Below are 206,996 nucleotides of genomic sequence, written 5' to 3'. Positions count from 1 at the left end.
CTCTAAAATGTAGTGACGTAGAAGAATAAAGTAGCAAAAAACTGAAATACTCAAGTAAAGGAAAAGTACCTCAAACTTGTACTTAAGTAGGCCTACAGTACTTGAGTAAATGGACTTAATTATGTACTTAATGTACATTTGGAGGCAACACCGCTCCTCCTGTTGTCAACAGATTGTGTTAACTTGTGTTTTCGTTTGCTCGGACCTCCTCATTTTCATAGCGTGTCGGCTGAGGCGCACTCAGACCTCTGCAAATGAGAAAAAACGCCCTATCAGTTGAGCTCGGTGCTATCACTATGATAAGCCCATGGAAATAAACACTCACACGTGTTGTAAGAATGTATAATGTCATTTTTCAGGTAAATACCTGTAGCCACCAGCAGCAGGAACATGTGTGTTACATCTGCAGTCTCCAGTTTTAGATGTAGGCTAGACTGTGCATATACTGCTAATAAAGTATAATTAATATTATAAAGAGTACAGTCTAGACCTGCTCTATAGGAAAAGTGCAGTGAGATAACTTCTGTTATGAATTGGCGCTATATAAATAAGACTGAATTGAATTAAAAGCTCCTACTGTATATTAATCTTTAGGGTACTCTATATTTTTGCCTTTCTGCCCATGCCAACCATACATCATATTTATTAATAATATTGATAAATAAATATAAATAAAGCTATCAAATGAATTTAGTGCAGTTAAGAATATAATATTTCCATCTAAAATGTAGTTTAGTAGCAATAAATAAGCAGAAAATGGAGGCACTGACAGTACAAGTACCTCAATATTGTACCTAAATTCAATAACTAAGTACATTTACTCAAGTAAAGTAAACTTTGTAAGGGCAGATGAGGTCAAAGAATAATGCAGCAATGACTGTCAGTTAATATCCATGTATCCTCCCTTCCTCTCCTCTTGAGGGCGCTGCAGTCTCAGTTTAAACTCAGTCTAAAGTGCAGCATTTAGTGCAGCAGCGGGCTCAGTGGTGTTCACCCTGGGGTCTGGGGATCTTTTGGGGGACTTGAGGTTCTCGGGGGGCAACACAGGAAGATGGAGAATTATGCATGAGCTTCCTTTCACCATCAGATGTTCGTCTAAAGTCCGTAGGTAAAATTGCTGTTACGATTTTATTAGATGTCTGAAAATGTGCTGCTGCACAGTGATCTTAAACAGGAAGAAGCATGTCTGGAAAATGGATTTGTGTTACAGGTCTGAAAATCAGGAGGAAAGGGAGCCCACATGTTTATTAGGATTCTGTTTGTGAGGCAAGCCTTCCACTCTTACTTTAACTTAGAAGGTGGAAAGAGAACAGTTGTCAAGGCTATCTTCATTAATGTCAGAAATTGGTGTCTATATCTGTGTGTGTGTGTGTATGTGCTCTTTTTCTGTCTGACATTTCTGATTTCTCCTGTGACTCACAGGAGGCTGACTCACCACTGCTCCTTTTGCTGTGTGTGTGTATGTGTGCTACATATTGACAAGTTATTCTTTCATCTTTTCTCATCATTCTCTCTCTCTCTCTCTCTCTCTCTTCATCTTTTATTGTCTTCTAACTTTTAATGACACCAGTGGACCCATTTTCCCACTTTCTTTCCAGTATAATAATGAAGTCTTTGGCCTTCCTTCAGTATGACTGGACACATTTCTACCTGTGTGGGTTTGAACCTGTGACGCTTCTATTAGTCTGAGATTTTATATCCACCCACTGGTGCAGCATGAGGTCACAATTGAAGAAAGACTGATTTCAGGATGGAATAGAAATGGTGTGTAATTTTGTGAATTTCCATTTATCCATACTATCACCTGAAATCAGTTAGCCTTTGGTGAATTTTGGGAAATACACTTATTTGCTTCCTTGTTGAGAGTTGGATAAGAAGATTAATACCACTTTCTTCAAGAAAAAGAAAAATTAGACAATCCTCATGAAAACTGGTTGTACTACATAAACCCTGATGCGAGTACTGTGATTATGCATACAGATTTTCTGTTCAGACTTAATGTGTTTTTTAAACTTGCAATAACTGATTTTTTGGCCAATTAGGGGCAGGGAAACAAGCTATAAATGCAACACTGGTGTACTATCACCTTTACTACCACCTGTCTGACATTTGGTGTTGGGTAGGTAGCGTACAGTGGGTTTTAAGAGCTTTTTCGCTAAAACAGCTGCCTACTGCATCCGAAAACAACACTGATGAGAGCGGCGAGTGAACCACAACAGTAAAGTTGCAGGCCGGAAAACCAATGAGAAACAATAAGCTGAAAGACACTAAAATGCTCTTTATTGCTGGGGGGAGCTGCAGAGATGGTGATAATTCTCAGTGGGTTTGTCACTACAAACATGCCCTTTATGGTACAAGTAGCCATGTGATCCATTGTTGATATAAATATATTTATTATAGCTCCTTTAATGTAAACATACAGTGGGTCTCTTGCTCTTGAAGGTTAATAAGGGTTGTCTTTTAAACAGAGCACATTATGTAGGTGTAACGTTTAAAATATGTAATTTCCATTAGGCAGTATACGGTATAATATTTTTAGCTTTATTTGAATTAATTTCATGACTATTCAGGGATGAACAAGCAATGGAAAGGGGGAAGCAGAAAAGGAGGAGGAGATGAGAAAGAAATGGGATGCAATGGGATGACCTTTGACCTTCACCTATGTCAACCAATCAATAGTACTCTGTTCTAAGGACCTCCAACAATCAGTGAAGTCCTTTAAAAATACCCACGAGGCACCTGTGGAGTAGTCTGACTGAGGACACCGTCTCCATGGCAACAACATCATTACCAGAATAGCTTTTTCTTTCTCTCTATTTCTGTCTCTCACTCTCTCTGTCCTTTCATCCACCTCCCGCTCTCTCTTTTCTATCTTCTTCTTTTACTCTGTTCATGCAGAATACTTCTCCTCTCTTTTCCTGTTTGTCTATCTTCCCCTTTCCTTCATATTTCCTTTTTCCCCATCCTTCCATTCCCTAACTTACCTTCCTTCCTTCCTCCATCTCTCTCCCTGCTTCTCTCCTTCTTCCCTTCATCTTTTCTCCAACCTCCCTGCTCTGACGCATTCTCTTACCTTCTTACCTCCCTCATTTTTCCCAATCTCCTTCTTTTCTATTCCCTCCACCTCTTCATCTATCTGTTTTGCAGTCACATTGTGCTAAGAGTGAATACATTTATAGCTTCAACTATGATTCCTCCCTTCCTCCCTTTCCTCTCCTTATATTGTAAACAATGATGAATGAAAGTGAGATTTTTAAATATTGTCATTTCTCAATTCTGAATGCATCATAATTACAGATATTTTTAAATCAGTTTTGACAAACCTCACAGGCTTATTCCCAAATGGAGCCGAAGTCCCACCACAGTTCTGTTATGTTAGACTCTGTTCCACAAGTTTCATGACAGGTTGATGTTGAAACCTGCCAGGTATTTCTGCCTGTCGTACCTCCACTGGTACCTGAGTAGTAGCTGGAGGGTCTTCAGCTGGGAGCCATCCTTCATTGATGTTTTGCCCCTTTAATCCCAGAACATCTCAGGATGGTGGGGCAGTGGTCAGGGACGTCTCCCTGCTGCTCCCTGCAGCTGGATTTAGATACTCTGGTGGTTCCACTACGTGGCTTCTCGCTTTCCCCAGCTCTTGTCTCTTCTTTGCAGCCAGAGCCAGAAACTTCCCTTTTCTGCTTCTTCTGAGAGATCGTTTAGGACTTTTTTTTACTTTTGCTGCCAAAGTCTCTCAGGAAGCGTTTGGTTGAGAGGCTCACAGAAGCGGGGCAGCCCACTTCCACTAGACAGGTTGTTGCTCTCCAGCCTCTTTCTTGGCATTCTGCCACTAGTTCAGCATACCGCAACTTTTTCCTTTCATATGCTTACTGGATGCCCACTTCGCATGGAAGCTCGACTAAAGACATGCTTTTCGGTTGCCGACCATAGGACGATGTCAGGTCTCAGTGTGGTGATGTCAGTGAGGAACCTTAGGTGCTTGTCAATGCCTTCTCTCATTGACCAGTCATTTCCTGGGGCCAAGACTTATGTTCTGTCCCATGTGGGGTAGTCGAAACGTCCAAACTGGACAAGCTGCGTCTGGTGACATTGGGGCTTCTCATTTGCCAAGGTTCTCATGCTGTCTGTAAATTCTGCCAGCTTCCTTAGCACCTGGTCATGCCACCACCTGTATAGGGTGGTACAACCTTGAATTCTGTGGATGGAGCAGTTGGTTGGGGCACATAGCCAGGGGACCCAAGAGGGAGGTCCTCTGAAATCTGTTTCCTTATGTGGTCCTCAAGTTCTTCCTTCACCATGACCAATGTGCCACTCTTTTTCTCCTCTAGTAAGCTTCTGGCCATCTTGAAAGGGTCTTTTAGGAATTTTGAAAGCTGACTCTCTTTCTTCTTTCTCCTCTTTCTGATGCGTTCAGCCCTCCTGAGTGATGTTAGGTGGGTCTTGACTTGATTCCATAAAGCTTTCAGACCTTCCCTCTCATGTTCCTCCGCCTTCTTCCAAGCCTTGCATAGTGCTCTTCGTTCTTTCACAAGCTGAAAGATTTCCTTTGCCCTTCTACTCTTGGCTTTAGGCATGTATTCCTTTTTCCCAGTTTGACCAAACCTACTGGGGCATTCATTGTAGATGATATCACTAAAGATGTTTAGTGTTTTCCACTTTGCCTTTGAGAGCGTTCTTCAGGATGCCAAGTCACTGTCCAACTTCTTTTGTCACTGGCCACATGATCTTCTTTTTCCTGCCAGGATCTTTCTCCTTCCTTCCATCCGCGGTTGCTGGGGTCCTTTCTGCTGCTTGCAAGTTGACCAGGGAGTTGGTGTCGGGGGTTCTGATGGAGTGTGACCATCCGCAACAGTGGGCTTGATAGCACTGTAGTGCTCAACCTGGCTTTGTGCCCTTCTTGTCTCATCTGACAGTGCAAGGTTGCCTTTGGTCATCCTGGGGACACTTCTTCTTCCCTTGGTGTACTCTCAAGCCTCTGAGAGTTGTTATCTCCATCCAACCACAAATGCAAGACCTGAGATTTGCCATTGCCATTCCGTTCGTTGCGTATCCTGGTTGGTCCTTCTTCCATCCCACCTCTTGGAGGACCGCTGGGCTGTCTTTTCTTTACCGTGCTTGTAGTTGGGTTCGGTTGGTTGTTTTCAATGGGTTTTTGCAATGCACTTTGCTTAATTGTTTCTTAGCAAAGACTCTTTGGTAAATGCCATCATTGTATAATATAACAAGACTAATAGTCTACAGCCATGCTAGTAGCTCTGTGCTCTATAAATTGAATTATACTCCAAAATAAATTGTGGGGTCAAATGGAACAACACATGGAATTATTTGAGATTTGTTTTAAAATGTCAACTATACACATCGCAACACCACACTGGGGCTGAACATGAATAAATGTAAATGTTCACTACCAGTCAAAGTTTGAGTAGATCTGCTTGATACCTGGTTATTCATTGTCCATTTGGGAGTATGGTGCTTAGCCTTTCTAGAAGTGCTTTAGTGATGTTGTCAGCGGTTGATAATAAATTTGAAAAACTGCTGTTGGATGTTACTGTTGGCGTCGATGTAGCTTAGCACAAGCACCAGCTGGCAGTGGGTGGAAATGTCAGTCGTCTCATATGCTTGAATACCGATATAAGAAGCCCTCTTTACTTCCTCCAGAATGTAATCCTTCAGCACTGACAGCACGTTGTCCAACAGCTCATTTTGTACCGCTTTGCCTTTAAAAACAGTAAGATAGCTGTCTTAGGTGCTCCTCCAGCACACTGTTTAGGGAGGCAACAAAATCCACCAATCCCCTGAAAATTCCAGGGTTGTCCGAGGAGTCAGTCTCGTCATGCTCTCCCAAGGCCAACTCAAAAGCCCCACAAAACTTCACACAATCGATTATTTTGGATAAAATGTGCCTGTTTTTATTCACTTCCTCCTTGTGTTTCCTCACCACAATACTGTGGCTGCCGTCCAGCTGCGTAGCGATATTCACTCTGCCTATGGTTAACGTTAGCTTGACAGAATTATTATGTGTGCCCTGGTGTTTTCATGTTTCCTTACAGCAAAATAAGGCATTAGCATGACTGCACCCAGCTAGCCAGGCCTTTCTGGTGTACCAGCTACAAGAGAAGCCTCGTAAACACTGCTTCCCTTTTTCACTTGACTGCTGTCTCATTGTGAGGTCAGGTTGATGTGGGCCCAGCTCTTTCTCCTATAGTTTCTCCTAAAGTTCTCTTCTCAAATGGATCTTGGAGGAGAAATTTTAAATGCTAAATGTACTGTGTTTGTATAGCGCCTTTCTAGTTATTCCGACTACTCAATGCGCTTCACACTACATATCACATTCACCCCATTCACACACATTCATACACTGATGGTAGGTGCCAACTGCTCATCAGCTCAAAGGAACAAACTCATTCACACACCAAAGGCACAGCCCTCGGGAGCAATTTGGGGTTCAGTGTCTTGCCCAAGGAATGTGGGCAAGAGTACGGTCTAGACCTGCTCTATAGGAAAAGTGCAATGAGATAACTTCTGTTATGAATTGGTGCTATATAAATAAAATTGAACTGAATTAAATTGGGCTGGGGGAAGCCGGGATCAAACCTTCCGAGATCGACCTCTATCGACCTCTCCCTTACTGAGTTAGGGTTGGGTCTTGGAGGAGTAGTGATCGCTCTTTCCTATTCTCATGGAGTTATAAGGGCGCCTGTAGAGACTAGTCCTGACTTTAGCAGTGGCTTGCCTTTTCGGATTAGATTTGAGGACGCTGATTGGTTAAATTTTATGGCATACGATCATATCTTTAATAAGCAATTGGCTAAACTGCTACACAGACCCGCCTCCTGTGGGCGATGTGTTATCTAAAATATCATATTTGTCATAAACTGCTATTCTCTACAGCATCTTTGAACACAGTGCCCACATTGTTAGCATTGTAAATTATACTCTGTCATCATTCTGTTGTGAACATAGTGCATACGATATAGTTATAAAATCAGCTTCTTTGTGTTGATTGTGCAGAAAACGTTTTGGTCACAATAGGCAGTACATAAGTCAAGCTAACATGACATGAATGCATTTTGTAGTTTTCTGTCTGGTTGCAGTGTCCCTGGGATTTGCACTGTGCTTTCATTATTACAGAATGTATTAATTTTATGATTCTGAATGTAATTTTTTTTTTATTAATGGTTTAGTCTGTAAAATTTCACAAACTAGTGAAAAATGGTCATTACATTTTCACAAGGCCCAGGGTGATGAATGTCTTCAAAATGCTGGTTTTGGTCAACCAACACTCCTAAACCCAAAGATATTCAATTTATGATATACAACAAAGAAAAGTCATGGCTGGATTAACCTGCTAGGGGGCCTTGAACTTTTTTGGCTTCATGTGCAGCAGCTTTCATAGGAATGAATGGGCCCCGTCTCTGACGCTGTATCCAGTTCTCTTTATACATCTATGAAACAAACAGGTCATCGGTGGTGAGATTGCACTCAATCATTCAGGTTATCACTGCAATATTACTATTTTTGACGGTGCCAGTGCATAACCAATGGATTGTAAAACCCATTTATTTAATAGCAGTCAGATTAATGCTTTTCTCACAAGCAGTCATCTGCTAGGACAAAAATTAATAAGTGAACAAAAATAGAGGAAACAGTTAGCTTAATCAATAGTTTCAGGACAGTTTGCAATAAATGCAATTCAAGTACACTCGGTCTAAAACAGGTGTAAGTTACAATGTAGTACACTCACACCAATATTATCATTCTCAAATTCTAAACAACACCATTATGAGTAATCAATACATAAGCCACACAAAGCATGAGCAAACAATGACATATTTCGAGATTTGTTTGATATGTACTAACCAGGAGTTTCTATGAGGTAAATGTAAATGTTTCTGGCCATTCGTGAGGACCATTTAACCAAACACCTCCAGGCAAACTGTAGGGACTAGGGCTGCCAACGTACTGAAATGGAAATACGGAATGACGGTGGTTAAACCTGAACTCCAGGAAGGTCTGTATGAGAAACCGACCTAATGATGATGCAATGTGGGATGAGAGAGGACATTAATTAGTGGTGACTGTAAACGGTAAGAGCAGTGTTTTTTGCTTACTCACCAAACTTCATTCATAAATCCTACAGTTTCGTTTCCTGTTGATGTACAAAGGCTCACACAGTGAACACGCTTATTTTGGATGCTTTATTAATCAAGAGGGAGCACAGAAATGTAATCGGATGACATGTTTGAATATGTACTGCAAAAAAAGGGATAAATAGTAACTCATTATCATCCTCGCACACTCAAAAAGGCCCCTCTTGACGTGTTTCTTTGCACCTCAAACAATATGGCGGATGATATCGCGTCGCGTTGTGGGTAGAGTGTGGCGTCACTGTAGGTAAAAGAATAGTGAGAGGCACAAACATTGTGGTATAATTGGTAAACCATTCCTGAGAAAAACAGAATATTCTCACAACTGAGATGCTGGAAAGTGTGATGTTGGGAATTATGCTTAATATACTATGCAATTTCAATTATTACTTTTTTGATTGACCAGTAGATTAATCAACTAATAGTTTCAGCATTACTTGTATTGCTCAACTGATTGGGAAAAGTCTTTCAGTGTGAGGTCCTTGCCCGTACTATCTTTGGGTCTTTAGTAAGCAGTTAGTCCAACTCAGCAGCTCCATTGTGTATACTGAGGCACCATATGGGTAGAAACATGGGCAAGTAAGGTGAAGTAGGCAAGCAAGACAAACTAAACGGTGTATCTGTCTACCTGCCTGTCTGTCTCTGCCATGTCTGTCTGCCTCCATTGGTTTCTATTGAGTCTATTTTTAGCCCCAGCAGACTGGTCACGTGGCAGGAGGAGGACGTCAATAATGTTGTTGTTGGTGGTGGGAGAGAGAGGGAGAAAGAGAGAGAGAGAGAGGGAGAGAGAGAGAGAGAGAGGGGGGGGAGAGAGAAGCAGACTGTAAATATGGAGGAGATGAAACGGTAGGAGTTGAGACGCGTCCTGCTTGTTAAATTACACGTTTTCATGTGAAATAAAAGCGCAGAGGAGCTCTACGGGGACACACACCGAGCCTCGGCGGAAACCAAAGCCGGGAGGAAACGACATCTCCGCTATTACACGTTCCAGGAGGACCCACCGACATCCACGGTACCGTGGGGTTTATTAGAGAGAGTGTGCGTGTGTATGTGCGTGACCGTACAAGAAAGATACACCTACCGACAGGCAGTTAAAGGTTTCTTGAAGAATGGTTGCAGAGTGAAAGGGGAATTTTTGTGCTTGCTAAGCCATTACCTACACTTCTAACATACTATGCAGTTAACATCGTAGCTAACTTAGAAACAGTTACCACAACGTTACTACTATAGCTAGCTAAAGGACATAAGCAGACACTTGCAGATACAACAGCTAACTAGCTACCAAACAGGTAACACTTTACAGCTATTATCTTCCTTCACACAAGTTAACGTTACCTGTGTGCCAGCAGTTATAGACCAGGAGTTAACTTAATAGCTAGCAGCTAACTAGGGCAAACTAATAGCTGACAACCAAAAGTTAAACAGCCACCATCTACAGTACATGCCTAAAGCTAACAGGACAGTAGTTAACCCTCACTGATGGTTAACTTAGTGGATAGAAGCCAGCAGTGACTCGCCAGTGGCTACTAGTGCGACCAAATAACGTAGTAACACAACAGCTACTACCTGTAACAAGTGAGTACCAGAACTCATCCTCTGTATGGCTATAAACCAATGTAGTATTATTTTACACTCCATCTTGTCCAATCTTCACATACATTTATGAATGAGGTCCCTTATGAGAACCTGACGCATGGGTACATTGCTAATCTTGAAGGTGTCTGGCATTTTGCTGAGTCTTCTTGTAATTGCCATTGTGACTGAGGATAGCAGCTTTTTTTCTAAATGATCAAGTTAATGCCCAGCATGAAATGTGGCAAACTCTTACTTCATGTTATTAAGCTCCATGTCATCTGCCAGCTTAAAAATATCTTGTACATTTTGCTGTCAAACTGCATATCATCCACCATGTTTCATGTCTGGCACATGACACCTACCTGGGATGTCAGTTGCCACAAAAGAATGAGGCAACGTGACTGTCAAAAACGCTCAAAACAACAAAACTGACTTTGCTGACTTTGTTGTGTTTGTGAATTACAAAACACCTAGATATTATGCTTTTATAGAGTGAATTGGACAGCAACAGGGGATGGCTGGCAGCTAACATTTCATCTGTGATGTTTTTGTGCATTGGCTATAATTCAGCCTCATACAAATGGGTCTAAAAAGGTATAAACTGTAGGTACAGGGTAAAAAACACAAGCCCAACCTGCAACTCGACTATGGTACTGTTAGTTACAAGCGACTATCTAGATATGCAAACCCGAATTCTCTTATAGAGGGTATGCAGGTGATATCGGCATACGCGTAGTTGCAACTATCACCCCCACTTGAATGGCAAACATACAACAGTTTAATGGAAGTTGATGTAACATTAACCAATCATTCATCAGTCACACAGATCACATAGTTGTCTGAAAGAAGCCATGTAATAAAATCAGACATGTAATGCATTTGAATAAAAATGTTCACAGACAACCAAAATATAATTTTGTAACTCCCAGTATGGTTGACAAATCCTACTTTTAAAGCAGGACCAGGCATCTATATGCCTCATCCCTCCTTCTCTGTTGGAGATTTTGTGGTTTGCAATCTGACAAGTTCACTGTGGCTTTGTCTTCTTTTACCATTCATCCCTTACAATATTTGAAACTAGTCTGCTAACAAAAAGAGCTAAAAAGCCTTTTTTTTATTAACTAACAGCAGTCAGTGCAAACCTTGGTGACAAATACTTTTGGGCGCCCAGGGGATCCAAACCATAGAAATCTTTTGTATTGAAAAAGTACTGAAAGCTGAGCATGGCGAGACTTTAAAAATGGAGTTTAAGTTCATCGCATTGACACAGCTTGATTGAGGGTGAAGAATGTCAAGGATTGGCCTTGCTCCCAAGCGGTAACACAAATTTGCGGGTCAGCATGGTTATCTGTTGCTGCTAAAAATCAGGACTTGGCAAGCCATGGAGTGGCTAAAGCGTGCCATACTGGCAAGTGAAAAGGGGGCCATTTGATGAGCCTTACCATGCAGCACAGATCTAGCACTAAACAAAATGTACGTACATCTTGTATCAGTGAAAAGGGCTATAGGCTAATGCAAATGCTTCAAATAGAAATATAAAGTAGGTTACCCTGATCTCATGACAACAGTCTTGCTGAGTTTCATTCAGAAAATTAGCAGGGGTGAGTCATGTGCACAGTTTAGGCCTGCAACTAACAGTTATTTTCGTTATAGATTAATCTGTTGATTATTTTCTTGATTAGTTGTTGCTTTTGATCTATAAAATGTCAGAAAATGGTTAAAAACACCCATTCCAATTTCCTAAAGCACAAGGCAATGTCTTCAAATCTCTTGTCTTGTCTGACCAACAGTCCAAAACCCAACATGTTCACTTTACTGTCACATCAGACAGAAGAAAACAGAAAATCCTCAACAATTGAAAAGCTGGAACTTTGTGACCAATTTTTTTAATTTGTTTTGACATAACCATCGATAGCACTCCAATGAGGCATTTGGCTACATCTGGGCCATCTAGGCAAGTTTAGAAAATGAGAAGACATCACTACGCAGGATTTCTGGGATATGAAGTGCTACACATTATTTCACTTCTCAATGCTGTTTGGGACTGCTGCTGTCCCACAATTGCATAGAATAAAAACTACCATAGTTCATTAAAATTTGTACTTTTGCTTTAGAGATAAAAACTGTCTTGATATAAGCTTCAGTTACAGAGTATGTTTGGGTAGGTGACATTTAATCACTGATTCTGCTCATTGAAAATGTCTCAATGAATCACAGCAAACCAGTCTGTCAAGATTTGACATTTTGTAGGTAGATATGTAGGCAGATGGATAGATATTATCTCTTATAGTTCTGATAGCTGTTGTTCATATCATTCTGGCACTCCTCACCCTGTAGTTCTTTAAATCACCTTTGTCCTTCCTTATTTAAATGTCCTTCTTTCCTTCCTTCCAGTCCATCACATTACTGAACATAACATACAAATTATCCTTTGTTGTATCACAGTTCCTGCCAGATCTACGATAAAGTAAAATGTCATGACCAGCCGTATTGAGATATTCTTTTCATTCAACCAGACAAGGGCCCAAAAATGTGTAAGCAGCCTTCTTAGGAGAGAATGGGGCTCCATCTTGGAACATTTTATCCAGTTATCTCAATACATTCGTGGCCCCTCCTCCCTGAAGGGCCTGACCCCCACGTCATTCCAGCTGCTGATAGTCTGGTTGGAAGGGCGGTGGTGAGGGATATTCAGCTCTATCTCTCTCTGTCATGCACAGGGTTAGCCCAGAGGTCAGACCTTGCATGTCAAGGGTCACTCCATTAGTATAAGGCATATGTTGTATCAGAACACAAATATTACATTTACATGAATGTAGAATGTTTTCTGCACTGTTCAGTTCTATTCTGTTATTTTCCACTCTGTTTGTTCTACTCTTCTATTCTTTTCTGTTCTGTTTTATTCTGTCATATTCTATTCTCTTATGTTCTGTTTAGGGACGCACTGATATATTGGCCGAACATCGGTATCGATTGCTTCTCTGCTGATAAAGCAATGCATTCGTTTTTTTTCCTCAGCCTCACTGTAACGAAAATGGGCCCAAATATCATCTGTTTCGTTCTCCGAAGCCCTGTTGTTGTCACTGTTAACTTTAACTTGCTTTCTGTGAAATAGTTGCTGTTAAGTTACTCCAAGTCCTCCTGACTGTGCTCATTGTGTGCAGCACAGGACGCGGAACTGCTGCATTTTAAAAAAAGTCTATAATATTTTGTCTTCTCTTTTTTGTCAATGAGATTGGTAAAGTTTTTATTTTTATAAAAAGTTATGGTATACTGCATACTGTCATGACCAGCAGTATGCAGTATGTACTACATACTGCATACTGCTTTTCATAGTAGTATGCAGTATGAAACTGTTCAATCAATTTATTTTGCAGTAGGCTTAGCTGGTTTCTGCTTTTGGAAAGCGGAAGTAAACAATAGGTCGAATATAAATGGAAGTACCACTTATACTTTTTTTTTTTCTAAATGAATCTTGTCTAAGGAGAACAATTCACAATTGTGAATAGGCTACAGTCTATCTGTAATGAACGTATAGTTACATTTGTCCTACTACCCATAACAAAGCCATAACGCTTAAGTTGATCCTGCTAAGCTAATGTTTGAGATCACGAAGACAGCAACGTTAACCATAGCGAGCTGTTAATAAGAAAACAACACAACATACATAACTTAAATCTAGCGTTAAGTTATATATTTTGTTATTAGGGACAGAGCAGGACACAGAGACCCAGTTTCATTTATATTCCTCCTTATCCACCACTGACGCTGACGGATGTTGCTGTCCATAGGTCATGGTAAATACTTTTGTTGGACGATATATTGTCCAAGCAATAATTGCGATAAACGATATTATTGTCATTTTAATGGCATTCCATCGCATTGATTTGCATAAAGCGTAGGGGTTGTGTCAGTTGCAGCAAGGGAGAGACACAGAAATCTTTAGCCGATTATCACAAACTCACTACAGGGACATTGTGTATTTGAAGTAAAACTTTTAAATAATCTACAAAGGGAGGGAGAAGATCAAATTAACTATTTACATATTTACAAGCTATAGGAACCCTCTAATCCGGAGATCCGGAGAGAAAGAGTGAGAGAGAAGCTCAAGCCTGCTGCCCCACAAGCTGCACCTACTGTCTGCACACGGCGCAAGAGGAGAGACGAGACCCAGCGCTGTTGGCAGAAGAACCGAGGACTGCGATTACGCAGAGCAGCATGCATGGGAATCACAATATAAGAATATATTTCGCGCCTTTTCCCTGATGATCTGAATAGGTCGCTAAATTTGTTGCTAGTCGCTTTTTAGAAATAAAGTCGCTAAGAGGGTCTGGAAAGTCGCTAAATCTAGCGAGAAAGTTGCCAAGTTGGTAACACTGTGTGTGTGCGCGCGCGTGTGTGTTTGTGTAGTAAAACTCCACACAGAGAGCAGACGACGAGAGGACAGAAGCAGCGCGACCAGAAATGACAGCAAAACATGTCTCAGCATAGTTTTTTCTGTTCATTCGGCTTAAGCGCTGTGCCCCAAGTCTTATAACAGTAGGGAAAACCCTGCTGTTTATTCTGGCTTCATGTTGGCTAAAATGTTGGTGACATTCTTATGTAAACAAACAGGCATGTAAACACAACGGGCAATATCGAGGTCAGCAGAAAACGATCAAGGTCATGTCCATATATCGTACAATAAGTCGATAATGTAATTATTGCGACAGGCCTAGCCTGTCTGCCATTTCAGCAATGACCGGTTGTTGAGACTGGCTGATTAAATAAAGATTAGATAAAAAATGAAAGACCGGTTGTTGGGACCGTTCAAGCGCTTTGCATTGTGGGACACAGTAGGCGAGGCAGACTGGTTCGATGCATACTGGAGATTTTTTCCAAATCAGTACGACGTCCGGGTATTTTTGGCATTCTGCAGATTTAGCTTTTGTTTGCATAATGCATACTACATGCGACATTCTGGCTAAATCAGTACGTACTGCTAGTATAGTAGGCGGTTTCGAATACAGCCGTAGTGTTTAATGACGTCTGTGCCATCTCATCATTGTTTCAGCTCGGAAAAAAAAAGGTTGTTGACAAGCATATTTAATCATAGTTTTTGTTAACGAAATTAACACTAGTCAAAACACATATACATTTTACAAATTTACATGAACGTAGAATGTTTTATGCTCTTGGTGTCTATCTAACACTGTTCTCTCCTATTCTTTCCTGTTCTATTGTCATATTCTATTCTTCTATTATTTTCTGTTCTTCTCCTCTGTTCTATTCTGTTATATTGTACTCTCTCCTGCTCTGTTCTATTCTTCCAACCTTTTTGGCTTGTGACCTTGTCACTGGTTCCATATGTCTGCTGGTTGTGACGACTTCAATTAAATGACAATGTGAAAACAATGTGACATGGGGTCGCTCGTAGTGATGAACCTACGTAGAATTATCCCCTGAATCTGCAGCTCACAACTGCACTCTCACAACTCTCATATCGTAGTTTTCAGATGCAACAGGCACCTGTTTTCAGAGATGAAGCTCTGAAAACCCACTGTACACTACCTGCTCAGCACCAAACAGCAGACAGTTAGAGACTACCTGGTGAACATAGTGGAGTATTTAGCAGCTACAAGAGCCAGATATTTCCCTCAGGAGTTGGAGACCAAAAACAGAGCTAAAAGAGAATAAATATTGGACTTAGTCACCAGGTGGCAGAAACAGGGCTCCAAATAAATGGTAATATTGCTCTGTAACTGCTGTAAATAAGCAACTGTTTGCAAACAAGTTTGCCATATCAACTAAAAAGGTGATAATATGTTAATGCCGTGTTCACAACTTGTTTCTGCTGCCCCCAAGTGACCAATTATTTCAGGTTTAAATCATTTTCAGATTCCTAGGGAAATAAAATTAGCCAGTACTGTAGTAATAAGGCAAGGTCTATCATCTTGTGACTCCTCAGATTTACCTTGTGGGGGTCCTGACCTTCACTATCCTGTATTACACCTGTGACGTGTCCTCCTGATTGATAAGGATAAGGAAGCCAGATGAAGCAAAAACAGTTTTTTTTTAAAGATTAGGCTTTTTGCCTTTATTTGATAGGAAGAGCTGAAGAGAGAAGGAAAAGTGTGTGTGTGTGTGTGTGTGTGGGGAGGGGGGGTGACATGCAGCAAAGGGGTTGGATTCAAACTCGGGATGCTGCGGCAAGGACTCAGCCCTGTACATGGGGCGCACGGTCTACCGGGCGAGCTACCTTGGCGCCCCATAACTGTAATCTTTAATATGCAGTTCTGATGTCACTTGTGAAAGGACAGCTACTGTGTGTGTGTGTGTGTGTGTGTGTGTGTGTGTGTGTGTGTGTGTGTGTGTTGGAATATGCGTATTTGTCTCCTTTCTCCTTGAGCCTGCTGGGCGAGAGAGAGTGAGAGAGAGAGAGAGAGAGAGAGAGAGAGCATACATAGTCATGGTTGAACATTGAACACACGAGTGTGTGTGTGTGTGTGTGTGTGTGAGACGGAAAACCAGAGAGTGAGCAAGAAATATAGAGTATAAACAAATACTGTTAGAGACTGACTACGACTCGGACTCTACATTTTCGTTCTCTCACTTGCTCACACTTGCTGTTTGTTTAGGGAAGAGGTGCTCAGGTGAACCGTTACCACGGCAGCAAGCTCCGTGGTTGCCAGGCAGCACTTCCTGCTCCTCTCCAGAATGGGAGGGGCCAGGTATTTTAGGAAATGATGGTGTGAAGAGGAGGAGGAGGAGGCGGAGAGAGAGGGAGAGAAATTTATATTTCTTGATGCTTTGGCAACACTGAGACACATGACTCAAGTGGTAGTGTGCTCTCTTATATTTTCGAATATGTTTTTGTCTTTCTTGCTTTCTTTTTTTGTGTGTGTGTGTTCGTGTGCATGTCATTAGGCTAATGGAGCAGTTGGCCAGCAGGTTAGTCTGTCACAGCTAGTTAGCTCCATAACCTAAGTACACACACAAACATGCACTCACCCACAGCATTTCATCCCATTATCTAGGCCCTGACACTGTTACCACGGCACCCAGCCAAGTTGCTGTAGTGACAAGGACTTCCTGTGACTTCTTACAAGAGTTAGCGGAGTTGAAGAAGAGCCACATACTGTAAAGGCAGCGTTAGCCAAAAATAGACAGACCATTTGGACCCAGGCTAATTCATTATTTGGATCCTGAATTTCATTTTACATTTAGCTTTTGTTAGTTTTCATTGCGCCTTAACAATTTAAAATTTTCTGTTTTATCCTTGACACCTAACTTGACTAGGGCTGCAACTATTGATTATTTACAGTATTGATGACTCTGCCATTTATTTTCACACTTAATTGATTAATTGTTTGGTCTATAAAATGTCAGAAAATATTGAAAAATGCCTGTCTCAATTTCCTAAGTCCCAAGATTGTTTTGTCGCTGCCATGTTGCGCCGCCATGTTGCACCACTATGTTTCTACAGTAGCCCAGAAGGGACAAATGAAACCCTGGCTCTAGAGAGGGCTGTTCACGTTTCTCGCGAGTTTCGTGGCCACCGCCGTTTCTCCTACACGCTTGGAAGGGGAGGGTGAGGCAAGCAGTATTCAAATGGTTGCAAACTGCAGTTTCACCGCTAGATGCCACTAAATTCTACACACTGGACTTTTAAGCTCCGACTCTAACAAACCTCTTATCGAATCTATCTCTCCTCGCTCTTTATTTAACACCTCATATATTATGCTCCTCATCTCGTTTTCAGGTCACGAACATTAATAGGGCTGCCCCTAAAAACTGTAGCTTTTCTGCCTTCTCAGCCAAGATGATCCAACATCTTTGAGTTGGAGTTATTTTAGCCTTTAGTTACTTGTAATTATTGAAAGGTAAACCTAATAAGATTCAATAAGGGGTTCGATAAGTGGGTTTGATTCTGGATTTGAACTGTTGCACTCTATTTTATTTAAAGGTGCTTTTTAATGTCCACCCCATTACATACATGAAACACCACCACAACTACAGCTTCAAAATGTACCATAGTACTGAATCACAGTGCCAAATAAAACTGCCTATTATAAGCTTTATTTTAATAATTATTGCAGGGCTGGTGTATTGGATTGCATTAGATTATACAAGTGTTAGGGGTATAAACTTTGTAGACCAGTTTACTATACAAGGAAACCATTTTACTGTAGCCTAAGTAGACAGTAGATTTACGACAGCGTACCCATAGACCTGTTTGATCTACATGCAAACTAACTAATCTACTTAACTAGTTATCCGTACACGAGTAATGTAAACCAGTTTATTGTAAACCATTTTACACTAGTTAAAGGCCAGTAAACAGTGGGTCAAGGTGACATGATGATGATGATGATGATGAAGAATCCGCCCACAATGAGATGCCCCCTTCCTCAGTCAGCATTAAATGACCTCAGACAGACCTGCTGCGTGTCTGTGTGTGCGTGTATGTGTGTGTGTGAAGAACAAATGAGTGTGTGTTTGTGTGGAAACGCAGGCTGGGTTGAGGGGAATCTGAGCTAAACATGTTCCTTTAAATCACATTACAGCTAAGTAGCCTGAGCCTCTCCTGTGGCAGACACACACGTCCACACACACACACACACACAAAGGCCCTCTGACATTCATTGGAGACAATTATTCAGGATGTCGGAGTCTGTGACGTTTTTCTATGTGTCCTGTTCCTCTCTCTGTCTTTCATACTTACACATATGAGACCAGTAGGTGGCGCCAGAGGACCAGGGAGCCACAATAAGCAACAGGGTGCAGCTTGTTTTCCTAATGTGATGTAATTCCTGTTCAAACACAATGTTGGTTCAGGACACAACACACGGAGGAATCATTCAGAAATGTAGACCAGTGAGACACCAGTTAAGTTAGAAGAAGAAAAGAAGTTAAATATAATTTCGTGAGGACGAGGATATATAAACGCAACAAAATGTCAGACAAAACATAAGATGAGATAAAATCAGATCAGACTTTATTGATCCCCAGAGAGGAAATATATATGCTACGAGTTAAGAAAACAAATTACGATAAAATAAATAAAAATTAAACAAGAAATGAAACAAACTACATTCAAAAGTTATATACATTATGCATATTATAATAATGCAGTGTAGGTATAGGTTTAGGTATGAATAATAAATACAATATACATAATGTAAATATACATTAAAGTGTATAGTGTTACATATAATATATGAGCAGTATAGGTGATATACACACTATACAATAATAATACAATACTATGAAATATATGTGATAGAAATAAGTATAGTATATAATATAAAAAAGACAAAAACATAAAATATCTAAACTACTCCAACCATTCTCCAATGTGAGGATTTATCTGTTTTCTGTCATTGACATTACTGAAGTAATATTATCAAGAACATGAACTGCATGGCTCTAATCAGTTACTGCTGTACAAATGAAAAGTATTCACACACAAATGATTCAAGTCATGACCAGGATTAAAAATGTCAAACTAAGTTGAATAGACCTTTTTCACAGCAGACATTTTGACCTAGTTTTGACCTAACTAATAACAACATTAAGTGCTGCACTACATTGCAGTAATTGCTGGGACGGAGACTTCAGTCATTTTAATAGTTCCACCTGTGCTTCTCTCCTGTGACATGTCAAAACGTCTTCGTTTAGATACAGTAAAGAAACAAAAGTGAACCTGAAGGCTGTCACAATTCAAGTTAGCAAGATTTATTCAACAAACAAAACAGCGTGTGGTGTACAAGCTGGACAGACTGAAAAGAGGGAAGCTTTGGATGTGATCTTATCATCTGAAACCAAAAGCCTACAGGAAGTTATCGGACTCCACAATAGAATGCTGGTCATTCATTAAGAACATCATTTCCTTGTACAATGGCAAAACAACAATACATACTGAGGACAAGCCACCAGGAAACACATTTTAGTGGAAACACATTCTGGCTCGACAGCAGTACTCACACTGCCTTTGTAAGCCTTTCCCTAATATCTCCCCTTGTAGGAATAAAAAAGTTGAGCTAAGCTTTTTGTTCTCACATGGCACATATGTAGTTTACACTGATTATGGTGGCGGATTCACACAAAAGCAGGCTTCTCATTTCTAGCCGGTGACTGTTGATCTTGCTGGCTGAAATGACTGTCCTAGCAGATTTTATCAGCTTTAGCTAGCTAGCTAATTATGCTAACGTTAGCTCCACGAGTTGGTTGAAAATGCTGTATCCGGCTGACTTCCTAAGGTGTCCAGCTGTAAAATATACACTTCATAGCTTCGCACATGATATCGTGCTAAAAAGACTGAAGCTAAGCTGCATGTCCGAGGCAAAAACTCATTATGATCTATGTAGAAGACATGGAAATAAAGAAAGACTCTTAGTATTATAAGTGATTAAACTGTTATTTTGTTCTAACATAACCCTGTATAGCTGCTTAGCTTACATACTTGGACAAGCAAGACAGAGGTTGGATTTATTCGTATTTCAAACAGCATTTGTCACTTTTAACATAACAAGAGAAAAGAGCAAGAGAAAAAGCCTTTTAGGATGAGGACTAACCCATGAGCTTGGTGAACGTAACACTATGGTGAACAAATAGTTTATTTTAGAAAGGCTAAAAAAATTACACCACCTCCCAAACTCTTTATATACGGACTATCACCGCTTCAACAAGGGAACAAATCTGAAGCTTGACAGATCTACTGTGCCTAGTTACGGTTGCTAAACCACGATTGGACAATTGCTGTTTGTGGGAGGGATTTAGCAAACAGTCAATTGTGGAAGTGTGAGAGGCATAAAAAACAAACAGCTAAATAGCTGAATAGCTTGAAAGTGCTGAAAAACTTAATTTTCTCGTTTGCAGGAAAGCCGACATTGAGAAGAGATTCATCTGTCTGTCTGTCCATCGTCCGTCCTCCAACACATGGCCGACTCCAAGGACCCACTTTAACACACCCATACACTCTGTGAAAGGATTGGGGAGGGGAGTCCAGGTTCAACCTTCATGAATTCATCACACACCTCAGGTAAGTCTCTATCCATCTGTCTTTCTATCTATCTATCTCAAAGAGCTGCTGTGGTTAATACTGGTGGAACTGGAGAGACATAGGTGCTTTTTTGTCTTTTACTGGTTTAACCAATGAAACGATATCTGACTGGTTGGCTGGTTTTGACATTAGTGGTGGTGGTGGTGGTAGCTGGACATTGCTAGTTTGAATCCCTGCGCTGTCAAATGTCTATTTTTTTTGGCAAACCGGCTTAGAGGTGCATTACCGCCACCCACTGTCGCTCTCACGTCACGTCACAGGACAAGCAGTCCTGCTGCCTAAATCACATTACCTTACGAGGCAGCTGGATTCAAGAGATCACGCGAGAATCCAGCCCTGATTCGCTACATGGCCTGCCTCGAATATATAGCAGAGACATTAAGGGATTGCTCCCACGTTGGAAATGGTATTGCCAAATCTCTACTGGTGGACACATTTCTACCGTCGCATGGTATATACCATCATATCGCCCAACTCTACATATCATCATACTGTATGCTTCTCTCTGCTGCCCTTCAGTGACGAGCAGATACTTGCGTGTGTGTGTGTGTTTATGATGATAGTGATATGGTTGAATGGTCCCTTATGTCTGTGGCAACCAAACAGTTTCATGCGAAGAGCTCTGAACCCCGTACTATGTAATGTATATTTTTTCTTTCGGTCGTTTATTATGTTCATAGCAATGTCAGTCGAAAAAACAGGATATATTTGAGGGCACGATCGTGATTGGGAAGTCTGTCCTTTTTCCCCCATGATTATGAACATATTATACAAGCAGCTTAGTCACAAATATGACTTATTTTCAGCCATGTTAGTGGCATGGCTCTAGAGATGGCAGTGTCGGTCGGTCAGCACACCACTGTGGTCAGGACTACAATATCAACAACAGCCATTCATGTTCCCCACAGGATGAATTGTTGAATGATGAATTCCTTAATTTGTCCAATGCTTTGGTTTATGACCAAATACATGCAAAACTAATGACATTCCCATCAGCCTTAGCTGTACTTTGTTTTGTTGCTAATTAGCAAATCTTAGCATGCTAACACGCTAAAATACGGTGTAATGTCAACATTGTGTACATGTTAAAAACATGTAAAAATGTTATACCTGCTAAACATCAGCATGAAAGCATTTGCTGTGTCCGAAATCACTCCCTTGTTCACTCATTCACTATTCCTTATACAGTATAATAGAAACAACAACAAGAAATTGTTTTTGTTTTCAGTTTTAAAAATGAAATTACAAATGTAGTCGCAGTAACAAAACAAAAACAGGCAAAAACAAAAGAGAAAAAAAGTGTGTACAGCCACGCTAGCTGCTCTGTGAGGCTGTGTATAGGCACAGTGGTGCATCGAGCTAAATGCTAAAAACATGAGCATGCTAACAATGATGATGCTGACATGCATATTCTAAGCGGGTATAATGTTTACCATGTTTACCATTTTAGCCTGCTAACACATGCTAATTAGCACAAAACCCAAAAATACAGCTGAGGCTGATGGGAATGTCATTAGTTTGACACGTATTTGATCATAAACCAAAGTATTGGACAAATTGTAAGTTTGACTTGATGGCGCTAGAGGAAAGATTGCATGATGGCACAGCATAAATATTCACTTTTTGGTTTCGCTTTGTTTCAGAGGCCTAATACATTTTTTGTAGTGTGTGCCTTTTTTTTTCACAAATCTTTTTATATTTGTATATTATATAATAAATAATTGTTTCCATGTCATACACTTCCTTTAATCTGCACATCCATGATCTGCTGAGGAAGGTGCATCCTCAGAAACTCAATAATTTTCTTTATACTTGTTTTTGGACACTTATGAATTCTCATCATTTTGCATCATCGCTGACAGGTGCAGTGTCGCACTACTGGAAGTTTCACATGGACACTACTTTTTTTTTTTAGATGTACCATGTAGAGCTAAGTTTCACACGGAGAATTCTGACACCCAAATAAAATAAAAGATAAAAAAGATAAAAGAACAGAGCACCACACAGATTATTTAGGAGGGTTCTCACATAGAACAGGATGTCAAAAAAAACTATTTAGCAGTCCCCAAACATGGAGGTGTGTCCCAACTGAGCCACGGGTGTGCTTGTGTGAGCATATGCAGACATTGTTCAAAAATATGTTCCAACATATAAAATAATCATTTACTGTATTCTTCCTGTTGACAATCAACGGATGGCAGATTAATTAATTTGGTAGCACACAGTCAAAGACACCTGTAAGGCCTGCTCAGGTAATTATTGACACCTTTGTCTCAGACTGAGTGACTGGTTGACTGACTGACTGTAATTTGGTTGTCATGGATACATATATAGTACATAACGCACACACATACACACACAGACACACAGACAGCAGTGTGACTCCAGGGGTTGATGCGCCTCAAATAGAAACGCAGAGATGAGTCATCCGCTGAGCTACTGCAGTAGGCGCGCACACACACACACACACACACACACACACACACCTTTAACAGATGTGTTTAGTATGTGAGACCATTAAGATTTCAGACATGTTGCCTGGTCAGTCACATCTCTCTCTGTCTCTCTTGCTGCCAAAGTGATTTGAAATGTCAATGTAAGACAACAGAACAAGTCTTTAATATATAATTGTAGTACTGGATAATAGAAAAGCAATGCAGCAGCTCAAGTCAATGTAAAACAATGTAGGACATTACAAATTAGTTTTCACATTTTCTCCTCTTTCTATGTATTTTGTCTCTCTTCTTGTGAGTCATACTGAGGCAGCCCTTAATCTGCTTGAGGACACACAGAGCTGTTTACACAGGAGGGGAGGATGATGAGGGCGATGAAGGTGACGAGGAGGAGGTGGGATGAAGGTGTTGATAAAATGATTCAAAGAAATATTATCATTCCTGGAAAGGAAACTGTCATCACAGCAGCAATGATGAGCCCAAAGATGAGAAGCTGATGAGTACAGAGCAGTCAAAATCATCTACCTTATTTAAATGATTAGAATTGTCCTGAGCTGGTCTATTGGATCTTTACGGGGGCCATTCAAGACATTTTTAATGTATTAACATCGGTTGCATAAAGCCTGATTCATTCTAAACATTTTTTTTTTGTAATCCATGCACTCCAGCAGTCAGTGACATCCCATCACACTGGAACGTATTCCTTAAAGCAGCTTCACTTAGGACTGAACTGCTGAATGGAACAAACAAATGCTATAAATAGCAGCCAGCAGTTTCAATTAATAATATCCACACCGACAGCGAAGTGAGAAAAGTGAGCAGTGTAGCTTTGGGTTATAAAGCAACATTTCCGTGATACACCCGTGAGACACACCTCTAAAACGCTGCTGTTGGATGAAAAACACTTTTTTTGTCGAATTTGAACTTAAGTATTCGAAGATCCGAAGTGTAAAAAAAAAAAAAACACATTGTAAATTTACTGGGGGCTATTTATTGGACTATTTCTTGGCCAAGCCCAGTTAATTCTTGGAGTCTTGTCATCATTTTTTATTTATTTATTTTTTTTTTTACAATTTTTGAACGGTTTAAACACATAAGATATAAGGAGTTAATTAGTGAGCTTCAGAGGTGCTAGCAGGTGGTTGGTTACCTTTGGAGACAGCCAAGATAGCTGTGTTTACGCTAAGCTAACCGGCTGCTGGCTGTAGCTTCATATTTACCGTACAGACATTGGAGTGGTACAAATGTTCTCATCCAGCTCTCAAGAAAGAAAGTAAATAAGCTTATTTCCCAAAATGTCAACCTATTTCTTTTTTCTTGACCATAACCTATGGCGTGTATATATAAAGTTGTCAGCCTGCATGTTAGCGTTGGATGATATGATAATATCTACTGTGAGATGATATACATTTGTCAGTCAGTAGAGATTTTACTAGACCATTTTTAAAGAGGAAGCCATCACATCAGTATTTCTGGTTGTATCATTGCTGGCAGTGTTGCCAGTTAACGAGTAGTGACTGTTTTATGGCAATATTGGCTTTACAGGATTTTTGTATGAATGTGATGAAATACCTTGAACTTGATCTGTCAGGTATTCAATATGTGTATATATATATATATATATATATATATATATATATATATATATATATATATATATATATATATATATATATATAAAAGACAATCCTGATGTGGATGATCTCCACTGCATTAACACAAAATCAGAGGAAGAAGAGGTCACAGTCCCACCCACGCTGTTTGATTGACAGGTGATCTGTGGGCAGTGCAGTGCAGAAACACGCCTCACCCTACCCACTCAACCCCCTGCACCCCACCCCAGAGCTGTAGGCTTACTGCTCTCTCTCTCTCTCTCTCTCTCTCTCTGTCTCTGTCTATTTTTATCTCTAGCTCCTCCTCCTCCCTGGCAGGCTATTTTCAGCTATAGTCCCTCCATCAACCCCCCCATCTCCTGTGTTAGTAAATGCTTCTCTTCTCTTCTCTTCCTTGCCTGTTCTTTAATCTTTAAAGAAGGCAGCCAGTCTAACAACACAAACGTGCAGCAAAAAAAAAAAAAGAGTGAATGAAGGTGAATGGAGGGATGGACGTTGAAGGAGTGTCCTTGTTCCCTTTCTTTCTCCTTTTGTATGTTGTGACGCTTGCTAAAATGAAACGAGCTGTTGTTGACTTTTTCTTCATCCGTCTAACTTCCTTTCCACCCAGTGATCTACTTTCAGCCTCTCTCTCTTTCTCACCCTCCTCTCTCTCTCTCTCTCTCTCTCTCTTAACATTCATTCAGCAGCTCAAAGAGCGTCACAGACACACTCCCGCATACACACACACACACGCCAATGACTCTCAGATAGTGAATATTATTGGTCTGACCAGCAGCTGTTTCTGGTCACTGTACAAAGCTCGACTCTGCAGCAGCCTGCCCCTTTTTGCTTTTTTTTTTTTTTAAGCGAGGGATAAGAGGACAACTTGTGATCTCTAGCTGTTCATTTTTCTGGGAGGATTCTAACTCGCCGCTCGTCTTCTCTAGCCCAGCCTTCCTCTCCCCACATTTCCTCTTTTTTTTTATTATACCGCTCTCCCTCCTTCCTTCCATTTCCCTCTCTCTGTCATTCTCTCAGCGCTTCGTTCTAATTTTGGAAGCATGGAACCTCGGGGAGCGCTCTCCCAAAGCTATTTACGTCCTCGCCTCTTCTCTTCTTCTTCCTCCTCCTCCTCCTCCTCCTCTCTTCTCACTCTCGTCGGCCAGGAGGAGAACAGCGTGAGGATCCTTTGATGCACCCGAGCAGGGGAATTCGGCTTCTCCATATTTTTGTTGTGTTGTTAGCTGTGGGAAGTGGTGAAGAGGCTGCAGCAGCACCACTCTCCAACCGATCCCTTCCATCACTTCTCAGCTCATGGAAATGCACAGTTATACAGGGGGACCGAGTTTTCATTGATTCCCTCCTGGTCTTGGTTTTGCTTGTTCAATTTGGTTGGTAAAGAATAAGAGAGGGTTCAGTGCACCAGAGGAAACAAACTTTTTTCTTCCATCTGCAAAATACCAGCCACTGTCACAGTTTCAGGAACCAGCAAAGTGTTCTGCAAGGATCAGGACTCCAGGCGATGTAGACAAGACTAGCTGACCAGAAAGTCACATTTCAGGTTATTACAAAGCCTGTATTTCCTAAAGCTGTACATCTTCCCTTTTTAATTTTGATTCGGTCCTCGAGCCGAGCAGAGGGGAGGGTTCCTGGAACCTGCAGCTGAGGCTACATTAGAAAAGAGGATTTTGTCCGAAGGGTCAGTGACTGGTCATCACAGCACAAACTGAACAGCAAGAGACAGCGGGAGCTCCAGGAAAGCTGAAAGGCAGAGGCTACCTGCAAAAATCAAACTGAGACTGCAGCCTAAACAGGATTTCTTTGCTGGATTACACAATAAAAGCACAGAGGAGTTTTCTGAGTTCTTTCTAGATTTTTTTTTTTATGGAATTCATGGTAATTTCAAGATCATTTTACAATAGAAACAGAAAACATTTGGAAGTTTTCCGTTTCTAAGTAACTGATTATTAATTTCGTCCCAGAATGAGTAACCCATGATTAATTATTTTTGAAAGAATATTTCAGTGTTTGCTTCCTCCCATCCTGGCCAACTTGAATCCTAAACTAAGACATGCCAGTATCTCAGAAGAGGAACTGACTGGTGTTTTTTTGTGACAAAATAGAGCGCTGCCTCTTGTCTTGGCATGCTGTTGCATCCCACGGTGTCAGGATTGTGCGCCATGTTGCAGACCATCTATGAGACTGAGTCCTGTTTTTCCTCTGCCAGCACAGACAGCCACCACCAGCCTCTGGAGCTCCTGAGTGGCAACAGGGGCTCCAGCACTGCCATGCCCACCGCTGGTGAGTCATCTCTGGGAAAGGAGAGATGGGGAGGGGGGCTGCTGTGTGCTGGAGGTTTGATGGGGCATCTGATTTAAGGTTTGGCTCTAAATATAAAAAGTGTTATTTATAATGTCTGGTAAATTTATTTGTGTTTTTGTAAGAAATGTTTTTTATAACCTTTTCATATTAGCCAGTGAATGGTTATGGGGAAAAAAAGGATGTATGTGTGTGTGTGTGTGTGTGTGGGCGGGGGGCTCAGAGGTTTTGTTGATAGAATAGGATGTAAGGATGGACAGTAGGTTTAGGTCAGAAGTTTACAAACTGTGAGGTGTGCCTCCCCGGGGGGGGGACAGTTGAAGGAGGGGGGTGCCGAGGGATAGATATGAGGCAAAGACACTGTGTGACGTGAAAGGGACAGGTGCATGCCAGTGTTCTGAAAACAACGGGAAGTTGGTTATTGTAGTTTGTTCCACTTATTAACACGGTCGGTAGTTGGAGCTGCAGCAGATGTTGTGATACACAGCTCATGGAGACAATTAAGGTACTTTAAAATCCTTAGTGCCTGACTGCTTCATATTGCGTCAAAAATTTGCACTGCTTTTCAGAGTCATAACATAAATCTGAACACAGACATGATACACATATTTTTAGATTTGGTGTTCAGTACACTTTCCAAGGATATCATTATATCTAATGTCCAATGCAAATAAACATCCATAAATCTGCTTAGAAATCACAGAAAAAAAGACACTCCCTGTAACTCCAGAACTTACCTGAGAATCATCAAGTTTTTAAGTTATTTTGAGTATCAGTGTAATCCAGTGGTAGTTGTCTGTACATCCATGGGTACAATGCAAACAGGAACTGCTAATAGCTAATTCGGCATTCTTTTAATGAAACAGAGCTCAAGTTGTAGCCCACAGATAACTCACTGAATCCATGGCAACATTAGACTTTCTGTTTACATCCACCAAAGCCCCTAAATTATAGGAACTGTAATTTCAAAGCTTAGAGCATCATTATCCCCAAATAGAAGTAAGACAAAGAATAAAAGTGACAAAATCCATTAATATTAACTTCTTTCATGTTGCACTATCATTATTTTTTTTTTGACAGTACTAAGGCTCGGAATGTCCCATCAACATGATTCTTATATTCCTGGAACACTGACTTGCTCCTCTATCCATTCATATACAGATATTTGCCTGTGTATTAACTTTTCAGGAGAAAATGGGCAAGCATGCCCCATGTGCTGTTCCACTAAACACGCTCTCTCATGAATTCCTGCAAAGTTCCATCTATTGCTGTACACTGCTCCTTTTCACTTTGTTTTGGAACCTTTTGACACTTTGAAGCACATTTTTTGAACAGCCTGGTGCTCTACAGAGCCTTGAGTGTTCAGTGATGTGTTCAGCCAGCTCACAGGACACTACTTTTATTTTTACTTTTAGATTTAAGTAATTTCTCTAATGCTCAAACACACATCTAGAGTGTGAGCAAAGTAATTCAGTGCCCTTAGTGAGACATTTGGCTGCTAAAAGACCAATAATGTCTGTTGTGGGTATTCAACCTGTGGAGGTTTTGTTACAGTAACGTCTGCTGAACATTGTGGCTGCCGAAGTGAGTTGAGCTGTGTTTGGAGTGTGGCTTGATGCCGCCTCTTGAAGACAGCAGGTTGTTAGTTGGTACAAGCAGGACATACATTCACTCTAATCTTCTTTTCGCCTGCAATTACAGTGTTGGCTTTCTGGCCAACGCAGGTCACTGTATATGAGAGTTTGTGTTTGTGTTCAGACTTAACAGGCTCACAGACACTTGTAAGGGCAATGTGTCCTCTGCTGTAGGTCATGTTTTCTCAGATTAGCCCCATGTTTGCTCTTTACTAATATTGATCACATTTATTTTAAACTGGTTATGGATTTTACATGACGGAGATGAGCGTTTGTATACTGATGCAAAGCTTAACTTTCAAAAAAACGGCCGACCTACATAACTAGTGACTACCAATCTGTGAACAAATCTATTCAAACCAGCAAAATGATTCAAAATTCCCATCTCTAAACCCTTTAGCACCTGCTGTATGTTTTTACTATTAAAACTAGCAAACCATTGCCTTCATTTAGAGTCATGTTTCTGTCCAAACAACAAATTTGTGCAATAATAAAAAAAAAGTGCAATCTTCACTCTCTTTATAGCTCTGTTTTGGTCTCCACTAACTCTAACTCTGAGGGAAACAGCTGCTAAATGCTCCACTATGTTCACCAGCTAGTCGCTAACTGTGTGTGTCGGCTGTTTGGTGCTGTGCAGGTAGTGTAGAATTGGCTTATCAAAGCTTTTTTTGCTGAAAACAGCTGCCTGCTGCTATTGGAAACAAGGTTGATAAGCATTGAGACTGAACGAGACATTAAAGCAGCAGGCTGTAAACCAAAACAATAAGCTGAAAGATGCTAAAACACTCCAGAGAGCTGAGGGGAACTACAGAGTTCATTTTTGGGGGGTTCATCACTGTGTGACCTCCTTCACATTACACATAGTCATGTTAATATAAAAAATATTTGTTAGTGCAGCTTTAAAAATATACATACTTATCGTGTAATTGATTGAACCAGATGTTGTCAAAAACATTAAGCCTGGTGTAACACAACAGACAGCATCCGCTGTGGATGACCTACAGTCTGCCAGCCCGTAATACTTCTGACCCACCCTCAGTCTCTATAGCAACACTACACATGTGACTCCTCTCTCTCTCTAAGCTTCTAATTTGTCTAAAGTACACACAGCCATTATACTATTTTTACCTCACTCTCTCTTTTGCTCTGTCTTTTCTTTCTCCCTCTCTGTCGCTCTCTCTTGGCTTTTTTTAGAGTGTTTTGCAGGGCTGATGTCATAATGCCTATTTTCTTTTAGCAATGCAGAACGAGAGAGAGAGAGAGAGAGAGAGAGAGAGAGAGAGAGCCAATATTGGTTTCCAGAAATACCTCCCAGCAGTAGCAGCAAAGTGAAATAGGAGTGACAGAAACAGACTGGACTTCAAACTACACACCTGTCTTTTTTTCATAATTAGTGACAAATCTTGGCCAGCACTTGGTGTAGCATCTTTGTTTCTGTATTGGCCAACGATGTCTGATGGTGGCTATAGATGGTACATGTAATCAGAAGAAAAAGATAAAGGAGCAAAGGGAAGACTTAAGTTAATATGATGCTCTAGGAGCCACAGTGAAAGGTCACCCTCTGCGAAAATAACAGGCGTTGTCAACTATTTGACAAGTCTCCATCTTCATCTCCATCTGTTGCTTAGTTCATTGCTCCAGTGTTTCTGCAATACACCTTCCCAGTGATGTTGACAGGTTTTCAATGTAATGAGTCCCCGGGACCCACAGGTGGTCATTTGAGTGGGTCCCAGGAAAATTGAGTGAGTCCCCAATAAAATTGGTGTTTTTTGACAAATTGTAGTGTTAAACTCGTGTTTAGGGATGGGTATCATTAGGATTTTATCAATTCTACTACTCTTATCTATACTTATCAGTTCTTTTTCATTACTAAATAATTGCTTTTAAAATAAAATATATTCTTGAAAAAAAGAATAAAAAAAGAAAAAAAGAATAAATAAGAAAAGGATTAGAATTGAATATTTTAAATATAACTAAATGTTATTTCTAGAGCAGCAACAGGAAGGTTACTATATAAACTCAATAATATTTCACTGAAAACAAATCTAAAATGGCAATAAAATAAATCATATTCCTGACATCAAAATACTGAATGAAGTTTAGAATGAATGTTCTTCATTCTTTCTAAACTTCATTCAGACACCAGTCAGTATCAGTCCCTCCTGTCCTCTGTCCCCTGTCCTCCTCCCTCTGCTGCTGCTGTGATTCACTGCCTGCAGGTACCGCTGGTAGAGGGGGAGGGGCTGCTTTGTCTCAGCCAGCAGTCAGTTTACAATAATTTGCCAAATTTTAAGATACGTGACAAACTAAGATAAACAGTTTGACTACATACAGACAACTTTCGTTTTCACTTGTAACAATTCGCTATTAGCCGAGCTAGCACGCTGTGCTTGTGTAAGCATAGAGCTGGTGGATCAGACTGCGGACAGAGCAGATTAAATTAAAATATCGCTTTCTGCATGTTCACATGTTTATGCTTGTTGAACAGGTGTATTGATAAAGTATTGGCTTTTCTCACAAAGGTTTTATTGCACTTACAGCGTAGTTGTCGTTAACTCGAGTAATCTCACTTGCGTTCCGTGTTTGTGTGTGTGTGTGCTGTTTGATAATAAATTACACTTACACTTAAGTTTTTTGACAGCGAGGTTTCTTCAGTTTATTTATATGATTTCATCACATATAGTGAGTTTACTGCGTCCTTTTGGATTTTAAAGTGTGTCAGAGATGCAGGACACGTCCCTAGCAACATCACTGCCTTCTAGAGATCATCTGTTAAGTTTGAGTGTTTGTAGGTGGACTGCTTTCCTTTGTCTGTTCATGCTATCTATTCACTTCTTCTTCTTGTGTTTATTCCAAGCTAACTGGACACAAGAAACGCTTCCTGTGTAGCAGGAAAGAGACTTTAGGCAGTGAGTGTGTAAAATAGCCATAAGTAGCATTCCTGTCAAATGCAGGAGTTGGGAATTCCCAGTTGTTGGCTTGTAGAACAGAATTGGTGCATTCCAGTGGTCCAATCAAAAGTCTTTTCCTCACCAGTGGAAATTTCTCTGGTAACTGAAACTGTACATTAGAGCTGCAACGACTCGTCAATTCATCGCTTTTAGAAAATTAATTGGCAACTCTTGATAATCGACTAATCATTTTTCAAGCCAAAAATGCCAAAAAAAAAAAAAGAGTCCATGTCCTCAAGTTACAATTATTTATTGTGATGGGCATTTTTCACATTTTTCTAATATTTTATAGACGAATCGATGAATCGAGAGCGTAATTGGCAGATTAATCAAAAACGAAAATAATTGTTAGTTGCAGCCCTGCTGTAAATACATAATGTGCCACAGCCTTATCTTCATCAGCCTCATTTATAGTGTTCTGGATCATTTCTGTTTCATCCATGCTGATTATTTTAGGAAGAGCTAGGACTTTTGACAATATTTCACCCGTGATGAGTAAAGTTGATATCAGCTTATATGAGCTGTATTATGTAGCATCTTTACCTGACTTGGGTACAACTATCATTGTTAGCCTTCTCTAATGGTTAGGACATATCCCTGGTTATATGGCTTGATTGAATATAGCAACTGAAACTAATGATTTTCATTATCAGTTAATGTTCTTATTATTTTTTCCTATTAATCGATTGAGTGTTTGATCTATTAAATGTAAAATAAATATTGAAAAATGCCTATCACAATTTTAGTTGGCATATTTGAATTGCTTGTTTGGTCTGTCCAGCAGAGATTCAGTTTCCTATAACAGATGAAGAAGAAAACCAGCAAATATTCACATTTGAGTTGCTGGAACCAGTGAATGTTTAGTATTTTTGCTTGAAAAATGACTTATATTTTTCTGTCAATCCATTAATCCACTAATTGTTTCAGGTTTAGTTGAATATAGACAGCATTAGGTCTGGGGACTGATCTTTCAATACTTTCAGTACCCACTGAAATGGGTTTCTAGAGCCAAGTAGTGAAACCTGTCAAGCACCAAATGTTGGCATCGAATGCTTAGTCAGATTGCTATGGAGTCAGATCATTCTCATTAATAATGAATGCACACTGAAGGACTCACAAATGTATTTGGGGATTTATATATAAATGACTCCACATAAATATTCTACAATGCACATAAAAATAATTATTGTTGTATATAAATGTAAAACAAATACACATATAAAAAGATCAGGTTCATGTATTTAAAAGTATTTGCGATTTTCATCAAAAACATATTTGGATGTTGTTACATTTATATACAAACTGTTAAACCTGCATTTACAAACTGCTTGTCATTTGTGAACTTCGCTGCGTTTGTGTGTGGATTTTTTGAGACTCCCCTGACGTGGCTCAATTCACCGATGCATTTTTTTCAACAGGGAAGTATCTGTAGCCAGTCAGATGGCTCCTTACTTTTCAGCCAACTGTTCCAGGTGTCTGCTAATGCTAACGCTAGCCTAGCTATGATGCTAACCGGCACTCATAGTACATCTATGTCGGTGACTGATGCATTTGATACAGTTTGGCTTGTTTTGTTAAATAGAAAAAAGGGTCTGTAAAAAAAAACTTTTTTATGTTTTATGTTCCTCATTGTGAGGTAGCAAAAAAGTAGAACTGAAAAGATTAGTTGGAACGATTCTGCAACTTCTTTGATAATTTATTGTTTACTTTTGGCCCCACACAAATATAACAATGATTGCCACGAAACTTTGTACAGACATTCATGGTCCACAAAGCATTAATCCCGATGACTTTGATGATCCCCTGACTTTTCATCTAGCGCCACCATGAGGTTGACAGTTGTGGTTTGGAGTGAAATGTCTTGACAACTGTTGGATGGATTGCCATGAAATTTGATACAGACATTCATGTTCCCATCAGGATGAATTGAATGAATTAATAACTTTGGTGATCCTCTGGCTTTTCATCTAGCGCCATCATCCAAATACCTGCCAAACTAATGACATTCCCATTAGCCTCAGCTGAAGTTTGGGCTTAGTGCTATTTAGAAAATGCAAACACCCTAAACTGGGATGGTGAACCTAGTAAACATTACCTGCTAAAACATCAGCATGTTAGCATTGTCACAGTGAGATTGTTAGCAGGCTGTTGTTAGCACTAAGCTCAAAGCACTGCTGTACCAAAATACAGCCCTACAGAGCTGCTACCATGGCTTAGTCTTGTTCAATCGAAAAAGCCAAACATTTCCCAGTTCCAGCTTCTCAGTTGGGGAGATTTTCTGTTTTTCTTTGTCTTATGTGATAATCTGAATATTTTCAGGTTTTGGACTGTTGATGACATTTTATCGACCAAACGAATGATCGATTATTTGAGTCAGTGATTCATTGGAAATAGAAATAATCGTTGCATAATAGTTATAAAAAAAGGATCGTTTTGGTACCAGTTTAAGGAGGAATACCTTATAGAGCGCCACCAGGAGTCCACCTGACTAGTGCAATCGTGGAACCTAACTCTATACTTCATTCATAATCTTTACATAAACAATTTTAGCCAACTATGTGAAAAAGCTTGTCTTTGTGCTGCATTAGTGTGATTCATCCAGAGTCATATTAGCACCAAGGTATAATCACCAGTCTGTGTTCATTTCTACCACTGACTGGACAAACTGGATGCACAGTCTGTCTTTCATTCTTTTTACTGCATCCATCCTGCTGCATGAATTACTGTGTGTAACTGCAGTGAGCTGTAGTCAGTTAGAGACTGATATGATTGACTGAAATGTTGCCTCTTTGTCAGACTGTACGTTAGTGTGAGTGTGTGAGTGAGTGTGTGTGTGTGTGTGTGTGTGTTTACCACACTATAAATGTCCTCAGTTTGACGTCAGACGCTGGCTGCTGTGGAATGCTGCTCCCTTGCCAAACGGACTGTTGTACACACACTCACAGACCAGTCTCTCACATACACACACACCCACACACACATACTGGGACAGTGTGTGTGTTGTAGTGGAAGGGGAGACACGTGCGTCACAGTGAAACGCCAGAATATTTGTTTAGGTAATTTAGATGTGAGTGGCTGCACACATATGCACAGACACACACACACACAGACACACACAGACACACAGACACACGGCCTTATTTATCTCCAGTTCTTAGTTTTTGGGCTTTTTACCAACTTTTTCTTGCAACAGCCACAGTGACTGAGCAAACTAAACAGTCACAAACCAGCAAACCTGACGTTGGACTGCTTCTTTGCATGTGCATGTGTGTGAGGGAAAAAATAATCCGTTCATTCCACAAGATTTTGTCATAAATAAAATGTGAGTTTACACCGAGCTATAACAATGGATTAGAATGAGTAAGGCAACCCTGTTACTCACTATAGATATAGTACATGCTTCAGTACATGCTTCTCTTTCTCTGTGTCAAGGTCTGAGGTCAAAGGTCAGGTTGTAACTAAAGACAGTAAAGATTTGAAATGATGAAATCTTTCCTCCTCTAATTAGTCACAATCATCCAGGACAGGGCTAATGAACTTGGCCTCATTATGGGTGTTGGTGTTTGATTAGCTTAGAACCCACGTGACGCAAAAGCAGAAAGGGTGTGCCAAAGAATGGGAGGTGGCCAATCAGAACACCTTCGTATCGAAAGGTCATAGGTCAGACCACACAGTAGGTAAGTCCTAATTGAATTTCCTCCTTGGCCAGCAGACAGGTAATATCCTGACGTCCCAACGTGTTGCAATTTGTGGCATCTTCCTGGAAGTAGCCTGATCCAATAGCAGGGGTCAGCTGAAGCCAGGAGAGTGTAGGCACCACAGGCTTGTGGCAGGTTAGGGACAGCGCCCCTAGTCAAGGGCACAGCGATGTGTGCTGATGGTGATGGGATGCTGAGACCCCCACACCTCTCCCTTTCCCCTCCCCTACCTGTGTGTTAACCTGTTGGCTCTCTGCACTTCCAAGAGCCACCCTAAAGAAATAGTCCAAATTACGTCATACAAACTCACTCTCTCTTTCTTTCTCTCTCTCTCTCTCGCTCTCTCTCTCACACACACAAGTGATCAGTGTAAGCTGATTGGAGCAGCTAAGCTGGTAAGAGCTTCCGATCTAAGTGCCGCTGAGATTTTGCATCGTATACAAGAATACTGTAAAAACCTAAATAACCACACACAGAAAGTGTGTTTCCATCCACCTGTATTCATACGCATATGATTCAGTGTTTGCATAAAAAAGCCTGAGTGGAAACTGTTGAAATTCAAAAGGTGAAATATCAGTATCACATAACAAGTTTAGGTTGAAAAGTTGGTGTATCGATAAAAACAAAACCTGACAAAGTGCATTAGAAACAGAATTAGTGAATAAACGATAAACAAGCATGTGACTTAAACGTCCACTGAAGAGGTGAAAACATCAGCTCTGTGTGGAGCGATGAGGAGACTCTAACCTTCCTCAAATAACTATATGAAATTTCCATCGTGTTTTCCACATCGTTTTCGTTTGTTTGAGGTTTGACAAGAGCACTTTTACGTCATCGTGTTGCACCCTCTCCTGCAATGGTTTAATGGCACCTGACTGGAGAGTTAGCGCTATTTCCCAACTCCTAATATTTGCACAACAGCAGTGGATGGAAACATGCATTAATTCACATTTTGGAAATTTGGTTAGAATTTGCAGTAAATTTGAATGGAAACTTGACTATGATATGAGAATGATGAATGAAGACATCTGTACTGAGAATCCTGCAATACTGATACAAAGTATAATCAAAATGGATATATTTTGCAACAATAGCAGTGTAACTGTGGCGGGGGACACTTTGTAAACCTTGTTTTTAAAGATTCTATATAAATAAAGTTCTTATTATAATTTCTGTAATGCTTCAGTGCACTGGCTGTTCCTGCAATCCTGTTTTCCTTCTTTCCCTTTTTCTTTATTTCCGCCATAGTGCTATAAATAACAGCAGGCTTCTCTGATAATTTCTCTCTGTGAATATGTTGGCCCATGTTAGCATATTCTGCAGTGTCCTTTAGCCTAGCCACGCTGAATATAGGCTAGGCTAATGCCAAGGTAACACTACAGTAATAAGTCAGTACGATCTAATGCTAGGCTAATGCTACGCTTGTGGCTATATTTAGGTGGCAGGGCAGGACGCTGTGTTCCTCACTTCTTGCAACACTGCTTATCTGAATGAAATGGGAACTGCCTCTGTGTGTGTGTGTGTGTGTGTGTGTGTGTGTGTGTATGAAATGAATGATGTAATAGTCTGATGTATCCTTGACAACATTTTCCAGACTAATCAATCACTCTCTCTGCCTTTCTCTCTCTGTTTCTCTGTCCTGCAGTAGTGGAGGTGAAGAGCAGCCTCCCATCAGGCATGCAGAGCCCAGTAGGAACAGCAAGCGAGCAGAGAGGAGGAGGTGGAGAAGGTGGTGAGTCCTCTAAGAGTCCTTGAGGGGTGGTTCCATGTCTCAAAAAGGGGTTTGATATAGTGGGTCGAATGCCTCCTTAAAGTGGATCACTAGAGTGTCTAAGAGGTTTTAGGGGGTTCTAAGAGTCTGTGGGTGGGTTCAAGAGTTACTTAAAGGTGAACTCCACCAATTTTACACATCAAAGTCTGTTTACATGAGTTGGGGAGTACTACTGCACATGTCAAAAAAGTTGCATAAAACCCTTTGCGGCTCCAGAGGGAGCTGTGTGAAGTCTGATAAATTGACTTAGGTGATGTCACTTGAGTCAGCGTTGGGCTGGTTCTGCTGCGTCAATTCTGATCTTTTTAAAAAAAAAAAAAAAACTGTCCATCATAAGTCCAACAATGTTACAGGAGTGCTATTCTAAATCTGAGTACTCTTTTAAAGGTGTTCTTCAAGCAATACATGTAATCAATCAAAGATCTCCAGAACTCCAGTCAAATTCAATCCATCCATCCATCCATCCATTTTCTACCGCTTGGTCCCCGTTAGGGGGTCGCGGGTGACTGGAGCCTATCCCAGTGACTTCGGGCCTTAGGCAGGGCACACCCTGGACAGTGGCCAACTCGTCGCAGGGCGAACACAGACACAGACAAGGACAGACAACCATTCACTCACACATTCATTCAATACGGGCAATTTAGAGTTGTCAAATTCAATCTTAAGCCGAATCTATGTCAACGGGAGTCGCACTGTAGATACCTACAGCGTAGGTTTTTATTTATAGTTCAGCGTTGATGACACCCCGGCATTACTAAAAGTATGTGTCATACATGGTCATGCTGTATCGTGCTTTAATTTTTAACTTTAACCAAATTTAAATATAACTGAAGTTACATCCAGGTAACTTCTATTTCGCCTTGTCTCATTATTGAATAGGAGACTACTGCCATGCAGTTGCGTGTTTACATTCATTCACTGTGATAGAGAGCAGTGATTGTTTGTTTATGTGTTTATGTTAAAATAAATAATTATAGGCCGATGTATCGTTATTGAATTTTTTTAACTACCAAATATCAATATCACTACCGGCCTCAAAAATACAGTATCAGTCGGCTTATATTGTCGTCACTCTCAACAATCTCCACTGGCATCACAGTTGTAGGAGAAAACACAAGCAGGCCAAGCGGACCAATCACGGTCCTTGTGGTCTCCATGTGGTCTCCATGTGGTATCTCTGTAGCCGCCGAAAAAACACAAACAGAACAACACAGTCAGCATTGTAATCGGGATGAGTAAAGTTGACCTCTTGTTCCGTTGCTGCTTTTCCAGGTGGGGGTACAGGAGAAGGCCCTGGAGGCCCTGGAGGAGGAGGAGGAGGAGGCCCAGTGGACCTGCGGACAGAGCCCAGGGCGGGGTCTCTGTCTGGGGCTGCGGTGGTGGACACAGCCCTGAGAGAGCAGCAGCTCCAGCAGGAACTTGTGCTACTCAAACAGCAGCAGGAACTCCAGAAACAACTGCTGTTTGCAGAGTTCCAGAAAAAACACGAAGTGCTCACAAGACAACATGAAGTCCAGCTGCAGGAACACCTGAAGGTAGATAGTCAGGTATTCACTTATTTAATTAGTCTCTGAACCTATAAGCTGGCTAGTCCACAGGACAGAAATCTTCCATACTCACTCTCATCTCTCGTTTGTTGGTTAACCAGCCTGATAGTGATTCAGCTAGTCAGTTGGTTTATTTGTCACTCAGTACAATGTGTGTGTGTGTGTGTGTCTGTGTATGTGTGTGTGTGTAAGCAACAACAGGAGCTGTTGGCAGCAAAGCGGCAGCAGGAGCTGGAGCAGAAGAGGAAACTGGAGCAACAAAGACATGAAGAGCAGGAGAAGCATCGATTGGAGCAACAACTGCTGCTGCTGAGGAACAAGGAGAAAGGCAAAGAGAGTAGGTTATTCTGCTACTACTGCTATTACTACAAAACATGTCTCTGTGTCTACAAGCCCCCTGATTGCTGTCCTCTCTCCTTGATGTGTTTTGGAAGGTGCCATTGCCAGTACAGAGGTGAAGCTGAAGCTGCAGGAGTTCCTTCTCAGTAAGAAAGAGCCTGGCATTGGTGGACTGAACCATTCCTTCTCCCCAAAGTGCTGGTGAGGATTGCAGAGAGCTCAACCTGTCCCATCAGTCACATCACTGTAACATTATGTATTGACTCAGTCTCAAACTAAAGTCCTCTACATTGTCCCCGTGATGGTGTTTAAATACATCATTTTGAATGTAAATGTAAGCTGCATCTTCTGTACGAACAGATATTTAGTAATTACAGTTTCAGTAAACTGTATGAATGGGAAAACATTTCTTAGTCACAGATCAGAGAGCGTGTTGCCTCCTCAATGCCTGGTGTGAACAGTGTCCTGTCAGGACAGTGAGCTGCTGCTCTAGTGTGTGAGGCTTGAACAGTTTTGTAGTCTGACCCAGGCTGAAGCAAGCCGCTCACTGAGTGTTTAACTGGGTTTCTAAACCAGGGCCCGTATTTATCAGGCATCTCAGACTCACACCTAGGAATCGCGCTGAAACTCAACTTACGACTAAAAACTCTGCTACTTCAGAGTAGGGCTTGAGGCTGATTTGTGAAGTGTCCTACACTGCCTTTCAGGACTAGGACTACTCCTAGTAGAGAGAGAGAGAGTCTGATGTTGTTGTTTTATAACACTCAGAGCCGCAAAGTAGAAATTGTGACATGTTGTAGTCACCCATGGTTGTACTTCTCTGACAGTTGTGGTTTGAATTATCAAACAGTGGTAAAAATTGAAATGCAGAAAATAGCACCACTTTTTTATGAACATTGAATTATGTGGTTAGGTAACTTTCCAAGGATATATGTATGCAAGGATAGGATGACAAAATTAATTAAAACTCATATTGATATTTCCAAATACGTCATTTAGACCGTAATTAAACATGGATGAGCTTCTCACGTGGCCTATATGTAAATTAAAATTGACTCAGCTGCATGAAATGATCCCATCAGCCCGTCCAATGCCACATCGTTTTACAGCCTATAAAAGTGCAGCGTCTTGCACACATTGCATAGGCACACGCAGCGATTATGATAAAAACCTTCCGGCTGGCTGTAGCCTAATCTTCATCTTTAGAAATGCACTGTAACAGTATGAACATATCTCTCAAATAGTATAACCCTGTTATCATTTGAAAAAAAAAAAAAAGAATTTGCTAGATGAAATTGGACCTGCTGTAATTAAGTCGTCGTTGTTATGAGGCGCATAAACGCGATCAAAGTTTGATTTCTGACTTCTGAAATGATCGGTTCTGGCAGAATCATCACTGTTGCACAGCTGCATTTTCCCCGCTACAAAAAAAAGAATAAGGTTGTGAGCACGTCGGTTTCTGAGGAGACATCGTCTGCTCTCCATCTGGATCCTACACAAAGTCAGTTTAAAAAATGATTCTGTTTTTGTCAAATTTTGTCAAAACTCCCAACAGGTAAAACTTACCCCAAGACTAAAAACACTCGTACCTCAGAGTAGGACTTTCAGCTGCTTAGCAGACATTATGATGATGTGTTGAAGTTTTCCTGACATATGCGGTTTGGAGTTTTAGACATGGGTAAAAACTGAAATGCAGAAAAGAGCTTCACGTTTTTTATGTGTAGCCTTTATGTGTATAATTAAATATCTTATATATGAAAAACCATGATGCCAGAATGAAGAAATATCTTAATCTCATAATGATATTTATAAATATTCCATTCATATAGTATACTTTACAAACCTAGTAATATTGCTGTAACACTTCTAACACGGCATGTGGCTCCTCCATAACAGTTCTGTCTGTCTGAATAAGGCTGTAACACACATTTACATACCAGACACCTATGTCTGAATGCCAAAATGCCATCGCTTTAAGAGATAGATGAATATAATGTATTCCATGTCTGTCTTTCTCCTTGTATTTGTGTGTGTGTTTGTGTGTGTGTGTGTGTCTGCAGGGGAGCCCAGCACACCTCCCTGGAGCAGGGCTCTCCTCCGCAGAGTAACACCCCGGGAACTCCTCCCTCCTACAAACTGCCCCCACTGCTGGGGAACTACGAGGGCAAAGATGACTTCCCGCTCCGCAAGACAGGTAGGAGAGACAGATACAGACAGAGGGAGTGTGTGTGTGTGTGTGTGTGTGATTTGTCACTTGCCATGTAAAAGTTGTTTGACGATGAACAATGCGGAGGTGGAGTGTGGTGTGTTTATATACTACATGTGTGTGAGTCAGTGTGAGTCTGACTCACACACATGTAGTATTTTACACACTGTTTCAAATATAACTGATCCCATGTGAAAGCTTTTTCTCTGAACATGTCCATGTGAGTTCAGAGGTCAGGGTGTGAAACTGGTTCCTCCCCTACAGGAACCTTAACTGACTCGTCCCCCTGAGTCACTATCGCTATGTTCATCAAGCTTTCCGTTCTAACATGGCACATACATATGGTTTACAATGAAAAATGGTGGATGTGCTAGTCGTGAACAGGGCTGTAACCCCCCAAACTAATGTAATATGATAAGTAGTTATCTGTTATCTGTTTACAGTGAGTAGCTAATTAAAGGAGTTTATAAGTTTTACCAAAAATCTCCCACACTTTTTCACAAGTCATTCAATCACTGATCTTTTTGTTGAGCTGACAGCATCCGGCTATTAAGTAATTTTTCCCTCACATACAGTGTAGCCTTCCTCTTGCAGGATGAATACACACTTGACGTTCCAAAAGTGTCTTCTTTTCAACCAATATTCCAAGTTCAGAAGCAGAAATCACTTCCGTTTGCTCCCCACCGCTTTCCAGACATGCTCAAGACATGTCAGAACAGCCCGCCATCAGGTCTTCTTTAGCGGCACGTATGCAAATCAGATGAACTGCGGTTAGGCTCATTTACAGCTGTAGTTCTGTAGTCTTGCTTATTAAATACCCTCCAATGTATACTGGGATACTGTACCCAGGCCCCTGCAGCCTTACACATGATAACGAAAATGGATGGATTTATAGCATAAATTTAAATCACTGGTGCAAAATCCCTTCATGCCCATGCCCATGTCTTGGCGTTAGCTGTCCCGATGCCACACAGTCAGGGGGGTAAGAAATAACAAAACATCCAGGTTTTCCTGGATTCAGGAATGCTGGAAACTGTTAAGGCAGCTTAAACCAATAAAACCTGGATGTTTTTTCCTCTTCCTGCTCCTTGCCCTCAACCTTGACTTTTAGACCAAAGCTAGCTTATAATACATCTACTATAGCTGCTCATCCGGCAAGCAAACTAGCCAGCCAAAATGTGCAGTCAGCCAAAATGTAATGTAGGATTACCAGACAGCCTGTGCTCCTGTATCCGCCCTGATAGTCTCCTGTTGGCAAATCACCACGCACCTTAAAATACCCCACTGAAATGCTCTGCCAAACAAAACACTGCACTTTGCAATGAAACATGTAACACAATAGATACAAAAATGACAACAACACTGTAAAAACAACACTATAATATAACAAAGAAGGCTTGTCGATCGGTGCCAGCGATCACTAATTGTTTTTGGCTCCAACCGTTTTTCATTCCCTCTCTCTCTCTCTCTCCCCGTCTCTCTGGGTCTCTCGTCCAGTCTCGGAGCCTAACCTGAAGGTGCGTTCACGGTTGAAGCAGAAGGTGGCAGAGAGGCGGAGCTCTCCACTCCTCCGCAGGAAGGATGGAACCGTTATCAGCACCTTTAAGAAGAGAGCCATAGAGATATCAGGTGAACACACACACACACACACACATCGTTCTGAAAGAAGTGCATGGTTGAAAATAGACAGAAAAACTCAGCAGTGTGTTTAGTGTGTGTATTGTGTAAACTCACTGTAAATAAATCCTTTTAATTATACATTAGACATTTTATGAATTAACCTGAATATTAATTCCTCTCTCTCTTTTTCTGTGTGTGTCTCTGTCTCTCGACCAGTCTCCTCCCTCTGTAATAGCGCTCCAGGTTCAGGTCCCAGCAGTCCCAACAGTTCCAATTCGGCTATCGCCAATGGCAACACAGGATCGGTCCCCAACATACAGACCGAGGTACACACACACACACACACACACACACACACACACACACACACACACACACAAACAAACGCTTTATTTTTAACTTTGAAGTTATACTCACCGACTCATGTAGTACACAGGTTTCATTTTCACCATTCATTTCTTCATACTGGACACACAGCTCAAGCTTGCCACCTACAGTTCACTGCGGTTCAACAAAAGTCAGTTTACTGGCATATTTACAAAACAAGTGTTGATAAGTGCTTTACAGAGAAATTAAAAATTCGTCACAGCAGAACAGATATAAATAGGTAAATAGCTGTAACAGACGAAATTAAAGCAATTTTATATTAATAATAAGGAGGACTCAATAGCAATTTTAAAAAGGTGAGTCTTAAAAGATGGAATTTAAAAGTGGTGATAGATGGGGAGGACCTGAACGTGAGGGGTAAACTGTTCCACAGTCTGGGAGCAGCAATGGAAAACGCTCGTCGGCCTTTGGACTTTGACTGGGAACATGTAATGGTAATGGTGAGGACTAACTGAACAGAAGGTTTGTAACTCAGTTCCGTTGTGTTCTATGTAACTTGCATATACTCTGTATTTGGTTGTGTTTTCTCAATTTGCAGCATTATTTTCAAAATGCTGTGCATATGTTGTCAAATTGATGGGATGTTTTCCGTATTAGCTTTAGTTTTGGAAGTGTTTTCTTAAGTTGCAGCGCGTTGAGCTTTCAGGGCCACTGTAGAAAAGGCTTTATTTTTGCAATAGACCAAATGTAAAAAAACAACAACAAACAAACAAAAAAACTAATACTAACGACAGAGTTTGTTTGTTTGTCAAATTTTAAAGCAGAATCAAAAGTGACATCCAGATTTCTTGCATGTGGCCCAAGAAAACCGTCTAAACCACTAGTGGAATTTTTGGGACAGATGATGAGGCCCTCTGTCTTATTTTCATTAAGCTGGAGAATATTTTTGATGATAAGGAATCTTATATTTTCTAAAAACAGATCCCAGCAGAAGCTTATATAATGCAAAGTAAATAGGGCCTAAATGGAACCTTGGGGTACACTATAAGTAACTAAAATACTACATTGTCTTTAGATGAATGAAAACATGTTCTATCATAGTAGCTCAAAATTGATCAGAAATTACTACTCTGCTTTGCTCTTTGCAATTTTTTGTTGTTCTTCCTCCTCCTTGTACCCCTATTTTTACAGTACTGTGCCCTGCGTCTCACAAACGTGTCCTTTGTCTCTGTGATACTGTAATTCTTGTTCTTTGTTGATATGAACCTGCAGCCAGTCAAAATCTATTGAGCAGTCAGTACTGTTAACAAATGGAAAGCACAATGTTCAGGGCCATGCAATTTGTTCATTGTACAGTATACAGCCTACAATGCACTGTACTGCAGTATACAATGCTAAAAGGGACTAAAATCAAAGGAGTTAGGCTGATATTGGTTGTGTCACATCATTTGAAACAGGTTACATCAATTTTGAGTGGTTGTGTTCAATCAATGACATGCGTTCTCTATTTGTATTTGATTGTTGCCACTTGTGTTTACCAGTATGGATGACATGTGCATTAGAATGTGTTTTGAGAATGAGCATGTTCTTAGAGTTTTGCTGAAAAGTCTAAGTGAGATCTGCAGATTGTGTTTTACCATGTGAAATGGTTTAAGGTATTGGCAACAGACTGCACTATTAGCTAAATGAGGTCAGGCAACTGAGAACTCTGTTCAGCCAATGGGTTTTTAGCGTTTTAGCAACTGAGAAAAACTGTAATATGTGCAGGTCAGCTTTTATATGAGGAGGTTTGAAGTGGAGTGTAAACATGGAGTGGGATGAAACAGCTGGACAAGTCTGGTTATTGGCTTATTATTAAATATTATCAAACATGCATATAAGCAGCCAAGCCCAAAGAATGCAGCTCTAGAAGAAGGATTCAGAGTGAAATGACTTGATTTGAGAGAGATACTGTTAGTCAGTGCTTACAGTGGATGTTGAAAACAGTGGTTACCATAGCAACTTGAATGACTCTATAGTGTATAACCATCAGACCACCCTCCCAACTACTGCTAAGATTCCACAGAGCAAGACACCTAAACTAACCAGTCTGCCTGTTTGTCTGTCTGTCTGTCTGCAGCTGAGATCTCTCCATCAGACGCTGGGGGCTGATGGGACATTGAGTCCTCTGAATCTCTACACCTCGCCCTCTTTGCCGAATATCTCCTTGGGCCTCCCGGCCAACACTCACATCACGGTGCGTCAACGCAACACACACACACACACACTCAGGAAAGTTTCTTCTTAGCTTTACAGGTGTTTATTTTGTGGTGAACGAGTTTTACAAGCTGGGAGCAAGGGTGCCGCAGGACCTGCAGTTACCACTTGTTGGCATCACTAGTGATTGTGTGGTAGTTACCTAGACTTGTCTGTGTGGTAACCATGGTAATGCCCCCTCTACAGCCCCCCCAGAATCTGTCTGCTCAGCAAGAGGCCGAGCGTCAAGCCATCCAATCACTGCGTGGGGGCGGAGCTCTAACAGGGAAGTTTCTCTCCACATCCTCCCTACCTGCAGGTAAGCTTTACCATAGTTCATAATTTAATAATATTTAATTTAAGTTATGGTTTAATTATTATATTAAAGTATTACATATTAGATATACTGTATATAAATATGTATGTAAATGAAAGTGTGATACAATGTAATTTATCTATATGGGGAAAACATTTAATTAGTTTTGAAATGTATTTGATTATTTGGAACTAGTAATTATTTATTAATGTTTCTTTGCAGGGGTGGGGCATGATGTGGAGACACCGCCCCCCAGCTCTCATTCTGCCCATTCCTCGTTATTGCAACATGTACTACTGCTGGAGCAGGCCAGACAACAGACTGCTATGCTAGCTGGTACACACACACACATGCACAAATACACTAAAGTCTATGCTAATATTCACGGTATCCATCCATAGTATCCAACTCATTGTCTTTATGCTATGAATCTCCACCAACTCAGTCCCCATGTACAGCCAGTCGCCACTGGTTACAGCAGAGAGAGGCGTGTCCAGCGCCATGAGGGCGGTCAACAAGCTGCCTCGCCATCGGCCATTGGCTCGGACCCAGAGTGCGCCGTTGCCCCAGTCCCCCCAGGCCCTGCAGCAGCTGGTGGTCCAGCAGCAACACCAGCACTTCCTGGAGAAACACTACAAGGTACACACGTTCACACACAAACACACACACACATTCACACGTTCACACGCTAACATTACCTTGTGTGTGTAGATACTATCCAAGGGGACAGAGCTTCCCAGACCGCCGCCCACCCACCCAGAGGAGACAGAGGAGGAGCTAACAGAGACTAATGACATGCAGGAGGACGACGAAGGGGCAAGCCTTCACAGGTGTGACAACCAATCAGTCAGTATCAATGACTGATTAATCTTTATCTATATCTATTTACTCTGTCATTGTGAACACTTGAATGTTGGTTTTAAGTCTGCCCTGTTTTTCTGACCAATCAGGCTTCAGAAGGAGGGGTCAGACGACAGCACGCCCCCCTCTGAGCGACTTGGTGTGCACGTGAAGGGCGAGGAGGAGCATGGGGGCGTGCACGTGAAAGGGGAGAGTACTGAGAGCGAGCTGGACGAAGAGGAAGAAGAAGAAGACATCATCCAGCTGAGGGAGGGCGACGAAGAGGAGAGGGGGAGCTACACACAGGTTTGTGTATGAACGCAGTGCTTCGCTCTGTAGAGACTGAATGTGCTGCAGTCTGCCGTTTTTTCATCAAAACTCCCAATGTATCTCAGCAGCTCCACACTCCTCACATCCGCTTAAATTCTTAGATAGTGATTCCCAACCAGGGGTACTTGCACCCCAGGGGCTATGTGAAAGACTGTGGAGTAGCTCAACTAATTTGAAAAAATAGAAATTATGATTTGATCAAAAAAATATATACACATATTTGTTTTCGTAGGAGAAAAACAAGAATCCAAATAGGATTACAAATTGGTGTGATGCTAATCTTTAGTGAATTTATTGTCACATTATCTAGTAACTACGATAGGCTGACTCCACAGTGCACACCAACCTGAGTCACTTGTAACACATTCAAGCCATGTGTTGCCATTGAGAGTGCGTGACAACTACTTAGCAAGTCAGCAGAGAAGATGAAATAGTTAGCTAAAAGGAATGCTTTAAGTAGTTAAATAAAAGGATCATGGTAATTTTAAACATTTAGCCAAAAGAAATGGATAAACTGTTGAAATGAATGGATCAGTTGGCTGAAACAGTTTAGACATAATGGATAAATGGTTGAAATAGTTAGCTAAAAGTAATGGATCAACATCCACTTTAAAATCAGTTGAAATTAGCACATTTATGACATTATGGGTGGGATCGACGAAGGGGTGCTTGAGCTCATCTAATGGATATTGGATATGTCCCTTAGATATGGGGGCACATCAGACAAAAAAAGTTGGGAAGCACTGCTCTAAGGTCCCAGGTCAGTCTTAAACTCAGGACATTTGGGTTACGCAGCATCAGTCCACAGAGGGATGAATCACAAATGTATCATCAGCTGACCCCCTGCTGTTTTCTGTCTCACTGTGTTTGCTACAGATGTTGTTGTGTGTTACCTATCTGACTCATCACAGCTAACTGTTGGGCTGTTACTTAAGTCCAACCCTGAGATGGCTTCAGGTGTTTTTCACCCTTGCACGATTGTTTTCACAGTGTGTTTGTGCATCACTCTTGAGTATTTCTGGGGGGTTTTCTGTTATTGTGCTGCTTCTGAGAAGAAAACACATTGCGCTTTGGTAAGCTCATTAGATAACATGCCTATTATCTGCTTTCAATGAAAAGTACAAGCGTTGAATTGACCAAAATTTGACAAAGCGTGTTTTCTCGTCACAGACAAGACCTAGTGTGCTTGAATAACTAGCTCATACGCTGTCAAATACCAATGTGGCGCTTTGACCAGTTGGTAATGTGCATGCTGTTTGAATAGTGTGCAGACCTCAAGTGTGGACTGCTGAAGCACTCTGATCTCACCAAAAGCTTACTTTTAACAACACAAAACAAATGATTCCTTTAGATATACAACCTTCTCAAAAATTTAGTTGAGCTCTTTTGCCAATGGAGAACTTGTGATCTACTCCACATAAACCCCTTTCTATCTATTCTATCCTCTGCCATTTTAATCAGGTGATCACACAGCCAGATCATTTCACATTTCCATTCGACTGATCCTGCTACTCAGCCCATAGCTTCCTGAATTGCCAGTATGGGAGAAAATCTTTGAACACCCAGAGAACATATTTGTTTGGCTGCTCATTCAGCGCGACTAGGTTCAACACAAGATGTTTGTATATACTGGTGGATAAGAAAGAAACCTTAGCTAGAAAGCTTATGAAATTGTGGTTCAAAGTCTGTGGCTCTGTTGTGTTTTTCTGCCCGCAACTTTACTGTTTTGGTTCAGTCTCACTGCTCTTATCGGCCTCATTTCCAGCAGCAGCAGGAGGCAGTTTTCAGTGCAAATGCTCTTACAAACCCACTGTACACTACCTGCCCAGCACCAAACAGCAGACGCACGAAGTTGGTAACAAGCTGGTGAACATAGTGCAGCATTTAGCAGCTAAAGAGACAGATATTTCAGAGCTAGAAGGAGAATGAATATTGGACTTGGCCAGAAACATAATTCCAAATAAATGGTAATGTTGCTCCGTTTCTGCTGGATGTGTAATTAGGCATTGTGTTTACAGTTTGTCGCGCTATCCCCACATGGCCAAAAGGATCAATTAATGCTGCTTTAAATATTATTGCAGTTTTCAAAGTGTAAAGTACTTTCATGCATCTACAATTTAGTTGCCTGCACAGACGTTGTTTATGTCTTGTGATGCTTTCCTCAGTTGTGTTTTGAGCAGAAAACATTGTAAATAAATGGCGTATATGATCATGATGTAGTGTATGTGCATGGTGGCGGTCAGCTGATCGTTGGCTGTAGTCTTTGCAGTGTGTTTAAAAGCAACATTTAACAGAAGACAAGGGAACGCAGCAGTCGGCCTTTGTTGATGCTAGCTCCTTAATGTTGTCTTGGTGTGTCAGGACGCTTAAAGAGGAACTCCACAATTTTACATGGATCAAAGTCTGTTTGCAGGTCTTGGGGAGTACTACTGCATGTGTATAAAGCCTTTTGTGGCTCCAGAGGGAGCTGTGTGAAGTCTGATAAGTTGCCCTAAGTGATGTCACTTGAGTCAGTCTCGGTTGAGGCTGAAGACTACAAGTTTGAAAATGAAAAACATCTGGGGGTGTGGAGTTAGAAAGAAGTGAGCTTACCAGCCCTCTGTAGCCCGCTCCTCATCTCTGCTTGAGGCTAGAGGCTCATGGCTACATTAGCCACAACTAGCACACCTGAATCTGTATAGTCAAGTGAATCCAGTTGAGCTGCATTGTGGGTAATTTAGGCAATAGGGAAGAAGAATGCATGGGATAAAAAAGACGGTATCTCTGGTTCTGCTGCATCGATTTTGATCCTTTTTTATAAAAAAAAGCAGGAGTGGTCACATGTTGCCTTGCCCACTTCAGTGCTTTTTTTCTCCTGTCTCATCACACCCAAATACACACCTCTGCCCCATGTTCACTGTGGGCACTGTCATGTTTGTGCTTGAGGGTGAAGCAGCTTTTATTTGAGGGGAGGGTTGAATGGATCAGTCCAAAATGTACGATCACATTTAACTGGATAAAAAAATTGATTTATAAGCACACAAGTACAGGATGAGTCATCAGAAGAAAGCTTTGACATTTTACAGAAAGAGAAAAGGGTGGGATTTCAAAATAAAATTGTTAAATACTTTTGTGACATAGTGTATATATGTGCAATGATTGTTAGTGGAAGGAAATACAACATACTAGAACAAAGACAAACCAGTGGGAAAACATGAGAGCCTCACCGCTGGGTGTCCAGTCGAACTTGAGCAGAGAGACTGACACACACACACACGCAATTGTTGACGCTGCAGTGACATCACCAGCTGGTGACTCAACCACTGGACTCATCACTGCTGTGTGTGTTCCTCTATGTCTGTATATCTTCAAGTGTGTGTGTGTTTTAGTGTCCACCCACACATGATGAGTCACCCAGTTCGCAGCAGGGAGCACAGCAACACCCCCTATATATAGAGACTACACAATGTGTGTGTGTGTGTCTGCAGTGCGCGCGCACACACACACACATCTTAAAATCACACACACACTCTGTGGAGGTTGGTGATCAGTGAAATTTCAGGATAGTCAGTGTCATGAAAACTAAACACGAATGTAACAGTTGTTGTCATCATAACAAGTGTAGTAACAGCAATTTTTTATCAATCAAACGATCAGTCGATTAAATCAGTCAATATATCAATTGTAATTTTTTGCATGTGTTCATACACAGATCTTTATGAAATTATACAATATTTAGACTTATAGTAATTTCAGTGTGTGTGATGACAGGGAGAGAGTGAGGAGGGGTCTTGGTGTAAAGCATGCTGTCCTGTTTTACACACACACTCTCTCTCTCAATTCAATTCAATTCAATTGGGCTTCATTGGCATGGGAAACAGATGTTAACATTGCCAAAGCATGTGTGAAATAAAAACATAAACAGAAGAATTGTGATGTTAAGATATATACAGATAATTAAGACAGGATAATAATCATAATAATAATAATAATAAATTGTAGACTTGCAGTTAAAATACAAATACAAAAAGTGAAAACACTGCAACATTTTTTTTAAGTGTGTGTGTGTGTGGTGTGTGTGGGTCATTCACTGTCCCTCAGGTTGTGGCATGTTGGGCAGCAAGATATAGCCTGTCTCCTCCTAGGAGTATTTTTAATTTTGAGAGCTCATTTAGCTCTTTGAACTCTGGGATTACAGAGTTGAACTTGTTAAAGTAAACGTTCCTTATTTCATCAAATGTTGTACATTGTAGGAGAGATATTTTCTCTCTCTCTCTCTCTCTCATCATTGCAGTGAATGGACTGAGCTCTGATTCATCCTTCTGCTATGAATCATAACTTTCTCTCTTCCCCTTCCCATCAGGCCTTGCAGCAGCTGGGTGTGTTCCAGTCCTCGTTGCCCCACAGACCCCTGGGAAGAGCGCAGTCCTCCCCTGCAGCCACTGTCAATCCCATCAAACACCTCTTTACTACCGGTCAGTTTTTGTGTGTTTTCTTTTGTGTGTGACCATCTGGCTTGTTATTGGATGAGAGTTTGACATCAGCGGCATCAGTCCACCTACTGTAAGCCACCATGCTTGTTGCCTAGCAACAGGGAGCTGACTCTTTGTTGGCTGACGGTTCAGATGAACTAAGTGAACTGACTGAAATACCACAAAGTAGTGTTTTGTCTGTTGTAGCGAACTTCCTGGTGTATGTGTATATTTGATCACGTTCAAATATGAAATCCCCTGTTTTGCTTCAGTTTTACTGTGTTAATTTGCTGTTGCTGCTGTTTGCTGTCAGTAAAAACACAACGTCTCCTTCATTGGTTTCACATTAAAAGCCCTCCAGGAGTTCAGGGGACAGAACGTCTGACTTTTATTGACATAAGCTTCATCATTTATGATTATTTTTCATATCATCATTTATTTTGTGGTTTAAAGTATTTTGTGGGGCATTTTATGCTTTTTATTAGAGAGTGGACAGTAGAGAGCTGACAGGAAATGGGGGTAGAGAGATGGAGAATGACATGCAACAAAGGTCCCTGTCCGGACTTGAACCTGGGGCCCATGTCTCTTGGGTCGTATTCACAAAACATCCTAAAGCTAAAAGTAGCTCCTAACTGGCCGAGTTAGGAGAAACTCCTAAAAATAAGGGGCCTTACTTTAGGACTCCTATGTTTTTTGTTCTTTTGAGTAATTCACAAAGTCTTTTAGTGCTAAAAGTAGCTCCCAAGTCTGAGAGAAGTCCTTTTAAAAACAATATATTTCCATGAAGGTGAGTTAATCCAGAGATAGTTTGCTCAACTCTCCGCTAACTGGATACAGGAAAAAACGCAGTTTGCTTCATGTATATTGATGAATATTTTATTTCACATTAACTGACACAGACCCGTCACCTGTCAGCCAATCACTGTAGACGTTGTAAGTTCATTCAAAAAAACATGATGTCATCCATAGCAACAGAGTCAACCCTGCCCCTTCTCTCAGCTTAGGAGCCCTCTCAGTTCCTCAGTGAAAGTTGCTCTCAGCAGCTTTTTGAAAAGTTTTGAGGAAGAAACTCTCTTGGTGCCAATTAGGAGGACTCGTAGGTATAAGATCCTTTGTGAATACGTCTTGAGAACGCTCCGCATGAGCTAAACATTGTTAAAGTAGAGTGGATGTTTAAACGCTACCTTTGCCTCTGTTTGAGCCCTATGGCTGAAAAAGTCAAAGAATATGATCAAATTTAGCTAGCTAAGAAATATATTTGTATGCACATTCTCATATAACATATAACTGTAATATAGTAACATACTATTCAGCCTTTACAGAAAAATGAGTGTTTGCTGCCTTGTTTCAGTCTAAAAGTGCATTTTATAAAAGCTACTTTGTCATCTACAGCATGTAAAGCAACACTTACAATCAAAATCAAACAATATATGTGTGTATGTGTGTGTATGCGTGCGTGTGTGTGTGTGTGTGTGTGTGTTTAGCTGCAACAGGTAGCCTGGCTGTGTGGTGCAGGCAGTCTCTAACCATAAATGTCAAAGAATATATATAACCTCTGTAAATTAGTCAATGAGTCCTGTATACTTGTAATGTAAATAATGGCTTCAGATAAAGCATTTAAAATGTGTCATATCCCAGGTACTACTAGAACATGTCCACTAGAAGTATTGTGGTAAATTCAATGTCATGCATGTCTCACACTTATTTCACTTGTAGCTACTGACATCTTGTGGTACATATTTGTTACTACAAAGTACATTGTGGCGGACCATTAACACGTATTTGTTGTTTTACTGGGGAAATTGCTGTGGAAATTATGATAATTTATCTTGCAAAACACTGTATGTACCCTCAGCTATTATTGGAGAATTGGCTTTTATTTGAGAATATACAGTGTTAACATATGTCTCTTATTCTCTCTCTCTCTCGCTTTCTCGCTCTCTCCAGGGCTTGTATATGACAGTCTGATGTTGAAGCATCAGTGTGTGTGTGGCAACGCTCACATTCACCCAGAGCATGCTGGGAGAGTGCAAAGCATCTGGTCCAGACTGCAGGAGACGGGCCTGCTGGGTCGCTGTGAGGTATACACATACACACACACACACACACACACACACACACACACACACACACTTTGTAAACAGGACCTTTGTACTCACAGCAGAGCTACGCCCACAATGCTGTAATGTCATGGTTGGTGCACACACTGCAGGCTATCCCAGCATGCACTGCAATACACTGTTGACATTCACCTCCCAGAGAAAGTGAGTGGCGTTAAAGCCTTCATGGCAGCACAGCTGATCTTGTTTTATCATTTACTGAAAATATCTGTTTTCCATCACACATAAACACATCTTCTCTGCATCTATACACCAAAGTTTCATTTTCCATGTCATGTATAAAAGCCTTTTTTTATGTTTTACAATAGTTGATTGATTCTAGCAATTATCAAATATCCATTCAATTCTTTTTTTTCTTATGTGCAAATTTAAAATGTGCATACTCCTTACTCAGTCTCTCTCTCCGTCTGTGTGTGAGAGCAGAGGATTCGTGGGCGTAAAGCGTCTCTGGATGAGATCCAGTCTGTCCATTCAGAGTTCCACACTCTGCTGTATGGAACCAGTCCGCTGAATCGACACAAACTGGACCACAAGAAGCTGCTAGGTACCTGTCTGTCCGTCCGTCTGTCTGAGTGACCACCTCACTGTCTGTCTGACTGCTCTCTCACTTCTGCAGCGAAGACTAAGACCGTCAGTCACTGGCTAAAGCTAGCATGTTACAGACTTGCATGGCTGAAAATTGAGCTGAATTGTATGTTCAGACTTGTAAGCATGTTAGCAGCGGAGAAATCCTATTCAGGGCGGATTATTGTGAGTTGCTCTCAGTTAACGCCCAAACCAAGTCTAAAGTAGGGGAGTAAATTAGCGGTCCCTACCTTAACCTGACGTCTGGCCAAGTTTTGCGGTATTCCACACACTGTGTTAAAGATGGAGAGAGACAGAGGGGAAAATGGTGGTGCCGATGACATACTGATTCAAAAGTTAAAAACACCTTGGCGGGATGCAGCCAAGTGCTCTACAACAACCAGTAGTAGAGAAGAATTCAGAAGTACCAATACATGAGTGTAAAAATAGTAGAAAGTATTATTATCATAATGTACCTTAAGTATCAACAGTAAAAGTTCTGCAGTAAAATGTCTCGTGTGACTGATATATGATATATATGACATTATTAGATTGTTAATACTGATACATCAATGTGTAAGCAGTAGTAGGCACAGTACATTCACTTTAACCCCCCGGCTGAAAGAGTCCCACTCAAGCTCTGACGTGACCTTGAAGAATAAATCTGTAATTCTGCTTCTCTGTGATGCATCCTAATTTACACACTACAAGACCTGTAACCTCTACTCTGATTGGTTGTTTCAGGTCCAATCAGCCAGAAGATGTATGCTGTTCTTCCCTGTGGAGGAATAGGGGTGAGGTCATCTCTCTACTTGCCTGTCTGTCCATCTCTGTCCATCTATCTGTACATCAGTGTTTTAGCTCTGGTTTGAGCTCTGTGCTGCCCCCTGCAGGTGGACAGCGACACTGTGTGGAATGAGATGCACTCGTCGGCGGCAGTCCGCATGGCCGTCGGCTCGGTCATCGAGCTAGCCTTCAGAGTGGCGGCAGGGGAGCTGAAGGTAACACACACACACACACACACACGGAAATATTAACATTATTAAACTATATATATATATTTTTAACTTCAAACACTGTCTGACCTGTCCTTCACTCTGTGTTTCTGTACCAGAATGGCTTTGCGGTGGTGCGTCCACCAGGTCACCATGCTGAGGAATCCACTGCCATGTCAGTACACCCACAAGATTATTGTCACACGACTGGATGTTTCACTACATCACATTTCGGTGATGACTAACAGTTTGTACCACTTCTTCTATGTACGTATGTGTGTGTGTGTGTGTGTGTGTGTGTGTGTGTGTGTGTGTGTGTGTGTGTGTGTGTGTGCATGTGTGTGTGTGAGAACAGGGGGTTTTGTTTCTTTAATTCAGTAGCCATCACTGCCAAGCTGCTGCAACAGAAACTTGGAGTGGGCAAGATCCTCATTGTGGACTGGGTGAGTAGCACTGGCGTACACACACACACACACACACACACACACACACACACACACACACACACACACACACACAATCTGTCAACATTGTCACCTGTTGCAGGGAAAGAATTTAACATTTTTGTTTACTTATTTTAAGGCTTAAAGCCATTAATTATTCATTTAATGGTAATTAAATGGTAATGGTAATTATTTATAGATTATTTTGGCCAGGTCTGTGTGATGCATTTGCATCTTGTTTGTGCATAAAGATTACATTTAACACCATAGCATTTAGTTCCCTTTAATTTACCCTTTAGATTTTAGACAGTAAAAATCACCTTATTCCACACTGCCTGACAATATCAGATGTACTGTATCTTTGATCTCTTTGGAATCGCCACTAAAATAAGAATAAAGTTCTGTGGATTTGAACAACATTTGGCTGCACAGCATGAGTTTGTAATGACTAACCTACGTGCAGGACAGTGGGAGTGAAGACATTAAAAAGATATACAACAAAGCTGGCGACTAGTTTGCAACATCAGTTTTGTTTTGACTGGATCGCTCCCTTTGTATGTATAAAAGGAGAAGAGTGCATTTATTCACTGCTGTTGTAATACTACACTTCACGTTAATAGCCAGTTATTCTGACCAGGCTTTTATGCAAGCAAAGAGAACTAATCTGGATGAAATGTTGACCAAATACATTGTGTTCAGAGTGTCTGTATCATAACATCCCATTGACCTTCTCTCTGATCCCATGTGACCTGTCACTGCAGGACATTCACCATGGCAACGGCACCCAGCAGGCCTTCTACAGTGACCCCAACGTCCTCTACATCTCCCTCCATCGTTACGATGATGGAAACTTCTTTCCTGGCAGTGGAGCGCCTGAGGAGGTACACACACACACACACACACACACACAGGGTAGAGGTGAGAATTCAGAAATAGCTGAAGCAGTGTCATATGTCCCATGTTCTGAAAATGATCTAACTACAACACTAGTGTTTCCTCTCATCATTGTACACTCACTGGAAACACTGACTGTGATTCACACACTCTCAGGGACGCACTCTCTCTGACCTTTAGCTATATGGTGACCCCAGGTATCAGTACAGTCTTATCTCAGCAGAAAAAAACATGAGGCCAAAATGCATTATTTGCAAAACACTTAAGCAATGGCGACAATATCACCAAGGTGTTTAAAGGTACCCTATGAATGTACCCGCAGCAATGCTTTCATTCAGTGTGTGTATCCTTGAGGCCTGACAAATGCATTTCCTGCCTCATAAAACTGAAAAAAATGTGTAAAGCCAATTTTTCAAAATATCATTTCAACTTGGATTGCTTTCATTGACTGGAAGTCTTCTTCTGCATTGCTACATTTCTTGCTGTGTTGCTGCCACCAACTGTCGATCAGTGGAATAGCGTGGACATTTGGTAGACATTTGCTTTGACTGCTGCTTCGCCTTCTTCTGTTGATGAGCCTCCGCTGCATCTTGTTTCACCTATTTGTCTTTTTGTGTTTCTTCTTCTTCCATGTGCACATTCACATACTTGTGCTTCCCTATTGTGTGCTAGTACAACAAGAGCCACAAACAAAACAGAGACCTGTGATTATTGTGATTATTTACCCGGGTGCGGTTTCAAGCACTGAGAGCTTCTGCTTTCACACTAGCAATGTTGTTGTCTAGCTTGGTGCACTAAGCTTTGACCCCAACTATAGAAGGCTGTTACATTTCCTCAACAACTGAATCAGAAAAGCAAATGCACGCTGCCGCCCCACCAACCATCCAAGTGATTTGTTGGTAATTTAATCTACAAATATAGATACAAATAAGTTCTTTAGTGTTTGTTCATTATTTTATATTCCCATGACCAACTTCCACACACACAGGTATCACCAAAGATGCACAATAGTAACAACTCTCTCTCTGTCTCCCTCTCTGCAGGTGGGATCAGGTGCAGGTGTTGGTTTTAATGTGAACATAGCGTGGACTGGAGGAGTAGAGCCGCCTATGGGTGATGTGGAGTACCTCACTGCCTTTAGGTAAACTTTATTATTTATTTATTTTTTTTATTACTATTATTATTGGATACTTATCTTTTAAATAGATATTTTTTAAATGGTGACATTATTACCAAGGTCGACGAAGAGACACAGTTGGAATGTGAGTGGACACCGGTTAGCTCTTGGCAGTGCAGACTGAGGCGCAGACGCCTCTGCTTGAGTTGAAAATGTTTCAGCTTGCACAAAATATTTGCTCCTTTAATCCTTAAGCAGTTTGACTCCACTTCATGAATGTACAAAAAAAAAATAAATAAGGGTCTGGAGGAAAATAATAGAAAGAACTGGAGTGAAGTTTTGAAATCAGTCCAAGTCTGAGCTGTCACACTCCACACACATTATCAGTGCGTGGTGTTAGGTAGCTAGTGCTAATGTACACTTGGTAAATAGTGTCGACAAGAAAATCCCCAGCGGACAAATTCATGCGAATAAAGTAAGGTGAAAAGTCTCTTTGTGTTGGAAACAACATGCTTTAAAATGCCCATTGTTTGTGTGTGTGTGTGTGTGTGTGTGTGTGTGTGTGTGTGTGTGTGTGTATAGGAGTGTGGTGATGCCCATCGCCCAGCAGTTCAGTCCAGATGTGGTTCTGGTGTCTGCAGGCTTTGACGCAGTGGAGGGTCATCAGTCTCCTCTGGGAGGATACAATGTCTCCGCCAAGTGTGAGTACTACACTGGTTACCATGGTGACCAGAGCGAGAACATTATTTTAAACACTTATCTCAATGACATGATTGCCAAATAGTTTTAACGAGTGTTTCTTGACTGTGATTGGTGTGTTTTGGCAGGTTTCGGTCAGCTCACGCAGCTGCTGATGGGTCTAGCGGGTGGGCGTGTTGTTATGGCGCTGGAGGGCGGTCATGACCTCACCGCCATCTGTGACGCATCAGAGGCCTGCGTCTCTGCGCTTCTTGGAGACCCGGTGAGAGAGAGAGTCAAAAGATCATCAATAATTATTCGTGTTTTAATTTCAAACATTGAACCATGCTAGCCTTTCTCAACCTGGAGGTGCTGGCCCCGATCTCTATGAACAATATAGAAATATTACACTTCCTGTAAGACTAGTACTGCAGTCTTCAGTAAGCTTTATACTCACCACAAGCAAGCAGCTAATTAAACTGCTCAATGCAACAATATTGTCCATTTGAATGTTAAAGGAACAGCCAACAGATTTGGAATTATGCTTATTCACTTTCTTAAGTACAGAGCTGGAGTCAGGACTTGGTTAGCTTAGCTTAGCATAAAGACTGGAAACGGAGAAACAGCTAGCCTGGTTCTGTCCAAAGTGGAAAAATACACCCACCAACACCTCTAAAGCTCACTAGTTAACACGTCGTTTAACACGTACATGAACTGATACGTAAAGTCGACAATGTGTGGTTGTGGTTGATTTGGCTGTTTACGAGAGAGAAGTCCATATAAAAATCCTGTGTAGTGTAATAGTGTAACTACATTAAAAACCACAGTTTGAATTGAACTATCCCTTTAGACACAGCAGATCAACACATGCAGATAAGACAGAAGGTAAAGAAGCCTCCAGTCAGTGGTGTTATATGCTGTGATAAGCATTGTGTTTGCGGGATGTATTTTAACCTATCGAACTTAAAATACAGAAGTTGGTGTCATGCATTTCTGTTAACACACACTCTCTGTCTTTCTCAGTGTGACTCTGTGTTTCAGTGGCCTCAGGAGAAGCCATGTCCAAAAGCTTGGGCCTCACTGGAGAGAGTAATAGAGATCCAGAGTAAGAAACACTCACACACACACACACACACACACACACACACACATACAGTAAATATACACACTGATGAGAAGTTACAGCATGTCTTGATCCTCGGTCCATGTGTATCTCTCTCTTTCTCTCTGTCCCTGCAGGTAAACACTGGTCTTGTCTCCAGAGTTTGACTCAGACGAGTGGCCACTCGCTATTGGATGGCCCCCTGGGGGCTCAGGGCCAGTCGGAGGACGAGGCAGAAACAGTCAGCGCCATGGCTTCCCTTAGTGTTGATGTTGAGCAGCCAGGCTCCGTTCCTGACAACACGGAAACCAGCAGGTCAGCTGTGGACTATTATCACACCATTATTAGGGGACTGAGAACCAGCAATACACAGAGTATAGAAGTACTGTACAAGCCTGTGCATGTGCCAGTCAGCCCACAAGTAGTAGCGTCCATCAGTGGTTGATATATTAGTGGTTCTTCCACTATCAGCAGCATTAATGGCGTTTGGCCATAACAACAATTAGCTTGTTTATTGCTATTGTGCCATAAAAAAATGGAGTTAAAATGAAGCAAGGGCACATAGTAACTAGCACAGATACATACTGTATAGCCTGATGCTTTTCAGTTTTTACTCTCCAAAATATATTGTCTTTAAATTAGGGTTAAATAAAATAATATGATATTAAAGGGTATTATTGCAAGAACGATATTCATGATGATATTATATGAGTGGGTGCAGCTACTTTTGCTATATATATGAAAAGACAAAGTCAGTAACAAATAAATGCATCATAAAATATAAATTTTATGTCAGTTGATAATGAATGCAGATATCTCTATACATTCACAAGCAAAAATAGACGTGGGACGTACAGTTAGCAGAGTGACAAAACACTGCCACCATCTAGTTAAAATCATCATCAACCCACTGGCTTTCATCATCATCTGAGTAACACACAAATATTTAGATATTGTTATAAATGTCAGTATCTAATATTGAAAAAATGTATCATGATATTTTTGTGTGCAAAATATCTGCATCCATGGAAAGAACATTTCTAAATTGTCCACAATTTGCCAAGTTGCATTTAATTGTTCTTAGCATTTTTAAATAAAATGTTTCTTAAAATTAAGATTCCATGGAAACCAGAGGAAGTGAGGGTCAGCAAGGACACACGTCTTGTGACCTGTATACTTTACCACCTGTACACAGCTCCACTGAATATTTCCACGGGGTTATATCACACGGTGTAAGATATTTATAATGTACACATAAGTGCTCTTAAATTAGATTTTGAACTACCCACAGGTCCACAGAGGAACCAATGGAAGAAGAGCCTGTATTGTAGGAGCAGCTTAAACAAGAACCACACAAAAACTCCACATTCACCTCCTCCTGGCACCTCCTCTTCCTCTTCCTCTTCCTCCGCAGAGTGTGGGTAGGTACACACACACAGAGTGGAATTGTGCAGTTGTGGAAGACTCTAATTGGCTGAGGAGAACATTATGGAGACAGGAGAAGGCGGGGCCTGTGACAAACATGGAGACATCTCTTTTCTATTGGTTCATCAGCCCAAGGAGAAGCAGACGACTTGTTAGCATCTCCATGGAAACCAGACGAGGAGAGGGTCAGCAAGGAGACACGTCTCGTGACCAGTATACTTTACCACCTGTACACAGCACCACTGAATATTTCCCTTCCACCCCACAGTCACTCGTCTGTCTTTCTATTTTGTCCCTACTCCTCTGTTTCCACAGCGGGACGATGACTGTGGAAAACTTGAATTTGAATCTCGTCTAAATGTCAGACACCAAGCAGACGACTTGTCTTCTTGTCTGTCTGTCTGTCTGTCAGAGAGACAGGCTGACCGAACATGGGGTTGGCTGGCGGAGGAGGAATAACCTGTTTTAAAATGAGCAGAGGAGGAGGAGGAACTAGGTGCCTTTTTTTAAAACAAACCGTCCAATCAGAAACCACAAAACACCACCGCCGCAGCACCTCAGCAAACCAACCAGCCAATGAGGACTGAAGAAACACACCGATGCACACACACATACTGTTGTTGTTTCACTCAGTCAGTTCATTTTTGAGTCTTTGTTTCGTCATCTGGATGCCTTAATTTGTTCTTATCTCACTATTTAGCTACCTTGAGAGAGACGGCGAGAGAGAGAATCATGAGAGTTGATATAAATATATATTCAGAAATGTATTTAAAACTGCTAAGAATTGTATTTTCTTTCAAATCTTACAATATTCATGCCAGGTATTCCCAACAGACAGATCTTTTTTTTTTTGAGGGAAGAAAAGCCTCTAAAGCCATCATTACACACTAGAAATCTCCAGTAAAAATCTCCATTGAATATTAATGTAACATTAATAATAATATTCAATCAGACTTTTATGGGATCTGGTGAAAGTGTCTCAGGATCAGGCCTGTTTTTAGCAGTATTCATTGTTTGAAATATGTAATTAATGAAGCTGCATCACTTCAAACCACCACCTCTCTGTCACTCGTCTCTCTCTCTTTCACTCATTTCGGTTGAGAGTCATGTGACCTGAGCCCCGTCCCTTCTCTAAAGGGGATTGTGGGATTGTGGCACGTTTTTGAAACACCACAACGACCACCACGTCCCTCTGTTTTTCTTTCTTTTTTAAAAAAAATTGTAATATTTCCTGTTTGGTGTAAATACTGTCTCCTGTCCTGTTGCCCACAGTTACGTCACAGCAGACTCGGTGTGGTCACTTTTCTATATCTGTACATACATACATGTATAAAAACACAAAATACTTTCTCTTTTTGTATAAAAAAAAGAAAAAATAATATTCTATATAAATATATATATATGTAAACAGTGTTTTATCCAATCAGATTGGATTTATGAATATATTCTATTTGGAGATTTGATGTTTTAAAGGTTTGGCAGTTTGACAGGAAGTAAGCACACGGTCTGATGTTATCAGACCATTGTTTGTTTGTTTACAGATGTTGAGGATGGCTGGATATTGTTGTAGTGGTTGTTGTTGGAGGTGAACAGCGAGCTCCAGTTCCTCTGGCAGGTCCAGGCAGGCAGCGCTGCCCTCCACAGGCAAACAACAGCAACTACAGAAAAGGGAATACAAAGGTCAGAGGTCATGACTGGGTAAATAGGTTGGTCCAGTGATGATGTATTTTCGTAGTCCAGCAGGGAGTTAGCTAGCCCCTCCATGGCTTATGATATTCTCAGAACTCGGACATTTTAGTCACTAAGGGGCTCCAAAAATTTCTTACAGCAACAATGTTGAAAATATGAACTCACTGGATGGTCGCTAATCTTCTTAGCGATTTATAACATGCCAGGCAGTTGTAAAGTAAAAGAAAAAAGAAAAAAAAGACTTACCCTGTCCATAAAAGGTCGCTTCCAATAAACTTAATACAAACCTATATAAAATCAAAGATGACGCAGCAAGTCGCAGTGTGTTCAGGATGCCACCGGAGGGAGCACACAGTCTGGCCTTGAGGGCGCGGAGTCGACGGAGGTCCAAGAGATGTTGAGGAATGGTGCAACGCTAGCGTTCGTTCGTCTTAGCTTAGATGATGGCACATCGGGTCGTTTTGTTAGTTTCTTAGTTTGCACCAGCCATGTAGCTTGTACCTGTCATTTTGGACATTGAAGTGGATAAGAAGAGTTCCTACCATCCGGTGTGTTCATATTTTCAACACTCTTGCTGAAACAAATTTTATGATCCAGTCAGCGACCGTCGTACATAGTATGCTGATCCTGAATCAAGGCTAATGAACCACTCTGTGTATGAAATGGCAATTCAGGACTTCGTAATCGTTTTTTTTTTTTAATATTAAATAATCTTCACAAGTCAGCATTACTCACGAGCTCCAAAGGATAAATCAACTTACCTTTGGAAAAATTAACTTACGGTCTTATTGCTCTGGTGCCATTTACACAAACTCAACTTGTTTACGCTACTCCAACCAATTAAATAAAAAAAATTTAAAATTTTAAAAAACTACAGTTGAGTTGGCAAATCTATTACAAAGTATCCTTTAAGTGAAAACTGTGTACTAGAGCTTTATGGCTTGAAAAAGGACTGTTCTGACAAGTGATGTTACAATTCTCCAACTGCAGTTAAACTTTGAAGACCGTTAGCTATTTGTTAGCAACTTCCTTTATCACTACTCATAAAAGCTTTAAAATGGATGAACGGGCCATGGCTCAAACATGCTAACTACAGTAAGGTTGTGTGTTCACTAGGCTTCTTTTTCTGAGCGCCAGTTTCTCACTCTTTTTTTTTTTTCTTCATGGTTTTCGGGCACTTCAGGCCACCTCCAACCTCCAGCTCCTGCTCCAGCTCCTGTTTTAGAGCATTTAGCATTTTTTGTTCGGCTACTTTAAAGCACATCTCAACTTTTTCAGAGATGAGTTGTGTTTTCCAGTATCACGAACCACATTAGAGGCTGGAGATGTAAGCTACCGCCACTTCTCTGCTCATTTAAGATGCCCAGTGGACACGCAGCTTCAGAACTGGACCAATCTATTATCCACACCAATAGAAACTCAACTCAGAAACACTACTGAGTCGCCCAGTAAGCTGACTCTGCCGGACACTAAAGTATATTTCCCAGGACCCTCTGTGGTGCAGCGAGTGTTGTAGCTGACGCTGCTACCTCTGGGTCTCATCTGTTCAAAGCAATATAACACTGACTGGGACAGAGAGAGAGAGAAAGAGAACTACAATGTCCAGCTTTAGCGTTGCCATGGTAACACAGCAGACAGCATCACAGCTTACATCATTCATGGAGCTCCCCCTAGCTTTTACACATGTGATTGAATGCTGTTTGTGTGTATTATCTGTCAGGTGGAATGGACAAAGTATTGACTGATCAGCAGATTGATTGATTTATTGAGCTGTGTTTCCAGGCGGTTCAGTGTAGTCTTTTTGTTCTAATGTAAACACTAAGGCCATTTTGTCCCTTATACCAGTAGTCAGTAATAGCAGCGCCTCTTATTGGGGGGGGGGGCATGAGTCTTAGATGTCTAAGACAGACAAACATTAGCCACCGAACATGGAAGCGTTGGATGGTGTCGACGTCTGAGCTCGACTGGAGTTCATGCGGGCAACAAAGGAACAAAACAAACGAGCAAGTGGCAACTCCCACAACTGAGAAGCTTGTCAATTAAGCAAATAATGCCCCACTTAAAAATGCCTTAATATTTTCTCAACTATTTTTGAAAATCACCACCAAGTAATGAATTCAGATTGTCTTGCAGAATTTAGTATTTTCTAAAAAGTGGCCATTAGTGGCCATTAAAGGAACTGCAACGTAAAATATATTGTTTTCAACATGAACGGTTAATTCTGGTTAATTTACAACTTGGGTAATGACAACACTGTACTCACCAAGTTAATCTCGGAACGCAATAACTTTAATAAAAATATACTACATATATACAAATACAAATAAATGCCCTATTTCCATCGTTTAACTGGTGCTCTTTTAATTGTCATCTCTTCTTCTGTGGTTTAATGGGACCCGACAGGAGAATCTGTGCCACCATCTTATCTCAATGAGCTCAACTCCTAAAATTTGATTAACAGTAGATGGAAATGTGCATTCATTTGTATTTCTTTTACGATTTTATAGAAATTAGTTTAAAATTTGCGCCAATCTAGATGGAAACTTGGCTATTTACCCCGCCTGCAAGCGTGGGTGGGAACAGCTATAAATACTTAACTTTTTAGACGTGGTCGGACAGCGCGCCGTTCGAATGAATTCATTTCTAACATTTGTCGTAGCAATGCTGCTGTGTTCCGAGATGTCAGCAATTACTTTTGCTATCATAATCAACCATAGACTGTATATAAAGATGGGCATGACAGCTCCCCAAAAGTCAAGCCAAAACATCTACATCGCCCCCTGGTGGCTGGCTGCAGTATAGGTCATAAACCCCACCCCCTCCATGTGAGCAGATGGGACATGGGCCAAACTTAAAAACTCAAAGTATACGTCAAATAATTTTTTCCCAAAGATGGTTTCAAGTGGAGATGCGTTGTCCATCTCTATATAGTCTATGGTAATAAACAGAAATGACAGAAAAATATGACCCAAATTGTAACAAACGGAATTATCCTTTAAGTCGCGGTTGGTTGCTGCTCGGTCTTGCACTGCTGCCAGACAGCACACACCAGCGCAGATTGCGGAGTTCAGAGGCGCCACCATGGTCGTCTGGGCTCTGGTCTTGAGAACTAATGAAAAGAAGGGGGCACCCAGAGAACCGTCTGCACCAGCAGAGTTTCTCTCCTGTACATTTTAAACTCTAACAATACAACATTAATAGTGCTGACAGAGTCTGATGGTTTGTGTCATCAGGGTGACGAAACCTCCCCAGTCCAGAGGCTACACAGCTTTACTGTTGCTACCACCCACACACACACACACTATGTGAAACGCACACTTTGACACACACAGACTATTTTGCTACATGAGTTAATACTGTATATTTCTTGATATGTTTGATACTGTGGTGTAAATGTAGTGTCCTGCTATGATGCGGCGTGTGGAGGGAGGGGTATTTTTTGGACTTTTGGGTGGGACAGAGGAGGTTCAGTATCAGTGTGACTGTCACCTTCTCGCTCTCTGTCTTTTACCTCCTTCTGTTTTTGAGGGGAGACGTCCTCTCTGTTACCTTTCTCTCGTCTGGCTCATGACTGAAACATTTGGAAAACGCTGTTTTGTTGGAACGGATCACAAGCACATTCCCGACTATTCTCTGTCTGTGCCGTCGTTTTATCCAGATTCTTTCTTGTTGCGACAATACAACATGTGTCTAGTTCTTGCCGACTCACATGTATATAAAGTGCATATATGTGTACACATGTGCAATACACGCTATTCGAGCAATCTATTACTGTGACTATTATTGATGATGATGATGATACTTGTCCCTTTTTCAGAGTTTCAGCCCGTTTTTTCTTCTTGTCCTGATTTCCTGTTGATGGATTGTGTTGCAGGAGTTTAAAAAGGGAAGGTGACTCTTGTGATTCTTCACACTCAGTTTAATTTCAGGGGTTTGTGGACATTTTAATGAAGCCCTTTTTTATTACTCTCAATGTAATGTTGTGACGTTGATCCTGATTATCTGTTTCTTTGTTGTTGTTTTTTTTAAGTGGGCCTGTTGTTAAACTTGTCTGGAAACTCAATAAAGCAATTCACTGACTGCCTGTTGCATTTCCCAATACTCATATAACCCTAACATCTGCCCACCTGCACCTCTGAACTCTTTCGGACAAAGCCAGGCTAGCTGTTCCCGTCTTTATGCTAAGCTAAGCTAACTGGCTGCTAGCCGTTGCCTCATATTTACCATACAGTTAGCGGAGTGGTTTCAATCTTCTCATAAAAGCAGGAAGTTAGAAATACTGAGGTCAAAGCACCCCCTCCCTTCTTTTAAATGTAATTAAATCATTAATGAAATGAATAAGATTTTTCATGTTTTATTTATTCAGTTTACAGTTTCAGTGCTGTTTCAAAGCTCTCCCCAGTTATAACATTGTGGAGGAGAAATACTGATTTCCAAACGTATTTATTTTAGAGTGGAAACGATTAGTTCATGAATTCATTAGTCAATCAACAGAAAAATTCATTCACTATAGTATTTGTTTTGTAATTTGTGCCGCTAGGGGTCAAAACAATAACAAAATACGTAATGTGATGATGTCGTGTAGTAGCGTGGGATCATGGGAGTTGTCTTCACCGCCATTCCCGTCATTGCACTCAGCGTCTCCCGGTTAGGATTCCTTCAGTGTTAATCGTTGAGGTTTTTTTTCATTTTTTTTTTACCGGGAGCCGAATTATCCGCAGAGGTCTCTTCCTCTGGACCAGTTAATTAAAACCGTTAAAAACACAGAATAAATCAGTTTCACGTTGAAAATCAGCGTTTATCCGACGTGGATCGGCGGACAAAGGATGTCCCAGTTCGGCTGTGAGCCGAGCTGCCTGCTGAACGTTTGCTCAGCTTGTTTCTCTGATAAATTAATATCCAGACGTCCGATGACTAAAATCCTTCATCCGGTTAAAATATAGAATTAAAAACGACCAAGATCCAAAAGTGTATCGTAAAAATATGGCTTAAAATTGGTGAATTTATGACTGCTTCCGGCAGACAACTACAACGCTGACGCATGCGCTAAGGGGATATGACGACATTGACAAGCGACCAAAGGAAACGTACTGTTACCTTGATGAAAATAACAGATTTCTCTGGGTTTGTTGAAAACATTTTGGATTATGTAATATATAACATAGGTGTAGTCGTTGAGACTTTTTAGAAAAGTTTATTCCACATTAAAATTTAGTTTAGTTTATTTACATTTTATACCTTTAAGTCATTTTTTCCACTGGTTCCTTCTCAGATGTACATATTTGATGTGTTTTCTTGTCTTCTTACGATTCTTTGGACTGCTGGTCAAAGACATTTGTAAATGTATATGTTCTGGGAAACTGTGATGACCATTTTATGGACCAAAAGATTCATTGAGAAAATAATCAATACTTAACCCTCATTTATTTATTTTTGAGTAGTCAAAGTTAAATATCCAGTCTAAAACTGGACTCAGTCTATAGGAAACCATCTGCGTCAGGTTGCTGTCTGTCACACACACACACACACACACACACACAGAGGAACAAACTCAAGCCACCCATTCACCAACCAGCCACTGGCTAGCTTAGCTGCTAATATTTTGGCCTGTAAGGCCACCGTACATGCAGTAGGTTTTGGGACGCTGAACAGAGACATTTGTACAGTTACTGCAGTTTAAAAAAAAAAAATTAATGCCACTGAGAAAACAATTTAATTATGAATTTATAAATATTAATGTGATGTGAGCTTAAAGAGAATTCCAGCATCACATCTACATCAGCTTGCATCACTGAACAATGTATCAAACACTATAAGTATATTGGAAAGATTATTTTATACAAAAGGAAAACATCCCATAAAATAGACAGTATTTCAACACAGAGAGCCCTGCAGCTCCTGAGCATTCAGCACTCAGCTGGGAGGGAAACTAGCCGCCTCATCGCCTGCTAATGGCAGCTTTACTTTTTAAAAACAAGGCCACTGTTTTCTGAAGAAGTTTGTAGTCGGAAACTCCACACACGCTGGAGCTGAACTTGAATATGTCGTGTAGCTGATGTGGTCTAGCTCTCCGGCGAGTAGATCTTGATGAGGTGCTGCAGTTCGGTGGGATAGCCGGTGACCGGGCAGCGGCGGTTGGCTTTCACGTACGTGTAGATGCAGCGGTAACAGAAGACGAAGCCAGAGGTGGACAGCACCGTGGCGTTTGTGCGAAGCCTCCGGCACAGCGGGCAGTTCCTGCTGTCAGAGCCAGGCTGCGTTTCTTCGCTGTGATTGGCCGAGATGGATGGAGGCTCCCGGCCGCTCTGCTCCTCCTGCAGGTGGAGGGGGGGCGGGGGAGCGGGCAGGGAGGTGAGGCTTTTCACGGTGCTCTGGTTGTCTGAGGAGTACCACCACTCCAGGAACTGCAGGAAAAAAACGCCCATGGAGAGGGAGGTGGAGAGGGACACGGCCACGCCCCTCGCTGCTTGTGACATCAACCACCACGCTCTCTGCAGCAGGCTGCAAACAGAAGAACAATGCATTGTGGGTGGTGGATTTAAGATCTTTGACATAGGGCCTTATGCAAGAACATTTTCATATTCCTAACCTAAACGTCTCTTACTTTTTTCTGTTACGAGCGTTTCAAGTCGGATTCACCACGCTAACTGCACCTGCGACCTGCCTGTCAAATCACTTGTTTCAGCCTGATGAACGCCACCTGTTTATGGGGGAGGTGCGCGTTTGTTAGATATGATCATTAGCATAAAGAACCCCAAACTGCCATAGAAGGCTCCCCGTCCTCCTCCGTTTGTGGCTAGGTTTCGTTAACAAAAATGTTACCATAGAGTAAAGAAGAATTTCTTGCTGTTGGAAATCAGCAGTGGTCGTGTTAGAGGACCAGAAACTATTAGAAACTATGAATACAGCTGCCAACAACGTGTCGTCAGAGCAGAGCTGCACTGTGACAGAATTGAACATGACATGGAGTTAGATGCAAGAAAGACGGCTTTAAAAAGCAAAGCGGCCCACGACTTAGATGGGAGGAGGTCAAGGGGACGTGACAGCCGTGGAGGGGCGAGAGAATATTATACAGTAGGTGATGTCACACTGTCAGGTGTTCTAATGGAGGATTTGGCTCTGGACAGAGACCTGCAGAAAGACCCCGAGGCAGCGGTTGGAGTTAGAGAACTTCCCTACAACTACTGAAGTTGCCAAAATATGCCAATAAATTCATAAAATCTAAAAAAAAAAAAAAAACTCCCAAACCTCTCACTAACTTGGCAAGCCATTGTTTTTAAATCAGATCAAGTTGATGAAATGCCAACCTGCTTCACAGTCAGCACAATACACTCCAGTACAGGCACAGTGCTCTACTAGCTGCCCCTGGTACAGGAGCTGTACTACAGGGTTAACAGTGCCTTGCTCAGGGGCACATGGGTTGTAGGCAGTGTGGGGTCAACAATCACGTCCTCTGCCCAGGACGTCTGATTTGGCTTGAGTAAACTTATTCATGCTCATTTCTAATTATTGCTCACCACTTTCCAAAGCAGACAGTTTGTTTTTAAGGCAGGCAGCCATTGGTTTCAGGTAATTGAAGGTTTGCTCTGATTTAAGCCTTTTAGGTAGCTTTGCTTTCAGGTTACATACAAATCTGGCCACCTTCAGTGGGATGGCGGACCCTAAGCAAACCGTGACCCGACCATGCACCCAGCACTAACCATCATCATCTATAAACTTAAGTATCCGATTGGAAGACCTGACTGGGAGCAAATGAGTGCTGCCTGTGAGACTCAAAGCAGGGCAAAAAAAGATTGTTCTCCATTTGGAGAAGGTACACAGAACTGTTAGAACTCTTACCATTTTATTATTACCATCTATTACCCAGAGCACGGTCTTCTGTTATGAATTGGCGCTATATAAATAAGACTGAAAACTGAATTGAATTTCCACTGACTAGACACACTATTCATCTAACACTAATAACAGACACAGACAGACACATAGAATGTGTTTACACTGAGATTTACCTCCCCTCAGCTGGGCTGCCAGTTTTGCTGATCTTCAGCTCCATGTCTCTGATATCTTGAGCGTTAAGTCGTGCCAGTCTGACCCTGGCCAGCCACAGCAGGGGATTATGGGTCCTGGCGACTCCGAAGACAAACAGCAGCTGCTGGCTGAAGATCCAGGCCTGCCAGGCTGAGCTGACGTACGGGTAGGCTGCCACGGCTGCCCGGTACAGCCTCTGGCTCCTGGTCTGAGCCAGCCGGATGGAGAAGTCCTCCTCGTCCCTCTGCCGAGCCAGCGTCGCCTCCAGCTTGGCCCGCAGGTACGGCACCAGGCACAGAAGAAGAAGAGAGCGCCAGTGTGACTTCCTGTGCAGCCCCAGACGAACAGGAAATCCTTGCCCTACCGAAACCCTCTTCAGGCCGTAGAAGTTCTCAGAGAAGGAGGCGCTGCAGTGAGACAGGAAGTGGTTCTGGAGGAGGAGGTCCAGCAGCAGGTAGAGCTCATCAAAGCGTTGCCACAGGAAGCCAAAACGGGGCGGGTTGGACTCTGCCAGAACCTGAAAAGGTCACCAGCACTGGGGTTGTTAGAGCCAAAGTTAAAGTTTACTTGTAGAGCACAACCTAGGGCTGCACGATTAATCAAAATACGATCTCAGTCTCAATTCAGACCTCTCTGCAATCTCGTTTCTATGTGACAACGATTCTGCAGCGTTCGCATTAGCGGAAAGATCCACTGTATCAAAACAAACGCTCCTTATTTCTCCCTAAGCTGCATCAACAAATGCCAAGTGTGTGTTGCTCCATGAGAGGGGGGTAGAATACTGGTGTCAATAAATCTAACATGTGAGAGACAGCTGACTAAAATGCATAACTTTGAAGCTGAACTATGGAATCATACATCAGTTTTTATCAGTAATGGCTTGATCATGAACTGAGTGTACACACAGTGAGGATCCTTGAGGACGTGAGGTTTGTTTATACTTCAATACGGACGCTGACAGCTGCAGATTTGGTTGCAGACCCGCTTCTGTTTTTTAAAAGTCTTCTAAAGAGCAGACAGACTTAGTTGATTATCCTTGAAATTAGCGTTTCATGCAGCTGCATATTAGCTGTGCCCTTTAGCAGTAGCTAATGATCACACTGCTTGTACTGTCTGTATGAAGACAATATGAAATTGCAATAAATCTTTTTTTGTAAAAAAAAAAAAAAATAATAATTCTCAATTCTTAGTGGAAATTCTTATTTTTTTACCAGAATTGTGACACAATTTCAAGTGCTTTACACAATGAAAAAACAATATACAAAGTAAAAACAGACACACTGACAAGCGTTACAGTATTTTTCTTTAAAAAAAATAAAAAAAATATCAAAGGCACTATAATTCCCTGGTGAATGAGCGACGCTCACCTTGACGGCGTGTCTCAGTGCTGGTCTGACCGCCTCCATCAGAGACTCCTGTGCCAGGACCTCAAAGATCGACGGCTGCTCGTTCGCAGCGGTGGAGGTCAGATGGGCTCCGGCCTCCGCCATGGCTGCCGCAAAAACCACAACACAAGGACTTTTTACTTTACAGCACAAGTGGACACACAGTGAAACCCCCTGGGGGCCCCAGTTTTGTGACTCTCATGTATTAACATTATAATCAAGTCACAAAGCTAAGCATGGGTTTTTCTGAAAGATAAATCCCTGGCTATCTTCAACACGTACTGCTGTTTTGAATGTGTTTTCATAATCCTCAAAGACTATTGCACTGACCATTCTTTTATCTAACCATCTAGATAAAAGAATAATTCTTCCCCTTCAGAACCCATTTCCTAAGTTACTACTGTATTTCCCAACCCTGGTGGCTGGAAATGACTTATCTCCTCCCTTATACACACACCAAAAATATAAACGTATTATTGTGGATGAAAATAGCAAATAAAAATGGAAAGTAACTTTAGTATATACACCAATATTACTGATAGTAAAACTTTCTCATTTTGATTCACGTCATACAAATTGACCAAGGACATATGTCATTTCTGTCATCTGTGTTTGGTTAGGAAACAGAATTGCACCTTGGAGAAACAGGTTAAAAATCTTTTGTATCAGGCAACAGATGGAATATTTGTTTCATGCAAATAAACAGGAGCGTCTTGAATTGTATAAATACCTTCAAAGCAACTATTTTTTGGATCCCTTCAGAAAAAAATGGATGCTTAGCACAGTGACAAGCATGTAATGCTAATCATGAGAGACACCAACTGGGGCTACACGCACACAGTGAAGACGACTTGAACTTTAACCCTTAGATGCATAGGCGAGTCTGTTTGCAATAATTTTTTGACAAAAAAGATTTCAGGTATTCATATTCCAAGTATTCCTCTTGTTTTTGACATCCTTCCATTTAAATGTTGTCTTTACCTCTTTTACTTTTTCAGAAAATAAAGTGTTTGTATCCCAGCTTTCTATAAATGGGTCAAAAATGACCCCATCAGTTATTTCTGTCAGATATACACAGCACATGTCAACTGTCCTTAGCATCAACACAGCAAGACAATTTTATATTTTCGAGTATATTTTTTTTATTTCAGATCTGTTTTACATACTGTTTATACAGTAATTACAATTATATTAGATGATCTGCTATCAGTCATATTAGCCTACAGTATAGCTTAGCTAACTAACATTACTGCACAGTAGTTGTTGTGGATGGATTGACATAACTAAGTAGCTTTGTAGCTTATGTACTAGCTTAGCAGCTAAGTAACATGTTTTAGAGAGATATACTCTCACTATAATATTTGCTAGTTAAATAATTTGATGGTAGGTATACATACCTTTAATAAATCTGACTGATGGATGGCATAATGTTCAGAATTTTTACATTTGTATATATATGCAAGTATATATTAAAGTGCTATTCAAAACATTGTCTTGATTTTGCATTTCATTAGAGGTAGTGTTGACTTGGCTAGATACAAAGCTGAAATGGATGCTGGATGAGAAATCATCCAGTGATGGGGTTGGATTTAGAATCTGACCTTTCAGATGAAAACAACAGAGACCATCACCTCCAATGACCCATGCATAAGGATTAAAGGTAACGAAAACTTTAAACAAAACAGGGGACTTCAAGTTCAAACACCTTTGAGGTTTTTTAAAAATGCAACCTCCTTTATCAAGAAGTTATGGGAAATTCTAAATGTGAACTCGCAAGGACAGTGAGGAGATGGTCAGAGGACGCCTATGAGACACTTCAGGGATGTTTTGAGATGACAAACTGGGATGCACTCTGTGAGCCTCATGGAGAAGACATTGACGGGCTCACTGAGTGCATCAGTGGCTACATTAACTTCTGTGTGGACTGCAATGTCCCAACTAAGATGGTCCATTGTTATCCAAATAACAAACCGTGGGTAACAAAGGACATCAAAGCCATCCTGAATGCCAAGAGGAGGGCCTTTACCGATGGTAATAGGGAGGAGGTGAGGGCAATCCAGGCTGACCTGAAGGTGACGATCAGGGAGGCCAAGGAGAAGTACAGGAGGAAGCTGGAGCGGAAACTCCAGCAGAACAACATGAGAGAGGTCTGGAGCGGCATGAAGAGCATCACTGGCTTCAGACCGATTGGCAGCAGAGGAGTTGAGTCTGTTCTTTAAAAGATTCGACACACCGGCTCCTGCTCATCCCCCCTCTAACTCAGCTGCTGTCGGCCCTCAAGATCCTCTGAGTACCCTGCTCCCCCCTGCCCCATCTTCCTGGGAGAGTCCTACTACCCCCTCAACTGGCTCTCAGGCTAACGGCCCTCTCCAGACTGACGATTCCCCCCCTCCCCCGCCTGTACCCTCTGCTGTGTGCCTGACTGCTGACTTGGTGAGAAACTCCACTCAAACAAGGCTGCAGGCCCCCATGGAGTTAGCCCCGGGGTGCTAAAAGCCTGTGCCCCCCAGCTATGTGGAGTCCTTCAACCTCAGCCTGAGTCTTCAAAGGGTCCCTGTTCTGTGGAAGACATCTTGCCTCGTTCCTGTGCCGAAGACGTCGCGTCCCAGTGGCTCCAAGGACTACAGACCGGTGGCACTGACCTCCCACATAATGAAGACCCTGGAGAGACTGGTGCTGGAACAGCTGCGGCCCATGGTCAGACCCCTCCTGGTCCCCCTTCAGTTTGCCTACCAGCCCCAGCTGGGAGTTGAGGACGCCATCATCTTCCTGCTGAACCACATCTACACCCACCTGGACAAGCCGGCAAGCACGGTGAGGATCATGTTTTTTGACTTCTCCAGTGCTTTCAACACCATCCGGCCAGCCCTGCTGGGGGAGAAGCTGGCAGCGATGCAGGTGGATGCCCCCCTCGTGTCCTGGATTGTGGACTACCTGACTGGCAGACCACAGCATGTGCGTCTGCAGCACTGTGTGTCGGAGAGCGTGGTCAGCAACACTGGGGCCCCTCAGGGGACTGTCCTCTCTCCCTTCCTCTTCACCATCTACACCACAGACTTCAGCCATCTACCACACAGAGTCCTGCCACCTTCAGAAGTTTTCTGATGACTCTGCTGTGGTGGGCTGTATCAGCGGTGGTGATGAGTCTGAGTACAGGGCTGTGGTGGGGAACTTTGTCTCATGGTGTGAGCAGAACCATCTGCAGTTCAATGCGACAAAGTCTAAGGAGCTGGTTGTAGACCTACGAAGGGCCAAGGCACCAGTGACCCCGGTTTCCATCCAGGGGGTCAGTGTGGACATTGTTGAGGACTACAAGTACCTGGGAGTACACATGGACAATAAACTGGACTAGGCTAAGAACACTCAAGCTCTTTACAGGAAGGGCCAGAGCCGCCTCTATTTTCTGAGGAGGCTGAGGTCCTTCAACATCTGCCGGACAATGCTGAGGATGTTTTATGAGTCTGTGGTGGCCAGTGCTATCCTGTATGCTGTTGCATGCTGGGGCAGCAGGTTGAGGGTAGCGGACGCTAACAGACTCAACAAACTGATCCATAGACCAGTGACATTGTGGGGGTGGAGCTGGACTCTGTCAGTGGTGTCAGAGAGGAGGATGCTGGCCAAACTACATGTCATCTTGGACAGTGTCTCCCACCCGCTCCATGACGTGCTGGTCAAACAGAGGAGTACCTTCAGCGGAAGACTCACCCCCCCAAAATGCACCACAGAGCGCCACAGGAAGTCATTCCAGCCTGTGGCCATCAAACTCTTTAACTCCTCCCTCTAAGTGTCAGTCTATATGACCCTAAGTCACTAAACCGGACATTGGACCATTAACATCTCTGCAATACTTGAAATAATTATAATAATAATATTTTCTGTTTAACACTCCTGTGCAATATACTCTGTTTTCTGTTTAATATTCCCTATTTATTGATATTTATTCATACTTCTATTACTGCTGTGCAATATCCACCGACTCATAATCATCTTAATAAGCTACACTTAACTTGACAGTACTCATTATTGCACTATTATATTATTACATTGTATTATACCGTACGTACTTATCAACCTGTAAATCCACTTTTGTACTTACACTTACTTTAGTTTTTATACTTCTATCCACGTTGTACTTAATTTATCTTACCTGTATTATAGTGTATTATATTCTGATTTGCTTAGTACTTCTATCTCTGTGTGCACTGTCGTGATAGTGAGCAGCTGTAACAAAAGAGTTTCCCCTCGGGGATCAATAAAGTATTTCTGATTCTGAAAGTCTAGAGATAAGATAGTAGACAGGAGCGGTTCTCTAACGTTATTTAAACCCAATTACAGATAAAACCAAAAACAAAGAGCACCACTGGTTAGAAAGGGATTTTTAATTTAAGTAAAATATATTAATAACACGGGCAGACGGGGTTGTTCCGGCTTATTTATTAGTATTAACATACCTTCCTCTGCTAGCTGTTAGCTGTAAGTTAGCAGGACGGCGTCGCGGATGTTTCCTGGCGTCTCTTCGGGCTTCGTCAACATCACACACTCACCTAAAACACTTCAGAGACTGGACTTTTGCCATTTCTCTTCCGTTATGGACCACTCGCCATGCACAGTGTCCACAACAACCACCACTTCCGCAAGCAGACGTTTTCACGTATTTCAACAACGTCATGACGCAGATGTACGTCATCCATCGGGCTTCTTCTTCTTCTGACAGGCCTGATGAAACCTGCAGGATGTAATGTGCGGAAATGAAAGCAGCCTGGTTGCTGTGATGTGATGTGATGTGATTTAAGGTTACACTAAATAAGTAACATATTTCATATTTCACACTGACATGATGTGAGCTTTTGGAGAGCTGGACAAGCGCTACAACTAACAGCTATTTTCATTATTGATTAACTGATTCATTGTTTAGTCTCTAAAAATAGTGCAAATAGTGAAAATGCCCATCACAAGTTCTCAGAGTCCAAGGTGACATCTTCAAATGGCTTGTTTTGTCTGACTGACAATTTACAATGATTTAAAACAGAGAAAAACAGGAAATGTTCTTGTTTAAGACACTGCGAGCACACTGTAAACTAAAGGGCCTGCTAGCTGATATCTAATTTTAGAGGTGCAAATTTCCCAACATGTCTGTAATCAATCAAAAAAAAAAACAAAAACCAATTGAGATGCAGTAAATCTGGGGATTATGGGGCCCCTGGAGGTCTGGGGCCCCAGGGCAGTTACCAGCTTAGCCCGCTTGGTAATCCAGCCTTGGTTTTTGAATTTCCAATATTATGTTTAAGGCATGGATTATTCAATATAAAATGAATATAATTTGTTATATTGTATTTGAAAAAGTCTATGGAGTTTGTCTTAAAATGCAACTTTGAGCTTAAATCATTAAATGATCAACTTTGCACAAAAAAAAAGCTCTAACATCATGGGTGATGATTAATAAACATACATATGGAATTCATTTGGAATAACAAAACCATTCTTGATCGCTCCGTGTAGTTTGAAATGACCAGTGGTCCTTCTCTGTTATGCTTGGAGATGCCTCCTCTGCTCGTGCTCCTCTCTTTTGTGAGTCCCCCAGGGGTCAATTCTGGGCCTGTATATAAATAAAGTTGTTATTATTATTATTGTTGTTGTAGGAGACCAGCGTTGATGCTCACATGTGAATTTTTGCAGGCAAACCAGCTGTGGTTTTGTTTATTTCTCTGTTGGTTTATCGCCCATCTGTCTGTCTGTCTGTCTGTCTGTCTGTCTGTCTGTCTGTCTGTCTGTCTGTCTGTCTGTCTCACCCTCTGAAAAATTCACACATACAGGCAAAATCTTCACAAGATGTTAACAGCCTTCATATATTATTAAAGTCAGTGAAACGGACGGATAGAGAGACGCCAAGGCTCCCCACTGGTATTAATTGGAAATGAGAGGGAGGGGGACAGAGGCTGAGACATGATAAAAACATCAGACAAGCTGCCAGAGTTTAGTGGATGAGAGGAAACATTTGGTGATTGGAGAGGCTTAGAGGATTACTGACACAGCTGACTGAGAGTCTCCATCAGCATCATCACTCTGTCTTTGTTTCTCTCTCTGTCCATCATCTCTGTCTTTGTTTCTTTCTCTGTCCATCATCTCTGTCTTTGTTTCTCTCTCTGTCCATCATCTCTGTCTTTGGCTAGCTGTCGTCCAGTGAAGTCAGAGGACATATAGAAGTTGATGATCCAGTATGGAGATGTCTGGGTTCTTCACCAACAGCGGAGGTGAGCTAGGACTTTGGGAGAGGAAGCCTTAGACCTCAAAGAAGAAATTTGTGTCATTTGGATGTTGATATTACTCTTTATTTTTGTGTGATTATAATTATTGTCAAAGTTTTGTCTTGAAAAAGTAAAAATACATAGTTTTCCCAAACTGTTTTGTTTTGCTCCACTTTTATGAGTGTGAGAAATGTTATCAATCAGGGGGAAAAAATCACAGTATGCTGTTTTTAGACAATACTGTACATTATAAAAAGTGTTTATTAGTATTTATAGTAAACAATTTATGGGGGGAAAACAAACAGGTAATTTTCTAGCTGCTTTCCAGTGAATAAGAAACAAATGCTGAATACCTGTATTGCTTTTACACTATGTCAATGTGTGTAAATCAGACAGGCTTGTTGAATTTTATCCTTTCTGCTGACCTGCTCTTAATGACTGTGGTTATGTAATTACATTTGCAAGGGAAAGGGAGGATAAACCGGATGAAAACCCTGTTTTAAAAAGGAGTGTTACAATTATGAAAAAGATTTAAAGTAAGTCAGTTATGTAATGATGAAAACTTGGCGACTATTTTAGGTGAAGAGGTAAAAAAAAAAATTTGTTTCAAGAAAGGGCGGATAATCAGAGATGGAAGACGTCATGAAGTTTCAGAGCTTAAATGCTGATTAGGCTACATGTTGTCTACGTGCGTAGTAGTTTTCCACTACATGAAAATGTCATGGGTTATCAGGACAAACTGGTTTAGGGGTAAAAGATTTTGTCAATGTTCGGCATTTACCGGTTTAGCGTAAATTTATATCCCCTTTCCAAAAGTTGGGAATTGTCACCTGGTCACTAGAGTTGAAGGTAAATTAATAATATAATTATTATATAATTAACTAATATTGGACTTAATTTATAAAACGTAGTTGTTTATAAATCTAGTCAGATAGAACAGTCAAATCAAGTCCATCCCAAGGTTAAGGGAGGGACCCCAGCATCTTTTGTCATACTGTACAGACCATATGAAACCACAGTAGAAAATGATAGTGTCACTGGAACTTTAAAGTTGCACTAGTCAGTGTTTTTTATATTAAAGGTCTCCTGTGGAGTTTTCATGTAAAGTAATGTTTAACTGCAGAAAATTATTAAATGAATTATTAAATGAATGCTAATGTTGCTCTGTGTCTGCTGTACGTGTAAGTAGACATCTGTTTGCTAACACATTTGCCTTAATTCGTCAGTGTTGTGTCTTTTAGCTTGTTCCGCTGCCCCCACGTGGACAAAAAAATCAATTAATGCAGCTTTAAACATATATTAGATCCACCAAATGAGCTTGACTTTACAGATTTTAATGTAAACAATACTATGCTTGCTTTCTTATTTCCAGTTGTGTCTACGCTGACTGAGAGGCTTGGCGAAGAGAACGGCAGAATTAAACTACCAAGCTTCATTCAACTTTCCACACTTTAACTACTCCTCTGAACAAGCTGCCCTCCCTCCTCTTGCTGTCCAGGGAAATATGTGTCTCCTTTTCCTGGCCCTTCTCGTCATCCTTCTTGCCTTTTATTCTCCCCCATCCCTTTTTCTATTCGTCGAGTGCTCACGGTTGTGTCCACACCAGTGCATTTGTTATGAGCACGCTGACCTAGTGGACTGCCGTGGCCGTGGGTTCGAGCATGTTCCCAGGGGCCTCCCACACGGCACATGGCTGCTGGAGCTGGGAGGAAACAATCTGAGTGACATTGGCACCCGATCCTTCAAAGGGCTGTGGTCCCTGAGGGTGCTGGTGCTGTCCAACAGCCAGATACAAGAAATACAACCACAGGTATGAACGAAGGGATGGAAGAACTTTTAAAGGCAACATTTACTGAGGAAAATTCCAGAAAATTGCACTCGAATTTGAAAGAATGTACGCAATATAAACAGGTTAAAATTTTATTTAATCAAATGTTAATGTTTTTGCTTGGGAGATGTTGTATGAGAGATGCATTTGAAGTTGAAGCAATTAAGGACATAATGTGTAAACTGAAGTACTGAAAGGGTTTGAAGTTGCAGTTGAAGTGTAATCACTTAAAGCATTTGAAGTACAAAATGAAAAGCAACTGAACTGTCATCTGAAGAGTAAGAGATAACAGCAGTTGAAATGTTAGTTGACTTGTAAACACTGAAAGCAGTTGAATTATCAATTGTAAACTATGAAAGCAAGTGAAAAGCCACTTTAAGCAAAAAAAGCACTGGAAATGTCTGTTGAAGTGGAAGCACTGTGCACTGAAAACAGTTGAAGTGTAATCATTGAAGGCAGTTGAACTCTCATGCAAGTACAAAATGAAATGCAGCTGAAGTGTCATCTGAAGAGTAAGAGATGTGAGCAGTTGAAATGTTAGTTGCCGTGTAAGCAATGAAAACAGTTGAATTGTCAGTTGATGTGTAAATGCTGAAATCAGATGAATTGTCGGTTGATGTGTAAATGCTGAAATCAGTTGAATTGTCGGTTGATGTGTAAATGCTGAAATCAGTTGAATTGTCGGTTGATGTGTAAATGCTGAAATCAGTTTGTCAGTTCAAGTGTAAGCCAAGAGAGCAGTTGAAATGGCATTTTAAGAAGAAGAGATGAAAGCAGTGGAAATGTCAGTTTATGTGTAAATGCTGAAAGCAGTTGAATTGTCAGTTCAAGTGAAAGCAATGAAAGCAGTTAAAATGTCATGTTATGAAATAAGAGATGAACGCACTGGAAATGTCAGTTGAAGTGGAAGCGCTGTGCACTGAAAACAGTTGAATTGTCAGTTGATATGCAAGCGTTGGCAGCAGTCGACATGTGTGTAAGCCTTTCTCTCTCTCCACAGGCATTTTTCTCTTTGTCCTTCCTGGAGAAGCTGGATCTTAGTTGGAACCAGTTAACATCTCTCCCCGTCGACTTCTCGGCCAGTCTGTCTGCTCTCAGAGAGCTGCGACTGGAGCACAACAACTTACTTCATATATCCGGATACAGGTACTCATTTGTCTGTTGGCCCTCAAAGTTAAATGGAAGTCCATCTCTCTTCCACCATCATACCCCATATTCCTATGAGCCTCCTCCAGCTCCTCAGAGCAGGGACTGATGGGTTGTGAGGCATAGTTGATCATTGTTTGCATTGTTTATTCCATGCCCTCTTCTTTTCATGCTGAAGAGAGTCTTTGCCCACAGATTAGTTTCTTCCCCTTTACCTGGTGTTGAATTTATTATATTATTTAAGTAATTATGTTTATCACACTACACTGCCCTGTGCCTCCCATACCAACGATAAAGGCTACCTGTACACAACGCCGAGGGGCGTGACAAAACGTTGGTATTTCACGGCCTGGGAATGAGAACGGGCTGGGTGAACTAGTAGCGAGTTTGCTACCAAAATGACAAAACTTACTGATTTTTGCAAGCTTGCAATTGTTGCCCACTTACCTCAATGGTCCACTTTGTATGGCAAATGCAAGCAAGTCGTGGTAGGATCTTATCAGAACCAGTTGTCTTCTGTGATGCCTTGAAATGCCTGCATTATTCAATTATTTAATACCCTCTGTTTTATGAGGCGTTCATATGCACGGCCCTTATGGGATTATTTTCCTATCTTAATTCAAGAGCGTGTTCAATTAATTTGAGAGCACAACTCATTGATTCCAGTTCACATTTTATAATGCTTTCCCTCAAAAACCTGCCCTCGCACTCAGATTTGCTGTGCTTCTGCTCAAACTGTGTGCTTGCTCTCAGATATGTTGTTGCTTGCACAGATTTCCTGCGCTCCAGCTTCAGCCCTTCTCCTCGCGCCCAGGCTGCTTCTGTGCGCTCACGAAATGTCTCCTCTCAGATTTCTCCTCTGCTCTCTGATTTTTTGTGTGTAATTAATTGTCTTTATTATATATACTTTGCTTGCTTTCTTTACAACTTTTGGAATAAAAGGACAGTTATTACATATACCAGTGCCCATACTTTTTACTATAATAGCTAAATGCTGTATGGAATGTGAAGGGACATAACGCCGTGTTGCATGTTGGGACGGCGGCGCCATCTTGTGAGGAACGCGCTCTGTTGTTACCTGTGCCTGCTATGGTGGTTAACAGTTACCTGCTTACCTTTTGTTTTGTTTGGCTAAAAAGTTGGCTAAATTGGTCAAATTTGATGGTGAAGGGAAAACAGACAGAAAAGGGACTCTACCTGGAGAAAAATCCCTAGAAGCTCATGAACAGTTTTGCAAGATCGGTTCATTCACAAGCGACGTTGGACACCGGCAAACTGCGTGAGCTAGGGTTGCCAACCGTCCTGTAAAATGCAGAATCGTCCCTTAATTGGAAACTAAAAGACGTGTTCCGTATTGAACTGATACGGGACGCGCTTTTGTTCCGTATTTTTGAGCATCAATTCAGTGCAAGTCTACGGGAGAGAAATATTCAGACAGGGTGACTTGTGTGAGATAGAAAGAAACCCTCCTGCTCTTTTATCCCTCAGCCCGTTTGTCATGTTGTTCCACTGCCCAAACAGAGAAGCAGGGGGAGGCACGTAGAAACAGCTGTTTGCAGCTCTCTCTCATCATAGGTCGGTTTCTCATACAGACCCTCCCCCCTACCTGCCGACGTTCCGCATTTCCATTTCAGAAAGTTGGCAACCCTAGCTAGACCACCGTCATATTTGCAAAGGTAAGGTGGCACTCTTCTTTTTGGCCCAATTAGTAAACCAAACAAAATACAAAACTTTCAAAAACATCCAGCGATGTGATTATTTTATTGAGCTGTATTTACGAGCTTTTTTTAGCTAGACTATGTCACAACACAGTCAAGTCAAATGTTCAGTGTAATCAGTTTCTTTTTCAGTAATTGTTTGAAAATGTTTTATTATTACTATTACACTGCGTGTAGCTGTTGCCATAACTACACGTGTACTACTTATTCCTGCATACAGGCCGACACATCACTACATTTAGCTGCAACGAGGGATGTTGTCTGCCAGGCCGACCCACCACAGAGACACGCTGACTCTTCAGCTTCACATCAGAAGTGCAGGTTTGTAGCCTGATATGTGAGGAGCTGTTGCAGCCTTTAGCAGTTGTACTTATGCTGTAATATTGCCATGTATTTGTCTTACAAGTAACACTGAATCTGCCATGTTTTACAGCTCATCTGAGTGACCTGATGAGGAGGAAGTTATTGCTTGGCAGGTGTCATGCCTTGTCAAGTGACGACCTGAAGACAACACAGCGGCCAGCAGCATCGGGAAAGTCTTATCCACAGGATGAGCGCTGTGACCTGAACTCCAATACCAGCTGACACTTCAGTATACCAGAAACCCTCTACCTCAATGGAGGACATGATCTGGAAAGTTATGGCTTTGCTACTTTGTGCATTATATGTACACACAATTTATATTTCCATTGCATTGGCTATCAATAAAGGGCTTTATTTTTAAGGAGCGTTTTGGTCATTTTTAAATTCAGTGTGGTATCAGAGAAACATGTTCTTCACAAAGGTTTTATGGCATTTCACTGTTTAAATAGGTGATATGAAAAACTTGCATTTAGGAGGGTCAAAAAACCTGGTTCATTTCACATCCTGACTGTGACCATGTGAAAGCTTTCCTAGTAATCTTTACTAGAGGTAGTAAATAATGACTAAGCAACACAAGACATTTCTGTTTCACAGACAAACTTTATTACAGTGTTGACAGATCACAATACAAATTATACAATATTCTCTACAGCATTTCAAAAGAGGGTCAAACAGATTATCTGCGGCTTTGACGAACATTTTAAAACATAAATATGGAATTAATTGTCTAACAAGTAAAAACGTCTCAAGTGAAAACATCCAAGTTACTCTGAAACATGGACACAGTACAGACCTCACAGCAGCTGCAGATACTTTGGTTACTGAGCAGTTTTTCCAACTAAATAAGCAAGTTACTTTATAAGATTAGTAACTCTTTCAGTAATGTTGACGGTAACTTTCAGGATAAAGTCTATTCCAGGCAGGTTGCTGTGTCACTGGTGTTTAAACTAATGTGTAGCTGTTAGTCAGGTTAACACACGGGATCAGTGGCTACAGTACTTACTAATTACTTCAGTGGGTTTATTGTCTTTTTACCAGAAATAATTACTTGACTAATGTTCCACATCATATTGTTTCATAGCGTACTTGACACCCCCACATCTCGATAATTACTGTAAGTGTTTACATTAGCTACATCACACGTTACCTCTGTGTATGTTTACAGAGTTTAGGCATAAATACTAACTAACATTATGTGACAGAGAGATATACAGTAAATAATGTTAGCAGTGGGATCCTCACAACATGGCGGCGTAAATGTCACCCAAAATTCAACACGGCATGACGTACCTTCACAGATTGCCTATACAGTATTTAGCTATTATAGTAAAAAGGGCAATTGGCCAATTGGTCACACAAACCTCTCCGCAACAAGAGAGTTTAGTAGATGAAGCTACAGACAGCAGCATTCTGCACATGTGGATTGAGTGTTGTGTCTGCCTGCCTGTCTCTGTGTCTCACCCTGTGATTGTCTCTCCCTCCTTCTGTCAGCTTGGAGTATCTGGACAATATGGAGAAGCTGGACCTCAGTTATAACCAGCTGGCGTCGGTTGGCCCCGGCGTGTTCAGGGGCCTCTCCAGGCTTAGACAGCTCTACCTGCACAACAACAGACTGACTGTAGTGCAGCAGGGCAGCCTGGATATGCTGCCTGGACTAGAGGTGCATAAATAACTGTTGAAATGACTCTGTGTGTATACCAAGTTGTCTGTATGACCGTCTGTCTGATTACCTGTCTGTCTGTCTGTCTGTCTAGGTGCTCCAGCTGAGTAACAACAACATCTCTCTGATTGACAGTGATGCTCTGGCTCCTCTCTACAGCCTGGCAGTCCTCGCTCTGGAGGGAAACAACCTGCATCACCTCAAGTTTAAAACCTTCATCAGCCTTCACACGACAGCTACACACATCCAGCTGTCAGGTTTCCAATATCACTGCTACTGTTACCCGCGTTCATCTTGTGTTAACCTTTGTTGCCGATCAAGTGAAGAGACACCACTCTTGCTCACAATATGAATGTGTTTATTCACTCTATCGTACAGGAAGTTGACATAGCAGTATAAAATAAAAAGTTGGTATGTTGTTATAACAGGACGTTTACATATGTCGTTAAAACGAGAAAACGTTCCATTCAAAGCCCAAAGAGACGCTGAAGCCATGATCAGTCATAGAGCATGATGGATCTAGATATGTGGCAGGATGTTTTTATGTTTTATGGCTGTGGGCTGCTAGTTTTGTGGTACGTTCATTGCTTTGGCTACAGGATGGCAGATGTTATCTGACAAGAATGAACATCTCTTCCCCTCCCGCCAGCACGAGCAATACACACAATGCCAGATGGCATTAGGAATGATGATGAGCTTAAATGCACATTCAGTTCATGGCCTCTCTCTCTTCAGTATTAAAGCCCAGTATCCCACCCTCTGTCTATCACAGTGAAGACCTGACTACCATCGTATCTCTCTAAAGTTATATAGGGTATTTATGTTTTGGTGTATGTAGCAAACATAATAAAGTATCCAGTGTGAATGCAAGTATACTTCTCTTCATCAAGCCATTTAAACCAATCAATTTCAATTTTAGCCAGCGACCTCCTATTTTTTACAACATGAAAGTTTCTTAGCAACACACTATAACAACAAACCAACTTATCATGTTAAAACAACAGAAGTTTCTCGTCTTAATGAGATCAGTGTTATAATGAGAAACGTTTCTTGTTTTAACAAGATCCGTTGATTTTTGTGCAATAACAGGAGAGTTTTGTGATATAGCAAGATAAAATGATAACAACAAACTATTCTTGCAAAAATGTTATAATTTAGTGTGTAGTAATAATGAGAAAATATGTCATCGTAAACTGAAAAATATTTTGTTATAACAATTATTTTTGTCATGGCAACACGGTCCCATAAATAATAAAAGAAAAATGACAATAATAATAATAATAATTAAAAGCATTAAACATGTTCAAGAACCTATATGTACAATTTGTATGTAATTACATCATCTTTCAAATTATTCTGATTTACATTGTGCCTTTAAAGAAAAACAAACACCAAAATGTACTTAAATACCAAAGGTTTTCTTTGTGAAAGTCCATTGCAGAGCGTTAAATTACACCATAGTACATGATAATACAACACATACAAAAAATCTTTCAGTAATTTCCTTTTGTTCCTGTGTAGGATTTGAAACTAAATTTAAATGCTTTAGATATACATGTACATATACATAGATATACATATAAATGCGGCAAAATAAAACTTAATGAACAGTTAACTTAATAAGTAGAATATGAAAAATTCAAACAATTAAAACATTTTACTTTTTTGTGTGTCTGGTCAAAATCTTCCAGGGGGCTGTATGACCTGACACTTCTGAGCATATGTTATCTTTTTCATTGATCTCTACATTTACCTTTAATGTTGCTCCTCCAGGCAACCCGTGGAGCTGTGACTGCGAGCTGCACCGCGTCTTCAGTAAGATCTTGCACGTTCGCCACCTCCACATCGACGACTACCGCAACGTGACGTGCCAGGACCCGCCACAGCTGGCCGGGGCTTCGCTGGCCTGGGTGGACAGCCAGCTCTGTATCGCAGAAACAGCCACCGTACTCGTCATCACCGTCACTGTGCTGGTCACAGTGGTGGCGGCTTTGGTGATGGCGGAGAGGAACAGGCAGAGGAACCCTGGAAAGAACTGGGACACTGAGTCACAAGCGCAAACATAGAGCCCACTGTCCTGAGAACCCTTATGATAAACTGTGAGACCGGGAGACATAACAATATGAAGACCCTGTGAGAGTGAACTCGCAGGCTCCTCTAGTGACAAGGAGGCATGTAGCATACAAGATGGCTGCTACAAATGGACGATTACTTGAATGGACAAATTCCCTTTTTCCTTTGATATTCAAACAAGCAAAAGAGTGAACTGTATGTCTAGAAGACCTGAAGGACACTCTAAGTGTCTGTTTGAGTTTTTGCTCAAGTCACTTTACAGTGTTTCATACCTTTAAAGTTCTTATGTGAAGAATTTTCTTAATCTTTTTTTTTTTTTTTTTTAGAAATATTTAACAATTCAAGAGAAAATGAATCCAGGCTATGTGTTGTTTTCAGTCTGTTTTGATACCACCACTTGGAGTTGCCAAAATCAGAAATGTTCAAATCCTACACATGGGGGCTTTAATATACTGTAAATTTAATTGTATTTTTATGTGCATGCAGCATTATTACAGCTATTTAGAAATTAGTTTAGCCAATCCTCTAAGGCTCATTCAATGCTATTCCAAACAGCACAGAAAGCAACTAGAGGCTTCTAATCTAATCTATTTATTATTAGATTATTAGTTTACCAATCCAAACACTAATGGATTGGTAAAGACAATCCATCAGTATGCATGAAAAGGAACAATTAGAATGACCATTTTGTTTTTGTTTTTTTTTTTATTTATATCTCATTGCACTTTTCCTATAGAGCAGGTCTAGACCGTACTCTTTATAATATTATTTACAGAGACCCAACAATTCCCACCATGAGCAAGCACTTGGCGACAGTGGCAAGGAAAAACTTCCTTTTAACAGGCAGAAACCTCGAGCAGAACCAGACTCAATGGTGGGCGGCTGTGTTAGGTTTTGAGAGAGAGAGAGAGAGAGAGAAAGAGAGGTTTTGAGAGAGAGAAAGAGAGAGAGAGAGGTTTAGAGAGACAGATTTAGAGAGAGAGGTTTAGAGAGAGAGAGAAGGGGGTGGGGGAGAGGGAAGGGAAGGGGGGAGAGGGATATCAAAATGAAACTGAAATTAAAGTTGCTGCTTTCCTTATCTGGCAGTAATTCTTTATACCTATCTAGCTTTTGTTTCAGAATGTTCCCCCTGAAAAGCAACTGCGATCAAAGAAAAACAGCAAATATCTCATAACGTGGTAAAAACTGGATAACCATCAACGGGGATGAAGAACAGTAAAGGAATTCAGAAAATGAGCAGACACCACAGTCACACTGGGTCTGTCTTTTCAAATATTTGCTCTCAGCTATAGGAAGCACATGCTGTAGTTGTGCTGCTCTACACTAGGGCTGGGCGATAATTTAAAGGGGTATTCCACTTATTTAGTATTGCACTTCCATGAAGTTGGTACAACTCATTTAACCATTAATAATACAAAGAGGCAAAGAATTAAAATGGTGATGATGGTGACCTTAAACCTATACTCTGTGTTTATCAAAATTGACTAATTGGTCCTGTTGACTATTTGTGGTGGAAAAAATGAAAACATACAACTCTGTAACTCTGATACAGAGACAGACCTGTCATCACCTGCATATCTTTTAACCAGGAGGAGTTAGGGGCCAATTAAGAAGTAGCATTAGCTGCTAACGCTAGTGTGGACATTTTAAAAATTTTGATCTTAAACCTCCCAACCTCTACTTGTAATCGTTTTACATAACCATATTTTATTTTACATTTTAATTATCTTAATTTATCTATCAAATTATCTACCCTAATTGACAAAGTTTTAGTGCTTTTTACATAACTGTATTTTATTTTACATTGTAATTATCTTAATTTATTTATCAAATTATCTTTCCTAATCTGAACGTTTTAATAGCTTTTTATCAGCTAATTGTGGTATTGCCTTGTCTCTGTTAGTATATCTCTTTGTTGTTGTTCTTCCTTTTCTTCGCTTTAGTAATTGACTCGATGTCATTGTAAATGAGGTTGGCCCCTCGATGATCGCTCGAGTATAAATAAAGGTTGAATGCATAACTAGTGTGTTGACAGTTTCTCTCATTAACTTTACTGACAGCGCACACGTAGCCGCCGGTCTATTTTATGAAACATGTTTGAAGACTGATTGAAGAGTTCAATAAATGTTGTGCACAATAGTCCGACATTTCTTTAAGCGTGGGAGTATTGTGGTTGGCTTAAAGCAGGTATGTGATTGGGGAAAGGTTGGGGTGGTTTTGTATTGATGTAGCCAAATCTCTGAATGCCATACAGTTTTTTTGGTACAGACAGTACTGGTTAATCGACAATGGCTACAAATAACATATAAAAGACAATGGGCTGTGAAAATAAAACAAAAAACCCCCTAGTGTATCAAACTATTTATTCAGCCTGCATTAATACACATGACGCTGATAACATAAAATTGCAAATTTGTAATTTCAGTGCGTCCTGTACCTGCCTGTGACTGTCAGATGTCCATATACATTTTAAGCAATCAGACAAACATGCATGTCAGCACTAGCACTAGAGTTCTTTATGAGGACCATATGTCTCTGGATTACTGCTGGACTGATCGACATAAGAGAAAGAAAAAAACACAGTCCTATTGAGGTCATAGGCCAGATGTCAAGATGATTACTGCTGGACTGGAATACATTTATTAAATGTGTGTGTGTTGGGGAGTATTAAAGAGGCAGAGACAGAGGCATGACAGGCCTAACAGCAGACTGCCATTCTCTTGTCCTTGCTGTGTGCCTTCATTGGCACACATAATTCTTTTTTCATTTTAATTAAGATTCTTTTTGAAATGTCAGAATACCATCAGAGAAAACCAAGGCTGTGTCCGAAATCACTCTCTATTTACTACATAGTGCACTACATCTACTGTCTGCCATTTTATTTGAGTGTCCGAATTATGAGTGTGTAAATGTATCCGCTATACAGGGCTCTCAAAAATTCCACATTTCTAACAATCCCACAATGCAGTGTGTCGCATTTTATAGATGCGGACATTACAGTTTGCGCGACTCTACCTGTCAGTGATGACGCAAAATTATGATAAGTAATTGTCCGAAATCTCAATTTGCTGCTCACTATTGAGTGTCCATTATATAGGGAGTAGTGAATAAGTGAACAAGAGAGCGATTTTAGACACAGCCCAACAAAAATCTTCAAAGAACTATTAAGACCAGTGTTGGGCAATAGGCTCATTACACAGTGAAAAGTAATTACATTACTAAATAGTCAGCAGCAAAAGTAAAGTGCTACATTACTAGCTACTTTGCCTTAAAACAACTCCAAATCCTCCACACCCACACGTCACGTCTTCTGTATTTAACACGTGTAGAAATAGAAAACGAGACACTGTGGTTTAACAAGCAGTCAGCCCTACACTTTGGAGGGATTTACTAACTATCCTGTCCGATCCTACTAGCTCAACGTTAGCCTCGGTGACTGCACACAGCTCTCCAGAAGTCCCGACCTCAGCTGCATGGTTCACACACCTCCAACTCTAAACAAAACTAGGTGACTTTTTAATGTAGGCCTGCCCGTGGCTAATGTTAGCAAGTCAGCTAAGAACACACAACATGTGAATAAGACAACTTTTGGAATTACCAGGTGTCACAGTTCTCCTCTTTTGGTAGAGGCTAACCGCCTCCCTGCACCTCAAGCCTCTGCGCCAAGCTAACGTTAGCATGGCTCGGCCCAGTCCCTCCACTGAACGCAGAGACTAAACGGATATTAACCCACCATCTAACCAGGACTAACCAGACCCAACTGGATCACGCCAAAAGTGGACTGTAAATGACGTGTTAAAATACTGTATCCAAACAGAAAATGTGACAATCCCAAAGTTATTCAGCCATTAACTGTGCATCAGTTAAAAGCTGAAGGGAAGGACGGATCTCGCCATGATTGGAGACAAAGTCGACCTCTCTTTTAGGTAACAGAACAGAACAGACTGGAACAATAGGGATTAGAGGGAGATTTACTTCACAGTGTCTGACTGACAGCAAGGACATTTCAGACACAAACTAAATGGTGGGGGCTGAGTAGGGAATTGTGATTCTCATCTCCTGATGAGAGTTACAGTGAAAATGTCCCGTTTGGTGAATAGGATTTCTCCAACTTCGCTCTTGCCCTTCTTTCCTGCATTTCTGTTGGGAAGAGCTAAAATGTGAGGAAATTAAGGAAACAAGGATGCACCTTAGCTAAAAGGAAAAAAAAAAAACTTTAAGTTTAAAGGCCCAATTCAATTGCATCTTTACTACCTTAATGTGATGTATTTCCAGTTGAAAGAGGATGTTGGGATGAGACAGTGAGGGATTATGGAATGGGTCATCGGGGAGATGGAGAAAGACAGATTGATTCAATAGAAGGGGATTGTTAAAACTTCTATGATTGTTTTATTGGTTGGAGTTTTTAATTAAAACCTACTGGTGCAGCATGAGGTCATCTTTGAAGATTTACCCAGTTCCAGTGTCCACCCTTAGCACTAAGCATAGTACCCTCACAGACTGTAAAGGGAATGTTTGACGTTTTGGGAAACATGCTTATTTGCTGTCTTTTCAAGATTTATACCATGCCTGTGTGCTAGGTATTGACATGGAGAAAGTAGGTGATTAGCTCAGCTTAGCATAAAGACTGGAAGCAGGGGGAAACAGCTTGGCTCTGTCTTATTTTAAAAATGATTCCTACCAACATCTTTAAAAATGACTAATTTACACGTTATATCGCGTTAGTTAATGTGTATGCAAACCTAGATGTAAAAAAAATAAACAGATAGAACTATTTCTTGGCAAACAGCATGTGGGTGCATTCTTTAAGTTGTATTGTCCTGGTTGATTTGGCGACAGCTGTGGAGGGTATTGGTGGTAACAGCATGTGCGTTTTGGTAATGCAGGTTCCAGAGAATGTGTATTGACCGCTGGGCAGCACACACATCTTGTGCGGCTATTCTGTCAGAAATGTACCAAAAGAAAGTAACACTGGATATACATTTCTGCCAATAGTTTAATATTAGCCAACAGTGATGTCACTTTAGCCAGCATCATTTGGGGCTGAAGACTACAAGTTTGAAAATGAAAAAATGCGGGGGTGTGGAGTTAGAAAGAAGTGAGCTTATCAGCTCTTATCGCTCCTCATCTCTGCTTGAGGACTGTCTCTAAGCACAGCACCGCACAAAACTGTATGTCTCTTGATATAAACTAACATTGTAAAAGATTGGTAAGGGTTATTTTCGAAGTTCAAACTGCTAAAGAACGAAGGGAGATGGTTTAACAATTAAATTTTGGAATACAATTATATTAAAGGAAAAAAACCCTGGCTTAACCCAGCTGCCCCGACCCGTCCGACAAACCCCCACCCGCCACTCCCCTTTTTCCCCTTTCTTTTTGAATTTTATTTGTATTTGTATTTTATTTTTCTTTCTTCTCCTCTCTCTTCCCCGTATAACCTTACACAGACAATTCCTATACACACACATACACCTACTCACGTGGATAGTACAGTAAGAAAATCTAAATGTGAAATCTACTCAGGTACCTCATACAAATTACTTAATTACTTATCCGTATTTCTATTCCCCCTTTTTTTGGTTGTTGTTGTCATTGTTTCTCTGTATTCTCTTGTCACGTCTCATATATGTCTTCTTCTTAATCACTTGTCTTGCACTATTAATAAACACACACAGAAAAGGAAACACACACCGCCAAGACTTCAGCTCATGTCCAGTTTTTCTTAGAAATAGTATTTGTTAGGTGTGTGTGTGTGTGTGTGTGTGTGTGTATGGTGGGCATGAGTTAATCAAACAGATTTTGTAACAATGCAGCAGCAGGTGGACTTTGATACTTCAGCAGAAGCCTGGCAGAGTATGTCAGCGCTGTACAGCTCTCAGCAGGAAGATGAGCTCCACCGAGGTACCTGTTTGTATGTCTAACTGTAGTATCTGCTCCTTAATTTGTCGGATGTTTTTTGGTTGCAATTTTTAGTTTCTTTTTGTTGTTACAGATACGTTCTGTTTTTGTTATCGTGACGGTGTTGTGTGTAACCAGTTTGGTCGTAGCAGGCCCAGTGGAATTGGTGAGTGAACTGACCTTTGACCCTTGACCCTTAACATTAAACCCAGCTCTTTATACTGGCTCAACATAACCAACTCCCTCCTCACTGTCTTGACAGATCCCCCGTCAGACAGCAGCCAGACAACAGGGTTGGTAGTGTGTGTGTTTTCTGTATGAATTTATGCACATGTGGTGTGTGTATGTGTCCACATGTAAGTAGAAACACATTAAAATGAACATTTTATTTGTTGTTAGACGTGACATGGGAATTAACTGGCAAAGTGATGCAGTCTTTTAACATTTGATTGAGACATGAATCTGTGTCCAAGGGGGCGCAGTTCTTTTTTACGTTGCCCACCAGGGCCCGCTGAGAGATATCCAGTTCGACCCAATAGTCTTTAACCAGGTATTGGTGAACCAGGGCTCCGCCTATAACAATGACACAGGTGTGTTCATTGCACCAATCGCTGGCATCTACCAGTTTGTGTTTGCTGCCCAGCTCTGCCGCGGAGACAAAAACAACATATGGTACTTCATGGTCAACAGGGACCGGAGGATGCTCTGCCATGCTCAGGTACACAAGACTAGACTAGACTACAAAAAAGAGAGATTGACTTAAAAGAAACTAGTAGCTAGTAACTAGTAACTAGACTTAACTAAATTACAAGAGAAGAAAAGAAAAGACTAGAAAAGACATGACTAAATAAATCTGGTAATCAAAACTCAATAGGAAATGGAGGACAGCCTGCTATGCACTGGTACCCAATACTAAACTCTAAGACTAGAGTAAACTACACACGATCACTCTAGTTTACAGTAAACCTAACAAGACAGGGTAAACTAAACTAAACCAGATAAATATACTGTATAATTAGCAGAACTTAAAGTTGTAATCCTTGAGATTTCAGTCCTGGTTGATTTGGCTACACCCGTGGGAACAGCTCAGTGTGTCTGGTCCTTCTTGTTCCATTACTCCCTGTATTTTATTTCAAACTGATCCGCTGTCAGAACATGACCATGTCTTGTTTTGTAGACACACCTCAGTGTCGCAGTCTTGGCGACAAATACATGTGACTGTCTCACAATAAAAGTCACCCTGTGCATGTTTACATGCTTTTAACGTAAAGCAGCAGCAGGAAATGTTGGGTTAGCATTAGCAGTAACTTAATACAACTCTGATACATCTGTAGGAGAGTGAACAATAAACAGTGAGGCTGATATCAATGAGATAACAGTAACACTGGATTACATGCTGCATTGTTTCCTGTGAATACCAATTGAAGGCAATTTGAATTCAGTGCAGTAATGGCAGACTCAGCCAACTAACAATAAAAGCTACTATATAAAGAGGTAATTACAGAATTGAATAATTTGAATGGCTATTGCTGAAAAAATGGCAACAATAAATAGTATCAAGCATGGGCGTTGATTTAATGAAAATCTTAAGGATTATAACTTTAAGGGTCATCGTTGTCAACAGTGACCAACTCCGGCTGACAAGTAGTTCAAAGGAGGCCAGTCTAGACTCAATAATAGACTATTTAAAGATAAACTATACCATACTAGACTAAACAACACACCAAACCAGATGAGAAAACTAGGCTAAACCTAAAATAAACCACACTGGCCAAGAGTTGGCATTGCCACTGGCATTACTAAATGTAACCTTCAGGCAATCTCAATAAAAAGAGTAGTAATTTCTTTCTCACTTCTAAGAGATAAATTTTTTTTTAAAACTATGTGACACTAGACAACTAAAATGAGCTAAACTAAACTCTTTATGCACATCCTGGTCATCAGAAACAAAAATGTCAACATCAGGAAAAAAAAGAAAATGAAAAACCAAACCAAAATTAAACAACCTAGTTGGTCGTCTCTAGTAAAGGTGCTGAGGATCTACTGAGAAGACATGGAGGATTTTGATATTCAGTAGCCAAACACAGAACAAGTAACAGAACAATGTGCCTAAAAAATGCCTTTCTCCACTCCTGTTCCCCAGGTGTCTGGTGGTGACACAACCCTTAACACCTGCTACTTAATAGAGGAACTGAAGAAAGGTGACCAAGTGTGGGTAAGGCAGAATGTGGGGAGTTGCGCCTGGGCCAGCACTATCTCCAAAACCATCACCTTCTCCGGAGTCCTGCTGGCAAGTGAGGGTGTGTCCACGCTGGGAGGGAAGTATGGCTCTGGCAACTCCTGTCCACCGTCCAGCCTGGGCCGCAACATGGTGTCCAGCTCTGCAGGCCAGAGTGCCGCTGTGTCTAGTGTGGCCATCACTCTGCTGCTCTGCTGTCTCATTTGGAATTAATCATGGCAAATTCATAAATATCTATAATATACAGTATGTGCATATGCTTTTATTTTATTCTGATTTATATTTTTAAGGGTTCTAGCTTGACGACTTGCTGAAAACCATCAAACTTACAGCACAGCAGTTTTTCTGCGATTTCTGAGTAAATCCATTTATCCAGTCATCCCCAAATTTGCCATGCAGTCAAGTCAAGTCTTGACTTTTTTTGGTCATTTTGACATCCTACAGCCTACTTCAAATGTTTGTGGTCCTGACATAATCAAATACAAAGAACTGCATAAATGCAACAAAACTTAGTTAGCTGCATTAATTTAGTTTTGGGCACTAGGGGGCAGAGGAACAAGCTTAAAGACACAGCTCAGACAGCTTGTCATTGCTAACATGTTAGCGAATACGCGCCTAAACATCCAGCAACAAAGCAACATTAGCATTCATTTGAAGTTGTGTTTCTTGCGATGATTGCAAGTCCAATATGCACTATACTTATACCAACTCCTGAGAAAGATATCAGGCTCTTTAGCTGCCATTTGACTTCGTTTGCCAGCTAGTTGCTAACTAACTGGTGAAACTAGTTGAGAATGAAATTGACTATCAATCTAATGTCTGTATGTTAAACCTGATATGAAAAAAAAAATAGCCTGTTTACACATCCAGCAGACACAGAGCAACATTAGCATTCATTTGAAGTCATGTCTCTTGTTACCTGGTGAACTTAGTTCCAATATTCAATCTCTTTTATCTCTGTTTTGGTCACCACCAACATGAGGGAAATATCTGTCTCTTTAGCTGCTAAATGCTTGACTATGTTCACCAACTAGTCGCTCACTGTCTCTCTGCTATTTGGTGCCGGGCAGGTGATATACAGTGGGCTTATCAAAGCTTTTTATTTTTTTTGCCTAAAATAGCTGCCTGTTGCTGGAAACAGAGTTCTGTAAAACAAACAATAAGGTAATTAAGCTAAAGAGCTCATTAGAAAACCAAGAGCTGCAGCTAGGGTTATCAATTTTCTGAGTGTTAGTCACAACCCCTTTTACATTATGTAACGTCATTTGATTCAATAATAATATAAAGATATTGATTAATACAGGTTTAATGTTTGGGTTTAAAAGCACCCTGATATTTTAGGTTTCTTAAATTAATTTCCTATTTCAATTACTGTATTGATGTTGCCTGTGTGCCTTTGTCATTCAAATCTTGGGTTAAATGAAATCGAATTTGTTTCTCACCTTTTTGAACTACTTGTATTTCATTTACATTTTTGTTGTGCAATGTGCATTAGAGCTCACCATAGACCACTGTAGCTGAATTAGTGTTGAATTTTAGTGGAGAGTTCTGTGTCCAGCTGTGCACTAGCTGGTGGAAATAAAAGTCAGTGGTGTAACAGCACTGTTTGTCCAGCAGATGGAGACACCTAACTGATAATGTCCATTTATCCTGAATTTGGACAGGAATGTCATTCATGTGCTGTATGCATTCTCTTAGGATAAACATCATACAATATAATTCCATTAAGACATGCCACCTTTTAAAAGATTGAAGGGCTTGGTGCCTTGCTCACTGGAACCTCAGAAGTATCTGATGAAGGTAGAAATATTCTAAGTTCATTCAGGTCCATACTTCATATCATTTCCCATTAGTCACAGGTTATGTGAGAACTGTGAAAGAAAAAAGTCAGGTTTTATTGTACTCATGTTATGTATGATTGTATGCCAATGTAAGCATATTGGTACATAATGTTAGGTGGTTAAAAGTAAATAATTAGGAGTTTCTTGTGCCCCTGAGCAGTATAAACACACCTGCATCAGACAATGGACTTGTCTCTGTACTTGTCTTGTTAGATCTTAGTGCTGCATTCAACACCATTGACCATCACATCCTATTACAGAGACTGGAACATTCAATTGGCATTAAAGGAACCGCACTAAGCTGGTTTAAATCCTATCTATCAGATCAATCTCAGTTTGTACATGTCAACAGTGAGTGCCCTGTGCAGGCCAAAGTTAGTCATGGAGTTCCACAAGATTCTGTGCTTGGGCCGATTCTATTCACCTTATATATGCTTTATATATATATTATGCGGACGATACCCAATTATATCTATCGATCAAGCCAGATGAAACTAACCAGTTAGCTAAACTTCAAGCATGGCTTAAGGATGGACATAAAAACTTGGATGACCTGCAATTTTGTGATGTTAAACTCTGACAAAACTGAAGTTATTGTACTTAGCCCCACACATCTCCGAGACACATTATCTAAAGATATAGTTCCTCTAGATGGATGTTGCCTTGGCCTCCAGCACCACCGTAAGGAACCTCAACATCATCTCTGATCAGGATATATCCTATAACCACCACGTGAAACAAACTTCAATGACTGCCTTCTTTCACCTACATAACATTGCAAAAATCAGACACATCCTGTCTCAAAATGATGCCGAAAAACTAGTCCACGCATTTGTTACTTAAAGGCTGGACTATTGCAATTCCTTATTATCAGGCTGCCCGAATAAGTTCCTTAAGACTCTCCAGTTGATCCAGAATGCTGCGGCATGTGTACTGACAAGAACTAGGAAAAGAGATCATATTTCTCCAGTATTAGCTTCTCTGCACTGGCTTCCTATAAAATCCAGAATAGAATTTAAAATCCTTCTCCTCACCTACAAAGCTCTCAATGGTCAGGCACCATCGTATCTTAAAGAGCTCATAATACCTTATTAACCCACTGGAACACTGCACTCCCATAATGCAGGGTTACTTGTGGCTCCTAGAGTCACCAAAAGTAGAATGGGAGCCAGAGCCTTCAGTTATCAAGCTCCTCTCCTGTGGAATCAGGTCCCAGTTTGGGTTCGGACACAGACACCATCTCCACATTTAAGAGCAGACTTAAGACTTTCCTCTTTGATAAAGCTTATAATTAGGGCTGGCTTGGGTGAATCCTGAGCCATCCCTTAGTTATGCTGCTATAGGCCTAGACTGCCAGGAGACTTCCCATGATGCATCTCTTTCCTCTCTCCTCCTCTCCCTCTCCATCTGTATGCATTTTTATCCCATTACTGCATGTTACAAACTCGCTTTCTCGTTTCTCTGTTCTCTCCTTCGGTCGCTTTCAGCAGGTATTTCTGCCTCCGGAGCTGCAGAGTCTGGATCTTTGGTTGTGGGCCACCTGCTGCTACTACAGTTGTTGTTGTTGGCCTTGTTACCATCATTGTCATTATTATTCCTATAACATAACAAAAATATTATTACTTTATTACTATTAATATTACCACTACCATCACATTATTACTATTTTAAAATTCTAGGTGGAATTTGCATTGTGCTTCCTTCTCTCCCCCACCCCCCTTCTCTCTCTCTCTCTCTCTCTCTCTCTCTCTCTCTCTCTCTCTCTCTCAAAACATGGCAGTGGCAGATGGCTGCCCACCATTGAGTCTGGTTCTGCCCGAGGTTTCTGCCTGTTAGAAGGAAGTTTTTTCTTGCCACTGTCGCCAAGTGCTTGCTCATGGTGGGAGAGTAAAGTCTAGACCTGCTCTATAGGAATAGTGCAATGAGATAACTTCTATTATGAATTGGCGCTATATAAATAAAATTACATTGATTTGAACCTTTTCTACCTCAGAAGCTCAAATATATTGAGGTTCGTTGTGAAGCATTTGTTATTTTTCACTTCCAGCCTCACCTAAACACAGCATTACATCACCAAAAGTAGGACTTATGAACAAGTATTTGTATTGCAACCTACATATCAGTGTTGTACCTCATTCAGCATTGCATTGCACTTGCACAGCTTCTGTTTGTTTGAAAAATAACCATTTAAGAAATGGTCAGAAATCTTTTTCAATAAACGCACAAGGATTGGTTAGGGTTAGCAGGAAAGAAGAAACAGAAAGTTTGTACAGAAGCTCTTTTCTCAAATATAATTACATAACTTGCTTATATAGAAGCCAAAATTTTGAGTTACTTTCTCATACTTTTGACTTAGTAGGTCAAATTGTTGACTTAGTGTCTTAAGATTTTGAATTGCTATCTCAGAACTATGACTTACAGTCAACATTTCCCACTTAGTGTCTGATAATTGTGACCTAGTTGGTCAAAATGTTTACTTAGTATCTGATAATTTTGATGTCCTGTCTCATAATTTTGACTTTAACCCTTTAATGGTCTTCTCAGTTGTTTGGTAGAACACATTTTGAGCTGTGATATCTTGTTGCAAAATTTGGTGGACTTGACTCAACCTGATTAAGCTGTCTCTTTTCAGGGGCTTTCCTTCCAGGAAGTTAGCAGCAGATAAATGACTCTTAGCGTATGTCCTGTTTGCATTTTAAATGCTGCAATATTCTTTATGTTCAGGCTGCTGCAGCAGATCATACTCAGCAGCTGTCATACTGTAGCTTCAGTTGACACAGAAACAGCAGTTTGATGAAGTCTCGTGCAGTGCCAGGGGTTGTTGCACAGATGCAGGTGTTGTTTGCAAAGGTTGCGGTGAAGTGGAGGCCTGCACCTCCGTCGTTTCTGAGCACAAAGAGGTCGCTCTGTGACCACATCCTCTCCTCTGCTGTCGCTCTTAACGCCTCCGCAGGCTTTCATGCCCTGGTTTGTTCCTCACAAACAACAGCCTCAACCTTCTTCTGTACAGAGATGAGAACATTGATTTCCTGATGTTATGGGCTGTGGTTGACTCACATGTGAACATTTACTTCTTTACTAAAAGCCTACAACCTAAAGGAATATGGCTTTACTCACAAAGAATATGTTAATTATGATGCATTCTAAACAGTATTTTAAAATGTTATAATTTACAATGGTAGATTTAACTGAATGTAGCACTGAGATGCCATCAGAGAGATTCTTTCAGTTTAGCTCAATGGAAAATCTTATCAGCTTAGTCAAATTAATGGAAATATGAATTCTCAGAAAACTGACAGATGAGCAAGCTCCTAAAAATACCTCCACTGAGTTTGTCATGCCGTGTAGGCTGAGATATGTGGGCAGTGAATTCCTGTCTTCATAAATGTATGGCAACTGATATAACTTGCTTGCCTACAACAAATAACTGTGTGACTGACACCTGACAGGTGGGAACATTACTATATGTTGTGTTGTACAATAAGTCTTTCTGACCTTGTTTCCACTTCAGACAAACGTTTCAAAGAAATAACGATGCCATACAGCATATCGCCTCTGAAAATCTTTTATTGAGAATTAAATTTAGCATAAAGCAGTTCACAAGCACTTACACAAACAGACAGCATCGATAAGTATCAATCAACATTGGATATAAAATTATTCACGTGTTTAAATCAAGCAAGTTGCTCTAATTTGTGCAGAATGTGATTAGCTCATTGAGCATTGAAGGCAAAATGCAATTCAACATTCATGCATTTTAAGTTTTATTTACAGAATCCAGGAGAATCAGCTGGTTTGTGCAGCGCAGCTCTCAGTTGTTCTGTTTTCCACATGAGCCCTGTGCAGCAGACAGAGAAGGACACATTTTCAGTGATTTATTAAAAAAATGATTAATTCCAACACCTCCACCTACTTCACTTAAGTCCCTTTCAGACATGCACCTTGTTATATCACTGTGATGGCAATTTTACGTGTCGGCCTCACGTCTGAATAAGTCCTCAAGTCCCATTTACATAAACGTCGGTGCTTGTGACATTTCTGTTACTCTGCCAATACGGCACAAGTCTGAATTGAATGCCATCAGCGAATACACAGAGAGAGACAGATTAAATGCAGGTCTTGTTCTCAAGAACACTGAAATAAATTGATCACTTACTTATCATCTCTTGTACACAAAGACATGTTTAATAAACCTCTCATTTCAGATCAGTCTAATGCAATACAGTACTTAAACGTAACCATAAAAACGTTCAGTCATGTCTTACTGTAGTTGCTATGAGCGTTGTCACTGAAAATTTTACTGTTAAGCTTAGTAGCAAAATTATGTGACTTGCTAGATACTTTAATGAACAACATTTCGTCAGTAATCCAAGCCGCATTACATTTCCCCAAAAACTTGTATTCGCTGTTGCAAATTAGTAGTATATAAACATGGGGTGAGAAAAGGGGGTGAGTGTCCCACATTCACACAGTAGTCATTATTTAGGGCATTAGCAAAATCCATCACTGACTGCACTGTGATGCTTTGTGTAACAAGGTCTCGTCATGTCCTAATGAAGCCTTAACTAACATTTACATAACAAACACTTGTATCGGAATGACAAAAAAACGGCACTTTAACAGAAAGGTGAAGCCAGCAATGTTACGTATTTAATGTCTGAAAGGGGCTTTAATGGGACTGTCTGGCCATGAGCTCTTTAATTTGAAATATACAGAACCATTTCCTATGACAAGTACAACACTTCCGCTGGGATTTCTTTGGTGCAGAGACACAACAAGACTACCATCATGTTGGACGAACCTGAAGCCTCCACACCAAAAACACCACAAAGGCTCCGTAGATGCTGCTCTTGATGATCAAAAGAGCGTAGGACAGTTTGGCAGCTTGCACGATCCTCAAATATTTCTCTGCAAGAAATTGCAGCATTTTAGTGAGTGACATGATTCAGTAGTTTGAGCTGTATAAGTTCACACAAAACAATTTTTACCTCTTATTGCTCCAGCTCCTGGTCCTGACAGAAAAAGGAAAGACGATATCGTTTTTTCAGTACAATCGTGAGTTTTGGAGTTTCACATCCTTAAAAACATGTTTGTTGTTCTTCTGAGTTGCAAGTGAACATACCTTCAACGCCTTCGACCCAATGTGAACGTTGCACAGTTGTGTTTCCATTGAAGAAGTTGACGGTGCAGGTGAACCTCTTGCCTGGTGTAAACCACTTTCTGAGCGGGACCCTCAGCCTGCTGGTGATGCTGTAATGTTCCCCTTTCCACAGAGCAGCATTGTCGGTCGCCACGCCATCTGTGACATTTACCCCGTCGATCTGCCAGGACACACTCACATGGTCCGGGTAGAAACCAAAACCCAGACACACCAAGGTCTTCTTGTTTTTCTTGTCTTTGCTGTTTTGGCACTCTTTTTGTGAAGGTGGAAGCACTTTGACTTTTGGCGGGGTGATAGTACGGTTTGATTCTGCGGGGACAAAGGAAACAAATCATTGGAATAGTACGACATTTTGGGAAACGGCTTAACTAAACAACTTATTATTTTATTGTATGACTGATTTATCTCATTTTACTCCACAAGACTCTAACATTTACATCGCACTTTATTAGTGTGTCACTGACATACACTTTTTTCTGTAGTTTAAGTTGCTTTGTGTCCGCTTTATTTAACTTTTGCCTTATTTGACTGAAAATAGAAAGAAAATATATTTTAAAGGACAACCTCTGACTTCCAAATTCACAGTATTGGATTTCACACATTTGAGGTCCCATCTAACTACAACGTTACATAACAACACAGCTCAAATCCAAGTAATTGCAACCACATTCAAACTATATTTTTTCTACAATCCCAAACTTTAGAAAAACAAAAACTATTAGAACATGTAACTACAGAGATGAATTATTGTGTGTAATGTTATTTTCTTATCTAAGATTGTCAATTTGGTGCCACTACCAAAGTAAGCAGGGTTGTAGTTGGTCACACTTACACACAACTAAACAAAAACTGTCCAAACTTTCAGCACTAACAGCTGCAAACTGCCTTTTTTTTTTTGCTCTTCTTCACAGAACAAACACGACAAGCGTCTGGAAGTGTCTCCAAATTCAGCCTGTATAACAAACTTAAACATTTCCTAACAGTTTTAACAAAGTTAGGTCAATTTTAGAGAATATGGTGAAACAACCTCAAATTGTACCTTGTAAATATTAAAGCAGCTAACTTGGAATTATGCCTTACGGAATATTACGTAATGCATCTGACTTTTAAATTCTATATAATTTTATATTATAATTTGTTTTACCTTACCTAAGACTGCAGGTCTGGTTCCAGTCCCAAAGCCTCTGACTGGACACTCACATTCACAGAGCTGATAAGCACTCACACTGAGGGCAGTAATTGGGCATTTTATTGCTGCAGCAGCTGGCTGGAGAACAGGTTCGGACTGACTAGTTAGGAATGAAACAAAACTAACTTGTGCCATAACATCTTTACTGTTTAAAGGGCGAATACGACATTTACTGCCACCAAATAAAATCGCCTAAAAGCAGAGTCCACATTTTGCCTATTCGCTCATTTAAACAAGCTCTGAAAGATGCTCAGTTTGATTTGTTGTTGCAGATTTTCTTACCTAAGACGGTCAGTTTAGTTCCAGCTCCAAAGTGAGCCTCGGAGAATGAACACGGAGCTCTCAGACTGTGACAAAAACGTATTCTACTGCTTCTTTCTCAGTGCTGCTCTTTGTAATTTGTCACACTTTGACATGTGGAGACTTTCAATGTAATGCACTGTAGTTTACAATAAATCAAGTCACTCTCTTGCTAGAGATCACCTTTTAAGCATCAACATATGATATTGAGGCATTTTTTAATGATAATTTAAGTCATTTTGATAGCAGTTTGTACATTAATCATCACTTGCAAAGTGTCTTTCAAGCTTTGGGGTATCTTTATAGGGGATCAAATCTAAACAATGCCATTCTTATATGATATTTTAATAAACTTAATGTTGATTTCTTACCTAAAACAGTCAATCTGGTTCCTCCACCAAAGTGAGCCTCATCAGTACCACTAGCACAGTGCACTTGAACAGTGCTCAAATTAGCCTAAGATGCTGTTTATGCATTTTGCCTTTAATACTTTCAGTATATTACTCGAGCACTTTACTTTAACTCCTAAAAGCAACATCGCTGTACAACAGCCTTTTTGCTAAGTTGGAAGACAAATTTGTTTCTCTCAACAACAGCTGAAACGACTGTGATGATCACATACAGTATATTTGCTTCACAGGTGAATTCATAAGAAGAAAATCTGATGTGTTTCTTACCAAGAACAGTCAGTTTTGTGCCTGGGCCGAAATAGGCTTCGTAACTGGCACAGTGCACACTCTTGATATCAAAAAGCACTGAGCTGGACTAGAAACTACAAAGGCCCAAGTGAGAAAAAAACCCTTTGAGGAATCAGAGGCTATTTCAGTTATTCAGTCCTCATCAACCTGTACTTAACTCAAACAGTCAGTTTTATTCCAGTTCCAAAGTGTGCTTTGTTGAGGTTGTCACAGTGTAAAAATACTGATTTATGTCATTCTCCACCAAATCATCTCAGGACCCTTTGCATGTTTTGCAAATGTGCTTTGTAGTCTGAGAATCAAAATTTCCAATATCCCCAAAATACTATATAAAACTTAAACATTTAGCTAAAATCAGAAATACTTTATGGTCACCTTGGTGTTGTTTCCAGAGTAGGATCAATGCAGGTCAAAATCCTTCCGAGTCAGTTTAATAGGTTTTCCTCCATTATCAAACAGTATAAACATTTTTCGTGATGGATTTAAGTTGTGTGAGTTCCGACTTACCTAGAACAGTGAGTTTGGTTCCACTTGCAAAGTAAGCTTCAGCTCCAGTGTCACACTGACTGCACCCTCTACCAAAAAGTAACAAAACTGCCCATAACTGGCACTTGGAAACAGGTTAACAATCCATGGTATTACTGTAGTGCCAGCATAGAAAAAGAACTTCACAACATCTGAGTGTGCTGGGTTTTTATAAGAAGAGTGGATAAAACCCGAATGCTGCGTATTGTTGTTTTATTTTATTCCATTCCAAACAAGGTTCCCCAGTGAAATTTAGTTTTTTTTTAATGTCAGAACAGTGAGTCATCCTGCATGTTTTCAGAATACTGATGTCTCTATCTGTGCCAAGTGTCACAGGTAACTTGTAGTGCTCCACATTAAGCATGTTAAATGGAGGAAGTTTTTGTACAGCGGCTCTATTGGATTGTATCACCGTGCCTCTCCTGTCCCCCACAGTGAAAAAGCGTCACACAAAAACCTAACTTCTCTTTGCTCGTCTTGTCTTTCCTTCCCCCACCTAGCTTTCCCATATCTCAGCCTCCATCTTTCACCGTCTGTCTGTGAGAGCAGCTGTGCAGGTCGGGCTGACTGACGGCTGAGGTGAGCTCCATGCAGCCTGATTGCTGCTATTTCTGTGACAGCTAAGAAAAGAAGCAAGAAGGAAAAGCAAACGTTGTGTTTCTATGTACAGTATAGCTACGCAGAGGAAGTGACGTCTTAACTGGTCACACCTCCTATTCCCACCCAGTTATAACTGATATAACCTTGTCTAAAAGACGAGACAGAACTTGCGCTGTCCAACATCAGAGTGAGCTCAGCATCTACTGTGCTGGCTCACCATGAAATCTAGTGTGGTCATCGTTGAATGTTTGTCCAACATTTTGTTCCAATCCATCTTGTAGCGGTCAAGCTATTTCACTGAATAAGTACAAATGTTGACCAGGGAACCACCGAAGGCATTAGGATTCATGACTGATTGAATAATGCTACAGTGTTTTATTATTACAGATACATTTTAAAATATTATTAGTATAGTTTGACTCATGTACAGTAAATGGGTGTTTATAAATTACATTTTGACATAATCTATCTAATGTGAGTGAATGGTTGCTACAACCTTCAATTAACAGATTATTTTTATTTCTCCCACAACTTTTATTTTATTTTTGTATGGAATTATTCCATTCAGTGGAATGTCATATTCATAGTAACACCAATTTACTCCATGACATTATCTATGCTTTTACTGGCTCCACTTTGGCACGTTAGCCTGAATCCTTGAAATATTCAGCATTATGATTTTTTAGTTATGTAATGCCAAATGTACCCTATAGAGGTCAGTGTATAATCAACTATAAAACTTGTTCTTTCCTTCCAAATAAAAAAACAAAACACTTTCATCTACTCAGGCAGCAAAAATAATGAAAGAATAGAACAGAAAGAAAAGCCTAAGAGCAAAATGAGAGAGGTGTGCATGGAGAGCAGTAGACTGTCAGACAGTCATTCTTCACTTGTTATAGCAGCTGTGTACTTATCTAACCGATCAGCTTTGTGTGCTGCAGAAATATCAGTGAATTCAGAGAGAAGCAGTTTTGTTACTTTATGAATTAGTGGCTGTTTAACATTTTCCTTATTGACATGTTTTCTTTGATAAGTGGAGCTAATTTTGCAGACTACATCAATATGAAAATATGATATGAATATGATATTCCATGAGATGGAAACCAAATTACACAAATTGTCCAAGGGTGAATGGCTGCTTTCATTTTTGGATTAATATTGAAAGCTCTACTGCAAAAAGACATGTTATATATGCTCAAATCTCCAACATAGTATTCTAGGAGGCTGCGTTGATGAGATGTTAAGGTTAGGTCAAAATCATTGCCATTATAGAACCTACATATAATGCAACACTGGGGCCCCTCAGGGGACTGTCCTCTCTCCCTTCCTCTTCACCATCTACACCACGGACTTCAGCTACCACACAGAGTCCTGCCACCTTCAGAAGTTTTCTGATGACTCTGCTGTGGTGGGCTGTATCAGCGGTGGTGATGAGACTGAGTACAGGACTGTGGTGGGGAACTTTGTCTCATGGTGTGAGCAGAACCATCTGCAGCTCGATGCGACAAAGTCTAAGGAGCTGGTTGTAGACCTACGAAGGGCCAAGGCAACAGTGACCCCGGTTTCCATCCAGGGGGTCAGTGTGGACATTGTGGAGGATTACAAGTACTTGGGAGGACAATAAACTGGACTGGGCTAAGAACACTCAAGCTGTTTACAGGAAGGGCCAGAGCCGCCTCTATTTCCTGAGGAGGCTGAGGTCCTTCAACATCTGCCGGACAATGCTGAGGATGTTTTATGAGTCTGTGGTGGCCAGTGCTGTCCTGTATGCTGTTGCATGCTGGGGCAGCAGGTTGAGGGTAGCGGACGCTAACAGACTCAACAAAGTGATCCGTAAGGCCAGTGACATTGTGGGGGTGGAGCTGGACTCTCTGGCGGTGGTGTCAGAGAGGAGGATGCTGGCCAAACTACATGCCATCTTGGACAGTGTCTCCCACCCACTCCATGACGTGTTGGTCAAACAGAGGAGTAACTTCTGTGGAAGACTCATTCCCCCAAAAAGCACCACAGAGCACCACAGGAAGTCATTCCTGCCTGTAGCCATCAAACTCTTTAACTCCTCCCTCTAAGTGTCAGTCTATATGACCCTAGCTCATTAAACTGGACATTGATCATTACATCTCTGCAATACTTGAAATAATTGTGCAATATCCTGTGTTAATACTCCTGTGCAATATACCCTTTTCAGTTTAAAATTCCCTATTTATTGTTATTTATATTTATTCATACCTCTAGTACTGCTGTGCAATATCCTCCGTCTCATTATAAATTAGCTACACTTAACTTGGCAGTTCATGCACTATTACTTTATACCATATTATTATAATCATATAATAAATGCAGAATCAAAACTAAATAAAGAAAGAAATGACTCAATAAATAAATGAATATGCCATTAAATGCCCCAAAAATATTATTAAAAATAAATGTAGGCATTAAAATAAAAAATGTGACATGAGCTAACCTGATATAACAGTGAACGTTAGCGCATGTTTGCATATCAAACTCTGAAAGCAAGACAAGTCTACGTAGGGCAAATTTATGTGTGCCATCAGGGTCCTCTAAACCCTCCCCAAGACTTCCAATGTTGTACAACATATTGTTAAACACAAAAGTTGGTAAAATATCCAGTGCACTACCAAACTATGACAGACATTTTAAACAATCCCTGATAGTTGTAGATACATTTTCAACAATCACAACAATATAGCTACATTGGCTTACATTTTGATGGCACACATATTGCAGTGTAACATCACTTGCTATAATTTTTAATTCTTACAGACAAATACATAAAATCCTGTAATTTACCGCAACAACAACCCACCCAAAGACCTCACATGCACACTCACCTTATGCTATTATTTTCAGCTAGATTAGCTAAGAGCCTCAGATCTCCTGACTGGAGGTAGCCATTTCTGTAGTGAGCCTGGTCACTGATGTGGGAGCAAGGCGTGTATAGTCGATCTATGCACTCTGATGTTGAAGAGTTGACCCCATGACACACTTTGAATGACAGCCCCCTCGTTTTCTATTCTTTACCGTTAGTAATGTAACTACAATCCAATAAATAAAAATAAAGATACAATTACATCTAAAATTCAACAACAAACTTTTGTAAAGAAAGTTCGTCAAGTCAAAGTAATTTTTGGAGAGACATTCTGAAAGGTGTGATGCAGTATTTCGGTTCTTAAAGTCAACCCATTTTGGTTGTTGATTGCACTTTGTTAGACTGACCTGCAATTTGAATCTAAAATGAAGTTGTTGTTAAAGAAGGTACAACTAAATTGGACACGTCAGTGCGGATAGCTTGTCTGTGTGTCTGTGTTTCTTGGTACGATGCACAAAAAGAACACTGTTTACCACCCTCAAAAACGTATCAGTCGAGGGTTTAAACATTAAAAGGTAACAGAGAAAGGCAGAAGGAGTGTTTCTTGCATGTAGTGTTAGTGATACAGCACTGATGTTTGTCAGTCCTATTTTGGTATTGGGGTTGTCGTTTAGCCACAGAGTGTGTCTGAGCCATTGTGGTAGTCTAGAGGCACAGTAATACACAGATGAATCTCCAGTCTCAACATGGTGTGTGTGCAGAGTGGAGTTAAGCAGCGCAGGCCGTGACATGGTCTTGAATTTGTTGAAAGAAGCGTCAGTGGTCCATATGCCTTTATTAAGAGAATATGATACCAGCTACATTTCCCCGCTGCCTACGTGTCTGTACCAATACATGTACAAATATTCTTCATTATCTCGTTCACACTGCAGCGTTACAGATGTGTCTCCTTCTTGGCTGAGTACATAATGAGACTGTTCAAAAGCAGAGAGATAGAAGCTGACTGGAAGGTGACCACATTGGCCTGTTTATCTGCTGTTTTTCATTCAAGTGAACCGATGACAGAGTTACTGCAGGGTAAGCCAGACACGTTGTTCATGACTCTGTGGGCTAGTCATTCACACACATTCAAATATATACATGTAACTATTTATAAGGCATTTGCAGTCTTGTTCTTGCAGAAGACCACAATTTCCACTGCAGGCCAAGTAGCGGAAAATTTACCTACAGTTTTATCAATTCATCTTTGTCTTCTCATTTTTAGCATTATGTTTGTCATTGCTGTTGCCATTACTTTTACCATTGTTTTTTACCTTCATCTTTGTCTTTACTCTTTCATTACTGCTGCCTTTTCTTTTACATTTATGTTTACTCTATCCCTGCCATACCTTTACTTTCATCTTTATCGTTATCTTCATCTTTTTTTGCTATCTTAATCTGTACTAAATCACTTTTCTTTTTACCTTTTTATCTTTATCTTGTATCGGTCTCACACAAAGAGCACTCAGGATTTTATTTCAAGACCAGTCAAGACCACAACTGCGGGGATATCACTAAATTGCCTGTACATTGTCTGATTTATTTGTTAACATCATTACTGTGACTGGATGTAAACCTTCCTGCTTCAAATGCAACCAATAACTTGACTCATTTCCGATTAGAAATTTTTGTTACTGTCACCCCTCCCCGACCCCCTTCACACACACTCCAAGAAAGTGAATGCAGGAGACAGGAGAAGAAGCTGTGGCTGTGGCTGGGAGGCGATGTCAGCCAAATCTTACGTAATAAAATTGTCTGTCCCATATATAGGCAGGTTGAGTTCTTTGATTGAAGCAAATAAAAGCTATTAATTTACGAAATGTACTGTATGTACTGTGTGTTTCAGGGCCCTAGTTTCAGTTGCTTGCTAGCTATTTGCAACCTAATTTAGTTAACATACTGTATGTTGAGGGATGTAAAGCTAGCTAATGAAGTGTTCACTTTGTGAGGCAGGGGCAGGGGGATGTGGTGATAAATTGTTGTTCCTAAGTTACATTTTTGCTTGGTCTTGACTTGGTTTCAACCCCTCAAAGTCTTGGCCTTGTCTCGGTCTCGAAACACTCTGGTCTTGGTCTTGACTTGGTCTCGGTTGAGGTGGTCTTGACTAAAACCCTGCTTAACACAACATTAAGTTAGATGATAGATAAAAGTTTGTTTTACTCTAAAATTTTGATATGAATTCCTGCAGACGGAGTCATGTAAACGGACCGAAATATGATTCGGGCAAATTAGACAACTCTGAAATAGTTAGGATTGTTTATTCTGATAAGACCAGCACTCTCCCACAATAATGTGTCCTTCTTCTGACTTTAATGTGTGCGTGTTTGTCATTTTGAAATATTTCAGCTGTGTCAACATCCTGGTTTTAAGGACCTTGAACTTGAAAACTTCTGGAACATGGAGCAGGGTTTTAGTAAGTCAGTGACAGCAAACCACATCACTGTGTACTGCCTGCGCAGAAATACACAGCTGAGTCTGACAGATTCACACTGTGAATGATCAGAGCTCCTCTCAGTCTGCTTTCCCGTACAATCTCAATTTGATCCATAAACGGCTTCTGATGGTCGGGTGGATGGTCTTCGCTGGTACCAGAGCATCACATAGAGATTGTTGTCATCGTGACTACATTTAATTTCTACCCCGTCTGTTACATCGACTATTTTGGGCTGAGACTGCTGAAATGTCACACTCTTGGCTTGATCTGTGGAAAAAGAGATTCAAAATACGGTTGATACATGCATTACTTGGCAAAACCATTCATAATATTGCTGTATGACATAATGAAGATGCTATTTTTCTTTTCACGTTATTCATTTTAGATCTTATTTAATCTTAAAGAAGCATTACATAGAAGCAAGACAAGAAGAAAAAGTCTGATCCCAGCTGGCGACATAGCGGTGAACTCTAGCATCGTTTAGCTGGAGGATCTTGAGAGAGACTCTGCTGCTTTCCCCCGCTTTATAATCTGCACATGCTCAGTTGCAACAACTGAAGAAAAAACACTGAGGGAGTGACATTAAACCACATCACTGTGCACTGGCAGCGCAGAAACACAGAGCCGAGTGTGACGGGGTTGCTCTGCGAATGATCAGAGCTCCTTTTAGTGTGTCTTCTCTTCTCAACTCAAACTGTTCTTCAGACTGACCCTCGTAGGTTTGGGCACCTGTTCCATATCCAAACCCTAGGAGGATCATAGACCGACTGTCCTTTGTTTGCTGGTACCAGAGCATTACTGGACGGCTGCTGTCATCATGGCTGCAGTTGATGTGGACCTCGGTGCTCTCCTCCAGTATCTGAGGAGGACTTTGATTTAATGCGATACTGCTGACCTGACCTGTGGACAATTTAGATGAACATATTGATGTTGAACAGATGAGGAGAAAGGGTTTATATTTAATATATTGGAGAATTTGTTCAAATTTAAGATCTTACTTGGAAACCAGACGAAGAGAATACCAAATGCATACATGAATGAAGACATTGTCCTGTACTGCTGTGTGAAAAACATGATTTTGCTCTGAGTGAATAAGGGCAAGAGTTTTTTTTATTGGGGAGGTGCTAATTCATCACCACATGCATCTGAGAACCTCTGTACCATGTACTCTACCTCCACTTACTGGCTGAATCTTGTCTTTGGTGGATTCATCTTCCATTCTTTGTGATAACAAAAGGCAAGGCACAAATAAAAATAAAATATCTGACTTGAGAGCATTCTTTTTGGTACGTACATTAATGATTGGACAGGGTCAAGCAGCGGCCCTGTGAATCCCACGAGTCTGTCATTCTCTCTAGACATAACATTAGTAAAACTCACACGTCCACTGGTGCCCCACAGGGGAGTGATCTTTTCACTATATTTTTTAACAATTATTTTATTTTGATATGTACACAGCTGAATTAGCTCTGCATTAAGAAAATAAAAGCTGCTGTTTTCTAATATATACAGCAGGTAAAATAAGTATTGAACACTTCACCATTTTTCTCAGTAAATATATTTCTAAAGGCGCTATTGAAATGAAATTTCCACCAATCAACACATGCAAAGAAATCAAACCATAGATATCCATAAATTAAGTTGTGTGTTATAATGTTAAATGACACAGGGAAAAAAGTATTGAACACGCTTTCCGAAATTCATTTAATACTTCGTACAAAAGCCTTTGTTGGTAATGACGGCTTCAAGACGCCTCCTGTGTGGAGAGACGAGTTGCATGCATTGCTGAAATGTGATTTTGGCCCATTCTTCCACACAAACAGTCTTCAAATCTTGAAGGTTCCGTCGGCCTCTTCTATGAACTCTGATCTTTAGCTCTTTCCGTAGATTTTCAAATTGGATTCAAGTCAGGTGATTGGCCGGGCCATTCTAGCAGCTTTATTTTCTTTCTCTGAAACCAATTGAGAGTTTCCTTGGCTGTGTGTTTGGGATCATTGTCTTGCTGAAATGTCCACCCTCGTTTCATCTTCATCATCCTGGTAGATGGCAGCAGATTTTTCAAGAATGTCTCTGTAGATTTTTCCATTCATCCTTCCTTCAATTATATGAAGTTTTCCAGTACCGTTTGCTGAAAAACAGCCTCACACCATGATGTTTCCACCTCCAAACTTCACTATTGGTGTGGTGTTGTGGGGGTGATGTGCAGTGCCATTTCTCCTCCAAACATGGTGTGTATCATGGCATCCAAAGAGTTCAATTTTGTTCTCATCTGACCAATCTATATTCTCCCATTATGTTACAGGCTTGTCCAAATGTTGTGCAGCAAACTTTAAACGCACTTCAACATGCTTTTTCTTCAGTAATGGAGTCTTGCGTGGTGAGCGTGCATTACTTATCTGTCACAGCCTGTCATGTCCTCACCAGCCGGTAATCACTCACACCTGTCATTAATCACACACCTGCATTTCATCAGTACTCCACTCCACTATAAAACCTCATCCCGCACCTCAGTTAGTGTCTGGTCTCATTTAGTATAGGACAGATCTCAGTATCAAGCCAAGACTACGTTACGGACTCCTACCTCGTTTCAGTTAACGCCTTCTCAGTTCCAGAGCTCCCGGTTCCGTGGCCCTCCAGTCTCCCGTGTGTGGCTCTGCAGCCCCAGATCTCCAGTTTGGCTAGCCAAAAGGTATCAGTAACATTCCCACTTTGCCTGTCATATCGTGCACAATAAAATACCTCCTGTCTCATCTTGGTGTCTCCGGCCTGCTCTATCCGTAACATTATCGTTTTCTTTGAAACAATTGTACCTGCTAATTCCAGGTCCTTCTGAAGCTGTCCACAAGTGGTCCTTGGCTCTTGAACAACTCTTCTGAGTTCTTTTCACTCCACTGTCAGAAATCTTGCGAGGAGCACCTGGTCGTGGCCACTTTATGGTGAAATTATGTTCTTTACACTTCACACGGGATTATGGCCCCAACAGTGCTCACTGAAACATTCAGAAGTTTTGAAATCCTTCTGTAACCAATGCCATCATTTGCAACAATAAAGTTACAATGGTCTTGAGCAAGCTCTTTGCTTTTACCCATCATGAGAGATTTCTTCTGTGACACATTGGTAATTTATAGGCCATCAGTTGGGACAGAACCAGCTGATATTAATTTGCCCTGACAAGGGGCAGGATTGCTTTCTAATTACTGATTGTCTTGGCTCTCCATGCCTTTTTGCACCTCCCTTTCTTCATGTGTTCAATACTTTTTCCCTGTGTCTCTTAACATTATAACACATAACTTAATTTATGGACATCTATGGTTTGACTTCTTTGCATGTGTGGATTTCAACATCTGGTGAAAATTTCATTTCAATAGCACCTTTAGAAATATATTTACTGAGAAAAATGGTGACGTGTTCAATACTTATTTTACCTGCTGCATATATACATCTGTAGAAAGAACGGCTGTCAGTGTGGATCTGTTGCACGGCCTCAGGAGGATTTAGACACACTTTTTGACCTCAGCATTAACAAACCAGTTTTTTTCTTTTAAACCAACAGCAGCACTTTAGTTTCAAAATGCCACTGAAATAGATACAAAACTCTACGCAGCTCTGCTCACACATTCACTGCTGATAACTATAATTCACTGAAACTGACCACTTAATCTGTCATTCTACGAGCGAACATCTGGATTTATAGCCGATACCTATTAATCAAAAAATGCCTGGATTTGTCCTGATCTCAATCCTGTGGTCATAAATTACTTTCATGCTAATTTCAGAGTGTAGATCATTTCTCATATCTTATATTTAAGGACCCCCTTGCGCACATAAGTTATCCCAGTGTGGACCATATTATGCTGTTTGCATGGAACATGAGCAACCTGGTTATTCACACATTTGTACTCTTACACAGCGCCGTGGGCAAATGAATGCAGAGTCACAAGTGGCAGCCACCATTTTCAGTTAATGGTATGACGACAAATGTCTGTAGACTCTACTCAGCATCAGGTGTTTGGTGCAGTGTGCACAGTTGGGGTTTATTCAACTTTTTAATGTACACAGGTGTGGAGAAGAGGGCCTGGAAGCAGGACCGAAGGGCAGAGCAGGTCTGGAGGATGACCAGTTGTGTGGAGCAACTCAAGAGGCCGGTGACAGACAAAACCCCTCTGGAGGTTGGACAGGAGGCCGGCAAAGGAGCCGGTGGAGCCAGTGATGCTGCCGCAACTCAAGAGGATCAGGAGGCTGCTGCAGCTCGTAAAGTCCAGGTGATTCCAGCAGCTCAGGAACAGGCACTAAGAGGCTTGACATAGAAACAAAGAACATTGTCGCACACACACACACCTTCTATGCGTGCTCATTGTTAAATAAATGCTATTGTTTCTTTTAAAGAGCAGCTGCCAGTGGTTATTGTGGGTACATGTTGTGATAATAGCTGGTTGCGACAGTCAGTGCTTGGATCGCACCCTTCACTGTTTCCCCCTTTTAATGTAAGATAGTGCCTTTAAATAAAATTTTTAGGCGGACAGCAGCTTTGAGACTGTTTTTCACATTTGGTTATTGGTGAGGATGAGCAGCTGGGCAGTGGAGAGGCACTATGTCGGCGGGAGCCACGCTTCCTTCTGGGGGGCTTTCCAGAATGTGGCTCCAGGACACGAACAGGCTGAAAGCTAGCAGGCTGGAGTGAAGGCTGGTGGCTAGCAGGCCGGAGTGAAGGCTGGTGGCTAGCAGGCTGGAAGCTAGGGGCCCTGGGGCTGAAGTTCAGGATGATAGCTGGGGACCTGAGACTGAGGCTTAGGGGTACAGAGGAAGTCTGTGAGCCACTCAGGAATGGAGCCCAGGTGTAGAGGCCAATTTCTTGTGGGCCAAAGATAGAGCTGCCTCCCTGTGCTCCTCACAAGAAGCCTCTTTCCAAAAGTCTCTTATATAGATAAGGTCCAAAATTAAATCATAAAGTTCATCAGAAACCGTGTCTGCTGGGTCCACCTTGGTCAGATCGTTCTGTCACGTTTCAAGCAGGGAACACAGGGAATACAAGAGTTTGGACGCAGGTAGAGAGGCAGAGCTGGTATAATTCAATGATTTATAGGGGAACAAAGGCTTACTGAGTTGTGTGGCAGGCAGAAGTCAAAACCAGAAACAGTGTGTTTCGGAGTTAAATGAGCACAGCTTTTTCATTTGAATGATAAAGTATCTTGTTCAAACCAGAGAAAAAAGTGTTTGGCTGCGACCATGCCTCACACTAATGCCAAATGATCAAATCAAATGATCAGACAGGTTGTAAACAAACCTCACACAGGTTGAAACCATAAGTGATCACTCTCAAAATGTTGAGAATAATGCCGCATGTTGTATACTGTATGCTGAACAAAATAAGTTAAAGTGAAGGTTTTTTTTGGAGCCTATCTGATCATCTGACCATCTCTGTTCCTGCCCACAGTCTGATGTATTATATATCAGGATAAACCCCTTGCGATCTTATTTTCAAGGGGGTCCGAAACGTTCTACCAATGTCTTTGAATCCCCAAATTTCAGCAAGCATGAGCATAACAGATATGAATGATGAGCAAAGGATAATAACTTCTAGTATTTACCAATAACTGACTACTAAAATGACTATTATCATCTTTAATGATTTTATTCCTCAGATCTACACAGTTACGTAAGTTAAAATGAACCAAACGAGCATTATGTTGAAGGGTAGGTGCTTATTGTCGCAGTGGTTTGAAACTGCATCACATGATCTCAGCGGTTTCACATCAGCGTGTTAATATCTGCTACATCATCGTGGATTTTGTAAGAGAGAGGAGCTGTCTTCATCACTGTGGTAACTTGCTGCACCAAAATATTCTGCGCTGTGTTCAGGGTGCCTCAGGCTCAGGATGTGGAGATATGCTTCATTCTCTCCATTTCCACTCACATTAAAGTGGCCTTCAAATGATGGTTCAACGGATGGTGATTTGTAATACATGTAGCCGATCAGCTTCAGGGCAGTGTCTCCCTTTGAGCGCTGATACCACAGAATAGTGTTAAAGTTTGGGTTTTTATGTGTGCAGGTCAGCTTGACTTCATCGTTCTGTGGCCTCAGCAGCTCAGCTGTCTGAAGCACTTGCATTTCTTTACTGAGGGAAACTCCTGTCGAGAGAGAAAGAAACAGTGGTAGGTTGTACTTTGTTACATGTCTCTAATATAGCTTGTGGAACTCTATGGGCATTCGCAGTAAATTATGTCAATTTAAGTCAGTGGATCATAGCCATGAGAAATGTTTTAATGCTCATCAAGACGGAGTAAAGGTAACAATTAAAACTTGACCTGTTTCATTAGAGTAATGGGTTCCACTTTGTAATAAGGTACTCTCTATTACAAAGGGTTTATACATTGTAACTAATAGCTTTGTACTAATGTTTATCATATCAGTTAAAAACCCTTTTGAGAAACTCAAGGGTCTGCAATCATAAATTAAAGCTACAGCTAATAATTACTTTCATTACCAATTGCTTTTTTGATAAATTGTTTAGTCTATAAATTCCAATCCAGTCCATATAAGAGTTCAAAACCCAAAGATAGACAATGTTTATGTAAATTACACGTGCTATTCCCATGGGACCAGCAGCTCACAGGCATTGAAAATGGACTTGCTGATCACAGCCTGGATGGGAGACTGCAGGGAAATATATGAAATTTGATATGACAGTAGGATTACTCTTTTATTCCCGCGCCCCAAAGTTGCAGAGAATCTCTATTCCTAAACATTTTATTGCTGGAGCACCTCTGGATCCCTTTTCTTTAACCAACAGGTTACCCTAACCCCAGCCATTCATCTTGAATGCCTAACCCTAATCATCTTTGTGTCAACAGCTATTCCCAACCTGGAGCACAATTCTGGTTCATTCTAACCTTAATCATCTTCATCGTTGGATCTTGGACTCTCTTTCTGGCCTTGGTTTTGAATCCTCAATGACTTGTCTGCCCTAACCCCAACCGTCTCAGCTTGGATGCTTAACACCAGCCAGGTTTTCCTTAGATGCCCCACTGTCACTTGGACATTCCTATTTTCTTCTCTCCTCCGCTGCCACTATGTGATTTGGGGGCTCCTCCTGGCTGAATGGGGGTCCACATGGTGCATGGAGTCATAAGTGGCGTCCGCTGGCCTGTGCCTTGCCTTTGGCTCCCTATTCCAAACCGCCTAGTAGATGGACTTGAGTGGAGGGAGCCACTGAGAATCTCAAACCTAACTTCTTAACTCTAACCCCAGTACATTTTTGCCCTAACCCTAACCTTAAGGGTAATGGGTCTAACTTTCTAATTTCCAACAACAAACATTAGTAATTCATCTGAAGTTATCAAGTAAAAGTATATAAGAAGTTCTTTATAAATTGAGAGTTGGTCCAGATGCTCTGCAGCCTTTTTCCAGAAGGTAAGTGGTTAAACAGTCCAGTAGATGAGCGGGTTAAAAGTTGTTCAAGTCTAGAGCATTAGTAAATGATTTATTAAACATTAATAAAGCCATTAGTTGCAACATATAAACCCATAATAAACAGTAGGATAGTGGTACCAAATAAGGTGATCAGTAAGTATCAAACCAGATTTTCACTACGATTCCCCACCATGCATATAAAGAGAAGTTGGAGGGCAAAGTCAAAACCATGACGGACAAAGTGGTTTTGAGAGTACCTTCAATCCAGATGATGATGGGAATGACGAGATGAGGCCGGATCATGCTGAATCTCATGAACCAGCTGAAATCTCTGCAGAACTGTTTGAATATGAAGTCAGAAGATCAACCGACTGTCTGCTAGAAAGGGACAAAAACTCTGCCTGTCTCGCTGTCTTTCTGCCATTTCTTCATTTTTGCAGCTCCTCCCACTGTCCCGTTCATGTGGTTTGCTCCAGGTGTGCAGGGTGATAGTTTTTGTAGGGGAATTTGGGGCTTTTCTATTGTGGTGTGACTGCTGCACAGAAATAATGCCCGCTGTCTTCGGGATGCCTCAGTTTGAGCAAATGAAGTAATGCCTCCTTCTCACCATTTCCACTTACGTTAAAACTACCCTGAAAGGATTTTTCAACAGTTTGAACAGATGTATAACTTGTAAAACCGACTAGCTTTAAAGAAGAGTCTCCTTGTGAGCGATGATACCACAGAATAGTGTCATAGTTGTTGATGTTGTGTTTGCAGGTCAGTTTGACTTTATCGTGTTTCTCCCCCAGCAGATCAGCTGGAGTCTGATGAACATCTTTACTTTGATTTGGCGATATTCCTGCAGAAAGGAGCAAAAAAAAAAAAGATGAATGTTAATTCAAATGAAGCCATATGATCAAACTACAGTGATGAAGCAAAAATGAATAACTTGATGTACCTTTGATCCAGAAGAGTGGGATAATGATTATAAATAAAGCACTGTTCATGTTGAGAACTCTTCGCTGTGTGTGTCTGAAGCAGGAAATGGAAGTGTTGTGGTGCAAACGGCAGCACATGCAGAGGAAGATGAAAAGGTTTTATGTCACACGTGTGGCATACGTGTGCCTAATATGCTGTGCCTCATGTTCACATGCTATCAGGTAAACGAGAAACATGTTTATTCCTGCTCCACTCAAGTCCAAATGGCTCTTCTATCACATATTACACAGCATTTTAATTTGCCTAATAAGGTGACAGGACAGGACATAGTGTCAAAATAGGTCATTTTGACACTATGTCCTGTTTAAAATCAATTATTTGGACAAGATAGACCAGAAGTCTAAAAACTTGCTAACGGCCAAAAGGCTATAGTCTTATTAACACCCCATAATACAGAAGTGTTGGAGACTATATTCTTTGAGTCCTGTTGGTAGCCTATGAGTAAAAATGTAAAGGTGGTACTAGATGAAAATGCCCCTTATCGCCCTTTGAAAGCTCAGAAGATTTCAGGGCTATCTGCCTATTGGAGAATATTCGGTTGTGTGAAAATTTGACATTTTGGTCTCAGGGTGAAAGTACTTGGAAGCTTAAGGAGCGGCTCCACTGCAAAGGACTCATAATCCATGAGTATGCACAGTCAATTTCATGGCAATCAGCTTTTATATCTGTTGTAATGGTGGAAATTTCAGCCTAAAGGTGGCATTGAGGGAAAAGTCAGGGGCTCAACAAAACCATCGGGACTCATGCTGGTGTCCATGAGCACAAAAACAACTTGGTTAAGTTTAGGGAAAGACCATGGTTTGGGTTAAAATAAATACAAACATGAGGCTAACCTTGCTTAAGGTGACCTTTGTTGTCATGGTTACAAAAACAAACATGTGGTTAAGGTTATGAAGCAATCGTGGTCATGCTGTAAAAAAACAACGTTTTAAGCGGTTAAAGTCTGATGTTTTGCTGTCCCATCCATCCACCCCGACCTCCTGCCAACATGGACGCTCTGTCGTTTTATGACAAAGTCACCAAACTTCCTCCTTTGCTCCTGTCTGACTAAAATACAGGTAAGGATGACTAATCTAATAACAATTTTAGGAGAGCAATAAATCATTTATAATAGATTACTGCTAAGGATTCTACCCAACATTGTCAGTAAGAGATAGGGAACTTTTCTTGCTGTATTCCCGCTCAAAACCCCAGTGATATTGAAATCTGCATCACACAAAAGCATTAGCTGATGGTGATAAGATATCAAAGCAAATTATAACCACAGAAGCAGGTGCCTGCTGTTCACTGTCATGTACAAAACCACCGATGCTGGAGGACAGTGTAGAGTGTTTGGAAACAGCAGAGAGGCTGTGCATAGCAAGCTGCACAGTAGTGCACTGCACTGGCCCCAGCTCCAGTCAGCTGGAATATCAGAGACATTTTTTGCTTCGTTCCCACTCAGATCGCCTCTGATGTTGAACTGCTGTTCATATGGCTTTTCCATTCTGACATCCTTATGGTTCACATATCCAGTGAGTTTCATATCTCTGTCCAGGTGGCTGCTGGCACCAGAGCATCACTCTGTAGTCAGTTTGTTCAAAGCTACACTTTGTTACCAGGGAGAGCAGAGGGATTCTGATGGACCTCAATACCCAGACAGCCACCTAGGTACAAAAAGAGGGACATTCTTTATTTTGTGATGGACAACAGAGAAAACCTTTCCAGACGGAAGGTTTCTTCAACAGAAGAAAAAAAAAACAGAAAAAGAGAAAGCAGATCATTTTGACTTCTTCCTACCTACAGCTTTGGGCGTGTTACTCAAAAGCCTTTGATCTACTCTAGATAAACCTGTGAGAATTGTGAGATGTGCATGTTTTCGGTGCGGATAGCTCCACCATGTGGCCATTTATAAAGCAGCATATACTCACATTTTCATTTAGCACCATAATCAGGTCAAATTTAATAACCTGCATAACTAATGACGTTTCCATCCCAATTGTACTTGTTAGCATGATAACATGCTAAACTAAACGGCGAACATAGGAAACATTATACATTCATTTTTACCAGAACAGCTACTGAGTGGACCTTGTGGTTAGATTGTTTTGTCAACTTTTCATTTGCCATACTATTTGCTTAGAAGTCCTGCAGATGTGGGAAATTTGACATAAACCATGATGACAACCACATTAAAGTTATTTGACCCCTAGGTGGCGCTAAAGAAACATGATAAATTTGTCATAACTATGTGTTAGTGAGTCTGATTTATATTTAAAAATCAGCCTGATTATCTCATATCTATTTTGCCATACGTCCAGATTAAAATGCACAATAGCAAGACTCTAGAGTCTACAGCCACGCTAGCATCTCTGCGAGGCTGTACTTAGGCACAGCAATGCTTTGAGCTAAATGCAAACATCAGCATGCTAACATCATCACAAAAACAATGCTAACATGCTGATGTCTAGCAGGTATAATGTTTACCATGTTCACTAGCTTAGATTTGTGCTAGCATGCTAACATTTGCTAATTAGCAATGAACACAAAGTATAGCTGAGGCTGATGGGAATGTCATTAGATTTAGTCATAAACCATAGTATTTGACAAATGTAGACCCGATGATGGCGATAGATTAAAAAGTAAAAAGATCTGAGTTCTCAGACCATTTTCACAATTGAGAATGACTTCCGGATGGGAGCCGAAACGTCTTGATTCTGAAAACAGTGTCCAGATGACTACGACTGAAACCTTTTCTACGATTTCAGGTAATGTCAATAAACAGGGATGTTACTGATAATACTGAGTGTTGCCTGTTGAATATTTTCTGATATTTATTAGTGCCTCTTCTGCAGGTGCCTCATTCAGTGGCCAAGTCAACCAGACTCCAGCAGACAAGTACAAACTTCCAGGAGAGACAGCCAAACTCAGCTGTGACCTCACCATTCCCAGCTACAATCAGATCCTCAGGTACAAGTGATCAGAGAGCGGGCAGTTACAGCTGCTGCGATACATGTTACAGGTTTCCTGAGGCCGGAGTGTCTGTGAAGATGGATGGGAGCACAGATAGAAACACAGCCAGCACTCGCGCCAGCAGTGCAGCGTACTTCTGTGCTGCTGGTTTACACAGTGCGAGAGCGGGGCTCTTACTGTGAAAGACTTGCCGCTGGAGGACAGCGGTGTGTACTTTTGCGCCGTCAAAAAAACAGTGTCCAGACGACTACGACTGAAACCTTTTCTACGATGGAACACTCCTGGACGAATGAGCGACTACACCGTCTTGTTTTAAAGGAATACCAAAGTTATTACAATTCATCCTGAGGGAAACATGAATGGCTGTACCAAATTTCATGGCAATCTGTCAAATATTTGTTGAGACATTTCAGTAAAAGCCACAAATGTGCACCTCATGGCAGCGCTAGAGGAAAAGTCAGGGGATCACCAAAATTAGGATCCATCCTCTGGGCACCATGAATGTCAATGAACCCAATTTCAGGGCAATCTTTTCAATAGTTGTTGAGAAATTTCAGTCTGTACCAAAGCGCTGGATCAACCAACCAACCTGCATTACCGTCCTTAGAGCCTTATCAAATTTTGCAGACTGAGCAGACTTATTGAAGGTCTGCGCTCTCTGAGTGCTTTCTTGTTTGTTGTTCTTGTAACCCCTTATATTACATATTCCATCCACTCAAGAATGAAATTTAAAAAAAACTGAAATTGCCATTCCATTTAGTCACTAATAGGATATTTCAGCCAGCTTCTCTGTAATGAAGTAATGAAACCCCGCCGGTGCACAGTTCGCCATTGTGGTGAGGTAACATCAGGCAGCGTGCCAGTCATCATTTTGGTGCAGCTTGACAGCTGTCTGCATCACTGTGTGAACTGAACTGACAGCACAGAGATACACTCCGTTGTCGCTTGGTTCCACATTTTTCACTGTGAAAGATCCGTTCTCACTCACAGTCTTGCTGGCCGAGTACTTGTCCTGGCTGAAGTTCCCAAAGTCAGGCGGCTTGTACGGCACCGTGTGGACGATCAGCTTCATACTCTCCCCTGATAACTGCTGAAACCAGTACATGTTGTAGTAACTGCCATGCAGGTTGTGACTGCAGTTCATCTGAGCAGAGTGCCCCCTCTCCACCAGTAAGCCTGGGGCCTGCTGGACTCTCTCAGTCCATGTTACACCTGGAATCAAGCAGGAAAACAAGCTGAGATGGTAACAGTAAAGTTAACAGGTTGGGACAAATGCTCATTTCTGGAAATAAAGAATTATTTGCATATAACAGATAATAAACCACATGAGTTTTAGCGTCACATGAGGTTTTACAATCAATAAATAAAACCTTTGGGATGAAACTACCTGCCGTACAGAGCAGAGAAACAGTGCAGATAACGAGAGGTGAGATCATTTTGATCCACTCAGCACGCAGATGGCTCTCACAGTGAGACAGCAGCTGATGGGATCGTCTCGTAATACAGTGTGTGATCTCTCCTGTCACGAGTAGGCGTTCTCAGACTGTTTCAGTTAATGGTTAGCCTCATTAACATCTATCAGTGGTCAAAAATGGCACCTTTTAATATACCATTCCAGAGTGAACTTAACAGATTTTATTATTTAATGTTATTACGTTCAGTGTCTTGCCGTGCCATCGTTTGAAATCAGCATTTTGACATCATGTGACATCTTTAAAATTTTAAAGAGCAACCGTTTTGATTGTGTGTGTGTGTGTTTGTGTGCGTGTGTGTATGTGTGTGTGTTTGTGTGTCAGATGCTCCAGATTTTCTGAAAAGTGGTTCTTGGAACTAATTTCCAAATGAACACAAATTAGGAACATTTGCTTATTAAATACTCTGATGATTTTTACTATTAATAAATAAAAAGAATGAAAATTACTTAATTTTAGACCAGACTTCTAGTCAGTATTAAAGAGATGTCTTGCAGTCTGACCAAAGGAAAACTGACCTGTGCAGTCTGGGAGGGAAGGGGAAGGAATTGGTAATACAGGTGCACAATTAGTAATTTATTAATACTTGAATTAATGCATAAATCATGATGAACTAAGTCATGGATTAATGTTTAATGTCCCACAGCACTAAAACGTATTTGCTCTCTGGCAGAGAGTTAGTCAGGATCAGCACCACTCTCCTCTCTGTCTAAACAGAAGGCTGGAGCCCTCAGCTTAGGTGACTGGAAACAGTTAGCCTGGCTCTGTCCGACGGCAACAAAAATGTTGCATTGTTTTTACACTTGGGTTTTTTGTACAGATTAAATGACCAATATTTAACAATAGTGAGCTTTAGAGGTGCTGGTAAGCAAATGTTGTCACCTTTGGTCATGTGACCTAAGAAATGGAGGCTCAGATGAGCCACTGGAGTTTTCTATCTGAATTTGTTAACCTGAAAAAAGAAATGTATTGAAACTTCAAAGAGGGGAATTTAAACCACATCACTTCATATAGATGGTTTTCAAAGTAAAATGTTTCAGTGCTACACATTTTTAACTTGGGAAGTGGTTAGATTTTGCAATTTGATATTCAGTTACTTATAAAATATTAATTAATATGGGCTTACTTTGCTTCCATACTAATGTAGCTTGCTGCGTAGCTGGGTGACTATGGTATAAACACTGGGGGTGCATCACAAAGATCTGTTTCTGTTTGGGTCAAAAATATGTATTCGAATCAGTATTTGGATTTATACTGGAGGTGGGTGTGGCCGACACCAAGGGGTGTCGAAAACATCTACACTGTTTCGTTTAGTGCTCAACTGTTATATACTACAGTACCATTTATACTCCCCATACATACACTGTATGTATACATGGTAACAAATATACAAAATAATATCTTAACCATGTACCTAAATTAATCAAATAATTAAACAAGGTTTGTATTTGAACCCTGCTTTCAGAAAAGGAATTAAAAGTAGGTCTAAAGTGAGTTTAATAAAAGCTGTGTAAGTGTTAATGAATGGTGGAAATAGGACAGTGGGACAGTGCATTGGGCCATACTGAATGACATTTCTTGGGAGAAACTGGGAGTTAAAATAAAGTTGGCTTGAAGTGTCTATGAGTGTTTCTGAGTTCTGCTGACCGAACCAGTGTATGTGTGTATGTGTGTGTGTGTGTGTGTGTGTTCGTGATGTCTGAATGTTTTGAATTGACTAAGGAATGACTCTGAGAAGAAGTGGCGTGATGTTTGTGATATTGGGTGACAGATTTTAAAATTACTTTAAAAATTCGGATTATGTTGGTGTCTGTTCAGAGTGCATTATCTGTTTATAGCCAGAAAATGTATTGTGTATTGATTACATGCTAATAAAGACCAAGTCGTTCTTTACTTTTTCTTCACTTAGGTCTCCAGTGGCATTAAAATACTCCTTCTACATCTCCTTATTGTCTAGACATTTACCAGGTTTGGCCTTCAGAGGAAACCATTGCATCAGTTTGTAGTCACTTCTTTCATGGTTGCAACATTAAGAAGGCAAAGTGGCTGTAACTTCCAGGCTAAAATGTAGCAACATTTGTTGAGTTTTAACTCCACCTACAGGACAGATCTGAAAATCATGATATGAATCCTAATACGCTCAGCGATACCAAACAAATGGCAAGCAGTTTTTTTGACGGCGCAAAAGTACACACCGCTGTCCTCCAGCGGCAAGTCTTTCACAGTAAGAGCCCCGCTCTCGCACTGTGTAAACCAGCAGCACAGAAGTATGCTGCACTGTAGTACCGAGTGCTGGTTGTGTTTCTATCTGTGCTCCCATCCATCTTCACAGACACTCCGGCCTCAGGAAACCTGTAACATGTATCGCAGCAGCTGTAACTGCCCGCTCTCTGATCACTTGTACCTGAGGATCTGATTGTAGCTGGGAATGGTGAGGTCACAGCTGAGTTTGGCTGTCTCTCCTGGAAGTTTGTACTTGTCTGCTGGAGTCTGGTTGACTTGGCCACTGAATGAGGCACCTGCAGAAGAGGCACTAATAAATATCAGAAAATATTCAACAGGCAACACTCAGCTGTATTATCAGTAACATCCCTGTTTATTGACATTACCTGAAATCGTAGAAAAGGTTTCAGTCGTAGTCATCTGGACACTGTTTTCAGAATCAAGACGTTTCGGCTCCCATCCGGAAGTCATTCTCAATTGTGAAAAAATTGGACGGGAACTGGAAATTTAAGCTACTCTGAGTTACATAAGCCCTGCCCTCAGGAAGGAATCTGCCTGAGTATCTGTAGAGTAGCTTAAATTTCCAGTTCCCGTCCAATTTTTTCACAATTGAGAATGACTTCCGGATGGGAGCCGAAACGTCTTGATTCTGAAAACAGTGTCCAGATGACTACGACTGAAACCTTTTCTACGATAGAACACTCCTGGACGAATGAGGGACTACACCGTCTTATTACCTGAAATCAGGAATAAGATGATCATGTTGTGTATTTAAAGTGTTGGGTTATATTGCAGCCTTGCTGTTGCAATAATACACAGAAAGTCTTAAGGTGGGTGGTGTCATCCTCCATCAGCTCAAATACCATACTCCACTAGTTCTCTCCGTGTGTCAACATATACTGCCGCCTTATGAGCAGAGGTGGGACAGAGTCATTGTTTTTTGTCTTTGCAAGGTTGTCGGTAGCGCTGTTATAAATAGTGCTTTACAATTTGTCTCTCTATTCACCCATTCATACACACACCAGTGGCAGGGCTACAGCCACCCAAAATGAAAGCTAAAAACAATCGAGGGCAATCAAGCTTAAATACAATATGGGGAATTGATAATTAATACATTAAAAATACATTTACAAATATGAAAAAATACAATCTAGAAATCAGAAATAAAACATTGTTAATACACAAAATACAAAATAATCAACTGTTAGCTAACAATTTTGCCATAGCAATTTAAAAAGTGATAATATTACTTTCACAACTTGTTTCTGCTGCCTCCAAGTGGCCAAAAAAACTCAGTTATTGCAGGTTTAAAGGCACACTAGTAATGTAACGCATTACTTTCGCTGCAGCGTAATTAGTAAAGTAATTAACAACAAATTAATTCCTTAATAATTATGGGGGGTGGGGGCGGGTTCCAATCTAACTGCATATGTCTTATACTTGTCATTGGTTTGTGCATTTAGTGTTCCCATTGTTCTATAATGTTTTATCACAGGTGTAGATCTTTCGGTTTGTAAGGTACTCTGAAAAATGATTAAACTTTTTTTTTTTAAATTAAAATGATTATTATTTGAAGGAGGATGATCATGCTCCACCATGGGTTTATGGTTTTTAAATCCCATTTCAATCAGCATTTCTTAAGATAACAGTTTTCTGCAAGACTGAAATAGTCTTGTGTATTTTTTTCCTGCAAACATCTTGATGTCAGTACACATGTTGTATTTAATTTCAATGAAAGTTTGATTTTGAACGTTATAACAATCATATATTATTCATATAGCAGACATGTGCAACTGTGGAGAGAAACACTACACCCTATTGAATAATAAAAGAATTGCATCAAAACTGTGTGATAAGCTGTCTGATATGAGTGTTTTCTGCTGGTGTGGTTACAGCAGGTGACTACTGTGATTGTTAGAGAGTTTTTGTTGAAGACAGAGGGTTTATGCAGCAGCGTGCATCACTGGCAGCACAGAAATACACCACGCTGTCCTCGGCTCCACTCAGCGTTAGAGTATGAAGAGATGACAGACTTCTCCCATCCCCGCTCACGTTATAAATCTCTTTAAATGGACCTTCAACAGTCACAGAGTCGTACCGTGCATACCCAATGAGAGTCATTTCACTGCTCCGTGTAGACTGTTTGTACCACTGGATCATATTAAAATCACTATTAGAGTGGCTGCAGTTAATCAGGACCTTCTCTCCAGGATCTTTGAACATGGCAGGAGGACTCTGATGAACACTTTTTGCTGAGATCTCTGCAGAAACACAGTTGAAACATACAGTGTTAGTGGAGATAAGAAATAAAATCTGTAGGATTTATCTGCCCCGTAAATTCATGTAACATTACCTGCTAGACAGAGCGGGAGAGCAGCTAATTGTATGAGCAGTCTGATGATCATCTTCGTGCAGGTAAAAGCAAAAGAATCATGAATGCAAACTGAACTGAGTTGTCTAGATGGAAGAAAGGGTGGGTTGGCACTGTGGGACGCAGGGGCGGGACCATAGTGGTAGCCAAGGGTGGCGAAATCAGAAATCTGATTGGCCACCCGTGGTGCCCCCTGCTGTCAGGGGTCAGAAGGTGGTACATACTTAGCTTGTGAGTATAAATAAATGTAGAACATGTAGCACTACAAGAATTGACTGAATTTAAAGCTGAAATAAATCATTATAAATAGTACTTAAAAGTACAAAAGTATTAGCATCAAAATATACTTAAAGTATCAAAAGCAAAAGCACTCATTATACAGAATGGATGGCCCATTTCAGAATAATATATATATATATATATATATATATTATAGGACTCTGAAACATTAATTAAAGATTAATCACCCATTTATTAATGTCATTCTAAATAGATCTGTAGTTCAAAATTTGGTATAGGCACTTGTTATGAGGGGATTCTTGGGCCGGGTCAAAAATGAATCGGACCATGCTGTGAGGGTATAGAGTATGAACAGTATGTAAGGGTTAAACATCTCCATCTCCTTTTTTATCTGCTTTTACCTGGCCTCACCTCATCAACACCCCACTGATGTTTACCCTCAGTGTAAAGTCAACTGCTGAGTCCCACTTGCCTGCAGAGGGGTTTCCTCTCTGCAAACAGAGCCTCCTCTGTGTCTGAAACCGGAGAGGTCAGCATTCCTCTGCCCAGGCCTCAAATAAAGACCCAAATTCTTGCAGAAATAATCCATAGTCCCGCTGGGAGTGCAAACCTATCCGCTGTTCCTGGGTAGCTGCCTCCCTCAAGGTGGACAATCAGTGTCTTTGTGAAGCCAAGCTGATGCCAACAGGCTGAGCCCGGAGCAGGTCCACCCAGCAGCCCCCAGTCCTGCTGCCTGAGCTGCGCAGATGGTCTGCCTTGCTGTGGAAACACTGGATTATTTGGGACAAATATCATTGTCATTATTGCTGGATTATCAGAGCTACGGCTGTTTTCTTGCTGGATTATAGATGTTCAAGATCTTCGTTTTCAAATTGGTTTTAATGGCCCAGATAAAACATCACCACCCTGCTGGGACTGCCTGACAACAACGAGTCTCCACCAACTGAGAGGTAGGCCACAGTTATTCCTCTTTTATGACACAGAGTGCATGCTGCCCAGATAACGGCTGCATTTTCAGACCACAGCTTGGAGCAAGATTGTAGGAGGCTGACATTTTTTGACTCATCACTCTGAGAAACAGTGAACTGAGATTGGAAATGTCACAGTGCTGCTTCCAAGTGCTTCCCAATCCATCCTTAGCTTTTAAGCAAACAAGGACCCCCAAAGCCAGGACAAAGACCTGATTTAGCTCCTAAACCAAAGTTAAGAATCTGCTACGGTCCAACAGACTATCCTCCTGTTTTGTCTGGCTTGCTGAGTTGCATCTTTTTCTCTTCATACACACTCACACACACTCTGTCTCAGTTAGGATCAGCCCTTCCAAGAGGTATAGATTGAACAAGAGAGAGCAAAAAAAAAAAAACAGTTCTGAGATTTGTCTTTAATCTTGTTTCCTCAATCAGTCACTGTACAACTGGTAAATAGGTAAAAAGCTGCTTTAATTCAAGTCCTGGGGGTAGTCAGCGAGTCAGTCAGGGAAATAGGCAGAATTCAATGTTAGACCACTTAACATGCTTTATTTCAGCATTCAAAATAATTAAAAACATCTCAATTTATTATACATATACAAAATAGGTACAGATCCTTGTGGTTTTTTTCCCCCATGGGTGTGTCTGTCTGCCTTCTCTCACAACCTCTTTGCTAATGGCTCTCGTTCTGTCAATTTTAAAAATCTCTGTTTGATTTTTTTGAGAAACCCTTTGCACAAGAAAACAAGAAACAAACTACAACAGATGTGTGGATGAAGGGGCTGAGAAGAATTTGGATAACAGAAAGGTGGAGTGGAGGTTCAAAACATAAAACCAAAAAGTGTGACAAAGAGAAGAGATGCGGATCCACTTTTCACTTGAGCTCAGAAACAGAGCTAGAGTTTGACTGCCAGCACTACCAAGGCTGGAAAAAGAAGAAGTCTGTCTCATTCTGGACAACAAGAATTAAAGCTGTTGTTTCATTTTAGCACCAAGAGGGCCCTGCCACGCCAGAGTGACCTTAACGCTACAGAACAGTATAGCCATACTGCACGGCCAGGAGACCTCAAAGAAAGAATAGCACCTTAGGTTTTCGCTGTTTCTGCTTCTGCTAGTGTCAGTAAACCTCGACTACCCCATCTACTGCCACAACTACTGCAGGCTTCACTTCAAAAACGCTGGGCCCTTTTTTTTTTTTTTTTTTTTTTTACAGCTGGTATTCCTTGCTTTTCTGAGGTAGCCATAGGATTTTTTTCTTTCAAAAAAGAGGTTTAAACCCATGTTTCTCTGCTGGTGGTTTTAATGTGACTTTTCTTTAAAAAAAAAAGGGTAAAGTTGAAAGGAACAAACAAGAATGCAACTACAACAACAAACAAATCACAACAGCTACAACATCAGCGGATGAGGAGGAGGGAGTTGTCAGTGTTGTCTGGGGTAGGTGAAGGGGGGGCAGAACAACAGAGACAAACATGGCTGTCAGTTTCACCGTTTATTCATCAACACCTGAAACGTGGTACAAAGCAATTGGGTTCTGTCTGTTGGGACTGTCCTTTCATTCCTCTCAACGCAGTGGTGTATAAAAATACAAAAGTCACCTGTGTGTTTCTGTTGGTTTCTGTAAACTCCAGAGAGGCCTGGTTTGGCTGGATGAAGAGGGGAAGTAAATTTTTACACTTTACAGAAGCATATATTATTTTCTTGTTGCCAGTGAAACAAAATGTCTTCTCTACAGGATCCTTGGTGTTGGTGATGGTAAAAAAAACAAAAAAAAAAAAACAAGAGTCAGAAACGAAAAAAGTAGTGGTCCCAAACACAACGATGCAGACTCCGCCACATCGCCACCATCTTGTTGAAGTGCAGGTTTTAGGCAAAGTGAACCATCGGAACAACAGCCGAATGGAAACTCGTAGAATCACGAGCGAGGGGTCGGATTTTTCAGAAAAATGGCATTAGAGAAATGTTTTGGTGGGTTTTTTTTTTAGAGAGAGATGACTGCTAGAAAAAATAAAACACACACACACGCACAACAACAATTTCAAGTCCAGATTTCTCTTTTTACAAGAAACAGACAGGTCCAACTTCAAGGCCGAACTCTTGGTCTGGAGCACCAACGTCCATAGGAGCGATATCAATGATGGGCAGGCGAGATGTTTTCGATGTCTTGTAGTCGATGACTGTCTTGCCCCATGTACCGGTGTGTGACTGGAGGGAGAGAAGAAGAAAGGAGAGTTAGGGTCAACATGCAAAATGGCTGCTGCATAGATAATACTAGAAATTTTCAAAATTTGAACTTTTGTTCAAAGCACATGAACTGCAAGACTAGCTACAGTAGCTAGCATGCATATTTGATGTCTGATGTGCTCCTTCATGTCTTTGCTATCTGACTCAAACCATCAGGGAGTGTATATGCCTGCTGAATTGTGACCTCCTTGCTACTGGTTATTCCTAACTCTGCAGGTTTAGCATTTGAAGCAAATATAGCTGTCAGTGAGACTAGGATGAGAATATCGACTAAAGTTTCCTCACCGTGCATCCATCCTCCAGTACACTGTAGGTGAAGCGGCTGTTGCCCTCGGCTCTGATCTCGATCTCGTTGGAGCCCTGGAGGAGCAGGGCCTTCTTGAGGTTGCCGGCGGTGGCGTCCATGTAGGCAACGCTGTTCTTGCAGTGGTAGGTGATGTTCTGGGATGCCTCGGTGGACATGAGACGCAGGAAGGTCAGCTGGATGTTGACATCCTCTGGCAGAGAGCCCTCGCTGCCGTACTCGAACTGTGTAGGAAAGACGAGGGGGGAGAAGTTACTGAGTGAACTGTGAGGGGAGAGGAAGGATAAGAAGTGGAGAGGTAAGATGGAGTTGAGGAATAGTTGAGAAAACAACGTGGAATTGAGATGAGAGGAGGGATAGAAGAAGGAGAAACTGAGAGGAAAGTTGACCTAAGAGAAGGCAGGTAGGGATGGATTTGGATGCTGAAAGTGAAGTTAGTGAATGGAACTGTAAAGAGGAGAAGGACAGGAGGAGGAGGTTAAAGAGAAACCAAAGAAACTGAGAAGAGGTGGTAGCAAAGAGTGAGGACGTGCTCCCTTTGATGGGTTTAGTGGGTTTACCTGGAAGCCGTCGCTCATAGCCTCGCCGAACCAGACGTGCTTCTTCTCCTTGATGTTCTTGCTGATGTACCAGTTCTTCTTTGTGACCTCGTGCTGAGTTGGGGATACGCAGGTCTCTCCGGTCTCCATGTTGCAGTAGACCTTGATGGCGTCCTGAGTGCAGCCCTGGTCAGGGTCAATCCAGTACTCGCCTGGAGAATAAGGAGTTCAGAGAGGAAAAGGTCAGAAAAGTCAGATATTTGTCTTCCAGGCAGAGTCTCCAATCCTAAATATGGCAAATTCCTTAATGCTGTCCTAATTGCTGCCTTCTACCATTATCCACTCATTCCACTTCCTCTTAAGGCCTTTACTCACCGCTCTTCCAGTCAGGGTGGCACATCTTGAGGTCACGGCAGGTTCTGGCGGGGTTCTTGCGTGTTCCGTCGGGACTGCGGATCTGCTCAATCTGCTGGCTCAGGCTCTTCAGGGTGCCGTCCACCTCCAGGTCGCGGTCACGGAGAACGTTAGCGTCATCAGCGCGGTACATGCGGAAGGGATCTGGGGCCTTCTCCTGAGGCTGGGAGATGAAGCCGAGCTCGAATCCGCCGCCAGGGGCACCTGGTGCTCCGGGGGGTCCAGGAGGTCCAGGAGGACCCTGAGAGATGAGAAGGGGAAGAGGAAGAAGAGTTCCTAGAAAATCACAACCTCAATATTCCCTCATTTAGGAGACACAAAGTAAATAGACAGATGAATGGATGAATAGTTAGACAGTTAGTTAGACTTACAGCAGGTCCCATCTCTCCAGAGCGTCCACGAGGTCCAGGAGGTCCAGTGGGTCCAGGGAGACCAGACATACCATCCTTACCAGGAGAACCAGCAGATCCAGAAGGGCCCTGAAAACAGCAAAAAGGGAAACCTTAAAGTCCCTCCATACACTCTGAGACATGGAAAACAGCAAATGATAAAATGCAGAATATGTACAACTGCTACAAGCACTTAAAGATTGTGTGGTGTGTTAACTCACTCTAGGTCCAGCGGGTCCAGCAGCACCAGCGGGTCCCTGCTCTCCAGAATGTCCCTATGGGTTCACAAACAAAAACATAAGTTAGAAAGTAATTGTGCATATCGTCTGTGTTGTTTGTATATGTGTAGGAGTAAGTGTAAAGTGACATACAGCAGGTCCAGGGGGTCCCTGCATGCCAGTGAATCCTCTGTGTCCCTTCATGCCTCTCTCTCCAGCCTCTCCAGTTTCTCCCTTGTCTCCACGAAGTCCAGGAGCTCCCTATTAAGAGGAAGAAGGGATGAAGGATGTTGTTTTGCTTTTCTCCGCAATCTGTTCCATCTCTTGTAGTGGTCTATTAATGATGCTGAGGTTGTTACTTACAGCAGGGCCACGAGGTCCAGCAGGGCCAGCAGAGCCAGCGGGGCCAGCAGGTCCCTGAAACATACAAAAATCAGTTTGATGTAGAGGCAGGTTGCAGTGAAAGATAATCTATGCTCTCACCTACAGTGGTTCTAGTATTAGTGGCTAATTTTCATTAACATGTTAGATATTTTCATAGAAAGACAATGACTAAACTGAAAAATGGATTGTCACTCACAGTCTCTCCACGGTCACCATTCTTTCCAGCGGGTCCGACGGGTCCGGGGGCACCAGAGGGTCCAGGGGCACCAGGGGCTCCAGAAGGACCGGTCTCTCCACGGTCTCCCTAAAACACAGACACAAAATAATTTTATTTCACTAGATTTAATATCTGTATTTTGTTATCATGGCCTGACCAGTCCTATGTTCAAGAAATTTAAAGGTCTGGCCACTGTCGAGGCTATAAAAAATGTAACAATAGTTGCAGGTGGTATAATGCTGCTCTCTGGTGGCCATATTGGAAGGTCATTAGCTCTGACAACAGCTGATGATGGTGTTTCCATCCATGGCAAGAGATTTTTTAGACATGGTTCTGATTTTGTGTGATAATGGCAGCTTTTCAGCTAGCATACTACGGTAGATGCTCAGCTAAGCATCACTGTATCTAGCAGAAGCCACTGTAGTTAGCATGTTGTTTGCTAAATGACCTTACAGGTTGCTTTAGCTATTAATTCTTTCTTTCATTTGGACTCACCTTGGGTCCAGCAGCTCCATCCCGACCAGCAGATCCCTCATTACCGGGAGTTCCCTAAAACGAAAAGACAAAGCAGGTTAACTAATTAGGAACCACCTACAGGGTTGACTTATATACACACACACACACACACACACACCAGAATACAAAAGGCAGACAGATAACCTTAGTGTACAGGTACGACTGTTTCTTCATACCTCACGTCCAGGCTCGCCAGGGGCTCCAGCCAGTCCAGGGGGTCCCATGGGTCCGGGAGGTCCACGCTCACCACTGGGACCACCAGGTCCCTGCTTTCCGGTCTCTCCCTGTGGGTGATGCAGCCACAGTCAGTCCAGTCATAATAACCTCAATTACTTTTCTAATTGATTGAAGCTTCTGGGCTTGCTCAGTGATGCAGGCGTTAAAGCAGCAAGACATGAAGTTACTAGATCGACTATTAGATTTAATTCATACTATTTAAAAATAACTTTAAAAGTTTGCTATTTACGGAATAACTTTAGAAACGTTGCTTCCTGCTTGCTGGAGGCCACACAGCATTGCAGCCAGGCGAGTTTTCGCTGGATTAGAGTTGAATCGTATTTCCCAATCATCCTCCAGTGGTTTTGTTTTCATCATCACAACCTCTAAAAGTGGTTTTTGATCACTTAATATTTCTGTATTTGGAGTTTGGTTCTAAACATCATATTGACTGGTTAAAGACATTTGGGTATTCTGGTTCCATCAGATCCACTGTGCAGTCTGTAGGTTTGTAGAGTAGAGTTTGTAGAGTAACAATAGGAACTTACAGAGGGTCCGGGCATGCCAGGGAAACCTCTCTCTCCTCTCTGTCCAGGCAGACCAACAATACCACGCTGTCCAGCAATACCCTGAGGTCCAGGCATACCAGAACTACCCTGCAGGGGGCGACAGAGAGAGACAAAGAGAACATGGTTATATATCAAGGTGTAAGGTAGCAAAAACTGACAGCAACCAACACCTAAACAAGGTCTGCATGTTGTCAGTGAAATTGTGGAGACATAATGAATTCAGTGCTACTTCTTAAAGAGGATAATTTAGCTGGTATCAAATCAGTTAATCTTTTGGCAACCAATCATTTGGTTCTGTGATAGATTGAGATAGAAGGAGCTCCTTTCATCAGTATTCCTGTTTGTTCTGAGGGTTTCGTGTTAAAGACAACTTACAGGAGCACCATCGGCACCAGGGCTACCCTTCTCTCCTGTAAGTCCTGGGGGTCCAGCAGCACCAATCTCACCAGGGCGACCAGCAGGTCCAGTCTCACCACGGTTTCCTTTGGGTCCCTCCTTGCCAGCTGGTCCAGCGGCTCCGGGAGGTCCAGGGTTGCCCTATGGGGGGAATACAACACTGCTGAAAACCATCCTGGAGGTTGAGCACTGCCACAGGAACAAGTGCTAATAACATTAGAGAAAGACTTACAGAGGGGCCGGGAGGTCCAACTCTGCCAGCAGCACCAGGGAAGCCAGTAGCACCCTAGGGAGACAGACAGAGCAGTCAGTGCAAACAATAAAAAAACAAAGATGAATCATAAGCAATGGGCTTTTTGTAATACAAATAAAACATCTGAATGACCGTGTTTTATAGTGGATTGTCTCTAGACTACTGCTTGTGATGCTCCTGATCTAGGAAGCTGAAGTCAAGCAGGTTGGCATTTAAGTAAATGTAATAGAGGAAGAGAAGGACAGAGTAGAAGAAGAGTAGGGACTTACAGGAGGTCCAGCGGGTCCGCGGGCTCCCTTAGCGCCAGTGTTTCCAACGGGACCCTGAAAGGACACAACATGTCAACATAGGAGAACCAGTATAAGGCAATGTAGCCATAGAGATTTCTGATGTTCACTCTAAATTATGGGATTTTCTGTACTATGATTAGGTGTGAATGTATGAGTTTACAAACCTGAGGTCCAGGAGCACCAGTTGGTCCAGCAGGGCCAGGGAGACCAGCATCTCCCTTAGCACCATTATCTCCAGCCTCTCCCTTAGCACCAGGCTGTCCATCAGCACCCTGTGGTGGAATGGTGGTGGATGGAGTGAGACAAATGATTTCTCAGTACCTTCTGTATCAAGCAAAAGAATAACAGTCGGTGAGAGAATTCATAAAGAAGTGACTTACAGGAGGTCCAGCGAATCCAGCAGGTCCAGGTGGTCCGGCCTCTCCACGCTCACCCTGAGGAAGAGGAGGAGAGTCAGCTAAGGATTTCAAGATTCAAGGGTCAATCAGCTAGGGAACATTGATCTGAAGCTTCATCTTCTGCTCCTGAGAACAGACAGACCAACAGAGAGGTACTTACAGGGCCTCCGCGGGCTCCAGAGGGTCCGACAGGTCCAGCGGCGCCAGGCTCTCCCTTGTCTCCTGTGGCTCCAGCAGGTCCAGGAAGTCCAATTGGTCCAGTCAAACCACGGGGACCATCCTTACCAGGAGCTCCATCAGTACCCTTTGCTCCTTGGTCACCCTGGGTTATTGGATGGAGAGGGAGAGTGAGGTATACAAGGGGTGATCATACATCAGATCCTGTAATATTGGGAGCATTCTGTAGGTGGCGCCACTGCTGGTTAGTAATTACTGTTAATAAAATGATGTAGAGTATGCCAGTGGTGTGATGGTGATGATATTCTTCATGCTGGAAATACTGGGATGCTACTGTGGATGGTGATGATGGCTTTAAACTGGTCAGACTCATCATAATGGAAGGCCTGATCAATGTTTTTGTTGCATTAGCACATTAGATTAGATGGAAATATTGGGAGTACTAGGAATACTGTTGTGGCAACTCACTCTGTCTCCCCTCAGTCCTGGAAGACCAGCGGCACCGCGCTCACCAGGCATTCCTTGCAGGCCAGGAGGACCCTGGGCTCCGGGAGTACCAGGGGCTCCAGCATCTCCCTAAGGAAGAGGGGAAGAAAAAGGATAAGGGCAAAGAAGAAGTTTCAGTCATATAGTAGAAAATGCTACCTGATCTCTATCTGTGTGCCATGTGGATACACAGCAAATCAATGAGAACTTCACAGGCCACCAAGTTTTTTCCTTTCATGTTTCCCGGGCTTTACCTTAGCACCATCGTTTCCAGCAGATCCGGGGGATCCACGGGCACCAGCGGGTCCAATAGGGCCAGGTGCACCACGCTCACCGGGGAATCCTCTGTCACCCTGAGGGGAAGGGGTGGCAGAGAGTTAGATAAGTTGAAGAGGAGGTGCAAGAGTGGTCTGACTGTGGATCACTTCTCTATAAGGTTGATGATATTCCCCAAAGGGAGGTTTCTAATGTGAGGTGAAAAGCTTTCATCCCAAAACACTATTTGTCTGTTTTAGAGATCTCAATACAGAAATTTTGAAACAGATTTGGTAAGCATGGATCTCGGTTTTTATAAAAGGCCCTTCCTCAGGTATTGATACTGGAGGTCATAAGCTATTTGTTTTGGTTTTTAGACAATGTAAGCTTAAAATTAGCCATGCTATCTGCATAGCTAACCGACATCCCCTTAGCATTAGCTTTTTACTAGCTAGCTTTAGCCTTTTAGCATTAACATCAATGTGTCTGCCAGATGAACCTGCAGGCTAGTTAGCAAGCTAACGGTTCACATTAACCGAGCGGACTCTTTTCATGCTCCAGCTTGGAGTGCTTTGGACTAAAAACAAGCACAAATGTGAAGCCAGTTCACTGTGTCACAGTAACCTATATTTGGAGCCAAAAATAGCTATTTGTACTGTTCACTTTAACTGAAAACATTACTGAATCAATTTCTAGCAACAACAACACTACTGCTTGTAGCCTGGTTGGTAAAGATTTGCTTACTGTAAACTAATATACAACTCTCCATTGATCCTTCATTAATGGATGCTGCTGGGAGCAGACTACTGAGTAATTGTGAATATGATGATGATGATGAGTGTCTTACTCTAGCTCCAGCAGGTCCTGTGGCTCCAGCCTCACCAGGCAGACCCTAGATAGACAGAGAGGCAATTCATGCGTTCATTTACGAGAAAGTATCAATTTGATCAGGTATCTAAGTCAATCATATCTCAGTCAGTACCTGCTCTCCGGGCTTTCCAGTCTCACCAACGGCACCCTGGGGTCCTGGAAGACCCTGGAATCCAGGACCTCCGGCAGGTCCCTGCTCTCCTCTCTCACCAGCAGGTCCCTGAGGATGAGCAAGAGAAGGACTGTTAGAGCTAACAGAAGTGACCAGAAGTAAGGCATTGTGTGGGTATGACACTTGTTGTAAGTAGCTGCATGTTTAGTTTTAAGTATTTTGTAGTGAGAGACCATCAGGTTAATGAACTGCAACTGAGTGTTATTGTGCATTTTACTTACAGCAGGTCCAGAGGGACCGGGAGCACCAACGTCACCGTCCTTTCCAGGGGCACCCTGGGTAGAAAGACAGCAGACTTTTAGACACACAGGTTCTAGCTTTTAAGCATTACAGAAAAACAGTAGAGTACAGGAGATTCAAAGAGTAGCATAGTGTAGACAACTTACAGCAGGGCCAGTGGGTCCCATTACTCCTCTCTCACCGGGCTTTCCAGCCTCACCCTACAGACAGGAGTAGAAAAGCACTATTACCAGAAATGTGGAGACCATTCTTAGTAGCCTACTTCTCAGTAACCCACTGACTAAAATATTCATAAACATATGCTCAAAGATACTGTGTAGCAGTTGAGACACATTACTCACAGCAGCTCCCTTGGGTCCGGGGAATCCCATGACTCCAGGCTGGCCTCTAGCTCCAACGGGGCCAGGGGGTCCGGGGCGGCCATCTTGTCCAGCGGCACCCTTGTAAGGAGGATTAATTGAGGATTTACTTAAATAAACACAAAATGTAGGTTTTTTTTGATAAGTTTAAGATCAAATTGATTATACTGAACATGAACTTACAGTAGGTCCCATCTTGCCATCAGGTCCAGGGCTGCCAGGGCTGCCAGTCATACCCTACAGGCAGAGGTCAGAGGTCAGACGAGGGCCTGTGCAATGAATACATTTTGTTGCTGACAATTATGTAGACAGGTAGTAGGGAATCTCACCTTAGCTCCAGGCAAACCAGGCTCACCACTGCGGCCAGGCTCACCAGTGGCACCTTTAGGTCCAACAACACCAGGGCCTCCACGCTCACCAGTGGCACCCTATGATGAGGGAGAAAGAGTAAAAAAAAAAGAAGTAGAAAGAAAGATTAGTTTAATTGAAACTGATCTGATGTATCTCAATGTTTGTAAGTGAAATGGAAGGACATATCAAAGGTCAGCCTCAAATGTGTGTGTATGTTACTCACTTTGGGTCCAGCAGAGCCATCAGAACCAGGGAAACCACGACCACCAGGGGCACCCTGTAGAGAGAATCAAGCACATCTTGCTTAGCTCTATGACCAAAAGCCAACACTGTCACATCTAGACAGGGATGGCCTATTGCCTGTCCTTTACCATGAAGTCAGTCCATGCCAACACTATGATGTATGCTCAGGTGTATTCTGGAGAGAAATTCAAATTCCACTCTACATGAGTTAAATATAACTGTATAATACAACTATTTGCAAATTTAATTTTTTTTAAATAGTTACAAAATAACCGAAATGCCATAAGATTGCCAAAAACACTTTGAGGCATGATGCATTGTGGGACAGATCAGAAAGACTCAAGAAGCAGGTGTCACCTGTGACATGACCACCCCCATGAAACTCTACAACCACAAGTGTAGAGCTACTGTGTGTTCAAATTCTATTCTCTAATGTTTCAACCCTTTTTTGTCCATCCATCATGCACAATATGTCTTCTATGTTTCCAAATATCTGGAAATGATGCTCTGTTCCTGCATGTAGAGTTCTACTTTTTCTGGCCTGCAAGGGGCACCAGAGAGTTTGTTTACATGATCCCGATGAGCGAAAAGGATGTCTGCATCATTTGCGGCCTACGCTATCTACTGTGTGCGTAGGTAATATTTTGACCTTTCCCCTCATTTGGATTCCTAGCAGGGAAGAATATTTAATCATATTTGCACTGACAGTCAAAGTCAAATTTAAAACTATATCTGCTAAGTCTGTAGCTGCACAAAAAAATATTAAAAACTGACAGTTAAAGGTGGCATAGCTGCCTTAAAATGGTAATTTAAGCAGATATTAATAATTTAAATAGATAACATTCTATAAAAGGGACTTCAAGCTATTTTTGTCTATCGCTTTCACTCCTCGTTACACTTAATCTTATAGAATATTACAGTATACAGTATAATAATGTGAAAATTAGGTAAGATGCATACTCGCTCTCCAGGAGCTCCACGGGCTCCTGCAACACCAGGCTCTCCTCTGGATCCTCTCTTGCCCTCCTCACCAGAAGGTCCTGGGGGTCCTTGAACTCCTGGAGCACCCTGGAGAACACACACACACACACAAAAATGGCATATGAGACCGAATGTGTATTCATACATGTGTGTATACAGAGCTACGCTCCATGCTGACTGTGGTCAACTTTAACTTACAGCCTCTCCCTTGGCACCAGATTCTCCCTTGGCTCCTGGGGCACCAACCTCGCCCTGAGGGAAACAAGCACATTAGCAAACATAAACAAACAAAACTAAAAAAAACAATTCAACAACTAATGTCAGTCATCTAAAACAAACAAACGCGTGACAAATTAACAATAACTGGGACAGATCAACAACAAATAAATAAATAAAAATCAAAAGAAAACAAAAACCAAAAATCTAAGCAGCAACAAAAAAAACAACACAAACAGCTGTCAACAACAAACAAAACACTGAAGTCCATACTTTTACTTTTAAATCACGTCCATTACAGGGGACAGATTTCAGAAAATTTTGGTTAGTTCTGAGAGAGCTTTACTCACAGTGTTACCCTTGGGTCCGGGGGCACCAGCAGCACCTTGAGGTCCGGGGGGTCCACGGGGTCCGGGGAAACCGGGAGCTCCAGCAACTCCAGCAGCACCCTGCAGGGGGCAGCACACAGCAACAACACAGTCACATCACGCTGTACTGCCAGTAATGAGTCTCTGTGGCTGCGGTAACTGTGAAACATCAGCCTCGGCTGCTTTGTTAGTGCCTTGCTCAACCTTGTGAGCCAGGACTCAGGGATTCAAGACCTCAACCCTGACATGCGTATAAAGCAAATGTGTTGAGAGATACTCACAGGGGTTCCCTTAGGCCCGGCGGCTCCATCAGCTCCGGGGTTTCCCTGAGAGGAGAAAGGAGGGAAGAGATTGTTATTAACAAATCCAAAGGAAAGAAGGTTCTTTTGAATGATGTAGTTGCCATTACATCATCACAGAGGAGCAGCAAGTGAGGAAGTTTTGCTTTCGCTGACAATTATTTTGTCTTAACTTAAAAAATGTCTGGGACAAAAACAATTCCTCTGTGGTTGTGATCTCATCTAGGACCTGAACAGTTGGTCATAGAAGGTTATTGTTTGTACTTACAGAAGGTCCGGCGGGGCCAGCAGGTCCGGGGTTACCAGGCTCACCACGAGCTCCAGCGGGGCCCTCGGATCCACGAGCACCCTGAGGTCCGGCGTCACCCTGGGTAGAGGGGAAACAAAGAACAGGATCCAATCAGGTAATTGTGTTCAAACCAACAGCGAGGCTGTGATCCGTTATGATTGAAGGCTTGTAGAGGGATGAAAAATGGGAAAATGGGACAACAGAGGAGAGTATTTTATGGGGTCAGACTGTGTTCAATTTGCCAGCTCTCAAAATGCCACTCAAAAAGGCTCCGGGACCCAATCTCTGCACAAAGCAGCCATCAATGAACCAAAACTAAAGCTGTGTCCCAATTCCACAGTACACAGTACAGTAATATTATACAGTTTTGCTATATACTTATATCTTCATATAATATACAGCTTTTGCAATTGATATACAAGAAATTAAACGCAACAAACACAAAGTAACTGTTTTATTTTGGAAGAGTTAATACTTTGTGTCTTCAGAGAGCTGTCTCCGCACTGACAAAACTTTTCCTGCAGTTTCTCCAGATGTGAGCAACTCTTCCATTTCCTTTGCTGCTTTGTGGGCTACTGTAGGCCACAACAGTGTCCATCAACAGCACACTGAATTAGCAAATTTAATATACATAACGTGGGCAGTTCTGTCACTTTTCACACACTACTACATACCCCAAACTTGCTAAGACTTAGTATGTAGTATGGAATTGGGACACGGCACAGAATGTCTGTGCAGCTTGGATGACCTTTTATGACCGCCACCCCATGTGACCGCCTACACATATGTTAAGAGAAATGCAAAGCACTGCAAAGTCAGATCAGTAACGTTCTAATGACCACTACAATCTCTCTTGAGCAGAGAAGAGGTGAGGAGAGGCGTGTGCAAAATGAAATGCGTGGTGTTATTTTGGATGGTGAAAGCTGTGGAAGACTAAGGAAGATGTTGAAGATGAAGGCCATTTAAAAAATGGAGGTTGTTGGTGTGGATCATGTTGGGAATAGTTGTACCTTGGCTCCAGGGCCACCAGGGAATCCAGGAGGACCAGCGGGGCCAGTGGGACCCTGAGAGGAAACAATAAGACAAAGAGATTCAGCCAAACATATCAGATGCATCCAGCCAGTGCCACCACAGCTAATACAGAAAAAAATGTTTTGATTTTATAGCAGAAAAATACAAACTTTAAGTTAATGCATTTTACAAAACTCAGGAACAATTTATACCTTTACAGAAATTTGAATTTAGGAAATGAATTTAACCTTAATTTAACCTTTAGAGAATGAAAGACTTACAGGAGGTCCAGCAGCACCAGCAGCACCATCGTTACCACGAGCTCCCTGCAGCACATAGACAACCATGATTGGTGGATCTGTTCATTGATTGACTGATTGATTGGTTACAGTAGTTGTATGTGTGTGTGTGTGTGTGTGTGTGTGTGTGTGGACTCACAGCAGCTCCAGAAGCACCAGTGCGGCCTCTCTCACCAGGCAGACCACGAGGTCCCTGAGCCAGAGAAAGAGAAAGTCACTGAGCTGTACGCTTTAAAATGCCATCAACTGGAAGGGAGGGAAAATCAAAGATGGCAACGGCCTTGCAGAGATGGGGGACGTGTTTTACTCACCATAGCACCAGGGGTTCCATTCTCACCAGGGGCTCCAGCCTCTCCCTAAACATACATTAACACACAAGCAGGTGAGGCGATGAGAATGATAGAAACTGGGGCATCATTTGTCAATATTAATTTAACTAGCCAACATGGCTGCCACTAGCCAATAAGTAGTAGCCAGTTTAGTAGTCCGTTTACTTGTCATAAGGAGTAATAGTCATCTTGGCTTGAGCTTGAATACTACACATTTATAACAGAAACCCTATATTACAAACTGGGTCAGTGGAGTTTGAAAGACATGGGCATTTACCAGGCAGGTCTGAAGAAAATAATACTATTGGTTGCATTATGGGAAATGTAGGAGCCAGTTTAAGTCAGGATATCTCAGCTTCTGCAGGTTACATTTTTACCATTCTTTTAAAAATGTGTCTTTGTGAGTCCCCTAACTTTATGGAACTGCGATTCTACTCACTAAAGTACCACTTTAATACTATGACTAGTACTTCTACTACAAGTTGTAGTGCTGCTATTACTATCACCATTGCAGTTATTACATCTACTACTTCAGTTACTACTCCCATTGTTAGTGCTGCTACTATTTTAAGTACTACTAGCATTACTACTGCTGCTATTTGTACTATTAGTACTCCTTTTACTGCTGCTTCTATTATAGTACCACAGAACACCCACTAGGGTGTTCAGAATTTACATTTTTCTACACTGATACAGAGCGTGGAAGAGCGAGATAACAAAGAGGGACAGTCACCTTGGGACCAGCGGGGCCAGAGTCTCCCTTAGCACCATCCAGACCACTGAATCCCTACAGAGAAAGAGAGACATTCAGATGAAGTCCACAGTTAGGAGATGCTATATTGTTGATTTGTAGTTTGTTGAGGGGAGATGTAAGCTCTGACTCACTCTGTGTCCCTTGATGCCGGGCAGACCAGGGGTTCCTGGGAAACCACGAGCTCCCTGAGAGAAAGATAAGAAATAGGAGACAAAATTTATTATCACAGCTCTAGTTTTGTTTTTGACATCTCATCATTAACAATTACACTGCCATGGCAACTTACCTGTGGGCCGGAAGGTCCACGCTCACCACCGCGACCAGGTTTGCCAGACTCACCCTGAGAGACAGAGAGAAGGGGATGAACGAATGGAGAAAGTCATTCTTTAATCTAAAATGAGGTATAGCTGGTGAATACGGGCAGATCCAGTCGACTTACATCCTCTCCATTCTTTCCAGGGGGGCCGGCGGGGCCACGGGGACCCATGGGACCCTGTTTAGAAAGACACACACAAGGTGAGAATGGCGACAGACTACCGAGGTGCAATGTAGGTGAGTATTTGTTTCTGTGTTTCTAATACTTACAGCAGATCCGGCCTCACCAGGCTCACCAGGGGGGCCAGTGAATCCCTGAGGTCCCTGTAGGGGGAGACACACATACACACCATCACTACTACACTTACACCACCAGTACCATACAAATATGTTGACAACACTCTGCACACTATTAGATGTACATTCACCCTGTCAAATTATTGTAATAATATATGTTTGTTTCATGGCTGCTGCCAGCTCACTTGGGTGGGATTTTAAATGCAGTTGTGATGAGAATAACCAAACACTATATCTCTCTTTACATGGCAGGACTCTCTTTCCGTGACCTGTTATGTAAATCATTTGTGTACATTTGGAGTGAGTTCTGGCCAGCTTCAGCTCCACTCACAGACACTCGGTCCAGATTTCTTGGATTTTATTGATTACTGTGGCGACTCTCAGAATCTCAAAGCTAACCCACTAGCTTAAATGTTTGAATGGTCCTTCCTGGTGCTGACAATTCATATTTTATGTTGGCTAATGCAAGCAAGACAGAAGGCCGAGTGAATGTTCACCTCGCTTCATTTGGGCAAATCTGACCGCTGTGTTTATTTGCCCCAAACAACCATCGTACCAACCGTACAGCCGTTAGCTGTAAGCTCGTTAAGCTAGTTGTATATTTTTAAGTTCCTTTAGACAAAAATGTACTATTCTTTTTAACTGATTCCGCTAAAATAATAATCACGGATATAATCAGATTAGAAAAGATACTGTTACAGTGTTAGTGTACTTTTCATTAGGAAATTAACTCTAGTACAGTCCAGGAAAGGAGTGCGATAGAGTTTGGCACTGGCTTCATGCCAACTGGGCACTGAGGAGAGGGTAGTGATATCATGATGAGATATGAAGTACACGTGTTGAAACATTTTGTGTTGAGGAAGGAGGAAGTGGTGTACTTACGCTGGGACCAGGAGATCCAGGGGGTCCACGTGGTCCCATTGGGCCCTGTCAATCCAACAGAGGCAAGGTCAGATTCTGCATCACCATGACTGACAGTGAAATGATAGTGTGTGTGTGTTTGTGTGTGTGTGTGTGTGTGTGTGTGTCCTACCATGGGTCCAGGCACAAGCATGGCAGGGGATTTATCATCATAGCCACCAGACATCTGAGGGGAGAAGTTCTGGAAAAAAGAAACAGAGCTATAAATATTCCAGTCCATCTTATCATCATGTGTGCATATAGTATGAAAATGTCAGTTAGGTTTAAACTTTCCATGACAGGAATAAAATGTTTTTTCTTTGTTGTTTTGTCCCTGGGTATTTTAAACAATACATTTTCGTAACAATAATATAATATAATATAATATATCCATCCAAATATGATATTAGATTTTGGGGCATCCCAGTCAAAGCATCTTCTATTATGGCTCAATCAAATTCTGAAAATAAATGCAGAGGCAACCTCAAGCAAAACATGTCCGTTCAAATTACATAACGTAGTTTGCTCTGCTCCAGGTTGTTTCTGACAACTCTGTCAACCATATCCCAGTTTGGTTCCCTTCACTTCTCTGTCAGCCGGGATCAACCCACGACCTTTGACCTCATCACTCGTACTGTTGGTGATGTGGGATTCGTTGAGCTCAGTGAAGTCTCTTTGGATGCTACTGCTGTTATTTGACCACAGAAGTCACTTTGTGGCACACAAGCACACTGCAGTAGATGGAGAATATGCAATGTGTGTATGTGAGGTAAATCTAGACTAACGCTGGCTTTAGAGTCTCTGTTAGCTTAGTGTGGTCAGTTAGAATGGCAGTCTGTTGTTGATATGTTGTGGTCAGTTAGGATTGAAGTCAATTTTACATTAAAATGCTAAATTACAGTCAGAGTCTATAGAAATATTGCTTTAGTATGCTAATTTAGGATGGAAGTCAATGGTAAACTGAATCACAACAAGCTACATTAGATTGTGAAACTATTAGCTATATATGGTAAAGTAGTGTGTCAATGTCAAAAGCATGGTAAATTAGATTGGGATATGTCGTGTTAGCTTAGCCTAGGGAATTAGCATGTGAGTCAATGATAAATTCTACATGAGAATGCAAAATTAGCCTGGGAATGTCTCTGACAATGAGAGTCATTGGGAATGCTAGTTTAGTATACTAAATTAGGATGGAAGTTTATGGTTAACTGAATCATACAAAGTTAGACTGTGAGTCTTTGGGAATGTTAGCTTAGCATGCTCAGATGTAATAAAAGAAGTCTATGGGCATAACTGATCGATTCTATACATTCTTAGCATGGTAAATCTATCCATTCTACAATAAACTAATCAACTAATGGGTCAGTTTGGAACATCTCTGCTTCCCTGCTCTAAGCATCTCCCCTAATGAATTTCTGACCCTGTGTTCCCAGACTGAAAGCCAAACTCCAAGTCGGAGTCAGTCATTTTAAGCCACAATTGGATTCTGTGAGAGACCATCAAGTCGATGAAACGATAAAAGTTTTAGCTGTTAAAGTGGAGTTCAGTTTCCCATCTCTGAAGCTGCGTTTACACCCAGGATGCTCTTATTGGTTTATACTGGTCCATTTTCATGCAAAAAAACAACACAAAGACGTTTGGAAATCTGTCGCTTTTCTAACAGAAGCACTGAGGTGTGAGAATACAATCCAACAAACTACAGGAAACAAAAGGAATTAGGAAGAATGCTTGGTTTTGGTTCTTAATTTGTCTGACCACCCCAGGAGAAGAAGTTGTAGTCACTGACATTAGCAGACTAGCTATGATGCAACACCTCCGTCCAGTTAATGAGCTACATGCATGAGTCATGTGACTTTTGTTTCCAGCCATGGACAGCTTAGAACTGGCCAATTGGGACCTAAACCAGTCAAATACAGAAATACAAAAAATAAATAAATCCACAACTTACTCCACCGAGGCCAGGGGGTCCAGGGGGGCCGGGAGGTCCAGGCAGACCAGGCTGGCCGGGAATACCATCGTTACCAGGGGGACCAGGAAGACCCTGCAGATGGGGGGAAAAGAGAGAGAAAGAAGGGGTCAGACTCAAGACTCAGAATAAGAGGGTCACCTGGAGGGCTCTCATGCTAACACATAGACAAAGAGAAGAAAACCCAACATCCACCCCAGTCACATGACTGCCTTTACTCTTGTTACATCATCAGAACAGATCCTATGTGTGTCTTCACAGGCTCACTTTCTCCCTATAGTGATGAAAGCAGCATAAAACCTGGAGGAGATGCAGTTTACTCCCCTACGAGACTGACCATGTGACCAACCAGGAATGGACTGGTAGTGGTCATGTGACATGTGACATCAGGAAACAGGAACTGGGTAAGAACAGTCATTGACCCTTTTGTAGGAAACTACTCGTTCTGTAGTTAATTACATCATCATCACAAGCTCAAAATAAATGATAAAATGTAAATAAATTCTACATTATAAATAATCATTAATGAAAACTCATAATTATTTAAATGATTATAAGTACCCTCCCCAGCTCAGCTGTAGGTGAGCTGACCTGCCAAAATAAAATTTCCAAAGTGTTTTCAGATCCAACATGTCAGCTGACCAAAGATGTCTCAGCAGCTGGCTGAATCATGACAAAAATTAAATTAAATGATCAAATGAAGATCTGTAAAAAATACATAACATGAGATTCCTTCAATTTAGATAAAAGTGGCATCACCACTTCAAAAGCAATCCCAAACACAGCTGAGGGAGATTATTCCATAAATCACATAAAGACAACTTAACTTTTTGAGAATATAGTCAATTTTGTTGACATAAATATTAATAATTGGAGTTTTCTGTGTGAAAAATTAAGTCCTCATACTTAAATTGCTTAAATAAATAAATAAAAAAATCCCTTCCTCACAGTTTCTAACTTTCCTTCAACCAAGCAACGATTCCACTTCCTGTCCTGCTCCAAACTGCTTCACCCTCAGTCTGCATGTTTCACCCTGACCTCAGCATGTTTTCGGTCACCGGTCATTTCACTGCTCTCAGTCAGTGATGAACCCTGTCACAGTGATTTCTAGAAACAAGAGATATTGACTCAATTCAGAAGTGGTACCCTCCAGTTAAGGTTTAAGGAACTATACGTACAACTAACTTTTGTATTTCTTTTTTCTGCATTTAAAATCTAAGTTTCACCTCATTACGTGTATCTGATGGCTGTAGTTACTTTGCAGGACAAAAATTTTAATGGAAAATCTATCATTAAAAATGATGCTAAAGTATGACAAATTGCCAGTAAGTAGTTAGACGTGATGCCATTTGGACCAGCTACAGTTTATACAGTAGTCCATCAATAATTTGAGTGCTCTTACTTTTCACACTCTGTTTTATTTCTAACACTTCTTTACGATTAAATAGGTAAGATTTTGAATGCTGGACTGGGCTAAAGGACCCGAGTCCTGTTTCCACATGTGCCCGAATTAAAACACATGTAAACACATCACGTTTTTTTTTTGTTTTTTTTGTCAGTATAGCTGTTTTAACTCCATCATGAACACACAGGAATCTGCTCAGAGTGCCAGACTGTGAACGCACCACGTGGCCCTCAGGTGACCAGAAATCAAAAAATTGATCAGTGAATCATAGAAGGAAGAGAGTGTGAGCCTACCCTGTCTCCCTTGGGTCCACGCTCTCCCTTGGGTCCCTGTGAGCAAAGAAAAAAAACAAAACAGTATCTCAGTGTTTGATTAGCTAAATTATGTAATTGATATATCAGAATATGATTAATGATGTATCTGATCTAATCAATAAAGTGATTCATTACTGATAAAGATCAATCAATTAACTGTATCTGATCTTGTAGACCAATAAACAATATCTGTAGATTCAGTTAAAGTATTATCATCTTACACCTGATTATTACGTGTCCTAATCATACATCCATCAATGATCAATAATCAATATTACAATCAATAGTTCCATCAAACCGATTAAGTCTCTTTATTTCCCTGAATTATATTGTTGGTGTTAAGATGATCATGGTGAAGATACTGTATATGAAGGGCATTCGATAGCAGTGATTGATACAAACAATTTATTACTATCATTTGAATGATTGATGATCAGTGAAATAATCAATATTTACCTCAACCTGAGGCTCCTGGAAGCCTGCAGAGAAAGGAGACACAGATGTAAAGTTGGATTATGAAAGAAAACACACACACAAAAAAAAGATCTTACAAAAGTCTTCAGAGCATAGATTATAGACATGAAATCCTCAAAAGGAACCGTGAAATCATGAATTTAGCAGAAGAGGCAGACTTCCTTACATCAGGAGGAAAATGTGTATCTGATGCTGGGGCGTGTGTGTGTGTGTGTGTGTGTGTGTGTGTGTGTGTTGGTGGTGATGGGGGCAGACAATGTGTTTAGTCATGCTGGAGCCAGCCAAATGTGTGAGGGAAGGTGTGAGAGACGGATGAGCAAGACCGGAAGTGTTTGAATGTTTTGGATTTGCCCTTTTTGTAAGGAAACAAAGAAAATAAGACAAATGAAAGAACGAAAGAAAGAAAAGTGAATGCAGGCGACATTTGCGATAATTATCTAAGTAAAAAAGAAAGAAAGAAGAGATAGAGATATAATACCGTCGTCGGGGCAGATGGGGCAGCACTCGTCATGGGGGATGACGGGGTTGGGGCAGTCTACGTCCTCGCAGATGACCTCATCGCACATCACCGTGCCGCTGTCGCACACACAGATCTGGCATGGCTCTGGCTTCCACACATCCCGGTCCGCAAAGACCTGGCCGTCCAGGGTGCAGCTTCCGCCCGTGCCTGAGGGGGGCGACACACAGAGAGACAGGTGAGATACCTGAACACACGCGCGCGCGCACACACACGCGCGCGCACACACACGCACATGTTGATATAAATCAAAATATAATTTTTATATACTCTGTGTTTATCAGCATTAAAATACCCTAATTTAGAAATGTTCAGCTTTCATTTTAATGGTGTTTTAACCATTTTGATTATTTCCTTAAATACCTATATGAATGAATTAAAAAGTAGAAAATAATAATAATGTATCGTTTTTATATATTTCACGACAGTTGTGATCTATACAGGCCTATACAGAAAAAAAATAAATAAATAAACCCCATCAAGCCGGAGTGTTGGGAAAGATCTGGACAGGAACTGGGGGCCCCAGAATCGGACCAGAAAGAGGACAGGCTGAGGTGACGGAGAGGGCAACCGACGTGCTGCGTCTGCTGCAGGGCACATCATTACGCACGGAAAAGACGCAAACGTGTCTCCGAGTGACTTCATTTCCCTTTTAACAACAATTAAAAACTGAACGTCCCTCTGCTCTAACTCAAAGTCACATTTTCCGACCTGAGCTACATCTCTGCTGCGAACATAAACCCAAACCGGGGCTCCGTTTAGGGCTCGTAAACCTCCCAGCGTGCCAAAGCGCTGAGCTCACAGCGAAACGCAGCAGCGCTGCAGACTGTCGGCTTGGCAGCAGCTGGTGGAAACACCGTCCGCATGTGTTTGCAATTAGAGGAAACAAAAAAAAAAGAAGTGGAAAGAAGAAGAAGAAGAAGAGGAGGAGGAGGAGGGGGGGAGGGAGGAGGAGGAGGAGGAGGGGGGAGGAGGCGGTGTGGGGGACGTGGCGGCCAGATGTGTCTGAAGGTGCGGAGAGAAGCCTCTGGGTGGCGCTGTGACACCGTTCAGAGGGTCAGACCACATCTGCTTCAGATAGACAGGCAGGCAGACAGCTGGGTCCTTTCCAGACAAGAGGAACATCTGGAAAAATTGATTTCAGCTCCTTGGTTCTTGCTTCCAGAGCTGAGCTTACTTTCTTTGTCTTCTCATGGAAGGAAAAAGTTGGTGTCTAAACACCACCAGAGGCCTTTGTCTGAGCTTTTGCGAGCCCTGTTACAGAGCTTAAAGAGGAAGCTTGCTCAGGCTGTAGAGGTCAGATGTTTCCAGCAGACAAGACTACGCCTGCTCACCTCCTACTCTCTCCCTCTCTCTCTTTTCTCTCTGTGTGACTCTCTCTCGCTCACCTGGCCAACTCAACACTCTGAATTACTCTGCCACATCAATCAGGCCTGTGGAAAGCTTTTCCTATCTGCCCCGTGTCTTCTGGATGCGGGGAAATCTTCGCTGCTGATGCAGAGGCCATTTATATTTCCTCCTCCAGTCTTACATCCAAAACTGTAGAGTTTACCACCTTTTCAGGCTGGGATCAACCTTTGGGAGGCGGGGGTGTAGGCAGTGTAGTTAAGGGTGTCAAATTGATAAAATGCCATGGGAGGATCAGGCTTTTCAAGTCAGAAAGAAAGCTGATGTTCTTCTGAAAATACTCCAGCTTTTATGGGTTCAAATGTGATAAAAACATGCATTTCTGCTAATCTCTGTTAGAGACCCTCGCCTGGAGGAAAGCCTGGGAGACCTGCAGCAACTCGCTCTGCATACATGGGAGAGGTGGGGGGTAGAGAGACAGACAACACAAGGGGAGGGGGAGAGAGAGGCCTTCTTGAGATGCCCAATGCATTACGTACACCCTGTACTGTTTAAACCGCAAGCTGCACAAGCTTATCTATCTGTCTAGCTATCTAAGTGGAGACAAAAGAGCACCAAAGTTCTTATTTCTAGTTCAAACTTTTTCACTTCTTCTCTTCTCTGTCTAAGATCTCAGCAGCCGTCCGCCCACGTAGAGAAAATCCACTTTCAAAAACCAGTTAAAAAAAAAAAAAAAAAAAATTTAAAAATTAAGGGATGAGAAGCTCCAGTAAACAGTGATGAAACTTACGGTCGTCCTCGCCCTGCGCTCTAACCAGGAGCACCGCTGCGCTGAGCAGCAGCGCCAGCCGCAAATCCACAAAGCTGAACATGTCTAGATGCCACTAGACATGTAGACTCTTTGAGGCAAGAGAGGAAAAAAGTTGGGGGTGTTTTCTCTTTCTGCTACACTCCACTCATACACGGGTGTTTGGGGCAGGGTCCGCTCGTCTGTTCACAGTCCTCCTGACCCCAGCAGAAAACTCCCTACTGCCTACACTCACTTTCCACCAGGGTTTTTATATGGAAGCCTGAAGAACTGGGAGGTGCTGGGGACTGGACCGACTGGGGACGCACCCTCATTACCCAGCTGCTGCCGCTCACGTTTAGGGAAGACAAGAATGGACCCCTCCTTCAAAGACAGGAAAAAACAGAAGAAAAGAGAGAAAAGAAGAAGAAAAAGCAGCACGTCCCTCCTTCCATAATTCCACAGCAGAAGGGTTGGAGTTTGGATCAGAGGAGGAAGGGGGGGCTGAGCAGGAAGAAACCTGATCCTGAAGAGCATCGGAGGGTCGGAGGAAGATCTCCTCCTCCAGCAGCCACGGGTTTAATCCAGATTTTATTTCTGGTTCTGGTCTACTTCCTTTGATTTCAGTTGAATTTTAGACAGCTTGTGGTAGTCTGGCTTCAGTTTTAGGTTTTCAGAGCAGTTCTAGTTCTAGTTAAGGTTTAGCTCACATTCTAATGTCTCGGAACATTCCAGTTTTGGTGTGTTGTAGTTTTGGTTTTTAAAATTAGTCTTGGATGTAGATCTGTCATAGTTGTTTTCGTTTTCCTAAGTGTTTTTATGGTTTTAGCTGTCAGACTGTTAACGTGTGCTGCAGACTAAGAAGTGTTTGGTTTAGTTTGAGGTTTAGCTTAGCCTGTATTTTTGTTTCTGTTGCTACTTGAGTTTTGATCCGTGTGGAAGTTTGACCTCATTGTTTGCATTGTTCACATGACTTTAAATGAACTTCTTTCATGTTTAGGATTGTCATCATGTTAGAAACTTTTGCACCAAAACTAAAACTAAAGATACCTGTAATAAGAACTTGTTTGCACAGCTTCAGTTTGTGAAATTTCTTCTCCCTCAGACAGAAAAATGGACACTATATTGACAAACCCATTTATTGGTTAATTTCGAAACAATATACATGTATTTTACATATAGCAGAGTAAAACTAATTCAAACCTGCAATAACTGATTATTTGGCCACTTGGGGGCAGCAGAAACAAGTTGTGAACAAAACATTCACATATCATCACTGTTTAAGTTTATATGGCGCACTTGTTAGCTAACGGTTGCCTATTTTCACATCCAGCAGTTATGGAGCAACATTAGCATTCATCTGGAATTGTGTTTCTGGCCACCTGGCTAATGTAAGTCTCATATTCACTCTCCTTTTAGCTCTGTTTTTGGTCTCCCAACTCCTGAGGGACATATCTGACTCTGTAGCTGCGAAATGCTCATCAGCTAGTCGCTAACTGTGCATGTCTGCAGTTTGGTGCTGAGCAGGTGTACAGTTGGTTTTTAGAGCTTTTTCACTGAAAACTGCCGCCTGCTGCAGTTGAAAACTACGCTATTAGAGCAATGAGAGTGAACCAAAAACAGCTAAGTTGTGGGCCGGACAGCTAAACAATTCGCTGAAACTCGCTAAAGCTCCATAAAGCCGAGGGGAGCTGCAGGTTCAGGGGATAATTCTCTGTCGGTTCATCACTAGGAGTAACTTTCACATTGTCATTTGATACATTGTTATAAAAAATATTGATTGTAGCTGCTTTAAGGATTATATTGTACTTTGATTCAGGATTGTCAGATTACTGTATACCTTTGGTCTGTGTTTCATTCAACAGGTATCTTCTTACATTGTAGAGCATACTGTTAGTTTAATGTTAGCTTTACTTTCTATAAACTGGATCACAAACTTGGTGTGTGGAGTTAGAAAGAAGTAGGGATTTACCATGCAGGGAGGGTCTAATGAAAAGATGCTGTCAGTTAGCATGATGGGAACTGTAGGATCCAGCATTTTTGGAGCTTCACCCATACTAGGGACTGAAAGTCAGGATTACTCGGCCTCTTCTGCTTCAATTCAAACCATTCTTTAAAAAATCTGTCTTTTGTGAGTCATGAGACTTTTTTAAGTGCAATACTAAGTTGCTGGAGTACCCCTTTAATTTATATCTTACAGTCCATGGGCTCCCAGAACTTGTTGGAAAAGTGTGTTAGGGGATTTTTCCTTTAAGTGTCATAGGATTGTACTTCAGACACAACTCAGATCTTGATCAGTGACTCAACAGCGAGTGTCTATAAGAGGACGCCGCTGTTGTGCTTGATTGTGTTGTTGAGTTCTCCTGTTTCATCTCTAAGTTACACACTAGCATGTGAGCTACACAACCTGGTCATGTGACCTGACCCAGAGTGGGCTTGCAGTTCTGGCTTTGGAACCAAGTCACTTTCAGCTGATAATCACACTTCATCTTCTGGGGACCAAGAATATTACTATGTTTAATTGCAATGTTGAGGAGCTGTTATTTTCAAGATACTGATGAAAACGTCAGCGGCATCAAATAAATGAATGCTCCAACAACATCTTAAAAAGACTTCACACTTGGCAGAGGTAAAATAGTCCCAATGAAAATTTTTGACAGTTTGCTCTGTGGATTATAATGAGGGCGCTGTTTCTGTAAAGAAAAAAAAAAAGTTAATTGAGCAGGTTTACGTTGTACATCCCAGTATATAACCCAAAGTTCAAGAGTCAGCGCTCCAATTAGTTGCTGTTGGAAAGAGCGATGCGTGTACTGTACATAAACTCAGATTGTGTGGCCTTTAAGTTGACCTTATGCTACGTTCAGTATTTCAGTTGGTGCAGAGGCTAAATTTGAAGAGACGTGTTTTTCGGGACTTGGTGAGAACAGACGCTCAAAAGTGAAGTTTACCTGCAGACTTAGGCTAAAGAAAACTCATGTATGTGGTAAAGTGGGTATAGTGAAAAGGTTCGAAACCCTTCCTACTGAAATCCATCAGAATCATCCTCCTATTTAAATTGATTTGATTGAAACGTATAAAAAAAATAAAAAATTATTAAGGTGAACTGTGATAGGTGCTGCTCCTTTGTCTCCACGTAGTCACATAGATAGATAGATAGATAGATAGATAGATAGATAGATAGATAGATAGATAGATAGATAGATAGATAGATAGATAGATAGATAGATAGATAGATAGATAGATAGATAGATAAATAGATACCTGGCTGAGTGAAGCAGCTGATTGTAAAAAAGCTCCACCGTTTCTTATGAGTGAACCAGATGTCTGCATTTTTGTGAGCGAGTGGCTGCAGTCGGCTGAAACTGCCTAAATTGTGGGGTTTGCAGACATTATGATTGTTATTGGCTCTAAATAATAAAAGCCCTTTTTAGTGCCCCCAGTCCAAATAAAGGTTTATATGTGCGATTCTCTGGTTTCCCCTGCAGAAGGCTGTGTCCAGCGCCGGCAAGGCTGCAGGTGAGCTGTAATTACGCAGAAAGCAGACATTATGGAGCAGAAGAGCTGCAGGGAGATGCACAGCAGCTTTCTGCCATCTGATCCACCAGCAGCAGACACGTTGCACAGTCTGAAGCTGGCCAAGCAAGCCTCTAATTCACTCCTCCTCTGTCTCTCTCTCTCTCTCTCTCTCTCTCTCTCTCTCTCTCTCTCTCTCACACACACACACACACACTGCAGATACCTTCATATTATCCATGTGTCTGCCTGTTCCTTTTTTTTACAGGGAAGAGGATGGAATGCAATCTGTCTTTCAGGAAGAAAGGGAGGCAGAAAAGAAGAAGAAAGGGAGGAAAGCGCCACCTCATCATTCCCCAGTTCAACCTCTAGAGCTCTGATCGGATCCTCAGAGCGTCACAAACCAACACACACACACACACACACACACACATTTAGCTTTTGTTCCAATGTATCTCTGATGAAAAAAACATATCACTCTCATTTCAGCACAACGCCACAGAGACTTAACTCATGGCTATTGCACAGTATTTTCACTATGTGGCATTTTCAGTTGAGTCTTTGCCATTCAACAAACTGTGTGTAATCTACAGGGTGTCAGCTGTCAGTAAGCAGTCTTCCTTTATACATCATAATGACTTCAGTTAAAATGTAGGGTCAAGTTTCGGCAAGTACCGTAAAAGAGTTTAGGCATATGCAAACAGCAAAGTCTTGATCTTAACAGAAACACTTAAAACGCACATATATTATACTATACGCTGCTCTAAAATTTACGACTTTATGCTACCTGCTCAACCCCAAACAGCAGACAAAAGAGGTTTGTGGAGTATTTAGGAGCTAAAAAGCCAGATATTCCCCTCAGAAGTTGGTGGAGACCAAAACAGAGCTAGAAGAAGAGTAATATTGGACTTACATTCATCTGGTAGACAGAAACAAGACTCCAAATAAATGCTAATATTGCTCCGTAACTGCTGAAAGTACACCATATTAAAAGGTGATATGTCAATAGTGTGTTCACAATAAATAATACATTTGTTTCTGCTGCCTCCAAGTGGCCAAAAAATATTTTTTTCATTTTTGTTAATTGGATTCATCCAGTAAAAATGCATTGTTTTGAATTTTTACATCTGCCTAGTGGCTAAAGGGGTTAACGGGAATCGACGTGCAGTTACATTTTTGTGTTGGGACACGTCAGCTAAGGCTTAGCTTCGGAGCCTTCAGAGCAGAAGTATAAATCCAGTTTAAATCCAACAGCCTAAAATTTTGACATCATTTTCCAGGTGCCAGTCAGGCATGGTTGACCAACATGAAAAAAAAAAACTGCAATAAATTCACCATCAAAGCAAATTCAACAAATCTAGTCAATATGGAGAACACAGGGTTTTCTCAAAAGTGAATATTCATCCTAATTTAAAACAACATAAACAGGAGTGATGACATCATCATTCTTGTGCTTGTGGATGAATTTGGCACAATCATTTCAATCATAACATTAGTTTTTATTAATATACCTAGTTTCTAAGCATGACAGAGCATTTGGCCCATGACAGAGGTTCTTGAATGCCTTCCACGTTGACACGTGACAGTGCACAATTAAAAGGAATCAGCTGAGCACATATTTGATCGAACATCCCCATGTTGGCGCCCGCAAAAGCCCTGCTCTTGGCTGATCCAAACATGAATTAAAGAAAATGTGGAAGCAACCACCACATCTTCCAGTGTTTCTAAATACAGCATGAAACGGTGAAAAGCACTTTTCAAAACGTGATCTCGATATCAGCGTTCCGAGCCCACATTTTTGGACTGACTTGGAAATCTCCAGTTTCTATGCTGTTGGGAATGAACTTGAAAGGTTTTTGCACAACTGATTTTAAAGCAGCTGTAATTGTAGTTCATGCAGGTTAAAACAGTCAGAAATAATTTAATTTCTTTCAACAGTTCTTTACATATACTCTAATAAAAAAGCACAATAAACCGGTTGACCAGAAAGTTGTGTGTTTTTTCCTTCTGTGTAGTTTGGAACAAATATGTTGTTTTCGTGGAGGTGAGGATTGAGCCTTTTTTTTTTCAGCCTAAAAAAAAATAATGTGACCTAAATTAAAGAGTACAGAATCATGTACATTTTCTCTTTACCTCTATAAATGTACATAAAGGCTTTGATTCCTAAAAGGGCCGAGCAGACATTGCATGCACAGAGCTGTCAGTAACTGACAGAATTTCAAGGGGTTTATCTCTAGCATGTCGGAAGGTCACATCAGTCCTTACAAGCAGAACAGTACGTTTGACCCCAGAGACGAAACAACACACACACACACACACACACACACAAAAACACAAATCTGCAGAGACACAGTCCATACATATAAGTATGATCTAATTAAAGCACATTGCAAAGCCATATAGTAATAAAGTGAGAGTGATCAGCGGAGCAAAAAATCCACCTCTGTAATTTCTGACGTTTCCCTGGCAGAGCAGAGTTGGAGAAAGAATGTTTGGGATTGCTGCACAGGAGGAAGGGAAGAGGAGATTGAAATGATATTAATTATCCTAAAAGGTCGGATCGGCGGTAGAGAGACATTTAGGAACAAAAATATTAAGAAAGTTTCCCGGTTATTGTAACTGTTACTTTAATAAGGGGACTCATTATTATCCAGGTTCACATTGGGAGACCAAGGTAAAATGTATGGCCTTTGAGATTTAGCAAGGTTAAACTCTGGGCCAATGAAAGCAGCTTACAGGTGGCTTCTAAAATTACCCTGGAAGTAAACTATGGAAAGTAATCTGAGTCTTTAGCAAGCAAGGACTTGATTTAACCGACCCAGAGAGACCTAATTCTTGATGTGGTGGGACAGCTTGTGCTCAAGAGTACTTATAAAATCTACTTGTTTGTAGGTGATCTGCTGCTGCATATGGATCACATATTAGTTTCACTTCTGGGTGAAAATGCAGAATGGAATATCAAAGAATTAGACACACAGTAAGATCAAATAATAGGGGCATCACTGTTCCTGGCTCCGATGAAAAATCTATTCTTTGAAGAAATTGAAAAAATACAATTTCATTACTTTAACACTTGTGTTTTGTTGACATTTGCTTTACTTCTTCAGAGACACTGGTTTTTATTTATGTTTTATTTTTTAATTAAATAGTGTAAAAAAAAAAAAGTAATAAAAATGTGTCACAAAAAGACTTTCCTTCATGGTCATCTGCAAGTGATTAGTTCATAAGAAAGGCGTCGTCCACAGGTTGTGCGCAAAGTGAGGAGCGAAGAGGGAAAGGTTGGCTGAATGTCTTTGAAGAGAAGAAGAGTCAAATTCTTTTTCATGGAAAATCTTTGAGAAGGAACTTGAGGAGGCAGCCGCACATTTTTAACTAATTCTCTTCTCAGTCCCGAACACTGATACATCACTTTTTTTTTTTTACACAGAAATAAACAGGAAAAAGTAATCTGATAGACAATGTATTACAAATGTCATAATAAAAGGTAAAAGACTATGAAAATATGGGGTGGGGTGGGGTGGGGGTGCACTCAAGGGCAGCTGCAAGGAGCGGCAGCAGAGCGAGGCAAGCATGATCCAGCCCAAATCAAAGTGCGTTAGTGTTATTTGTTTATTTACTTGAATTATTACCTCACTGTTTCTGTTTATTTCAACTTTTTTTCTTACGAGGATCACGGCCTCCCTCCACCCAATCGGGAGAAAGAAAAGAAATTTGGCAACCTGTGTACAGTGAAGATCAAGTATCGTACATGAGTGAGTAGGTTAGTGAATAAATGGGGATGAAAATAATTCTATGAGGTAATTGCTAGCTGCTGCAGGATGTCGGATGGAAATTATGGCAGACGGTGACATTACATACACATGGTTAATAGGGTGCTAGAGTGAGGCAGATAATGCAGAGTAATAATACAGAGAGTACAAAGACAGGGAAGAAAAAAGGGAGGAGGGGGTTGTTGGATGTATTTGTGTGCGTTGTATTAATTATTATGATATTATTATATTAACTTTATAATACTTAAATACACTTGAATGACACACACGTACTGTGTGTAAAAACACGCACACAGTGTACAGAGATGGTGAGAAAAAGGCAGAGACAACTGTTAACAAGCTGTGAGGTTGGTTTCACTTTTACCTTGCGGAGGTGGGCATGGTTAGCAGTCAGCTGCAGAGGCAGCGGTGGGGGAGGGGCTCAGGTGAGCAGTGTGGGGGGGGGGGAGCTAATTGTCACAGCTGTGTCTTGTCGACTAATTACGCTCGCCCCTTTATAAGCAGCAGCGTGCTGGACCTGACGGCTACCACACACGCGCGGGTAGCAGCCAGCCAGCCAGCCAGCCAGCCAGCCAGCCAGCCAGCCAGCCAGCCAGCCAGCCAGCCAGCCAGCCACATGAATGGTGTTAAGAAGACGATCTCGACCAGCGTGAGCTAGCCGGGCACTTTTGTGTTTGTGTCGGGGGAGGGGGACCCATAGTGGTAACAGACTTGCTACACTTGCTGTTAATACATTTGACACCTTGACATCAACACAAACAGAAGTGTTTAGTCTACATCCAAGCCCGTGCACAGTATCAGCAGCGAGGCGCTGGATTGGAGTCCTATTGGGATGGTTGTTTTGGTGTTTGCCTTTCGAGACACAATGATTGTAGTTTCCTGTAGATTTTTTTTTTTTATACACATACGCATACAGATACCCCCCCCCATCTATCTGTAGTTTCCTGTAGATTTTGGGCACATTGTTCTTTTTTCCTCTATGTTAACAGCTGTGATCATACAAAGACCGAAGAGATGAAAATCATGAATGTCCTTAACTTCAGCTTTTGAACTTCAGAATTCAGGAAGCTGACAAAAGGAAAGAATTGAAAAAAAAAAAAAGATTCAACCAAGCTCCCAAGTTTATCCTCTGAGAGCTGAACTGTATTTTCTGCTAGGAAGTGGGTATATCTGCCATTTTGCTCTGTATGATGTGAACGCTGGGATGGCATCATCGCCACATCATCGCCACACTGGCATCAGAGCCACAGACCAACAGGGGCTGCCACTGAAAACTGAAAAGGCTACATAAGAGGCTTAGACCTGAATTCAAAGCTATGATTAACACAATAGCATTAAGGCTTGTCTATACTCATACCTTTTTAACATTTTGCACAACAATACTGAACAGCGAAAATATGCACACTGTTTCTATGCTGTTGAAACTTGACCTTTGACTCCGTCCTGAAACATGCCAAAACCTTTTGCTTATGTGAGTGTGTGTAGATTACAGTCATTGAGTCGGGGGATGCTCTGAATATTTTCTCATGCTAACACAGCGTCCCCTCCATTCCTGGCAAATGGACAAATGACACGCTCGCTGCTTTCGGAGAAGCTGTAAGTTAAAATAGTTTTTCCTTTAGGCCTCATATTACTCAAGCAACCGTCGCTGTCATTACTGGTACTTCTGTTTCTGTTAATTATATTAACATCACTGGTGACAGACGGATAAGTGGCCGTGGCTGGATGCCAGCGTACGGCACTGCTGAATACTGTTAGGTTCCTCACAAGACAGTTTCACCTCTTGGGCTCAATGGAGTCGTTAAAAAATGGTTCCGTTTAGCGGCAAAAACATCGAAAGTTCCCTCAAGTTTTTCATCTTTAAGTCCATGAAAATGTCTGGGAATTGAAAGTGTGTACAAAGTGTACATAGGCAACAGTTTGCTAAGATGTTCTCCATATCAACTTTATAAGGTGATGATGTCACTGTCAATTAATGAAAACAAACTCCACCAAATGTACATGTACAGTAATAATTTTTTTCATTTGGTGTTCATAATATGGAATGTTTGCATAGCTGTGTTGTGAATGTGGGTATATCTCCCTGATTAACATCTTAAATACTTACCGCTGAAACAGCATACACACACACACACACACACACTTAAGTGATGGGCGGCTGTCAGTCCAGGTGTTAGTGCTGTATTGTTTCTGCTTCTCGTCTTTCAGCAAAGGCAGGTGAGGAGGGCGGCGGGGGGGGGGGGGGTGGTGCAGGTCCTAAACCTTCATCTTGTGTTCCTCCCAGCTGTTTCCCCCTCCGGGAGCGAGGCTCATCCTCACTCTTAGTTCCCTGCTGTGTCGTTAAAAAACAGATCGTGCAGAGGCGAGGAGGCGGGTGCAAGAATGTGGAAGGGAGGGATGACAGCAGGACGCAGAGAGGAGGAATGGAGGAAGAGGAGCGGAGAGGAAGAAAACTTCAGTTATTGTCATTGACTCGCAGCGACAGATGGAGATGTTTGAACCGGAAACAGCTAGCCAAGAGGTACTACTAGAATGTCCAAGACTCTCCTCCACCAATCTGATTGGCTGGATGAAATGACCTGTTGTGTAACTCTTCATATGTGCTCTTTCTCTCCACCTTTCAGATAGACAGGATGAGAGGTGGAAGTCAAGGGAATACTACAACGTGACAGTTAAATACAAAACAGACTACATTCAGAGCAGATCTGTTTTAGTATAGCATGACTAAAGAGCTATATGCACCTCAGAATCCCTACACACAATTAGCACTCTCAATTTAGTTCCCGCTTGGCTCTGAGTCCTTATTGCTTCCCGACGGTTCCCTCCTTCAAACATTTAAAATTCCTCACAAATATATTTTTATCCCTCCAGTTTGGATCCAAGGCTCTGAGAATAATGCAGTACACTGACGGAGAACCGTGGGTGTGTGTGTGTGTGTAGTGGGTAATGGAGGGTTGGTGTTGGGGTACGTGAACATGGTGCCGCCTATGCATATGTCCTAATCACCATCATGAAGGTTAATCGTGCCTTTATAAGATCACAGAGGTGTGGACACGGACAAGAATTGCATCTACTACCTGACAGCAGAGTGCTGTATCAGCAGATGCTCTCAAATCTAGCTCCTTTTATGTAGAGGGAGGAGATAGCAGCTTTACGTGCTGGGTTAAAATAAAAAATCTGAACAATGGGCCCAAGAAATGTTTACGCACAAAGTCGCACACTTGAAGATATTAGCGGGAAAAGATATTTGGAACTTTGAAACTGGCTTACGCAATGATGCAAAAGTTCCTCTAATGTCTTTAACCCATGCGATACCACAACCATGAAGAAAGAAAAGAAAAAATACAAATACAATGTCTTACAAATAGTCCACAATAAGCTGTAAGGACTAAAAAGTCAAAAACTTCTCATAAACTAAAAGTTCCTGCTGTGCATTTGCATTTGGGCTCAGGGTTTTGGGTTGAGCTCGGTGTCTGTTCACTGAGTCAGACAGATGAACTCAATGTGAATAAGCAGGAAAACATTCAGCACTGTGACAACAGCCTGGTTAAGTACAATCTTTTCAAGAAGAGCAGGGGAGAGGGAGATTAGAGGAGGGGGAAGAAAGAGCAGAGAAGACGGATGAAGACGAGGAAGATGTCGAAAAGCAAGTGGAGAAGGTAGAGGACATGGCAGGCGAGGGGGGGAAAGAAAGAAGAAGAAATCAGGAGACAGTGATGAGGAGGAGAGGAGAGGAAGATGGGGAGGTGGTGGAGGAAGTAGGAGGATTGTGAAGAGAAGTAAAAGGACAAAAAAAAAGATGGAGAGGAGAACAAAACAAGATGAGTATTTAGAGAAGACAAAAGAAGAAGAAAAGGAGAAACAGAGCGAGAATAAGAAAAGGGCGTGTGTGTCCTTGGCTGGAAGGCAGTGTGTTGTTTAAACAGACTGAAATAGAAGGAGTCATTACTCCCTGTGCTGCTGTGACCGTTAACTGCCTGACTGACTGACTAACTGATTGTCTGACTTTCTGACTGACTTTCTGACTGACTGACTGACTGACTGACTGACTGTCTGACTGTCTGATTGATTGTCTGATTGTCCCTCTCTTACTGACTGTCTGACTGACTTTCTGTGCTGTATTCATAATGTGCTGTGGTCAGTTAGCAGAGAAACAGACTGCAGGGTGGAGCTGCCTTCACTGTAACCACACACACACACACACACACACACACACACACACACACACACACACACACACACACACACACACACAATTCACTCTTGATCTGGATTTGAACTGTTGGCAGTTTCAAGTCACAATGCCGCCAGGATGCTGCAACAAGCACATGCAAGCGAGGCAGTTCTGACTCTGAACACACACAGCAAGCGGTCACACTTTGGTATTGTGATCCGTTCACATGCATGCAAAAGGTGGGAAAATCTGCATCATATCTGCTAGTCTGGTGTAGTCAGCCAGCAAATTTGTACAATGTTAACGCACTTAGCTGATAGAGGTGGAAAAAACAAATATTAGGCATTTTTTCTTGAGAAATGACAAATGATTGATTATCAAGATTGATGTTGATTAGCTTTCTGTTGATAGATTAATTGACTAATTGTTTCAGGACTAGAAACCGCAGTTGACAAAATAATCTCACCACAAGGCCCACTTAATAGCTATTCCGGAGCTTTCCATTGTTTTTTACTTTACCATCAAAAGCTCTAGAAGAGCTACTTAGTGGACCTTGTGGTGAGATTGTTGTTTCAATTCTATCAATATTTCTGTGATAGAACCTTTTAGCTTCTTAATCATTATATAGTTCCTCTAACTCAGCTGCTGTCGGCCCTCAAGCTCCTCTGAGTACTCTGCTCCCCCCTCCCCATCAGGCTAACGGCCCTCTTCTGACTAATGACTCCCCACCTCCCCCACCTGTAACCTCTGCTGTGTGCCTGACTGCTGACCAGGTGAGAGGACAGCTGATGAAACTGTACTCAAACAAGGCTGCAGGCCCCGATGGCGTTAGCCCCAGGGTGCTAAAAGCCTGTGCCCCCCAGCTATGTGGAGTCCTTCAACATGTCTTCAACCTGAGCCTGAGTCTTCAAAGGGTCCCTGTTCTGTGGAAGACATCTTGCCTCGTTCCTGTGCCGAAGACGCCACGTCCCAGTGGCTCCAAGGACTACAGACCGGTGGCACTGACCTCCCACATAATGAAGACCCTTGAGAGACTGGTGCTGGAACAGCTGCGGCCCATGGTCAGACCCCTCCTAGACCCCCTTCAGTTCGCCTACCAGCCCCGGCTGGGAGTTGAGGACGCTACCATCTTCTTCCTGCTTAACCGCATCCACACCCACCTGGACAAGCCGGCAAGCACGGTGAGGATCATGTTTTTTGATTTCTCCAGTGCTTTCAACACCATCAGTTTCCATCCAGGGGGTCAGTGTGGACATTGTAGAGGACTACAAGTACCTGGGAGTACACTTAGACAATAAACTGGACTGGGCTAAGAACACTCAAGCTGTTTACAGGAAGGGCCAGAGCCGCCTCTATTTTCTGAGGAGGCTGAGGTCCTTCAACATCTGCCGGACAATGCTGAAGATGTTTTATGAGTCTGTGGTGGCCAGTGCTGTCCTGTATGCTGTTGCATGCTGGGGCAGCAGGCTGAGCGTAGCGGATGCCAACAGACTCAACAAAGTGATCCGTAAGCCCAGTGACATTGTGGTGGTGGAGCTGGACTCTCTGGCGGTGGTGTCAGAGAGGAGGATGCTGGCCAAACTTCATGCCATCTTGGACAGTGTCTCCCACCTGCTCCATGACGTGCTGGTCAAACAAAGGAGCACCTTCAGCGAAAGACACATCCCCGCAATATGCACTACAGAGCGCCACAGGAAGTCATTCCTGCCTGTGGCCATCAAACTCTTTAACTCCTCCCTCTAAGTGTTAGTCTGTATGACCCTAAGTCACTAAACTGGACATTGATCATTACATCTCTGCAATACTTGAATAACTGTGCAATATCCATGTAATACTCATGTGCAATATTTAGTTGGTTTTTTTTTTTGTTTGTTTTTTCCTATTTATTATTCATACCTGCTGCTGCAATACTACTTATTACTTATATTATTACATTGCATTTATACCGTATTATCATCATCAACCGGTAAACCCACTTGGTACTTCACACTTGTTTTATTTTATACTTATACCCACTTGGTACTTAATTTATTTTCTGACCTGTTTTTTATAGTTTTTATAGTGTATTATATTATATTTTTTTTTGCTAGTACTTTCTCCTGTGTGTACTGGCGTAAAGGAGCTGCAATAAAGTTTATTTCTGAATAAAGTATTTCTGATTCTGATTCTGATACACTGTAGGGCTTTTCACACTGCACTTAGCCCAGGGCAAAAATCATACGATGCATCAATACGACGCAGCCGTGCCCGGTGGAATCCGGGTTGTAATAATTTTAGTGATGCTTTATAACGCTATCACCACATCAAAATTTAAATTTGTGAACAAATACCTGCAGAAATATGACATTCCCATCAGCCTCAGCTCTACATTGTGTTTAGTGTTAATCAGCAAATGTTAGCATGCTAACATGGTACATTTCATATCATCTAACATTAATGCTTAATTGTTAGCATTTAGCTCAAAGCATCGTGGCACAAAGCTGTGCTTTTTATACAGCCTCACAGAGCCGCTAGCATGGTGGTAACTCTTGTCTTGTTCTGGTCTGGTAAGGATGTGCCCTGTGTTTCATCGATTGCTTTTTACTTTGAAAGAAATCGATCAAGTGTGGCTTCATGCTGCACGTTTTGGAGCCCTCACTTCTGTGGCAAGACAAAGTACAGAAGTGAGGGCAGTGAAGTAGCATCATATGCTGCACCGCCCTCACTTCTGTACTTGGTTGATGAAGTGGAGTACCTACTACTACTTTTATGGTTAAATGTGGCACTGCAATGCTTTGGACTATGGGCCTATCATTGACACTAGCGAACGATAAATGTGTTTAAATACCATCAGTAATATAGTCTACATATACTTCTATCATAATTTCTAGTTACTGGGGAGTGATGGAACAGAGAGACAGAGGTTTGTCAGAAGTCAGTAGAATTTTGCCTCTCAAGTAAAGACAATAGAGCAGACAATAGACTTGATACCTGTTTGTCTGCCTGTTTGTCTGCATGTGTGCCTGTGTGTGTGTTTGTGTGTGTGTCAGAACAGAGAAGACACACTAATGTGTATAGAGTAAACACATCTTTTACACTCCAGTTTGAGCGCCCGTCAACACTTCTACAAATCTACCTTAACCGATTATAAATATCAGTCTGCACATGCCAGCAGACCGCTGTACATTCATGGTTACAGATTAGAAAGTGAAGTAGTTCATGTGAGGACAGAATGGCAGTGAAGTGCCAGTTAAGAAAAGTTATGATTATGTTGGTTCTCAACATTTTGAAACTCTCGACACAAACATTTGAGGAGGATGAAACAGCTGTGGTGAGTTGAACTTAAACTGAATTTGTCGTCACTGCGTGCTTTAATGTTTTAAGGTAAATTTGATTGAAGTGAAGTGAATTTCAGTGTCAGAGACTGAACTGAACTAAACTGAGCCCTAGTGTATTGAACTAAACGGTACTTAACTGTACAGTAGCAGCCGCTTTGATGTTGCTCTGCTGTCGACTTTGCACTTCCTCTCAGGTTGTAAAACCTGAACACACAGCTGTCTGTCATCACACACAGCAAGACAGCGTCTGTGTGTGTGTGTGTGGGTGAGAGAGAGAGAGAGAGAGAGAGAGAGAGAGAGAGAGAGAGAGGATGAAAAGGTAAGCCTACCTGCTGCTTTCTCATTACTGCCTTTGAGCGCCTCAGCAATGGTTAAAAATGCACGTGTGTGTGTGTGTATGTGTCTGTGTGTGTGTGTGATGGGCTCTTTATGAACGGAAGCTATTGGTTGTTTGAAGTTTATGCTACTGGCAAAGACGGGAGAGGAGAGGAGTTTAGGGTGTTATGCTGAGTATGTGTGTGTGTGTGTGCATATGCGTGTGTGTGTGTGTGTGTGTGTGTACAAAGAAGTCTCCTGCTAATAATAATTTACTGCAAGTGTGTGTATGGTAAGAACGGGAGGTTTACACCTAACAATCATGTGTTTTACCTGGGTGTGTGAGTGTGTGTATGTGTGTGTGTGTGTGTGTGTGTCCTCAGTGCTCGACAGGACCTGACCACCTGTTAATTGGCCCTTCTGGGTATAACATGAAAAGCAAGATTCAACATTGTGGCATCAACTTCCACAATGAACACATAACAAAGGAATATGATAACAGCCTCAGGATTGTTCATTTAATTTCTTACACCACTGAGAAGCTAATGCTAGATGAAGTGAGGACCAGGGTATGCACAGACAGACTCTGATCATATTTGTTGGGTCTTTGTAAATAATATTATGAAGAGTTTGGTCTAGACCTGCTCTGTAGGAAAAGTGCAATGAGATCACTTCTGTTATGAATTGGCGCTATATAAATAAAATTGAATTGAATTGAATATATGGTTCTGGTCCAACCTGGACTACTTGCTGAAAGTTGGATGAGAAGATTGATGCTGCTCTCATATTTGTATGCCAAATATGAGGCTAACGCCAGCCGGTAAGGTTAGCTCAGCACAAATCCTGCAAATGGGAAAATAGCTAGCTTGATTCAGTCCAAAGGAAAATAAACATTCGTCAGCTCCCGTAAAGCTCACTAATTAACATGTTACATCTTGTTTGTTTAATCTGTGAAAAAACTAAGTGTAAAAACAACATTACAGTTACTGCTCCTGGCTAAGAAATAGTCCAGCACATAATCATCATCATGTCGTTTTTACACTTTGGGTTTGTACAAATTAGGCAAACAAGATTTTGTTACCTTCGGACAGACCCAGGCTAGCTGTTTCCAGTCTTTATGCTAAGCTAAGCTAACCAGCTGCTGACCAGCTGTAGCTGTATATTATATATATTATTATATTATAGCGTACAGACATTAGCGATCTTCTCATTTACTGTATCTCACCGCAAGAAAGTGAATTAGCATATTTCCCAAAATGTCAAACTATTCTAAATCAGATTTATAAGGAATTCTCATAAATCAAGAAATGTCATCAAGTATCAAGGCGATAAAAAAGCGTTATTAAAAATGAACTTGGAAGAATAGACGGTCTTGGAGTTAAATTTGTAGAAACAGCGACATATCTGTTCTGTGAGACAGATGAGTGACAGACATCAAAAACACTAAAGAAAGACTTAAAATTGCCCTTAAGGATGTAATAAGTTAATTCAGTGGGTGTGTGTGTAAAGTGCAGGCCTGTGGGCTAGACTGACTACGCTCTACTGCCACCTGTTATTAAAACCATCTACAGGAATTACAACTGAGAGACAGAGAGAGAGAGTTGGAATCAGTTTAATCTCAAAGAACATTATAAAGGAATTTCCTGGGTTGAGAGATAGAGACAGAGAGAGAGAGGGAGAGAGAGAGGGGAGAGAGAGAGAGAGAGAGAGTGTATCGAGATGAAGGGCTTCTTAGTCCACAGTCTCCTTCTCTCTCCTCGCTCTCTCTCTGCCAAAAAAAACAGATAATTGAAGGCCTCGCTCTGGTTTGGGAAGCAAAAGGAGGGATGGACCGAGAACGAGACGCAGCGATCGAGAGCAAAAAGGAGAGAGAGAGAGAGAGAGAGAGAGAGAGGGAAGCCACGTCCACATGTATGACTCACTCTCCTTACCTCCCCCTGCTCTATAACTCTTCCTCTATGTCACTCTCCCACTCTCTCTCTCTGTCAATGAGGTCAAACTGAACTCAGAGCTGTACTGATTTTTCCCAGAAAATACTACCATTACTACTTACCATACTTTTTATTGATAGTTCTACTGATAGCATTAATAGTAGTGTAGTACTACCTGCAGTAGCAGTTTTAGTAGCATTAGGAGGAACAGTAGTAGCATGACTTCTAGCAGCAGTAATTGTATAAGTGCTGCTGTAGAATGTTTCCGAATGTTGTGGACATGAGGTGCCTCTGAGCAAGGCACTGATTCCCTCTGTGCGGTCAGTTAAACTACACACACACACACACACACACACACACACCGTCTGTTTTTGATGTGCTTGCCAAGGCAAACTCAGACAGGCTTAAGGGTGTCTGGCATCTAAATATACTGTATATGTGTGTGTGGCAAATGCTACATGCTCCTTTGGTAACCACACGAAATAATTGAAACAGAGTGAAAACATAAAACAACGACGCAAAATTAAAAGCGGCCAAAGCCACGCAAAGAATGTATGAAATCGAAACATTATTCTAAAGGTCCGTTCAGATCGAATTCAAATTGAACTTTCGCAAAGTTCGCGGAATGTCGTTCAGATAGGTGAGTGCAACAGCTACCTCACTCTCCAGAAGAGAACAGCAACAACCGCTGTAGGTGTGGCAACTTAGCATTGTTTAGTAAAAAAAAAACACCTCTTTATTTGATAGTTATAAACCTTTACAATAGTTACCTCCCAACACTTTGCCACAAAACTTGTGCAGCTCTCTATTTGCTGCAAAGTGTGTGTGTTCGTGGGGTTCATTCAGTCATACTAGTGTCGTCTGCCTTTGTGATACTTTAATATGTTGCTGACTCTGTAAAAAGTGCAAGGGTTTTGATTTATGTAGATGTACGCTTGCTGCACCCGTCGCCGTGTCTATAGCCCTTTTTATTTATTGTCGATCATTTTTATTTCATTGTGTGTTTTTTTTTTTTCTCTTTTCTGGCTGATTCTAGTAAGGCCATACTGAGGAAGGCAGCTGTATAATTAGTAGTCTGTTGTATGTTTAGGCTGCAAAGTGCCCGTCTATGGGAAAATAGCTAATTTGGTTTGGACATAATTACACAGTGGTGCGGTTCGCACCTGGGTCTGATGTTCTCCACTAGTGCTCTGACTGATCTCAGAACGAATTATTTCTGTCAATGTCCTCCAGAACCCTTGCCTTTTCTTCTTACTTCCTTGTGTTCTTGAATTTGAGTCACAAAACATTGGGAAGAGCGCAAACGTTTTCCTCAAGTTCAAATATTTTCAATGTGAGCAAATGCCCCCATATTACGCCATCCAGAACAAATTTGCTTCGTTTGTTTCTGCTACATTTTTACCCAAGCTAGCGACGTGACTCTAGCAATGGCAATGCCAGTATGCTGATCGGTTCATCACTTCGATCCAGGCTGAAATCTCTCAAACAACTATTAGATGGATTGCCCTGAAATTTGGTACAGACATTCATGGTGCCCCGGGGCTGAATCCTAATGACTAATGAGGTGATCCCCTGGCTTTTCCTCTGGTGCCACCAGCAGCTCAATGAGCTTAACCACCCGTAACTGAAGGTGTAGCCATTATCACGGATTCTGCTTTTGCTCCCACTGTATTTCCCCCGCTTTGGGGGTGAGTTCCTGAACCTACATTTTTGGCACCGTTCAGGACGTGGTATCATATATAAGTTGCTGGTTTGCAACACGTCAAACATGGTAACAGAACTTGTGTTGAAATAAGCACTGCAAAGAAGTGTGATTCAATATACAGGCCCTATTCTGATTTAGAATATCTGACATGAGTCATTTGAAACATTCTGGTTTGTGAAAAACAAGGCCTAGACCTCATGAGGTTCTTACAAGTTCAGGTTACAGGAATCTCCAGGTCGTTAAGTTCTCGTCGTGGAAAAGAGCTAAACTTTTCATCTAGTGCTGTCAAGTCAATTTTTATATTTGTCAAATACTATGGTTTATGATCAAATACCTGCAAAACTAATGGCATTCCCAGCAGCATCAGCTGTACTTTGTGTTTTATGTTAATTAGCAAATGTTACCATGCCAACATTATACCTGCCAAACATCAGCATGTTGGCATTGTCATTGTCATCATGTTAGCATGCTGACCATTCAGGTCAAAGCACCGCTGTGCCTAAATGCAAATCCAATCTCCAAAAAGTTGTAATAAAGTCATTTTGCTCTCAGGTCTGAAACCTCTCTCTCTCTCTTCCTGCATCCCTCTGATGCAGTTCATGTGTTAGAATCCTACACAGGTGATTGGTGAGTGACGAGTTTGGTGCTTCTCAAACAGCAAACCACAGACAGACAGACAGATGGGGCAGTGTCTTCCTCACGCGCTCTACGTCAGCCGAGGGAGACCCTCCGGTCACAGTGCAACGTCCCAGGAACATCTGAGTGACATCACCCATCAGCAGCCAGTCACATTGCTCGCGATAAATGTTTAGAATGTTTTTGCATTTGCAATTATCCCAGCAAAGTTTCCTTGTTTAGAAAGAAAGTAGTAAGATAGAGAATGGAATGAAGAAGGAAAATCTTGAATAAAGGATGGGTTGGATTAAAACGAAGAGAGGAGGAGGCCAGCTGAGAGTGAACGAATGGAAAAGCAGACTGAGGAGTGACTCAGTACAGCCAGCGAGAGAGAGAGAGGAATGTTTAACACACTTTATGTCTCTCTGTTGCACTTACTTTCTCTGTTTCCCAACATGCAAAGAATATCAAACCCATCCCCCCTCACACACACACACACACACACACACACACACACAGAGCAGACAGGCTGAGGATGGAAACTATGAGCACTGTGCTGCTGCCAGACAGCAGAGAGAGAGAGAAATGATAAACAGAAGGAAAATATCCAGCAATGCTGTGACTCAGGTTATTCTATTCTATTTCCCTTTTTCGTTTAAGAAAGGGAATGATGTAGAATCCCAGAGTGAAAGATAATGATGTCATAGAAAGTGGTAAGATTACTTCATTATACTTGATTATTATACTTGATAATCAAGAATTCTCAACTCACAAGAGTAGACAAAGAGGAGTTTCTATTTTAGCAGACGAAAGAATTCCTCTAATTCACCACCCCACAACTGCTGACTCCGAAGGACGATATATTATAATTATATCGATATCTATTACAAAAAAAATTCACAATTGCCAAAATACATGGTCCCAACAATGATCCATCTTTCTTCTCTACATTACAGGAACCAACAAATATCATAATTGGCGAGGATTTTAATACTGTAATTAATCTTTCAAGCACAACTGGCACTTTAAGAAAGTGTCTTGGCGACACTTGGAGAATGTATCATCTAGAGAATATTCTTATTTTCCCCACTCCGCCAATCATTCTCCCAAATAAAGTAACACACTACTGACCAGTGTCTCAGAAACCACGGTACGTATAATCATTATTAGTGATCATGCACCAGTATCCTTCACGGTAAACATTCAGCTCTTCACTGCAAGATTCAGATTGTATTGCCTTTATACAGAGAGAGTGGGCATCCTTCATGGAACTGAATCTCGTCATCAGTACTATGAGAAACAGGTAAGGCAGTAATTAGAGGGAAAATAATATTCAACAAACAAAAAAGGAACAGGAGCTAGAAAACCATTTGGAACAGAAGATTAAGCAACTTACAGACATGTACTCATTCAACAAATTTCAGTTTCCATGGAATTACAAACAAAAAAACAGAACATGGTAAGATTTTAGGGAGACGCAAACACATTTCTGTGTATTCTTTGTACGATCGAAGTTCACATACATGTAAACAAACCTGGTTAAATGCCCAACACACGTCCAGACAAACACGCCTATGTATAGTATACACAACACCCCACCCCCGGGACAGACACACAACTAGGCAGAGTCATGATGATAATGATAAGGTGGTGTTCACTGGCATGAAATACTAGCATGCAATCAACGTCTCTTCATTCAAAGAGAAGGTTGAGTCTGGTGAAGTCACACGGTGTTCAGCTTCTGCTCCTGCGTTCCTGGAACAAACTCACACATTGTCAACTGGGCAGCGGTCACTGTTATCTGTCATTGTCCACTGATGATGCAGTTTATTGTGAAATGCTCCAATAAATACTTTTGATTCTTGCATAAACATAATTTTACAGCTATAGCATGATAGCATTTTCTTTGTCGTCTGTCTCTGCTTGCCAGATAAAATACACAATCTGAGAACGTAATATTTTAACCTTGTATCTAAATCAAAAAAGAAGGCGTGATTCCTATTTGAAACATAAAAATGTTTAAACTGAGTCGAAATACAAACGGTGTGGAAGTTAATGAATAGTGGAAATAGAATAGGAAGTTTGAACATTGGGAAAATACAGTCAGAACTGCACTGAGCCATATTGGATGATTTTTCCTTAAAAACTAGAGGTTGTGTATTGAGAACCAGATGAATGTCTGGTCTGAAGAGTCTGTTATACAAAATCAGAACGATATTGACCAAAAAAAGAGAGGTGGCTTAATAACTCATTGGAACATGTTGCATTTTTTAAAAAGGAGGTTGTGCAAGCAATGGGAGGAGTAAATTGGTCTATGAGAAAAATGTAAAGCTACTGACAAAAATCTTGTCTTTTGGTCCTTCTGCATGCACTTTTGAGATGGTCCCTAACTTTAGCTCGGTCAAGTCTGTCTGTGAGACATCAGCTGAGATTTATGCTGCACTCAATAACAAATCTGGTGAAAACGGATGAAAAAATACGAAGGATGCACCTCGCTGAATGTCTGAATTTTAAACTTGAAGCGTATTTATTTATTTACATTTTAGCATATTTTAGCATGGGCAAAGTCAGGCTGCTTTGGCTATTAGCAGTTCCTGTTTACACTGTACAGACACGAATCAGCTGGATAACTTTTGATACTGAAGAAAAAGTCTGAATCTGAGGATCGTGAGACAAGATCTAAAGAACAAACTATTTTCACTGTGATTTCCAAACAGATTTAGGGATGTTTACCCTCAGTGGACGAGTGAGTTAGCAGTGTTTTTACGAGTATACTGTTCGCACACACATATACTTGCATACACAGTTTCTCCAGGGCACCATTAAACTTCCACATGGCTGCAAAGGACAGTGGCTGGTGCCAGAAAACATGAATACCGTCCTGCGTGGTCAGAGAACACAAAGTGCAACTATGTAACTTCCTTAATTTCTTATCTACAGCTCACTACTGCACAGCCACAGATGTGATCAGTTCTCCAGTGTTCCTCAATGATGGAGACACAAAATAAAGAGCCCCACCTCCTCTGAACTTGATCTGTAGCTCTGCATCACTACTGACATTGTAATCACACGTTACATTGTGTGTGTTTTTGACAGAAAGAAAGAACAAATTAGACGTGTGGGTTGATGTCGTGTCATAACCTCCTGCTGTCCTCCATTTCCTGTGTAGTAAATCCACAGCCTCCAGTCTCCCGTCACACCTGTGTGTGTGTGTTTGCGCGTTTATGTGTGTGTGTCTTCACCTCATGGTGCGCTTCGGCGCCATTTGCATGCATTTAAAAAGGCAATCCGGCTGTGTGCTGACTAATTTGGGTTCAACTGATTAAGCCAGGCTAACCAGGCACGCAGACCAAAAGCAGCACTGTGGTTAAAAAATAAATAAAAACAACAACAAGGGACTGATGATGTTTTCAGGTACCAATGAGATGATAAAATTATGCTCCTGCAAGGTGATAGATCCATGTGTTTGAAGGCTCATAATCCTATGATCCTATGACAGGACTGTACAGCTCTGGAAAGCTGTCAGCAAAGCGATGCAGGGTAATCTAGCCGCTAGAGAGACTCGAGGAACCGCCACAACATGCAAGGCGAGGGTCACATCAAAGACAGTCGAAGGCATCATCAGTCTTCTTTTTAGTAGCCTTGCTGCTTCATAATACACCAACATTATTCATACTGTAAGAAGGTGATCTGAGCCAGTAGCGAAGCTTGTTAGCACTAGCACCAGCTCACCTGCCCGCATTGGTCACATGACCCTGGTCTTGCACATCGTAGTGGTTCCTCGGGAGTCTCCTGAAGCGATGCTGTCGTATGGGCTCTACTTATTTTTCCTTTGTCCAGGAGAGTCTTCCGTAGCTTTTTGAGCTTGAGATAGCAGGAAAAGGTGGAGCGACATTTCAACATGTTGGATTACGTATGTGGTCACACTGTACAGATTGCATTTGGCCCATTAAATGACACTGATTACAGTGCCAGCCAGACCACCTCCAGATGTGGTCTGACCAATCTGATCACATTCCGGTTTCGATGCATTCTGTGTATATTTACTCCTGCATTAACATGCGTTTTTCCTCATCCACATTAGATATCCAGATACAGATCGCATGTTGATATCAGGGGTCTCCTCACAGCCAGACCAACATCATCTCCCTGATAGGTATGTGCAATCCTCATTGCATTAGACAGTATACATTACAGTCTTATATATTATAGTCTTTTGAGTGGATGAACATTTCAGGAAAGTTGTTTAAGTTTGTGGCTACCCGAACAGCAACAAGATCCAGTACAAGAATCAGAGGAGAGAAATACTGCAGACACGATAACACAGCCATTCCATATGTGGCTGGAGTGTATCATCACTTTCTGTACCATTTAAAAAAGCATGACAAGTCAAATGAGAGTGGGCGGTGCTAAACCATTCCCTACATTCAGATCAAATAACTGGTCCGCAGTCAGAGGCTGGTCTGCAGAGCCTCAGCTCTCCAGCGCCCCGCAGCTCCGTTAGCTAATGTTTTCCCTGGCTGCTAGTCAAACCCACAGCCCAGGAAGAGGAAGAGACACAACACACCGAGCAACATTTATCTAAACTACCTCTGCGGTTACACACCTATTGTACCTGCCCAAACAAACAGCGGTTAGGAGATAAGACTCTCCAACACACACACACGCACACTAATCCTATCAATCAGCAGTGTGGAGATAACAGTCAAACCATGAGGTAACGTTTTGTTAACATCATGGATCAGTGATTATAATATGATCTGACAAAAAGTGTGTTTTAGATTGTGTTGTAATGTTTGCTATATTTGAATCAGTGTGTTGGATCAAATCCCACATTATCCTCTTCAGATAAGGAGTACTGTTGTCTTCTCTCAGTGTAACAATGTTTATAGTAGGCTATATGAACATATTGTAAAAGAAACACTGATCTCAGGTCATTTCCTACTCTCTCCCTGAGTGCATTCTGTGCTTCATTAGCTAACTCTCTTTAGCCGGTGCAGCGCAACACAACAGCCTTTGCTTTGTTAAATTTTTTTTCTCAAAGATTTTGTTTGTAGAACATCTGGAAACGTTCAACCCTGTGTTGCCACGGTTACGAACAGGAGATGGACAAAGTGGCGGTGTAAATCCGCCTCCGCCTCTGTTCCCGGGATGAGAAAGGCATGATGGGAAAGCTAGACAGGGGGTCCTGGCTAGAAAGCTAAAAGAGTAAAGGGATGTCATGACTGAAGAAGGAGTGTGTGTATATGATTGTCTACAAACTTCCACATGAAAGCAGAGGTCACTCTGAGACACATCACTGCTCATCCGCTGGTAGAGGTCGAAGGTCAGGGGTGGTAAAGTGATGGTGGGGGTAGAACAGTTGCTCAATTTGACACAGTAAAAGCTTTACCAGCTGCCTCAGCTCCAGGCTCAGGACGCCTCCATTAATTCTTTGCCGTTCGTTTTATCACCCCTGAAGTACCAGATGGGTGGGGCTTTGCTACATAAGGTGGTTGGCGTCAGGTGAGCTGTAAATAACCCCAACGTGTTCTGTATTCACTTTTACATGATTTTTCATAAGAAGTTTGACTTTGTTTCTGCTTCTCTGTAACCCCACCTGAGCCTGAAACCTTTAAAAACTTCTACACCCACTATTCTGACTATTACAAATATTCTAAACGGATTGAGTTGGGGTCTGGATATGAGATGGCACTCTGTCTGTCCGTCTGGGGCCGTGGAACGTAAATCCTGTCTCATGTTGGTCCTACATGTGTTATCTCCATCACTGCCGAACACTGCGCCTCATTGGCTAAGAGGTCAGTGACCCTACCAGCCTGTGAAAACACACAATAAAGAGGAAAGTCAAGGTGTGGATCCTCACATCCACTGTAACGCTAAACATCATCATCTTCTTCACACTACACCTCAGCTCTTCGCACACTGTCTACATTACCCAGAAGTCATTTTAATTATTAGTCTTGGTCCCCCCCACCAACCCAACCGGCAGTGGCAGATGGCGCCAACCCTGAGTCTGGTTCTGTCCAAGGTTTCTGCCTCTTAAAGGAAGTGTTTCCTTGCCACTGTCGCCAAGTGCTTGCTCATGGTGGGAATTGTTGGTTCTCTATAATTTAATTTAATTTTGAATTTCTCCTCTGCAGACACTGTGTTATTAGACTGCAAAGATGACTGCAACTGTACAACAATATCAGCTGGAGAGATTACAGTAAAATCTGGCTGAGATAAACTTTAAAGGGCCACAGTGTTTTTGCATGTTTTATTATTTGGGGTAATAGTTGTGAAGTCATGCATTTGCAAGAATGCAACTCTCCTCCACACATTTAACAAAGGACACTCAAATATGTAAAAAAAAAAAAGATAATTTCGATGTTTTTGGTGATAAAAACTATTTTTAGCAGCAAATTTTGAAAGGAAGAAGTTTTTTAAAACAGTCCCAACTATACTGCACATGACTTTAACAACTTTGGTAAATGTGACTGCACACACATCGTGATGGATAAGTTGTGATTGAGATGTTTCACGTGTAATGACATAATGTAGAGTACATGTATGTGACGTGCATTTAATGAGCCAAAACATGTAAAACCACTGGTATGGTCTTTTAAATACAAAAAAATGCATTATTATTATCACAAGTATGAAGATTGCTAATGTTGCTGTGAGATTAAAACAGTTGATTAATAAGAACAGTTGTTCTCAACATTTTTGGCTTTTGACCCTTTGTAACAACCGATGAGTAATATTCCCTGTTTGGATAGTTTCACTTGAACAGCTTTCCTGTACTGAAAAGGTAAAACTTCTTTTCTTAATCATCTTGCGACTGCACAGATTTATCTTGTGACTGCCCTTGGGAACCACTAAATTAGAGATCACAGTATTTTAGTTTTTTACTCAACATAATGGGTACACTTTTTTTTATGAACGTCTCTGCCAAGCTGCCAATGTTCACTGATGCATTTGTTAGCGTTAACAACATCAATGTAAATTAGCTCATTAGCTAATTTGCGCCCATAGTCTTTTGTCTCCGGTGTCACAGCTTTGTACGCTCACCATCCACCCCGACAAACTCCCTACTAGTTGCAAGCGGTACAAAAACATATCCAGGCAGCAATTACTGTACTTTTGCCTCAAAATGTATCTGGCCACAAACATTTCTAGTATATAGATGTAATTTGTAGGAGGCGAGGTTGACATGTGGAGTCGTTAAGCCATATTTGAGCTGTATTTCTTAGTTTTCTTCTTCTGATCGGGTTAGAAATCTTATCTGTATTTTCTTGGCAACATCAGCAAAGCCTCTCTTTGTCTTTTCATCTCTTTCATCCTTAGAGGTGAAATAGCATTCACTGCAGGCATGAAGCAGCAAACCTGCTGATCTGAGGTCTGCCCCAACTATTTACATTTCTGTCCCAACTACTTCAATATTTTCTGCAGTACCAAAGATGTCAGGTTGAATTACAAGGTAATATGTTTTAAAATGGTACATAAGACAACTAGAATCAGTGGCGTATCACAAAAATCCAGGCCCCGCACATATGCAGCCTCAGTGGGCCCCTATCCCCCTTTTAATACATCGATTGTAACGGCTGAACAAGTACCTGAATCAACAAGTAAACACATGCATCTGCAGTGATTATTAGTGTAATCAGTAACTCACACATTTCAGAAAATCTGTACAATCTGGAATCTCAGCATATTTCATCCTCTTTTCTCAACACACTGACTGCTGTGTGAAACTTTCACTATGAGGTTTAAGAACATTACAGAACATTATTTCCATCACGGTGTTTAAGGTCTTCATCACAGTATATGACAAAGGTAGAAAGCCATCTTACCCTGACTCCTGCGCTGAGAAAGGATTACTGTATGACTGTATTTCATAATAAAAAATTATTCTAATAATTTAAAAAAAGTGCTAGCCCAGTCTGTTGCAACATACAGTAGAAGTCGTGTCATAAAACTTTAGAAACTTAAAGGTACAATACAAATATATACAAAATCGGTAGCCCTAATATTACAACTGGCCTGAGAGGCTCTAATATTGTTTTAGATGCAAGATGTCTGTCAAAACTATTTATTTGGCCAAAAGTAATAGTTTAATTATAGTTTAATTACAATGCAAATAATATAAAATTTAACAAGACTAAGAGTCAGACATGCTATAGGCACTGTAAGGCTGGGCTTTGAGAAAAATGCTAACGTAAGCATGCTAACATGCTGATGTTAAGCATCGTTTATACCATCACCATCTTTGTTTAGCATTTGCTAATTAGCCATAAACACATAGTACAGCTGAAGCTGATGGGAATGTCAATAGTTTTGCAGGTATCTGGTCATAAACCAAAGTACAAAACAAATTAGGATTTTGACCTGATGATGATGACGCGAGATGAAGAGTCAGGATCACCAAAGTGATAACAATTTATCCTGAGGTGGGCTTGAATGTTTGTAGCACATCCATAGAACATTTGTTCAGACATTTCAGTCATAAACACAAATGTCAACCTCATGTTGGTGCTGGATGATGAGTCAGGGGATCACCAAAGTCAAAAAGATTCATAATCTGGGAATCATGAATGTCATTTACATTCAGTCTAATAGTTGCTGAGCTATTTAATTCTGGACCAGGGTGGGGGACCAACAGACAAGCCGACTGACCAACAGCTATGTCGTGCTAGCATGGCTAAAAATTGCAGTAAAGCCAAGCTTTTGATTCCAGACTTTTTGATGGCCCTGCCCATGTTGGGGTCCTGCATACTTTGTTCCACTATTCACCTCACTAGACGCCCCTGACACGAATATTTCCATTTGAAGAATTTGTTGCAGCCACAAATAAACAGTATATTTTCTATTTTTGAGGGTAAACTTAGGATATACTGTACCTTTTTTGACATTTACACAGACCTATTTGATTCAGTCCGCTAAATGACAATAGTTTAATTAGACTATTAATCGGATGAGACTGGACATGATTTTATAGTCAGTGGCTCTGATGTTTTAGTCAGTGCAGGTAAACCACATTACGTTGCTTCTTGATGTTTTTACCCAGAATGCTTGCAGTTTCCCAACTCCAGGCTGGCATACAAAGTTAATGTGAGGTGATGAGGACCTAAAGGAAGCCTTCCAGGCCGCCCTGCCCATACAGCTCTCAGAATAAACTCCTCTCTCTCAGTCTATTTTGAGCCCTCTTTCTCTGTGTTCGTGTCTGCTAGCTTTACATGTTCTCTTTTCTCTGTTTCTCTGCATTTAACTCTATCTCTCTCTCACTTATCTGTCTCTCAGCGATTAAAGTGACGTTGTACTTCTGAGGTTTGCTTTAATGTTTCGAATGTCAACATGTCTGCCTCAAGTCCCTGTGATGTTTGACATGCACAGGAATTCTTCCTCCATGCTTTCTCATTTCAGTCGATTCTTCTTCGCTTGCAAACTCACTTGGTAGCAGTTCTCATCTAGTCTCACTCTGTTTCATTACCTCGTTTGACCTCTATCTTGTGTGTATGTGAAGGAGAGAGAGAGAGAGAGGCAGATGGCCCATTCTCGACGTGGCATGGTGACGTTGCAAAACCTGAAGAAAAATCCTGAGGCTGGCTGAGAGACAACCATACAGAGAGAAAGAGTATGAGACAGAGTAGGAGGAAGCTGTTTTATTTTCTTCAGTGTTTATTTAGAACGAGTGGCCATTTAGCACTCATACCAATAAAGTTTATTTCAATAAACTATAGCACAAAGAAAGAAAGAAAGATTCCTCATGCAGTATTCTTTGTGATGCCCTTTGCAGTGCACGTGTGTGTGTGTGTGTGTGTGGGAGAGAGAGGGAGAGAGAGAGAGAAATAGCTTAATGTGCTTAAAAAAGTAATAAACAGTAACAAACAGTAGACACACGTTAGATTAAAATCAAATACATTTAATCAGAAATCAAGCAACAATCTAGCAACATACATTTCTACAGTACATTTTAAGACTATTAGTAATTAATTAAGCATTTATATTTCATTTTAATTCATTAAAAAGAAACTGATTTTTACAACAAAGACTAAAAAACATGGCCATGGCACTTATGGGTGACATAACACAAAACACTGGAGTTTGGGGCAATCTTTGGCAATTACTGGAGCTAGCAAATCCTAATTTGGGCAAAGGGTGGCACCTGTTTGGCACTAGCTAACAACCACTGTGACTGGCTATGATAGGCTGTCAATCACACAAACACGAAATAATTAAAATGCTGATGGCCCTAACATGAACCTTTAGGATAGTTACATTATGGTCCAGTGGTCCTAGGTTCAGTTGTTGTTAAGTTGTGATATTGTATGTAAGGATGTTGTTGAAAGACAAAGTTGAAATGGGAATACAGAATGTGCGGTGGACCAACTGATCAATCGACAGATTCACACAGTCATCCTTAAAGGTGCAATATGAAAAAATTAACTAACCTTGTCAACAATGTGAAGAAGGAACAGTCAATGACGTCAATGTATTGTGTTGCAGAGATATCTACTGAAATTAGCATACTAGCCTGCTAGCCCCGGCCTCGTTCCGGCCAGAATGCATTGTAATACCACTTGTGTCACGAGAGGTGATAGTCTGATAGAACAGCTCAGGTACTTCCAGCTGAGATGTGTGCCAGCGGCGACTTCGCTAAGTTACACAAACTCTCTTAGCTTTTTTAGTCTACTTAATAAACAAAATAAACTTTTAAAATAACATTTCTTACACCTATTTTCCTTATCAAACTGAAAAATACAACCGTCCACCTCCTGAAATCATGTTTCTCTCTTTCACCAAACTATTACGAGTTTAATTGCATTGTTAACTCGTGTTAAAGCACACTTCATTCAAACTCGACAGAAACAAACCCGTCTTAAGTTAAGTCTTTAAACTGTTTAACTGTTTCACCAACTGTGGTTTGGTCTAAATAAATCCTTAATCCAAGAGATGTGAAAATTATTCTGGCTCTACACGCTGTCGCTGTCCCTCTCGGATGCCTGACCTTCCTCTTGCTCCTCTCCTGCTTGACGCCTCTCCTGTCCCCCGCCTGAACGTGCCGTGTCTTCGTCGTCCCCGGAGTCAGAGTCCTGGTCGAGCCGTTCTAAATCACCTCAGTCCTGAATTCCTTGTCGTCAAACTGGCCTCCGTCGGTCTCGTAGGCTGTGTTCTGTCCCGGTCTGGCCGTGTTCACTGGGAGGCTGCTGATCCTGGTTCCGTTGCCCGCTCGCCCGGCTCCGGCTCTGGTGCCCATTCCAGACTCAGTCAGCTAATAGGACTGCTAAGTTAGCTGTACGGCTAACTGAGCTAACAAGCTAACGGCAGTTAGCAGCAGTTATGACCTGATATGTGATGCTGCGCCTGATTTTCTATGAATTCGACAGGTGGAGAGTAGTCTCATTTCTTACATATTGCCCCTTTAAAGCACTGCTGCTAGTATGGCTAAAAATCTGAATCATTCATTAAGTGCTGACATTCTACTTTCCATTGATTTAAAACAGTCTGAGTTTTCTTGGAGCCAATTTCCAGAAGCTGCTTAAGATAACACTGCTTTCAAAACTCAGCCATGGTGGCAACTCCTTTGTCTTGGGTGCACAACCACTAAAAGCTCCTGTATCTGGCCAGTTACATCAGCTTTTAACGTGATGTACATATTGAAGTGTAGCCCATGTAAACCAGGAGTAAAAATTAAAAACGGGTTTGCCCTCAGGGCTTTCTGCCTTACTACTTGGTTAGGTTTAGGCACCAAAACTACTTGGTTAGGTTTAGGAAAAAAGAAAGGCAGAAAGCCAAGTAGTCCAAATTTTCTGCCCCCTTGACAAACCACCCAATTGTGCTTGGTCAACAGTGACCCATTTTATCGTTTCCTCTTTCCTTTGTTCATTTCCTCAGATAAGTCAGTTTGTGGTTTAACTTGTTGAAGCTGAGCAGGAGACCAGTTTAGTGACAGCAGTGTGTTTTTGGCTTTGGCTTGCTAAATGACTCGAAATACAAAATACTTTGTTGCAGTGATATATTTTGATAGTCAGAAAGGATTGTGAGTCAGAAAGGATTGTGAACATGTCCTAGTTTTTGGTTAATTCTCTTACCGAGATATAACCATCGGTGCAGAAGTCTCAAATATAAAAACAGCGATTCCATGAGAAGAAATACACTGGGGCTCAGTCATAGCGAGCAATCAGACATTTGCCTGCAGCTCTGTGTTGGACAACAGTTTGACAACACACTGTATGTTTTGCATTCCTCACTATGCAAACTAACTACTGAGTGCAATCGTCCGATGAATGTAATGCAGTTAGATATTTCTGTGTAAAATGTAGCAGAGAAAGTCTTGAAAGGGGAAAAACTTGAATAAAATCCCTTAATTCTCAAATGTAGCTGCTAGTTATTATAAGTGTTTACTAAGCGGAGATTTACATATCGCAAAATTAAGACTGGTTGCACCACACAAACATCTCACATAGAGATGATGTGACTTTAATTATTTATGACCAGAATGTTAAGAATTTGGGAAGACATTTTTAGTTTACATTTAGTTTAGCACCCTTAGAATCAATTTAAAAAATAATACAAAATATACTTCAAATTACAAAATGTTATGCCAACATTACAATAAATTAATAATGTTGGCTAGATGGCAAAATATCCCTTTCAATCTAAACTGCATGAATACTACTAATTCTGAAACACACAGATAACTTTTTGAAAGGCATATACAGTAAATTAAACAAGACTAGGAGGCTAAAGCCATCCTAGCAGCTCTTTGAGGCTTTGAGTGGTGCTTTGAGCTGAATGCTAATGCCACCATGCTACCATGCTCACAGTGACAATGCTAACATGCTGATGTTAAGCAGGTACAATTTTTACCATCTTAGTTTTGTGTGTTAACGTGCTAACATTTACTTATTAGCACTAAAGTAAACCAAATGCCTATAAACTGCCCAGCGCATGAGGTAAAGTGAAGGGATCACCAAAGTCATTATGATTCATCTTTTGGGGACCATGAATTTCTGTACAAAATTTCATAGCAGTGCTGCTAGCATGGCTAACAAATTATGCTACAGCTGGTGATGCTAATGGATGAACAGGTTCTCACTGTGCTCCAAGATGACTCCCCATTCATTCCAATGAATGTTACTCACTCTTTTGCACCTATAGGGCATAATAAAAATTTACTGATGAAGAAAAAGAATATCCTGAAAAATCAAATAATGTACTGATATGGCCCTTTAAGACTTTTTATTAGACCTAATGGCTCAGATTGTGACAATCCAAAAAATCTTTTCTGAATGATTGTGATGCTCAGACAGATTTATTCACTGATTTACAGCCGTTTGCACAGACCCACATATCTTTACACATATTTATTAGCTAAGACCTTCCTGATGTTTAAATAGTAAAACTCGATTAAGTAAATTGCTAGTTTGAAATTAGCTAGCAGTTATCACAAATGCAAGAAGTCCTTTACACATAAACTTAGTAATGGATTTATGGCACTATAGGCACACTGTGCTGTAAAGATAAAATGTGTTTTATTGTTTATGATAGAAAGAAAAGGAGAGTTGACAGGAAAAACAGAGAGAGAGTCTGGGTCAAATGTGGGAAAAAGTATATTTTCTCTCTCTCTCTCTCTCTCTCTCTCTCCGTGGCAGTTTAATCTAACCAATATGTGTGTGTCATGTGACACATGAGGGGAGTAGACGGAGAAAGAGAGAGAGAGACTGAGAGGGAGAGGGTTTGCATTCTTTTCCATTGAGGTCAATGTTTTACAGAGCCTTTGACCACTGCCTGCAGAGTCCGTGTGTGTGTGTGTGTGTGTGTGTGTGTGTGTGTGTGTGTGTGACTTGACCGCAGAAGAAGTTCATGTGTAGTTTGGACAAAAGAGAAATCGGTCATTTGGTCTATCATCAATAATCAGATTGACACGTCTTTCACTTCACTGCTCTGTCAAAACTATTCGACTCTCTTCTGTTCTATTCTCCAAATGACGTGTCGGCATCGTCCCACAATTATGACATCACAGCCAGATGTTTTGAACAGTTTGGTCTGTGGAGAAGTTGATGCATTTTAGCCCAACAGTTAAAACCTTTACTTTCTGTCAGTTGGAATAATTACCACACTTAATATCATTATATTTAATGATAATTATTTTTATTTAACTTAAATTTAAGGTGCAGCTTAATGATTTTTTCATGAATTTAAATTAGATTTATGATCATTTTAAAGAGTTTAAATGAAGTTTAATGATGTGTTAAGTGTGTTTCTTTTGCTTTTTGCTAACTTCTCTGCACTTCCTTCACTCTGTCTCCTCCCTAAGTGTTCCTCCACCTTTCATTTCCCCCTCCCTTTTTACTCCTCCTCAAATGTTCCACTATTCAGATCCAAGTCCTCACTATATGTTTTTAATGGCTCCTCTCTCTCCCTCTTCTTCTCTTCCTCTCTATCCACACCTGACACTTCACTCTTTATCTTTTCCTCAGTTGTTTCCAACTTTTTTCTCTCTGTCCTTCCTCTGTCATTTTGTCTCTTTCCTTTTGTCTGCAACAGCAATCTTTCCATTTTCTTTCTCCGCCCTCTCAGCCACCCTTCACTGTCCATTTCTCAATGTCTTTTTTTTAATCATTTGCTCTCCCCCTGCTGTATTTCTGCCACAACTTTCCGTTTTCCCCTCCCTCTTTCCTCCACCTTTGTGCCGTCCTGTCACAATCTACCTCTCCCCTCTTGTGTCTCTCTTCTCTTTCTGTTCTGTGCTTCAGGCCAGGAGGAGCAAAATGCCCGAAACAGGAAGAAATGGGATAAAAATTAAATAAGAAAAAGGATTTATATTTGTTCCTCTGTGTGTGTGTGTGTGTGTGTGTGTGTGTGTGTGTGTGTGTGTATTTTTGAACCAGACAAAAAACGAGACTAAAACTAAATAAAAACCTTTAATACCTTTAATAACAAATACTATGACAAAATATATTACTATATTAATTATTAATTATTTCTGCAATGAAGAATAACTACACAATTATGTGAGAGACAGACGATGGACAAATGAACTATAGGCTAATGCAGTCTTATTCAGTGACCTGCATGCATCTGGAAAATCTCACATTGTAGTCCCTGACTGGTAAAATGTATCCGCTGCTGCTTAAAAATATCTAAAGTGCTAAAGTGATTTAGCTGCTGACTTGTTGCACCAATAAGCATCTTTACGCTTCAGTAACATTACATCTCTGCCAGTAAAGTTAGCTAACATTACCGGTTCTTAAGTCTCTACCAGTAAAGTTAGCTAACATTACTGGTTCTTAAGTCTTTACCAGTAAAGTTAGCTAACATTACCGGTTCTTTACCAGTAAAGTTAGCTAACATTACCGGTTCTTAAGTCTCTACCAGTAAAGTTAGCTAACATTTCCGGTTCTTAAGTCTTTACCAGTAAAGTTAGCTAACATTACCGGTTCTTTGTCAGTAAAGTTTGCTAACGTAAAAGATTTATGGACTAAATTCCACAATCCCACTGAATAATTACAAACCACAAAAACATGCAGGCCAGGAGGCAGACATTTATAAAAGGGTAGGCTAACGTTTACGTACCATTATCAAGAGCCATGCAGTATGTGGATGTAATGTTACTTTCAGTTTTCATTTTTCCAGGTTTATAGGCTATCGGTAGGAATGAGTTCAAGATGAATTTAAGATGTCAACCATCTAAATCTTTCCCTAGATGTTTGCTTAAGGTACAGTTTTGCATTAATGTAGGCTATTAGCTGTTTAAGCTAACAAGTGAATAAGTGAGCGAAACCAGCTTCTGAGTGACAACGCTGCTCTGCAGTAGAGAGCACAGGTAGCTGCAATAAGCGAGCAGAATGTAAGTGAGCGACTGGCTCTGTTCAAACAGCCAGAGTTTGAGAATAACAATTGGATTTACTGAGGAGTCAGTGTGTTGTATTACTACAGAGCAGAGTGGGCACTGTGTGTGTGAACTATTAAACAGTCGAGACTTAACTTAAACGAGAGCGGTCTGCCTGCAGGGCTCCTCTGTGAGCGGAGATAACAGTTTTTTTATGTCCCCCAAAGAAGGTAATTTAAGGCATTCTCTGGTTTTTGCTACACTATACCTCGTGACAACGGTAGGTGAGTCCAGGATTGTAGGTGACTGCAAAAAGGGAGCAGAATGGCTTAAAGCAAATCAGCATGTGTTTTCAGCCGAGGTGGAGTTGCCCGATGCACTGAAGATGGGGGAAGAGGAACTGGCAGAGGCCGCACAGCTGTATGGAAAGCTTTGGGTTAAAGAAACAAGTGAGGGCCTGGACGAACATGAGACAGAATCTATCTTAGAGCCTGTCTTGCTTGATCATTTTGTCAGTTTGTGTGTTTTTTTCTTTGTTTTGTTTTTTAATGAAGCACTATATGGATGAAGTTTATGTCCTGTTTTGACAGAATAAAATAATAGCGCGTGTAAATAAGATACTGTCACTCGTAGAATTATTTAATCAATATTGACGTTATGTGCTAGGTAGACAGAATAGGCAAAATCAATATATATGTGTGTATATACATGAGTAGTTTTCACGTTACAATGTTGACTAATTAATTAAATATAAATCAACGACAAAATCGCTTCCACCGGAAGTGTCTACAAGATTTTATTTTGTATTTTTTGCGTGCATTTCCTGTTCCGACAGTGGAGCTGCCCTGAGAGCGGAGCCTGCACCGGAAGCGACTCCACAGAGGAGCCCTGCAGGCAGACTGTCCTGCTGTAAACAGGGAAACAGTGCCTTTTCCACTAACCTTGCAATAGAAAAGAAGACACCCCGCACCATGGCAGTTGTACACAACAAAGATGGCGACAGCAGTTGTCACAGAATGCTTGGCAGGCATAAAGAGTTGAAATGGATTAATGGATAATGGAAAATTAGACTAAAATTTCACAGACGAAAACTTCCTACTTTTTTTAAACTAAAACTAGACTAAGTAAAATGTGACTGGTCTTAAGATGTATCAACCATGCACACACACACACACACACACACACACACACACACTATTTTTATCAGTAGCCCTGTAATTTCCCTGTATGTGGTCAGTGTGGATGGAACATGAAGAGTTAACCTCTCTGTAAACGACTCCTCTCTGCTCTGGTTTCTCTCACACTCGCACCACTCCCTAACATGACTTACAGTCCACCGCAGCACTGTGTGTGTGTGTGTGTGTGTGTGTGTAAGTCAGACTCCAATCCTTCCTCCAAGCTGGATTTGGAGACTTGGTGCATTAATTTCATTTTTAGAGGTGTAAGGAGAACCAAACTGCAGACAGATGATGCACAGAGATACTTCCACACGATGTTTGTCCCCTGATAATCACAAGCATTACCTCACTGGTTTTATTAAGTAGACATGATTCTGTAGTTGTGTGGGTAGTTTGCTGACATGTGACTGTAATTAATCATTTTGTCCTTCTTTTTCATCTGCCTTTTTCTTTTGTCTCTTTCTTTCCTTCACTGTTACTTTCTGAGTTCCTTTTTCCTTTAGTCTCTTGTTACTGCAGTCTGCATTTTCACTTTGTGTGTCCTCTCTCTCTTTCCCTCTTTCCTACACTCACAATCTCTCGCCCACATGACTTCACCTATTTCCTTCTGCCCCTTCTTTCTTCCTTTGTTTACTTTGCCTTCAATTGTACAGTCTCAATTATGTCCCCTCTCTCTTTTTGTTGTGTAATTTACCACGTAGGTTATTACCATTCCACCAACATTAACTAACGTTTCAGGTTGAGAGTGGATTTGCTGAATGTATACATAACAGTTACAACTTCTATTGCACCACACACCTGTAGATTAGGGATTTTTGTTTTTTCTTGCCTTTTTAACTTGAGCTGGGTTGGAAATTGTTGTTGATGCGAACCAGTTTAGCCCATTGAGAATGTGATACCGGGCCATACAAATTAACACTTAACTTGGCTTGACTGGCCGCAGGTTTAAGCATAATGTTTCACTGCAGCAAACTCTCTTTGGGAGAAGACGGATACCACTCCCATGCTTGCATTGTAAAAGTGAAGCTACCAGCAGAGGACGATTATCTTAGCTTAGCATAAAGATGGGTACTCCAAACATCATAAGAAAATATGATGGGGTTCCATGTAGACTCTTGGGTCAAACCTTCAGGACTGGTGTCTGACCTGCAGCACTGTCTGTACTTGTGCAGTTTTTCCTTGCGAACAGAAAATGTGATCGATTTAGCACGCAGCTTACTATCACGACGCAGTTTTTGTTTGCTAAAGCAGTGGCAAGGATCCAACCATCATCAAATGGTAAAATGTTGAAAGCAGGCACTTATGAATAATGGTTTTTGTCGATATGCTCTCAAGTTTCAACAGCTAAACTGACCATCAAGACTATTTGCTGGAAACTGTATTCCTTGAACAAAAATAATTACACTCTTCTAAACACATTCCTCAACCAGGCCTCACCTGTCCTGTTAAAACACTTCAAATTACATGTTCCTCCACATCCCCTAAAGACCCCCCTCTCTGTCTAAATCTCTCCCCCTCTCGCTCTGTCTCCCTCTCATCGTACCACCTGTGTGCTCTGAAGCAGGTGTTTCCCATGATGCCGTTTGGTCTGTAATATGTGACATTATGGAAGCAGAAGGGAGAAATATGTGAGGTTTTATGATCGCCCTGACACCTCTGTTATTATCTTATGATTAGTGGTTCACCTACTGGAAACGGAGTGTGTGTTTGTGTGTGTGTTTTTGAGTGTGTGTGTGAGGATGTGGAGGACGAGGAGAAGCATCACACACCAGCATTAAAGGTGAAGCTTTTTTTTTTGTTCATCCCATCTGCGATTTGGATCTTCAACATTACAGATGTAAAGATGTCACAAGGTCAACCCGAACACGCACACACACACACAAAACAGTCATGCCCTGTGATCATGTGTTGTCGGGTTTGAGAGATTAAAGGACGGCTGAAGCAAACAAGAAGAAAAAAGATGGACAATAATAACCTCTTAACAGAGAGGTTAGTCCATTTGTGGTGAGTTTTTCTTCTCTTTTTCAGGGTGGACCAGAAAACCACACACACACACACACTCACACACAAGGAAACGGAAGGCAGCTGACATTCATGGGGAATTTCAGAAAGTTTGAGCTTAAAGGTCCAGTATGTAACATTTAGCAGGAGCTATTGGCAGAAATGGAATATAATATTTGTAAGTATGTTTTCATTAGTGTATAATCACCTGAAAATAAGAATTGTTATGTTTTCATTACCTTAGAATGAGCCGTTTTTATCTACATAGGGAGCGGGTCCCCTTCCACGGAGGCCGCTATGCTGACTGCCATGTTTCTACAGTAGCCCAGAATGGACAAACCAAACACTGGCTCTAGATAGGGCCGTTCGCATTTTTTGCAAGTTTCACGGCCACCATAGTTTCTGCTACACGCTTGGAAGGGGAGGGTGAGGCGAGCGGTGTTCAAATGGATGCAAACTGCCACTAAATCCTACACACTGGACCTTTAAGTGAACTGCTCACTGTCCAGTCCTCACTCTGAGAAGGCACTCAGGAGTTGAGAATTAAGCATAAGTCTGGTGATATTCTACATTTCAGATCAAATCCAACGAAAAGACCCAAACCAACAATGAATTGCTCTTTCTAAAAAGTATCAGAAACACATCAATGAGCCACACTGTTGCACAGGATGACATGTTCCTTCATTACCATGAACATGGACACTGTAGTTTATTGTTAGTCAATCCTACATACACTGTCCTGTTGCTAGAAATACCCACCAAAGTGTGTATTAATCCACTACAGAAAACAGTCCCCAACAAATGCACCATTTCTTCTGGTTTAAGTAATGTTAGCTAAAAACCACAGTGACCAGCTGTTTTAGGAAATTACTGACCCCTTTTTAAAAATGAAATCATACATTTTTAAAGATGTGTAGGAACAAATGGGCTTGGGTGGCGCAGACAGGGTACTGATATCAGCAAATATTGAGAGACGGACTCACACATGGTTTTGGTCTTCGTGGGATTTGTTGACAATAAGAAAAACACAGAATATTGGCAGACCTATTCTGCAAAGGCATACTGCCTTTTGGGAGCCAAACAACTAAAACTTTGAAGGGGAGCTCCACTGATTTTCATTCATTCAGTCAAAAATTTTCAGACAGCTTTGCAAGTGAATTTAAAAGTGGCACCAAAAACAAAAAGGCTGCCAGCTGTTTCAGTAAAGTTATGCACACTGACTGAACCACTATGGGTAAAGGAATTAGTCCCTTTGCATTTATTTCTGCAACACTGTGCATGTGTGGCATGTGTATGAGCATACATTGAACTAGTTTGAACTATTTTCTTCATGTTCATTTTAGCTATAATATGAGTTTATGGGTAACGAGTCATGGGGTTACGGTATATTGAGAAAAGGAAGTTTTCTTCCACATTATCCTCCTTTTGTCTCTTTATTTTTCTATTCACGTCCTGTTTCTGGGTAAAGAACACACATACACGCACACACACACACACACTCAGACCTCTCCTTCGCTTTTGTTGTTTATGCTGGGACAAATACTTAATACTGTGAAATGTGTGTGTGTGTATGTGTCAGCTGGCTGCCAGATTGAAAAACCTGCTGGTGTTTTTCCACCAGGACACTGGAGCTGATGTGAGTGTGGGTGCACACTGCGTGCTTGTGCAGGTGTGTTTGAGAATTTGTCTCTACAGGAAAAAAAGACAAATCACAATATAATTCAAGGTTTGGTCATACCAGTATTAATAATTGCAAAATCAATTCATTCTAATGGAATAGCCCCCTAATTAGTGGATTTGCTTTCGGGGTTTGCGTAAATCCATGCATATTTTTCGTGTCAAGATCAATTTTGGTAAACTTGGATCTGCAAATTTGAGCCGATGACCATCAGCAAGCCACCTTGAACTTGAACTTTGAGAAAACAGAAAACCAGAAAGTCCAAAATGGAGTCAGTTATCTGAACTTGCTGTGTTGCACCGTCCACTTTTATTTTACCTCCGCTGTATATATATATATATATATACTCCGCTGAGTATAAACTGCTCCACAAAAGAGGAATGGGCAGACAGTTATAGTTGTGACACAGGAGTCAACGGTACAAAGACGCAGATGAATTTCACTGTGCCACTTTCTGGTGTGAGCAGGCCTTTAAAGTGAATAAAAAATGAGGGAGGAGAAAGAAAGAAAGACAGAAAGAAAGAGAAAGATGGATCCCAGAGTCCTTTGGAAAGAGAAGATGATGATGGACACAGACGAGCAGGAGTAGCCTTTTCTTTTCCAGAAATTCTCTCCGTCATTGGGGTGCCAATATGCACGCACGCACACACACACACACACACGCGCACACACACACACACACACACACACACACATAGTCATTCAGCAAGAAGAAAAAGAACCTAATTTTCCTGAAGATCATGGCTTAAGGTGAGTGTGTGCATGTGTGTGTGTGTCTATCTGTACTTTTTTGTGATGAATTGAACACATGGAAGGAATTCATCATAACTATGAATTTTTGTATTGCAGATGCACTATCACCAGTGGAAACCATGCATTTCCCCCTCTTCCTCTCCTGGTTTTAGGAACAGCCAGGTGTTTCAGTGTGTAATAAATCCACACACACACACATACGCACACACACACTCTGAAGGATTAATATAACTATCTATAAAGCTATCCGGTCTACTGCTACTTCCAGTATTTTAAATTTGACTCTTCTGATTCTCTGATATTTTTAATCTGTTCTCCACTCCACTTGGAATGAGGGATCTCATGTGAAACCTGAATGTGGAGGTGAAAAAGTATTTTACTGCTCTTATACAGAAACATAAACACCTCCTTAATCCTCTGAAGCTGCACCCCCAAACCCCTACCTCCCATCCACCTGAATTCCTCCTGACCTTGGAACAATCTAAAGAATTGAAATTGGAATGTGTTGGTCTTGCTACATTGGACATCCATCCATTTTCTGCTGCTTACAAAGGGCCAGGTCACGGTGGTAGCAGGCTAAGCAGATATCCTTCTCCCCAAGTGCTTCCTCTAGCTCTTTTTTGGGGATGAGGAGATGTTACCAGGCCAAACGGGATATGCAGGCCCTCCAGCGTGTTCTGGGTCTGCCCCAGGGTCTCCTCCCATTTCGTCAGGAAAGCATCCAGGGTGCATCCTAATCAGATGCCCCAACCACCCCAACTGGCTCCTTTCAACATGAAGGTGCAGCAGTTCCTTCTGGATGTCCAAACTCATCACACTGTCCCTAATAGCACTTTTCAACCAAAAAGGTCCAGGAACTAAATTCAGGAATTACACTAGGAACTAGACGTTTGTGCATTGTTTGCATTTTCACCACATCCACAGAACCGTGAAGATCAGGCAAAGTCATCCTGTTTTCATGTTTTTGTGAATGTACTGAAAGAATGATAAGGAGACCTGCAGAGGTGGAAAAGATGACTGAAAACTCCAGAATGCCTTTCTGCAAGGTAAGATCATCAAACTAGTTGGAAAACTTACAAAAAAGCTTAACTTTGTTTTGAATGTTTATGCACATCAAGAAATGTCAATCCCTTGTTTGTATTAAAAATAGTGGTGCCCAGTACTTCCTTACTTTGTGAATGAAGCAATACACAAGTTGTAGTTTCTGGTGCATCTGTTTTTGACCAATCAGTGATGTGTAACCTATACACCCATAGTGCTCTTTTTTTTTTTTTTTTTTTACACCTCGAACTATTATCCAAAATGAATGTTTTGTTTATCTCTGTGTGAGATGTCTGAAGTTTGGTTCCTGCTTCTAACAAGGCTTTTGAGCCAATAGTATAGCAACGTTGGTATCACATGGTATAGTTGCCAGTGAGTGTGGAAAAAACGGACACTGACATTAGCACATATTAGCTGTCTTAGCTCAATCGTCCGAACAACAATAACCTATAAAATGACAGTTCTGCATATTTAAACAAAATAAACCACAACTACCGACTGCCGTAGTCCTTGCAACTTTAACTAATTTGTTGTCACCGGTTAGATTGTCAAAATTTGAAAAAAAACAGCTTCAATCTCTGAGGAGCTACATTAGCATTAGTGACGATTGCGTCCAGTTAACCTCAATGTTATAGTTCCCTCAAACAATGTAACATTATAACGAAGATGCGTATCAGAGGGGATTTAGAAGTGGGCCAGGATCCGACATGGGGCCAGCACAAGTTTATGCAGGGCAACTTGATTGACCGGAGTGGATGTGGGATCCCAATATATTACCAATGTGTCATGTCGAAGGTAAATTAAAGTTCAGAACTACTGTAAATCTGCTCATTATAGTCTTTAGACCCAAAACGTGACTGTTATTGAGGGTGTCATCTCATATAGCAGTCTAACGTTAGCCCTATTATGAGACACTTCCCTGAGGTACTAGTGGCTAGCTAACCATGTAGCCAGCTGTGATCTCTATGAGCTTTGTTTTCAGCAAGAAACATTTTGACTAATGTTAGGTCAACACTACAAGCTAGCTAATGTCATCTTTCACTGTAGCTGTCTGTCTAATGTAGAGCGCTGTGGGTTTTAATAGCATCCCAACAATATATTGTACTCTTTGATTGGATTAAAATGTAAATCCTTACCTAATATTTTATAGTGTAAGAATGACTGAAATGTCCTTTTACGGTAAGTGCTGCAATATAGGGCCCCTATAATTATTAAATGATGGGGAAAAAAGGGGTGTTTTAAATTTTTGGCTGCTGGCCAGTGAAAATATACAAGGGGCCAGTAAAACTCTGATCTACTGGCCAAGTGGGCCAGTGGGGAAAAAAATGTTACATTGGACACTGAGTGAACACTTAGATGACAAGCTAAACGTTACCTAAAGCTAGTTAGCCATATTCTAAGATACCATAGATACCATAGATAACGTTACATGAAACACCACCGCGCAAAACTAAACCTATAGCTAATGTATAGCTTTATGTTGCAAAATGAATTCATTAGTCTATCACAAAAACTTCATCACTTGACATGACTGAGTCTGAGTCTCACTCCACACGATCATGAAATATGCAGGTTGTGCAACCAACTGGCAACCACTGGAATTAAAATGGAAGGGGGGGAGGGGGAGTGCGTCATCCAGTGGCTGAATGTTATCATTGTTATTAAAAGCACCTTTAAGATGTAAAGAAAAGTCCACAAGTATAGACTTTCTTTTTTTTTAAAGGCTCAGTAATTTTGTTGAGGACTATTTTAAGTGGCAGAAAAAAACCCACATTTGGCTCTCTACATTCCTGCAGTAGGATGGCGTATGTGGGACTGAGTCAATATAAACTATAATGGCCGTTTCCAAGGAACATGTGACCCAGTGCAATGGTGTGGCTCAGTCATGTGTTTTTAAAGTGATAGTTTTGGGAGAAATGTTCTGAAGTCTTGTCGTCGCCATGAAGTTGCCAGGCGACCAGTGGACACTTCAAGGATATTACTGCTCCTGGGCCAAGAAATAGTCCAGAAACAGAACCCCGTTAAGCCGAACCCCTGTTAAGCCACAACTTGTTGTTTTTACTAAATGAATTAAACTAAAAAGATATAACGCGTTAATTAGTGAGCTTTAGAGGTGCTGGTAGGCAGATTTTGTCACCTTCAGACAGAGCCAGGCTAGATGTTCCCCCCGTTTCCAATCTTTGTGTCGAAACACAGGTTTAGTTTCTGAGATCCTCAAAAGGTTCTGTTTCCCCTGGGAAACTTCCTGAGTAGAAACGCCCTCTAAGTTTGAACCCCGCCACCCTGTGAAGGAAACCTGCTTGTGTTAGTGATGTCATTCTTTCCAATCCTTTGATCATAGCCAAAAGCTTTGCGTTTATGCTTAGCTTCTTCTTCACCACGACAGTCCGGGACAATGGTACAACTTTCCTTTCATTTATTTTAAATTTTGTAATTGTCATATTCATAGCTACAGCTACTATTCACCTCCAGCCCTCTATCTACAACCAGCGCTAACACTACTGTTACTACTACTTTCTTTTGCTACAGTATTACGACTATTGTATAGCAGTAATGCCACTAACTGACATTAGTAATGCTAAATTACTGCTACTAATGTTAGTACTACTGCTAGTATTGCTCATCTGCCTATTTTTGCAGGTTCTTACAGTTCCTACTTCTGGACCTTTCAGAATAAACGCTCCAACAGTAAAGATTTGATGTGCTAGTTACAGGAAGGGAGGGGGAGGGCTGGGAATAGTAGTGTGTAATCACGCCTCTACATTTTCCTCCATCCACCGTGGCGTCCAGGCCACTCAGACTGCTATAAATACACATTAAATTAGAGACTCTCTTTGTGTGTGTGTGTGTGTGTGTGTGTGTGGGAACTAATGGTCCTTGGGCTGAGAGAACGTCAAAGGTTGTGTATGATTTCTGCGTCTGCGGACTGACCGCTGGTCTCTTTCTTTCTTTCTTTCTTTCTTTCTTTCTTTCTTTCTTTCTTTCTTTCACAGTCCATATTCCTCTCTTTACTGTTCGACAGATGTACAGTGTGTTGAAATTATCTATGTTTTTTTCTCTGCAATCTAAAACAACAAGACATGGCAGAGCCATGGCATTATTTAATGGAGGCAAAAACAAAATCAGTGAATTTCTATTCCATTCTGAAATGACGTGGCTGCCCTGTCAACCCTCCATTGAGAAATAAAACGCAAAGTGTCCATCAACAAGTAGCTTCCTTCTTTTCTACAGCACCTCTGCTCTGCTCTTAACATACTTTGTGTTTGGCAGCAGGTGTGATGAGGCGTTTAAAAGCCTCCAACCTTTTCATTTAGTGGCACAGTGAGGAGAGACGGGACGCTGTGTGTGTTTAAGCAGCCGTTCACCACACTACTATTAACATTACTACCACTGGTCCTCTTCTGTTGAAGGAAAAGTTCATTAAAACACTGTCAGTTATGTTCTTTTCATTCCTTGCTGCATTTTGTAGTTTGCTGAGGATTTCTTCAGCCTGGGGGTAAGTGGCTAGTCATATATTACATGACATCATATCCAGATATTTCCAGCAGCTCATCTGGAGTTTGAGAGCAGAAAATGTTTTAGGGATTTTAAACATCAACCGTAAATGTCTCTTAGAATCCAACAGCTGCAAATTAACACCAACATTCTCCGTGGAAGCCTCAGTAGACCAATGCAATGCAGCAACAGCTTTCATCTTTGCAGAAATGTTACTGGTTGCACATGAAATATGTGCACAGTGCTATTCTGTCTCCACTCTCATTATTTTTTTTTCCATTGAGTCATATTGTTCACTCTCTGACACATAAAGAGGCAAAGTGAAGCCACACCTTTCAGTGTTTGTTCCAAACCTGAAACCTCAAAGTCACATTTACATTTGTGATAATGCAAATAACTACAAGTCCAGCCCTACAACACAACCTTGCTCAACAGTATCTGGTGCTGTTCACTCCATTTATCTTGACAGCAATAAACAATACAGTAAAATTAACCACAGTAATAGAGTTTTTCATTCAGTATTTCAAGTTTTTTAGTGGCATTTGACGAACACCCTTTCTCACAAGCCCAAGATCACTCCACACGGCGGCAAGATACGTCTTGGTGGCAAGATACGTCTTGCCACCATAAACAGGACGAGATGATAAACAGGACACACATATTTCTAACACATAATTCTGGTAAACAAAATTCTGTTTTTCAATTCTTTTTTCAAATGTTGCATTTTTCTAATTAATTACTCAGTAATTTTTCTTTCTTCAGGCCTATAAAAAAATAAATAAAACAATCTGAGATGGAAATGTAATTTTTGGATTAAAGCACTCACCACCACCAAACATATGAAGAAGGGTCATAAGTAGGCTTAACCTTTTTTTTTCACAAGCCAAAAAGTCTGGGGGGTCTGGGGCAACAATGAGCTGCCGTGCCCCTATAAACCCCCTCAATACAGGGCCACAAGATCAGGTAATAAAGTAAGAGCCACTTTAAAGCCATTATTATGTCAGTTGATATTGTGCTTTAGTAGCACATATTCCTATCCAAACAAATACACTTTTCAGGGCTTAGTACAACTACAAAACAATTCATTCAGAAGAGAGCCATGGTGGATATCATGGATAAAGGAGAGACAGTCAAGATGACGTATAATACATGCACTGATGCAATGAAAAATTCATGGGAAGTTTTTTCTTTTCTTTTCAAAAACGCATTTAACATTATTTAACTTTTTTAAAGTGGTAATCCTCAAGGTTTCAGTCCTGGTTTATTTGGCGACACCCATGGTCAACTGTGGTAACAACAAGTGCAGTTTAATACTACAGCAAACACTTATTGTGCAGCTACTTTGCTAGAAATGCAACAGAAGAGCAACTGGTGTGTCTGTTTATAGTGCAGACAAACAGACTCTTAATAAAGAAGTCAGTCAAAAATAATTGCAACCGCGACTGTGCTTGTTTTCAACACGGCAGAAGTCCTGGTAACATGAGATGGTTACCTTGCTAAGGAGTTGGAGGTGTGCTGCCTTTCGCCTGCAGCTCTTCATCTAACAGCTCACTGTGGCTGCAACTTGTTCCATTACTCCCCTCAATATTTAAAACTGATCCGCTGTCAAAAAAGACCAAAAATTACTGTTGTCATTTTTTTAGATGCATTTTTGATGAACGATCACGTCAGCACTAACCTCGGTGACAAATACATTGCATTTCCTGTGAGTGCATCACAATAAAAGCCACCCTGTGTTTCACTAGTTGAAGTCTTTTAATGTGAAGTAGCAGTAGGAAATGTTGGATTTGCATTAGCAATAACTCAACATAGCTCTAACACAGTGTTAAGAGAGTTAACAGTGAGGCTGATATAAAATTAAAAACAGTAATGCTTGATTACATGCATGTAAAGAATCCCTTGTGCTTAGGTAGGCAATTTCACTCCAGCGCAGAAATGGTGGACTCCGCCACTAGAAATAAGAAACAATATATAAGACAGAATGTAAATACATTGAATGGGTATTGGAGAAAAAATGCTGACCATACAATCAAAAATGGGATTTGATTTCATGAACATCTTACGAATTATAAATTTAAAATCACAAAGGGTTTGAATCAGTGCTATACTCACTTATCTTAGAATGTGGACAGTAAACCCCAGGAACGTGTTTCACTTTTTCTGAAAAACAGTTGAAAGACTGACGTCAGGACTTTGACTCTCTATACAGCTTGTTGATGCAAGGCATTCTGGGAAATGTGAAAGTGCACCGAACATCACAAATAGATTATATATAGCAGTGGAAGAAGGTAAAATTCTCCATTAAATCACTGCTTCTGCTGCCATTCTGTTTATGTTAGCCCTAAACATCCATTAAAATGCATTGGAACTGATTTTACTACATCAGCGTGCGTGTGTGTGTGCACTCTCACTGTGCCTGGTGTTGCTGGAAGCAGCAGGTTTTTACGCGTCAAAAGATCAAGGAGGAGAAGTAGTGAGCATGGTGGGATACCTGGTGTGTTTACTGCTTCCTTAGAAACCAGAACCTCTTACGGGGCTGTTACTGTGTGTTTGTGTAAAGTCAGCGAGAGAGACCCCAGCATTAAATAAATTAACCTAAATGTGCTCCTAACTACTTCAATTAAGTGTCCTTTCTTCCTTCCATCCTCTTGTCCACTTCTTCCCTTCTTTGTTTACAGTTGTTTCCTATCTTATCATGCTTTTTCTTGTCTCCCCATCTGACACATCTTCCTCTCAACCTTTCTTACTTATTTTCTGATTTGGACAGTCAACAGTACAGACAGACAAGAGACTTACTGCGGTCTTATTCTCATAATTTTACAGATGCTTCCATCAGTTAAGATAACATTGTACCTGCCAAACGTGCAAACGTGGTGAAAGCACTAAAAAGAAGTCAGAAATGGTAAAACACAAGTGGTCAGACCATAAGACAAACTTATCAGGATGAGAAAACAAAGGTGAACAATACAAACTGCCCATTGTAAACATCCATCATAGTTTACAGACCAACTTCCTGCTTCAACTTTGACCTGCCATAGCCGTACGTAGTTTTCCTGTGGGATTATTATCAACATTTCAGGTGTGCTCAATTTGAGTTTTACCAACAAAGTGCTTAGATAATCTGATTAAGCTTGTTTCTTGTGTTCCAGATCTTTGGTGAGTAAAAGTTTATCATACCAAACTGAAACAACAGCTAAAGCTCTGAAAATATGACTCAACTTGTAATAAACCAAAATTAAACTTTAAAGATGTACTAATCAATATTTTTACATTAACAGTAGATCAAATATGTGTAATGTGAAAGGGGTCGCTCGTAGTGATGAACCCACAGAGAATTATCACTATTATTATCTCAGCTCATTGTTTTGGTTTCGCATTACTGTATGGTTCAGGTTTATCACTCTTTATTATTCCCATTTCAATCAGCAGAAGGCAGCTGTTTTAGCAAAAAGGTTCAGAAAAACTCACAGTGCACAATCTGCCCAGCACCAATACGATAAACACAGTTAGCGACTAGCTGGTGAACATAGTGGAGCATTTAGCAGCTAGCCAGATATTTCCCTCAGGAGTTGGTGAAGACCAAAACAGAGCTGCAAGGAGAGTGAATATTGGAATTAATATTGTCAGGAGGCCAGAAACAGAACTCCAGATGACTGCTAATGTTACTCTTTGTTATATGGATGTATAAATATGGATGTTAGCTTGTTGCACATGCCAAGTGTATGAAGAGTTGTGCCTCAAATCTGAGATGTAATGAGAAGAGGCAGCAGCACCAATGGAAAGCAGATAGAAAGACAGAAAAAAAAGCTGAACATTAAAAAAAGTCAATATTAGCATCAGATTGGCTGTAGATTATCTGAAGAACATCTAACCTCTGCAGCTTTACCTGTCCCGATGCTAAAAACCAACATCAGCTCTTGTCACAAGGCCAGAAGACGGCCATCTTTGAATGCAGCTCAGTAGTACCTGGACAAACACACACACACACACACACAAATACACATCGAGCTGAAAGCTACCTGGTTGCCACGCTGGCACCCCCCAAACTCCTAAATTTCTTTATGGAGTGGTTTTAAAATGGCCCCCCTCTGGCGGTTTCCAGTATGACATCGGGGGGCCACAGGTCACCTCTTCCTTTCCTTTCTTCTCCTCTTTTCAAGTTCCTCTTTCTCTCCCTCTCAGCAATTTTTAAACAGTCCTTCTTTCCATATTAGCTGCTCTGAAAGCCCATTAACTACCCCCCCGACTCCTGAACACCTCTAAACCCACTGCTGTTTTCTGTTAGCACTTAGCCACGTTAGCAGGGGGGTTATGGATAAAGAGGCTATATCTCCACACAAGGACGAAGAGGACGAACTGCTTGTAGGACCTGCATGTTTTTGAAGTTTTATGGTGGTGCTTTAAATTGGAGTTCTGGGGCTTTACGTTACAAAATGGGTAGTTTATAGCTGCTTCATTCTGCCTTGTTCATGGTGGGGCACTTTATTTTTCTCCCTGCCAGGAAGCTATCTTTTCCACTTCAGCCAGAGAGCCAGGGTTCTCCAAGCTTCCAGTTTGCATCATTTGCGTCGCTCAGCATGAATAGACGCCAATTCGTGTCAATTTGCGTCTTTGCATTGACTTTGTATGCAATCGCTCCGCGGGAAAAATTCGCTTAACACACATTTACATGTTACAATGCAGGAATATGTGCTTCGAATTGGACATTGGACAGTTTTGACATCGTGCTAACATTGACTTGAACACAGCTTAACTCCTCCAGCCTAAACGGACAATCCAGTACACTGGCGATAGCATAGGGAAGGGGGGTTGTAACCCCCGCAATAATCAAAACCGGCCAGTACAACCCCCCCAAATATCATCTAATGAAGAATGAAAAATATTAACTGTTATAAAACATGATAACGTGGCTGGTTTTCTCGATTCAATGTAATTAACAATCAAATAAATAAAAATTCAACCCTGCCGCTCCCCTGTATTGTGAGACTTGGTTGCGGCCATCCTCCTGTGTCTTCTCACGCAGCAGCAGTAACTGCATTGCTAGCAATAGCAAGCCTGCATACGTAATGAAAAGAGGAGTGACAAACAACCAGCCAACAATTTTAAGTTGTTGGTTGGTTCACAACAAAAAGAGAAAAATCTCTTCGCAGCAGAAGGTATGCTACTGTTATGGCCCTACCACTCATCAGTCAAATAATTGAATTAAGTCTTATTTTCTGCTGTGTCATTGTGTTAGCTGAACTGTAAGCTAGCTAGGCTAACGTTAGCCATCATATAATCAGACTACTTTTACTGGAGCTACTAGCTAGTTGCGATTATCTTACTAACATTAGGTATAACAAATTTTTATTTCTAAGTTGTATCTTATATTTCATCAGATCCAAGAAGGTGAATGTAGCAGCAGGGCAGGCAGGGTGACCAGAGAGGAAGAGGAGGCACAGGTGACCAGGTAATGAGGTCAAAGAGTTAAAAATGCTGTGGCAAACAAACGCTGTTGAGCAGGCTAAAAGACATCTAAGAGTTGTCCATAGAAGTGTCTGACTCTTTTTTTTTTCTGGACCTTGTGGTTTCCTCACAGTGAGAGACAGGGTGAGGGCAGTGGTCCGGCAGGCAGGGGGAGTTTCACAGTTATGAATACACAAATCCAAACAGTCAAGAAAGTTTTATAGACAAAAGATTTTATTACTCGCTTACAAGGCTTGTATAGTTGTGGTGTCAGTACAGTTGATTAAATCTTTAAAGCTTCAAGATTGTTTTTTACATCGACACAAAACGGTGCAAAGGAGCTGTGGGTGTGACACCTGCCAGGGTCTTGACAGCCAACAATGCTGCAATAATTATAACACAATAACAGGGATTAAGTACAGTTAAATTGTGGCATAATTATCAAATGGCTGAAGATCTGTTGAGGAAGTGATAAATATCCATTTTACTAATTGTGGAACAACAAATTGAAACGTTACAAATTTGGTGCTTTTATACAAAGTGAATGATTTTATGCTATTCAACTGCACTAGTTGGGATATGTAGAGCATGTGTTTTCCTCTTAAAATTAATGCGAAACAGACATTTAAAAGCCTATTTGCAAAAAAAAAAAAAAAAAAAAAATCTCCTTGGGGTTTACGCCCTTGCATCCAAGTCCCAATATTAGAATATAGCTGCAAAAATCCCCCAGTAGAGTTGAACTTTACGACCATAAACATTGGATTTTACATTGTGTTTTGGAAATGTTGTTGCTGTGCTGAACCAAAGGTAGGTACAATTTTAGTGGTGGCAACTCTGCTCTCCAAGTGTTTGGGTCAGAGGTCACAATCAGGAGACACCCGACAGGACTACGACCAGTCCAGGCAGGGAAGGTGAGCGCTGCTCTGCTCTGGTTTCAAATCATTTGGATGACTCCTGAAGCGTTCAGACTGACACTGAGGAATTTACTCTGAAAAAGAGAGAGAGAGAGAAATCTCTTCCTATCTACACTCCAATTTTATCTTCAATCTAGACTTCTACCATCTTTCTCATTCTTGTTTTTTTCATTATCAGCACTCCTTCAGTTTCAAGCGTGGTTTATACGCCATGGAGGCGTACAAACAAAAAATTCTGTGACTAAGCAGGACGTCAACGAGTGAATATTATTATCCAACATGGCTACATGCGCTGCCCTACAGCTCCTCAATGCTGAGGATGCATTGATCTGTTTATGGCTAAAAAGACAAAAGCGACGCTAGTGATGCGCCAGAATCGGAATCTGTTTATTGAACACTACAGTGTTCAAAAACGAGAGTGCAAAACCAATAGCAAAGCCCGTTAGAGGGTCTACGCACATACTCATAGAGCTGGAGTTATATCCAGTAACTACTGGACGCTTATTTCGAACGCTTCCATGTTGAAATGAAAAGCGCAGCGCGCGCTTAGTAACAACAATTCGCAGGTGCACGACCACCTGCGAGTAATTAGTAAAGTAATGTAATACTTTTTCCACGAGTAATATGTAATGAGTAACTTCACTGACATGGTAAGAATTTCAGTTGTATTTGTGCTTTGATGCCCCACTTCATTGTTCTTCCTCTCTGGTGGACAGTCCAGCATCTTGCTGAAGAAACCTTAAATGTCTTAGTTTCAACAAAACAGCACTTGAACACATCTCTGTTCAGCAGTTGACACGGAAGTCCAGCATTTCCAGAAATCCCCGAACACAGACTGTTTTAGGTAGATTTACTGCGATGTTACTGTGTGCTAAGAAATACATGCTGAATTTTTAAACGAAAGGTGCTATCTGGTATTCTCTCTTTCATTTGCATATCTTCATGGTTTAAAGCCTGTGGGGTTCAACGAAAACTACAATGTCCTCATTAAGAAATATTAATGAGGTTTGATTTTCAGTGGAAACAATTGGAAAAGAAAAGAAGCGTCTGAGCTGCAGCAGATGACAGCCTGGGCGGGTGGAGCTAAGAGAAGTTCATCCAAACTGACTGGTGGTGATTGGTCAACACCAAGGTAAGGCCCCATACTATTGGCTGCTGTAGCGCTGAGACATCGGAGCCGCTGGAATCTGGGTTGGCTGATGAGATCTGCAGAGGACCAACACACACACACACACACACACACACACACACACACACACACACAGCCAGTGTATTACTCATCACTGCCTACACTGTAACAGTTATGTGGCCTGGTTTCCTCTCTCTCTGCCGCTTTCTCTGTGTTTATCTGTGTCTGTCCCTCTAATCTCCACTGTTTATTCTTCCCTATCAGAGATTTTCCTTCCGACAGAAATCATGCGTGGTCACAATATCCAAGGTATACAAAATCAAAATCACCTTTTATTCTGAAAGTAAAGCCCATTGTTGTAACATTAGTAAAGTTCTGATGGACCTGGATCTCTTTTATGACACTGTAATCATCTCTGACGTGTACTTTCCCTTCCTATAATAGTTTACTGCAGGGTTTGCTTTCTGCTTTTGGAAAGTGTTTCTTCTGTATATTTGACTTTTCCCATGTTGGATGATATTCATATTCAACAGTTGTGCAGTGTGTAATTTATGCAGCGTGGTGTGGAGGTCAGGGTGGTGTGAGGTTTTAACTTCGACTGAACCTTAGCATTTTACTCTGCTAATCTTAGCCATACTTTAACAATACTTTAACCATGCCGAGGTTGACGTGCAGATATTATAGAAAAAAAGGCACTGAATGTCAGAAACACCAAATGTAATCCAGGAGTTTCCAAAATGGTCAGATATCAATATCAAAGTTATGCCTGATGTGTTCAGCAGGGACAGGTTAGGTGATAGCAGCATTGTTCCTAAAGGGAACGTTTGACATTTGCTTTCTTGCCGAGAGTTAGATGAGAAGATTGATAGCGCTCTCATGTCTGTAAATACGAAGCTACCGTTAGCAGCCAGTCAGCAAGTAAGGGATGAGTGCATTTTTCAAAATGTCAAACTATTCCTTTAAATATTTCAGTTTTTTGTCGATGTTGTCAATGACTGAAAACATTTTTAAGCACAGATGGGTTATCTTGCTAACAGTTGTCACCAGTAGGGACCCCAGAAGAAATCGTTCTTGACCTTTTTTTTGGTATTATTCGTGATGGTCATTTCTTTTTCTCATACGGGTCTGTACTAGCCTGATTATCAGACTAAACTGCCATTTCATTTCGCTTCATTGTAGGAGGTGTCGGGGGTAATCAGCAGCAAGTTACACGTCCGTATCACCATTTTAATTTTGGTCGACACTTCAGCTGCGGAAGTTGTTTCTAGGAGCAGTTAACGTTTTTTTTTTTTTTTTGGTTTTTTACATCAATCAGAGAAGCATGTTGATTTAAGCCCCTTGACGCAAATTGTGATTTGTGATACTGGGCTCTATATGAATAAAACTGACTTGATTTTCTCCATCACATTCTTACTATGGGTGTTGGGTTTCTACATGAACACAACATTTCCATCTTAATTTAATTTAATTTCAGCTATTTCAAGCAGAGAGATAAAGATTTTTCCTGTATTTGTGTTATGTCCGTGCTTTTGTGATCAAACTCTAATGTGCTGTCTGGTCACTGTCAATCAAATCTGATCAAACCACACCCATACGTGTTTTG

At 41.3% G+C, this 206,996-nt stretch overlaps 5 protein-coding genes, 3 long non-coding RNA genes and 2 gene segments (V, D, J or C); 4 read left to right on the top strand and 6 right to left on the bottom strand.

Moving 5' to 3' along the window:
- Positions 1-8,196: 8,196 nt before the first annotated feature.
- On the bottom strand, positions 8,197-12,485 carry LOC122869238. 2 transcript variants are annotated; one of them, XR_006376271.1, is made up of 3 exons: positions 12,053-12,485; positions 8,585-8,847; positions 8,197-8,388 (listed from the first exon to the last, which is right to left on the bottom strand). It is a non-coding gene; the product is annotated as an uncharacterized LOC122869238 (long non-coding RNA). The 2 variants fall into 2 exon arrangements; XR_006376272.1 differs by having other exon boundaries at positions 8,776-8,847.
- Positions 8,897-66,502, top strand: hdac5 (histone deacetylase 5). Of its 6 annotated transcripts, XR_006376270.1 has the most exons (31): positions 8,897-9,159; positions 20,580-20,742; positions 26,935-27,112; positions 37,059-37,145; positions 38,457-38,731; positions 38,924-39,068; positions 39,166-39,271; positions 41,131-41,264; positions 42,774-42,905; positions 43,113-43,222; positions 45,343-45,459; positions 45,666-45,777; positions 45,997-46,110; positions 46,220-46,413; positions 46,486-46,604; positions 46,725-46,920; positions 51,287-51,398; positions 53,343-53,476; positions 53,939-54,059; positions 54,824-54,873; positions 54,973-55,080; positions 55,194-55,249; positions 55,430-55,517; positions 56,279-56,398; positions 57,455-57,552; positions 58,111-58,229; positions 58,356-58,489; positions 59,230-59,311; positions 59,446-59,623; positions 60,600-60,729; positions 60,863-66,502. XR_006376270.1 is itself a non-coding variant. In XM_044182018.1 (30 exons), the coding sequence occupies exons 3-30, from the start codon at positions 27,100-27,102 to the stop codon at positions 60,637-60,639; spliced, it is 3,294 nt and encodes a 1,097-aa protein (XP_044037953.1). In that variant the 5' UTR covers positions 8,897-9,159; positions 20,580-20,742; positions 27,039-27,099; the 3' UTR covers positions 60,640-66,502. The 6 variants fall into 6 exon arrangements, 5 of the variants coding, with proteins under 5 accessions (XP_044037953.1, XP_044037951.1, XP_044037950.1 ...); XM_044182018.1 differs by having other exon boundaries at positions 27,039-27,112; positions 60,600-66,502; XM_044182016.1 differs by having other exon boundaries at positions 38,457-38,719; positions 38,933-39,068; positions 60,600-66,502.
- A 258-nt stretch (positions 66,503-66,760) lies between these two features.
- pex12 (peroxisomal biogenesis factor 12) lies at positions 66,761-76,479 on the bottom strand. The gene is made up of 4 exons (XM_044182019.1): positions 76,287-76,479; positions 71,818-71,942; positions 70,432-70,967; positions 66,761-68,923 (listed from the first exon to the last, which is right to left on the bottom strand). Exons 2-4 carry the CDS (start codon positions 71,938-71,940, stop codon positions 68,485-68,487), a joined length of 1,098 nt encoding a protein of 365 aa, XP_044037954.1. The 5' UTR covers positions 71,941-71,942; positions 76,287-76,479; the 3' UTR covers positions 66,761-68,484.
- Positions 76,480-77,842: 1,363 nt separating this feature from the next.
- si:ch211-237i5.4 (insulin-like growth factor-binding protein complex acid labile subunit) lies at positions 77,843-87,671 on the top strand. Its single transcript, XM_044182298.1, has 6 exons — positions 77,843-78,086; positions 79,453-79,890; positions 80,909-81,054; positions 84,627-84,795; positions 84,890-85,052; positions 86,569-87,671. The coding sequence occupies exons 2-6, from the start codon at positions 79,585-79,587 to the stop codon at positions 86,859-86,861; spliced, it is 1,077 nt and encodes a 358-aa protein (XP_044038233.1). The 5' UTR covers positions 77,843-78,086; positions 79,453-79,584; the 3' UTR covers positions 86,862-87,671.
- A 3,076-nt stretch (positions 87,672-90,747) lies between these two features.
- LOC122869372 (caprin-2-like) lies at positions 90,748-96,446 on the top strand. The gene is made up of 6 exons (XM_044182313.1): positions 90,748-90,794; positions 92,682-92,769; positions 92,861-92,932; positions 93,029-93,059; positions 93,240-93,484; positions 94,910-96,446. The coding sequence occupies exons 1-6, from the start codon at positions 90,763-90,765 to the stop codon at positions 95,216-95,218; spliced, it is 777 nt and encodes a 258-aa protein (XP_044038248.1). The 5' UTR covers positions 90,748-90,762; the 3' UTR covers positions 95,219-96,446.
- A 3,949-nt stretch (positions 96,447-100,395) lies between these two features.
- Positions 100,396-105,357, bottom strand: LOC122868581. The segment is given in 6 exon segments: positions 100,396-100,684; positions 101,648-101,754; positions 101,835-101,858; positions 101,969-102,316; positions 103,868-103,917; positions 105,137-105,357. Coding segments are annotated over 6 exon segments (648 nt in total).
- An 11,265-nt stretch (positions 105,358-116,622) lies between these two features.
- Positions 116,623-119,135, bottom strand: LOC122868583. Its single transcript, XR_006376149.1, has 3 exons — positions 118,974-119,135; positions 118,291-118,874; positions 116,623-116,751 (listed from the first exon to the last, which is right to left on the bottom strand). It is a non-coding gene; the product is annotated as an uncharacterized LOC122868583 (long non-coding RNA).
- Positions 119,136-122,813: 3,678 nt separating this feature from the next.
- Positions 122,814-123,643, bottom strand: LOC122869519. The segment is given in 2 exon segments: positions 122,814-123,178; positions 123,622-123,643. Coding segments are annotated over 2 exon segments (387 nt in total).
- Positions 123,644-129,762: 6,119 nt separating this feature from the next.
- Positions 129,763-153,048, bottom strand: col1a1a (collagen, type I, alpha 1a). Of its 2 annotated transcripts, XM_044180669.1 has the most exons (49): positions 152,609-153,043; positions 150,433-150,621; positions 149,937-149,959; positions 149,460-149,495; positions 147,744-147,836; positions 145,929-145,997; positions 145,778-145,822; positions 144,869-144,922; positions 144,723-144,776; positions 144,570-144,623; positions 144,415-144,468; positions 144,263-144,316; positions 143,512-143,556; positions 143,340-143,393; positions 143,183-143,227; positions 142,901-142,954; positions 141,870-141,968; positions 141,584-141,628; positions 141,285-141,383; positions 140,917-140,970; positions 140,698-140,805; positions 139,718-139,771; positions 139,473-139,571; positions 139,327-139,380; positions 139,126-139,224; positions 138,931-138,984; positions 138,766-138,819; positions 138,485-138,592; positions 138,350-138,394; positions 137,502-137,600; positions 137,230-137,337; positions 136,745-136,906; positions 136,567-136,620; positions 136,351-136,458; positions 136,166-136,219; positions 135,876-135,929; positions 135,623-135,784; positions 135,227-135,334; positions 134,639-134,746; positions 134,442-134,495; positions 133,926-134,033; positions 133,709-133,762; positions 133,499-133,606; positions 133,349-133,402; positions 133,110-133,217; positions 132,700-132,979; positions 132,346-132,536; positions 131,767-132,009; positions 129,763-131,442 (listed from the first exon to the last, which is right to left on the bottom strand). In XM_044180669.1, the coding sequence occupies exons 1-49, from the start codon at positions 152,688-152,690 to the stop codon at positions 131,296-131,298; spliced, it is 4,341 nt and encodes a 1,446-aa protein (XP_044036604.1). In that variant the 5' UTR covers positions 152,691-153,043; the 3' UTR covers positions 129,763-131,295. The 2 variants fall into 2 exon arrangements, with proteins under 2 accessions (XP_044036604.1, XP_044036605.1); XM_044180670.1 differs by lacking the exons at positions 136,166-136,219; positions 136,351-136,458 and having other exon boundaries at positions 152,609-153,048.
- Positions 153,049-160,332: 7,284 nt separating this feature from the next.
- On the top strand, positions 160,333-164,818 carry LOC122868887. The gene is made up of 3 exons (XR_006376199.1): positions 160,333-160,537; positions 162,240-162,409; positions 164,758-164,818. It is a non-coding gene; the product is annotated as an uncharacterized LOC122868887 (long non-coding RNA).
- The last annotated feature ends 42,178 nt before the right edge of the window (positions 164,819-206,996 follow it).

This window comes from Siniperca chuatsi, linkage group LG21 (assembly GCF_020085105.1).
Source record: "Siniperca chuatsi isolate FFG_IHB_CAS linkage group LG21, ASM2008510v1, whole genome shotgun sequence".
Lineage (NCBI taxonomy): Eukaryota > Metazoa > Chordata > Actinopteri > Centrarchiformes > Sinipercidae > Siniperca > Siniperca chuatsi.
Note: the sequence above shows the minus strand (reverse complement) of the source record. Positions and strands in the feature narration are given on the sequence as shown.

What these genes read in the sequence shown, in the direction of transcription:
- hdac5 (XM_044182014.1), top strand. Translation starts at nt 26,956, where the DNA reads ATGCTGTTGCATCCCACGGTGTCAGGATTGTGCGCCATGTTGCAGACC. An exon ending in AGGAGGAGGTGGAGAAGGTG is followed by an intron (nt 37,146 to 38,456) that starts GTGAGTCCTCTA and finishes CTGCTTTTCCAG; the next exon opens with GTGGGGGTACAGGAGAAGGC. An exon ending in CAAACACCTCTTTACTACCG is followed by an intron (nt 51,399 to 53,342) that starts GTCAGTTTTTGT and finishes CGCTCTCTCCAG; the next exon opens with GGCTTGTATATGACAGTCTG.
- pex12 (XM_044182019.1), bottom strand. Translation starts at nt 71,940, where the DNA reads ATGGCGGAGGCCGGAGCCCATCTGACCTCCACCGCTGCGAACGAGCAG. An exon ending in CACTGAGACACGCCGTCAAG is followed by an intron (nt 70,968 to 71,817) that starts GTGAGCGTCGCT and finishes TGACCTTTTCAG; the next exon opens with GTTCTGGCAGAGTCCAACCC. An exon ending in GGCAGCCCAGCTGAGGGGAG is followed by an intron (nt 68,924 to 70,431) that starts GTAAATCTCAGT and finishes TTCTGTTTGCAG; the next exon opens with CCTGCTGCAGAGAGCGTGGT.
- si:ch211-237i5.4 (XM_044182298.1), top strand. Translation starts at nt 79,585, where the DNA reads ATGTGTCTCCTTTTCCTGGCCCTTCTCGTCATCCTTCTTGCCTTTTAT. An exon ending in TACAAGAAATACAACCACAG is followed by an intron (nt 79,891 to 80,908) that starts GTATGAACGAAG and finishes CTCTCTCCACAG; the next exon opens with GCATTTTTCTCTTTGTCCTT. An exon ending in CTTCATATATCCGGATACAG is followed by an intron (nt 81,055 to 84,626) that starts GTACTCATTTGT and finishes TCCTTCTGTCAG; the next exon opens with CTTGGAGTATCTGGACAATA.
- LOC122869372 (XM_044182313.1), top strand. Translation starts at nt 90,763, where the DNA reads ATGATTGGAGACAAAGTCGACCTCTCTTTTAG. An exon ending in AAAGTCGACCTCTCTTTTAG is followed by an intron (nt 90,795 to 92,681) that starts GTAACAGAACAG and finishes GTAACAATGCAG; the next exon opens with CAGCAGGTGGACTTTGATAC. An exon ending in GACAGCAGCCAGACAACAGG is followed by an intron (nt 93,060 to 93,239) that starts GTTGGTAGTGTG and finishes TCTGTGTCCAAG; the next exon opens with GGGGCGCAGTTCTTTTTTAC.
- col1a1a (XM_044180669.1), bottom strand. Translation starts at nt 152,690, where the DNA reads ATGTTCAGCTTTGTGGATTTGCGGCTGGCGCTGCTGCTCAGCGCAGCG. An exon ending in CTGGTGCCAAGGGAGAGGCT is followed by an intron (nt 140,806 to 140,916) that starts GTAAGTTAAAGT and finishes TGTGTTCTCCAG; the next exon opens with GGTGCTCCAGGAGTTCAAGG. An exon ending in TGGGACCCACTGGCCCTGCT is followed by an intron (nt 138,820 to 138,930) that starts GTAAGTTGTCTA and finishes CTTTCTACCCAG; the next exon opens with GGTGCCCCTGGAAAGGACGG.